Here is a 288,358-nt window from a genome sequence, read left to right on the forward strand (position 1 = left end):
ATTTGCACGGCTAAGAATAAAGTGTTACAAGCAAAGACATTTAATATTAGGGCTAACCGGTGTGCCTGATGACAAGTAATACTATCCCAGCCAATGCCAACCGGTGCTGCTGCAGCAAAAGTCCCACAAAATCCAAAGAGCTGCTTACATTACCCTTTCTTAAAGAGTGCTGGGCAGGCTCCAGCCTCAACTCTAGAGACCGCTTAGTGACCTCCCAGCAACTGCTAGGGAAAAACTAAGTTTCTCCAACTGGTTGTGAGTGGTTGCTGGTAGTTACTGTGAAATTGAATGCTGATGCTCCAGTCACTTTGGAAAAGAGACCAGTCAGTGATCCTGGTTGTAAAGTGGTTGCAACAGTGGTTTTTGCCTGTCGCTAGTGACGTACCGAAAACCTCGAGTTTGCTTTGGTTATCAGCAGACTAGAATGTGGTAGTGGCCTGTAGTTTCCAATAGAGATGGCACGATACCACTTTTTTATGTCCGATACCGATACCGATATCATAAATTTGGATATCTGCCGATACCGATATGAATCCGATATAGTGTTTTTTTTAATCAACAAAACTGTTTTTTTAAATATCTTGCTGCATTTTGTGTAAGTTCATACTCAAGTTTAAAACAACAACTACACTAAAGCTATTCTGTTATACCTGTATGCAAAAAAAAATAATTTCATAGTTCAGCAATACTGATCAATCTAATAAACTTAAACCTACACCATCCTCCCTATTCTGGTATTTTAAAGAGTACTTAGCGTAAATATTAAGCAACCTAACTAATAGGGTTCCAACTCCCAGCAACAACAAAAATAAATAAATAAAAAATAGGGAACCACCCCTCACGCTCCACCTCATGATGCTTAATCGACGTAATCAACCTTAATTTGATGCAGTGTGGAAAAAAAATGCACAGAAATCAATTATTTTTCAAGAAATATTAAATAGATTCAACATCTTTCTTCAACAAAATTGCAGACTGCACAGATGGTACCTTTCCAAAGGAAAAAGTACTATAGCTTACTAGGGTATATATATATTAGACTTAATAGTCACTATATACAGTAATTGACTTCTATTCATTTTACATCAAATTAAAACTTTGGGTGTCAGATAATTATTTATTAAAAGCTAGACATTTTAAATGAGAATAAGAAAGAAAAGTATGTCTTTGTGCCCCCTTTTCCCTGTTAATGCCCTATCAGCCCCCCTGGCTAAACTTTGCTAGATCCGCCCCTGCACAGTTACCAGCCGTCAGCTACGTAGAAAAAGATCCTCGAGTAGAAAGTAATATTAAATAAATTCTAACAACAGCTTATCAAGCTTAAACGTGCTGCTGTTGTTCAGCCGCTGGTTTCCTCTTTCTGGTGCAAAGTGGGCCAAAAGCAAACTAGAGACACGGACTCGCAACAGAAAAGCCGATCAGCTGATCGTTAAGCAGTTTCATGATTGAAGTAGCAGCAAGAAGAGGCAGTCGCTTGTTAAGCTTAACGCAGGAATGCTTTACAAACATTCAGAGATGGACTTACACACTTGCTTTACTTCTCTCGGGGATAACTTTGTCGGAGATGAAATGCCGGGTTGCTAGCGAAGCTCCACATGCTATCCAGACCACCGACAGGTCCCGCATGCCACAGCCGCTCTATCACGTGATGCATACTGCTCCGAGTGCTAACGTTCTGAGGTGAGTTACGGCGTGTTGCAAGTTTTGTGAGGTGCTTTTGTGATATTTAATGGATCGGATTACATTTTTTATTTTTCTCCGATATCCGATCCAGTAATTTATGTCAGTATCGGACCGATACCGATACGTAATATCGGATCGGTCCATCTCTAGTTTCCAACATGCCAACTAGTGTTTGCAGAAAAGTTTGTGCCTTCCATGCAACCTATGTGAGACCTAATACTGTACTAGTGACCAAAACAATAAAAAGCAGATTTTGGTGCAGCACCGTCTTTAAGACTAATTTCCCCCAGTGAGAACTTGCAACCAGCAACAACTCTCCAGCGGGTCACTCTCTAGTCTCTAGGCCTGTGTGACTGTGACCTTGGGTTTTGTCTGTGAAGGTTCTCAGTCATCCAGGTCATCATAGTCTAAGGAGCTTGGAAAGAAAAGCGTCTGGACTTCTTTAAGTTACTTGAAGACGTTTCACCTCTCATCCGAGAAGCTTCTTCAGTTCTAAGGTTAAATGGTGGAAAGTCCCAGATTTAAACCCAGTGGGAGTATCCCCCCAAAAGAGGCACAAAAGGACCCCCTGATGATCCTCTACCTAATCACATGAGCCAAGGTGTGAAAACGGGTGTGGGTCCCAATCAGCCAGGGTTTCGGGTGAGCTCATTGTGAAACCTGGCCCCACCTTATCATGCGAATTCCTGAGGTCAGATGGCCCAGGGTGTGAGTGGGCGTTAAGGCATCTGGGAAGGGATCTCAAAACTGGATTATAGATGGCAGAGAGTTGGTGTCGTAACCCACCGCCTCTGTTCAAAGATGGTCGCTCACAGTGGACATAGATGGCTTCTTTCACTCCTCTTTCGAACCATCTGTCCTCTCTGTCCAAAATGTGAACATTGGCATCCTCGAAAGAGTGTCCTTTATCCTTAAGATGCAGATGGACTGCTGTCTTGTCCTGTGGAGGTGGCTCTTCTGTGTTGTGCCATGCGCTTGTGAAGTGGCTGTTTGTTCTCTCCAATATAGAGGTCTGGGCATTCCTCGCTACACTGTACAGCATACACCACATTGTTAAGTTTGTGTTTTGGAGTTTTGTCTTTTGGGTGAACCAGTTTTTATCTTAGTGTGTTGCTGGGTCTTAAGTACACTGGGATGTCGTGCTTGGAGAAAACTCTCCTGAGTTTCTCTGATACACCGGCTACATAGGGGATGACAATGTTGTCGCGTCTGTCTTTCTTATCTTCCCCAGTTGGTGTCTGATCTTCTTTTCTGTGCATCAAATAAGTCCAGTCGCTTTTCTTTCCAAGCTCCATAGACGTCCTAAGGTCTTCAAAGTTTGGGAACTATTAAGTTCTTAATGTCCTAGTTCAGGCACTTTGTAATGTCAGCTAGTGATACAAAAACAAGCTAATCCTCTCGTAAAATTGGACCACCACCTCTATTTCGTGTTGACATGTTGTACTTAGTCTAATCTGATTATCACCCTTTTTATGTGAGGTCACCATTAGATCAAAATTTGTATCTATTCAAATAATAACATTAAAACCAGCAGCTTAATATACTACCAAAAGCAGCTCTAATCTGCTCCTGTCTTGCTAGAAGTGGATCCTCGGGGTCCTGCGGTTCTCGAGTTGGGGCTTCCATGAATCAGACTTTTTCCTGCCAATGCACAATAGGCTGTGGATCTCTGAGTTTAGAGTCAACACCTTGGGCTCTTTAAAATGTTCCTCGAACCGTTCCCGAGCAGTTTATTTGTGGTGCAGTGGGGTGCATTGTCCTGCTGTGAGGGGCCGCCACACTTCAAAGAAACATCTACCTGAATGCCAGGAACCAAAGCTTCCCTAGAGGATCAGTGTTATTCACTTCACCTGTCAGTAGCTTTGATGTTGTGGTGAATCAGTGGGTTTTAGTGATGAGTTACTCTCTGTAGCACTAGTCCAAATCCTTGCTTAGGGTTACACATCTAATAGTAACGCACCTACACCTGTCAATTAAGGCAATAGAGTTGGATGCCAAGAATGCAGGATGCGGGGATGCAGTTCCATCAGTTTTTATCTATTTTTTAAAACTGTCAATCATAAGTATTGCAGTGTTTTAGTAGAGCAGCACTGTGGATGAGGTTTCTAATTTATTTACTCCTTTTTTTTATTTCTTTCTGGTAGCTGCTGTTGCAATCTTGAGCTTAAACCAGCTTTTCCAGTAAATTAAATTCACAATTTTATTTCTGCCTGATGCTTTCCCATCGTCTGCATTCTGTAAATGGAAGCCTATTTTTTATACTTATATGTGATTGAAATGCACAAGTGTGTTCAGCTAATGTTCTGTGTCCCTAATGTCTTGCCTGCCTTTCTCAGATCGAAACGTTTCTAACAAGAGCAGGCTTCAGGCATTAGCAGGTACAGCCTGCATGCTTTTTTGCATGTGTGTTCACTGCTGAACATGTTTATCAAAAGGTTATGCAAACTTTGCATCACACACTGCCATTTCTTGATGCTTTCTGCGCCGGCTGTATCGCTCCTGAGGGATGAGACAGACCGAGTAAGGCATTATCACCTTTCTGCCAAAGCATAAGAATTCAATGAATTATTTACGGTGCGCCAAGCGGGTCCCTAGACAGCTCTGAATCTGAACAACCCAGGATTCAGTTAGGGAACCTGGAGGCCAGGGGCCAGCTGAGAAACCTGGGGGAGTCAGTGGGGATCCCGAGGTAACGAGCGAAGGGAAATTAAATGACAAAAAACAGAAAGGAGCTGTAGGATCAGGGGAATGGAGTGCACGTTCATACACAGTTTTGATGAATGTGTGCATCTCTTTGCAAGCACATAGACCACATCCTCAGATAAATTCACACAGGAACACACAACAGCGCGACTCTCGTCTCTGATTCTTGCATGTTTCCTGCAAACATATGCATACAATGCACATAAACAGATACAGAATAGAATATATGTAATAAGTTCCTGGAGACCGCACACACACACACACGTACACACACACACACACACGCACACACACAAGCTATCATCAATCTCAGGCTTCAGAACCGTTCCCCCCATGAGTCCTTGGCTCTGTTTTTGGCTCTGTCTCTATGCAGGTAGGAGGTCTCCTGATACTCACCACTGGGTTACCTCACTGCACATTAATGCAACATAGTCCCTCGTTAAGAACCCTATATCAGTTTCTGTTCCTTTCCCTTCAGCTGCTCTTGTAAGTCTTCCTATAAAACTGAATCCAGAGTCGGTGTGTAGGGCTACATTAAAAAGACTGATGGTGAATCACCGTTTGAGGCATTGTTTTTTTTTTTCTTTCTTGCCTTTATTTTTTTAACGAAAACATCATTTGTGACCGCGCTGTGTTGCTGACTTAGAAGCCAGGAGAAACATATTCCATGTTCCAGGACCACACTCGATATCCCTGTGGGATTTTTCAAGGGGTTCCTGTTTCTCTGTGGGCCTTTATGCTTCTGGTTTATCTACAGAGTTCTTACAGCCAAAATACACATCAGGAATTCAAAGTGTTGGGACAGAGGGCTTTGCACCAGTTCCCTTTTTTGCACCTCCCCCGGCCCCGGGCCACCTCTTGAACACCAAGGTGACCTGTGTTGTTTGCTTGCAGTTGTGAATGAAATCACAGCGTGAAAATGCAACAAAATATTTGTACGAGATACACATTGAAGTCAGTGTTGTGCCAAATGAATTCTAAGCAATTAAATGTGATAACCAAAAGAAAAAAGTATTGCAATTTTGACTTAGTGCCAAGTTCATAAAACATTTCACATCCACAGATTCATTACACAAAAATATGCTCACAACATGAGATAACAGAAACCAAGCAACACAGCAAACCTTAATGTTAATGAAACTAACAAATCAATCCCAAAGCACACGGACACTTTCTAAAAGAGTGAAAGCTGTCACTTTATTCAGGTACAGTGTTGGATACAGTTACAGTGAATTTCTCTTTATGGAAGTCCAAAATTCACAGGGAACCATCTTTATCTTTAAATATATAGATGCTTAACAGCTGTGGGAAAGTTTACAGATGCTTGGAATTCACTGTAGACCTACTCTCACCGAATAAAATAAAATCAATTAAAAAATGCAATAACACATCATCTCTGATTCTACAAAAATATTTTACTATCAAAAAGCAGCAAAGATCACTTAACAAAAATTGTCGTTTTAATATGAGTTAAACAGGACAGTTTTGTGAAGGACATGGCTGAAGTTGTTGTTATTAGCGGTGTGCAATACAGCAAATTTTGGTGTGTTATTGCCGATACTGATACCGATACTTTTATCCTATAAAGGAAGGCAACTTATGCAGGGCAGTGTAGAGAAGTTTGTCACGACTTATGAAATGAATCATCATTAATTTGCAAATTCTGGTCACATTTTAATGACCACTAAATCACAGATTTTTACTTTCCACGATAATTATTTGACGTGCTGCCATGACGTACTGGCTAGTCACAGGAGCAGGTTCAGTGAGAGACTGAGATCACCAAAAAGCACCACTGAACAACACAGGAAATCATTCCTGCCATGGCCATGTCCCTGTACAACTCCTCCATCTAAAACGTGTATATAATTTGTATATATTAGTGCTATTTCTTACATTTGTAAACTCTGTAACATATTGTATTATTTAATTAGTTTAGTCTGTTACTGTTACTGTCTTGGAGAAACTGTAACCCACATAATTTCCTTAGGGATTAATTAAGTATTCTGATTCTGATTACCACAACAAAGCACACCTTGTTGTTTAAACTTCTGTTATTGCCTATAAATAAAATAGATGTCAATCTTTTCTATTCTTTTATCATATGCTCTTTTTTGCCATAATTTCTATTAACAAAAAGGATGAGAAGAAACCAAAGTCAGTTTTACGTTCCCACATCAATGAGTAAAAATATGACCAGTGATTTGAATTAATTTTCCTATCTGACTCGTCATATGGGGGAATATCCTTTTAATAGATCTGCTTTTCAGTAATGAGAAATATATCAAAAGAGATCTAAGCTTACTTTTATGTTTTTGGTAGCGCTTAGGAAATGTTTAAATACAACTTAATTAATCCCCACAGTCAAAGTCTCTTTTCATTACTTACCCTTTCAGGAAGGTCACAGAAGAGGTAAGCACTGTAGCAGAGCCAGGTTTGCCAACCTGAACACTCAAACCCTCAAACACTTGATTCAAAGTCTGCTTTTCGCTCTCCACAACTGTGTGTGCGTCTGCTTTTTTCAATCTCTTTCCCGTCACGTTAAGACTAAAAGAAGGTCCAGAGGAAATAAGGACGGTGAGTAGTAAAGGGTGTAGTACAAGCTTAGCACTTTGTTCTCCACAGCTGAGGCTCCGTCCTGCTTTCAGTGGACTATTCCCAGATCAGATTTCTCACCGCACGTTATCGTTCAACTAAGAATAGTGAGAAACTTTTCTTCCATAGTAAGTTTCTTTTCAAGTGAAATGACATAATATTTAAACTAATTCACAACTTGAAAAAAAAATCATAATTAACTTGACCAGTTATTTCAAATACAGCTTTCATGTTCTTGTGTGGACAAATTAATCCAAGACTTCAGTGGAAGAATCATCCAGGAGGGAATTTCTCTTAACTCATATCTCGATCTGATTTTTTTTCTCACATTGATGTCATCAAATTAAAATTTGATCTCGAAGGAAATCAAGATTTATTTAATGTAATTTATTTATTTATTGCTTGGTTGTGATTCCAAATTTTCTTTTTAATCCCAAATTTCATTTATGTCTTAACCCTCTCAAGGCAGCCGTTGCCGATTTGCAACAGTTAAAAACTAACAACCTGATTACCCCACATACACATTTTATGAGTTTTTTTTACTCAGAAGTACCACTGCAGGACTTGGTTGTGCATTAGCAACAAAAAGTTTAATTTGAGCCTGAGAGGGTTAAATGACAATTAAGAATTTGAACGTCAAAGACGTTCTGTGTTGGCCTGGAAGGAATGTCAGCCAAAGACATTTCCAGCAGCAGTTCAGTAAAAGTGGAGACAATGACTGCTGAGCCAATTATGAAAATGATTTGGGCTTAATAAATGAGATTTCAATCTGAGTCATCGTTCAATGTCAGCAGATAAAGTCTGTCTGTATCAAAAAGTGTGATTTGTAAAGATTCAAGTGTTTGTCATTGTAACTCATGCTGCCATTATTCTCATAAGGATTGTTGTACACTGTTTAATATTTGTGATTGCACCTTTGCCACCCAATAGGAACTTAAAGTCCTTTTGAATCATTGTTAATGATCATTTTAAATAATTTTGCATGTAAAGTTGCCAATTACTACACATCAGCCTTTTTGTCTCGGTGTCTGAAATTGAGAATGGCAGCTCCTGCAGGACTGGTACTACTGCTAGAATTTCCAGTTGTAACTGAACGGTGTTAAAATGTTGTTATTTATGTGTATTTTGTTAGGACATAATGTGAACAATGACTTAAAACAGACATTTGGTGTTTTATGCAGATGAATAAGACTTTTGAAGTTTGATTATTTTTTGAACATTATAAGGTAGAACGTCCTGTTTCTTCAAACAAATGTAAGTTATAAGTTAATAAGTTATTTAATCAAAGTAACAAAACAGTTATTCAGCAGTGTTAAGTGTGTTTCACATGAAACTGTAGTATACACAAATCTACGAAGACACACATTAAAATCTAAAATAACACTGGAATAAAAATAACAAAAGGATGTGTATACAATGTCCTTTCTGGCTCACTGGATAAATATCTGGAACACAATTTCATATATAAAAACCAAAAAGGTAAATGCATTTGCAAAGAAACTAATAGTGGTTGTGGTTTAATTGATAGGCTAGGAGGGGGATAGGGGGTATTTATGAGTATTTCTTAGTTATCTATGCAACTTTATAACTTGGCATTGTTATATATTTAGGGGTCATAGTGATTGTTAATAAACTTGTAGGAATATTTTAAATGTACAGCTCTGTATCATTTGATACAATCACAGGCATGTTATACCATTTGTATTAATAATTCTTTAGCTGTTACACAACAGTTATGAATGCCACATAGAAAAGTCTCTCTTTTTTGTATGAAATAGTGATGCATTCTTATTCTCAAGCTGTTTTGTTGGATTAACGGCACTGATCAGAAATGACACTGTTTCCTTTAAATAGTTTAAATTTCTTTCCTGCTATACTTCATATTTTTGTAACCTCACCTTAAAATCCGTTTCTGGCCAGTAAAACTGGGGCTGGTGAGCGGGGAGATAGAGCAAGTAGTACAAGCTAGGCATTTTGTTCACTACACCTGAGTCTCCGTCCTGCTTTCAGGCTATTCCCAGGCCAGGCCTGCCTACTGCGCTGCTCTCCCCTGCCTGCCTATGATTTGTGGAGCCCACTGGGGAAGAAGCTAGCTCTCCCATAGGTTAAAATCTGCAAACAATGAGTCCTGTGTTCGTGACGGATGGCCTACATCCCTCCCCATTTGTCTGCGCTTTATCCCCCATCTCAGAATCAATTGTTGAACTCCAAAGTTTGCTTAACATGCACTCCCTGCTAGGCCAGGGGGGAGAAAAAGGAGTGAGGGAGACAAAGATAGAGGCAATAGTGAGAAAAGGAAAGAGAAAGAGATCAAAGTTGTCCCGAAGTAGAAGAGTGGATGAGAGGGACTTTCAGTATGACTTTCAGGGTCCTAATTAGGGACAGGACAGCGAGCTACCTCTCTCTGTGACATTTAGCTGGACATACTTGATAAATGTCACACTGCTGGATACAGCCACGACAAATGGATGCATCAACAACGGCTTAATAACCTTTACTGATAGTCCTGCCAGGAATTCAAATTCTTTATCTGTTCTCCCTTGCATCCCCAAAACACTGGCCCCTAATAATCAGCATTGTGTACAGAGGATGGGGGTGGATCGTTCGCTGCGCGTGTGTGTGTATTTGCTCGGATACGTTAAGCCAAATCAAGTGTACAAGAAGGCTGTCGGCATGTACTCTCGCATTGCATCAGTGTGCGTGGCCGCGTGTGTTTGGGGCATAGCTGTGTGTCAGTGCCAAATTATCTTGGCCCCATATCTTGGCCAGGATAGCGGCAGCGAGAGGGAGACCTTTGTAACTAATCAGAGAAAATGGAGAGCTGTAGACCTCCCTTGTATCTTTCTAAGCTTGTATCTCTAGACATGGAGAAGCCAACTGATTTAATCAGCTCCCAAGACAGTAACAATCGGAAAAGAAGAAGCAGAAGATTGTGCCATTTCTCAGTAATAAGATCATTCAGGAAATGAATGGCATTCACGGATGCGCGAAGAAATTCATATTAAAATCACTGAAATGTTATTTAAATGGGGCAAACAATGCTATTGGGACTAAAAAGCTAATTCCTCAGAGGTGGTTAAGAACTGATAACAAATGAGCCCGTCAGACTTTGCTTCATTTTTAATGAAACTGGCATGTCGGTTGTTACTGGATCTGTTTCGGTCCCATTTGGAACTTCTAATTGGCCTCTGATTACAAGTGACGTTCTAGAGAGTAGCGGGGCAATTTTCATAAGCTCTGAGTGTTTATGAGATGCCCAGGCCAGTTGTGAGTTGTGACAAATACATGACACATTTAGGGTGAAACACAAGGAGGTGCGTTTCGTCTTTTGGCCCGCTCTCTCTCTCTCGCAGCAGCTCGAAGTTCTTGTAAGAAGCCAGCAACTTTTACAAAAAGAAACACTTTGTTGTGGCTTTGTATCATTTTGCCTTTTGCTTAGGACAATGATTATTTTTAAAAGAAGAACCCCCAAATGGACACACTAAAGCCTCTTGTCTTTTGAAGTCTCTCTTTGATATGGAAAATACGTACAGTACAATCAGTTTATGGTTTGGTCTGCTTATGCAAAAAAAGTATATATCTGATTAAATTATCCATCTAAATATACACTCCATGGTTTGTTTCAGAGATTCTTTTATCTGTGAAAAACACTGTGCTGTCCCTGGACTCGGGCGCTTGAGTGATTACGACTGGTATGTTCGAATGAATTTGCTACCGCTTTGCATTCACATGTGCTGGATTTGTGTGTGTGTATACCTGTATATGTATGCATGTGTGTAGCATGTTTCAGGCGTAGCTGCTGTGTGGTGGCTAATTGTCTCTCCTGAGGAATAATTATGTGACAAAAGCAAAATGTGCCTCGCCGCAAAAAAAAAAAAAAAAAAAAAAGATATATGTAGTGTCTTGTGTGTGGTTCAGTGGAGAGTGCCATTTGTTTGCCAGTGGTACGGACTGGAGCAGAGGACGTAGTGGAGGCCGTACATTTGGAGGCCAAAACCTGGAGATGGTGCAACGATTAATTACGGCTAATTAGATGTATCCGTTATATTTACTGGGGCAACAATAAATCAGATGGTTGTGCTATTTTTGTCCTAACAGACTTGTAACTAACACCCAGCCAACGTGCATGTGTGTGTGAATATTCTTATGAGAGTGTCTTTGTGTTTATGCACTGTTTTTCTGTTGTTGTTTTTGTTACCCTGTGTGTGTCTGTGTGTGTAAACTGCTATTTACTATGTTTTCCAGGTGTTCAGAGCTGGGTCGCCACAGACTCCCTCCTCTTAGATTAATAATCCATTAGTAATCCATTTCACTAATGAGCACTCAGTGGAGAGAGGGGACCAAGGGGGACACAGAGACAGTCAAGGGAAGCCAAGTGCATAATTAATGTCTCAGCCAATCACATGCGCTATTACAGTCGCTCCCTACTGAAGTGAGATGTCACCTGTCCAATAAAATGTGTTTGTCTTTAAACTATATATTTAAAGACACAGGATATTCAAATTGCACAAAATTTTGCACATGATGACCTTTTTTAAAATTGTACTTTTATCAGTAAACATCAGTGATCCCAGTGGTCTAAATATCTTTTATAATAGAAAGAAAATGAAGAGAAGAAAAGAAACGAAAGAGTGACAACGACATGCTAAGAGGTGGGTGGTCTAAATATCGATAGTACTGACACCAATGCTGGTATTAGTGTTGGATCGATAGTAATGCAATAGGGTTGATAGTTTGGGCATGTAGCCCACTGAATTGTGTTGGGGGAAATTTAAAAAATATACCTCAAACACGTGCTATGAAAAATGTCTGAACCGTTTTGTGTTGAATGTCACCTCTATAATATTTAGAGCTTATAGCACATTCAAACAACAGAAGCTGGCTCAAAGTGCAAACAAAATACCCAGTTTCAAAATAGATGAAAAGCTGAACTAAATGTTGTGAAAAGTAAAAATCACAATAAAAAAAGGAAATGTTTGGAGACGTTCTGCTGGTAACTAACTGAGAGTAAAGAGGTGTCGCTAAAAAAAACATACAGCAAGACAGCAAACTGCTGGTGGTGCATGTCTCAATTTTTGCAGCCTTGCACAGATGGAGTTTCCGTCACAGCCAGGTTAAAGACACAAGCGTATGATTATATTGTTTTTTGTTTTTGAAAAAGATGAGACTTTCTGGGGAAAAAACATAGTCTTTGTTTGCATGCAACATAACCAATGCACGTGCCATTACTTGAAGGCTAGTGGCACTACATTTGACAAAACCACACCAAGGTTCCGTTAAAGAAGCAAAATTTGGTTCGTCTAAATAATATAGTTTTTAATTCAACTTTTAGAAAATTAATAAACGGGCCAACTGATACAAGAATGCTTTCATTTTTCTCAGAGAGTAATATTAAGCTGATACTATAGATAGCAAAACAATAATAACTGCAAGCTTGTTCATGCTATTGAAACATACACTGAGCCACTTAAAGCGTTAGCAGGACTGGATAAAGCTACTTTTAAAAGTACCATGCTATTCTACAGGATTACTATTATTAAAAATTAATCCATATAATCTGTTATGTTACTGATTGAGGGGGGTGGGGAGCTTGCTAGGGTGGTTTTGCATTTAAACTACAATAAACACTTCTTTGATTTTAGCCTTTAGATGTCAATGACATTGTCCAGGGAGTGTGTGTGTCATCAAATTAACAACAAATTTAGTTTGTGACAAGTTACATAAAACACTGGCTTTCATCAACCCAGTTAAAAAGCTTAACCTCAGCACCCAATGTGTTACAGAGTGATGGCAATGAATAATAATTTGCAGAATTTATCCTTTAATTATAGCGAAAAATAAAGATGGCTAACTACGTAAAAGGCTGTGATATTATAGTTTGCAACATTATAAAAAACTAGTAATATTTTGAATTACACAAGCCAATCCCATTACAGTACCAAGAATTTATGCTAATTTCTTTGGACGGATTAATGTTGATATCAGCCCTGCCTTAAAAGTCAGCGTGAAAGGAGAGAATTTAGAGGTGACTTTTTAACAATTCTCAGCCTCAGCTCAAGGTATGCAGACTTGATAAGTTTCTGTCTGTCACAGTGTGATGGGCAAAGCGCTGTTGTGTGCTTTTTAATATAGTTCCGGTGGGGTTTGTGGTACCTAAAAGCTGTTACAAGGTCTGGCACATCAGAATGAGCCGGTAAACACAGAAAATTCCTCACAGCCACCACCAATCCAGCACGACTACACCAATCTAGATCCTGTGTTTCAAGCCTAAACAGAAGATTTCCCCAGGCTTCACCTGGCTTCCCTGTGGATCCTCTGTCTCCTGTTTAGCAGTCAGAACATGATGGAGCATGACAAAAGAGGCCGTTAAAAATTGAACGCCGTAAGTGGGAAAATGTGGAAGGCGGGTCTATTGTTACCTCCACCCACATGCCTGGGTGAAATCTGACACCCTCTTTTCCTCTCTACATCGCCTCTCTCCCCAAGGGAAGCCCAGTATCCCATTCATTCGATTGCCCTACATGATGGATGTGCAGTGTGAGGAATGGGCTGTCCCGGGGGCCGTGGCGTCGTTTCTGGGTTAAACAGGATCCTATATCAAACCCATCTATACCTTCACAAGGAGGCAGCCTATTTACTGGGGCGGGAAAGCAGCGTAATCCATTTCTTATGGTTGCAACAAAAACAGTCCCAGCTTAAGACAAACGTGGTGATAAATGCATACTGTGGTTGGGAAAGCATAGGAGCAACACTCAGGTTTTACATCCATGTTAATAGAATTTTAACTGAATCAAATAAAAGCCTGAAACAACAAGGCCTCATAGCATTCAGTGAGTGATCAAGATCACTTGTTGGAATGTTGGTGTACTCAGTATGTTTATATCTATTAAGCACAGTTGGTGCTTGAGACCCTTCACACAGACACTGCTAACAGGAAAGCTCGCCAGCGGCTTTACTTCCTGAGGAGGCTGAGGAAGTTTGGCATGAACGCAAATATCACCTCAAATTTCTACAGGTGTGCGATCGAGAGCTTGCTGACGAGCTGCATTACAGTTTGGTACGGAAGTTGCTCTGCCAGCAGCCGTAAATCACTACAGAGGGTGGTGAAGGCAGCAGAGCACATCACTGGCATGAGGCTTCCTGCCATTCAGGACATTTATCTTCAGCGATGCCTCCGTAAAGCACACAGCATCATCAAGGACCACAGCCACCCCGCACATCAGCTGTTCTCCTTGTTACCATCTGGCAGACGTTACAGGAGTCTGTCTGCTCGGACTACAAAACAGTTTTTAACATCAAGCCATACGACACCTCAACCACAACACTTAAACACACACACACACACACACACACACACACTCCACAGGACGCACTCAGAAGCTACCCTGCAGCTTCACGAGTACTCTGTTTAATCTGCACTGGTCACTGCACTTTACTGATATTTATATTGATATTTATATTTTAAAAAGTGCAATACTGTAATAACTACCACTGAAAAACTTTTGTACTGTTCAGTTTGTACTGCTGCTCAGCTTGGACAAAAGGTTGACATATATTTTATTTACTGGCAGATTTAGGACTGATGAAGCGGCCTGCTTTTTAACAGAAAGAATGTGTTGTGTAATTCTTGTGCGCTCTAATTGATAGGCCATCTGTAATTCCACTAGGTGCCGTGTCGTTGCAAAATGAAACCAATTGTTTAGTGAAATGACTGTTGGTGTTTCTCTCGATTGAAACCCCCCTAATTAAGTGAGAGAAGAATACAGTCCCTGCCTTGATACCCAGCGGCTGTGAACCCCCTCCCCCCTCTGTTATTAACACATTTTTCAATAACTTATGTAAACCAAAATGGAAATTGAGTTATGTTATGCAAGTTATGAGTGTATATATTATCTTTTAAAGATCTTTTCAAATCTTTTTATATCCTGGAGCAGCCAGGGAAATAAACTTAGGAATCACTTCTTTCAAGACCCCCTCAACAATGGTAGCCCAGGGATTCTCTTTATATAATAACGTAGCGTATAATATTATTTGAATACTTGAGATAATTCAGTACACACAGTGAGCGCTGCCTGTATGTATCCGCCTTCCTTTGGATATCTCAGCTGCCGAGGGAGCGAGCTCGCTGTTGTCTGTGTATGTGTGCATCCTGGCGGACGCGCATAAAAAGTACTCGCGCGTGTGCTCATGTGTGAGTCGCTGTGGCATGTTTCCTAGAGATAAGACTGCAATGCTTGGCCCTCTGCAGCCCTCACCCCAGGCAAGCAGTGATTAGAGGAATCTCTCATTCTCTGCGGGGCACCCCTCTGCAGTCACAGCCAGCAGCGTGACTCCCTTAATGTTCACACCGCGGTACAAAGGACCTGTGGTTGGTGATATTATCTCGCTTGAAAATATGATTTGGAAAAACTCCGCTACTGTTAGTAAAGTATTAGAAACATACAATGAGATTGCCTTTAAGACCTGGTGTCTCTGGGAGTATAAGCAATGCACGTTATGTTCAAAATTAGCCTCCATACAAGCTGTCTCGGTGTCTTTTACAACAACTCTTATCTGACTTATACAGGGGATGCACTAAGAAGTTTAGGTGATATTCCTCCAGATTGCATGTTAAATCTAAGCTAATGTGGTGTGGGCTCACCTGCGCACTGTGGGAAGATCAGGAGTCAATTAGTGGGATTGGTGGGCAGTCTCAGCCAAGTGGTCTGAGCCGGTGACAGTTTGTGGTGGACCACCACACCACGGGAGCCAGGTGAGGAGCAAGGGAGCCTAAATGAAATGCTAATACAGGCCACAGAAGTCAGGGCTCTCTAATTGGAACACAGCTGCTGCAGGGACCAAGTATCCCGTGAAGCGCCGCAGAGGCAGAGAAAGCAGCAGGTCACTGTGATCAGGTCAGGTTCCCTCTCTGTGTGTTGCTCAAAATACTTGGCCTAAAATGGCTTGTAGGAACCTCAGAAATGGAAACACTGAACAAAAAACAAAGTCACTTAAACTTTGGATTGTGTATATATATATATATATATATATATGTATATATATATATATATATATATATATATATATATATAGAGAGAGAGAGAGAGAGAGAGAGAGAGAGAGAGAGAGAGAGAGAGAGAGATAGATATGTACTATCAGCCAAAAGAATAAGTGAATTTCCCAAACATTCTAATTATTATCAATGATCTCAGTTGAAGATGTCAAAACAATGTGTGAAGAGCTTCACAGACTTTTGTTACTTGTGCACAACACAAAGCACATTTCTCAATCCTTGTTAGGCTCCAAAATATGTTAGAATCACTTCATTGTGTAAGGCATCGCATGCAGAACACTTCATCTAACTGTCAAAATCAAAAGCATGACATTTTATAGACTTACTGCAAGTGAGAGGAATACAGTGCTGGGCAAAAGTCTCGAGCCACCCCCTCATTTGTTTTAAAAATGCATTTTCAAATTATTCAGTTTGAAAATAATTATCAAATTATTAAAGTATTCCATAACATGCAACTGTTTCAGTAAAATTGTTTGTAATTTTATTTAATTGTTTATATTTTTTTGTTTTTGTGTGTGTGTTGTTGTTGTTGTTGCCTGTGTTTAAATGTGTAATTTTTGTAACTGTGAGATACTTGCTGCTGCCTATCTTAGTCAGGTCTCGCTTAAGCCTTTCACACATAGTGATCCCTGCAGTTACAGCTATTCAAAGGCTGTTTTCTTGTATTTGTGTCAATATTGATGGTATGCTTGCACATAAACCACTACATTGGACATCGATGTGTCACTCCATACCCAGCCACCCACTGGTCGGTTAATGTTACTATAGATGCACGACATGTTTCAGTGTAATTATTGTTATTAAACCCTGTCATGCATGAATTATGACAAACTCAGTCAGGATTTTAAGTATTTTTATTTATCTTTTCATGTCTAAAGATGAATAAAAATAGTTAAGAAAAAAAATCCTGATTGAGATTGTCATAATTTATGCACGACTGGGTTAAAAAAAAGAGGTTTTTAATCTCAATGGGATCTTCCTGGTTAAATAAAAGTTAAATTCTTTTTTTAAATTAAGATTATGTGAAAGGAAGCAAAAAACTATTAAGCTAGTTAAAGGGTACTAGGATACTACTAATAGTTCTAATATTTAGCTCTAAAGCCATGTTGTTAATTTTTTAGACAGATTACATATATTAAGACTGGTTAGCCAAAAGGGTCTCAAAATACTCAATTAATTTTCTTTGAGGGGGGGGATACCTCATCACAGACACAAATTCTGTATTTTATTATTATTATGGATTTCTTTTTAACAGCAAAATGATTTTGATGTTATTTTAAAATCAACAGGGCTGCTTCCATCAAAGATAAGAGCTCAAATGGGATTTCACTCTAAACAGGAGTGAAAGTGCTGTCTTACACCAGTCTACTTAAACACGAGTGAAAGCTATTCAGCATACTTTTACTGAATTTAAAAAATGACCATATTCAGTTACCAATATTTATTATTTTAGGTCCATTTTAACTTAGAACAAGCTGTGAGTGTCTACAGCCATCTTTAAAACAGAATGGAGGCTCTATCATGGTTTGGGATTGCATTTCAGCCGGTGATGTTGGGGAGCTTGCCAAAAATGATGGAATTATGGACACATATAAGTCATCATACAGTAACATCTGGAAAGAGTCTGGCAGCAGCTTAGTTTTCCACTATGACAATGATCTGAAACACTCAGACAATCCAGTAAAACCATACTTGAATGAAAAAAAAGCACTTGAATTAGAAAATGATCAGTCATGGATTGGCCTCCCGAGTGCCCGCACCTCAACATTATTGAAGGAGTGTGGGATCATCTTGGCAGACAACAGAACAAAAGGCAGTCAACATCCAAAGAAGAACTTTTAGCTTTCAAGAAGGCCGAAGAACTATTCCTGAAGAATACTTAAAAAATGACAAGAAAGCTTGACTAAGAAACTTTCAGGCTATGTTGAAGAATAAAGGTGGTCATACCAAATATTGACTTTCAAGCTTACTAGAAAGGCACAAACTCTTTTTTTGCTATGCAGGCATAAGGCAGTACTGTGTGTACTGTTTCACACTTTATACAGTTTTGAAATGGCATTTTGGTTTTTGGTTTACTGTAGTATTATTTTATGTGATCATTGCATGAAAAAAGCTGTTTTGTTCCCCATACTCACCTACAAGGAGCGACCGTGGCTCAGGGGGTTGGGAAGCGTATCTGTAACCGGAAGGTCGCCGGTTCGATCCCCGGGCTCTCTGTCCTGGTCGTTGTGTCCTTGGGCAAGACACTTTACCCTACTGCCTACTGGTGTTGGCCAGAGGGGCCGATGGCGCGATATGGCAGCCTCGCTTCTGTCAGTCTGCCCCAGGGCAGCTGTGGCTACAACCGTAGCTGCCTCCACCAGTGTGTGAATGCGAGAGTGAATGAATAGTGGCATTGTAAAGCGCTTTGGGTGCCTTGAAAAGCGCTATATAAATCCAATCCATTATTATTATTATTACATCTGTGTTATTTTCCTTTAAAAGTAGAACCTTCACTTTGACACATAATATCAGTCAGTTATCCTCAGAATACTGGGCGTCTACTACAGCAGTTCTTCAGTGGCTAAAGGACAAGACTGTGGTTTGTGTCAAAACTTTATTTTTATGTTAACATTTAGGGAGAGCTTTAGCATTTTGCGCGTCACCTATTGTGTGTCTGTATTTGTGACCTTTGCTGGAACCTGTATTTTCAAAAATATTGCGGGACATGTGCTACATCTGTTGAGAATAACTGCTCAACAATGTTCTGATTTATTTACCATTTAATTCAAGATCAATTCTCATGCTTCCTGCATTTTTGTTTTTGTTTGTGTGTTTGTGCGTGTCAGTTAAGCCACAGTTTTGCCTCTTTTAACTTTGATCTTTTAACAGCAAATGGTATCCACCCTACACCCTCTCCATATCCACTCGCACATTTCTTTGTAGGTTCATGTGGAACATATGGAATTAACTGTCATTCTTAAAAAACTAGAAAGGGAATGGGTTATAAGGACCCCAACATCCAATATACATTTATTCAGACTACCACACTTCTTGCATGTGCAGCACATGTTATATACTGAAGGCAGAATCTGTGGATTGTTGTCTGTAACTTCAGAGCTTTTACCAGTGACAGATATTGGAGCCTTTAGGTCTTTTTTGTGTGTCTAGCACAGCAATTGCAGACAGAGAAAAAAGAATTTATGCATAATTATGATCACAAGTTGCAGAACTTTTTATAGAGAGGAAGTAGTTATTTGTTCACTGTACTTTACATGACCCTGTTCTACATTTTTTGTGCATTTTTTTATTGCTTTTGTTATGAATGCCAATAATAAAGATCTGGAAGAAAGAAGCGCATAAAGGCAGTTTGGAGCCTTTGGAAATGCTCTAAATTCCTGAAACACATTAGGTGCATTTTAGAGTGAGAGATGGACATGATCTGAATACATCCATGTAATAGCAGCATGAACTGCCACTGATGCTGATAAATAACAGAATAGTGAGGCTTTCTATAAGGCATGCCAGTGTATTTAATGACAAATAGGACAGCAACCTCCTTGTGACTAGGAAACAGAGTAATGTTGCATGTAGTTGTGGTGACCAGTAATATCCTCAAGCTCTGAGCGATCACTTTTGATCACCAGTGGAAAGGTTGCCTGGTGGGAGGCAACCTGTCTTAAAACAGTCACATTCGGGCTTAGACTGACTGCAATCACTCTCAGACAGATTCGTAGGGTTTGTAAATAATAACTGTCTTATTTATAAATGCTTACAATCTGTCAACATATAACAATCAATCTGAGTTTGTTTGCATTGATGAACTTGTGTTTCTTTGCAATAGGAGGACTCAGCTGCTTCTTTTCTGGTTATATTCCTGTATAAAAGGAAGGCTGCTTGACTGCCTTTGTCATTTTACAGTTAAATTTTTGACCTGCAGGACCCACGTCACCGTTTATGGAGACATTTCTGATATTTTATTTCAGATCTATGAGGTTCTGGCTCTCTCAGTCTAAATATTTAATGAGAAATTCTCTGCATGCAGACAGCAACCAGTTTTCAGCAGATTTCCAATGATTACTCACATCACAACTAGACCCCATTCAATTGCAAACTGATAGCAGACTGACTCTCTGTTATTGCCAGGTTATATCCAGGTTTTGATCCACCAAACTTGCTTTGAAGATGGCAACTGACTGCAAGTGGTTTTAAACCTGGTCTCCATCTTCAAAACAATCATTTTATTTGAAACAAGACTGCAAGTTCATTGCACACGGTCACAACAATTTCAGTCCTGCTACCGCTGCATTTCCTTTCGTGACTGTAACATAAGAGATGATTGAGTGTAATGGAGTTATCCTCAAGTCAATGTAGGGAGCAGATTGGAATTGGACATAATTTTTTTCCTTTTTGTTTTAATCAGAAAGCCATGACAGTGGAAACCATCCTCATAGTAAACTTAGCAAACAAGTGAATATGTACATCGAACCTTTAAGCCAAATATTCTTTTCTGGAGGGGTTTTCAGACTATACTGCTTCAGCTTAGAAGTGACAGGTTGTTAGCAAATATCTATGAGATATTGCAGTGTAACTTTTAAAGTAATCTGTCTCATGGGGGATGAGCCAAAACAGACAGATGTGCTGGGCAAATTTCAAAAGATTTATACCAAAGGGGGGAAAAAAACAACACTGTCCTCCTTTTTAGGTTGTGACTTTGCAGCACACACTCCAATTTGTATTCTCCTCTGCTCTGAAGAGACATTCTTGGAAGAGAGGATGTTACTGAATCACAAGCCCAGCATGAGCATTTTGACAGCTTCTTAAAACTTTTCTTGGATTTTAAGCTTCTTTCTTATTATAAGTACTGATGTCAATGCAGCATAGCATGAGATAAGTTCAGCTGAACACATGATTAACTCAAAATATAGTGCATTGTATTTCAGCTTTTCAACAGGACACTGTAAGTCGGTCGAGATGAAGAAAGAGAAGGAAGAAAAAAATCCTAATAAAAAGAATTTAATCAAAGAGGAAACGTGGAGAGCGAGATGGTCCACGCGCTGTCTTCTCCATGTTCCACGGTTTCCTCTCTTCTCTTAAAAATAGAAAGGGAATTTTTCTCAGAATAATGGATAAGCTCATTGCAAGCTCCTGCCTCAGAAGTCTGCCCGGTTTATAAAGCTGCGAGGCGATTGACATGAACCACCCAAGAATGAACCTCAGGTGGCGAGGTGTTAGGCGAGCCTTTTAAAGCCATCGCCTGTGATAATGAGGCCATCTCCCACTGTCACGTTAGCTTAGCCCCACAGACAGGGAGACACAGAAAATTCATTCTTTAGATTATTTGCTCTGTTTGAAATTAATAAAGCGCTCCCATTTTTTATAACACCTAGCACACGCCCACTTTTATTCAGAGACATCACGTCAGCCATGAAGCCTGGAGTGAGACTAATGTGGAAGCACAAGAACGCCTACAAGACTCACAGTTGTCTCCTGCCTTGAGCTATTCCTTCTGGTTCAAATTCAGGGTCTCTTGTGGGGAAGAATTGAAGCTTTTCACAGGAAATCATGCCTGAAATTTTTAAACAAAAAAGGTTCTTTGATTTTGGTGAAAAAAAAAAAAGAAAAGAAAAGAAAAAAAAGAAGCTAAATCATGATGTCATGCTGTGGGATAAACAGTGTAGAGAACGCATGTCATCCCCGCTCATTTCCACTATCATGAACCATTCTATAGAATCTGTCCCTCGCTGTCCTTTTTCAGTCAACTAAACAATTTCAGTGTCTTCTCTCTTGTCAGCATTTATCAGTGGCTTAACTCTCCTATACCCCTCGTCTGGATCTCTGTATGTGGGGCACTAAAACACGCGTCAGGGGCTGAAAGATATAAAGCCGATTCTTTCCAAGTGATGTCAGAGGACTGTATCCAAACCGTCTGGCAGAGTACACTAATATCCCCATGCTGAGCAGCGTGGAGCTATTGAGCGCGACCATGCACATCGGTTTCACTCCAGTGCACTCAATGAGGCAAACCCACAGAACTGATGGGCAATGGGAGGGAAAGAGGGGAGAGGAAAGGAGTGTGAATGATTTGCTGCTCTTGCTAATGCACATTATTCATCATATAAACATAAAGTTTCTTTGAAAGAAAATCAGGGGGAGATTTGGCTTTGCTCGCCGATTCTCAGTCCTGAATGGGAATTGCGAAACGTGTTGCTGTCGAGGTAGCCAGTTGCAGCTGGATCACCTCTACCTGCAGGAATTTGTTCATTACTGGCCACACAAACCTCCTATCTAACGGTGTTCTCTTCCCCACAAACCCATTCTCTGGCTTTGAAAAACCATAAAAGTGTGTGTGAATCATCAGCCCCCAGTGACATTTGATGGACTGTTGGATTAAAGCCGGTGCAAGTGTCTGGAGGGACAAAGTAGAAATGGCAGGAGTGAGAAGCCAGTGTATCCAGTCATGATGCAATGTTCTCTCTCCTGCCACATTAACATCAGCTTGACTTACATGCAGTAAAAATGCAGCGCTGCAGCTTTCATTAGCACACTGAGGAAAGATTATGGCTCAGTGCAGAGCTATGAATTATGCAAGGGCTATGCACTGTGGTGCAGTTTACTGCGCACCCCCCCCCCCCCCCAATTTTCCCTGTTCATCTTAACATTAGGAACACACCCACTGAGTATTGTTCAAGCACACGCACAATGAATGCACAAGCATGCAAATTAAGCAAAGAGGCTGCCACACAAACGCGAATGGAGTCATAATTTTGTTCTGAAAAGTGCAATAAAAGCAGTCACTGGTTCACACTCGATCCTAAAACAAGAACTGCTCATTCATGCTGTGAACTCTGGACTATAGAATCTGGTTAGGTAGGCAGGAAGACAGATAGTATTTTAGCTACAGCTGAGACCACAAGCATTTGGTCAACTTTAGGTTACTTTGCCTCTGATCGGTCATCTTTTATTCAGCTGGGTTAACAACAGTGTTCAGTTAATATTTAGAAATTCCAACAAATTTTCTACATAGACCCAAATCTTTCGGGATTCAAAATTTTACTGCAAATCTTTTTTTGTGTCAATGTGAGGCCCGTTCCCTGTAGATAAAGCAGAAAAAATGGAGTGGTACTTATATAACACTTTTCTACTCTAACCGAAAACTTTTTTTCTATATAACTCATTCACCCAATCATGAAAACATCCTCTTATTGCTTTTTATTCTGTGCCTAAACACTTTTTGTAACACTGATACAAATACATCAGGGTAACTGGATAGGATACTTTAACACCCAACATGGAGGAGCTGGTGATCAAACCACCCACTTTTCGTCTGATAGAAAACCTGCTCTACGTCCCGAGGTACAAACTCTCCTCCTGAGTTGTTCACTGCAACTCTCAGAATGAGGTCCAAAGAGATGTCGAGTCAAGTGAAGGAGGGCATCATTAGGCTGAAAAACTATAATAAATCTGATTGATCAACAATCTGGACCTGACTGTACAACCATTAGGGACATAACACCTCTGTAACGCACTGAATTCATGCTTGTTTGTAGTTTGCTACAGAATTATTACTTCTTTACTACTGGGAACAACTTGCAGACAAGTTTGCCAATTGCAACCAAAGCAAGAGCTTTGGGTTTTTTGGTGTATTGTGCAAGATTTTTTATAAGTTAAATAAGTTTATATACCTCTTTGCAACCAGTTTCACCTAGCAACTACCAGAAACCTCCAGCAACCACTCTCCAACCAGTTTGGGAATAGGCAGTTTTTCCTTGGTTGCCATGGGCTCACCTTCTGGTCTCTAAAGGTTTTATTTTTAAGTTCCACATACAAAGAATAAAAGAACATCTCTGATAACTAATATACTGATCTCGATATAACCATTTAAGTCGTTTTGTCAACACAACATGTATAAGAGCACATGTTTATTCAGAGTTTATTAGTTTATTGTATCATTATAATACTGTAATACTTGTTCTGAACCGCTTCAATCTGTTCCAGAAACAGTGACCAAATTGTAATATTTAAAAGAAATAAAAATACTACTGAACTAATAAACTTAATGCATGATTACATGATATAAATAATATATATAAGGCTGAAACTCATTGAAAACCAAACAAAAATAATGAGAAATACAAAACTAACTCTCCCAGAACAGAGCCATGCCAACAAATATAAATGACAGAAACAACATTAATCTTTCTTTGTCTTCTGTTTGATAAGTATCTTATAACATCCATTGATTATTCTACATTAGATTTTTATTATTATTATTTTTCATTCACTAAAACTTGGATCATGATCTCAGAGGTTGTCTGACTGCTGCTGCAAACAGCACTGCGAGCAAATGGTTAGAAATCTGACTGCAGCTGGAGGTCTGTCTGTTCATAATATTTAGAGCTACACAGCAGATGGTGGACATGGCAGAACCAGCGATAAATAATATGATTAAAATCCAAAAACACCAACAACAGTGGCCATAACTGTTTAAAGTCATAAATTACAAACAATTAATGGGTGAAGAAATTTGTTTAGAACTTGCTATGTGCTTTATTTTCCAGCAGTGAAAAGAAAAGAATGATTGAATATGTACGTCTTTACCCACATAAGGTCGATCGGATGGATCAGGCAGTGTTTATTTGAATGCGTGGCCTCTGTGATCAAACATGCCATAATCCACCGCTGATGGACTAAACCCAATGAACCATAATCCTAAAAAGATGCACAAATACCTGCACGAACATATGAACCTTTTAGGTTAATGAATGTTGAGGATAATCAGCATGTATGGAAACTGTGGTGACTGAAGTGTCACAGCTGTACCTAAACCCTAACCAGGCCCTGCAATTACTGAATAAAATGGCTTGATTGCTAATGGCAGCTTCTTGTAAAATAATAGGAGAAACTCAGTGATAGTGTGCCACTGCAGGAATTATTTCATGATTTTTTTAAAAAGTCAAGGTATCTGCTCGTTTTTATGTAGAAGATGGTGGTGCTGCAGTGAGACTGGAGGTGGGTGAGCCCGACCTACACAATGTGCTGCTGCTGAAGTCAATGATGATGGAGAGAGGAAGGCCAAGATGCGTTGGGGAAGGTGAGGAGGAGAAGGTCTGAGAATAGCTTGCAGGCAGGAAATATTTTCTTGAGTCACAACTCATTTTTACTATTCTATGCTCTACTGTTTTACTTTATGTGTGTGAAAATGTGAAATAAGTGCAGCGATTTTTTGTAAATGTGCAAACATACATGGAAATACATAATGTAAGGCAGAGTTTGTACCATTCTAAAAAGCCTGAAAGTCAATAGTTGTTATTTTATAGTAACTTTCTGGCAGCCATCTTTCCACTGAGACTACTATGAGGCGTCAGTGAACAGTAGATGGATCAGCTTAACAGCCAGATCCATCTCTGAAAGCCCCGTATCAGATCTTTCTCCTTATTGTTAAAGGACACGACTTTTAGATACGGTTCATCTTTTGTGCGCCACTTGTCCAGTTTCCTCAAAAATGCTATTTAATGGCTGTCAACCTGTATTATCATTGACATCTTTTGTAGATTTACTAAAAGAGATTCTGGGTTTACTCAAAGTCCCTCAAGATAAAATGATACATAGTCCCATAAGAAACAATAATTGCTTCTTTGCTAAGTTGTTAGTAATATGTAGACACAACATCTTTGAATTAAGTGCCCTTGTTATGCTCGAAACTTTGAATTATCTCATGAAAGCATGGCAAGCTACTGCCCAAGACTATAAAAATACAGTGAAGTCTAGCTGCTGGAAAGGCAAATATAAAGGAATGTAGTGTGACTCAAGACTTTTGCACAGTACTGTAGTTACAGGAGAAAATTTGACTACTTGTCCATGCACAGAAAAACAACACAGGAGCCCAAATCCTCCAAAATCACAGGGTTAAAAAGAAGTGTTTTTAAAGAATTGCACCCTCTACTTTCTTGCACTCTGCTTTTCCTGTGCAATCACAGTTTGTGTAAGCGGGCATGGTTTTGAATGATGAGTTCTTCTTTTAATCAGTCCCTCTGTAAACCAGCAGTGAGTTGTTTACCCCTCTTTTAAGCCCTTGATACTAAATTAAAAACTGATTGTATTTTTCTTCTTAACAGCCTGCAAAGCTCTTGCTCTTTGTCCATCAGTCTTGTCGGTGCTTACTAAAAACCCTCAGGATCCTGTGTGAAATGCATGTAAAATCATACTCATACATATAGAACACATGTGACTTGGCCGAGATAACCAGCAGGCTTCAAGCTGCTCATGATGTTGCTGCCACCATCATTTCCCATCACATATCGTCCTGATCTGCAGAAAGCATTGACAGGCTTCCTCAGATTTATCGCTCAGTCTGTTTCCATTGCAATTTTGTCATTTTCAGCAAATTTAACTGTGTTTTATGACTGCAGTTGTGATGGCAATAGAAAATAGAAACATAAAATAACTTGGTACCCCCCCCCCAAACCATCGGTGGTTGCTGGAGTACCTTTCTATGCTGTGGTGTGCTGGGGGAGCAGCACAGCAAAGAAGGACTCATCCAGGCTGGAGAAACTGATCAGGAGGGCTAGCTCTGTGGTCGGCATGAAGCTGGACACTCTGGTGACAGTGGCAGAGAAAAGGACATTAAAGAAACTGATGGACATTATGAACAATGCTGGGCATCCTCTGCACACGGCCATAAACAATCAGAAGAGTCTGTTCAGTGACAGGTTGCTTCTCCCCAAGACAAGAACTAACAGACTTAAAAACTCCTTTGTCCCACACGCCATCAGACTGTTTAACTCCTCTCTGGAGGGGAGAGGGAGGGGAAACAGGAGGACAAAGGAGGGGGGAACAACTAAGCTGTAGTGCCTCTTCACCTCACTGTGCAATACCTTTTGTGCAATACTTTTGTAAATAGTCAACAGTGCAATTGACTCAATACTTGAAATGTGCAATTCACTTGTATTTTTATTTTTTATTCCTATTTATTCTATTTATCCCCTTTGTATATTTTATTTATATTTGTCTCTGTATTTATATATGTGTGTGTGTGTGTGTGTGTGTGTATATATATATATATATATATAACAATTCTGTAACTGTAACTTCGGTCGTTGCTGTGCTTTTTGGAAGTCGAATTTCCCAGAGGAACCCACCCGAGGGATTAATAAAGTTCTATCTTATCTTATCTTATCTTATCTTATCTTATCTTATCTTATCTTATCTTATCTTATTTACTTTGTCATGTCCTGCTGACCCCTCAGCTTCTGGCAGGCTGGCTGGTGTTGATTTTAGCCTGCAATCAATTCATTTTAATCACAATGGGCAGCGCAGGGAGCACGGGGAGCAACGCGCTAATTGATTGGCAGGTATTTGCATATACAGTACGCAACAAAATGTCACGACCGGCCTTGGTGATGACCTGTGTGGGCTGTTGGCAAAACAAACTGATGAAGGTAATTTATCATGCTGCTTGTGCTTTACTGAGCAGGGGCAGCCGCGCCCACTATTGTTAGCGTCGTCAGTCACCTGTCACGCTGTGGTGGCCACGGGGACAGGAAAGACGAGAGGAGTCAACAGAAGGGTGGGGGGTAGAGATGGAGATATAGAAGCTGAGAGGGAAGAGATGATGTGCTGTAAATAATACACACAGCTCCTTTATAGCTAGATGTAGCTTCAGTTTGAAAGCTATAGCCCAAATTAACATCTTCAGGGCCCCAGGTAAAAAAAAACAATCACTAACATAATTTAAGGATGTCCACTGTATTACTACAATATCAAATAAAAGATTGTCAGTCAGCATAGAAAAAAAGTGTTATGTGACAGGGTCTACTTATGGTTTTCATCAGAGAATTTAAATGATGAAACTACATAAACTCAGGGACGCTTCAGTCGACACCCCGTTTTATTCTTATGTTTATATTTTGATAAACATGTCACATACCACAAAGGTGGGTCACTTCTTACTTATCATTGTATTTGCAAACATAACCTGATGCTGACATTTGATCTACCAGATCAGTGTGTGCAGGTAGAAGAGATCACTTCCAGGTTGCTTAATGTAGCTAAAGGTGTGCCCCAGGGTTCAGTTCTAGGACCACTGCTATTTACCATTATATTTAAGCAATCTTGGTGATAATATTACAAGATGAAGCTTTCATTTTTATGCAGATAATATGGTAATGTACTCCTCTATCTTTTATAGCCAGGCTTTCTGTCAGCTGCAACCAGAGTTTAATGCATTTGTTTTAAATGCTGACAAAAATAAACTGGTAGTGTTTTTAAATTTAAAATAAAACCACTGAACCTTTTAATTATCATAGCTTTTAGACTGACCTAGTATCCCCAAATAAGTTAGGAATAAAAATTCCTAATTTACAGTGAAAAAGATTAACTTGAAACTGGGTATTTATTTTAGAATCACATCTATCCTTTGAGGCAAGAAAGATACATTTTGTTTCTACCTTTATGTCAGCCCTGAGAATTATTACAAACCTTCAAACCCTTACCCACAATTGTACTTTCTATGCTTAAGTTGAATGTTACTCGTTTTTATTTACAAAGGATATTCTTGGTCTGTTCCCATTTAAATTGTTGACTTTCATTCATCCAAAAAGTGGAAAGTTATTGTCTTTCCCAAAAATCGCCAATGTTTACGGCAAATCTGGAAAAACAGCACTTAAATTTACAACTCCATTCTTCTGCAATCAACTGCAACTTGTACATTTGTATTCTTATTTCGTATATCATTGCCATTTGTATTCAGACATGTGTTATTAGTCTATTCAAATACCAGTGATGATATTGCTGCCTGTCTTGGCCAAGACACACTGGTAAAAGACATTTTTAATCTTAATAATCATATTATCCTGGCTAAATAAAAGTTAAAAAACAAAAAGAAAATGCAATATGTATTGATTAGTTAGTTCCCTGGACAAATAGTATCCAGTGAACCCCATGACACTAGAACTGTTCCTTGTTTTTAGAGACAGTGTAACACTTCATCTTTTGTTGACAAGCGTCCATGAGAGATGCAGATTTTCAGCAGAAGAAATGTTATTCCCTCCTTCATTTCTTATAGGCTGCAAGAAATTTCAAAGCCATGTCTCTGTTCTATAGGCCTTTAAATAGCAGCACTAACCTAAAAGAAATAGCACAAATGCCTTGTAGGCTACTAGTTGACCTTATTTAACTCTGTGAGAGCTGCAGCTAAAGAATAAAGCTAAAAATGTCAAAAGAATACATGTAAGCAAAATATTATTTTAATGAAATGCATAAAGCTATAAAGATACATAGTTGTAAATACCACCTTCTACCATGCTTTAATTGTGCTTTAATTGTGGGGCAGGGATGTTGTTATGGATATTAAGTCCAAATATACATTTGGACTTAATATTAGTCCAATTAGGATAATTTGTGATTGTTCTAACCTTGGATAGCACTTTGGCTTTCCAAGATGTCTAAAGTACTATGTGAATATGTGTGAAAATGTGTGAAAAGGTGAATGTGGCTTGTAGTGTAAAGGACTATGAGTGGTCAGTAACAAAAGAAAATCTCTACGTGCTTCTGTTCTTTTTTTTGCTACCTTCCTTTGCTTGCTTTCACTGCAGCAACTCTGTAACATTGAGTTTTGTTATTGTGTTATTTCACTCCAAATTTATTTCACTGTTTAAATTAGCGGTGTGACTGAAACTAGTCCATATTTGAAAATATCATCTGGTTCAAACCCCATCCCTTTTTCACTGAACATGCTCTAAACTAGATTTGGTTTAAGCAAGCCTGGATTAAAATTATAATGAAACACTTAGCTTGACTGTTATTGTCAGGTGTAGTGAAGCCAGATAATTAAAAGAATGTGTTGAACCTGCTTTTCCCAGGTGAAATGGCTTATCAGATAAATAGATAGTAATATGTTTTGATACAGGCGTCATGTGCAACTGGAGAAAACCCAAATAACAAAGTAAAATCTTTTGGGTCTCTTGGTGGCCTGGGGTCCAATAATGGTTACCCACTTTTCACCAGTGGTAATCCCGCTTGGACCAAAGACCTGTCCAGTAAAAAACAGGAGGATGTTTTTATGAATATTGTTTTTGATCTTGAAGCTTAAACAGGTAAAATGCTGCTTCTTTGTGGGATCCTCGTGGAGTCAGCTAGTTTTGTAGTTATTATCAGAGTTATATCTTTGTCTGAGGATCGATACCACATTCTTAAAAGTGTTAAATGACTGATTGAGCAACTGGAATTTTCCAGTACAAATTTTCTCATTATGATGGCTTTCAGTGTCTTTTATCAGTTTTTGTGAATTTTTAGTTTTAAAACATAAAAAGTTGCAGTCCACTTGCTTACAAAGTGACATCGGCCTTTATAATTGTGTTTCAGGTTGCTAATTAAGAAACAGCAAAAATGATTATTTCTACCACTTTCTCTACTTTGCAAAGCTCAAAGGTGCCTTGAACATCAAAGCCACATGTAAGCAGCCAGTTGCACCTCTGGCAACTAATCAGAATGTGATCTTAACAAGATTAATTGTGTGGCTCTATTCTGCTCTAAAAAGAAATAACTGCATGCTGTGACTCTGTTTAATGACAGTTAAGCACTAAATGCTACAATTTACTGAACTGGAAACATTTTTTTCTCCATATGTTCAGGTGAATGCGAAATTTTTGGCTGGTCTGCTGTGAGTCCAGCTGAGATTGTGTCCACATCATTATTCTCCATGTTATTACAACTGTACGGCGTCTGCTGAAATGCTCCAGTGTTCACTCTGCTTATAAGGTAAACATTTGGTCATCATCACCATAATTATGCCCAAATACAATTCCCCATGCGCAGCCTGAGCAGAAATATAGTTAGGGGGCTAACGGGAGCCAGTGCAACTCATTAATAGTGTGCCAGACTCACGGTGATAACACTGGACCCAATTCCTGAGAGAGGTTTTATTTTTTGACCAATTAGCTGCCTGAGCAACCTATTGGCCATGAAGTGATCTCTGCAGGGACTTTATCAGACCATGCTCTATTAAATCAGCTCTCTGGCTGAGCAGTTATGTACCATCACAGTGCTTAGAATGGCCGGATCTGATTGATGTCACTGCCAAATGCCAAGTAATAACGGCTGTTATTGTACATCTCCATTCTGCTGTTTCCTTATGGATGCAGCCATTGCTTTGTGCCATCTATGTGTACTTTCAGAAAAAGATACAATGGGTGCTTTTTGTGCATGCCTGTGTGATGGGCATTTTTCATTGATATGGCTAGTTGGAAAGATTATCATAATGCCCAAGGGTGGAAGCTGCTCTGAATTTGAATTACAATGTTAGAGTATTCAGAGTATGTCTTCAGGTGGGTCAAAAGGCCTGGCAATAAGTGCTGTATAATTTAGGCATGTGGGTAAGTAATCATAATGACTTTGCAAACCCGAGATGAACACATCCACTGACACAACTGAGTACCTGGAGGTTTGAGGAATTATTTTCTAAAGCACAATGAATGCTGTGAATACGCTTTGCATACACTCATTTAATCATTGAGTTCATCTTGTTTTAAACACAGGTCAGTTATATCTTTGGAAACAAAAGTGCTTTTGTTTTTGTGTTGTGTAGAAACAGAAAAGTGTTAGAAAGTGTCCTGAAAGGCCTGTTTGACTCAAATGCCTCTGAATTTAAGTATTTTCTTGAAATTACAGTTTACAATATAATAAGAGAAGACTTTAGCAGATATTTTCATTTGAGGAAGTCATTTTGAGTTACAAATTTTGCTGTATTTTTGTAGTTGGTACTGATTGACATTGAGTTTTAATTCAAGGGTGTCCACTTATCATCCCTTTATAAGACGAGACACTGAAGGTGAACTGTAGAGTTTTTGTTTTTTAAAAATATTAATTTAGAGTACAGTCAAGCTTTAACATGTGAATAGCATTTTTCTAAAGTTTTCTGAGTTGTATCTTTTAAATATACAAATACAGAATTATCTAAATAAGTACATTTGTGCAACTTTTCAAACATTTTATGAATAGATATGCAAATCTTGGTGATAATATTGGGTTTTTTCACATGTTAGAGTCAAAGAATTTTAGAGAGGGAAATTTTGAAAATCTCTTTTTTTTATCACTCCAACTCAGACAATACTGTTCGCAGCCAGAAAAAGTTAGAATTCCCTCATGTTTTTAGGAGAAAAATGTTCTACACTTCAGATTCTGAATGAGATCTGAACGGATCCCATTGCAAAAACTAAATCAAAATATAACCAGAAAATAGATTGAAGTGGAGCTGTGTGGCTCAGAGTATGAGGAAAACTCATTTTCAAAGAATGCTCTTCAAATCTTTGTATTGCAAACACTGGGAATAAAAAAAAAAGATCCCTAGTTGATTACTCATATTAAGCCAATTATCTTTTCAAATGTAAACCTTTAAAATTGTATTTTTATACATGCAAATGAGGGATTGAGGGATGAGCAGAATCATCTGCAGCTCAACGTGGCAAAGACCAAGGAACTGATCGTGGACTTCAGGAAGACCAGGAAACACTTGACCCCTGTTTCAATCCAGGGGGTCAGTGTGGACATTGTGGAGGACTATAAATACCTTGGAGTACACATTGACAATAAACTGGACTGGGCTAAAAACACCACAGCACTTTACAGGAAGGGCCAGAGTCGTCTCTATTTTTTGAGGCGACTGAGGTCCTTCAACATCTGCCAGAAAACGCTGAGGATTTTCTATGAGTCTGTTGTGGCCAGTGCGATCCTCTATGCTGTTGCATGCTGGGGGAGCAGGCTGAGGGTCGCAGATGCCAACAGACTTAATAAACTGATCCGTAAGGCCAGCAATGTTGTGGGGATGGAGCTGGACTCCCTCAAGGTGGTGTCGGAGAGGCGGATGCTGTCCAAGATAAAGACAATGTTGGATAACACCTCCCACCCACTCCATGACATGCTGGTCAGTCACAGGAGCACGTTCAGTGAGAGACTGAGATTACCGAAAAGCACCACTGAACGACACAGGAAATCATTCCTGCCTGTGGCCATCTCCCTGTACAACGCATCTACTTAACACACTGTTTGCTGCTACAACTACACGTTTCTTTTCCAGCTATTTATTTATGAGTGACTTATGTATGTATGTATATATATGTATATATTGTACTATTCTTAGTTAGCGTATTGTCTGTCTTGTCTTAATGTTGGTTTATAATGGAGCACTGTAACAAAAAATAATTTCCCCCAGGGATCAATAAAGTATTCTGATTCTGATTCTGATTATGTCATTAAAACTGTACAAATTTGAACAAAATGTCCTGTGGAAGAAGAAAATAAACACATTCTTATCTGTTATGGGGATGTTAAGACAAAATAGCCCAAAATCTCAAACGTGTCCAGTGTATAAAATAGAATGTTTTTTCACTGTTGTGTCTGTACAGGATATTTTTAATCTGCCTATATAAATCCAATGTTTATGTTCATACACTAACAACTTTTTTTTTAAACTTTCTAAGTTGTTGCAGCTACCACTGATGAACTGTCTTCATGCAGCTAGTGCTCATCATTTTTTTTTTTTTATCTAACCTGATCAAGATTTGCTTCAATACATTTTTTTAATTCTTGGAATTTTCTTTATATGCTACATCGCAAAGTCATTTAAGTGAAGCTTAATTTGTAGTATTACATAAAATCTGTATCATAGTTAGGGTGTAGTTACATACTCTGTGCTGTAGCCTAAATGTAAGGTGAAAAGAAAGCCTTCCCAGAAATATAACTACACAGCCCACAACAACAGGGATTGGCCCCATTATTATTATTAGGCCGTGTAAATGTATATCTGTTAACAAAAAGGTAATGACTCTATTATCTATACCTATAACATGTTTTTTACATTTTCATGACTCTGAAAATCCCTGTATATGTTTATTCAAACAATTATGTCGGCAGCTAAAGTGAACGCAGGATTATGAATCAGATTTTAAGTTTTTAAGTATATATTTGAGTATTTAGTAACGCAAATATTTTAATCATACACTCCTTAGACTATGATGACCTGGATGACTGAGAACCTTCACAGACATATTGCGAATGTTTATCCTAAGTGTCAGTTTATGATATTTCAGTCATCTTAGATTGATCTCTAACTCTGATGATCTGTGTACCACACTTACTGGTGTTGCTCCTGCAGGTAACCAGAGCAGGGTACCAGCTGAAATGTAAAGAATTTAAAAAGTAATGTTAAACACAGACATCCAGGTGTTTATTTCTGCAATACAAACTTCACAGAGTTACTAAAAGCCGTGCTCACATTTTATGTTATGCCCATGGAAGTGTAATCAATGAAGAATGCTCGTGTACTTTGCAGCAGAGCTATTCCAAGTCTGGATAAATACCTTAAAGCTGCACTCTTCCCATTTTGTGTACAAGAGGTGATATTTTGGTCATTCGGTTCCTGTGTTGCATTAGTGGTTTTCTCACTCAGTCTGAATCACCTCAGCTCTTTGGTCAGAATCCAAAGCCAACACCAAAGCCAGTTCTTCTGGCTGCACAAACAACAAGCCAGCCTTGATCCTTCCATATGAAATGTTTTGCTGGCCGTACGAGGGCTTGGATGGGGTAAACATGTTAACACTGAGGCACAAATCGCACTGAGGGGAAAAGAGGTGTCTATATAACACATGTCAGATCTCATTTGCATTCGTAACCCACACTTGCTGTGGTTTGTGTCATGTGTAAGGCTGGACTTGGCACTTCTGAGGACAGGCAGTTCTAAACTGCTATCATTGTTGTGTTGGTCGTGTGAAAGCACACTGATCCCTCTGAGCAGGATGATAAAAATCTGTCACAGTTCCCTGCACGGAGGAGCCCATTGTTTTGAGGATTAAGGGGATTAAAGGCGGATGCTGGTGACTGAGGGGCTTGAGCTGTGTGACCCTTTCACTAATCATTACGAGACAGATACAGAGCACTCGAACTTTTAAAGCTCAAGATTGCATTGGATTATTAATTATTTCATTGCTGCAGGAACAGTGTTAGAATTAAATAAATGTGGCAACAATTGGAAAAGTCCCTTAGCAAAGTGCAATGAGTGTCCAGAGTGGCTTTGCATAAAATTTATGAATGACTCATGAATGGGGCTCTTAATTTCCTCATATTAGCACCCAGTTTGTGTCATCAATAGTAGCTTCAGTCTGATCAACATGCTGACTTGTAACATGCCTCCCAAAGGGTCAGTGTGCATTGATGCTCAGCTGTAAGCCTACTTGCAATCTCATAATAAAAGTTTAGCACTGTGCTGTTGTGTTGCAGCCAGAATCACATGATTAGTTCATTACCAGGTCTCTGGAGAACTTCAAGACATGTTGAAGAGGTAATTTCTCCATTTAAATCAGCTGTGATGGATCAAGGACACATCTAAACCCTGCAGGGACACCGGCCCTCGTCGACTGGGATTGGGGACCCCTGGCTTATAGATACATACACTCTGTCATTTAATAAACCATCATCAGAAATACAGTGCTCGATTCAAAAGATAGGGAGATAAGCATATTAATATAACTATAAATAGTATTTCATGTTGGAAATAGATGCGACAATCACTCTATCTGTACTTTTCATTATGCTAATACTGTGCCCTTGACTTGCATCTTGGCTCCTCCCAGCAAGGATATGAGAGAGATACAAAGAATAGAAGCAAAGAAGGAGGAACTGAAATTCAGGAATCGTTGCTAAGTGCTATGTGTGTGTGTATATATATGCCTGTAAAATGCAACAGGTATTTGTTCCTATAGATAAGACTAATTGCTACGTGTGAGACTGGGCCTTTGATATAATTTGACCTTTCCTCTGGAGGAAACGCATTCGTCAGTTCCTTTTGATTTGAGTCTGTCTGAGCCAGTATTTGTGTTTTAATGAAGAACATCAATGTGTTCAGCTTCAGTTATAAATCACTGAAGACCATCATAGACATAAAAATCTCTGGGAACAAAGTGGCTTGGATCACTGCCATAGTTGCCCTCTTGGGCTTCCTGTATCAAGTTAGCAGTTGAATTTTCAGTTCAGTTATTAATTTGTAGTTTTAATATGGTGCTTTAAAACCATGCATACATACATACAGCGCTCTGGATCTTCAGTAAGAGAAATGCTTTAAAATGGAAGTCTATTTAAACCTGGAACACTGAACCAGGCGATAAAACCCACCTACAAACTTGTACTTTGGTTTTCTCTGCAAGGTTTTGGGAACTAAGATGCACGACACGACAGAGCTCACTACTCACTAGCAACTAAACTATAAGCAGGACAGAGATTTCATCTGGTCACTCTTTTTTTTGCACCGCTACCTGATAAAATATCTTCTGGTATGTGTGGCACAGCAGAGAGGGAAACAAAATTACTTTGGCTCGGAAGTTTGGAGCCAGTGAACCATGTACAGGGAAGCAATTACACAGCTGTAGAAAATGGCTAACCTTGGCCAATGAAGCACAGTGATACACAGACACCCCTACTGTAAATGACTGCTTGACAGTTGGGGCTGCTTTTAATTTTTCTAGCCTCTGCCATGTAAATGTTGGTAGTGGAAACCACCAGTTTAAAATTACTTGCTTTTCTCTTCTCAAAGAAACGCACATTTATATTATTGATATTTCTCGCCTCACTTTATGGCTGGTGAGGCAGAATTTTCACTCCTTTTCAGGCCAAACCAAGTTTCCTTTAAGCATTGCATTGTAATATTAGGTATGATCAATCATACCTAATATTATGTAATAAGATCATATTATTGTCTGAAAGAAATTCTACACAGCAGTGTGCTCCCTCATTCTCAGAGGTGGCAATATTAGTGTGTCTGCTATACTTATTAAAGCCTCATGTGATTCAGGAACAATGTGGGACTGACTATCCAAACAGGAGAGATTATTGTGTTTTCTAACAAATCTATCATACCTTCTGTGTGATTTATAAGATTGATAGGAAATGAATCCCATCAGCTGGTTTTTGTGATTATAAGAGCATAGAGAAATCAAACCACACTCCTCTTGTATTTTCTGGCATTCTTCAACTAAAAACCCAGTAATAACCCAATGGTTATTATTAACTGTCTAATAAAAACTGTAAAATATCTGGAGCAGACACCATTTTTATTCTTTATTCATTAAATAAAAACAAATGCACATAATAAAAAATTCTGAATTATAAAAAGGTTGTTAGAATGCCAAAGTAAATTTAACCTTCTTTAGACACATCCAGTTACAGGACACTCTCTCTTTTGAAGAGCTATAGAGTCAGTTTTAGAGCCACTGTGAGAAATCTGGTAAGTTTTTGGCAAATAAAATGATACAATTCAAAGCTATGCAATCAATCAGAATAAAAGAAAGAACAACAGAGTCGCCTCAGATGATTCTACTTTTACTGATATATTCATGAACGTTAACACAGGTAAATTTTAATGACAAATTAACAATATTTAGCATAAACATAATGTAAAAAAGTATTTGTTTCATAAAGAATACAACATTTTAAGAGAAAACATCCTCACTTTGTTAAGCATGTGAAACATTTCCTGAACATGTTGGTCAGGCTATCCTGTCAAGTTAGGAGTCATAGTAAAACCTTCCCCAGCACTTATTAAAAGATTTACATAAATGAATGTTTGTATATATTTGAGTCTGTGTGTACTTTTTGTATTTCTGCCCTGTGCAGATTAGAGAAAATACAAAAACATTTCAAACTTAAACAAATAAACTTCAAAGATTTCATTAAAAGGCCCAAATTACCATGACTTTCATGCTCAAGTGTATGTAAACCTCTGACAACAACAGCATTTACATGCTGAAGTACTGTGAACAGAACTTTATTGACATCTGAATATCTGAACACATGACAAGGATTACCTAGACCATATACTTTCTTCTTAGCATTGGGATGGACCACTGTAGGACTGATTTGACAAATGAATACACTTGACATTATGTTGTACTAAACTGTCTATTAGATTTCACTAACAGAACACCAGACTGCTCCAGCAGGCAAAGTCACTACAGAATCAACTCAGCTTTATGTTCAGGAAGCAGATGCTCTATCTAATCTAGATTATGCTTTCTTTTTTTTTTTAATTGCATTTAAAGGTGCCCTGGGTGATCCTGAATTTTTCTTTAATATTTGCTGGTATAGACACTGAGTACCTCTCTGCTTGGCGTGTCCTACATTCTCCATATATTAATACCACTCCTGCATGCCATGAATCTTGTGTCCTTTGTCCTATAGTTTGATTCCAAAGATGAACATTCCAGGTCTGCTGTTACTAGCCAAGACAGATCACGTGCTGCTTAAAAGAGAATAAAACCTGGCTTTCAGCCAAACACATCAGCTACGCAGCCACTGACGTACATCATTTCCCTCTCTCAGGGCACATTGCTTACATGCATAACCTTCAGATTTACATTTCCTCACCGAAGGATTACTCGAAATAAACATGTCTCATGCAGCAGGGTGGGAAAACTCTATAAGCTACCTCTATTTGGTATCACAATATGTCATAAGTGAGCCAAAATTTCTTTCCATTGTCTGTCAGCAAGGAGGATGACAGTGATTTTAGATGATGATCATGTAACATAATGGACTCATATCAACAGCAGATGTGTTTTTTCAGAGTAATGGCTTTGTTCTTTTTCTGTTTGAAAGATGAAAAACTATCTAAAAGTCACTTTGATCAGTGCATGCTACACTCTCCCACATTGTCAGGATTGGTTATGGTTCCATTGTAGAAGCACTGCTGGGTAAAGATGACATGGGGCATGACTGATGGTTGGCATGACATGCAGACAGCTCGGAAGCTATCTGGAAAGATGTTTCTGAGGTAAGCGGGCTTTGAGCTTTAGTACAGTGATTTACTTTGTTTGGAATCAGCAGGGTGACAAAGGAGAGGGGACACTTGGCTGATCAAAAGTTATGGCAGACTGCATCAGTTGATGCATTTGTTTAAATAACTATCAGACTAGAAGCTACGGTCCACTTCTCAGCACTGATACCACTACGGAAACTCACTCCACATTTATGTGTAGTTTTACATTTTCATTTTTAGATTTTCTTATCCTCTTAAGAAGCTGTGAGGTTTTCATAATATGCTTGCCTGAGTAACAATGTAATACACTTATCTAAGCACTGTGTGTTTCTGTAGGACTATCAGTCTCTTGTTGTGGAGGGATTTTGGACCACTTTTCTTTACAATCTTTACAAGATTGATTTAGTTCATTGAGGCCCTGCCACAGCATTTCAGGCAGGTTGAGGTCTGGACTTTGGACCATTGCAACACTTTGATTCTTTTCTTTTTCAGCCGTTCTGTTGTATATGTATTGGCATGCTTGGGATCATTATTCACTGCTGAGTAATTGTTGGGATAGGACCCTGTTTCAGACAAGCTTTAACACTCAGTCAGATGGTTTCACATGTGACTCTAAAACACTACAGAGGACTTCATGGTTGACTACAAGGTGACTACAAGGTCCCATGGCTGCAAATCATTACCCCTCTACCATTGTGCTTGATAACTGGTATGAGGTGTTTGTGCTAATGTGCTGTCAAAGGCGACTTCCAACAGGGTAATCAGGACCCAGGAAACAGAATGGAGGAGGGGTCCAGTCTTCATCACTGGGCCTCTCCACCTTATTCACTGGGTTTGGTTAAAGTTGGACACAGGACTGCATACACTCATGTAAAAACGTTCTTCTCCACATGAGTGTATAAGTGTTCTCAAAAGAAGATGCTGAAATAGTAATTTGGCCTAAGAGGTAATCAGGAGCAGAGCAGAACACTAGTTAACCTTTGTCAGCCTGCATTTTTTCAGAAACCTTACCAAGTACAATTCTTGGGGCTTTGCATTAATAATATATTTACTATTAGCATTCGTATAAAAATAAATGTAGATAGATGTGGCATTAAAGCAGGCCTTTTTTCAGAGAATCATATTGACTTTGATACAGTAAGAAAAGGACCACATCAAAAAAAACATAGGAAATCGGAAGATCAACTGACTGCTGTGAGAGTGCTGTGACTGTCAGCCCTTTGTCCGACAGACTCCAGCTCCTGCACGTTGGATGGCAGCTGCTGATGATAGTTCTGGTTCTGTTCTGGGGACCCTGTCTGACCTGGTGTGTCACTCTAACAAGAACCTGCAGCAGGTAGAGGACTGGTTCATGTGCTGAGTCTCCAATGTCTACAGAGCAAAACAAGGACTGCCAGCTTCAGCACACAGTGGTGTAGTTTTAGTTTGATGATGGGGATGAGAAACTCCATGGAGAGACAGCTGATTTTTGCTCCATTATTTATTTTCATAAAGTATATATGCTATGATTTATTAATGTATATAAGAACATGTGGGTGTGCCTTCATTTGTGGTCATACCCTCATGCAAATGGATTACTGTGTTTTCTTTTTAAGACATCAGAGGACCTGATTGAGATGGTGGGCGAGGCGGTTCTGGCACATCTACAGCTGCTCGCTAGCTGGAAGAAGTCCTTACCCTTGAGCTACCTGAATAAGAATTAACGTGTAATTTAACAAAAGGATTAAAGAATACTTAGCTGTCATCAAGCTGCAGTTACTCTCTATTTTGAAGATGTCCAATAAGAGCAGCTATTACTGATTAAAGACTGAAAATCATGTAATAGGAACTCTTTGGCAAAAATGTTGTTTTTCACCCATTTGGCAGGAGAGGTATGGCTAATTCAATGCCACATTAATAATAGTTTTTAATAAAATAAATTAAATAGAGAAAAATCTGTGCTTGTAGAAAAAAAGCTTTTTTAGTTTCAAAAAGAATTGACTGAAAAATGATCAAATTATTTAAATTCTGTGACCTGAATTTCTTGATACTTCACATCTGCTTATTTGGCTTTCATTTGCAAAGCCATTGTTGTCACAAGCACATGCCACTGTGGTTGGCATGGCTGTTTAAAAAGATAAAACATGATATATGTGAGTGAATAAACAACATTTTTAAGCATCGTGTGCATGGATGCAATTGAATTTAATGCCTGCTTGGAATCAGGAATTGTTGCAGTAAAATGTAACTGTCTTTAAAGAGTTTTAGATGCACTTTCACCTCTACTTTGAGGGCACGGAGTCCTTCAGGTGGTGTCATTGTGACTAGCACCACCAGCAGCCCTGCTGTGAATTGTGTTGTTGGAGGGTCATGTCCTCCTTTAGGTCTCCCAGCATCCTCCCAGCGCGAATTCCCCTCCTTCTTGTGTGAAGCTGTTAGTGTGCTAATCGCTTCAGCCACACTCTATTATCAAGGTGCAGTGTGCCTCTAGTAAATGCAGTCCCTCACTTATCACCTGGTCTTTTGGGATAGTTTGAATAAGTTGATGACAGCTGCAGAAAAGTATAAAGGAGTTGTGGTCTCCATCATACATAGACGCTACACTGATGAATCAGCAAACAGTGAGCACACATCAAATATTTTTACTCATACCAAACAACATTTTTGTTTTGTCTCAGTAGACAAAAGATGTGACACCAGTTTGCTATTGGTGTCCTTCTAATGTAAAGGATGTACGACTATATCCTCTGTCTTTTAGAAAAACAAAACATGTTCCAAACTTTATCAAAAGCTGAAATGTAACAGTCAAAGACCCATCATTGAATCATATCTGACCTGCTGCTGGGCCCCACCTTTTCCCTTTTTTATGCTGCTGGGATTGTGGTTACAGAGCATATCAATTAGCGCTTCATACTGTATTTGAAGGGCTACTTGGCCATCAAAATGGTTCACCTTACAATACAAACATGCTAAATATACAAGGAAGCACAGAGAATTGGAGAAAACAGAGGGGGAAAGCTTCAATATCTCACCTGAAATAGCAATCTACGCCAAGCCATTGTTTTTGGAAGCTCTAGTCATGTCAGAGTTGTTGTCTGTGGTTGATAAAAATTGTGCAGACTTGTGGGTCTGGGTTCGAGATTCCTTCAAGGTGTACCTAGCTATACCTGCCAGGCTTAGGTCTCTCAGCTTCAAGCTGGATACAGCTATAAGCTAGCCCCATGTCATCCCACTCCAATACCCTAGTTCCTCAACTTTCACAGTTTAAAGAGTGGGCCTACTAAGCCTCCAATGCAAGAGCCATAAGAACTTCCCAGCCTATAACAGCATCTGTGTTGGCTAGCCTCTGGTCTGTGTTAGCCTCTGTCGCTTTCTACTCCTAAGTTATACCTCTTGGCTGACATTCACAAAAATATGTTTTTGTCCCTTTTGGCTAGTCTGTGCCAGACGGGTTCAGAAGTCCCAGCCTCCATCGCCAACTCCTTGCTCCATCCCGAAAGAGCTGTTTGTACCAGCCACCTTCCTTGATCCTGGAGGGTCTTTACCTTCACCACCTCTGGATGAGGTCCATCTGCTCAACTCATCTCTTTTTGGCCAAAGAGGGTTTCTGCTTATACTGGTGCCCCCAGTCCTGCCTCTAGTCTGTCTTACGGAGAGGCAATACTTGCTGTCTACCTGAATTCTTCAACACACCAGCAAAAATCACATAAAAGCCTCTGGGCTTTACACCCAAGATGTAAATTTCTTCTGTACTCCAGCTGGTTGTTCACTACTGAAACACCATCCAAGCAAATCTGTTCCGAAAACACTGATTTGCGACGACAATTTATTTACATCGCATTTCACATACATTTGTATTTTGTTTATATTCACGTGCATGTTTGTTAGGATTATTATGAATACAGTGCTTGGATTCATCGACTTCTAACTGAAGATTAAAAAAAGCCCAGCTAACCTGCCTGCTCTCCCTTCCTTTCACTGCATATATGAAAAACCATAAATGACATTTGAAGAACATGCAGGCCTTGCTCTGCTCTGCCTTATTGCTTTAGCCAAATGGAATTACAGTCATATAATCATAAAAAAAGAAGGCAATCAGAAGTCAAAGTGACTGAAAAGTACACATCTGGGCAGATAAGAAAAACATTTTACATATAGGCCTGAGATTTCCTATATTGCTACCAGACTGCAGCAGAGATATTATGGTGATCGTTGTGATATTGGATCTCTGTGCACTGTTATTTTGTCAAATGAACACTCCAAGCCCTGTGACTTTCTCCTATCGAATTAGACTAAAACACATATATTACACTGAATGAACAGTCAACTATTGTCCAAAATGTCCTTAGGATGGAGAACTTGGGGCTTCACTCAAACAGTCACAAAAAATTTACAGCATTAATGACGAATATGAAATTTCATGCACCAAAAAACAAATGAAGAAACGTATGTGGGATTGCAAAGAGGAATCACAAAGAGGAACACAGACGGCCTGTCATTCTCACAGCAGATACAAAGCAGCCATTAAAGTTTGCCTGATGGGCTGCTCTTTTCCATAAGCTATTTAAAACAAAATGTAGGCAGTCACTTCTGTGCAGTGACATAAGACTTAGCATGGAAATGACGAGATCATGCAAGAATGTTCTTTTGAAGTAATTATGGTGGTGAAATGCTGAAATAGAGTTGTCAAGCTCCTGACCCCATTATGGCTTCAAATTTCTTAACAAAGTTTCAGCCCTTTGAAATGCACTGAATAATAATGACGCTGTGATTTAAAGTGCTTTGCCTTTGCTCTTGGGACTATTGACAGTTGTAGAAGCAGAATTTACAGACTTCTAGTGAAGCAAAGAGCTCACACTGCAGCCCTGGGTCTGTTTTTATTGAGCTATTCCCTCCATTTTTACATTTGTGTTCCTGCCCATGTGTAAAGTAACATGTTTTTAATCATAAAAAATGATTACACACCTGTGCGTGTGCATGTGTGCACAAAAACAGACAATGTATGTGTTTATTGTGTAACTGAAACATTTCTAAATGTCTAGTCTTTCCACCAATGATAATTTTGTGACAGTGCTGCAGATATTAAAGAAATTACAACTTGCACTGTTTATGAATGCTAGCCATCTAATGAGGTTCAATTAGAACAATATTTAATCATGTCACCTTTAAGAACATGTTTTTAGATGACTGTCTGAGTCATACCTCATTTGATTGTCATTCACGCGGTAATTGTGAAATTTAAGTTATGTATTCGTAAATCGTAGTATTTCCATCAATCCATTTTCTTCCACTTACGCAATTCAGGATCGAGATTAGGCATGCTCTGGACCGTTCTCCAGTCTGTTGCAGATCTAACACAAAGAAACAGAAAACCATTCACACTCATATTTTCACCTATGGCCAATCAATAATCACCAGTTAGCCTAACATGTATGCATGTCTCTGGGAGGAAGAAAGAACACATCATCTCAACACAGAAAGGCCTCAACCAGTGCATTTGAACCCAGGAACTTGTGACTGTGAGGCAACAGTGCTGACAAATACACCACTGCACTACCTGGTAGTGGTTATGTTTGTAAAAATATATTACAGTTATTTAATATAAAAACTAATTTCAATACTGAAATCAGCCTTTAGTCAGCCTCCACAGGTCCCATGCCTTGTGCTCCTGCTCAGCACCAACATATGGTGCCAGAAAATGCTGTTTTCCCTTTTTATTTGACCAGGTAATTTAGTCCGGATGGACGAGCAGAAGGTGAGGGCACAGGGAGTCATGGCAATGTGGACAAAGGCTGTTCTGCCACAGGTTGGGAGTATGGAATTCAGATCACTATAGTTAGCCTGATAAATATTCAGTCAGGACTCAGAACCTGAATTAAACTTTAACCTGATCATAATTTATATTCTAAGGACTTGGTGGATATAGGGTTTTAGTATTTATAACTATGAATGAGTTTGCAGAGTTATATAACTGAAGACCATTATTTTTATTTAACAATGTTTAGAACACAGCTTAAAGACTTTTTTCCTCTTAGACAGTGTAGAATATATGAATACAATTAAACTTCAACTGTAACTTTATTAAACCATGTCCACATGAAATGACATTGTGGAAATGTCAATCAATTTGATATTGCTAAATGATATCACCACTTAATATAATTGCATACAGGGACGGTAGAAAAATGTTTACATCCTCTTTAAATTCTAAGGTCATATCAGGCCATCATAAAACTCATCAGGTCCTTAGCAGGTCTTAAAATTAAGTAAATACAACTTCTGAGTCAACTTCAGACTAACAGCAGAACATGACATGCCATATTACAGCATTTCATTATTTATTTAACAAAAATTAAGCCAAAGTGCAGAAACACTGTTTAAAAAACAAATTGCAGCCATACTGCTGGGCACCTTGCAGTCACTGAGTTGATGATGAACACGTCTGTATACCAAAGTATTCTAGACTCAAATGTGAGACCATCTGTCAAACCGCTAAAGCTTGGCTCAAACTGGTTTTTCAGGACAAATACAGGACAATAACCCCAAGTACAGCAGCAATTCCACTACAGAGTGGCTGAAATGGGAAAGAATCAATGTGCTGCAGTGGTCCAGTCAAAAATTCAAAATATGTTCCCTCTCATATCCCAAAAGGTTGATTCTGTTCATCTGGAGACTTCTTCAAGCTGAGATTGATCTCACAGCCCATTTTTCATTCAGTGGGCCAGTTTTAGTCATTGTGCAAATGTACTGTTTATAAGGTTGGGGAAACCTGCAGTCAGCTGAGACTGAAGAAGTCGCTTGGATGACTGATGAAACGTTTCTCCCACTGAAAACACTACGTCCAGATGAACAGAATCAACCTTTTGGGATTTACTTACCTGGATGATTATGCATGCATCAAGACATTTCCTCATACCTTTTGAATTATATTGTGCTCAAAGATAATTTGGAATATTTACAAAAAGTACTCCAAGCATATTTATATTTCTCAGATTTAAGCAATATTGTCATATTTGTTTTCTTTTCTTTCTGTGAGTGGGCAATTACTGTTCATCCTGAAAGATGGCATTTTCAGCAAGCAAAGTGTGCCTCCGGAAACATTATCTACATTAACAGTTTATTTTAGTGGCAGTGCTTCTAGTTAAAATAAGTTTTTTTTTTTTCTCTAGCTTAGTTTTTATCTAACAATCCAGACCATATATAAAATATATTATGAAAAACTAATAAAAAGTCAAGATACCTGAATTATCCTAATATTAGAGAGGGAACTTTCCCGTGTTCCACCAGACTTACATGTTACATGTTAATAAGTAATAACAAAGCTGACAGTTTTAAACCAGGAACCCTCTTGCTCTGATGTGAAACCACTAACCACTTGCCCAGTATGCAACATGTAAATTCCATCAGAACATTAAACTTATAATAAACCTTTTTTCATTTAACCTTTTCATATTCTTGACTTCCTGTGCAACAAATTTGAAGTAGCATGCTTATCTTCCCTCCTCATAATTTACACACTGTGTTGCCATTTTCATACTATTCAGACCTGAGATTAGAGGATTGTGCTGCAAATGTGTGTATATTTTGTCTCTTTAGTTTAATTTTAGTGTAGTTTAAAATGTATGTGTGACAAAATTGCGTGGTTGTTAGCTACCTTAATACTTCAATTTCACATGTTACACTTAGGCTTTTAAATGAAAACAATGTAAGTTTAATACAAACAACAGAATTAGAATGAAAACAACGGAATTAACATGAAAACGATGGAATTAGAATGTACAGAACAGAGTTTGAATCAAAACAATGGAATTTGAATGAAAACAACAGAATTTGAATGAAAACAATGGAAGTTTAAAACAAACAACAGAATTACAATGAAAATGACGGAATTTTAATGAAAAAAACAGAATTTGAATAAAAAGAGTAGAATTAGAATGAAAACAAAAGCATTTGAATGAAAACTACGGAATTTCAATAAAAAGAACGGAATTAGAATGGAATGAATAGAATTTGAATGAAAACAATGGAATTAGAATGAACAGAACAGAATTTGAATGAAAACAATGGAATTTGAATGAAAACAACAGAATTTGAATGAAAACAATGGAATTTAAATAAAAAGAACGGAATTAGAATGAAATGAATAGAATTTGAATGAAAACAACGGAATTAGAATGTACAGAACAGAGTTTGAATGAAAACAATGGAATTTGAATGAAAACAACAGAATTTGAATGAAAACAATGGCATTAACATGAAAACGACGGAATTTTAATGAAAACAACAGAATTTGAATAAAAAGAGTAGAATTAGACTGAAAACAACGGAATTAGAATGTACAGAACAGAGTTTGAATGAAAACAAAAGCATTTGAATGAAAACAACAGAATTTCAATAAAACGAATGGAATTAGAATGAAATGAATAGAATTTGAATGAAAACAACAGAATTAACATGAAAACGATGGAATTTTAATGAAAACAACAGAATTTGAATAAAAAGAATAGAATTAGAATGAAAACAAAAGCATTTGAATGAAAACAACGGAATTAGAATGAACAGAACAGAGTTTGAATGAAAACAATGGAATTTGAATGAAAACAACAGAATTAGAATGTACAGAACAGAGTTTGAATGAAAACAACAGAATTTGAATGTACAGAACAGAGATTGAATGAAAACAACGGAATTAGAATGTACAGAACAGAGTTTGAATGAAAACAATGGAATTTGAATGAAAACAACAGAATTTGAATGTACAGAACAGAGATTGAATGAAAACAACGGAATTAGAATGAAAACAACAGAATTTGAATGAAAACAATGGAATTAACATGAAAACGACGGAATTTTAATGAAAACAACAGGATTTGAATGTACAGAACAGAGATTGAATGAAAACAACGGAATTTGAATGAAAACAACAGAATTTGAATGTACAGAACAGAGACTGAATGAAAACAACGGAATTAGAATGTACAGAACAGAGTTTGAATGAAAACAATGGAATTTGAATGAAAACAACAGAATTTGAATGAAAACTATGGAATTAACATGAAAACGACGGAATTTTAATGAAAACAACAGAATTTGAATAAAAAGAGTAGAATTAGAATGAAAACAACGGAATTAGAATGAAAACAACGGAATTAGAATGTACAGAACAGAGTTTGAATGAAAACAACGGAATTAACATGAAAACAACAGAATTTGAATAAAAAGAGTAGAATTAGAATGAAAACAAAAGCATTTGAATGAAAACAACGGAATTAGAATGAACAGAACAGAATTTGAATCAAAACAATGGAATTTGAATGAAAACAACAGAATTTAAAGTGGGCTGGAACAATCTGGAACATGCCATCACCTTTAGTTAATGAGTAATTACATCTGATAGGCAGGCTAATGCATTTTACTAGCAAATTTGTTATTTTCTGTATCTCGCATTGCTGCCAGAGACGGAATGGCAATACTTGACAGGTAATAAGAAAATAGCAACACCCCACTGCCAGCTTACACCTTGAACACATCTGTTTTCTTTACATTCCTGTGATCTGTTTGTTGTGCAGATGTATATAAAGTTTCAGTGTCAGTACTTCAGCATCTAGCTAGCTACAGAAGCAAATTGAACATAAATAGTAATGTTTATTAAGTGACAGATAAGCCAAATGTAATTACTACATTTACCAAGGAGTAAAAAAAATGTTACTGGACACCCTGATTGACATGAAAATACTAGGCATGCTAGATAAATGCTAGAGCAGGGTTAACCGCTTAGTTTGCTGTATTGTGATAAAGTTTCCGATATCAATCCATTCATGATGCTGAATAGGTTCTCTCAATGAATTTTGCATTTTTAAACCAGCTTTATAGTGTCTAGCAGCTGGAAATCATACATAAAGCATGCAGAACATCTGCTTATATCTTGTTGAATTCAAATCGCTAAATCCACAAAGAGCAGCAGCGCAGATCATCTGTACACAAAGAAGACTCTACTGAAGCTCACTGAACAAATGATTATGTGACACCAGATAAGTCTTTACCTCACACTGCACTGCTACACCTGCTCTTAGGGTTTTCCCACCTACCCCTGGTTACGTTACTGCTTCACACACAAATATAAAGTGAATCCAGAAACAGATTAGTTTTTAAAGCATTACCCGCAGCTCTGTTTGCCTTTATGTTCGTTTTTATTGTTTTGTTTTCCCAGCATCACTTTGCATTATTGACATTTATTCCATGAATGTTAAACTGTAAGGCTGGCAATATGTTTTCTGCTTTTGCCATTAGTAAACCTTGCATTTCTATCTTCTAGTGGTATACATTATAGTGACAACTGATCACAATTGAAAGACCAAATGAAGAGGCTATACTCATCCTGAAATTTAATACAGTATGCATTGAAAAACAGCAGGTGATTTTACTTACATTGAAGTGGTGATAAATCGTCTGCTGCTGCCACCGGCAAATGTTGTCTTGAGCCAATAAAATAATCCAAATTTGATTATTTCTCTGACTTTGAGTAATATAGTTTATATTGGTTGCAGTTTTGCAGTGATCAGTAATACAACCAAGGCAATTTAGAAGAAGAAGTTTCAGGACAAATCTATTGTTCCTAGAAAAAGGAGAGCCGGCGCTGTGACATTATTTACGATGGAGCTGCTCTGCAATGTGACGTGCTAGATGTTTTAAATAACCAGACAACTGAACGACTCTAATAACCAAATAAAAAGCCGACTGTTATCTTGAGTTATGTTGAAGGATGGAGCCTCGTGCTCCTCTACTATTATGTCTGGGCTCCATGTCATCAATCTTGCCCATAGCATTAAATCCTGGCCAGGATCTATGAACCCCTATTGGTATTGGATTTCAGGTCTGCTATGAAACCCTCAGTCAAAGCTTTAAAACATCATCTTTGTCTTAATCCACTGATCGATCGGTCTGACAGGTTGAAATAACACAATAAAGTAGATTTAGTGGTCAAACAATCGGGGGCACGTCATACTTCAGAATAAAGGATGGCGCGTGGTGAATTGGAAAAAGGAGTAAAACTCTATCCCGAACAAAAGGGAATGCCCCAAATTAGTCCACAGCACCACTGAAAACTGCAATGCACAATGTTTACTAGGAAAGCAATTAATAAAAGAAAAAACAAGATCTAATGCAGCAAAAGCAACAAAAGATTGTGAGTCCTAGAGACACAACAAAAATGTGTTTTTACAAAACCCCGATACTGATTTTTTTCTTTCTAATAGTGTATCCTCATTTGTCCTGAGCAGATGACAGTAAATACATCTCCAGAATAGGTGTTCCATCACATCTATAGCCAATTATGTTAAAAATGTGTTGTATTATAGAGGGATTAATAAATAATTCTGTATAAGACTTACTTTACATAATTTGCAGTCGTGTTTTTTAGCTGATTAATGCCAGCACACTTCAATTCAATTTGGAATTTACAGAAATCTACTGTATGTATCATTTTCCTCTAAAGAAGGGGTGTGAATGGGTCGGGGCAATATTGAAGGAGCGGCTCTTTTTTTATTCAGTGGTGGGTAAGAGTATATTTGTGCCCTAAGGTCACACAGAGTGGCACTTGGGCTGATCAAAGAGAAAATTGGACCAACCAATAGGGGCTTTTTGGACCACTCCAGTGCCCATCTGGTGTGACATTCAAAAATGAGGCATGGAAGTGTTCCACTGGGGCACAGACATATCCCCCAAAAAAAGGCAGTTTGGCAGTCATTTTAAAAAGCAGTGGCTGCTGTGATGAGTCCATTATGCTTACTACGTTAAATGAACTTGGGGCCTGGAGTAGTTAATCTCAGACTTCCAGCTTGGTCCAGTGTGTCCAACCAGTGCCAGATAGCCAGAAACAAACATCTTAGAGCACTCTGCAATATGGACCATGTGAGAAATGACAGAAGTAAAAGGCTTTTAAACAGGTCGACAGGCCTTTATTTCTATTTTGCACCTGTATTTCCCACAGCAGAGGAGTAATTGACCATAGTTACATTACAAATTAGTTGGCCAATTTAATGAAAACTCAAGTTGAGCAAAGAATTTAACAAGAGAACAAAATAAGACAAATAACTGATTATCTCCAGCTTAGACATAATGATCCAAAACTAAATACAGTGAGGAAACAGTTATGCATTGAGGCAATATAGCAGAGCCCCTGACAGCATAGTCTCTATAGTCGGCTCATCACCATGGGTGAAAATACACTGCTCATTATCAGGAACAGCAACTCTTGCCTATATATTCAGTAGCTCTTTCCACCCCAATGAAATGACAGATTGAGCGCCGCTATGTTCATTTAATACTGAATTGGTGTTATATAATAGTTTTTTCTATAAAAGTGTGAAAATAAATGTAGATATATTAAGAGAATGCATCTGCCCTCTATTTAAAATCAATATATCCTTCAATGTATCCTTGAAATATCAGGCAAAACTCCCTTTCGTAATACCACACTTGGCACTTTCCCCCAGGATCTTGACCGTAAAAGGAGTTCAAAAGGATTTTTAATGGTTTGGAAGACAGGGGTAAAATGCAGTCTAGGGGGTGAGAAATAAATTAGTAAATCATGGCTTAGCTGAGGTTTAGCAGGTTTATTCTGTAGCATTCTAAAGTAAGTATTCACTATTAATACTGATTTTATTTATATTATTTGTATTTGACAAATATTATTTTCTCATTCTACTGTTATTTGATTGATATCAGAACAAGTTTTCAATAAGTTTATTAGATGTTAAAGAAACTCGTCAGCATCATGGACAATCCATACCACCCCATGTATGCCTCACAGTTTGGTCACCATAGCACACACAGCAAAAGGCTCAGTCCCCCAAGGTGCAGACTTACACACTACAGGGGGTCTTTTCTGCCTGTGGCTATTAGACTGTACATCTCCTCCCTGTTCTGTAAGGGGTTAGAGCGACATTTAAATACAGTTTAAACCTCGACACACGCATAACACCATTTCACAACACTGTACTGTTACCATCTGTTGTTTACCACACAGGAGGATTACATTATCATCAGTAATTTGTTCGTTTTCTTTCACCCACCTCATCGGGTGAAATTAATATCGTTATTAATGTCGTGCAATTTTCTTCGTATTTGCACTATTATTCTCACATGTGAGATACTGTACATACTGGCCTTTATATTTAGATTCTTACTGTTTTCTTTTATAATCTGCATCATGTTATTGAATAGTTTTACTATATTCTGTTGTTTTAAATTTATTTTCTTCTATAAGTCAGAGGTCAAGCTTCTCAGCTTGAGAAGGATGGAGTGCCCACTCCAGGGTATCGCAGTGTCATTTTCATGAACGAGGGAAGGAAGGAGTGCCAGAGTGACAGGCAGATTGGTGCAGCGACTCCAGTGAGCAAATGCTGCACCGGTCTGTTGTGGTGAAGTGAGGTGGGTGTTCAAGCAAAGTTGCTTGCTTACCGGTTGCTCTATGATCGCACCACGAGTTCTGTTTAGTGACCAACAGAATAAGATGGATACAAGAGGCAGAAAAGAGTTTCTGCCGAATGGAGTCTGGGCTTTCTTTAACAGCAAAGGTGAGGAACTTGGTCAATCGGGAGCGACTCAAAGTAAAGCCGCTGCTCATCTTTTTCAAAAGGAGCCAATTGATATAGTTGAGCTCTTTCAGGCATGTCCCACTGGGGGGGGCAGACTCAGGACACACGGGGGAGATTATGCCTCTCAGTTTGCTTAGGAGCACCTCAGTGTCCCTAACAGAAGAGTTGGAGAGAGGGCTGGGGAGACCGCACTGAGGGCATCTCTGCTTAGAATCCTTCCAAACCAACCTGGAACCGCATGAGCGACAAAAGATGGATGGATGGACAGACGGATGGAGCAAGCTCCAGAGGTACAGCGCTACCAATTAGAAGGTTGTTGGTTCAATCGCCAGCTGCTGCAGTCTGGATATCCTTAGGGAAGAAGACACTAACTCCATGTTACTCTCTTATGCATCCATTTGAGAGTGTGAGTATGTGTGAATGTTCCATAAAAAGCACTTAAGCAGTGAATGAAGCTTGTTGTACAAAGCATTTTGAGTGCTCAGGTAGTGTAGAAAGGCAATACATGAGAACCAGTCATTTACCATTTACCTGTCAATGGATGGATAGACATTGTGCCAAAGGCTGCTTTGATTCTAGTTGCTTTTACTGTTGCTCAAAGCCTCCTTGAATTACCAGCAGCAATGCTGTCAGCTTAATTTGAAATAATCCCACAAACAGTATTGTTAAACATTTCACACTCGACAAAGCGTTTTACCTGTGAAAGAACACAAACAAGATTATCTGAGGAGTAAGTCTACTGTTAACAGTAAAAAGCTATCGCTCTTCTGTGCCGACTCGATGGCTTCCAGGTAAAATTACCTTGACACGTAAGCTAGCATAGATGTACTGCCCAGGGAGACATATTGAAACTGTAACCCAAATGTTTCTTTGTATAAATTACACTTCATGACAAACTGCCACTGCTGATAAAGACCCATTTAAATGTATAGAGGGACATCATGGGGGGAAAAAATGCCACTGGGAGGTTAGAAAACTTGTGCTATCAGGATGGTTCCCCTGAGGCCAGTAAGAAGCTGAACCACGGTGTTCTCTCCATGAAGCCTATTGTTAGTCTAATGAACAGACAGAACTTGATTAAAACATTTCAAACATCATTTGGCCCACAATGCAGTGTCGAGAGGCTCCCCCGCAGAGCACACTTAACACCCCGATGATCTGAGGCAGGAGGCCTCTTACCCTCACTCAAAGGTGAGCCCACAAATCACTGTAATGCATTCAGCAGGGGTCTCTCTCGTCTTCTCTGGTTCCCCTTCTCCTTCTCTTTGCCGCTCGCAACGCTTGTCGTTAAAAATTCATTAGACACTGTTTGTATCGCCTCCTCAAGGATGTCACCCTTGATGGCCAACTGTGTAGGAAAAGGTAGTTTCCGCAGGCCGGAGGGGATTGATGGAGCTCCCAGTGTGCGCCGAGGTACACTCCGTGGCTTTGATGTATGCGTCAGATCACCGTGTTAGAGACATGCTCAGCGTTTGAATGAGACACACAAGAGGTTTAGAGCATGACCACAGACTGTGACCTCTGCGAGTTTAACTGCTGTTAGAGCTCTTATACCCAAAGTGCACTTGTGGAATGTTTGAATAGCTGTCATTTTTGAATTACTTACTTGCAGTTGTTGTGGCGTGCAGTGTCGTATGTATTGTGAACTTCCAGGTAAGTAACTGACAGTTCTAAAAATGATAATAATAAAAATAACGGCAAATATGAAATGTTTGCGAATTAATGCAGAGGCAGGGAAAGTAAGTCGAGGAGTTGTGGGGATGAGAGCAGCGTGAAGTAGAACAGATGGGTAGCAGAGTGAATGACGGGGAGATTGACAAACTATTTTAAAAATAACCCGAAAGCATCCTTTTCTTAAACTCAAAAACAAATCTCATCTGCTTCTCCACAGCCTCACACTTTGTATAAATGACCTTTTAGTTAATTGATGAGAATTGCAATGAGCTTTCATGCACAACCATGCACTATATTAAGATATTTATTAACTTTCCTATAATGGGGTTATAGCTTATAATCTATTGGCCATTTGTGATTTGACACAAATAATTTGATCAGAATAGATGCTAATAAGTGCATTGGTGCAAACAATGAATGTGGCACCACTAGAGATGTTTGAAATGATCATCAGCACAACTTTCCTTCAGCAACAACTTTATTAATATTTATTAAATAATAATAATAATAGCAATAATGGCATACACATATTTTCCTAGAATGGTCAGCCCTTTTGTGTTATTGAGATTGTCCTTTCAGTTTCAGAGTTAATGATGACACTTTTAGTCCCCCACACTTACTTTGATAGCATCTAAATTTTCCACATAATTTTCTTACATGGGTATAATGTAAAATGTTAAATTCAATGGAATCTAATTAAAGGACATTTACTTGATTGGTACAGCTTTAGTTTATACTAAGCATATTTTCCAAAATGATTAATTATCTGAAAAATAGTTGCATTTTATTTAAGATTATTGCTTCATCTTAATGAGGGGCAAAGAGTCTATGTTTTAGTGTGGCATTGCTCTTGTTTAAAGCCATTGAATTTACAATATAACTAAACACTTATCATGCTTTTAAACTAGGGGTGTCAAACTCATTTTAGATCGTGGGCCATATGCAGCTCATTTTGACTTTCAGTGGGACCAGTAAAATCACACCACAAATGTGTAAAGAAAAAAAAGTTCTGGTACTTCAAAATATAAAGTTTTTGTTAATTTACAGAAAATATCAGTGGGTCAGATTGAAGTCTTTACGAGGTTGATTCTGATCCCTTGTGTTTGACACCCCTGTTCAAAACGTTAATGCTAGTATAAACCTGTGGGCCAGTTTGGAATGCATTTTCTATTCTCAAAACTTTTTTTTTCTATTTCAACTTTTCTTCCAACTGGCAAGTTGTCATTTGACAGATGTCAAAAATTGTCAGCCCTGAAATAAAAGTTCTGTAGTATGTATTTTATTTTGAGAAGCTGAATTTACCTGCTTTACAGTTCCCTTCCCTCCTGTTCCCGCTTTCATTTATTGCCACCCCTTAGCATATAATTTATTCAAGGCTCAGCATTTAGCAAACGTAATCCTCTCTGCTGATGCTTTTAGGACTGCATACTGTACAGTAATTGTATAAAAGAGCAAAAGCGGGGTTTCAGGCACTCTGATAATCACCTGCTCTTTGCCAAGAGCACACCCAAAGGTAGTGTGGAAAATGGACGGGGAGAAAAAAGAAGTAAAGAAGCCAAAAAACCTTGACACAGGAGAATCAGCTGTCTATTGGACCGGTGAGCCGGGTCAGGCCGATAGGAGCTTGGCCAGCACGGTCGGTGCACTCAGACTCAGTCCTGTCCTGCAGCTCTGTTGCAGGTCCCCAGCCATAATGGAATCTGACAGGATGTAAATGAGTTTTTAAAAGAGCTGGTGAAAGCTGGTCATTTTTCTCATTTAGTGGTCCAGTGTGTTGGCTAGGTCCCCAGCTGTCACCCTGCATCCCTGCCTTTCCATGGATACGGAGAAGCACTCAGCGTACAGTAGCAAACCTGGATCACTCAAACCAAAGAGAGCGTTAGGAGGATGCATTTCACACTTTTCAGGTCTTTTTTTCTTTCTTTCTTTTTGCTCCTGAATAGAAAGTTGCACAGCATGATGGTTTACAACTTTTTTTTTTTTTTGTGGCTTAACTCCAGCTTTTATCCAAAGAAATGTTCCTTTAAACCACTGATTGCGAGCAAGAGATTTAAAAATTCACTTTTGTAAAATAGCATTAGCTTGAAAAAAGCTAACACTTACTAAAGTAAAAATACTAATAAACACTAATAATAATACTCTAGGGGAAAAAAATGTCAATAAATTTTTTATTCATTAGTTTATTTTAAGCTGTTAGTTTTTGCTCATTTTAGTATTTGTCTTTAGCTATTTACAATTCTTGATCACTTTAAGCTAACTAAACTATCAGTTTTGGTTTTTTGACCTAATATTTGATTTCAATAACTTAATTACTTTGTAATTCATTAATGTAATATAAATTTTGTTTTGATATAAATCCCTATAGATCATGTCAAAGCATCATAATCAGATTTGAATCTGGACTTTGATTAGTGTGGTCTACTTGCAGGTGTGTTTTTGGTTTCATTGTACCGCTGCAGCTGAAGTGTGCTTGAGCTTTGCAGCAAAAACTGATGACTGGACATTTTCCTTCTCCCAGAATTTTCTTTTAGAGAGCAGAATTCATGTTTCCATCAGTTGCAAGTCAGGCATATCCTGAAGCAGCAGACCAGCTCCATACCATCTCCATGTTTGACTGTTGGTATGATTTTTTTTAATGCTGTTTTAGTTTTAGATTAATTGGACATTTTAGCTGTTTTTATGTAGCTATTTCAAGGAAATTACACCATTACGCTAAATTACTTTAACATTAATAACGTATTTCAACCATTATTTAGATCTTCCACCCCTATTAAATACAGAAGAATCCCCTTAGGACCAAGTACTTGGGAGACACTGGCATAGCGGACTTTGTTAGAGACTTCAAAGATTTCCTCACATCCTATGAAGTCAGATGTAAACATTGCTTCTAAGATGATTACAGGTGTCTGCATTTTAATGAGGAATTATATTACCAAACATGTTTATGCAATTAACTGTGCCACAACAAAATGATCAAAAAACAACTTCTGTAAGGTCTTCACATTAATACATAGTGCAGCCACTTTACGCAGATGCTCTCAGGGCTGCTCAGCAACACCACTGCAGCATTAATGAACAGTGATAAGGACTACAGGCAGTTAGTTAGAGTTAAATGGAGCTTGAACACCCAGCTGACAATGAACCATCTACCACAGAGAGGTTGATCGGGGGGCGTAACAGCAGAGCTCGGGCCCGAAGCACCGGAGCTTAACCTCAGACTATACATGTCAAACTCCACACAGGGGCAAGGCGGTCAATGCGGCAAAAGGTGAGAGGAGCACTACTGCTGGATAGATACACTAATTAAGGTTCTGACGTGAAATGTGTCAGGCTTGGTTCTTCTTCTGGTAAGTGAGCTGATTTTAGAAGCAGTTTCGTGTTTCATACAAGGCTTTTTGAATGAAGGGCCTCAATTATTAGTTGCATTGATTCCACAGGAAATGATTGATGTGATTGCACAAGCTTAACATTAATGCTGTGCATCTTCTTTTCACCTACACTTCTACAAGCTGGGCACTAGCTTTGCCTTCCTGCTGTTTGGTGCAAAGCAGATGGTGGACAGTGTGTTTATCTGAGCTTCTTCAGTGACAACAGCTGCTTGCTGTGGCAGGAAATGGAGGTGCTGTAGTTTAAAGAATAAAAGACACAATCTTTGTATTTTTCTTCTGTACAGGGAAGTTTATATTTTTTTTACAGGTCCTTCATTTTCAGAGACTCACATGTGGGTGGACAAAATAGAATAATCTTTTAAGTTATTTTTAATGCTTCAATGAGAATAATTTGAAATTAATGACTGCCTAAAGTCGAGAACACACATTCTAGACTTCCTTCCTTCCTTGTGTCTTTCCTTGAGGTGCTCTCCCAGGTCTTTACTGAAGCCAGCTTCATTTGATGCTTGTTTGTAGGTTTTTGTGCATTCAGTTTTGTCTTTAGTAACTAAAAAAATCATGCTCTACTGATCTGAGATCGGACGATGGACTTGGCCATTGAATAATATCCAATGTCTTGAGAAACACTTGGGTTTCTTTTGAAGGGTGGTTTAGGTGATTGTCCATTTGCACTATGAACCGTCATGCAATAAGTTTTGCAACATTTGGCTAAATCTTTACCTGTACACTTCAGAATTCATCCTGGTACTCTTATCAGCTTCACATCATCAATAAACATTGCCAGCCATATATGCCCATGCAGTATGGGCATGTATGGCTGTTTCAAATCATGAGCTGTTACTTTCCTTTTTCAGTAATCTGCTATTACTGTCATTCTGGTACAAGTTAATCTTAGTTTCATCTGTCCAAGAATTTTTTTCTTCCAGAACTGTGCAGTCTCTTTTAGCTGTTTTCTACCAAAGTCTGATCTGGCCTTTCTGTTCTGAGTGTAAGCAGTATTGTTGTAAATCCTATGTATTTCTATTAATGGCTGTGTCTCTTGATTGCAAACTTTGACAAAGATGCACCTACCTCGAGTTTTCTTAGCTTAGTTAAATGTACAGAGGTCATTTTTTCCACTTTAGTTGTCTTCAATAGTCCTCCAGGTGTACAGGGAGTGCAGAATTATTAGGCAAATGAGTATTTTTTCCAGATCATCCTCTTCATGCATGTTGTCTTACTCCAAGCTGTATAGGCTCGAAAGCCTACTACCAATTAAGCATATTAGGTGATGTGCAGCTCTGTAATGAGAAGGGGTGTGGTCTAATGACATCAACACCCTATATCAGGTGTGCATAATTATTAGGCAACGTCCTTTCCTTTGGCAAAATGGGTCAAAAGAAGGACTTGACAGGCTCAGAAAAGTCAAAAATAGTGAGATATCTTGCAGAGGGATGCAGCAGTCTCAAAATTGCAAAGCTTCTGAAGCGTGATCATCGAACAATCAAGCGTTTCATTCAAAATAGTCAACAGGGTCGCAAGAAGCGTGTGGAAAAACCAAGGCGCAAAATAACTGCCCATGAACTGAGAAAAGTCAAGCGTGCAGCTGCCAAGATGCCACTTGCCACCAGTTTGGCCATATTTCAGAGCTGCAACATCACTGGAGTGCCCAAAAACACAAGGTGTGCAATACTCAGAGACATGGCCAAGGTAAGAAAGGCTGAAAGACAACCACCACTGAACAAGACACACAAGCTGAAACGTCAAGACTGGGCCAAGAAATATCTCAAGACTGGTTTTTCTAAGGTTTTATGGACTGATGAAATGAGAGTGAGTCTTGATGGGCCAGATGGATGGGCCCGTGGCTGGATTGGTAAAGGGCAGAGAGCTCCAGTCCGACTCAGACGCCAGCAAGGTGGAGGTGGAGTACTGGTTTGGGCTGGTATCATCAAAGATGAGCTTGTGGGGCCTTTTCGGGTTGAGGATGGAGTCAAGCTCAACTCCCAGTCCTACTGCCAGTTTCTGGAAGACACCTTCTTCAAGCAGTGGTACAGGAAGAAGTCTGCATCCTTCAAGAAAAACATGATTTCCATGCAGGACAATGCTCCATCACACGTGTCCAAGTACTCCACAGCGTGGCTGGCAAGAAAGGGTATAAAAGAAGAAAAACTAATGACATGGCCTCCTTGTTCACCTGATCTGAACCCCATTGAGAACCTGTGGTCCATCATCAAATGTGAGATTTACAAGGAGGGAAAACAGTACAACTCTCTGAACAGTGTCTGGGAGGCTGTGGTTGCTGCTGCACGCAATGTTGATGGTGAACAGATCAAAACACTGACAGAATCCATGGATGGCAGGCTTTTGAGTGTCCTTGCAAAGAAAGGTGGCTATATTGGTCGCTGATTTGTTTTTGTTTTGTTTTTGAATGTCAGAAATGTATATTTGTGAATGTGGAGATGTTATATTGGTTTCACTGGTAAAAATAAATAATTGAAATGGGTATATATTTGTTTTTTGTTAAGTTGCCTAATAATTATGCACAGTAATAGTCACCTGCACACACAGATATCCCCCTAAAATAGCTAAAACTAAAAACAAACTAAAAACTACTTCCAAGAACATTCAGCTTTGATATTAATGAGTTTTCTGGGTTCATTGAGAACATGGTTGTTGTTCAATAATAAAATTATTCCTCAAAAATACAACTTGCCTAATAATTCTGCACTCCCTGTATTTGTATTGCTGATCTGGACAGTGTCTTTGTTCTTTTTAAAAATGAACTAGATTTTTGGTTTGGTTTGGTTTCCATAATTTGGTTGTACTTGTACATTGATGGCTTCCCTGACTTGCATCAACATCGTTTTGGACCTCATATCCAGTGAACAGTTATTAAATGTTCAATACTTAGAATCAACTTTAGATCTTGTATCAGCTTCTCTGAAATAACAAGGGAACAGGACTCACCTGACTATGGAACTGTTTGCCAGTGCATTGTTGAATTGCTCTAAAAAATGGAGTTAAAGATGAATTCAATTCCTAAACTGTTAAGTAATTTTACCTTGAATAAAGCTGAAAGTCTTCAATCAAATCTTGATTGTTGGATTTTAAATGCATTAATTAATTACCTAAAAGAGGTTAAAAGACTAGAGACATACAGAAAACTGACTTTGAACTAACACTATGACTTAGATCACATTTCTTTAAAAAAAACCAGCAGCTTTACAGTATTAACGCTAAATATGTTGTGCTTCCAATTAACAACATTTTTCTCAATTACCGAGGCAATAAAAAAGGAAAAACCTCCATAAACTGGCTATTAAATAAAAGGAAATTACAGATTAATTATCTTATACCCACATGGCTCTCGTTTAATCGTTTTCTTTATGTAGCAAATATGTCACCTACGGAGGTAATGTTATGTCTCTTGTTGCTCTAACCTTGACAGATTATTGGCCAAGCTGAGAAAACGCAAACTGTTTTATGGGTTGAAAATATTGGCAGGGGAAAGCATCCTTGTGAGGTAAGCAGCTGTGTTGGCCATATTGTGTATTGATCTGCCCTGTGCTGTGAGAGCTGCACTTAATTAGATTTATATTGTAAACAAAGACTCACAGTATGAAATTTGAATTAGCAGGTAAATGTTATCCATCAAAGCAAATAATAATATTTTGTGCTGTGCGATGCAGTATTGGTATTTAGAAGATTTATCTGTGCTGTAAAAGGAGGGAGAATCTTTTACCCTGAGGGTTTACTGCAGGCTGTGGAGCGGCATGTAGCCCACATACTCTTTCCCTCTTCTCTGCAGGCGTTGCTCTCCGAAGAAACTACTGCTTGACATCAACTGACAAACAGTAGCGTGCAGGAATTCAAACAAAGTGGCACGTGTTCTCATATTCAACGAGAAAAAAAGCACATGCACATATTTGAAGCTAAAAAAGTGGGCCGACTTACCTAAGGCATGGATACACTCACTCTATAATATTTGCCCCAATTTGACTCACTAATTGTGTTTTTATACTCCGACGAGCTCTTTTGTGACAGTACCTGCTTATAGTTGTTGCTCCAGGAAACCCCACATTGTCCTGTCTTAATCAAATTAAACCATGTAAAGGCATGACTCCAAATGGTGTCAAAAAAAAGAAGAAACAACAACAACAACAAAAACCCCTCAAGGATATGGAGCAGATTATTGGAATTCAATCTTGTGTAATTGTACACATCTCCCCCACCAGTTGAGAATTTTTTTTAAATAGTCCCTTTGAGGTCTTGATTCCTGCTCCTGGTATTCCTCTTTGCAATGAGTCACACAGTGTGGTGCACAGGATGATCCAGCCAGATCACTGCCTTAACTCTCAGAGTAAAAGTCAAGTATGGGGGTGACGAATGGTTCAAAGTCGGATTTAACGAGTAAAGACCTTCCCTTCTCCCTGTTTATCTTGGAATCAAAAGACTTTGTTTCCTGCATGAAGTCTGAAAGGATTCTGATGGATTTACGCTTCTTGTTTGAGGAGATTCCCGCACATTCCCAGAGGCGCACTGTAGGATGCAACAGATACTTGAACCAAATACCTTCATATACCTAAAGTTTCTTATAGTCCCTCTATTTATATTTACATCTGAAGAGCCGTTGATGTATATCTGCTTCTAACATCACTGCAGAAGCGACATGTTGTGCACAGTATAGCTTAGCTTGCAGTGTTTTCAATCTTTGCCAGGTTGCAGAGAGGTAATGAGCAACTTCCAAGTAGCTTGACAATAGTGTGGCAAATGGTGGGCCTGTTGAACCCTTTTCACTACTAGAAGATCTTTTATAATTAACCTCATCTTCATTGATTTTGTTTAGTAAAATCACATTGTTTAAGATTTAGATTTCACCTTTTGCAATAAAACATTATTTCCATGTATTGAACTATTAACTATTAAATTAAACTTAATAGTTTAGATTAAGATATTTTCAGAATCAAATGCATTATTATTTTGTTATGCTTTTAAGGAAAAATTATGTTATCTCTGCAGTTTGTGTTTTTCATATATGCAAAAGAAACATTTTAACTTTAAGCACATAAACATTAGAAAGCATTAGAGGTACAACACATTGTTTTCAGAGGACAGAGAGATCTTATTTGGACCTTTAAATGTGCTATAGTTTTACCACAGGGAACCATAAATTGTACAAAAACCCATATTGAACATGCATCATGTTGCTGTGCAAATTGCTATTTCCAATCGAAACCTAACAAAGCCACAACCTTAGATCATAATAATGCTGTCAATATTACTGTGTCAACAGCCCCTTGAGCCCTAATCATCATTGTACAAAGCAATTTTCTGGAATTGCGTTAATTGCTCGCTCAAATATTGCCTCAAAGTCACATTTTCTGTCTTTCTTAAAACCTATTGCATCAATCATGTTAAAAGGTCTTTAAAGCTGAATAAATGATATAACTGTTAACTGATTGTATTTGTATATTAACATTATTAGAAAAATTCTCAACTTTTTCTTGAGGTTCCTCAAACAGTTTTAAAGGGGACAGTGGAGATCTTACTTACCTCCAACATGATAAATGTAAAGTGACTGTTCAAAATGTTTTTTTTTTCAAACATGTGTTTCACTTTCATTTTCAACAGCAAATACTGTATGTGTATAGATGTACATATATTGTATATATAAGTGGTCAAAGCCTTTAATGGTCCACATTACATTTTGTGTTGGTGATGGCTTGTTGAAAACATGGTTGTAATTAACCGTCAGTAACTAAGAGGATGTTTGTGATGCACTTTAAAGGGTAGTGTAGTGTGGTTTCAAGGGGATCCTGATAGATATTTCATTGATATAAACAAGTTCTACCAGTTGATTGAGATGCTAATTAATTTTTATCTGCTGGCTTGAGAGATGTGGATACCCAAGTTTGTGAACGTGATAACTCGAGAAAGAAAGGACGTAGGAGTTTCAAATTGATACCAAAGGTGTACCTACTGAAACTCTCAGACGGGTTTGAATATCAATAACCACGACCTCCAGGTCAAGCTCAGAGGTCAAGCTTTCTGAAAATCTTCTGAATGCATAACTCATGAAGGAAGTCACCTAGGATTTTGAAATTGATACCAAAGGTGTATCTATTAGGAGGCTAAGGGTACCAATATTTGAAAAAATGTTTCTTTAAACAATTATTTTTACAGGTTCTTGAACTGTGCACTGTTTTTTATAGAGCTAAATATTTTTTAAAAAGAACTATCAACCCGCAGCTTGATAGTTACACAGTAAGCATCTGATCAGCTGAAACTCCTGTTAGTTGAAACTATTTTTTATGCTTTATTTAGGCTACACAATATCAGTGATACTGTGGCCTATGAAGTGTAAATTTAAATATAGACACCACAGTGCATGGGGCATAGGCTAATGTGCATCACAGTCCATTGTTATATCTCAAAATGAACGAAAGCCAGTGCTGAATTAGGGATGTCTCACAACATCCTTACAGAAAGACTGCCATACCAGAATTTGGGGGGGATTTACCAGTATGAGCACAGAACATACCACCATTCTGTCAGAGTTTTTTCTACCTCCGAGCTGTGTACAACTGTAGACATGGCAAGCCGAAGAAGAAACGATATTGCCAGCGCAGCTAGATGGAAGTGTGAATTGGAGTAAAACAAGACAGTTTGTGCCTCCTTCCTGATGACATCCCACATGTCTTATAATATGGCAGGCATGATTAATCTGAGAACAATATGTGGTGTGTTATGTCTCACAGTCGGCGAAAAGGCAACATTGCATGACTCTATAATCACCTGGTTTTGACACAGTGTCCATGGTAGCACACAAAAATATTCTGTAGTCTAAAGCTATCATTAGAAGCACCGGTGACTTAACTCTAACCTAGGTTAGAGTTAATATATGACATTATAATATACAACATTAATATATATCTCACAAGCAGAAGGTACCCAAGAGGTACTGAGCTTCAGCGGCTCAGACTGCATTCATGGATCAGGTCAACCTCAACCCCAAACCATGCTCACTTAGTGCCTGTTTACCCGGGCCAATCATCACCCCATATGTGGCATACAGAAAAGGTGTTCAGTATCATAGTCTTCAACCTCTGCAGTATCCATCCCCAGTCTCTGCTCAATCTTTTTTTAATGAAATGAAATGAAAGTGGCTCTGGGCAAATGCTAGTCTTGTTGGTTCTGAAATAAGGCCTTCATTTTAAATTACTTTTTTTCACTTCTCAAACGCTGAACTTCTTATTTTTAGTAGAATTTCGTCTGCGATGTGATGATTTGAGTTTATTCTCAGATCTATGCTTCACACACAGTACTTTTTTTTTTTTTTTTAACCACAGGCTACCGGAAGTAGGATTTAAATGGTCATCCATCTCTACGAAAAAACTATATTTGAATCACTTATTCTTAACATTGAACCTTTTTCATTTTCAGATCTTTTATCCTCCTATACTTTATGACTGCATTTGATTTTGGACTTTATATCCATGTATGCTGTCCTAACAAGGCTATGGTAGCTTGTACACTCTCATCCTGTGGTCTCCAGAACTGCTGAATGTTTGTGCAGAAAACACGGCCCTACCACAGCTTCCTCGCTTTGCATTTGCCTGCTCTAACTCTGTGTCTTCTGCTGCTTCCAAGCTTGGGGTTGAAGAGCTCACCGCTTCCTTCAGCACATCCTTTTCATATATATCGGACTTGGCTTCACGGCTTAAAATTAGATGCCCTACTGTAGGTTTAAAGTCAGGCCTTGTAGAGTGATTCTGTTAGGAGCGTCAGGAAATCTGAGTCAGATGGAGGAAGGATAAGCTCCAAGTATAATGGAGATTTTAAAACCTTGCTTTCTTAGATTTCTAGATGGATCTGCAAAGCTGGGATTTTTTTTTACAGGTTCGGTTTAAAAAAGTTAACATAAACCAAAGTTTTTGTTTCATACGACAAATTCTATCCTAAGTCATAATCCTAAAAAAAATCCTGAAATATACATATTAAAAAAAGAATTTGGGGATTTCTTTCTTAATAAGGTTTAAAGTATTAAAGCAACTGCTTTAACCTATTGAGTTAATCCCTTTGTTTATCAGCTGGGTACTGAGGATTTTGAAGCTGTTTCCTTTTCCCATTTCTTAGACTTGGTTTCTCACATGACATTTTCCACTTTGGTAAAAGATTCTCTTCCATTTTGGTCTGTTAAAGAAACTTTTGACATGAAAGGCTGTGATGTTCTCACAAATGCAAGCTTAGCTCCTATGTGTGTTAAGCATGCAGTAGTCCAGCCAAGCCTAATTTGGAAGTGAATGTTCTGAGCAGTTATCGCCCTCTATCAAAACTTTTGGCTGAAGTTCTAGAAAAAGTCATTTTTAATCAACCATCCTTTCTAGACAAGTACAATATCTGTGAGTCCTTTCAATTAGGTTTCAGGGCCTTTCACAGTTCTGAGTCTGTTCTTTTCAAAGCAACAAAGGCTATTCTGCTTGATGATGATTCTAGTGGTTGTTACATCTTAGTTCTGATTTGACACTGCTGATCACGATTTACTCATTAAGCGCCTGGAACACTATGTAGGAGTCAAGAGTTTGGCGCTTAACTGGTTTTAATCTTATATGGAACTCACGACTTTTGCAGTTAACTTTGGAAAGTCACTGCTTCAGAATCTGGGTCTATCTGTGGGCCTGTTCTTTATTTCCTTGTACATGCTCCTGCATCAAGATAACATATTTTTTCATTGCCATGCAGATGATTTGCAACTGGATTTACCTTTGAATCTTATAAATCACGGTTGCATGTGAAGGCTCAATGCATCTTGGATATAAAAAGTCCAAAACAGACGTCATATTGTTTGGCCCTCTATTATTAACCGAGAGGTTGAAAGATAACTGGGTATCTTTAGTTTTATTAAAATGCAGGTTAACAACCCTGGGATTATCATTGACACCAATTTGAAATTGAACAACCAAGTCAATGCTGTGGTCAAGAGCAGACTATAATCTTCTTTAGATCTGGAAAGGCTCATGCATGCACTTTTTTTTTCATTTAGTCTGTGTTACGGCAGACTAGCAGCCTAGCAGGGTCTCCTCCTGAAATTGCCCATGTGGGTGTGTCCTACTATCTCCCGCTGCCTTAAATGCCATCTTCTTTTTGCACATCTGACTCCCATCAGCAATTAAAAGCACTTAAGGCCAGAGAAAGGTGAGCTCTAGTGCCAGAGAGCAATGTTAGTGGTTGCAGAATGGTTGGGAATATAACAGTCTGGACCATTGTAATACACTTTATACTCTTGTTAGTCAATTATCTCTAGCTTCTTAACAGAAGGAAACTTCAACTGATTGTTGAACTGTTGCTGAACGATAGTTTGTTGTGTTGTGAAATTTTCAGAAACACTTGTTTTTTAAAATTATAAAGCACTTTGGTTTTAAATGTGCTATAAAAAAATATTTACTTACTTTCTTACAATAACATGATGTGTGTAAAATCTGCAGTTTAATATTAGGAAAAGATATAAATCTCTGGTAGGATTATGCTAGGAAGAGGATGTGAGTGTAAAAAAAAAATATTGCAAGTCTAAATAAAGATGTATCTGCTGTGGTGACCTGTTGTGAATCAGTGTGGGTCTTAAAAAACTAGCTAACAATGGAAATACATAAATAGTCACTTGTAGCACCTCAGTGAGTGACTGAACTTCTGATTAAAAACTTAACAATGTTTACAAGAAACTATGAGTTATTTACAATGCACACTGTATTATCAGCTCAGACTAAATTCTACTGTTGGATTGGCCAGGTCACTGGGCTATATGGGAGCTTTCCCTCATGACTGACAAGTTTGGTGGACAAAGCAGCGTGCTTTTTATTTGCAGTCTAAGCATCTGAAACTGTTTCATAAACTGCATTTTTCAGACATGCTGTAGTTCTTTAGAGAGATATTTGGAGACTTGCAAAGTTAAGATAACAAACACTGGAAAAACTGGAAAGTTTGGCTGATTGCTTTGGGGTTTTTTGTGGCTTTGCAAACAAAAATGATGAGCATGCGTTACACTGGAGAGCAGGAAAATTAGATCCAAGCACAAGAGCTCACTTGAGCATTTGGAAAAACATTGAGGTGTGAACAGAAGACGTGATTACTTGTCCACTTTTGGCTGGCTCATCTGAAACCCATGTTAACGCCAGGCGAGAGCTGGCTTTGACTCCCTTTGTTGTTTATACTGAATTTCTTAGGACTTTACCCTGGAAACAATCTAACTATAAATCCTCTGAATCACCTGGGAAGGAAAAGGAAACTTTAATTTTTTTCATACCTTCTCTGGTGCCAGAAACAAATACATTCATTAGAAAAGACCAGAATAAGATCAATTAAAGTTCTTGTTGATGACCTTGAACATCAAGAGCATCTAAGTTTGCAGGGGACATTTCTTGTCATATATTTATTCTTAAAATATTTCATGATATAAAATGTATGTAAATGACCGATACTCCTGCAGTGCTTCCTCTTTCCTTCTCTCCTCACCGTATTCATCGCCATCGGAGAGAAGCTGGATTTGTGCAAAAAAAGAAAAAGAAAGAAAAAATAAAAACAAAAAGAAACACAGGCACAAAATAAATTAAGAGATCAGAACCCATAGAGAGGAAATGAGTCAGTATTCCACACCGTGTACAATACAATATCATAGCAAATTAGCAGATTTCAATGGCTTCCACTGACTACCATAGATTTACAATGTTCAGTTGGCTGCACATCAGTCCTTAATAAATTGTGTCACTTTCCTTTTTTTTCATTAATGGTTCGGATAGACAGTGACTTGTAGATGACCATGAAAAGAAAGCGGCTACTGAGGTATGAACAGAAAACCTGGGACTACGAGCCAGCAGTAATGAGAACAACAGCATTTGTTCACATCCTACTAAACTGCCATTGTGATCACATTTTAAGTCCAATAAGCTTCTCTACAAAGGTACAACATATAAAACTGTTAAATATATAACTTTTTAGGGCCTTTCAAAATACATTTAATGACTTTTCTTTACGCCTTCTTTTCAGACTTAACAGCATTTAATACTCTCTGTAGATAATTATCATTTCTCTGGTAATGATTTGCACTCCGTATCCATGATCAACACGACAATTCTTCCTGTAAGCTGTCCCAACTGTAGCTACTGAAAAATGCAAATCAGATTTTTTTTTTCTGTTTTTTTTGTTGTTGTTTTTTTTTTTTTGATACACAGTTATACGTATGTAGTACCTATATCTCCAGTTCCAAAATACAGTGGTGAGCTTAGTCTGCGAAAAAATGTCCGTAAAGTTTGAAAAGTACTCCTTTGATTGTGTTCGGCACATACGCCGCCAGCTGCAAAGGTTCGTTTGTGCACCGAGTCTCTGTGGGGGCAGCCGTTGGTCGGTGGCGACACTCAAAGCATGTTAACAACGTTTCCGTGTGTCTTTGCCAGATGGTCCTCTCTGTCATAATGATCATATTTGTTGTTTTGCTCTTTGGTCTATAAAAATATGGGAGGTTTACTCCAGCAGAAGGCCTATTCACAGCAGAGTGCGCTCGGTTCGGTTTTTACGGCCTCGCGAGCTGGTCTGAGAAGCGTCACATTGTGTTCTGTAATGACCCCGTCTTCACCCTGGAACTCCTGCACTAGAGTCTAGGAGAGAGATGTGGGAAATCCCGTATTAAAAGCAGTTAGCAGCTCCAAACAGTGGACTTCCAGTGAGGCAAAAAAAAAAAAACATTCATGGGATTTTAAGGTGTCCGAACCTCCGTGGCATGAGCATGTGCTGCTAAATTCACAGAGCAGGCAGATAACAGTGGAGAGGAGGTGGATACAACGTGTTGACCCAACGACAGATAGCAGGAGGGAGCAGTCAGAAACCCGCGGTGGCCAGTCACAGGAAAAAGGAAGTGTTTTATAGTAAGTTTGCCCAGTGTCATAGGGAGAGATGACTCCCTCAAACAATCACTCCCTGGTTTTCCCGTCTCTGGCTGTGTTACGAGACCTGTGAATCAACAAGAACAAAGCAAACATGAGAGAACTGTTTTAGCACTCAGTCACAGTCATGCTCAGCTCCACAGAGAAATGTCTGAGGATGTGTTGTATCAAAAACATTTTGGCTCAAATATTTTCACTTCTAAAGCCAGCAGAAAGAAAATGACAGAAAATATATTGTCTTTTTAAATACAATTCACATATGTGACGTTGGCTTTTTATTTGCAACAGGAATGTTCTTTTTCATTCAAATAAGCACTGTCATCTCATTTTAAAGTTTGCAATCTGCTTATTCACTTGTTTGCCAAGAGTTGCATGACAAGACTGATAATACTTGTGTATATAGAGTACTGTGCACAAGTCTTAAGTCAGATCTTAATTCTATATATTTTGCCAGGAAAACATGTGCAGACAAACATGGAAATACTGTATTCAAAGCCAAAACTCTGCAATCTTAAAAGTCAATATTTGGTATCACCCTCTTTATTCTTCAACCTGAGTGCTCTTATGCAAGCTTCCTTGTCAATTCTTTAAATAGTTTTCAGGAATAGTTCTCCAGGATTCTTGAAGGACATTCAAAGGTTTTCTCTGGATGTTGGCTGCCTTTTGTTCCTATGAAAATGATCCCAAACTACTTCAGTAATTTTGAGGTCTGGGCTCTAGGGAGGCCAATTCATGACTGATGCCGTTCTATTGCATGTTGTTCTATCCAGGTATGGCTTCTTGCATGGTCTGTGTCTTTGTGATCGTATTCATGCTGAAAAGAGTCTGGTTCTTGTGTAATTTTCTCAAGTTGGAAAAACAAAAAACATTCCTTTGAAAATGGTCAGGTCCAAGGGCTGGGCTGAAAATGTCTTAAAAAGCAGCCAATATCCAAAGAAAATCCTTCAGAAATGCTGGAGAACTATTGCTCGAGACCACTTTCAAAAATCACAAGAAAGTTGGTTTCTTTGGGAGCAAAATATGGAGAAATAAGGGCTCTAGCTTGGTTTACGATTAATTCAGCTTATCAAAAAGACTACGCAGAATTAAATGATTAGCCTTGCAGTTTCCAAATATTAACGGTCACATACAAACATCTCAAAAGCTCATTAATTAATAAATATATAAAAATGACATTCTACCATTTGGAGCTATTTCATTATTATAGTGATCTTTAGGGACATTTGACATAATTGTTTTCTTTCTAAGATAAGCTAGCAAGGCTTACATTTGGTCCATTCGAAAAACAGAGCAGAGCAAACTGTTCCTTTCCTTCTCCGCCATAATGTTAAAAATAAAACAACGCTAAGTGGCTACTCTTGAAGCACCCTTTAACAAAACCATACGAGAGAGGCATCTCACTGAAATTTCAGCAGCAAAGCTGATAGGGATCATTCTCAGTATGCCAGTCTATTCTCCTAAAGAAAAAAAATATTTTTTTGCAGCCATTGTGTTGACATAAGCATCACACATGACTATTGCTCCATGCCAGACTTAGATGTTAATTACAGGATTGTATGAGAGCTTTACGAGTCAAATATTTAGAACTCTTCAGGGGATATAACCCAGTAACAAAACAAGTCTCACAGTGCAGACACTGAAAAACAATTAATCTAGCAGCAGAAAGACAAATCTCGGAGCCTCCTCACCATCTGGCCCCCGCCAGTCACACAGCCAACTTGATAGAGGTGCTGATGCCTTTCAAGACATTGCCACTGAAGCTTAATTCATAATAATGAACTCTTGATGATTTCACAGGGTGCAAATTACCATGAAAGGGGCAGGTGTTGAACGGGGTTCTAGCATGTATCACAGATGACAATGTCTTATGCTCTGGGAATAATAAACATCTCAGTGAGCTCGGGCTTTAATGGAGATAATGTCGTGGTTTTGTTGGAGCTGGGCATGGAATGACCCAAAGGTTTACTTGGTTAAAGCAGGGCCATGACTTTGCTAACTGCTTGACTGTGATGCCTGGCCAAAACAGGTGTTTAATCCTAGCATAATAAGCACAGTTTCTCTCTGTGCCTCCTAGAGGGCACACAGAGACTACAGCTCAGTAGTAAAAAGCCACAGGTAAAATGGAAGGAGGATAAATTAGTCGCACAAAGATGTGGAAGAAAAGAAATACAATGCAAGCGATTTCAAGCAGACACAGCATATAGACACGGTCTTGTTTTATTCAAGCCACATAGTGTGTGTCTACCATGGTGGATTTTTGTTTTTTAATATCGTCTTTATGTTTTGTTTTGTTTTTTGCTCCCTCTTTTTCTTTCACAGCCACACTGTTGCGAACAGCTTCTCATAAATCTCCCGCGCAAATCTCGTCTCAGGGAAACGCAAGCCTTCCCATTTAAAAACAGCAGCGAATGTCAGACGAATATGAGATGAATCTGCCCCGTGAATAACATTCACAGGCCTTGGGTGATTATTACTTAGAGTTTATCAGGAAGCAGCTACGCAGACAGCGAGCAAATACTTTACACTCTGGTGCAGAGTAGAGGGAAACATTATGCAGCGGTTCTCTGGCTATTGAACATGCCGGGCAAACGTTTAGGACGGTGGCCTTGCTCTTCGAGTAAGAACGAGAATTGGACTTTCGATTGAGACTGATAACTGCTGGGGGTGTCATAGTAACAGAAGGGAGCATCGTGCACTGAATCCATCTGTGTTAATGTGTAATTTGTGCAGCATTTCTCTTCTTATGGAGCAAGCGGACAAACCACTCGATACTTATCGATACGCGCCCGGCAGCTTTTGATCGAGGATGCGGAAAACATTTGATTTCAGGGACGGTACAGACTGCTTCCTGTCTCGAGGCCACAGCTGAAGCACTTTAATGCAACAAAAATGAGAATGTGCATACATGTGGCAGTGGCTTTCGTTTGCGTCGCACTGCTCTAAATAAAAGCATTTTCGCGAGTTGGAAGTATTGAAAGCGAATGCACCTGGACATACGGCCCTGGCTTGACATTTCTTCTCTGTCTGAACTCTTGCAGACTTTCCTCGAAATGTCACGGCCATGTGACCCACGAGGGAACAAGTCGGTGGGTGCACATGAAAGAAAATTGATCCACTTTGCCTATCCGCACTCTTCATCGAGGCGCTGTTTGCTGGGAATAATGCAAAATCTCAAGAGGACCCAGCGGATTAATTGATGTGTTTTTGTACATTCGCCGGAAGCTTTGCTGAAGCCCTCCCGTTCAGCTCGTTCCACAGTGCATCTGCTTTTGGATCTCCTGCTCGTTTCTAACGCTCGTCTCTGCGCTCACCCTTTAACGTTAAGTCTTGTGCAGCTGAGCCCGCGCTCTCTCTTCAGATTTTAGCAGGCGAGCGGCACAACATGATTCCAGATGAATATTCATAAGTGAACTTGTTGGCTAGGAATGATCCACAGGTTAATAAGGGATGGGAAATCGCTCATTACATGCTGTGAAGTTGGATAATGCCTGAAGCAGATGCTGAGATCAAAATACATGAACATGTATGCATGCGCCTCCAGACACTAGGCCCCATTCCACATTAGGAAAGAGTTCAAAGCTATGTGTTATGTCATTATCAGCCCTTTCATACAGCATTTCTTCAGAACATCAAAGCAAACACAGTTCACTATCTGCATTCTACAATATGATCAGAACTTAATGCTCAAGAGTGGAGTATTAGAACAGATTTAACCACGGTGGCATCAGGCTGGTGACAATGTTGCCAACGTGTTCTTCAATACTTTTATGCATCGACTACAGCTGCTCGTAAAGCTACTGCGTTGCGTGGCTCTGTGTGAGATCAGCTGCTTGCAGGCAATGCAGAATCGCCTTCCTTCAGAATATATATTAAAGGATCAAATGTTTAAATCCAATCTCAGATGGCCTCTTCTGTGAGTAAATAGACAATAATCTCTTTGATGCACTGTGCAGAGACCCAAGTTCACCACACACATTCCACCCCTTTTCTATTTATAGCTCCAAATCTACTGAAGACTTGCTGTCTGGAGTGAAAAGCAGCAGGATCACATTTTCCCTCAAAAGCAAATTATAGCATGGGCCATAAACACTGACAGTATTGACCAAAAGAAGAGCCTGTTTCTCAAAGACTCCACAAAAGTGGCCGTTTTTATGACTTTGGCCTTATCCCTTTTTTATATTGCTGTACCTTAAATTTATTACATGGCCACTCTCTATTTCCAGATCACTATTTATTAATATCAGAGTCTGTCTGGCGCCTTGTTTTATTTAAGTGCACAGCCACCATCTGACACAAGACTTTAAAACAATATACAAGGCATGCCAATAAAGCAGGCTGAGAATACACTGAGGGGGGTTTGCTGCACACATGGATTTTCTCTGGTTAAACACACACCAGGGAAATTGTCAGCTTATGGTAAAATACATAAGCCAAACAAGGATATCAAACAAGCAGACGCTCGCTTAAATTGTATCAGGATTTATGAGAGTCTATGCTTCCTGCTGTTTGTGTGTTCTGCTAAAGCTGAAAGATGCGGTCTTAGTGTTGTAATGAGTTCATAATGTTGGTTGTAATGACTTTCATACACTTTTAAGACATTTGACCGTGAGCAACAGGCAAGATCAGTCTCCTCTGTAAGGTCATGTGGAAAGTTACCTTCATTACAAGATGTTATAAAACAGAGCCCGACAGATATATCAGCAGGACTGACACATCGGCCGATATTTTTATTTGCCGATACGTTGGTATCGGCATTTGTAGCTGTTGATTGGGCAGTTATAATGTACAAATGATATATATTTAAGCTTGTACACATTAGATCCTCACTTTGACTCTGGGATGAGACACATTCAGTATGGGGTTGGATTAAGAAGGCCATCTGATTTAAGAAATCTCCTCAATCGAATATGCACAGCTAATAATAGTTTTTATTTTTATTAAGGACTCATAAATAACTGTACCAAATATATGACAAATGTGTGTATATATGTGTGTCTGTTTATATTTAATGATGTGAATGTGGAAAAAAAGATGAAAATATAAACGAGTATATCAGATCTTTATCTTTTTTCTAATCACCAAGTCTCAGTATCGGTCTCAAAAATCCTATATCAGTCAGGCTCTAGTCATACATTTAAGGATTTCTTGATTCTAATTCAAGGGATTTGTCTTGTACCTTACTGCCTTCACAAGGCTCTTGGTGCTCTGTAGCTGCTTGTGTTGCTTCCTGCCTTTGAGGCCAAGGTAAGGGCGGAGCTGTTGTAATGGTGGTGGTGGTGGTAGCTGGAAATTGGCTGTCTGTCAAGGGGTCATCAATGCTTTCCATAGTGCAAGAGTGTCGAGGGGGACTCTTGTCACGTCATAGAGCCTGAGGGGAGAAAGGGACAGGGGAAGGCGGTATGGTTATAAAGCTCAGTTTCATTTCTATTTCTGTTTTTTTCTAGATTTAGACACAGTCACAGCACCGCCACCACCACTACCACCATTACCAAATTTATCTTTTTAAGGTGTCGCGGAAATGTGCCCGTTTGGATTTGTCTAAACATGGAGAGCTATTCTGTGAATATGCTGGGCACTGATGCTGTGTTACTTGTGTTCCAGTTAAATATAGGAGTGTGGGAGTTGAATAGGGTCTGATTCTGCGTAACAGTAGCCCACATGGAAGGAAAATAGAAAACAGCCCTGTGTTTCTCCAGTGACTTCTTAAATATGCTATAAATGTAAAGCACTGATTCATTCATGATTCATTTTTCTGAAATAATTTGTAAATTGTTGTCCTTTACTTAAAATAATAAGCTGGATAGGAATTTATAAGTATCAGGCCTGCTGCAGCGTTTCCACCACTTTAGTCCAGATTAAAGTATCTCAGAAACTATTGCATACATTATTGTTTATTCTGGTGTAAATTCTTACAGTCCCAGAGTTAGGAGACTGGTGATTATGGTAAACAACTGTTTTATTCCTGCAATGCAAGTTCGTTCCTTTTCCAAGGGCATCAAATATCTTTTTTAAAAATAAGCCTGTGGTATCTAATAGTTAGAAATTGCTTGCATGGTTACAAAACGACCCCTGGGATCACATTTAAATGCAACATAACCAAGTAGATTTTGGAGTTTTAGTGTGTAAACCTTACACTGAGTAAAACTGAGTAAAACAGCAGTGTTGGGTAAGTTACTTTAAATTAGTAACTTAGTTACATTACTAGTTACTTCTATCAAAAGTAACTCAGTTACTTCAAGTTACTCGTTACTTTCAGAGTAACTAGTTACTAGGAAAAGTAACTTTGGTTTTACTCAGAATTCTCTTGTTAATGTGTTGCTTCCATAACTTTGCCAGTCTTCTAGCTTGCTTACTTGCCACAAGTGCACTGTGCCACCTACCAATAGAAAGGAAAAAATAATGTGCACATTTCCATGAGAGAAATCCCACACCTGATTCTATCCTAGCCTGCTTTTTACATCCAACACAAAAACTGCAGTCATGGTGCTTTCGATTGTACTCAGAACTCGAAGGAAATTCTGCCTTCTGAATAGGAAGATGTAGGTAACACCAGACTGCAGATGAGCTGCATACAGAGCTGGACTGGGACAAAAAAATCGCCCCGGCATTTTGACTAGAGACCGGCCGCCATTATAGGAAAAATCATAAAGCCTTTGAATGAAAATAAACACTGTTGTGACAGTGATGTACACTGTTCTGATGGTATATATGTATCAATTTATCAATTGTTTGTTGCAAGACTCAGATAATTATTTTTTTAAAAGCGAGACATTTTAAATGAGAATAAGAAAGTATTTCCTTGTGCCCCCCTTTCCCTTTTAATGCCCTACATGGACCCCTGGCAACACTTTGCTAGATCCGCCCCTGCACAGTTACCAGCTGTCAGCTACCTAAAAAAGGATCCTGGTGTTATTTGTCTCTCAGAAACAGTTCATAACTTCCCTTCAACTCATCCATGTCACCTAAAAGGTAAACCTGTTTCTCCATCACAGCTCTGATGATTCAGTAAGGACATCTCCTGGTTTCATCTTCATGTTTCCCTCTCATCACATAACCAAACCGATATCATGACATGCAGCTTTACAGCTGTGGCTCCAGCAAACATCAGCTGATAGTAGAAAGTAATATTAAATAAATTCTAACAACAGCTGATCAAGCTTAAAAGTGCTGCTGTTGTTTCGCGCGACATCTGCTGGTTTCCTCTTTCTGGCGCAAAGTGGGCGATAAATAAACAAGAGAGAAAAGCCGATCAGCTGATCATTGATCAGTTTCATGATTGAAGTAGAATCAGGAGAGAGAGAGGGTGAGAGGATGAGAGAAGAAGAGGCAGCTGTGCAGCGTAAACACAGAATAACTCCAGCTTTGTGTCTTTTTCATTGTAGCTGAAATCCAGGACAAACTGTTCCTTTTCACCTCAATACGAAACGCATGATATTTTCTCTGAATACAAGACGATTCTGTTTTTTATGGGACGGTTGGCAACTCTAATAATTAACCTTATGAACAAAATAAAGTTCAACATCAGTAACATAGCACCCACCCAGCTTTATAGAAACTCCGTCATGCTAGCTACCACGCAGTACGAAAAAGTCAGCACAACGAAAATAAACTCCAACTAAACTTGGTTTATATCTGACCCAGATGGACTGCAGGTTATAACTTCTTACCTGAAGTTCAGTTCACCTGACTCTCTCGGACCAGCGGCTGCTTCGGGTCTCTGCTCCTGCCTCCCTTTTCCTTCATCCACCTGCTGGCCTCCACCACTTGCTAATGTTACTGAATCTGTGGAAGCTCCGCAATGCCGCCACACAAAGTAACGAATAACGAGCCTATTTAAATCCCAGTAACGAGTAACGCGTTCCCGGTTTTGGCATAATAACTAGTTACCGTGCTCATTACCACAATAATAACGTAGTTACTGTAACGCATTACTTAATAACGCGTTAGTCCCAACACTGTAAAACAGTGAGTGGAGACTGTGACACAGCCAAAATTACTGCAACTTGGTGCCTTTGAAATTATTGCTTTGAAAATGGGGACCAGGTCTGTGACCGTCCAATGCCAGCTTTAAAGAAACAGTGCTATCAGTCAGGGAATGAATGAGGTCAAGTTGGTAGTTACATGCAATCTGTTTGTGATTAACTGTGACAAATTGGCAAAATTTTCAAATATATTGTTGTCTACATAAACAGAAATTTATAAAAACTACATTACATTCAGAGTCCAGAATACAACTGAGTGAGATGATTTTTCTTTTGTAAAGAGACGTGTTCAATTCCATTCAATACCATTGGGGCGATCGTGGCTCAAGAGTTGGGAGTTCGCCTTGTAATCGGAAGGTTGCCGGTTCGAGCCCCGGCTCAGACAGTCTCGGTCGTTGTGTCCTTGGGCAAGACACTTCACCCGTTGCCTACTGGTGGTGGTCAGAGGGCCCGGTGGCGCCAGTGTCCGGCAGCCTCGCCTCTGTCAGTGCGCCCCAGGGTGGCTGTGGCTACAATGTAGCTTGCCATCACCAGTGTGTGAATGGGTGGATGACTGGATATGTAAAGCGCTTTGGGGTCCTTAGGGACTAGTAAAAGCGCTATATAAATACAGGCCATTTACCATTTTATTTATATAACAGATACCTCAATATGTTTTTTATTGTAAGGTGAAGACCCTACAATAATACAGAAAAAATCCCAACAATCAAACGACACTGATCCTCTCTGAGCAAACACTTGGCGAGAGTGGAAAGGAAAAACTCCCTTTTACCACAAAGAAACGTCCAACAGAACCAGGCTCAGGGAGGGGCAGCCATCTATCAGGGGTGTGGGGAGGAAGACATGATAAAACACTAATTGCAAGATTGTGCATTTCTTTGAGTTGCCAGGGACTCTGACATGACATACGTTAACAATGGATGTACTGCTTGGCCCTGATAACCTAAATCTGCATCATTTCTAATGGGCAGCAGGGGGCCACGTTTTAATTTTTCTTGTACTGTTGGCAAAAAGACTACCGGCTTACTGGATCTGCAACCTCATTAAACATTTCTCTGATAAATTCATGGAATTAGTTGCAAATTTTTTTGAAAATAACACCATTTCAGCTTGTCATGTCCAGTTTCAAGATACCGAGATTGTGACAGCTCACCTTGAAGATTCCACAATTAACAGAATTTAATTAACCAGCAGGTATATTATAGCACCCTTAGTTAAGAAGATATTGGCAGTTCAAGCAGGTTAAAGCTTTCACAGGTAATATCTCACTGAGAGGACTGATGAAGCTTACACTGCTTTCAGTAATCTCCAGTAACAACTGCTTATCTTGACAGTTTAAAAAAGAACAAAATTCTCCCATAGCCATGAATGAATGAAACATGAATAAGTTTCTCTTTCACTGTTTGAAAAGGAGAAACATGCTTTTCTGAGATCAGAGGTAATACACTATACTTGACTTGGGTGTGAGTGTGCCCATGTTTTGTCCTTGCATGAGTGCGTTTGTTGTTTCCTTCATTTCGGAATACACCTGCACCTCTTGGGACTTGAAACTGTTTGGAGTGCAAACATAAGCCAGCTATCACGCTGCGCTTCATGGAATCAGTTTCCACTTTTGGCCACATGGAAATGTTGGAAACTATAGAAAAAGGAGCAGGGTTGAAATTCAGAATGAAATAAAACAGGTAATCTTTCACTGGGCAGCAGAGGCTTTGGGTTTAGGCAACAGTGGGTCAGATCAATCCCACAAGCTCACAGGGAGTTGATAAGAACAGAGAAAGAGAGACTTTCTTGTTCTTTAAGTCAGTTCCTCTTGCCTCTCACTGTTTATAGTCCCAACATTATTCCCAGCTTCCCAAAATGGAGGATTTAGTATTCTCCAAGCCAATGCAATGTGCTGACTTGGCTCCCTCCAGAAGGAAGTTGGCAGACAGAGCTAATGGTTAGCAGCAACAGAGTTTCTTTCTCTTTCTCTCTTTCTTTTGGCCTGTCTGTGGTGGCCAAGCAGCTGTCTTCTTAGTGGTGATTCTGTTCAACTCACTGTTGGATGTGGCTGGAGGGCCCAGAGGGATCAATTACCACGGTCGATACCAACCCAGAACCACAGGGGGGTGGGGTGAGGGGGGACATGGTGATGGTGGAGGCGTTGGGGGATACCTTTCTGCATCCACAGAAAGATTGAGAAGAAGGAGATGGAAAAGAAGTGATGGCGGGGGCAAAGCACCAGTCGAAAAAGCTTTTTCATACTCAACTGAACACACTTGCCATCACTGGCAGGAATACAAATGTGTAAATACAGAGGACGCTTACAGGCGTCCTGTGTAAGCATCCTTACTGGGAGATCAACTAGTGCAAACCCACCCATTTGTAGCCGGAGATATTTATGGCAGGATGTCCTAAACCACGTATGCATTTGAATTTCCCACGCAGAACCCTGACGAAGTTCAAAAAATATGCACACGCAAGAGCTCATATTATCAAATATTGTGATATTCTCTCTTTCCTTGAAGAGGCTGAAGTAACTGCTCTTCCCAACTGTGTTTTGTCTCCTCTCCTCTCCCCAGTGAAAAAGTCTTGATTACAGTAATCACAGTCTTTCTCTCAGTAGGTGCCACTTGTGCTCATAGCTCTCTGCTCAACGCCTAAATACCCCAATCAGGATCGTCCTAATGAAACATATGATTAAGACTTAGTTAGACAACTGAGGATTTTTAGCCATTCCAGTTTTTTTTTTTTCACTGCTTCCTGCAATGTCTGAAATTGTGGCGCTCTTTAGTCCTTTTTCACGATAACAAGAGCTCTTTTTGTGACTTGCTGTGTAATATTCACTTGAAAATACCGGCTAAGCGGCCTGGCTGTTGGATTTTGTGCAATTATAACCTTCCAAAGCTACTTTGGAAGCGACTGTCCCTGTGTGTGAACTTAACGGGTACTCGAGGGTTTAACAAGAGCATCCGCTTGACTCAAACCAACTTAAAATGACTTAATGTTCTACAATTCTTTACGTCTGACTGGCTCAAATCTCTCTCTCTCTCTCTTTCACTCATGCTGCTCTTTTCTTCTCCTGCGCTGCTTTTCTGCCTCTGTTTTGAATTGTTCCTCTTATCAGGCTGTCACAAAAGCTGGCAGATAACCTGAGGTGAGTTTGCTTTTCTCCTCTAACAGCGTACTCTCTCTGCCTCGTTCTCGCCGAGCTCCCCGCGTCGGCACACGCAGAGAGAGATAGCTCCTTGCGCTGATTCATCTGCCAGTCTAAAATGGTGGAGGGCATGATGCAGAGCATCCTCCTCTCTGGAGAGAGACAGCAGTAGGCCTTTCAGCGAGAGAAGAAGGTATGGAAGATGACTGCTGAGACTACATATCGTTCTGCTAAAAGAGAGGCCCTTTGCAAAGACAGCATTTCACTGTGGTAACTGTGATAAAATGTATGTTCAAACCTTTTAGCATCATGCAGTGTGGAAAGTATTCCGGTACAGTCAAATTAACCCCTCACTGCTGCTAAAGCGTTTCTTTATCTAGCCATTTTTCCCCAGCCCTTTCTTGATACCACGGAAAGCTATGACCAGGATACTGCACACAGAATGAGATCTTTGCAGTACACTAAAGCTAAAATTGAATTTATTGGTTAATATCTTACATGTGCCAGATCTTTTTACACATCTGGCTAAATTGAGAATAAAATAAAAGACAATTAATGTTAATAGGATGGTTTCATACATGACTGACAGAAGCAATATGCCTCATTAAAAAGTCAGCAGCTGGTGATTGATGTATAAACCATTAAAAACCATGAAAAAAGCATGGTTTATAATTTGAATTAGAGTTGTATGCAGTGTCATGTACAACCTCCGTTCCAAAAAAGCATAGGCGGAGCCATATTTACCACTGCGGACAAAAGTCTGTAAATGTCTGCGAACTGAAGAGACCAATTGCTGAACCTCTGGTACACGAACGTTGTCATATTATTGTCTGATACAGGATTCTAACAGCTCAACAGTCCTTTCATTTTCAATTAGTGAAAGGTTTGGACTGCAGGCACCCGAGTTCAGCACCCAGATTCTTGCCATGCTGTTGTAATAGATGTGGTTTAACATTGTCTTCTGGATGGAAGTAATATGTTGCCTAAAACCCATATATACTTTTCAGGATATTCTTGGAACTGTAGCTGTAATTCAAATTGTGATTGGAATAGTACTCTTTCTAACATAACTAACTTAAATGTTTAGTAATGAAAAACATATTATTTGAACAAGTAGCAGAATGGGTAGATTTACACTGGATTTGTATTTTCTGTATTATCAATTGTTACAAAACCATTTTCACCCAGGAGCTCTGCACCGTATCAGGAGAATGAAGTCAGCACATTGTCCGAATGTTTACTTTCTCGGCACATAACATGAGCAATGCTCTGTTCAGGTAAGGCTAGAGTGCTGCGTGGATAGAGCATGCAGGAGGGAGCACGTGAGCACACAGTAGCTTGTTGTAATTCTCTGCACGGTTACTCACTGTAACCTTACCTGGACACAAATGTACATCACACGGAAAAGGGAGACTGCAGATTTAACAGTATGACAATACGGTTATTAGATAAGAAAACTGAATTAAATGCCCTGTGCTGCTATTTATATTCTAAACTTTGTTGGCAAGTGTGTGAGGCCAATCAGCAGGGAGATGTGTATAAACTCAGCCATATTAAAAAGCCAGTGCACAGAATGAATGAGCTAGTCATTTGCCAGCACAGTAAAACATTTTGTCACATCAGTTATGTTTTGGCAGATCATTCTCAACTAAAGCTGATGTAAGTGCATATTTATCGCCTTACATTCGTGTGGATATGCTACATATATTGGCAGATGCAATAATATCCTGAGGTAACAGGAAAAAAAAACAAGGTGATGACGAACATGCGGCTCATCAGTGCAGTCGAGTAAATCTCCGGGGAGCTTGTTTACAGTCTTAGAGCTTATTTTTGTAGAATTTCATATTCTGTTAGGTCACTCCTTCAGAGGAGAAACTTGTCATTGTTATCAATGAGAAACCTGATTCTGAAATAAATGATATGCTGGAGCTTCACAGCTCTACCTCTGCTTGATATGCGTCCTATTCAGCTGTGGTTAGAGTGCAACGCTGCTAAAAGTAACCTCCCTCAAAAAACGTCACTGTCAACACCGAGCTACGCACATATCAATCTTCATACGTTTCATCTGGAGCCGGCCTCTGAGAAATCCATACTGTAGTTTTATTGACAGGAACAACTGTGTACTCTCCAAAGCAGGGTCAGAGTAAGATAAATGCCTGGAGAGAGAGGGGATGAGGGGGAGGATGAGAGGAAAAACCGAAAAGAGAAAACGCCTGAATGCCTGGGAACGAGACAGGCGGCAGGCGAGGAAGTTATTTTTACTCCGAAGCACATCAAACGGTGACCGCTGAGATGAGTGACGTTGTGTAGGTCGAGAGAGGACGCGCGGCATTACGTCTAATCTTCCTTGCAACTCACGCTGCTGTGTTGCCGAGTAAAGTTAGAGAGGAGGTCAGCGGCGTCACCCTGAACAACAAGCCCCTCCCTCCCCCAAACCCTCTGGTTGACAGAGAAAACACAAACTCCCAAACATTTGACCAATACACGCAAACTGCCTTTTGACATTTGTTCAAAATAACTCTTTATGGGGTTACGGGGGCTGAGTCAGATTGACTTGGCTTAGTCAAATACCCATGAGGGATATGTCTGTTTGTCTGCATTGATGTTTTGGGGTTTTTTCGCACAAACACCTGATGGACAGGTCAGACATGCTCACTGGACCGTGCACAGCTAACAGTCAACCTTGGGCAACAGTGGGGCGGCTGCAGTTTGGGTTTAACCTTGAAAAGCCTCAGGGAAGGCGCTATTTGTTCAAAGTTAAACATGGAAGGGAGTAAATGGTTTTTATTTTTGTGAGTGATTCCCCTTTGGGTGAGCAGATAACAAGAGGTTATTGTCATTTTTGGGCTTGCTAGAATTGCCCTTAAACTTAAGCCTGAGAAGTAAAGGTAATTTTAGAGATTTCTCCATGTGACTGAGTTTGAAGGTGTTGAAAAAATTCATACATTTTAAGAAGAGTTTTAAACAATGACCCGAGTCTGCTTGTTGCCAGTTATTATACTCCCTGACAGTGAAAGCTGGTAGAACCCACGTAAACACACACACACACACGCGGACTAGCACAGATGAGTGCGCATAGCTGTCCAGCCATTTGACTGGCTGTCACCAAGTTTAAAGTAGCCAATGAAGCACGCACGAAATACCTGTCACATCCTGCGGATGAGAACTACACTGAGTGACATCCTGAGCAGGATAAGAAAAGTACATGTAGGCCAGAGCATGCAGGGCTACCCTGTGCAACAAAGTAGGGGTACATGGTCACGGATACCAGTATGGAAAACCCACAATAGCAGTCATCAGTTAGAGCCCGTTAGCATGCAAGCCTGAATGCACATGCCATTAGCCTTTTGGTCACACTGTGAGCACCAAGATTTGCAACACCTCATACAATATTTTATCTGACACGTATAATAAATGTTACAGCTAGAGTGTGTGCATGCAGCATGTGTGTGGGATAACCTGCCCAGATAACAAGCTGCACTGTAGCTGGAACTTGTAACGGCTGTCACCGCAGTCTCCGCAACTGGGTTAACGTTCGGGTTTGTGTCTGGGCACGGGGAGACGCACATGACTCACAACACAGGAAGGAAACCTGATAGCAAACCATTCAGCATTTTTATATTTTATGCATTCTGTATTTACATGTTTGTTTTCTCGACAGGAAGGAATAAACAAGTTAGTCAGCTGATGACTAAATCATGACAGATGCATTAATGATACACCACTGGTCCTCAGTGTTCACGCATTGACATTCACAGATAGGGCAGTTATGTGTGTGTGTACGAGTGTGTGTGTGTTGCGTAACATGTTTCTCAAGCGAGACCTCTTTAATTGCCACAGTATAGACTCCGTGCATACAGGCGGGAGAGCAACAGTGTTTATGCTTCTTGTAAAGCAGATGTGGGGGTTGAAATCAATGGGAGGATGGTGTTTGTTGGGTAAGGAGGAGAAAGGAGGGGTGGAATAGAGGGTGAAGTGGAGAGGAGGAGACTTGGAGAGCTGGATGCAGTGGTGTAGAGGACAGGCGGGTGAATGAATTGGTGTCATCTTAGCTAGTAGAAGCCGTGGCTTCCCATCTGCTGCCATCATTAACAGTAAGAGCGTCCCTAATTTAAGCTAATTGCTGACATCGAGGAAGTAAACAAAGCGCGTTCAGTTTGGAGATGAGCTGAAGACAAGGAGGGTGAAAAGAAACATTTGGAATAGAGGGTGAAGTGGAGAGGAGGAGACTTGGAGAGCTGGATGCAGTGGTGTAGAGGACAGGCGGGTGAATGAATTGGTGTCATCTTAGCTAGTAGAAGCCGTGGCTTCCCATCTGCTGCCATCATTAACAGTAAGAGCGTCCCTAATTTAAGCTAATTGCTGACATCGAGGAAGTAAACAAAGCGCGTTCAGTTTGGAGATGAGCTGAAGACAAGGAGGGTGAAAAGAAACCTGCATTTAATGCAACCTGCATTCTGTCAAAATGCTTCAGCTTTATTTATAGAAATATGGTAGAGTAAAACATCTGGGTATCTCACTTCCGACAAATGCTTGCACCACAGTAACTACTGCTATCACTTTACCGGTGTCCATACATGTGTCCATAGGTCAGTTTTCTATTCAGCAGCTTATGTAAACTCAGTTCTAAGCTGTACAGGTAGCATCTTTGAATGCTTTTTCTTTTCTTCATTTTTTTGTTTGTTTTCTTGCACAAACAACTGACACAGTGCACAGTCAATAGAGAAACTTAAAATGTGTCTGTAACTGTAAAATCCAAAGGAATACTCTTATTGGCCACTTTATTAGCTATCCCTGTTATATTGCTCGCTAATGCAAATATCTAATCTACTAATCATATATTAGCAATTCAATGCATTTAGGTAGGTAGGTGGACACTGTATAGACCACCTGTTGGAGCATCAGATTGTGGAAGAAAGGTGATTTAAGAGGCTTTGAACTTGTTTGTTTGCTGTTTTGTTGGTGCTGGCACTTTCTAATGCAACCATCTCTAGGATTTACAGAAAATCCCAAAATGATGAGACAAAAAAATCTAGTGAGCAGCAGTTCTCTGGGTTAAGCTTTTCTGGGTTAAGGCAGCAGTTACTCAAAAAACCAGTTGTTACAACCGAGGTATGTACATCACACAACATGTTGAACCCTGAACCAGATGGGCTGCAAGCAGCAGAGGACTACACCAGTTTTTGTGTTAAGTAGATTGACTGACAGAATGTATAACATTATATAACATTTTTTTATATTCTTTAAATCCATGAAAAAGCGTTGTAAAATTGAAACTTCAAGTGTTTCACATTGAAAATCCAGATTCTTAAAGGGTTCTGAAGTAGCCCAATCACTGTCTAATGTCAATAACAGTAAAAATGTTTCAAGCCAAATAACTGAGGCTGAAAACAGTGATTTGAAATGGCTTTGCTATGCTTGCAGATCAGAGCTTTTATTGAGAACAAAGCTGTACTGTACAGGGTGGGCCATTTATATGGATACACCGTAATAAAATGGGAATGATTGGTGATGTTAAAGTCCTGTTTGTGGCACATTAGTATATGTGAGGGGCAAACTCCTCAAGATGGGTGGTGACCATGGTGGCCATTTAGAAATCGGCCATCTTGGATACAACTTTTGTTTTTTCAATAGGAAGAAGGCCATGTGACACATCAAACTTATTGGTAATGTCACAAGAAAAACAATGGTGTGCTTGGTTTCAATGTAACTTTATTCTTTCATGAGTTATTTACAAGTTTCTCTTTGTTCACAGCCATTGACATGTCGAAGAGGTTAACACGTGAGGACGTCAGGTGCGGATCGAAATTGTGTTGATATCTGGTGAACGCAGTAACCGGGTTATTGCAGCAGATTTCCATGCAAGACACCCTACGAGACCACCGATCTCCCATGCTACAGTTAGCAAACTGCTTGCTAAGTTTCGTGAAACTGGCTCAGTGTTGGATTTGTCAAAATGTGGACGCAAGAAAACTGTCACTAATGAAGAAACATCAGTGGCTGTCCTAGCTTCATTCAGCAAGAGCCCACAGCGTAGCACTTGCCGCATGTCACTGGAGAGTGGCATTAGTCGAACATCCCTTCGGCGGGTATTAGCTATTCACAAATGGCACCCTTACAAACTCCAGCTACTGCAGCATCTCAACGAGGATGACCCAGATCGGCGCACAGCATTTGCAGAATGGGCAAAACAAAAATTGGAACAGGACCCTCAGTTCACGCAGAAGATTTTGTTCAGTGATGAGGCAAACTTTTATGTGAATGGTGAAGTTAACAAACAAAACCACCGCTATTGGTCTGACACTAATCCACATTGGATGGATCCCTCCAAGACTGTTGGAACAACAAAAGTGATGGTTTGGTGTGGTATATGGGGTACAAAGATAGTGGGTCCATTCTTCATCAATGGAAACCTCAAGGCTGCTGGATATTTGAAATTGCTACATGATTATGTGTTTCCCTCTTTATGCACTGAAGCTGGCACGTTCCCTGAGTTTTTCCAGCAAGACGGTGCACCACCACATTGTGGGTGCCAGGTCCGAGCATTCCTAGATGAACAGTTTCCTGGAAAGTGGATTGGTCGTCGTGGGCCAGTTGAATGGCCCCCAAGGTCTCCCGATCTGACCCCCTTAGACTTTTATCTTTGGGGTCATCTGAAGACAATTGTCTATGGTGTGAAGATACGAGATGTGCGGCTCCTGAAACTACAGATAATTGATGCCTGTGCTGGCATTTCTCCAACGGTGTTGCGATTAGTGTGTCAAGAGAGGGAGAAGAGGGTTGCATTGACAATCCAACACAATGGGCAGCACATTGAACACATTTTATAAGTGGTCAGAAACTTGTAAATAACTCATGAAAGAATAAAGTTACGTTGAAACCAAGCACACCATTGCTTTTCTTGTGACATTACCAATACGTTTGATGTGTCACATGGCCCTCTTCCTATTGAAAAAACAAAAGTTGTATCCAAGATGGCCGACTTCTAAATGGCCACCATGGTCACCACCCATCATGAGGAGTTTGTCCCCTCACATATACTAATGTGCCACAAACAGGACTTTAATACCACCAACCATTCCCAAGTTATTACGGTGTTATTACGGTAAATGGCCCACCCTGTACAATGAGTCAGCTTGTCAAAAAGCTCTCTTAACCTTTACTTTTTAATTACTGTTATTTTGTTTTAAAAAAGCGTCCTTGGTTTGGTTGTACACTTCAGTTGGTTTTCTAAGCACATCGACCAGCTTGTGAGTGGTTTTGTGTAACCTGAGGCACTAAAAGAGAGCCTGAACTCACCGTAGTGGTTTTAACTCGGCCTCCGGGCTGCGTACAAGTCCAGCCAGATCTATTGACTAACAGGTCGCAACCCTCGTCCTCCAAACATGGCACCATCTCACACCATTGCTTTTTCCGAACAATACCAGCTGCGGAGGAGACACAGAGAGAAAAAGAGTGATTAGGAGAGTGACCTGGGGGGGTTGGGGGGTGAAATAAACAGATGAAGAGAAATGATAGGGAGAAGTCAATGCAAAGATGTAACGATTAAGACAGAAGAAGAGCGGGTTGGGGAATGACAGATGGAGGAAGACAGATACGGGCAAAGTTATAACAGGATTGAAAAATGATGGAAAAGCAGAGATGTGAAAAAAATGTAGAAATATAAATGGAAAAAAGAAGGAGCAATGTGGTGGTGGTGGGGTGAGAGATGAGATGTGGAGGTAGATGAAGAGCAATGAAGTAAAGGGACAATTGAGAGGTATGAACGCAGACGATGACAGTGAGAGATGAGGGAAAGATGGGGAGAATCAGACAGATGGAGTGAAATGGAGAGAGCTGTGATCAGTCAGGTAAATAAAATCAAACATCTCAAATGATATTTAGGAGGCTTTACAGCCATCTTGCCTTCAGCAACATTTCAACCAGGATGATATATTTTGTTAGCACGCCACCTAAATTTTTACCACAAGGGATTTAAAAAACAAAATAAAAACAATTCATATGTTAAATACAGTTGGAACAATCTGGGACATTCAGTGCACATTTTGTCATAGCTGTATGACAAATGTTTTTCCAGCACTGCTCTGCTTTATTGAAGTTTCAGACTCCAGTTAGTTAGTTTCTACTCGTCTCTCAAAAGCAATAGGATTCAGCCCATTACATAGAGGCTGAACACGTACTAGGCTTCACTGACAGACTGAGACACAGTGACAAGACTGATAAATGTATTGACAACTGAAGCAGGCTTCTGTCAATTCAAAGAGAGTGTTGTTGGAGGTGCAATGTATTCTTTCACTTGCACTTACGCTGGCATAGGTTCCCAGTCATCCCTGTCTTTAGTGCTTGAGTTGAAGGCAAATAGCATCTTATTTTAATTCTACTTTTTCTAGTGAATATTGGAGATTTTTTGTTTGTTTTGGACATTCTTAATATATTTTGTGTCCCAAAAAGGGGCAGTACTGCTGCTCACTGCTTTGAGCAGGTCCTTGTTGCATTGCAGGCATTGTGTGTTACACTGTCACACTATTTGGCTATCTATCCACAGTAATGTGAAAAGAAATGTTGTGTTTTTTTGCTTGGAAAATACAAGACAAACACAGAGTTTGTTCAATTCTAATAGTCAACACTCAGTGTGACCACCTGTTTTTCAGTTTTATTGTCTTTTCCTTTAAATAGTCTTCAGAATATTTCTCCAGGCTTCTTAAAAGACATTCAAAGCTCTTCTTTGGATGTTGGCTACCTTTTGTTCTGTTCTCTGTCAAGATGATTCCACAATGCTTCAACAATGTTGAAATCCCGGCTCTAGGAAGACCAATCAATGATTGACTATTTAAATTTGTGTTTTATTATCCAGGCTGAAATGCAGCCCCAAACATGACGGCACCTCCACCGTGTTTTGCAGATGATTGTAGACACTCACTGGTGTTACTCTCTTGAGCTCCTCCGTACATACTGATGAAGGTATGTGGATTTATCACTCTATAAGACCTGTTTCCAACAATTTTCAGATCAGTCCTTGTATAATTTTGCATATTTTAGATTTTTCATGAATGGCTGCTTGGCAGCCACTTTACACTGAGGTCATTTCTTATGAGGCTGACAAGCTGAAGGGCCAGATGTGTCTCTCAGATCCTGTGTCAGGTCTTTGCTGGATATTTTTTCCCTTTTCTTAAGGACATGGCTTTCAGGTCCAGTTCATCTGCTGTAGATAGTACTATATCACTTTTGTCCTCCACTTGTTCAGTTTCCTCAGATTTCTTTTATTAAGGGCACATTGCACACCATACTGAGTTATGCCAAGTTTTGGAATCACCTTGTTGGAGCTAAAATATTATTATTATGCCTGTCAAACTGTGTTATCATCGGTATCATTTTCTGTAGATTTAAATAAAGAAATCAGAAACAAATTATGTGATTTTGCCACAGACTGGTTGTAACAAAGTATCTAAAGATACAATTTGGAATTGGTTCTTTGCTCAGTTTTTCTGTTATGTATGGATGCGTCTCTTTTTTGTGCTTGAATAGGTCAGTTTTATGTAGCTTAAAGATTAAAAATACATTCCTCTGAAAATGTTCAAAAAAGCAGATAATGTCCAAAGAAAAAGTTTAGAAAGCTGGAGAAGTGTTGCTCAAAACCACTTTAAGATATTGCACGACAGTCTGACTCACTGGAAGGAAAACATAATGAAATGGGTGGCTAGAGATATTTGCGCAGTACTTTTAAAATTCGGATTAAATGGTTTTTCATCACAAAAGAACCCTGTAATTGTATTTATCCTGACGTACAAACACGGCCATCCAATAGGTAATTTTAATATCTGCAGTTTTCAATTGTAAATAAGCTTCCGTTCAGGGGTTCAGCCTATTTCTTACTGAGTTTTCGACTGTAAGTCATCCATCATATAGCCCCACTAAGTTATCAGGAGTCTTTATTGTCTTCAGCTGCAGCAGAAGTTTGTGAGTTATAGAAAATCAGACAAGATATATGCAGCTAGCTGCTTTCTGTGACAGGCCATGCTGCAGAATGAATCATCAATAAGCATCATCAAAGGATCACAAATTTACATTAAACTCGTGGCTTTGGAAAAGAGCCTCTATGATAACATATTAGCACCAGATTGCATAATAGCAGCCCGGATGAATTTACTGAATATTAAATGAGTAAATGAATGAATATTTCATTTTCATGTCTGGCATTTACATGTCCCATCCCTTACTAATGTGTTATTCAGACACGTTACCTAACAACAAACCAAACACAAGGGGCAGTACCCTCCATGGAGAAGGAGGCTAGAGGGCAAGATCAAAGTAGCACGGAGAGAGGTTAGCCAACTAACGGAGTTGCAGAAAGGTGCGACGAATAAGGTGCCTAAGAAATACAGCAAGCTGTCCATACCTGAGGCCTTGGAAACTGCCAAGCAAAGACTCACAGCCTTGGCCAGCCGCTTGAGGAGGTACACCAGAGAGATAGAAGGCAGGAGAATAAACCAGCTGTTCTCCACAGAACCAGCAAAGGTGTACTCTCAGTGGCAAGGGAACAATAAGAGAACAGCACCACCAAGGCTGGAGACGGAGCAATACTGGAAGAGCATATGGGAGAAGGATGCAACCCATAACGGCAATGCTCAGTGGCTAGAGGATCTGAGGGCAGACCACAGCGACCTCCCTGAACAGGGTCCAGTAACCATCACAGTGGCAGATATCCAAGAAAGGGTCTCCAGTATGAAGAGTTGGACAGCACCAGGGCCCGACATGGTTCACGCCTACTGGCTGAAGAAGCTAACTGCACTCCACGAGCGTCTGGCAGCACAAATGAACCAGCTGCTAGTTAACGAGAGACACCCGGAATGGCTAACTGAAGGCCGGACGGTCCTGATCCCCAAGGACCCCAAGAAGGGACCGGTCCCCTCCAACTACCGACCAATAACCTGCCTCAGTACTACATGGAAGCTCCTGTCAGGCATCATATCGGCTAAGATGAACAGGCACATGGGTCAATACATGAGCGGGACACAGAAAGGAATTGGCAAGAATACCAGAGGCGCAAAACACCAGCTACTGGTAGACAGAACAATCAGCCGAGACTGCAAGACCAGACTGACCAACCTGTGCACTGCCTGGATTGATTACAAGAAGGCCTATGACTCAATGCCCCACAGCTGGATACTGGAATGCCTAGAATTGTACAAGATCAATGGGACCCTAAGAGCCTTCATCAGGAACTCAATGGGGATGTGGCGTACAACACTAGAGGCCAACTCCAAGCCCATAGCACAAGTCACCATCAAGTGCGGGATCTACCAAGGAGATGCTCTGTCCCCACTGCTGTTCTGCATAGGCCTGAACCCCCTCAGTGAGATCATTAACAAGACTGGCTACGGATACCGACTACGGAACGGAGCAGTTGTCAGCCACCTCCTGTACATGGATGACATCAAGCTGTATGCCAAGAGTGAACGAGACATCGATTCACTGATCCACACTACCAGGCTATACAGCAATGACATTGGAATGTCGTTCGGACTGGAGAAGTGTAGTCGGATGGTAACAAAGAGAGGGAAGGTAGTCAGAACTGAGGGGATTGAACTACCAGAAGGCAACATTGCAGACATAGAGGACAGTTACAAGTACTTGGGGATCCCGCAGGCGAATGGGAACCATGAAGAGGCCGCTAGAAAAGCTGCAACCACCAAGTACCTGCAGAGGGTCAGGCAAGTCCTGAGGAGTCAGCTGAATGGTAAGAACAAGATCCGGGCCATCAACACGTACGCCCTGCCCGTGATCAGGTACCCTGCTGGGGTAATAGGCTGGCCAAAGGAGGAGATAGAAGCCACTGACATAAAGACAAGAAAGCTCCTTACCATGCATGGAGGGTTTCACCCCAAGTCCAGCACCCTGAGGCTGTACGCTAAGCGGAAGGAAGGGGGCCGGGGACTGGTGAGTGTCAGCACCACAGTCCAGGATGAGACAACGAACATCCAAGAATACATTGGGAAGATGGCCCCAACTGACCGAGTGCTCAGTGAATACCTCAGGCAGCAGAAACCCAAGAAAGAGGAGGGAGACGAGGAACTATCATGGAAGGACAGGGCCCTGCACGGTATGTACCACCGGCAGATAGAGGAGGTGGCTGATATCCAGAAATCCTACCAGTGGCTGGACAAAGCTGGACTGAAAGACAGCACAGAGGCACTAATCATGGCAGCACAAGAACAAGCTCTGAGCACAAGATCCATAGAGGCTGGGGTCTATCACACCAGGCAAGACCCCAGGTGCAGGCTGTGTAAAGATGCCCCAGAGACAATCCAGCACATAACAGCAGGGTGCAAGATGCTAGCAGGCAAGGCATACATGGAACGCCATAACCAAGTGGCCGGCATAGTGTACAGGAACATCTGTGCCGAGTATAACCTGGAAGTCCCGAGGTCAAAATGGGAGATGCCCCCAAGGGTGGTGGAGAATGACCGAGCTAAGATCCTGTGGGACTTCCAGATACAGACGGACAAAATGGTGGTGGCTAACCAACCGGACATAGTGGTGGTAGACAAACAGAAGAAGACGGCCGTAGTGATCGATGTAGCGGTTCCGAATGACAGCAATATCAGGAAGAAGGAACACGAGAAGCTGGAGAAATACCAAGGGCTCAGAGAAGAGCTCGAGAGGATGTGGAGGGTGAAGGTAACGGTGGTCCCCGTGGTAATCGGAGCACTAGGTGTGGTGACTCCCAAGCTAGGCGAGTCGCTCCAGCAGATCCCGGGAACAACATCGGAGATCTCTGTCCAGAAGAGCGCAGTCCTGGGAACAGCTAAGATACTGCGCAGGACCCTCAAGCTCCCAGGCCTCTGGTAGAGGACCCGAGCTTGACGGATAAACCGCCCGCAGGGGCGTGCTGGGTGTTAAATATTATATATATATATATATATATATATATATATATATATATATATATATATATATATATATATGATATTCTGTAACTCTGTAACTTCTGTCGGTGCTGTGCTTTTGGAAACCGAATTTCCCAGAGGAACCCACCCGAGGGATTACCGTAATAAAGTCTTATCTTATCTTATCTTATCTTCAAATTTCATCCATCTACGCAACATCGTCGGAAGCATGTTTCCTTTCCTGTGTTTTAGAAATATATTAAGAAAGTGGAAAAACGCAGTCAAAATGACATCAAATTGAAGCTGCATTCCCAATCGCAACTCCAATCAGGAACATGAACTTTTTAAACAACATTTGTCATAAACTGTGATGTAAAGGACAATTTGAAATCTGTTTAACTCAAAACGTGAAAATATCCGGTGACATTAAACGTGCCCCGTGCGGATTTCCTTATAAACAAACATTATTATTGTAAACAAAAGCTTGACAAGATTTCTCAAAAATAATGGCTGCTGGAGGAAAAATAGATAATAAAAGAAAAAAACAAACAAACTAAGGGTCATTATGTATGTGGTGCAATAGGTTGCTTTTACAAACCCCTTTAAAGATAAGGTGTTTAATCAAGGCCTCGTGGTTTGGCTTGGCTCTCAATCTTTACAACTGAAAAACTGTGTTTGAGAAAAAATATTAAAGGATGAAAACCATGCAACACACATCCACATGAACATGTAAATCAGAGCCACAAAAATGAAAAGGAGATGAACTGAGACAGATAGATGAGAATGGATGAAGACAAAGTAGAGGAAGAGCGTATCTAGATAACATTCTTGACCATTACAGGATATGGGCGAGATAAAGTAAGAAGGATACATTCATACTCATATCAGTATGCATTTATGGATTGAAAATTGTATTCTTTAATGGGTAACAGTGAAACCTAGAATGAATTGTAGTGCAAACATACATCATATTTTTTTCACGGCGTATTCACTGTCTTATAAAACGGGTGGGAATTGTGCTCGCTTCCGTATCTATAAATTTTCCCGAAGGGCACCTTCAGTAGCTGTAATAACCTCGCATGCAAATCATCGGCAAGCATGCTTCTCGATGTTAATACCTTATCGCCATAAACAATATTTATATAGCAATCAATCTATAGAATATGCATACCTTATCGAGCACTACATTGCCAAATAACGCAAGTACCGTGAACAAGGTGTCAGCTCAGTAAAACGGGAGCTTCAAATTGACATCCGTGTGAAGCATTGTTATTATTGAGTGCGTTTTGCTGACATGCTGCTTCAGGTTGAATTACTTGGCGCTACTGCATTTCGCCTCAAGGCTAGCTGCACCCAAGGAATATAATCTATGTTTAACTTCACTATTTTTACTTCAGGGACAAAGTTTCACAAGGCAAAAGAAAGCAATTTCAAACAGTTCAAAATCTGAAACCTATTAAAAACTGTCAGCATATGTGCATAAGCGCATTGCCCTGTCATTCTGCGGAAGATGCATTTCAAAAGTTATTGTTGCAGTTTGCCTGTTAAACAGTTCACTGGCTATCAATCTCTAGACATCTAGAAGTGCTAAGTATCTGTAAGATCAGTATTGTTGATCCTCCTTAAAGCCTCCCTGCATCCCTGCCCAGTTCAGTAGGCTTTGAAATGAAGTGCTTGTCATATGGTGTCTGAAACCACACTATCCTGATTATTTCTCATGTCACAAGTGGACAGTGGTGACTGACAATGTTGGTCATTTTTGGTTGGTCATAATCTCTGCATCAGGCATAAGCTGAACTTTTCTGTTTTTTCAAACACCATTTCTTAGTTCTTAATTCCATCACTGTTCACATGTACAAATGAGCGAAGAACCCGGAGTCCCTTTATGTAAAGCTTTTCCAAAGGTTTGTGTTGTTATTCCCACTGGAACAATTACTGAATCTCAGCTTGTCACAAAATAAGCTATAAAAACGGATGTGATTAGAGGAACACTTCTTACAAACTAGTAACTTTGAAGAATTCCCTGGCCTTCACATCTTCTCTAACAAGCTTTTCCTTACAGGTGTTCCTAAGAGATGTAATTTATATCCTTTATGTTTTACATGCACATAGTTCACATGAACTGCAACAGGTGTCGTCTCTCCATTTTGCACATTGATATTATACTATTACTCATATTTTGGGGGCAGCGGTGGCTCAGGTGATAGAGCTGGTCATCAACCAATCGGAAGGTCAGTGGCTTGAATTTTGGCTTTGCCTGCCCGTTTGCCACAGCATCCTTGCGCACAATACTGTACCCTAAGTTGTGTCTGATGCTTTCAGAGTGTCAGTTTATGTGTAAATGTTAGATAAAAGTGTTTAGGTATAGATACAAGATATGAATGTGTGTATAATATTGGTTACCTGAGACTTCCAGTAGAAAGAGCTTTGAGTGCTACTATTGCTGGATATTTCAAAATCTTTTCTTTTAGATCTATTTTGACATGTTTTAAATTTGGTTTTGGCTGTCCGATTCCAAAAGTTTCTTCTTTTTTTCAGCTATTCCTCGATGGACATGCGAAAGTTGGGTTCAAGTTCATATAATATTAAAATGTCCACTCCAGCTTCAGCTTGCTGGCAGATGGGCTCATATAATCTTTCATTTAATGAAAGATTCATTGTTGACTCCGACCTCCCTAGTCCCCGAGGCAGCAAAGCAACCCCAAACCATAGCATTTTTAACTACCATCCTTCACAGTCTCCACAGGCATCCTCAGCTTCTTTCTTCTGTTTTTCTGAAGGCCTGAGAGAGCTCTTTAGATCATGGTAGAGCACAAACTTCAATAGGAAAAAGGGTACAAAATCCTGGATTGTAATAAATCAGACAGGTTCCACCTGTTACTCTGTAAAAGAGCTCAAATATTATGGATGTAATAAATAGATGGGTGTGCTAACTCTGTCCATGTGTTTATTTGGTTTTGTGTAATTATACTGAAGACGCCATCTTTATATGTTGACAGCGTTCCAAAGATAAATGGCGACAAGCTTTTGCCTCAGCTACCTGTTGCCGTGACCCTACAATAGTCTGAATTAGCATCCCAGCCGCTCCTTTTAACAGCTGCATTCTTCAAGTTCAAAGTTCAAGGAAATTCTTGAGTCTAACAAGTATTTTCAACATTTTTCTCAAGAAAACCTCCAAAACAAACATTCTAAATTGCATTGTACTTCCATGCGTGGGCAATAAAAAGTTTTCTATTTCTACCCTAACATGCTCTGTCCGAAATACAAAACATTTGTTTTCCTTTTAATACTACTAACCTAATCTGTTTAAGATATTTAAATATAGTCTTTTGTGGAATAATGTCCTTGTGTGATGTTTTTGTACTCACAGTTTATGTGTGAGTACAAAAACTTCTGAACTATAAACAGAACTACTCGGCAGCAGTAAGTGTAATGTAGCAGAAATGATGTAAAGCAAGCCTTTGAAGATGCAAAGGGGAAAATTAAAGGACATATTGTAAACAAACTATTCACTTGGGTGAAGCGAAAATCATGTCAGATGTAATAGCTCGAGGCCTGGCAGTGCTCTCAAGAGTTTCTTTTTTCTTCTTCCTTTTGTTATTTAATCCATTACTGTGAATCTGTCTAATGAATGTTGTCATCAAGGTCACTAAACAATTCACAAACAGGTTTTGTTTAACTTCTGAATTACCATCCAGTAGGGTGACCCTCAGCTGATGAAGATGTATCATGATGTCTGGTAAATATCAGTAATGAGGGAATGAGTGCTGTTATATATGCGCGTGTACAAGTGGTATATTACAATTGTCAATTTTGACAGCAAGAACTATAAAACAGCTCCATCAGTGATGACAGTCGACAGATAAGTTATCACACTTGTGTCAGATGAATGATGTTAAGATTTAATAATGAAGCCACAGAGACATTTCAGGTTGACATAACAGATTTCCAGCTGGTTTTGAAGTGTGATTAATGGAGATTTGTCCTATTGACTTTTTAAGTGAAAATAATCACCATTTAACATCCTTTTTGCATTTTTTAAAAATATTACCAGTAGGTCAAAAAGCCAAAAAACTCCACCAAATATCACCGGTTTTCATTAATTACAGTCACTAACGTTTAGCATTATAACTTGCAGGTTCCTGTGATTCGGAATTAAAAATTGTAAAAGCCCTTTTGTATGACTTTGAGCAGCTGGACTTGAACAGTTACGCATAAATGTTTGTAACCCGAACCTCTCTAGATGCTGTGAGATGTATTTGACCTAAACTTCTTCAGCTACATCCTTATTCTTAAGATAAGACAACCTTTGTTAGTATCAGTATCTATCTACACAAAAAATATCAATAATGCTATCAGTTAACTTTGTCTATAAGTAAATTTATCTCTATTTATGTATTTTGTGTATAAGCGCCATCAAATGGCAAGAAAGTTTTTAACGGTAACTGATACAAAATAATACAAAAAGAAAAAGCAGCTGAACAATTGTTTGCAATGTTATCAGAAGTGCCTCAATGATACATGATCACTATTTTATTTTTAAATGCCAAAGGTATCATTAGTACAGTTACCATGACACCCTAAAATTTGAGATGCACCAGTTCAGTTCCACTGCGATAATGATACCACAGCTTTAGGTATATGTGGACACTGAACACCAGCTTTAATAAGATGCATTCCTCACTGTGAGGAAGACACTGAGAATATTTTTTATGTGCAAAGCAAAATTAGGATTGGCCTAAATCACTGCTTTCCTGACAATCAATGACAACGGGTCTAAAAAAACCATTACCTGTGAAAACCCTGTGTATTCCACCCAGGGTTTTGAGTTTTCTCGTGTTTTTGTCATTTTGTATTATTAATTATGTTTAAGACTTTGTTAGTCTTAAGTTTATTCTATAGTACCTAGGTTGTTCTGTTTAGCTTTTGTTTATTAGATTCCCCTTGTGCCCTCTGCGTGCCTGTGTTTATGTGCTTGTACTGTATGAGTTCTTGTGCCTTGTTTCCCCTCCTTGTGTTTTATTCCGTCATGTTTATCCATGTTTCCCCCACCCGTCATGTCTGCTCTCTCTCCCTCGTGTTCCCGCTCCCTCTCATCTGCCTCTCCTCCACTCCTCCATCATGATCCTCCATGTCCTGTCTTATTGTGAAGGTCTCGTTTTTTCATGTTCATTCTGTTCAGTTTTGCTTCCCCTCTCTTGTTATGGTTATTCGTGTAAGATGTGCTATCCTTCTGTGTATTTATGTCAGCGTCTTCCTCTGTCCTGTGTCGCAATCTCCCTCATACCCATCTGTGTGTTCTGGTCCTAGTTTAGTCTCTAGTGTTCCCAGTTTAGTTTTCTGATTTTCCTTCTGTCCAGCCATAAAACTGATTTAGAGTTTACTTTTTGCCTGCCTGTCGAGTCTGCATTTGTGTCCAATCCTGCCGGATCCACACACAGATCAGTTATTTAAATTGTTTCACTTCAGCTCATTGTGAAAGTCATTGCTGCATATCGTTGTAATTTATGTTTGTGTTGCTTTCTGTTATCCTTGTCAGTGCACCTCGCCATACTTGCGCCAACATGGAGTGGAGCATATCAAGAGGAACAGTTGGTGTAGCAAGCATGAAAAACCTCCAAACTGATGACTCACTGCTGCTTCCATTGCTGATGTATTGTATAGAGAAGACAGAACATCATAGTCTATATTGACAAAAGAACTGTGCCACCTGCGCATTACACCTACGTGGAAACCTGTGCCATAAAGCTCCAGGCTCTCGGTGTTAGTGCTGATGTTAATGCCAGAGATTTGTTACTCTGTAGTTATTATAATTATTGAGAAGAGTGCTGCCATTCTGTTACTTTGCACAGTCTGCTACTTCATGGCTGAGTTGCTAAACCACAGGAAACAGATTTGTTGCAATTGTGCCATCCTATTAGAGTACCACACTCAGGTTCACAAAACTCTTTAAAATGAACCATTCTTTGACAAATGTATATAAAGGCAGACTGCATGGCTAGGTGTTTGATGGCAAGGAGACAGAAAATACCTGAAATCAAAATTAAGAGGAGTCGCTCAACAATTTTGTTCGTAAATGGCCTGTGGCGCTTTAAAAAGTGTAGAACAGAATTGAATAAATCAGCTCCAGCTGTCACTGATACCTGTCAGCTTTTTGAATTTCAAAGGCAGAGTTAGTGCAAGATGCATCAGCATTTATTTTCAATTTTGAGTTTTAAAGAAAAACTATAAAGAAAAACATCCAGCAACCATTTATAATGAGAAATCATAAACCATAAAGTTGGGTGAAAAAACGTTCTTCACATTTGGTCTTGCATGACTAACTAAACTGATCTCCCTTGCATAGTGACCCTGTTACCATTCAACCATATTACTGCTCTGATATGGCGCTGGTGTGAGGGCAGTGGCTTATGTTGAAACTTATTAGATTCAGGGGTGATAAAAACATCCCACACATGAAAAGCGGGCAGGCATGGACAGAAATAAATACACGGACACACATAAAGGTTTCAAGCTATGCACATGTCAGGGAACATATCAGCCTCGGTTTCATCAGCGGAAGATAAGACATAGAGAGGGGAGAACATTATTAAACCCTCCATAGGACACTTATCTTCCCACCAAATGGTAGATCACACTCATGTCAACAGCCAGCATCTTGCCCTAATAAATTCTGTCTAACGCCAAGCCTGAGATGACAGGAGAAAGATGGGCTTGTGTCTGTGTATGTCAGAGAGAGAGAGAGAGAGAGAGAGAGAGAGAGAGAGAGAGAGTGGGAGAGAGGGGAAAGAAATACAGCAAGAAAAATGACAAAAAAGAAAGAAGACCTAAAGACACATCCAGTCGGATATAATAAATGTAGTTCAGCATGCTATGGTACTAAGATAAGAAGATGGACTAAGATAATTGCAAGATGTACAGATCAGATATGGTCTGAGGGGGTAGCAGAATCAGCAGAGTGTCAAAGGCTGCTGATGCTGGACACCAGATATGGCTGGGCTGCACTTTACTATTATTTTTTTTTATAAAAGTGGAATTTCCAAAACATTTAAACACATGTATGTGGAAAAAATAAACATAACATAGTTACTGTGGCTGGTAGCAGAGGACACAAACCTCTACCCTCCTTCCCTTTTTTAAGCGCATCCATATTTTTTTCTCCAAAAAGAAATGAATCAAGTAAACCCTGTGGTTATGAAGATAATCATTCAGAGTTGAGCTGTTTGCCACATAACTGTAGTTCTTCTTATTCTTATGAGTTGATTTGGTGTGAGTTGCCCAGTTTTTGAGCTGTTGGCCATAGAGATGTCTGACCTCTGTTGAATATAAAGGAAGTAATTGGCACTTGCCTTTGTGGTGTTCAAAGTACCAAAAAACCCTACATATGAAAAATTCTGTAGTAATATCTCGCAAGACCCAGTTACTCCAAAAACATAAAATCCACAAAGCACTTGTGGAAACACCATCAAAGATGAGATCTTGTTACAATGTCAGGACTACAGGAAACATTACCTTCTACATGGAGATATGGCTGCTGTGGCTAATTTGGTGGAAACAAGATTTTAACATGAAACTGCTCACTAGAGTCCCAGTTTTTTTAAATTTGGAAATTGGAATTATATTGTTGATATTTTGAGCACCACATTTACTTCCATTATATTCAAGAGAAGGCAGACAGACAGTTCTAGAGCTATCACCAACTTTCTGACAAGGCAATTGAATGTTATCGAGACCTGCCACAACACCAACCTGAAACCTGTGCGAGTGCATTTTTTTAAACTTGTTAGCATCAACTGACATATCAAAATAAGAGCAAGATCTTTTGCCACCTAGTAAAGGAACTGCAGGTTGTGATGTGAAACCCTCATTGTAAGCATTTCGACCATCATCTTATGCGCTCATTGGTGCTTATCTTATTATCAAAGTGGGTTGCTTACTTTTGTTCAGGTTATATGAATATGTAAAAGCAAGGTTGCTAAGCACTTGTCTGGATTCTGAGTGTAAGCACTAAAAATGAACTTCTGTGTATATAGATAACAACAGATTTGTGATTTTCACTGTTTTAATCGCTGTATTATCACAAACAGATTGCACGCAATTACCAAATTTACCCCATTAAATTGCAGACTAACTCTTACTGATCTTGTTTTAACACTGTTTTGATGTCAATTGGCTGCAAATGGTTGCAGTCCTGCTCCCTCTCTTCGAAGAGGAAACGAGATTTCAAGTTCATTGCAAGAATGTAGTATCTTATTATGGTTTTGTATTTCTCTATAATGTAAAACAGTCTACCTCTAACATTATTTCTCAGCTCTGTACTCAAAGCCTTTTTAATGCCTCCTTCCACTGCAAAAATGCATATACAGAGTGTATCAAAAAGAATTACTCGATTTCAAAGTGCTTTCATTCCACAGCTGTTCCCTAGTAACAATCAAAAAATGTACTGTTAGAAAGACCGGATTTGTGAGTTTCATGTGGTTGCTGGTAGGTAGTGTAACAGTGTCCAGAGGGCGACACATGAGTGCTTGATAACATTCAAAGTTTTGTATGTAAAACTTTATATTCAGTCATGTATCTTAATCTTTATCTTATTACTGCAAGCTTCTATGCCCATTACTTAAAAAAAAAAAAAAAAAAAAATATATATATATATATATATATATATATATATATATATATATATATATATATATATATATATATATATATATATAAATATACATATACACACATACAGTGGGGCAAAAAAGTATTTAGTCAGCCACCGATTGTGCAAGTTCCCCCACTTAAAATGATGACAGAGGTCAGTAATTTGCACCAGAGGTACACTTCAACTGTGAGAGACAGAATGTGAAAGAAAAATCCATGAATTCACATGGTAGGATTTGTAAAGAATTTATTCGTAAATCAGGGTGGAAAATAAGTATTTGGTCACCTCAAACAAGGAAAATCTCTGGCTCTCACAGACCTGTAACGTCTTCTGTAAGAAGCTTTTCTGTCCCCCACTCGTTACCTGTATGAATGGCACCTGTTTGAACTCATCATCTGTATAAAAGACACCTGTCCACAGCCTCAAACAGTCAGACTCCAAACTCCGCCATGGCCAAGACCAAAGAGCTTTCGAAGGACACCAGGAAAAGTATTGTAGACCTGCACCAGACTGGGAAGAGTGAATCTACAATAGGCAAGCAGCTTGGTGTGAAAAAATCAACTGTGGGAGCAATCATCAGAAAATGGAAGACATACAAGACCACTGATAATCTCCCTCGATCTGGGGCTCCACGCAAGATCTCATCCCGTGGGGTCAAAATGATCATGAGAACGGTGAGCAAAGATCCCAGAACCACACGGGGGCACCTGGTGAATGACCTGCAGAGAGCTGGGACCAAAGTAACAAAGGTCACCATCAGTAACACACTACAACGGCAGGGAATCAAATCCCGCAGTGCCAGACGTGTTCCGCTGCTGAAGCCAGTGCATGTCCAGGCCCGTCTGAAGTTTGCCAGAGAGCACATGGATGATACAGCAGAGGATTGGGAGAATGTCATGTGGTCAGATGAAACCAAAGTAGAACTTTTTGATATAAACTCAACTCGTCGTGTTTGGAGGAAGAAGAATACTGAGTTGCATCCCAAGAACACCATACCTACTGTGAAGCATGGGGGTGGAAACATCATGCTATGGGGCTGTTTTTCTGCCAAGGGGACAGGACGACTGATCCGTGTTAAGGACAGAATGAATGGGGCCATGTATCGTGAGATTTTGAGCCAAAACCTCCTTCCATCAGTGAGAACTTTGAAGATGAAACGAGGCTGGGTCTTCCAACATGACAATGATCCGAAACACACTGCCCGGGCAACAAAGGAGTGGCTCCGTAAGAAGCATTTGAAAGTCCTGGAGTGGCCTAGCCAGTCTCCAGACCTCAACCCCATAGAAAATCTGTGGCGGGAGTTGAAAGTCCGTGTTGCTTGGCGACAGCCCCAAAACATCACTGCTCTCGAGAAGATCTGCATGGAGGAATGGGCCAAAATACCAGCTACTGTGTGTGCAAACCTGGTAAAGACCTATAGTAAACGTTTGACCTCTGTTATTGCCAACAAAGGTTATGTTACAAAGTATTGAGTTGTATTTTTGTTATTGACCAAATACTTATTTTCCACCCTGATTTACGAATAAATTCTTTACAAATCCTACCATGTGGATTCATGGATTTTTTTTTCACATTCTGTCTCTCACAGTTGAAGTGCACCTCTGGTGCAAATTACTGACCTCTGTCATCATTTTAGGTGGGGGAACTTGCACAATCGGTGGCTGACTAAATACTTTTTTGCCCCACTGTATATGTATATATATATGTATAGCCCTTTAAAATCGGATTATTCTTTTTGATACACCTTGCATATTGAAATAATTGCCACACACTTGCCATGACTATTGCCTTCTAACTGCTTGAACTAACAACCACTACTCAGGTAGTTAAATCTCCTGCTTGCTCTTAGACAGAAACAAATCAACATCAGCACTACAATGAGGTGTTTGCAAAATAGAGCTCTGACACTTTCTCTGTCAACTGGCTGCCATTTCTGCTCACCTTTGCCACTCTAATGCATCAGCACACAGCCCAGGCCTCCCTATACTCTGTAATGGTAAGTCAAGTAGCCCTTTAAGCAAATTCACTGTGTCTTCATTTCACAGAGGAGTGCTGGGAATCTGTCAAGGGTTTCTCCTTGTGTACCTTTTCTCACGGCAAGTGTGTGAATTTCTCTATGGCACATGAAAGCACCCGAGCACGTGGGCACACATAAAAGCAAGGCTGATCCAGGTATCTTAAAACCAACAATTTAAGATAACTCTGCGTTGCGCTTCATTTGAATTTCCACCGTGTACGTATGCAAGCTCGCCCACAGAGACACACAACCCCACACAGTAATCTCTTTGCTGACATGTCAGGCAACAAAGTCAAACAAAAGATGGCTGGAAGAAGCCCAACTGAGCGCCATTAAAACTCTGAGATTTGCTTTCATCATGGAAATCCCCTCCTGTGTCTCCTTTTACAGTGGATCATCTATCTGGATAATTAACTGTACTATCTGACCTGCCGTGGTAGGCAGACGTTCCTTAAAACTGAATCGAGCCTAGCTGGAATTAGGAGGTGGCCCAGCAGCATGTGAGAGAAAAACCCAATGCAAAGAAAATAAATCCCTGCGCTTTGTAATTAGCCACCATCTCTTTATCTGCCTTTTCTTCTGCTCACAGCTGTTCTCCTCTCGGCTAATTTTCCCTCGTCTTGTCTTTTTCCCTTCCGCCCTCCTTCACCCTCATCTGTACCTTCCTCACAACCTTTGTTTTCTCTTTTTTGCACTTTATAGCTGCCCTCTTTTTATGCTTTTTTTATACCCCCCATCTCATCTCTTCCTCCTCTCTTTTTTTCTCCCTTCACCTCCTTTCCTTCCTTAGCTTGTTCTTTTCCAGTCTATTGCCTTGCCTGATTTTCATAAGATTATTCCACCCGTTTGGCTGCCTTGATGAGTATCTGCGCACTAAAAGCTGTCAAGCCCTTTTTAAAAAGCCAGAGTTTTTTTTTCTCCCCCCTCTTTTTTCAATGAAGTGAATTTGTGTCCCAAATAGCTCCTCTGCACTCATGAAACTTCAAGAGGCAGAAATAATGAGATAGCATGCTGACTGACATTTCCAGACCTTGGCCCTGTGTCTGTGTGCACGCATGTATGTCTGTGTGGGTGTCTTGAATTTTTTTTCCCCATGTATTTGTGTGCGTAACAGAAATTCACCTAATAATCGCCGACCACCACAAATACAGCCTACAGTCGTCTGATGTGCTTCTTTTTTGTGCACTTGAGACAAACGTATGAAACAGACCTTTTAATTTTTTTGAGCGGGGCAGGGTAAAAAAGACAAAGAAAAATGAAACTGAAGTTTAAATGACATATTCACTGCTCAAATTTCAAAAACTGAGATAGCTGCTTCCTCTGTCGTTTAATGTGCTAAATGAACATCTTTAATGCGAAAAGATATTACCCTGTTACAACTGGATTCTCTTTAATAGACTGGGATGCTCTGAAATTAATGTTAGATTCTCAGTTTTAAAATGAAAGTCATTTTTTTTCTGTGTTTTACCACCCTCACCAAAAAGCTGCCTTTGGGTAACTAAAAACACAAAAGTTTGGCTTAGAAGTCTGCTTCAATTAAGTGAGATAAATTCAGCAAAGGAATTTTTCGCCTTTGTGGGGAAAATACTTGTAGCTAATTGCCAAGACTTGGATGAAAAGAGAGAAACTGTTCTCATGTCTAACCTTTACGTAGAGAGATTGGATTCTCATAACTGAGCTTAGCAAAAAGACTTCAAAAGGAAGGAAACTGCTAGCCCAACTGTTTAAAGGTAATAAAACCCAGAATTGAATGAAAGCGTCGCCAACATTTTAATATAACATGTTTGCTCCGCTCTATTAAGGAAGTCATATCACCTGGTCAAGAAGTAACTCTTCTTATAACCTTTGGTAAGGCCACAAAGGTTTGGATGTATTGACACTGTACTGTGTTTAGATTATGCTAATTTCCAAGGTTCATGCTAACATAATACATCTGGAATCTGGTGGAGTTTTTCTGCTATATCTATCTATCTCAATAAATAGAGATATGATATAATATCGCATGACGCCAATGCCAAATAATAATAATAATGGATACTTTATTGATCCCCATGGGGAAATTACTTGTTTTTCTCTGCATTTGACCCATTCACTCAGTGAAGCAGTGGGCAGCCCACTAAGCAGGCGCCCGGGGAGCAGTGTGTAGGGACGGTACCTTGCTCAGGGGTACCTCAGGGTAGCCGTTAAGTGGATTCGAACCGCCGACCTTCCGATCATGGGGCGACCACTTTACCTACTGAGCTATCCCTGCGCTATCCCCGCCCCCATCCCCCCAAATATGGTCACTAGTAGAATGTCCCGGTCTCCTGTAGTTTGCTTGCAAAACACTCACTGTTCATTCACTGTTTCCATACCACTATCAACAAGCAGCTGGCAAGTGTTTGCATACATGTCAAACTTTTCTAGCAAACTTTGGGCAACTGCATTAATCTGCTAGTGGCCAAAACAATTGCAAGGTTTTTGATGCAGAACCATATACCTCCTTGTTACCAATTTCCCTTAGCAACAACTTGGAGAACATGTACTTTTGCCTAATGACCTGTGACTGCCGGGGGTCACTGACCCATTTCTAGCTCTGTGTGAATGGGCCTTTAGTAGACAAGTCCCATGCATACAGCTGAGGAGCACACATTTCATTAATGAAAATACTGTACAGTATTTCTCTAAATTCTGCTAGAATGTAAAACAAAAATGTGGATATAAATATGTGTTTTTTTGTAACTATGAAATTCATACATCTTGAAGTATATTTTATATCTGTCAGTTTATTTATTGGGCTATATGATATTACATTTCATTTTGTGGAGCAGGGAAATTATTTTACTGCTATTGTTAAATAATAAATATAATCTGCAGCATGGATATTGCATTCAGGGGTTGAACAGTGTGTGTCTTTCAGAAAGGCTAAAAGTAACAGGACAGGAAACAGGCTTGGAGAGTTTGCAGAAGCAGGAAGTTATTTTGAGCAGCAGGCTAAGACGAGGCTTTAACAATGTAACAGATAGCTTTAAGAAGGCCTTAAGATGTTATGCATACAGTTATTATGTTGACCTTGTATTTCAGGTGCAGTTATGACTATTTTATACACAATGCATATCTGTGCTTATTAAAGAGTTGGAGCTCGGTCAATTAATTGGGGGTTGGAAGCTTTGTTCGGCACGATGTCCGGATAATCTATTGTGCAAGTGACTTGGAGCCATAGAAGGAATTGCAATACATGCTTACAAAACACTTATATATCAGGTCATTTTATATTAAGGTTTTAGTAGAGGTTCTTGGTTAAAACATTTATTTAGTAGAAGACATACACATAGTCTCAGTGAGCCTCTGTCCTGGTGAAAGGTCAGAAGTGCAACAGGTGAATTGAGAAAGAGCATGTGGGGTCAACACACACACACACATGAGTTAGATTTATTTAGAGGAGAGATTAGTCGTGTCTCGGCAAGAAAGAGGAACAATTCACTTTAAGACAAGAACGGAAAGTACCAGCCATGAAAATAGAAGATGATCTTCTGGGTTAAAAGTCATTGTGGTGTTGATCTGATCTATGTATAAAATGTATCTGTGACGCATGAAGGGGCGTCAGTAAATCAAACCCTGATGCTATAAAATATCTGTTTATGCTTTGATTAAGTCGGAGATCACTTGCTGTCGGCGTACAGAGTGTTCTTCCCACACGTGTGTAGTCATTAAAATCATTGTTTGACCAAGAGCTTCTGGACCATGGGTGGTTTGTACTCTCCCTCCTCAATTGTGAACCTTAACAATTTATATACCACAGAAACAACAAGCAGATTTTTATACTAAATGTGCTTCACAAACACAGATAAACAGTACACACAGAGGTATATTTGTATAACAGACTCTGAAGACAAAATTTAAAAATGGAAACAAGTTCAAACACAGTTTAAAACCTGAGAATCATGACACTGAGAAACTTTCTTTGTTTCCCTCATGTCCAAATGTCTCAACTGTCTGGTTGCCACATTGTTGCTTCCAGCTTCATTCTGCTTTCCATGCATACTATTTATGCTAGGTACCATTGTTGTGCATAACTGGCAGGTTGTGCGGCGTACCATTGCTCGGGGCTTTTTTTCTCCTGTGCATGTGTGTGTGTGTGTGTGTGTGTGTGTGTGTGTGTGTGTGTGTGTGTGTGTGTGTGTGTGTGTGTGTGTACTGGCCACCAGGTACTGCCGATATCGTTCTTTCACAGATGTACTCTGACATTTCCTCATAGCTGAACGCCAACGGCAACCCAAGATTTGTGGACACACACACACAAAGAAGGAGAGCCCAAAGGCACTGCGAGCCAGAGGAGAAAATGTCAATGTGAACAGGATCTGTGTGAAAGAGATCATTTAACACCACTGTCTACAGAGACACCGGTACATCAGCTGTGAACTGTAAACGCCTGACACGCACACACCTGGAAGCAGCTTATGATCACAAACTACTTATTCAATATAGCCAGTAATTCCATTGCATTTCATATTTAGGCCAAAAGTGACCAAAAATAATCAGACAGACAAGCAAAAACACAGAAAGCTGTGTATTTGATTCACACGGTTTAGTTATCATTTCAAGTTCCATTATTAGAAAGAAAAAACTGTGGTTACAAGAAGGAAGAATGGAAGAGAAGACACATTTAGTCTACGTGGGGCCTCCTGTAAGAGAAGTGAAATTTGGGTTTTGTCTTATGCCTTCAGATTTAGAAAGCTTCAAAGCAGGGATGTCAAACTCTTTTCATATTGTGGGACACATACATTTTGATCTCGTGTGTGCCAGACCAGTGAAACTCTTCTTTCTGTCAGCATGAAGAAGTTTAACTACATATTTAATACCTGAGATATTTTAATATCAGAAAAATAAGTGCTATTTCAAAAATACATCTAAGTTTTTCTACATGATTATGAAAATCTGCTTTGGGCTTAAATTATAGGAAATAAAAGTGTAAAATTACAGAAAAAGTTCTGTTAGCTCCTGTAATTATAAAAAGAAATTTTTGTCCTTTGGCAGAATATGGGTTTAAAATTTTTTTTTTCTTTTACTGTTAATGTTCTGTAAAAATTTTACATTTCTTCAATAGAAACTTCAAACTTTCTGTTTTTTAATTGCTCATCTATTAGTTTTTTACTTTGATTCATTATGAATGACCATGGTTTTGCCATGTTATGGTCTAACATTTATGTCCTCCAAAACCATCAAGTGAGCCAGACTGTAATCTTCGGCGGGCCATTTCTGGCCACTGGGCTTTATGTTTGACACCCCTGCTTCAAAGAGTTGCTAAACCCACTTTTATGAGGTGTCAGTTCAAGTGTGTCAAGGAGTGCTTGAATATACCACAGAGGTGAGGATGATGGCAGTAATGTAGCCAGTACCGTAGCCGAGTGGCTTCTGTGACTAAACTTTAAAGCATTTTTATGAATATGTAAACAAAGCAAGATTTGTTCAAGTTAAAATGGAGTGTTAAATTACTCTTTGTGTTACAAGAAACCAATATGTTTTGCTCTTCACACAATGCAAAATAAACCCTTCATTATTCTCATTCTTTTTTATTATCTCAGCTGCCTGCTGTTTGTTTTTTGGATGCTCGCTTCCTTGCATGATGTACCAACACTGAACTGCTGTCTGACAGAAGCAACTTAAAGCAAAGTGGAGGGAAAAGAAAAGAAAAAAACACTGTTTGCTTATACTGCCATTATCAGCAGCTGAGTGAACAGGTCGTAAACAATGCAAAGAGCACGGAGATTGTGACAAACACACAAGCACGTCAGCACCGTGGCACAGCGCTGTAATGACGGGTTATGATGACAGTCGTGATGGTGATGTGGCCGACGGTAATGAAGGTGACTACGTTGAAGCTGATGATGAATGACATCGTGGCATACTTAGTCTAAAGTAGAACAATGGCTCGGGGCTGCAAGCAGAAATAAACATACTGACATAATTAGTTTGCACACGTATAGTATGCCTGCTGTTAACCGCTCATGTGTGTGCTGATGTATGAGAAAGGTGCATGTATGAGTATGTTAATGGGAGCTAATGCATGCTCCAGGATTCATATGAGGAGGCCTTAAAGTCTTGTAACACAGAGTTTGTTCAGCTGGTGGAGGCCCCGGACCCTCATGACGCCTCTTCTCCTTCCTGGATGTTGATGATTCTTGTCTATTTAGCCTTATTGACCTCTACATCCAAACTAATCCGCCTGAAATTATGCATAACCTTTTACTTGGCAGAGCTCCCCATAAATCTGTTTATTCCCTGTTTGCTCCCTTACAAAAGCCCACTAAACAAATTCCAATTAAGCAAAACAGCAATACAGCATGAATGATAATTCAACTCAGTGCAGTCCCCAAAGCAGATAAAAGCATAATAATTGCTGTTATGTGTAAGTCAGCTTACAAAGACTGTCGAATTTCCCTTGAATGTGGTTAGTCTAATTATTTTAGGTCATTTGCTTTTTCTTTTTTTTTTTGCCTTTTTCGTGACTAGTGATATCACACTAATGTGTGGCCCTTTTGTGCATCCTTGTGCATGTATGAATAATACTTGTGCCGCATGGTCGTATTGCAAGCTCACGCACACACGGTTCTTTCTCTTTCATGCCTTCTTACAAATGTACTCCACTTACATATGAAAATAATGTGTTTCTATAGTAATATATTGTAGTCGGGTTTGCTGTCATGCCGCTGAATGAATCCGAGCCCCCAGCGGACACCTAAGGTGATGAATGAGAAGCAAAACAAATGCGAGCAGTAGCTTATGATGTACGAAAAAAAATGTAATTTAACAAAGTATGAGAATAAAAGCCACCTTTGTTTCTAGTTGGATGTTTTTATTGTTGAGCATCAGGAGGAAGTGCTTGCATTGGTATTAAGTTTCCAAAGATGATGCGGCATAAGGAGAAGAGAGAGTCAACGTAAAGCTGGTATCACTTACACACAGCTACAGCGTGGGGCTGAATCAAACGAGCATCCTGCCAATCCCGTGTGCGTAGGAAGTTAAATCTGAATTCAGCATGTGAAGTGCAGCAGCGCAGGAAAATTACTGCTGAGCAAAAATAATTAGAACATGCGCACTGACTGCATTTTTACTACTTTAGAGCACTTTATGTATCTGGTTGTATACATCACGTTTTACAGGGAAAGAAAATTCATGCTGATGATGTAGAGCTCTCAAAAACTCATTTATCAAATGTGATATAAATGGCATTACAGGGTTAAGTCATTACCTGCAACTCTTTTATCCTTTTTTTTAAAAGTAAAGTTTAAAAACTTTAAGAATCAAGATACTTCCATTACTTTTTTTTGCCACCAGCTAAGATCTCATTGCTTATTCAGCTTCTACATTGTATGATAATTTAGTAATTAGAGCAAGGAAACAAAATAAAATAATAATGGATTATGCAATGTGTTGAGCCAGAAATACTTCCCCCTTCTTAAGATAAGGGAAACTGGAAATGTGTCAGGCATTAATCTTAAAGCTTTGATTTTGGAAGGTAAAATAAAAAGACAAACTGGAGGAGGAACGACTTTAAATGTTATCAGCAAAATGTAAAAACAGGTAACACAGGTCGTTTGAGTCAATTTGACACCACTAGCCATTGTTTGGGTTTCCTTCTTCCATTTCTATTGCTGAACTATTCCTTTTTTCATGTCAAAAGGACTGAAAATTACCTTCATTTTCCCAAACTCTGTGTAAGAGAAGCACTTTTTCGATGTATTTCCCAGCACTTGTTGTTGTTATTGTTATTTAATTTATTTAATGCTGCCTCTGAGTGTACTCTTGCTCGTTGTTCTGATGATTAATTTCATTTTTTTTAAAGGCACTTTTCTTTCTGCAGTAACAAAGATTAATCAGGCTTCATTATCCTACCTACTTTCAAAGCTGTATTTTTCCCCCCACCTCACTCTCTTTCATAAGAGGGTTTCACTCAATAAGGCAGTCTGTGTTATTAATTTCTTTTGACAAACGGGAAGAAAAAAAGGAGTTCTTTTACTCACAGAGCACGTAAAATGAGGGGAAAAAAATGTAAGAAACAGGAGCATTTTTTTATATTTTGTTTCCATACAATTAAAATGTGTTGGCTTAAATCTATGAGATTTTTCTCTATGTTAAATATTAAAACACACATTCGTTTTTTTAAACTTCGCATTATACAACAAAGTAACGTAGACATCGGCTGGTTACTCCAGTTGATCCAGTGTGCACCAGGTGTCCTTCACTTGGTCGCACATGTGCATTTCAAAGGATAAACGCTCCAAATATATCTGTCCTGGTGCTCTGAATTTCTAAGACCTTCTCCATTAAGTGTGAGCGATAACAGGGCCCCAGCTGTGCATTCTGCCACCACCACCACCACCGCTCCAAAGACACAGGGAGAAAGTGAGGAGGAGGGGGTTGAACTGATTGTTCCCCCCTTCTCCATCCCCACCCCAGCGGTCTTGACCCAGTTAAGATGGTTCTGTGACTGATAACCGATGTAGAGGCCGTCAGACAAGCTTTATTGAGACAATAAATGAGCCGGGACTCTAGTTGCACCGCAAGGAACATTAGTTATGTATTTAGAGTACTGCTTGGCTGAGCCCTGTATCCATCCTCCTCTCTGTTCCATCCTCCCTCTCTCTCTCCTTCCCGCTCCCTATTCTCCACTCCTCTTCTGTCCTCTGATGTCTGATGTCATTTCCTCCCAACCTGGCATGGCAGCTTCATCAGGAAGCAATCTAGTTCTCACTCCTACACAATTCCTCCACCCCCGCACCCTCGCCCTCACTCCTTGCCAGAAAAGTGCTGAGTTACAGATCAAAATCTGGCCAATCTGCCTCTCCTCTTGATTCTATCTTTCTTTTTCTTCTTTTTTTCCCCGTTTTTTTGTATCAAACTGCCAAGTTTAGATTAACACCAGAACTTTCCAACTTCAATTTTTGATGCATTTCTACCTCACATTCCCTCCGTCATTGTCTCTCTACAGCAGGTCGGTGAAAGTGATAACTGGTATGGTGCAGTTTTGGGCTAAAAGGAAGAGGTTATGCCTGCAGTGGCGGAAACTCTGTGGCTAGAGAAAAGTCTGATATCCACGCACCCATGTCTGAAGCTGTATCCACAGAGGAAGCGAGTCCCTCGTTGTGCATTGCTTTGAAGCTGACAGTTGGTCACTAGTGGACATTCCAGCCGCCTTGCCTATAATGTATTTAATACTCTGCCATATGTCAGTCATCTGCATCCTGTGCTCCCAGTGGTAGTCTCTACAATTGCCCGCTTTGAAGTTGAGAAAAGTTAGGATCTGTAGTCACTTGAAGTTGGAGAATTAGCCTTCTGGTGGTCATCATGTTGCTGCGAATCACTTCCTGTGCGAATCCAGGTTTACTCTAGGCTTTTTGTACTAAGTTACTTCAAAAATGTGTACCAATGAGGTACATTTAAGATATTTTTATATAACTTTACTGAATTATCATCAATGATTTGAGAAAAATCCCAATCTTTCCAGTTTACACTGTTGAATTGTTAACCAAGTATTATTTACCTATATGCAACTGAACAAAAAATAATAATAAATAACCCAAAAAGCATCTCCTCATAAAACTCTTGTTTCTTGAAAAAAATGTTTTTGCAAGTCTGCAAAACTGCTCAGGCAAAGCATATTTCATGTGTTTCATGTGCTCCTCGAATAGCCAGCTGTTCTTTCAATAGTATAGGTTTCTATAGAGCAACCTACTAATAGGACCCTAAAAAATCCTCTAAAACACATCTTTCTATCTTAGCTTTTAATTAGTGTAACAATACTGTGATTTCCTTTGTTTTTTTATTCATTCAGATTTTTGTTGCTGTTCTTTTTCTTTGTTTAAAATTAGTGTTAGTATTCAAAAATACACTTTTGTTCCTCATTTTTTCCTCACTCCTGTGAGTGCTTTAATCAGTCCTATTAACCAGCTTGAATTACTCCCACTTCATAACTTGTGCTCTATTGATACATTTTGATTAACTGATTTTGGTCATATTTCCTCTGACAGATGGAAACATCAAATCTTTAAGCACCAGTATGAACACTGTTCCATTTCCCCGTTTCTACTTGCTCCTCTGATTAACACATTAAAACAAAAAGGCAATCCAACCTATCTCCTACTAATAATGCATAATGGTGAAGAACACCACACAGTGCAATTCCCTATTTAGATACCCATACACATACGAGGGGATGTTTTGTGTGTGCAGGAATGCATACAGTACATAAACACAACAACCCTATTTTAACCGTCTTGTGTGTGAAACGGCCAATAAAGTAATCTCCTTTACAAAAGCTCATTGATGTTAATGAGCAGTGTTATAAAGACATGAAAGAATACAGTGGTGATTGCGGGGCTTGTGCATTTTGTCATTTCTCTGGACATACAATCCACCAGTAACTATCACAATTAAACGCACTTGTTAGACAATGTTGTCTTATAATTGCATTTCACAATGAAATTAGGTTATAGAATCACCCTCTTGTTCCGGCCGCACAAAGTAGGTTCTTGTAATGTTTGTGTGCGGGCAACTGCATTTAGTAAGCGTGGCTAAGGGTTGTGGAGTTTCTAACTTGACATTTCCAAAGGATCAGCGAGGATCAATCGCAAAGGTCAGTGAAACAATAACCTCCGGCTTGTTGTGACGACTGGTAGAGGAATTGTGCCCGTGTCTGCACTGCTGAGCTCCTGATGCTGTAACAGTATATTTTCCATCTGCATCGATCAAGAACTGAGCTGTAAGCTGTGGCCATTATATTATGAAACAAATGCACCTCGAACTTAAATAATCCCACTTTGTTCAAGCGCAACCAACGGATACACATCCAGGATTAAGAATTAGAACTGTATCCTACAGTAGATTCGACCTATCGCTGTATTTTGTCTTGTCTTCCTCCTCTCAGCCCCTCCCTCCTTCTGCTGGACATTTCTTCCTGTTAAAAGGGAGTTATTCCTTCCCACTGTCCCCAAATTGCATGCTCGTAGGGGGGTCATCTGATTGTTGGAGTCTCTTTATTACTGGAAGGTCTTTACCTTACAATAATAAGCACCGTGAGGTACTGTTGTTGTGATTTGGCGCTATATAAATAAAATTGAATTGAACTGAATTGAATCTTTCTTCATTCAAGTTCAGTTCCTCCCAGACTCACCGTTTTTTGTAGCATTACGTGGAACCAAGCAGAGCATCAAAGCACTCAACCTAAAAACAGGGTTGCACTTGGAGTACTGTAGTGGGCGTTGAGCAGCCAGGAGAGCTGCCAGTTAGCGGCAAGCGGCAACAGTAAACCTTGGAGACCCCAGCCATTATGAAGTCCATCATGCACGCTGAGGGGGCATTGTGCACCTCAGATTGTAAACAACAAATCGATAGCTCATTTGTCATTTTGTTTGGAAGGAAACATGTTTCTTTCTTCTTCTTTTTTTTTCTTTTTTTTTGCAGGGAGATATCCACTTTTCCAATCCAAATGAACCAATCAATCTCAGCTCTCCCCTGAGGCCTCCCTGCCACTGAGCAGGGTGAGGATGGAGCAAGAAAACCACTCCGTCTCCCTTTCCTCACTCACTTCTTTCCCCGTGTCTTATCTCCTCCCTCTGTTCATTTCCTTCCCTCTCTTGCTAATACTTGCTCGGGCTCAAACGCATCTTTCTGTCTGTTTTTGCTCTCTGAGTGTGTTTCTTCGGTCTTTCTACACCACCACCCACGTTGTGTTCTCGTGCTGCATTTGTAATGCAGAGAGAAGAGGAGGAGGAGAAAGATTGGAGAGGAGAATGGGTTCTACTGTTCCGCACTGATGGTATTTTGTGTTTAAGTGGGGGGGCAGAATGTTCCTGCCAGAGTGCTGCTGATGCTGAACGGGACTGGCAGGTGGATTATACCTTGTGCTGCTTTGTCCCTGGACAAATTTAAAGGCAGCCCAACAACTAGGCACCATGGGAGAATGTAGGTACAAGGGAGGTTTAGACTCTCTTTCTCCCCCTCTGCTTTTTTTCCTTTCTTTTTTCCCCTATGACCATTCCCCTTTTATTACAAGCTCTCTGGCAGCTTTATTTTATTTCACACAATTTTTCACACATATATAATAACACCCATTTTGGCCCTTTAGCTTCACTTCTTCCAATGCTAAATGACATTCCACTTACAGTCCTGAGCATCTGCTTGGCTATCTACAAAAGAGTGTGCGGGGGCTGAGATCAAGTGGCAGTATATGAACTGATAGTGATGAGCAGCAATGAGCAAGCTGAAACACTCACTCCAAAGCGAGCGCAATGCATCAAGTGTTAAACATTTCATAAATCCATACTCACAAAATGCCTGCCAACATGGTTTACATAAATCTATTTGTGTTATGAAACTACATGAAATTACCCAATAAAAAGTAGCAAAATACCACAAATTAACTGTAAATAAACCATTCAATAGTTCACTAACGCACTGATGTCCCTTACTTATATTAGGACTTAATCTCACATGCCTAAAGACTCGTCTGTGGCCCTCTGGCAGCCATAGTTCTCTCGGGAAAAATGTGTTCCAGATGGTTTGCTAGGAGTTGTGCGACAGTGTTCGGTGTTGTTACGTAATTCAAATTAGTCGCAAGGAGGGTGCTGCCCCAAAATCTCTTTGCGGTCATGGTCACCGACTTAACTGCAGACACATGCCAACTACTTGGCAGAGAGTAGGGAAACTAAAAAGCGTGACAGAAACCTGGGTCGGAGAACACTAGCTTTCAAAGTAAAGTTTGAAATGTGTTTGTTTAGAAGTAAATGCATAACTTTTACTTTGACGGCATCACACATTTTACAGTTTAAACTACCTTTTGGTGATTAGCAGATTTGCAGATAAATTTCACCAAGTGACTCCCAGCAACTTTCAGCAAACACTCACCAACTGGTTGGGGAACATTTGGGAACAAGTTGGTTTCTAGGTCTATGTGACTGAGGCCTTTTACTGGGCAGGCTCTTGGCATATCTACTGCTCTGTTCTCTTTATGGCCACAATCCCATTAAGCCAACTTTCCCCTGACTGACTGCCCCTCATAAACAGAGGGTTGCCATTTATAGACTGCCATGTTCACTACACGACTGCAGTATGATTTTTGCAGTATGATGTTTCTCCAAATAAAATCTTATTAAAAAATAATTGAGAAGAGAAGGGTATGTAGATGAAGTGAATTCCTGGCAGTCTCCTAAATCTCGTAAATAAGTAGCAAGAAGTTTGAATAAAAGAATACAGTTGAACAAAGGAACACAACTGTAAAAACCACTAACACAAACATTTTACCAAGACAAGGAGTGATACTTAAGGTCAGCGGTTTGCTGAGCATGAAAATTGTTAACTAAATTATGACTTTTGGAATTTTCACTGAATTTGGGAAGGATTCAGCTGCTTATCTACAAGAACGGATGACATCATGAGAACGGTTGTCTGAACTAATAATTTCCCCAGAGCTTGAATCTGAAAGCTCTGGGGAATCAGTCTGAATCATTGTGTTCCAAATGACAAGTACATTACCCATAGTCTGCCACATCACACCAAAGTAAGGTGCTTCTGTCAGTAACGGCTGTTTTGTTTCTTTCTAATGACAGCAGACTCAATATGGAAAAACTGAGTCTAATTGTTAAAATTGCACATATTTCTGAATACCTCCCAGCTTTTCATCTGTTTTGAAAATGTCTGGTTCCCCTAAATGTGAATGCTGTCAGCATGTGCTTCTTTGCACAAAAGAAAGGATGGAAAATGGGATGTTTTTAAAAAAAATTAAATAAAAGTATATATATATATATATATATATATATACATATATATATATATATATATACATATATATATATATATATATATATATATGTATATATATATATATATATATATATATATATATATATATATATATATATATACATATATATATACATATATACATATATATATATATATATATATATATAATGGATTTGTTTTTACTGGTCAAACTGGGCAATCATCAATTATTAGAATCCATAATTTGATAGACATCTATGAAAATAAATCAGCAACATAAAAATAGATTTCCAGTCATTAACGAACTATTTTTTCTAACTTTAATATCTTAGGTTAACTTCAGCAAAAGTTATTTTCTTATCTTATTTATCATTATTTTTATTTGTCTTATTCTTACCAGTATTAAAGTGACATGCTAATGGGTTAGGTAATTATTTTTCTTCTTCTCCTTAACAAGCTGCAAAGAGATTGCTTTAAGTGCATCTAAATCATGAGATAAATAAAAAGCCCGCTACGTTTTAATAATGCTTTTACTTTAAAAGCCAAACTTTTAATTTAATTAATGAGAAAGTGCTAATGTATCTTTCAAATTTCTATTTATGAATCTACAGATCTGCTTTGATAAATTAAAAGGAAAACCTAATGGCAATGAGTGACGCATAGCTGGCAGCTTCTGTCGTGAGTATTCTGGAAAAGGTAAGCGCTTTCAGAAAACCTGAACTCAAAAGTGTACTGAAACTTTATTTTTTTAATGACACCTATACTTTTCTTGCTGTTAGTCCTTTCTATCACTGCTCATGTCCTGTACATATGCAGCAACACACACACACACACACACACACACACACACACACACACACACACACACACACACACACACACACACACACACACACACCAGCTGTAATGAAATCTTTCCAAAAAGTCAGTTCCCAGTAGGTAACAGAGGTTATGGAAAAAGGACAGCTTCAAATGTGTGATTAAATACATGACGACCAAACACCAAAGGACGATTTATCACTTCATACCTGAGTCTGTGCTGGCTTTAATGTGAGCCAACAGCTGTGTTCACCAGATTTATTGTAAACAAAATAATTTCTACCCTGCTCTCCTTTACTTTGATTTGCTCTCTTGCCCTTGATTTCTCTCTTTCAAACAAACACACAGACACACACACACTGCAAAATTTTCCCTCTCCATCTTTATCAGTCAGTGTAAGTCCAGCCTCTGGTGACTTGCTCCCTCTGGGCTTTGTGTAACTCTCCATATTGACTTTGTCCTGTCTCAGGAGATGATCTTGTCTCCCATAGGAATCCCACTTCTCATGCACATGCAACCTTGCGCATATCGCAGACACATACACATATAAACACACTAAGTGTACGTCTGTGTAAATTCACCATATCAATGATCAAAATAGCCTTTTAACTGTGTGAGGCTATAGTTATAGTAATAACCTGCATCATAGCATCAGCACTTAACGGTAAATTTAAATGCAAAAATAAATAGCCATACTATATTGGTCATCTGAGCACAGTTTACATCAGTGGCACAATTTTCTAACATGATCCTGTAAGTACTATATATATATGTATATACTGTATATCAACCAACAAAGTAAAGCAATAAAAAAATAACTAAAAATTACATTTGAAATGATCTGCATTTACAATCGTCCTTTGTGCATTTGAGAAAATTACTCAGAATAATTTTCACTAACATATAGAAACGAGTATTTTGTTCAGGTGCAAGTGGCTATCATCTCTAAATCTCCTTTATATATTTTTTATATTTAATAAAAATAAGTAACTGAAAAAAGATTTCAAAACTCCAAAAGCAAACAAGGAAGCTCATTAGCATTGCTGAGTCATTAGCAGGCTGAGAAGTTTTCCCTTCACTGTGCCTATTTCCACCTGACATTTAAGTCTCTGTGCACACCATCATGTCCAATAAATAACACTACTAAGAGCAAAAACTAAAGAATAAAGCTCTGTTAGTAAATTATCTAGCTAGCAGTCACTTAGTAATCTCATTAGTGTACCTCTGTCACTAATGGGACAATAGGTTCAATCGTTTCATTCTAAACGTGTCCATTTCTGGCTTAGAACTCTCTGGAAAATGAAAAAGGTTAAACAAAAATTAAAAGCTGCAACACAGTTAATAAGCTAAGGCCAGATACTGCGGCAAGGTCAGCTCGTCAACGCTTCGTCAACAAGCTATTTATTCGAACAGAGCACAGCTGTGGTCAGAACTGTATTTTATAACCCCAAATAAAGAAGGAATGGATATAAGAGGCCACTGTGTCCCAATGTGTGCAATTTATTTATTTATTTTTCATTTCACTGACATTGCTGCTATCGCCTCCACCACCTCCAGCGTGGACACAAAGCTCATCATCAGCATATATCCCATCGCTATGCAAATGAGTTTATTAATATAAATGAGTGTAATTAGTGCCAGTGATGAGGAGGTGGAGCTTTTGTTACACTCATTAACTCCATCCTACACAGCTGGACTCCATATGATAATATAAGACCTGCTTAACCATACCCCTTTTTGTGACTTTATTCCTGTGCTCTTGCACTATTGAATGAATAATTCCTGTCCTTAAATAAAACACTATAATTATTTTAATGTGTTAGGCTACTTTCAAAGGAGCCCATCTCAAATTAAATCACAATTAACAGTATTTGTCGGCTAGTTTTTTATTCAGTGCATGAAAAGAGGGTAATTAATGAGCTACAAAGTTTCAAACAAGGTATTTCTTTTCATTCAGGGTATATTGTTAGCTATTCTAACATTTAAAAGTCTTGCAAATCGTATGTTGGACAGAGCAAAGAAAAGCATAGTGAAGGTCACTCTCTCAAAAAGTGAAAGGGCAAGGAGATTTAAAAGATAGAAGTACGAGAAGACTGTACATGTTTTAGTATTCCCCGTGTGCGATGTAGGGTGTAGGTGTTGGATGTGAAGCCATTTTGGATAGATAAGAAAAGATGCAAGCGATATTGATCAATTCTCCAACAGTGCTCAGTGAATAGTCTGAGCTGTCCTGGTGCTGTTGAAGCTGAAAACAGTTACATAGTTTAATTCCCTTCCCTGTATCCCGAAACCTGTTAATATGTGACTGCTTTTAAGGCGCTTGGTTTGAATAGCAATGCTGATATTCCCTTGTGTGAAAGAAAAGAAAATACAAAATGCACATTGAAATTTCAGCTAGCCAAGTTAATTACATCAAAATACTTGTTCAACCTATTAACTGAAATGCTTTTGGTCTCATTCAAAAATCTCTGTGGGTATTTTAGTTTCTCCAAACATTTGTTTGCTAATGTTCATTTTGAGTAGCTAGCATAAATAAATGTCTCATAACTTTTTATAAATTGGTGTGATTACCAAAACCTTGTAATATGATACTAGCTACTGATCACAGCTAGAATTTTAAGAAGGCTCTGTCAACTTCATAGGAATTATGGCTTTTATTTCTTCCCTTCACAACTAAGAGTAGTGAGGATTTTCTATGATACAGTAATTCAGGTGTAGTCTGCAGGTGTAAACAGTCACTGAAGGATGTCTGGAATTAAAAACCGGCAGGACTCTGTTTCCTGAGGCCTGCAATTTTATATTACAGCTCTTCTCCAATCAACAAAAACTTTGGTTTAGGCAGAACAAAAGCAAAGCCTGTGAGAACGTTCAGACAAAATGCAATGAAAGTAATAGGCAATTTTGAAGTAGTATCAAGGAATGGCCAGACTGGGGACAGAAAACTTCATAACTTCATACAGAAGGGCACTTTGATAAGTTCATAACTTATCATCACTTTCACAACTGTAGCCTGTTGATCACCAGAGTACATAAAACCAACTTTTGGCAAAAACCCATCTTGGTACACAACACTTCTCAGCAGCCCTGGCCTTTAAAGTGCTATAGCCACGCTAAAGTGCTCATACAAAGTGTTGTTCCCCTTGGGACCAAACCTCTGGCCTCAGTCTAGACTCAGAAAGATTTGCAGGGAGCAAGGTTTGCTTGCCTGCGGGCGTGCTTGCAACACACAATAACCTGATGTGAGCCTTTACCTCTTCCTCTTCCATCTATCAATCGGGACGTGCCCTCTGCTCCCTCAAATCAGTCTAGCCTGGTCCCATTACGCCAGAGTTTATCCATTTTTCAAGGAAAAAGTAGCAGTTGCTGTTTTTGTTTGTTTAGAGAGGAAACTTTGGTTTGCAACCTGTAACCTTGAGAGTGAAAAATATTTTCAAGTAATTACAGTTTCAATCTTCATTTAAACTATTTCTCATGCTTACTTCTTTTTAGTAAGGGTTACGAAAATGCACTTCTCCAAAGCGAGAGGTGTGAACATCAAGTCAACAAAGTGACAACAAATTAGCTGATGTACTATGAAATGTGCAACTTGTCCAGGTCTACATGACACCAATTAACTATTTTAACTTTTTATAATGATAATACTATGTTTACTGTACATTGCCACGTGCAACACACACACACACACACACACACACACACACCTGTTGTCTTCTTCCATTCTCATTCTATCTCTCTGTCTCTGTTTTCCTGGCGATCACCTCCTCCTTTTCCTCCTTTCAGTGCCTATTAGCAGTACACAGCAGCACAGTTTTGCTCCCAGATGAGTGCTGAAGCACTAATGAAGTAGAGCTCAGAGAGCTTTTCTCAGAAAAAAGCACTTGTGGGATGTGTCCACTTAGAAAAGGAATACATATTTTTCTATCTCAAAAAAAAAAAAAAAAAATGAAAGTAAGAAATTCCCTGAATACTCGCTTCGTCAGTTGTGAAGGGTAGTGGGCCCTCCACTGGTGGGGACAGCCTGGCTTCTTTTAGCTCCAACCAAAGTTTAGCTCATAAATTCGCTGTGACTGTGTGCGGCTGCTACAGGTAACCTTCAGACTACCTTAAGACGATCTGTAATTTTTTAATGTTCAATCTGCTTAATAAACAATGGCCATGGTCATCCCATCTTTTTCATTTTCCTCCATCATGCCTGTCATTCATTTTTGAAGTACCCCATCCACCAGCTAGCTTACTTTGGGAGAGACTATTAGCCCCAGCAACAAGGGGAGAAAGGGTGAGATGGAATACTGACTACTATATTCTACCAATTATATTATTTTCTTATGATAAATCAAAATGGGCTTCTGTACACATTTTCTAATGGAAATGGTAGAACAGACACATATGTCTGTTCTACCTTATGAATCCTCTTTTCTATACTAGCTTGTTTGTCAGTTGGCAAAGTGGCTATTTTGTCCTTGGAAATCATCACAGCTGTTTACTCACCAGTTTGAATTTGTTGGCTTAGCTCCACATCCACATGTTAAAAGTGATGTCAGGAGATTTTTAATCCACACTAACATCAAGACGGACAACTGAATAAAAATAACAGAATTAGTCAAAGTAATGCATATGGATACGGGGAATCATGTGGATTACTGGATGGAATAGAGTGCCAAGATGGGAACATCAAAGCAGTTCGCGTATGCCAAAATACATAATGGCAAATAAAGTTGGCTTGTATAAATTATTCTAATAGAAGAAAGATTAGGAGCTACAGACGTTAACAAAAAGAAATAAGAATATATAAGATGAGAATATAGTCTGAGTTTGGCGTATGCTCTGAGCTCATCATTCATTTAAAACAGCATCCAAACATTTTTTTCTTTGTTTCCTAAATTTTCAAATGTTCTAGAGTAATATGCATTTACTGGTCTTTCATTAGTTTTTTATTAATTTTGAGCTCAAAGGTGTCAAACTGTTGTTTAGCAACAATGCAAGTAGATTCAGACTTTCGTCACATTCGTAAATAATCAAACTTCTGATAAAAATTCCAGTAAGGTTATAAGAAACCACCCATCGATCACAATCCACACAGCATTACTGCTACACAGCATTAGGCCAAAGATAAACAATTACTAAAGGCGCAATGGCTCACTGGCCAGGTCGCAGCCCCAGGAGAGAGGTCTGCTGAATGAGCGAGTGTGTTATTCACTGGCAGAAATTTTAGTGTCATCTGAAAGTCAGACATAGATTTGAGAGACATTTGCAGACAGTAAAGTTAAGACAACAAACACTGGAAATATTGGAAAGCCTGATTTTTCTTGATTGCATCGCTGCTTGGCCATTTTTAAGCACAGCTGGGATTCTCGGCCTGCATCTTTGGCCGGCTTTTCCCCTGCTGCATCACACATGTTGGGAAGTGATGAGTACATATTCCCTGGAGCCTCCAGGTGGATGCTGGGGTGCTGGAGATAGTTTTAGATCACAAAAGGAAGGTGTGTTTGGTATATTACATGAGGAGGATTTGTGTATGTGTGTTGGCGAGATGCAGTGCAGCTTGGGTTGCGTGAGTGACCTAGCTCACACCATTCATTAGTTTTACTCCTGATGTGCCCTCCAGATATACTCTATGAGAGTCAAAACAAAGTGTACGCTAGATGTCAGGTTAGAAAAGCAGCTCTGTTGTTAAAAGAGAGACTGCTGCTTCAATTAGTCTAAAAAGCACAATTACACCAGCGCAAATGTACTGCTACAGAGGAGAAGAGCACTTCAAAAGACACTAGTGATTTGAGCTTATTCTTTAGTCACGAATGGAGTGTATAAGTAAACAGAAAATGTAAAGTACATTTCACATCACACACAAGCGTCCCCCTCAATGAGATGGCGAAGTCTGCTGTATTTCTGCACAATGACATTCTGACACCTACATACGGTAAATACCTCAGCTCTTGCCCTTACCTCTCTGAGCGGATTATTAATACAGAAGGACACTTTGTAGCTAACTTAATCAGATGAAGTGAGGCAGGGAATGAAAGGCAACGAAAAAGAGGTGGAGAGAGCGAGAACGCTTGTGAGATGGCGAAAAAGTGTCAGAGAGGGAGAGAGCGCACAACACATTAGTCCACATATGATTTATTCCCCCCTCTAGGTGAAGGAGACACCATTTGTTTTCATTTGCCTTTATTTTTATCCCAGATTCATCTTGCCTTCACATGCCTGTCACCGCTGCACTAATATTATTTTGACCATGTGATGTCCCATAACTGGCTCTTATAAAAATTGCCCCCACGCGACAGCAGAGGATGACGCATGGAGAGAGAAAGGGGGGAGGGGTTTCCGTTTTAATTTGTTGATCTGATTTCATTCTTTGTGGTTTTTTGCACAGAGATTAAAAGGTTCGCTGGACAGGAATGTGTGAAGGGTGGGGATAATAATATCTGTCCCCCAGAACATCCGCACAAATGCACACAGACACACATTTGAAATGTGTTTGCATTTAACAGAAGCCCTGGCTTTTTCTTTTTTTTATTATTATTACTGGCAAGGTGAGCCAGTTGTGCTCCAACCCAAGGACAAAGACAACTGTGACCACAGTCCCCTCCTCGCGGGGCTTTGCAGAACAATTAGAAGAGCGTGGAGGGTGACTGCAGCTGTATTTCAGGACAGCATACACACACACAAGAACACACACACACACACAAGAACACAGTGCATGTATAAGCGCAGGTACAACGTTGATGCAAGTTAAAAGGTGTGATAAGTAAAATTCCTAATACGTATGAATTAAAATTAATCTCTATTAATCAATATGGGGGCAGGTAACATTTTAACAGGAATGTTTATTTTAATAATAACAAACCTTTTTTTTAAAAGAACAACACACCATGGATGTATTCAAAGAGCCGTAGTGAAAAAAACTTCCACGGGTCATCACAATGCTAAACTAAAATAGTACTCCTCTGTCACACAGATAACCAAGTCTGTCATATTTCTGTAATGTGTCAAAAAGTGGTGAGGCTATAAAGATAAGGGGATACAGCAAGGAACGTGGAATGTCCTAACCTGAAGCAATTTAGGGAAAGGAAGGTTCATGTAGCTCCAGTACTTGTACGAGAGCAGCCTAGTTGTAGGGATCCAATGGTAACAATGACTCTTTTTCACTGGAGGGTCTCTAGCGAGGTGTTCGTACCGCTGCCAACGAGTGGAAAAGGGAGAAATCTACAATTTAAGAATTAATAAGCAAGACTGAGTGATGCAACAGCAAGACATTCTACATACAAATAATATATTATTTTCAGCAACGATAAATCATTCCTATCCATACATGATGTGCTATAGTTAGATTCTCTTAATAAACAGTGCGTTGTTCTCAAATGTCAGATTGTTACAGGACACTTTGGTGTCCAGTTTGCTGTTCCAACTGAAATCATCAGAGACAAATTTGGCTTCAGTTTGTACATTAACTTTATAAATACAAAGATATTACTGTGGGTGTATTTTCTGTGTATACATTTATGCGCAATATACTATTATTGAATTCATTTTGTGTTTGATCTTTGAAATGTTAATTACATTTGTAGATGATAAGTCTGTTCTTTTTTTTGGGGGGGGGGGGAACATTTTTCATGCTGGCTGGGTAACTTTGAGAATTTCAAGTTTCAATATTGAATATCCAGCAGTCAGAACAGGCAACGCTGAATCCAACTAAAACTGGTGGCAAAAGACAAAAGTAGATGTAGTGACACTGTGATTAATGATGGCAGTAATAACACCAGCTTGCATCAATTAGTAAATCCTGTTGTTGCTCTAACGGTAGAGCCCAGCTGTTTTATCAGCGGGCTGATATTAGCTATTTTCCAATATCGATATCACTGAAATGAATGAGAATATCTGAGGTGTAAATCAGCAATTATCTCTACCCATGGGGTGGCTGTAGCTCAGGCAGTAGGGCAGGTCATCTACTGATTGGAAGGTTGGTGGTTTGATTCCTGGCTTCCCCTAGTCTGCATGCCAAATATCCTTGGGCAAGATATTAACCCCAAATTGCTCTCCGATGCATCCATCGGAGTATGAATGTGTGTGAATGTTACTTAGAAAGCACTTAGAACAATGTGCTTGTGCGAATGGGTGAATGCACAAGTTGTGTAAAGCGCTTTGAGTGCTCAGAAGAGTAGAAAAGCGCTGTATAAGAACCAGTCCATTTACCATGTTGTAAAAATCCTAATATCATCCTATCATCTAATATTTAACGCTGAAAGGGGGAATACATTTTCTAAAACAATACTGTACTAGTTTTTTTCTGGTCCCCTCCCAACATGACATATATGTCCATTAAATAGCAACTCACTAGGTGATGTCCAGAAGACAATGTATGTGGTTTAAAAAAATTCTGCCATGTTTCTGGAAAATTAACCAATGTGACTGCCTAGAGCTGAGACCATGAAGCAGACTTCCTGTAGATTTGCTTCTACTGCCATCGCCCCCAAAAACCTTTTTCCTAGACCAGGGGTGGGGAGCTCCAGGCCTCAAGGGCCAGTGTCCTACAGGCTTTAGATATCACCCTGGGTCAACACACCTGAATCAAATGATTAGAGAACTTCAACACATGTTTAGGAGGTAATTTAGCCATTTAAATCAGCTGTGTTGGATCAAGGACACATCTAAAACCTGCAGGACACCGGCCTGTGAGGCCTGGAGATGGACACCCCTGATCTAATTTAAACAAACCAAAAAATAAGAATCAAATAGTGCTGTTGTCTAACAATTTGGGGTCTTTTAACTTGTATTGAACTTTAATTGGATACATGGAATATAGACAAATGATTACAAATGTTGTGAAAATATTATCATAGATAATTAAGATGATTTGGGTGTGACTTAAACTGTTTTTATACAAACAATGCTACCCCAAAGGGCCTAACTCCCATTGTAACAAAAACAAGCAATGTTCTTAATATGCTAATATTTCTGTTTTGGCCAGCCAAGTATCCAGCAGGGACTCCAACAAGTTAATGGTCCCCACCAAAAAGTATTCGGGGCACAAAACCCCAATGCAAAACAGAGTGTTAAGATTAAACAAACACCATATGTTAATTAGTGAGCTTAAGAAGTGCTGATGGGCAGATTTTGTTCGCTTTACACAGATCTAGACTAGCTGTGTCGCTTTTATCCCCTTTGTCTTAAGCTAAGCTAACCGGCTGCTGAGACCATATTAACCTTGCCGGCATAAGATGGTCTTCTTATCCGACTCTTGGTAAAGAAGTAGATTAAATGCTCAGAAATTTCAAACATGGTTTAAAAGGGAAGAAAACTATGCATGTGGAAACTGTTTGCTTTTCTAGTAACAGTAAGTCATTGTCTTCATGCCTTCCATACCGAGTCCTTGCATTCAGATTGTGCGCCCATCCAGCAGAGTGCACCCAGCTGCACAGCAATTACAGGTGGGTTTGAAACAGTACACAACGAGACGCATACATTATTAAATGAACCCGTGTTCAGATGAAATTGCTAAGCCAGCCAATAAAGGTAAATTACCAAAGACAAAACGCGGCGGCGAGGAAGAGCGAGGGCCCTCCCTGAAATTGCATTGCATTAATGAACAACATCATTTCTGAAAATGGAGAGGAAACACACAGTTTCACCTATCAGCATGAGACAGAGCAAGGGAAAGAGGGGGAAGAGAGAGTGAGATGGAACACAACATTGACTACCTAATTATGCATTTTATCATTTCAGTCACAATAGAGTGCCTCCTTTCTTTAGTTGCCCAGTGTACTCGTGCAGCTGTTCCTTCACTGCTTTAATGAGGAAGATAAAGAACAATCACAACCGTGTTATATTAACATCCACTGACCACCAAATTGCTTCCTGCTGCAGCATCTCATACACACAAACACATCACTTCCCAATCATGTACAGGCCGCATAGTCACAGTCCCCTCATTTGAGCATAAACCGAATTTGGTTCATGTTGTTTTTGTCCATCAGTAAAGCCTGTGAGAGACAAAAATTACCCACACGAGTTTAATAATATTATATAAGGCAGAGGGTATTTGCTTTCCCTCTGTGGTTGTTTGTGTTTTGACACTGTAGGAATACAGGCTGTTACACATGACCTCCTGTTTTTCTTCTTCCATTGGCTTTCCCTTCACGTCCCTGACAGTCAAAGCTAGCACAGATCCTTGACTCTCTGGTGGAGCTGTAATATCATGTTGCCGGTCTATCAGATTGTGTCCATCCATCCGCTCATCCATCTGCCCAACCATCCATTCATCCAGGAAGACAATCACCCTTTTCCTTTTGGCTCTTAAAAAGAAAAGAATAAAAAAATAATAACTGTAATCACAAGGTAGAGCTGAAAGGAAGATAAGTGGCTGCAGGAGGGAGGAGGAGATGTACACTGCAGGGCTCTGACACCCGTCATATGGAATCAGCACCTCATGAGTAATGGGGGTTAAAAAGGGAAAAGCGCTTTCTCTCTCAGTGCCAGATGGGCTCGTGTGTGCTGAGTGAGAGCTGTGAGTGACTGAGGGAGTGAATGAGTGAGTGAACAGTTGCATCCCTTCTTAGCAGTCCTTCTCCGTCAACAGCAGAAATCAAATAGCACGGGGGACGCGAAGGCTGACCGGCCCTACCTCGTCTGAGCTTCCGTCGAGAACTGGCAGGAAAAGACGCTTTACAATCCAGCAAGAGAATTACTGAAGAACAAGCTGTCTTTTTACATAGTGTATCTTAATGTTTGCCAAAAAGCGGGGGGGAAATTAACATCTGCTTATGAGAGATTGTGGCATTTGCTGGAGTTCTTGATGATGTCTAAAATGCTCGTAGATGACAAAGTGGTTTGTTTTTCTCCCTGAGACGGTTTCAGGTAAATAACTAAACACCTTTTTAACCCATGTAGATTTAGGAAAATTAAGTACACTGAATTTATTACATTTTTCTCTTGAGGCAACTTCTAAAGAATTCCAGTTCCTATCTTGTTAGTTTATAGGAGTGTTTCCCAACCGCTGTGCCGCAGCACGTAGGTGTGCCGTGAGAAATGATCAGGTGTGGAAGATTATCTGGTTCCACCTGATTAGTACTCTAGCGACCTACGTGAGTAACGGGCAGACCAATTACATTCTCTTCCACTAGAGGGCAGTACAACTATCTGCTCTAATTAAATGGGTTGCCAATTGCCAGTAAAACAGAAGACTAAGAAGAAATTAAATAATAGTCATGCTGTGAGTGAGACAAGGAAAATTAGTCAATCTGACCTGAGTCCTGGAGAAAATTCCGACCCAGATGAAGAAAGCAAAAAAGGTATACCGTGGACAAACTGAGCTAATTCCGCTCTGCCTGATGCGCGGGGAAAAGTTATCAATATGCTTTTTGTGACATTTTTGTTTGGTGCTGTGCCATGTGATTTTTCTAATGTGAAATATGTGCTGTGGCTCCAAAAGATTGGGAAACACTGGTTTATAATACATTATCAAGAGCTCATCCCCCATGACCCTGAATTGGCTAAATAAAAGAGAATGGATAGATCAAAATTTCATATTTACAAAATCCATATCCATACAAAATATCTCATGAAAACATGTTATGTATGCATATAGCAAGAAAAATCTTATCACTTAAAGACATGCTATACTTGTTTATTCTATCCAGAAGCCAAAGATCTTTGGTTACTGAGACTCAGACCTTGTGCAGGAATACAGCAGAATATAAGAACCAAGTATAATGTAAAAAAAAGTTAGAGTTGTTAACTCTGAGTTTTTTTCAATTTGTCTCATGGCCTAAACTTTTTTTTTTTAAATTGCAGTAAAATATATGTATATGTTTTGACAGTTTGATGTTGCTAATAAAGATCTATAGTCATATAAACGTCAAAGCATTTTCAAATTTGTGATGCATTTTTGCATCATATTTATATATTTTTGACACTTTTTACAGCTAATACATTATTATATCTCATATTTCATACTTTGTTCAAGGTTGCATTATAAAAAATATCAAACAAATGATGACCGTCTCATGCTCTGTTTTTTAACAGTGTTCCTGAGAGGCCCATCACATGCAAAATCATGGGAAAACCCCCCAAACATAGGTCCTTAACCATTATTCACAGTGTTTCAGCAGTAGTTAAGTCTACAGACTCGTTTTAACACCCTCACCATCCTGTAAATGTGGCATGTGCCCCAAGAGGGTCTGTAGAAGCAGTAATTATTTATTAATTGTTCATAGCCTGAGCAGGCATAGCCCCTTGGACATGCGTTCACAGCGGGGGGAACTTTTCTCTTCCAATTAGCCCAGTGAGGTGGAGATGGTGAGAGCACGGGCCATCAACCACGATGGTGCCCGTGCACAGACTTGTGGGAGATGTGAAGGAGAGGCGGCGAGCGTTTAGGAAGGCACACCATGTTGTGTGCAGCCAAAAGAATACATCAGTGTCCTCGCCATCCTTTGGTGTTATGACTAGCGTCAGGGCTCAAGGTGTAAAGAAAAAATAGACTGAAAATGGCGGCAAAAGAGCAGAAGCAGACTGTATTAATCCATGCATCTGTGTGCTTTTATACATATAAGTGAAGTTACTGTATGTGAGGTCTGTGTTAGTCTGTGTTCCATGTGTGTGTTCTCAGAGGATGTAAAAGACAAGGTGGGAGTGAGTTACAGCGGAGGCTGAGATATATTAGCTCTTGAGGATTTATGAGGCTGAGATGTTAGGATGACTCTGATGGGCTCACCAAGTGATTGGTGTGCTGGCCTTGCTAAGAATTCGCTTTATGAAGAGCTCTGTAATACTTCAACACAAGAGCCTGATGGCTCATTTGAAAGCCAGACAGAGCACATGAAGGCAATCCACCAAGCCAACATCCCTCTTCATGAACACTTAGCGCAGAGTTGATCTTCAGCTGAATGATTTGGCATCAAATCAGCATAGACCTTAACAAGAGTTATTTTTTTCTCCCCTCATCCTGAACCAAAATTAATGGTGACTCACTGTTGCTTGGGTAACATAAGATTTCTGCGTCAAAAATGCCACGAGACGAGGAAAAAAAAAGAGTTAAAATTATGGATGGTTTTAGGTGATTGCGAGTTACATTTTTAATGTGGCTACCTTTCATTTCACACGTACATGCTTATCAAGCATTTTAAACCAATCTTCACTGTCTTCTTTCTTTTGACCTGGATTAATTATAATAAAACACAGAGACTGCAGCCCATGGTGTCCAACAATAGGGCTTCAATAATGCCTGACGTTATCAACATCTCAGAACCTTGGAACACCTGGGTCCACTTGATCACACTGAAGGCGTAGATTTATGAACGCAGAGTGCAATGGGTTCTGGGCAGAAGGGATACATGGATAATGCAGCTTCATCAGGAGAGACCATAATGGCTTGCAAGAATGCATTATGGCATCAGCATAAGCTATATCATCTGGGATATTGAAGATATGCAATCGATGTAATTATACATGCCCACGCACACACATCTAGTGCACTACTTTTTTATGTTTGGCTGCATTAATATCCATCATCTGCAATAACAAAAACAAACTACACATCTGTTTATGCAAAAGTTTAAAGGCTTTGCTGTAAATGTGGCAAGAATTTTGAAATGACATTACACGAATTTTACCTGCTTATGTTGATTCATGTAAAAATGACTTTTATAATAACATGTGACCCTTTTATGATTCCATAAAAAGCTAACAAAGACATTCTGTCTGCTTAAAAGGTTTTTATTTTAAAAATACTGCTAATGTACACGATCATATCACACATTCATAATATGTGAGTGTGTCATCATTTATTAAGAAATACAAAACCAGGACATTTTTTAAATAACTGTGAAAAATGAATGCGCCTTATTGGGCAATTCAACAGGGAAGAGGCTACAAAGCGACATAATGCAAGGTTAATAGATGGGAAACTTACTGTAACTATGCCACAGAATGAAAGCCAGAGCTCAACACTTTGCATTATTTTTATGCTAATGTTCGCCACTCGTCAGCTTTTTCACCCCACGGGGGAAAACACAAGCTTTCTTTGTATTATATTTCTGCTTGTCATACTGCAAAACACAAACCAGTTCATGATGTGTGTGTGTGTGTGCGCGTGCATAAACTCACAAAGAAGCTGTTTTGATAGCAGTCGCTCTTGGGGGAAGAGAGCTCCGCAGTAATATTTTCCAAAAATTCAGAGTGCCCAAGAAACGGGAAAAACAGGAGGAAAGTATTAAACAAAACAAAAAAAAAGGACAGTGCTCATTTGGGAATTTTTTTGTTCTCGTTCTCTTTTATAGCCTGCAAAACCGATGGCTTGACAGTTGGAGCAACTTGCTTGGATAATGTTTGAAGAGTGTTGGGGAAGAAAGATGCTGCTATTTTTAGCTCTCACTCAATACTTTTCATTCTGAGTTTCTTAGAGTTCCTGTCCCATGAACAAAAAAAGCAGTGAGAATATAGAATTCACAACAATGGTCAGTGTCAAAGTGCCTCATTATTGCAGAAAAGAAAACTGTAGCAGCTGATGTAAGTAACACTTGCAGTTTTACCTTCAGTATAAAACTCAGAAATCAGTCAGATGTGGCCATTTGTGTTTCTTTGCCATTTTTCTCACGTTCCCTTTTATTTTCTCCGTTTTTCATTATTCAGTTGTATCTTTTTCAGTAGTTGTTTGGTGAATGCATTTTCCAGTATTACAGGCCACGAGATGCTAATGGGTCCTTCACAATGGACAGTGTTGGGAAGGTTACTTTTAAAATGTATTCCATTACAGAATACAGAATACATGCCCCAAAATGTATTCTGTAACGTATTCCGTTACGTTACTCAATGACAGTAACGTATTCTGAATACTTTGGATTACTTAATATATTATCATGCTGTTTACAACAACGTGAATGTACTATTGCTGTGTGATTTATTACTATTACTGAAGGTCCGCGACTCCGAACTGTAGTAAAGGGACCTCTGACTAATACGGCGGGGTCCCTGTCGGCTCGTAGCCGAAAAATAGCTTTACTTTGTTGTGTGGGTCAACTTTTCTTGCGAGAGACAGAGAGAGGCGTTGAAAGGCTGCTCCAACGGAACTTATTGTTTTCGGAGGAAAACACGAACACGGTGTACAGTCGAGTCTTAATAGCTTGGCTGAAGTGGTTATTATTATATTTACATGCTTCCAGCTCCCGTTTTTCCTCGATGACAACTCCTACCTTTTCACTCCCCTTTTTCTCTCTCCCTCCTCGCGCTCACAGACCCATAACGTGCAACACGGACTACACTGCCCATGATGCTACATTCTTTAGAGCTATGCTTGTAGCATTCTGCCTGTTAGCTTAGCACAACAACAACAACAACAACAACAACGAAAAGGCGCTCTCTCACCCAGGAAACACACAGTCGCAGAGAGAGAGAGAGAGAGAGCGTCGCCCTGTAACCATGGCAACCGTAACGCTGCCGCCTGGAACAACAGAACGTAGCTGTCAAACAAAACCCAAACAGTCCTGACAAAATGAAACAGGAAAGTACCGCAGTGTAATCCATTTATTTCAACAAAGTAACTGTATTCTGAATACCACCTTTTTAAACGGTAACTGTAACGGAATACAGTTACTCATATTTTGTATTTTAAATACGTAACGGCGGTACATGTATTCCGTTACTCCCCAACACTGACAATGGATTCACACCACATATGATACATGATACAGAGTGGCTCAGTATACAAAAGACTGATGTCAAAATGAAAATATACAATGTGGATGTACTGTTTTTCTCCTTTCTTTTTTAATAAAAAATGAAAGTGTCAGCAAGGAAAACTGTGGATTCTGTATATCCATTACTATAGTATTGTTATTTGAAGTTAATATTTTAGTGCATATTGGATGATGAATGGGAGATTTCTGCAAAAGAAAAATACATTTTGTTAATAGCACCAATACTGTCAATAAGAAAATCCAGGAAGCAAACGGGAAGCAGACTGGAGGGTTTGCATGTACTGGGTATTATTGGTACATAAAAAGAATCATGCAGTTCGTGTCCCACTGCAGTTAGTAGGCTACAGCCTCTAAGCCAGCACACCCAAGGAGAAGCATCCCACCCCAGGCTGCAGTCCCCATCTGCCTGCCCTTTTTCACTCCTCTCCCTTTGACAAGACTGCAGCCCATGGTGTTCAGTCGTTGCTATACTTGTGCACATCAGAAACAGAAAATTTAAAAAAAGGGAAAAATAGAAAGAGTGATATTACAATTGCACTGCTGGGCCATTCCAGTCTCTGTGCCCCTAGACAGTACTGTGGTAGTGGCTAGCTTGCTAACTGGCTACAGGAGATGACATGACATGTTTTCCCAACAGACTGTGATTCCCTCCTTTCCTCTCTGGATCAAATCAAACCAGTGTGCTGATGCAGTATGATTGGAGCTGTGGTACTATTTAATAGCCCAGAGACTGAGTCTGACGCATACTGTTGTCTCTATCACTGACTGATTCACTGGAACAATTCCTCATATGCAAGCTACCCGGGGAAGTGAGTCTAGTGGGAAGAGTCATTTTTGAAGCTTGCAATGCAGCTTAGTGAAATGACAATGCAACCTGTATTTTAGAAGTGGTGGAAAAAGTATTTATTTAGATTAAAAACAGTAGTACAAAAAAATAGGAACAGTATTTTTAAAAAATGATTGTAGTTTAATCGGTCTTAACACATTTACATTTCTTAATATAACATATATATAAAGTTAATTAGAACATTCAATAATGTTTTTTAAAAAAATGTGTCTTTAATCAATCTGGAAAAAAAACGGACTCTATCCTAACACTACCATTAACACTATCCAGAATTCGAAGCCAGCCAGAAGCCAGCAGCCTCGGTATTAGCAAAAGCTCAGATGAGTTAAAATTCAGTGACTGGAATTAATAAACAGACTGGGAAAAATGTGAGTAAATGACATTTATTTTGTCATATAAATCTTTTCCACCTGCTTTTGATTTTTGAGGTAAAATATGTTAGGTAACAGTGAAGCACATAGCATCTTTTTATTATCCGTACCTCTTTCAATCGGCAGAGTGCTTTATTTTCAGTTGACAGAAAATCCTGCAGTCTTTGCAGAGTTTCATAATTTCTTTTATTAAGAAAATAAAATTTTTCATGAAAGAAAAGGTTATTTTTACTTGTAAATGCTGCCAGTTACAGTTCTTGGAATCTGCAAAAACCAGTATTTCCAAGGCAATACTGAAAAAACTGGAAATCGGAATGAGTCAAGAAAATTAGTGCATCTCTATAAAACAGTGGAGACATCTGACCAGTGTGCAAAGTAATGTTGCTCTTTAACTATATATAGCAAGGTAATGTGTCCACAGTCGAGTCACAGTTTACATTAAATCCATTATGTGAATTTAACAATTACAGTAAGTAAGTAGACATAAAAAAACGTGAATGTTACAGGTAATTTTAAAAAATCTTCTGGGATTAATAAAATATTCTGAAATACAAAACCACCAAAAAAAAAATTTATTATTCCAGGTCATTCATCAAAAGTGCACTTTTTATGAAATATTTTAGCTGTGCGCTGTGTTGTTGAACAACCCTGTCGCCAATACACTGGAACCTGAAAAAGTAGATTTTAAAAAGTGTTTCTTGTTGTGTTCTAATACATTTTTGACCATTAAATTGAAACTACTCACTCCTAAGAGACATAAGACTTCACTCACACTAATGTCAAGCAACTTTTAAAATCAGGGTGGAATGTAAAATGGCTTGTGAAACTCAACGATGATGTAGTTATATAGAAATAAGGACAGAAATTTTGAAGTTTTTCTTGTACTGGTTAGTGGGACACGCTCATTCTAGTCTGAAAAGATTGGAAAAAATGTCAGCTTATATCAAAGAGGACTGACGTTTGGTCTAGCCATGATGTTAGCACACGGCTCGATCATGTCACTCACTGTTTCTGCAATTCCAGGCTAAATAGGTTTCCGAAAGAGGTTTGCACATTTATTGTTGGACATAACAGTATATGCTTGAATTGAATCAATGTCATCATTTCAGCCAAACAAAATCAAACACAAGCACATTCACCTGAGGCAGGGGCTCCCTGCTGAGCTACCACTGTTACCACCACCACACTCCACCTGTAACAAGCTCCTCCAAGTCTCTGGCTCACTCTGTAGCCCCCTCACGCCTGCAGCAAGTCTGGGTAGGTAACATTGTTTCTCTCTAATAGTATCTCTTGGTCTCTCAGCCTCATAAAAAGAATTATTATCAGCTCTCTTAAAAATCATCAAGCACAGATGTAAAAAGGCTCAAGAGCATGAAATTGTAGCTACTAAAGGGTGTACTTATGCAACACTAGGGTGTGATTCAGGCCTCAAATAGCCAGAGCCATTGAAGAAAGACACTATTGCAGCGCGTGACAGAGACAATTGAAAAAAAAAAGCAAAGAGGAGAAGAAGAGGGAAAGAACAAAATGTGAAATGGAAAGGGTCAGAGAAAGACAGCATTTTATGCCACATATGTAATTCTGCAGGGTTTTGTTTTATTTTCTCAAAGCACGTTCCCTTACTGACTCGTGCATCAAACAGCGCGACAACAGAAAGCTTATCATGTTGACGGCTTATCTCCTACTTTCACCTCCTCAAAGCAATAAACACACACAGAGCAAGTGGAAGATGGGAAATGCACAACAACAGAGGATGGCTCTTCAGGATCAATGCCACTACAGCTTTCCCTGTCTTTTTTTTTTCATCTTCCAGGTCCTGTCCGAGAAACAGAAACAGTCTAAGGCTGTTGACGGAGCTATGGATTATCCTGTATGCATGGAATGACCGATGTGAACAGAGTCTGAAGCATGAAGGACACCGATCGTGTCAGCCAAGGCAAAGGCATATTACAACAGAGCGCAGACCTCAAGGACTCAAGTAGATTAAAACTGATTGAAATCCCATTTGTGGCATTTGTGGTCTGTTCTGTCAGCATCCCTCCCCGCCCGTCACCCTCCACCCGCTCTCTTTTTCAATGTTCCCAAAGTGAGCCGAGTGTGAGTCTGAATATAAAACAAATAAGATTGCATTTGTGGAGACAAGCGCCTCAAATTTGCATGGCAATAATATCAAGCTGTGAGATTTTGTAATATGAACAGCAATAAAGAAGTGTGTGTTTGTGTGTGCTTGAGCGCTTGTGTGTCTGTGTATGGGTGTCAGTTTTTTGACAGGAAACAACGTGACATTATGGAAGGAAACTGATAAATCACTATCTGACAGAAAAATATGTACACAGATGTGCATCTGCGTACGGGCATGCTCGAAACCAAACATTCAATTCAGTCACACGTGCATGTACACACACCTTTAACCAAATACAAAAACGCACCATCATGCGTTTAAAATGCTTGATGCTTTTATTTTAGTTAGCAGAAGATTTCAAATCTCAGGTTATTTAGGGGATTTAGGGATTATTATGTAGGTTGTTTTATTATGTTGTATAAAGCTTTATAATGGCTGGCAGGAGGCACTGCCTGCAAAGTCCCCTGTGTGCAGCAATTGCCACATATTGCATGCAAAATCATCAGCTGTGTGTTAATTTTAATTATTTTAAGATCATAGTAAAATCCTCCTGCACAGATGCGGGTATATGCTGTTTACCTGCAAAATGAACCACTAAACCTACATGCAGTGCATACAGATACATACCTTGCTTTTGTGGATTTACTATAAGTTGTTACATTTACTGCAGGCCTATCCTCTCTAATTTGGGGAGGAGGATAGATCTGAGTCTACAGTACGTAACACTGATTGCAGAATTTTTACATCTATAGCTATAGTATGAAGAAGAAACAGGAAGACTGAGGGGAAAATCATCACACTTTACATAGGTAGGAATTCTAGTTTATTTTAGTTGCAAAAGCAAAAATGCAGTAAAGCCTAGAGCTTTCAACAGAGTACTTAATTGCTTAATGGTTAAATAAATTATGCATATAGGATAAGTAATTACACACCTAAATACAATGGTCAAAACAGCTTCTTCATGCTTTGTGTTGAGCACTTCGAATTGAAATGTGCTTTGAAAAGGAAAAAAGTTCCATGACACAGTGTTCCCCTGTTAATGTATGTAGCGCATATGCACACTATCGGTCTTCTTTTTTTTTTTTTCAGTAGTTGGTTATACCTGGCATCCACCTCCACGGGTCTCTTGAGGCAAGCTGATAAGCTTAAGCTCTCTTGAATAAGAGTCATATCTAGCCTACACAAAATGCCACCATGCGCCATGGAGTCCACGTTGTGACAAATACTTCCTGATGTTATCAAGATACTGAGGATTTATGAAACATGCATACCGCTTATTTAATGGCAAAAGTGAAGTGCCTCCACAGCGCGAGCGGTTATGTCAATAAGATCGGAACTTCCTTGAAACGAAACACGCGCAGCTCAGTGTGAAGCAGTTTAGCCACAGGAAGAAAATGATTTTGGAGAAAGACCAGATTTCGAATGTCATGTTGACTCCTGTCTGCTGAACAAATTGGTATTAACGTTCAGTCCATTTAAAGACGGTTCAAAGCCGTCTCTTCATGAGATCAGCAGGTAAAAAACAGTCAAACAGAGCACTGAGGATATGTAGCTCCTCTAACCAGGCATACAACTGTGAAGGCACAGTTGAAAAACAGGCAAAACAAGACATCCACAGTTACAGTTCACTGCAGGTCTTTCTTGATAATAGAGCCATTTGTTCTGCCTTCACCTGAGCACACAACCTCCCCTCCCTCAATGTGTAGAGGCCACATCATGAGAGAGAGTAAAAGGCCATGGGGCTGCAGTGAAGATACCTCATTTCTTAAAATTCTTTGAGATGTAATGGAGCCAGAATGGTGATAACGAGAAAAAGCTTCGAGATGACCAAGCTCAAGCTTCCCCTCGTTAAATAAATGTATGCGAAGATGTCTGGGCAACAACTAATGAGCCCTTTTCTACTGTAAACAACCATTAAGTTTCTTTTCTTTGTAATGATCATTTCTCTCCCTTTTGGCTGTCCATTGAAAACTATGCATTTACCATCTGAAAACACATTGTGAGCACTTAGCATTTAGGGGATGTTTTAGTTTAGTTATGCTGATATTTTGGAGAGCTTTTTGCAAGGTGAGGATTCTTAATCTTTTATTCAGGAAATGCAGAGATTATGTGTTGTATCTCAGTAATAAAAAGTTCAGTTATGTCAAGATTTGTAATAACAACGCTTACAGTGATGACTTCCCACTTGAAATATGAATGTTAGCATTTTTCTTCGTGTAATTGCTGCAGCTGACTTTGCTATTTCTATGCTACTGAGCTCAGTGAAACACAGTTGGCTTTTTACTCAACTGGATAAGGAAACTACTGCCCGACTATATAGGATTGTAAGGACCAATATCTGGTGATGTAAAAATCTGATGTATCAGCCAAACTTCTTTTCTTCAGAAACACAAAATATTAAAACATTTCTCCAACATTTGTATGCATAGTTATTTATGGGTCCTTACTAAGATGATTTAACAATGCAGTTCATATTTGATGTCAACATGAAAGTTGCAGACGATCTTCTGGCAGACAAAATATGCAAAATCAACACTTGTAACATTGTTAACCAATGTTTCTAACATCTTTTTATATTTTTATTAATCAGCTATTGCAAATTGCTTGTCAAATAGCTAATATCGGTTCTGCTTATATCATGTAGCTACTTGTATTTGTTTAGAATAACTGTCTCTAAGTCTCTGACAGTCAACATTAAGAATTCCTTCATCTGCAAGATGTCTGCACGTATTACACTCTCCCAGAACATTTCAGTGTATTTAGATTTTTGCATCACCGTAGAGTGACAGAAATTTACATGACCACTAAATAGCCTCCACTCGGGGCATTTTCCAGAGTTTGGCTTTATCTTGTGCAACTGTATAAAATGTTCTCTTTTTTTGAAATTGCAGCTCATATAAGCAGATAACCACAGATGTCGACTTCAAATTGCTTGATCTAAAGATGACAGTCTTATTATTTTGGATCTTATTATTAGGATAAAGCAGCCTGAGAAATTAAGCAAGCACTCACATTTAGAGAGCTTAAAGCAGCTTTCATTTTTGCTTCCACATGACAAATGTTGCTTTTCTTCTCTATTAATAATATCAATAACAATAAGAACTCTGGTTGGACTAAAACTGACATTATTACACAGGAAGTGCCACTCTTCCTTGAAAAATAAGTCCATCTGTTGGTGAGGGATTTAGAAACACCCCTGGAGCTTCTTCTTCTTCTTTTTTTTTTTTTAAAGATGAAACAGAAAAAAAGATTTAGTGCAGGTTTTACTAACATAAAGAAAGCCCTGTGATCCACTTTGCTCCACACTGTAGGTTTATCCACCTTAAGCCCTAACTAAAAAACAGCGAAAATCTAGCTGCCCCGAGACTGTTGATGCAGTTTTCTACGCTTGGATATGGCTTAATTTTACATTCAATTTTCTTTACATGCTTCAAGGAAAACACAATTCAATGTAAAAGCCAAACAACCCGGAGGAAAATCGTGTTCATGTCTGAGTAGTTTTCACTCTTAATGACAGCAAAGCTAAGTCAGAATCTACCCCTGCCCCTGCCCCTCTCTCTTACCGTCCACACAGGCGGGTCTAGCTCTTGTAGTTCCAGCGATCTGGCCCTTCTTACAGGCACAGCGGGCCGTCTGCCTGGCGATGGTCCGCCGTGGTTGGCTGCTGTCCCTGTCCAGCGTCACAATCTCACATGTCCCCGCTGCCAGCTGGCCTGGAAATGACATTGCACCACAGGACACGAGGTCAGAAAGATGAAATCATAAACAGGGCAAAATAAATGACTCTGTCTCTTCTGTTAAATTTGTGTTATGTTGTATGTTCAGCAGTGTAGAACTTTTTTTTAAATCCTTGGTAGCTCAGCTGACAGGGCAGCAGGTTAACAATAGCTAATTTGTAGTGTCAGGTCTTATGAGAACAACTAGTGCATGTGTGCATTCTGAAATGTCCTTATCTTTAGCAAAGACTCTAGACATATTAATATGCATGCTAAGATCATTTAACCTCAGAAAGGTAAGACTCATTGTGCTGTACCGGTTGTATCCTGGAAAGTAGATGCTTTATTCCCCTGCTGAAGTACAGGCAGGTGTGATTTTAGTGCTGGGTTTAATAAAAGCTAGAGAGGAGTAAGAGCAAGGTTCAATGATGGAGCACATCCAGGTTCTTCTATTTACATTTACAAGACAGAGCACCGGCCTTGGTGAAAGTGTGCACCTCTTGATGTCCTTTTAATTGCTCACGAATTCAACTTTCTTTTTCTAAGAGACGTTGCGGTGTCTAACTTGAATAAACAGATTGGAGATGTGAAAGGGCTAGATGAAAAATCTACTTTCCTTTAACTGATTTTAACCACATCAGCAGGAATACCATTTTTGCCTCTTTCACCGTGAAAGCGATTTGCGTTCATTAAGGTTTGACAGGCCTGAGATCCTTAGCCCTCGACATCTCCACTGGAACCGCTCACAAGCCAGCAGAGGGACACTGTAATGGGGCTGACTTTAAAAGACAATGGTGGAGAAATTACTTTTAAATTTCAGCCACCTAAAGACTACCCATGAGCTATTTCCCATTAAGGGCCACATCCAATCAGTGCACCTCTTTGAAGGTAATGTTCCCATTACCCATGAATAAAACGCATGAATACTGATGAACTTTGTAATTGCTGCCAAGCCCCACTGTCTTACACACAGACATATCCTTCCATGTATTCAATCAGGCGACCTTTGGCCTTGTAGCTGGGCCCTTGCTGCTCGCAAATTAACCTTTATCTGTGTGTGGAGGCCCTCGGATGCCATCTTGGAGAGGCTTATCGGGATCTAATTGTGATTGGCAAGAGGATGGAAGTTGTGATTAAATCTGGACTTGAGTCGCGAACACTTGGGTGGCTAGCTTAATGAACTGAGCGGCGAGGGGTCACACCCAGGGTAATGGGGATCTATCAGGATTCATCCACATGCAGGTACCTGCGGTGGCCATGGTCACACACACTGAGAACACGGCTGTGTGCATATAATATTTAGCTTGCTATACTCTTACATGTGCTATTTGAATAATATGTCTATGGATATAGGTTTGCATGTGTTCAGTACCTTCAAACGTTGATTAAGTAGCATTATGCTGCACTTTAATTAATATATTTATATAAGAAGACAGATATTCAAAAATTAATTGATGTAACAAAACGTTGTCTCTGAGAATTAGACAGAGCTGTAGTGTTTTAGCAATGGGTAAGGGTTCAGACACATGGATCCGTTACTCAAACAAATTCCTGGAATTAATCTTCTCACTGGTGATACCTGAAACAACACACCCCTACCAGTCACGGACATTCTTCAGTTTAATAGTTTAACCTTTTAATAATTTAATTATTCTTCTTTTGTTTCACATTTTTGTGTGTTTTGCTGACACCAAAAAATTATATCCCAAACGAGTGAAAACAAGCTTAAAACATCTCCTGACATATTTTCTGCTGAAACAAGCCAAATTATTTTGGCAGAAGTGCTACTTCTGTCCAAAATGTCAGAAACACAGTGTGAAAAATGCTTTGCAAAACTACTGCGACTGCTTCCAAGGAGCTGGCAGGTCACTGATAAACGAATGCAGAATTAGCTAACCCACTTGGAAAAGTAACACAAATTTGGTATTTGCCCAGGCAGATGCATTTGATGGTTCACTTGTCAAATATAGGGTCAAAGTAAAAGTACTGTACTCCAATAAATGTCAAATTAAGTACCAGATCAAAGTGGCCAATTATTTCAACTACTTTATCGATGTAATTAAGAACAGCACCCATCATTACCCATGTCCACCTATATTGTCTGTGTGTCTGTTTGTGTGTGCATGCAGCCAGTTACCAGGCGTTATTGGTATACAATTTATTATATCTATAAATACAACTCTACAAAGAAGACAGGAGACGTGATTAGAGATGTGCAGAAAGATAAATTAACACAAGATGCCTTTGCTCAGAAAGGCATGCCAACAAAATTCACTGTCTGAAATGTTTTGCAGTGAGATGAAGCGCCCCTTCCCCATCGAAACACACACACACACACACACACACACACACACACACACTTGCTCTTCTTCTCTTTCATGCCTTCTTACTTAACATACCTCTTGCATCTATTCTATCTTTAATGCCTGATGTCGGATAATGATGTCTGAACTGCTGTATGTGTATTTACATCTATGCGCATCTTAATGCTACTCACTGCCTTCTTCCTGCTTCCTCTTTTGGAACTCTTCCATCGCAAGACGCTGGACAGACTGTTTAGATCTGTCTTATGCAATCTTGTGAATCACTGTGCCACCGAGTTACCATGTGCGAAGTCAACAAGTTCAGAGACTGTGGCTGATTTGACGCTGCGATCCTCTGTTGTTGGTCTATTTTGAGTCGATGGAGCTCATTAATTGACTATGTTTCATCAAACAGGGGTCTTGCTCTTGCCACCACAGCTGTAGCTGTCAGGAAACTGAATTAATATCTGTTTTATGTTGTTGTCTTGCCGTGTAAAGTATACTACTTCTTGGTATGACGATGAATCTTCACATTTTAAACTGAGGTTAAAACGAAACAGTTCCTTACTCACATTATGAAGCTAAATAGGACAGAGAAAAATATTTCATGTTTTATTTAAATGTATATTTTTGAGCTGCTGACACTGATCTTAACTGTTGGATTATATACCTTTAAAACTTTGAAACAGACCTTTAAACTGGTCAGGAATTGCTTGGCAACAACTGGTCGCTAGGATAAAATGAGTAGTCCTTGAGCAGCTTCAAGGACTTCAAGTGTTTGCTGGAGGTTGCTAAAACTGATGACTAAAGCTTGATTTAGACTTCCCACTTAGACTGTGGCAAACCAACTTACATACTAACTGCAAGCTCTTTTTATTCCTACAGTGCAACTTTCCACACCATTTAATTTGTTGTGGTATGCGTCGACGAGACGTGTAGTTACATTTCTCAGGAGGTGCATTTCAGGTTGCATAGAAGCTTGCAGCATAAATTTAAAGGGGTTAAAGCGTAAGTTACAACTTAGATCTGACACATTCATATGTAAGCCCCAATCACACATGGAGTAAAGACCGGTCAGTAACTCCACGGTAACCACTGGTTGCCAAGAAAAAAATGTGTATCCCCCAAATCTAAAATTCTTTGCTGTTGCTAGGTGACATTGGCCAAAACGAGCTAGTTGAAGTTGCTAGTTGTACTGAAAACCTTGCAATTGTTTTGGTTGCTAGCAGTTTGTCATGGTCAGCCTTAGTTTATATGGAAGACGCAGGCTTGTCTCCAAACTCTTGCCAACTACGAACCGCTAACAGTCCAGCACAAATCAGAAACACACACTGCTCACTTTCTAAAACATTTTGGTTTCAACGTAAGGCACAACCTTTACTTTGAAGATTAATGGTTTCCATTATCAAATTGTGTTGCAGTTTGTTCAAGTTTCATTACAGCTCACTGGTTAGTTAGCAAATCTATGTAGACAAGTTGCCATTTTCAATCCAACAATAGGCACCCCAGCAATCTGCTTGCGACCAAAGCAATCACAAGGATGTTTTTGTGCGCAGTACCTTTTATGTGACAAGCAAACATTCACCAACTGACCGGGAAATACACATTTTTCCAGGGGGTAGTTGATGAGTATCTAGGCTTGTGTGACTGAGGCCTTGAATTGAAATTGTCAAATTATTCAACGGGTTGAATTTCTGTGCACGTTTGAACACATTTTATGGCTGTAAAACTCAAAAACAATTTCACTTTTAAATTGAAGTGTAACAAATGTGTTTCATGGAGTTTGGTCAATGTTAAGATAATTCATCCATGCCAGCTGACGCAAGACTTTAATGAGAAGAGTTAAAAGCCATTATACACACGCTAACATGCTTAGAAAGCAGTTTGATGTTGGCCAGGTATTATATTCACCTTCTTCATTCATCATATTAGATGTTAACCAGTTAGCACTAACACCAGAAACACAGCTCCACAGGTATGTCCACAGTAAGTAATTAATCCTTAATAATAACAAATATCTTCCTCAGATTTCACAGTAGTCCATAACTAAACCAGTAATAAAATGTAAAAATATGGTCCAACTTTCGAATTCTTGCAATAAATTCTAAATCAAATTTCCGCAAGCATCCTTAATATGCTACTAAAAATGATAATAAAAAGTTAATACTAAAAATGTATCTGGGTTGCCATCCTGAGGAATTTGTTTCTGCAGACAGTTTTACAGACAGAAAGATATTTGTTTGATAGTTGGGGGGAATCTCACAGAAGTCTTTAGGGAAATGCCAAAACAAGTTCTAAATGCAAGTGTTCTAGGTGTTTCAGTTTTTCCAGATAATATGTAAGAGAACTTGAAGACAAGCTGGTCTCTATCTCCCAATAACGTGGGAGTTGACTTCATTGCTTCTTTTCTAAAACAAATTGCTCCAAGCATCCCTGTGGCTCTGCCTCCAGAATACAGTGCCAAGGATAGGACAGACTCTGCCACTGTGAAACACAGCAAAGCTAAACAAACAAAGAATAAAAAAAATGAACCGAACCAAATCTCCCCAACACAACAAAGTATCCCTCCTCCCACTGGTCCTGGGGGATCTGCAGAAAAAGTTGAAATGTTAGAGGATACACAGCTCCGATAAGGCTCTCTCACCACAGCATAACTGCACATTTGGTCCACAACACAAACTCTGTATTTCTCAGAATTAATATGAAATATCATTGTTCATTTACAATTTATTACATGCACTGATGCAGTCTTTTCACAATCATCCCATGAAGAAAATGGACCGTGACGAGAGGAAGCTGTAATCCCCTTTTTGGGGATAGCCACATAAACAGTGGAGAAAAAAAATCAGAAACTGGAAGGAATCCTTAGAAAGAAGCCCAAAGCTTGTACTAGTAGTGCTATGATTCATCATCAACCTTATCGGCTCCTGTTGTTGAGCAGTTGTCAACTTGGCCAGCCAAATGCCTGATTAAAATGTATGTGTGGCCACCCTAGAGTGAAATGAAGGCTCTGACTGTGGCAGAAGATGAATGTGACACAGTGTATGACTTAATGCAATGTAATGTTATTGACATGCTCCTGTGTCTTATTATTCCTTTTCCCGCTATTCAGCACATTAAAATTGCACAGCCATACAGGGCTATTTGACAAATGTCCAGCATGGCATTGCAGGAAGACTTGACTCGACCCCTGCTGCTTGCATCTTTTGCTTTGCGTCTTTTTCAGAAGGTGCTTTTTCATTCATTTTTTAAAAATATATTATTTTTTGTCTTGTTTTCCTGCTCAAGAGACCCAAACGCAAGAAAAAGCTACTTCTAAGAATCTGCTGATCTGAATGTCTAAGATATTTATAAATGTGTGGTTAAGGCTTGCTATGAACGGTTGGTATAGTTTGGTTGCTGTTTTTTTTCTCTTCTTCTTATTCTTTCTTGGTCCTTTGAAAATCTAAAGTGTGTTAGACTCATGCTGAGATTGCATACTGTGCTAAACAAGAAGCTGCTATTACTGAACCATTTTTGAGTGTCCTCGTAAATGCAGCACAAAAACACATTCTGACATGACATTTACTGAGATACTGAAGTGCGGTCTAACCGAATGAGTTTTTAATTAGCCCTCATTTTCCAGTAATACTCATGGCAGCGTACATAAGAAAGATGAGTCCTCCCATGCAAAAAATAGTTGCAAAATGTCTCTGGATGGTAAATGAACACCACGGCACACATTTGAAGTAGTAAATGAAATTCAGCCATTTAACAATGGCGGTGCAACAAACAAATTATAAATGGGATGTACATGGGGATAAAACCTTAACTGCTCACAGTGGCATATGAGAAAAGATGGTCCCATCAATTACTAATGCAAACACAATTAGCATTTTTTTAAATCATTATTATTACTATTATTATTATTATTGGGATTTTTTTTAAAGCAAACTAATACATGCTGCCTCAAATAACATGCTGCATCATGTTTCAGGTATTATAAACTGATTGTAAATTATATATAGCACCTTTCAAGATAAATATCATAAAGTGCCTTACAGCACAAAAATATTAGTCTACAGAGTTTGCATATTTATATCCAAATATCTGTTTATAAAGAAGGTATAATTAGCTTAGGAACCAGAATAATTTGATCTCATTTTAAGCGCTGATTGACTGGAAGGTAGGCTTGTGATTGTACTATAATAACAGGATACAGGAACAGATAGATATAATTGGAAGCCCACTTTTTAATGCACAAAATATGTAAAGCTTATCCTTAAAAATATTTAGTCACATTTAAATTTCAAAGACAATCATTGGGACGATGTTATTGGACACATTTAGCGGCAAAGCAATAGTCTTGAAAACTGTATTAGGAGGAGATAACAGGAGCATTGTAGTTCTTTAGAGTCGCCACACATTTGCTGTCATTTGAACCAACCAAGTGACTACCATCAGCATCTGTGGAGCCCTGTGATCTCACTAGCATGGCTAAAATTATGCTGTGTAAGGGGAAGAACCTTAAATGCTGAAATGTATACATGCAGTATTGATTTGTGTATTAAGCAAACATTGTTGTAATTGTGTCTCCAAGGAGCCAAGTCACTTGTGTATATTGTGCAGCTGTGAAGCAATTACAACAGTGCTAACACGCAGATATGCAATACATGTAATGTTTAAACAAAAAATTATTTTTCACATACTCATCATTTAAGCTAGTTGGAGACTGCCATTTCTGTTCGGAGAAGTCACAGTGTGAGTGTGAAACATTGCCAGGCTTAAATACTATATCACTACAGCTGTTTGGATCGAGACAAAAGAGTCCAGCGCCAACATTGCAAGTCTATACGCTGTTTTAGCCAAATGTAGCATTAGTAGAACCTTGGTGTCATCATCCTACCCTAAAGCCTGATGGGCTAGCTTTTAAACAAATCCTTTTAACAAGCCTAATCAAGGCTGGAAGAGCAAGTTGAACAGCATGTGGTGTGACGGGAAGGAGAGCAGAGCAGACGATATTACAGCTTCAGGTAAAAAGCAGAAAGCTGATGGAGTGTCAGAATGAAAGACATATTTAAAAAAATAAAAATAAAAAAACAACAATCATTTTATGTTTTAAGTGAAAGGGTTTTAGCTTAGCAAGCATAACATAACGCATCTGCTCAGCTAACATGTTTAGCTAAGCTAGTTAGCTTGGCTCAACAAACATACAAGATCAAGGCATACAGCCTGATCCTCTCCAAAATCGTCCAGCAACTTCCACCTTACTAACCAGCATGACACATGCTGTATTTCCTCTAAAACAATCCACTGTCTTTAGAATCTAAATAATCTATTCTAAATTATTACCTATTATCAATTCTAAAAACAATACTGTAAACCATAGTTTCTGATTGGCGTGGAGCATATTAGCATAGTAGTCAATTAACTTTAATAAAAACAGAGATACACTTACTATTATTTTATTTGATTAATAGAATATAATTGTTGGAAGGTAGATTTCATTATCTTTTATAAAAACAAATCTTGTTAGGTTGCTCCATCTCCGGTTAAACTAATCTAAACCAATCTCCTAGTTTCTTTTTACTTTTTCCTAAGGGCAGCTGATATCTTGAACTACTTTTTGACTTGCTCTGGATACTTAATTAAAATAAACTCAGAAAAATCTAACTGATTGACACACACACACACACACACACACACACACACTAGACTAGAGTGACCAAAAACTCATAAAAAGTTAGCCTTGGAATTATTAATACCTCATCTATGCTGCCATGAGTCAGAGAAAGTTCTGGGGACAATTCTCATCGGAGCGCTTCTTCATCATGCAGAGAGAGAGTGAGGGAGAAAAAGAACTGTAGCTTGGCCGATCTATTTTGGGTGAAGCAAGCTTGTATGAGTGCTTCACTTGCTTTGAGGAAGTGGAAGTGATTTGATTTTTCTTTGCTGCGTTTTCCCCTAAAATGTTCAAGCAAAGAAGCAGTCGCACTGAGGCACAAACACACACACTAAAACATACAATTATGCATGAAAGAATATAAGCAGACAATGCAGCACACAAACTATTGCCAAGGATATAACCATGAGACAGACTTCTATCGTCCTCTCTGTCTTTCTTACATACAGTATGTGCACTCAGACATACTTAACTGAATATTGCCATGCAACCATAACGAAAATTTAAGTAAGTCGAGCCTCTGCTCTGCACAAATCTCATGAAGATAAATTTTCTGCTCCTAGTTCTCAATGTCTAAAATTTCCAGCACAAGATAATAAGCATAAAAAGAGCTGCTTTTAATTCCAGTCAGTCTCTCAGTGATGACCCATGTGCTAATCAGTACAAGTTAGTATATTAATTTACAAAAGTGAAATGGCAAACATGGTCCACATTATACTAGGTAAATATTAACAGTTAACATTTACACTGGGAATGTGTCACACAGATGTCACATCAGAGCTGCCTCTCTCCTGCATAGGGTGGCTGATTAGAAGTTGTGACCCATTTCTCTTAAAAAAGAAAAAAGCCATACATTTGTCATGCTTTTCGATATTCACATATAAGAAATATTAAAAATAAGCAACACAAAAAATGTTTCTCTCTGACAAAAAAAGCTATAACATCTGCCGCATATATTAAAACAACCCAGTACAAGAAGGTTTATAAGATTTGCAAACCACTGCATTCTTTTCATTTAAGTTTTACACAATGTTTCCACACAAAGGGTGTGGGCTCAAATCCACAATCTGGCTGTGTTGTGTTTACATGTTCTGCCTGTGTCTATGTGGGTTCTCTCTGAGGAACTCTCACTTGTTTTTCTCACAGTTCAAAGACATGCAGATACAGGAGTTAGGTTAATTTGTGACTTTGAATTGCCCACGAGTCTGAATAGTTTTCTGTGAGAGCCTGGAAACGGTTTCTCATAGGGTGATCCTGAATTGGATAAGCAGAAGAAAAGTGGTGGATGGACAAAGTTCCAACTGCTTTGGAATTGGGTCTGTATAATTTAAATAAAAAATTTAAAAAAAGTAAAAAAAAAAAAAAAGCAACTGTGGCTTGTGGGGACATGAGTTTTAGACCCGCACAATGGAGAACGTTTGGCTGAAATGGTTTCTCACTTTGTTCAAGAAAACTAACAGTAGCACCAGCTACCCTGAGCAACCGGAAGACATTGGAAGCTAATGATATCCCTTGAATTAGCTCACCTAAGTAAACCTTACAAAGGCTCTCTTTCTCTCATCTTGTCTCTAGCTTCACCAAACAGTGAATGACTTTGAGCTTTTAGGAAGAGGCGAATGTGTACTGAAAAGGAAAAGAAAAAAAAGGAAGATTTGTAATGAAAATGAATACAAAAAATACAACTAGTTTAATTCTGACTATATTTTATGGACTAAAGTACTGTAAATAGGCAGGGCCACAACTCTTAATCTTTCAGTTCAGGTGTTTTCAGTCCCACCGTGTCACTGGTGTATTAAACTCAAGGTTCTAGCCATGAAGTTTGCCTTTACAGTAGGGCTGGGCTATATGATCTAAAATCAAAATCACATTCACATGGACATTTTCCCTTGATTTCAGTGCATGTGTATTATTATCACACATACACACATATATTTTTCTTACACTCAGGGTTCACTAGGTACAGTATGCTAAAATACTAAAGCTGGAATTTTTATTATTTATTTATTAGTAATATGATTGGGCTCAAAGCTTTTTAACAGCTTCGTAGTATTGATTTCAGTTACTGAAACTATTAATCACACAGTTGTTTGTTGTCCGTTTTTGTCTTTCTGTTTGATGTTGTCTTTACTAAAACCAAAAACAGTGTCCAAATAATGGACACAGGATTTGTATTTGCTCCAGTTGCTACCTAGACCATGTATGTAACATCATATACAGTAATACATTTAAAGGGAACAGTGCATAATGGTAAGTACATAACGTTTGTCTATATACTGTAATTTAATGCTGTTTAAAATTTGATTACTCATTATGGCAAATGAGGCTTGCCTCCATCATATTTGGGTTCAAATACACCCTTTCATAACATTACAAATTATTAAAAGTCAGACATTTGAGTAGAATTTAGTAGAAAAACTGCTTAAATCTACCACTATTTCCACTCTCGCTCCATGACCTTCTTCCACGCAGTAATCACAGCTTTTCCAAAATGGCTTCCAGAGTGTGTCAATGTAAAAATGCTACCTTGGTTTTATGGTTTATGTGGAGATAGAAGTACACTATGATAATAAAGTAGAAGTCTTGATGACAGTTTTGTTTATTTTGTTTGTTTGTTTTTACCCCTTTTAACATTTTTTTCTAAATTCAGCAAAAAGTGGTAATTTATTTTTACAAAACAAAGATGTGATAAATCAGTTTATTGCTAGAAAAAAATCAGACATTTCACAATCTTACTGAGGTCCCATTCCAAGTACAGTAAGATACAAATGAAATGCTTTTCTTCTATTAACTACATAATGAAGCAGGGACCCCCTTTTCCTACTGTGACCTTGTGTAAAGCCCATAAAGAATGGTGTTTCCCTAGAGGCACCCTCTTTTCCCCAGTGTTAGTGTTTAAGAATAATGAACTCTGCTTAATAACAGGTTGTTGGTGCGAAACAATGAATGACCATCAATTAAAATGGAGGGGGGGAAAAAGTAAAACAAATAAGACACTGTAAGCCTCGATATCACCGGAAAGTTCATGTGCTTACACACATGCTGCTACTTCACTAAAGCAGTAAAGCACATTTTTTCTCGCCCTGAGGATACGTCACAACAGGGCAATGATGTTCAGGTGAAATCCCTTAAATCTTGCTATGGTTTAGCAGACTATAGACCCAGAACATGTCAAAGTCCAATCATTTCTGTCGTTCTGTTCCCCTCGGGGAAGCATCTAATGTCAGACAGCGTTAGTCTCCTGATTAGATCTGGAATGTATGCTTTAATATAGTATCTATAACTAAGTTTGTTTGGTAAGAGCTTATATACATTTTGCACATGCATGTATTCCATGGACTACAGTTGTCATATTACTGGGTCGTCTTTGTTACTGCACTTCATTTTCCTATATAAAAATGTTCTCTAGCCCCCTTATTTATATTCTCTCACTGACATGGACAGAGGCCCTCGCTAGGGCGCTAGGGATATTCACGATTTATAACCTGTCTTCCCCAACAAAATATCAGTTGAACAAAAGCCCTTTTTTGAAAAACTCTTTATCCAAACTTCAAAAAGGTGCACTCGTGCAGATGTTTTGCATTCCGTACAAAGCACCGACACATTTTTGAACGTGACGTGAAGAAGAATGTGGACCTACAGTGAAAGGAGAAAACAAAAACTAACCTTCTGAGTCACAGTCACAACATACGAAAAAGTAATGGATTCATGTTTCTGCATCAGGGTGCCACAAAGTCTTTGTAGTGCTGCTGGAAGTGCTTCCAGTGCTGTGATGCAACTCAAAAATGTAACTGCAGAACAGAAAGTATGATTAGTCAACTGGAGGTGTTTGTATTTGCCCCTTTATGTCTCTAATTCAGACAAAAACTCTATTTGTTGTGGATTAAAACGCAACACAAAGTGAGCTAATGTCTGCTGCTCTTGATAATCTTAGACAATGTTATATTTTGTGATCTCGCAAAGCCATTTCGAGGGCTTCTCAGAGATTGTCACAACCATTAAGTGGCTACAAAACTGGAAGCACAATTATTTCAAGTAGGCTTTATAATTAATGTGAAGGACTTCTTGGCATAATCTGTTAATGTCTGCGAAGGAAAGAAAATGTGTGAAGTCAGGAATTTTTGGCATTTATGTGCTTGCATTTCTGTCTTGGGCTATATATATGGAATACACTTAAACAAACGTGCCATAACTAAATAATGCTTGAACTTAGCTTTAATTGTCATAATATAACTATAAACACTTTTACTATTGGTGTATTACACACATGCTAAAAAGACAGTTGAGAGTTAGCTAGAAATTAGCTGTAAGTATGTGCAGCACTACATGCTGATATTATGGATGTCACTAGAACCAATGCTTATGGCAGCTTTTGATACTAAAATTCTGTGAATGCAGTGATACTTGTCTTATGCTCCCTACTTGGAACATAGGCAAAATAACTAGGTCTCAGAAATATTCGTAACATCCATCTTTCCTTAATCAGGGCCGGATATCCAGTCTCAGCAGAGAAGCCCAGACCTCCCTCACTCCAGCCACCTCCTCCAGCTTGCCTGGCGTTCTCAGGCCAGCCTAGAGGTATAATCTCTCCAGCATGTCCTGGTCTGCCCCGGGGCCTTCTGCCAGTGGGACATGCCTGCAACACCTCAACTGGCTCCTTTCGATGTTGAGGAGCAGCGGCTCTACTCTGGCTGAACTTCTCCCCCTATCTCTAAGGGAGAGGCCAGCCACCCTTCGGAGGAAGCTAATTTTTGCCGCTTGTATCCGCGCTCTCGTTCTTTCAGTCACTACCCACAGCTTGTGACCAAAGGTGAGGGCAGGGATGTAGATCGACCGTTTTCCCCTCAGCGAATCGCTACCTTATCGTGGTGGTAGGGGTTTGTGTGTCCCAGGGATCACAGGGGCTATATTGTCAGGGGTCTTCTGCCCCCTGGTAGGGTCTCCCATGGCAAATTGGTCCTGGGTGAGGGACCAGACAAAGAGTGATTCAGAAGACCCCTATGAGTAGAACATCAAGGGAACAGTTCACCCTGCCCTGGATAGGGTTACCAGTGCCTCGCCCTGGACCCAGGCCCAGCCCGACACAGCCCGGAAAAGGGACATAGGCCCATTCTCCTGCAAATATTGGTACTTGGATACTAATTAATATTAAAAATTAATATTGGATTAGCTACTCATTTGAAGGGCAGGCACACAGGCCCTCCACTCACTAGTAGCTGAATACACATTAGTAGCACAGTGAACTTGGTAAAATGACTTAAAAACGGAGACCCTTGTCCTCATGAAGAATTTCATACGGTCAGCAAATCTCCAATTTCAGCAAAACTAAACTTTTAAACAATTATTTAAACATGTATTAACCTGGCCGATGCACATGGCAACGTTGGTTAATGTTGAAGCTAGCCAGCAAGTTTTACCAATTCTGCAAATCCATAAGATAGCTAATGTTAATTTAACAGGATAACATGATTACTTATGTCTCAGACTGAAGCAGCCTACCATACAACTCTTATTTGATCAGCACTGAACACAAAGTACCAAGTCACCAGAAATACAGGAAATAAACACTGACATAGCTCAATACGCTTGTACCAACTACCTACTTTTTTTTTACAGCACATCTTTATTTTGCATTTTTCTTCACTCTGTGGTTTTGAAAATGATATTGAGTATCATATATGTCCTGTGTATAGGTATCAAGTTTAAAATTCTAGTGTTGTAATAACTCTACTGGATATTGCAGTTTAATCTTCAATTACACATACCACCACATCTAAAGCTTTAAAAGTGGAATCACCATTTTACCAACAAATAATATAACATAATCTAATAATTATGTTATATCAAGTGAAAAGAATGTAATTTTATATATTATCAGCCCAAGGTCACCTCCTTGTTGTTACATTATGTCAAAACTCAAAGCTAAACTTCATTGTTTGAAAAAAAAAATCAAAAATTCAAAGTGACTTATGTTTCCAGGGAAGTAGAAGTTTCAGAACAAAAATGTTTAATCTCACATGAATCATCCATCTACTGCACACTGCGGTGGCGATCAACAGGTGACACTCAGCTATAAATAACTCCCTTCCTACAGGGGAATCTAAAGCAGAAGCAACCTCGACAAAGACACATAAATATAAATGAACTTGGAGTTTGTTAAGTGAAAAGTGAAACAGGCTGGTCACACATCCACATTCGCTCCTATGGATCCCATCCATTCCTAATCCCCCACCTGAACTACAGTATTCAGCTCAGTTATCTCAATTCTCTGAGGCTTTATAGGCTGCTTAAGTATTAACGAGAAAGCACGGTTCTTTCCACAACGTTTTATCTTCTTTCAGTTACATTGAAGATGTAAAGATGATCAATCATGTAATATCTTTCACAGCACACTGAGACAACCTAAAAATGATATAATGGTAATATAATAATAAAATCTGTTTTATATAGTGTGATGGTATTGATGTTAATTGAAAAGTTAAAGTCGCATTTCATGACGGCAGGAGTGTGCAGTCTGGGCACTGGTGTATGGGAGTGGCAGGGTGCATGGCTCCTTTCACTTCGGCTTGATCAGCATGCAGGCTGGGATGTTGGGGAGAGCGGTGATTGAATACAGAGGCTGCAGGCCTCAGCACTGCCTTTAATCTCTACTCCCCATTTAAGTTGGCCTCTGTGTTGCCGCTCTGCTGAGGCTCAGCTGGAGCATAAAGACACCAACGCGCACAAACAAACACATACACACTGCCACATCTGCCAGCCCTCTCTCAGTCCCATCTGTCTTCTGGTATGTCCATCTTTGTGTTTTCGCGTGTCCCTATCTCTGATCAACTGTTTCTCTTTTTTCATCCACCTTTTGGTACTCTGACTGTGTTTGCCCTCCATTTTCAGTTTGTAAGTTAATCAGAATATATATATAGATACCAAACTGTTGCGGAGTCCCTAGTGTAATAATTTACCTTCCAGGTCTTATGTGTTAGTCCATGTGAACTAACACATAATACCTGGAGCACCATGCATTTTATTTTATTGCCCAATAGGGAACACAACAGACTGTATTTAATAAGTGGTGTAACCATACTGAATGAGTTTAGTTACAGTTATCTGTAACAGTAAACCAGTACTCCCGTGTCCTCATCATTTTTACTGTGTGTGTTGGGGGATGGGGGGGGTGTTATGAGCAAGGTAGGCATGTGTTGCGATTGCAGTCGGCATTATACTGAACAAGGAAGTAAAAGCTGCAGAAAACAGGACTTGTTAAAAAAAATGGCTTGTTTGTGAGTTCTTATTAATTCTGTTCCTGTATTTCAGGGTGAGCAGAGAAAACAGAAAAGTCAGGTCGGTAGATCCGCAAAAACCCTATTTATCATGACTAGTTATCAGTGAAAAAACAGCCAGAGCGCTCTTTTGTTTGTTTCTACCTCCTTTTTTTTTTGGCATACCAAATCTCCGACATTGGAACAACTGGCATTTTTTTCAGGTTTCATGAAAAGGCTATTTTACCATGTGATGAACACATTTATCCATATTTGCAAGTATTGTTGAAGGCACTGACAATTTGGAGAAAAAAATTATTTAACAGGCCTTGGAAAATATTGTTCACAAACCCTTAAAAGCAAAAAAATCAAATCAAATAAATCCATATTTTGTATTAGCTAGTGTAGTGCCAGAGCCTGTTTGAGGTGCATGTGAAAATCCAGTTTGCTGAAGATGGTGACCGAAGCAAGCATTGGGAGAGGATAACTGTTCTTGAGCATTTTTAATTATTTAGCAGAGAGTCAATATATGAAGAGGCAACGCTGTACTTCTTTCACAAAAGGAAGGAAACGACCCCAGGGAGTACAACACTACAGTATAGTGCAACACGGGGAATGGAACAGTGTCCTCATGTTTAGACAGACAAAAAATAAAATAACAAGCCTGCAAAACCAGTAAAGTGAAGACCTGGCAATATATTGCTTCTTGCTGAGGAATCTCCACAAAATAATATCAACAAAACAAATAAGAAAAAACAGATGGAGAAAATGCAAAGTTTGGGCTCGGAGAACTCAGAAGATACTCATCCAAAGTAGCCCCTGTGATGGACAGGATATGCCGTTAGCTGCAGGAAGTTGGCAGCCGCACCAGGCTGAAAGTTAATATTTTTGTCTCCCTGAGGGAAAAAAAACGAGACTGTAAGCACAACTTGGGATAAAGGAGACGAAAACAGAGGGGCGCAACCCATCAGAGCCTCCACTCTCACTGATGGGTCCCAGCTTTTGGCTGCTTTTCAGGTGAACTGCTCCAGCATCAATAAGCAATGAAAGTGAGGCTGAAGGTGATTGCCGCATGAAAATTTCAGAACGGGCCCGCTTTTTTGACATGGTTTGAATGAAACTGTGTGGAGAATCAAAATGAAAATCAGTGAGAAATCTACTTCAAAGTATTTGCAGAGTGGTGCGTCTTCTGCATTTACGTGCTTAAATATAGCCTCAGGTGTAAATGTTGGAATGTCTGCCGACCAGCCGGAGTATTACCTAGAGTGAAACAAACAAACAAACAAACAACGGCTCTACAACTCCGTTTATGACTAACACAAGCATTTCCAGGTAATATTTTTTGTGCAAGTCGTTTTTGCTGTTGGTATTTAGGGAAACCGTATTATGGAGATACAAGCACAAATATTCATTGTACTCAGAGCCAATAAACACAATACTTTTTTAAATGCAAGTGTGAAAGTAGTAGACTTTCTATTGTCTGTGTTAATCTTGAATAGGAGGGAGTAGAGTTTTATTGGAGCAGTTGTGTTAATGTTAACAACATCCACCAAGATCTTCAAGGTCAACTTAATGATTTATTGGTTGAAAATTGACAGAAATCCTTATAATGTGGACACTATGATTCTTGCAAGTAGGGTGTGTATTGTCAACGTATAGAGGGTAATGTATGAAGATTTAAAATATTATCTCACATTTGACCTCTGACATGTCCTTCAAGGTCAGAAGTCTGGTCTAAAGGACAAAGTGATAATAATTCCACATGAAGTTATTTAAGACTATGTTTCTTACTGCCATTGTTTGTATTGTCAACATTTAAGCATATAGGGAGTGGTATATGGGGATTCTAAATATCATGTGATTTTGGATCCCTAGGTCGAACTTTCATAAATTGTTTTTAATTTTTAAAATCAAAATGTGTTATATCTACAAACAGTCAAGAGAGGAATGCTGCCTAGTTACTTAGAAACATACTGTAACATAATAAACTCACCATATTCATGTCTATTTACATATCAATACTTGTTATTCATCACCTACTCCTACATAATGTCTGTGTCATCAAAGTTAACAACTGTCATACAATCCCTTATCTGATTTTTACTGCACTACAAACTTTTTAAAATAGGCTTAAACAGAACAGAGAATACAACATGAATATATACAAAATACAGAACTATTGCTTTTTTATTGCAAGTTGGGGTTTTTTGAACAAAGAAAAACTCTTTTAGGTCTAGGGAATGATCATTTTCCAAACTGCATACTGCAAATTACACTTGCCCCTAAAATTTATTTTGATGCTAGGGGGTCTTTTACAATCAAACATTGTTTTATGAGTTTGGAGAGCCTATCCTGGCTACCATGGGGCGACAGGCGGGGTACACCCTGGACAGGTTGCCAGTCTGACAGTCTGCAGGGATAACACAAAGAGATAGACATGGCCCCAGCCATACCACCATGGTGCCCTGTGTCAGGTACAGATGCTGGAAAACATGTATCTAAAAGGTGTTGTGGCAGATCAGCAGTATTTGACCCATGGGGGGGAAAAAGACAATTCAACAAATGTTGCGATTGTATGTAAAAGCCAATTTTAAAGGTTTTCCTGCTGAAACGCTGGAAGATTATAGCATTTTCAACCAGCACATGAAACTAGTGTTAGCTCAATAAATAATTAACTACAGCACTGCAGCTGGCAGAGTCTGATGCTGCTGATTTGAAAATGGACTGTTTTGGCTACATCTGTCTGAAATCAATGGACCGTAGTTTCAGAGTGTGAAGATTTTCAAGTAATAAAAGCCATTCTACAATGCACAGGCATAGAAAGAGACCTGGGAACGGGGGGAGTGGGGAAGTTGGGAAAATGTCAGTTGCCAGATGTATCCAACTGTTTCATCATGTACCAAGAAACCCCCTATATGTTGTGCCTGATTAGCAGCTCACCCAATTATCACTGTGCAACATTAGGGTGCCAATAAGTGCCAGGAAGCCGTTAAATAAGCCTACAGCTTTCACTTTATTCAGCCCTCAAAGTTTGCAATTTGCATTTTTCGGTGCATGTCACCATGTCTGGGTGTAAGAGCAGGAGGGAAACGAGAGAAAGTTGATGAACAGAGAGGGAAGGCAAGTGAGAGATGCTGAGAAGAAAAAAGCAGCAGATGAAAATGAGAGTACAATCAAGTAAAAATCACAAAAGAGAGACTGAAAATAGGTAAAAGAAAATAACTGAGTGATTTGTGCCATGACCTAAGTTATTTAGTGAGATTTATCTCTCCTCTCCACTCCACCGTACCTCCCTACCAGATGAGCCGAATAAAGACAATTCCCTCAGCTGAACAAAAGGTCTTTTCTTAATCATCCCAATAATGCTGCTGACAGCTGACTGACTGACAATGAGACAAATACACAGAACATGAAGCTCGTCTCATGTCGGACCATTGTAAAGAGGGGCTTTCATTCATGTACACACATGCTACATTTCCCCAGAGCTGCTCGTGAGTGACTGCAACAGTTTTTGGCGTGTTGGAAAGTGGAAAACCCGGTGTCAGAAATGTCATCTGAATGAAAGACAAAGAAAAAAAGAAGAAGAAAGTAATTTGTCCCTCCAACTTTTCTCTTCATTTCAAATGTTTTTCAGATGAATAATTTGGTGTCCTTGTGATGATTGCTGAGAAGAGTTTTGTGTGATTGATGCTTTCAGATGCAGGGACAAGCTGTCATTTTGTCATAGTCTCACAACACGTCCGTATCATGCTGGTACAATAGAAAATCAGGCCATGAGGACTAGCTCTTTGAGTGACTGTTAAGTGATTTTCTTTTACACAGAAAAACCTGCACATTGATGAAAAGAGCAAGAGATAACATTTTAAAAATAAAAAGGAATTTAAATGCACTGACTAAAAGAGTGAAAAAGTGTCATTTCACATCACTAGATGCTGCATGATTTTTATTTGAAAGGCTGATAATAATAATAGGTTTTGAGAAAGAAGAAATTCCTTTATCGTAGCTCAGTAAAGTAATGCCACTAGTATATGCTGAAACACACAATTTAACTGGGCATCTGAGTAGGCATTATTTAATTTTGTGTTACAGCAGGTCTGTAAATCGTCACAGAGTCCCTGGGTAATTAGCACATACAATGATAACTAACAATAATCATGTGATCAGTTCACCAGAACTCATACTTATGATACCTTTCATATCGAAATTCTGAAAAAAACAATGGCATTTGTTTTGTTTCAGTAACATTGGTAACATAGACGTCATGTGTACCAAGGTTGCAGTTCTGACGGGCACAGCATACACATACTCGGGATGGGCAGATTGATTCAAATATCAATAGTATTGATGCCAACACTGGTACAGGTGTTAAACCGATACTAGAATGATAGAACTGATATTTTAGTTTTTATTTTATTGATTGTAGTTTTCGATTTTCAAATTTGCCTCATATATGAACTATAAAGAATACATTTTAAAAATGTCTTAACGAAATGTTTATAGCATATTTAAAAAGCAGAAGTTGAACCAAACTCTTTGACACATTTAAAAAACCTAGTTTCAAAATAAATAAAAAGCTGAAAGTTCCTTTTTTTTGTGTGTTAATTGTGTGAAAAGTAAAAACCACAGTGATTTAGTTAGGTATTGAATTGTTCAAATTTGGCTAATTGAATATGCTTCTCATACATCATGACACTGCTCTCCTGTATCGGGATCAGCAATACTGGCCCTACATTTACTGGGTGTAAAATTGATGCTAAAATTTGCAGTACTGCACATTTAGCATACTGAAAAAGGACTTAGGATGGCCACAAATACAGGAGTTATTGATAAGAAAGGCAATATAAGGTGAGTATGGAAGCTCTTTGCATTTCAGTCAGATGACCAAGGGGTGATAATCGATTCACAAAAGGAAATATCCAAACACTGCTATCATACTTTTCAGACCAAGGGAGAAAATACAAATACATAAAAGCGCTATACAAATGCAGGCCATTTACCATTTACCATTACTGTGTGACGTATCATTACTTTCAAAGAACTCAAGTTAAGTAAGTTTCACGATGCAGCAGCAACATTCAAATTCTTATTCTTATCATGTTATCCTGAAAAGCAACTGATAAGTTTTTTTTAAGACAACTTCGATTCGATTCGATTCGATTAACTACTTAAGCTAACATCATGTAACTCCTGTAAACCATGTAGAATGATGTCCGTAAGCTACTTGGCAACCATCCTAATAATTCAGTCTGTGTTCTGTTAACAAAACATAATATGAATATTTTCTGTTTGTTATTTAGAGAAATCCCATTTTTGTAATGTTACTTTTTTCTTTTTTAAATAAAGGAATTCTTTGCCCTGTGATCTTTTACCTTTGCTTTCTTTTGGTATTTGTAACTGCTGAATTTATGGTATCGTGACATCCCAAGCTACAGCTACATTGTCATTGGCTGCCCTTATTCAAGTCTGAGCACGGGTTAAAACACAAGGTCCCAAAACTACATCTCTATGAGACTGGTAGAAGCTCCAGGGCCATCAGCCAGTGACAGAGCCAAGATACAAATATTGTAATATGTCCTAGTATATGCACCGATAGAGATCAAATGAAGGAATGATTTGGCCTCTGTCTATAATCAAAGAAAGTGATGGGCTCAAGTTGACCTAATGGCTCTACAGATAAATAAGCCCTTAAGCCTCCAAAATTATCTGTAACACTGCTGCTTATGCAGATCAAGCATATCACCCCCATTAAAACCCTGCAGCACTTCCAGAGCAGCAGTACTTGTGCTAACGATTTCCACTAATGTTTGCACTTATCATATATTGTATGTATCACAACCTTTCATTTTCACTGTATGTGCACATTCTTCTAAATTGCAAGTCACATCTTAACTGTTACATAGTACAAGTAACATGCAATGAGAAGGACGCTGCTATCTTCGGTGCATTTGTGTATTTAAGGTCTCTGGTGTAAAAGATTCATTTGTAACATATAAAAGCTAAAATGTTTCTATTAAAATGTGTTATGGACATGTAATTATACTTTATGGCTCATAAACATGGCAAATGACTGCGTAGTACATAATACTTTCTATGTTAGAGACTGGGGTAACATAGAAGTGCAAGAATGAAATCTAACAGCATATTAACCATCACGAGGGAAAAAGACCATTAATAGAGGAATTCTCCCAAGGCCATTTTTTGCACAGCATATATAATTGGGTTACTTAGCAGTTACCGCAACCTCATAAGCCCAGCCATTTTGTTCAGCTAAGCTTGAGTCATCAGGTTTTCTAAAAGGGGCTCATTTGTCTGGGATATAACTGTCCCCACATGTTGTGAGAGTTTAAATAAAAAGTTTGATGCCAAAAGAATGATAGGGTGTTGTAATATCCAAGTGGTGCTTAGCACATGGGTATAAATGCCCTGAGTCATAAGGTCCAGATTTTCAAAACCCTTAAAACATGGGATTCCTCTACTCTCTTTAAGAGTGTTTTCTCTCACTCTTTGTGTAAAAAAAAAGAAAAAAGAAAAGTGGACCAGTGGCTTATAGTTGTAGTTTTCTATCTCTACAGGACTATCTGAAGTGCTGCGAGTTGGCTTCTTGATAACACGCTTTACACCATGTAAAAGACAAAGACTCTAAAAGACAAAGACATGAAGATAAAGGTTAAAAGTGGAGCATTGCTTAATATAAGGTTTTAAATGTCACTTTGGGTGTCATATTTAAATGCCATGTGAATGTCTGTGCAGTAAGGCGGAATTCACTGTATACTTTTGAAAATATAGCAAACACTTGTAAGTAATGAAAAAATGACAAGATCCTGACAACCTCTTCTTGTGTCTGACAACCTAACATTCCTCTAATGCTGCTTTCTGCATCTGCCATCAATCTGCCATCAAATTATTCATCTAGAGAATAACTGAAGTGAATAAAAGAAAGGAACAAAAGGAAAAACAACCCTCACCTTTTGTTTTTTAATCTCATGATGCATCCAAACATACTTTTCCCCCCTTCTGTCTAATTTCCATAAGAATCAGAGGAGAAGGTGTCAGACAGGCCAATGTGAATGCTACGTTTTCACTGCACCACATTTGACTGCGCAAAAATAAATCTGATAGAGGTTTATAGTCGAATGCACACGCGACTGGTAACAAAAAACTAAATTTGACATACGTAATGCTGATCAACAAAAGCTGTTAAAAGTTATTACAGAGCTCGTGACTTCACCCCATGAAATACAATAAGTTTTGTTTTGGTTGTAAAAAATAAAAAATAAAGCAAAGGTGATGTATATCTTATTTGCATGGTAATATGTCATTTATTGCTCTGTAATCATGATGTATGTGTGCCATCTCTGGAAAATAAACCTATCAAAAGTTCTTACTCTGCTCATTTTTCATTTTCAACTACACGCCTCTGGACAATTTTTGAACGAAAGAAAGAAAAAAATCTCGACTGGGAACTACCTCAGTGAAGGCCGCCGCATTGTCGGAGGGAAACTTCTGTTCCCATAATTCTCCTTCAAGACATGCAAATACATCATCTTTTCCAAAACTCCCCACCCATTGCCACAAACTGCAGCAAAAAACAAGCACATAAAAAGGCAAACTGTGTCTTATATTTCACTATTCTGGCAGGGGAAGCTGTTTGGCCAGACATTTGCTCATGAATATTTAGGTGGTGGTGTTATGAATATGCATTAGAATGCCGGAGGAGCACTATCAGCACACAGATTTATGAGCTAGTGTAAGAGATAATGATAAAGGAGGAGCTAACCTGGCTACTGGTATGACAAACAGAATGCACATGGAGAAACACAGGGAACCGTATCCGTGTTTAAGGACAGAAACAGATCTGCCTCACAGTGATTAGGGAAAAAAAGAAAATAACAATAATAGTAATTTAATAAGACATATTACTGCAAAACGTCTGAAGCTAATGGCCTAAATATGTATTACAGGTATATTACAGGTTTTAAAGGTCTGTGTAAATACACGAGTAAGGCAATTTTTTATCATTTGCTAATGTGTATACTTTTTTTTGGAAAGTATACACATTAAAGTGAGGTTCAAATATTTTTCTTCTTTTTTGATTAAAGAATTTTTACAGCCTCAATCAATCAGTAAATTCATCAACAAAAAGTCAAGATTGCACATGATTTTAGAAATATAAATGGAAAGTTTTGTTTGTGTAAGTGCTACTGAAGTTGATAATCTCATTTTGAGAAAATTGCATTTGCATATTACATAAATATATATAATTTTATGGGGGGAGGGTTATTATAACATCTAAGAAAATGATTATTTTCATAATTACATTACATTTTGTGTGTGTATTTAAATGTTAAGGTTTCATATATTCAAATTAATTTGTATAAATGTTTAATAGAAAAAGAGGAAAATAAACAATTGAAGCTGTATTTTCCTGTTAGCATTACAGAATTTATACACTTTTACTGTAAAATGTATAAATCCAGTTAACTGAGCTAAACTGTCACTAGGATAAAAATGTAAAATGGCATTTCTGTTATTTCAGGTTATAACTGAGAAGTTTGTTTCTTCTCTGCCCCTGGGGTATATACTTAGAAGCATAGCATTGCAATCTTTTTTTTTAATCTGTGCAATGCTGTACCTGCATGTGGTGCTTCTTAGAAAGCATCGCCTGATAACACCCCATACTGGCCACCCAGTGGTTGCAGAGATACCGCAATATTTTGCCTCGGGTGCAGAAAGGCCAGGAAAAAAGAGAAAGGATGCATACAGAAGAATTCAGAAACAGCTAGAAATGTTCCCTGCAGAACTGAGGTGAAGATTGGCATGGACGCCATACTGGAACCTGCAAGATACTATTTCAGAGTAGAAAGAAGGCCTTCTTGCGTGCAGTTATAATCTTATTTGGGCAGTGAAAGCACAGCAGTTAATTGCAAATATATTCCTTGCACTATTACTGAGCACGCTGGGTCATTGTAAAATAAACAAAATGCAAATTTTATAACCATTTTTATGACAATTCTTTGGTAACATTACAAGCAATCCTGACTTAATATTAACTTTGAATATTGAGGTTATGCGTTTCAATAAACTCCATAGGGACACAATAAAAATCATCAGAAAATGTGTGACATAGCTAATTAAAATATTGCTCTGAAGGGGAAAAGAACTTAATTTCTCATGCATGTGAGTCACTGTGAAATTATTTTACTGAACTTATGTAACCTTGTCAGAGGCAGCTCATTTAAACCCACCACCTCCACGACCGTTACACTGTCAGAGGAATTAAGATTTGCTTTGCACAGAAAAAACCCAATCTTTTTAAAGAATGCTGACTAATCATGAGAGCAATATAAAATAAAATAGTACTATAGCACTCAAGTCCAGTCTGAGTTCTCTAACATTTTTGTCTATCATCACAGACTTTGATTCCTCTTTAGTGTTTTTGGCCTTGGATTTCATCGGTTTAAATGAAAAACATGTAACAGTATCCTAAAATATTACAAATGCATCACATAATGGGTTAATTGATGACCCTACCCTGAAAACATCAGTGATAAACAAATAAATAAACAGGACGTCACATGCATTTATTGAACATCCCGCCAGGCAAGGGCTAAAGGTTAGCCACAGCCCAGCCTGTGTTATGATTCAGACTTGACCTTATTGGGAACTGGTTATGATTTGACCTCATAGCTGTTTGTATTTGGAAAGTTCCTCCAGCCATATCAGAAATTTACCCTTACATTTATTGTTTGCTAATAGGTACACTTAAAAAATGAGCAGCTTTGTGGTTTAAAAGCTAACACATTTGCCCTACATGAGTCAAAGCTTGGGTTTAAGTGGGGGAGCAGACACAATCCCATTGTGCAAAATCAAACATGACAATTTACCTGCTGTGGCCACTCACTGGAAAATAAGAGGCCAGCTTAAAGTACTTTGATACTATTTTAAATTCAGAATTAAGATTATCCACAAATTCCTCTAAGTACCAATTTCTACAACACAGTGTGAAGACCGTGAAAGCTCCATAAAGCTCCACCAATTGTTCCACTCTTACTACAGAAATCAAAGAAATAAAATCTTGTTTTTAGACATGTTTAGGGTGTGTGGAAAGCAAATTTTTAATATTTCATATTTCTTGAAGTTTAAAAGTCAAACATGAGGTGAGCCACATATTTGTGTGGGGACCAATTTACTAGTTACTCAAAATATTTTGTGTTACGCTAACTTATGATACATTTAAATTTGATGCATAATACTACTGTATATGCTACATAATTTTCTTTTTATCAATGTATTTGTTTTTATTGGTATACTTTATTTCTATGGGAGATCACCTCCAAAATATGAAATTACCTCAGCATAAAGAGATAATTCTGATTTTAAATGACAGCGCTTGGAAACGAGTTTGATCACTTCAGTTCCCTTCCCCACAGAAAGACAAAGATCGCCAGTGAAGCGGTACAATCTGATTATAGTATCATCATGATACTGCTGCATTATGACAAAAAAAATTAGTTTGCCTTGAATTTAGTGATGGATTGGAGAGATTTAAGTGTAGCAATCAGGTGTTTTTAGTAGCTCTTTATAGAAATCAGACACTTATATATGCAGCTTTCTCTACCGTACATATTTTACACTTTTAAATGGCCCATTATTTATAGTGGGGGGGGGGGGGAACCCCTCTGATAACCACTGGCAGACTCACAGTGTTATCATATAGGTGATTGGCTAACTCCCATGTGTAGACACAAAGTTACTGTGTAAACCTGCATACTGCAGAAAAATACATAATTTTCTTCAACAAAACCCAGAGTGCTAAATGCACATACAAATAAGATACGAGGAGGACAATAACTTCCATTGCAGCATGGAGCTGTGTTCCCTGCAGACGCGCAGCCTTCCACAATAAGTGGATGAGGAAGAGCTGATAGTTTGGCACAGTTGCTGCTTTTCAAAGCTAACAAAGTCTTTGTGGCAGTCACAAAGGTAGTGCCTGGCAATTGACTCCTGCAACAAAAAAAAAAAGTATTAAAAAAAAACTGCCTTTGAGAGTAGAAAGTAGGAGAGATACAGGAAGGGAAAGAAAAAATGCATTGTATATCACAGCAAGTGGTGACACATTGTTGGGGCTTTGGGAGTTTAAGAGTGCACTGCCTCCTTTGTTGTAGCTCTTCTCGGAGGACTTGAACATATCGACGTCCGGGGTTTTTTTCCCCTCGTTGCAACCTGAATTCTCATCCTGCACTCTGCTCCTGCAGAAGAAACTGAACTGCTTCCTGTACAATGACAGCTCTTTGCATGACAAAGGAGAAGCAAATGGGGGAACCTGGAAAAAGGAGGGAAAAAAGATGGAAGCGTGTCAAGTACGTAGAGGAAGTTTTTGCCTTTGTGAAAATGTGCGAGCGTTCGTGCATCTGCATGTCCACACGTGTGCGCGTCGGTACAAAAGCCAGCGAGCCAGAGCTGAAGCACAGACAGTCAATGTGCTTTAATGGAGACTATGTGCTCACTGCGGCACGGCGTATGTGATAAATTATTCATTGGCTACAACACCAGAGCTATCATCGGCTCTGTTATTATCACAAACCGATGGTCAGCTGTTGCTTTAAAAGGCAATGGAGAGGGGGGGAAAGTTTAACTTTGTAGAAAATGCTCCACGACAGTACAGGACAGGGGGGTTACACCTTGTTAGGCTGTGTTGATCAGCTTACAGGGTATGAAAAGTTGTGAACAGAGGGAGTGATGATAGGGTTACAGCTCCCCTGATCTCTCACAGATGTCTTGTTTCCCTCCTTTTATCCCTCTCTTCTTAATCATTCCCAGACACATGCAAGGCTCGCCCTGCAGTTTTCTCTCTGTCCATTTCATTTTATATGGCGTCCCTCTGTCCTTGCATTCATCTCACCCTACATCCCTTCTCTGGATGTCCCTTTCTGTCACCACAGCCACCCCACCCCCTGCCAATGCTCCTTCTTGCTCCCACAACCCCTATTTCTGTCTCTATCTCCACGGAGGAGGTGCCAGAGCAGCGTAATTGGTATTCAGGCTCTGTCAGAGTCAATGCAGAGCCCTGTTAGCAGAATAAGAGAGGAAACATCCTTATCTGGATTTCCACAGTAACCAGAGGGTGGGTGGATGGGTGGGTGGGGGGGGGGGGGGGGGTTCAGCTTCACTCGCTGCTCTTATTATATTTTATTTCTATATTCCTTTTTTTTTGTTGTTGTTGTTTTCCATCTTGTTTTCTCTCATCGTCCTCCCCCTGCTGTCTGTGCTAATTATTGACTGGCTGTGTTGCATGCTCCTAAGCGCACACGCACGCACGTACACCCTTAATAGGAATTCACACATTGACTGGAGTTTGTAATCGCACACAACTGCACAGAGGAAGCACAGAAGAACTACAACCTGTGTGTGCAGACACACTTGCACAGACATTACACAACCCTGATACAGCCCGCTGGCACAACCACATGTGCATCTACTACACTTATTACACACACAGACTCTCCCTCTCTCTCTACTCTCACTGTGTCCTCTCTGTCTCCTCTCAATTCCAGAGGGCTACACTACAAGACATATGTACTTGCACAGCACCATTATGGGGCTATTTTGAGGATGCTGAGTGAGTGCACCGAGCTCTTGAACTACACAAACGACTGCATCTCTCTGCACACTGTAAAATGTAACTGTAGCTTAAATGAGTAAGGAAATAATATTTATAATGTGTTTATAATGATTATGAAAACAAAATCATGAAATCAAATCAGCTCAGGGTGTGAAAGCCAGTTTTGGCGACTGAAATTTGAGTTTTACTGAAGACTCAAAATAAATAATTGAATAAAAGAAAATAAATACATGCCCAAGCTTCTTTTTACAGACAGTGTTGTTAGTTTGTATGTCACTTAGAGTGTCTGATCAGGTTTTGAGACTGATGAAAATGCAGACAGACACCGGGATCGATGCAGTGTTAACGTGTTTCACCTTTGACCTTAGTGGAAAGATGACGTCACACAGGCTGGTTAGCGGTACATTCATTCTCTTTTGAGTGCTTTCTTAAAATTTAGTCCTATCATTGAATCATGGACTTAACGACAAAGAAATCAACTGCCACCTCGCAAACACATTTTCATAGAAAGAATTCAAATCTTAATTCTGACCAAATTTCACACAAATGTCTGACAGGATATAAACTGATGTGGTACTTTTAGCTGCTCCCTTAATTCCCAAGATTTAACCCTAACCCTCTGAGGACAGATCCACATGTTTGATTTGGCATAGACTTCATGCCAGATGCCCTTCCTGATAAAATAGCTAGACTTGGGACCAGCGTTAGTACACTAGCTACCTCCCCCGGGTATCTTTCACATGCAAATGTGTTAACCACTACACCGCGAAGCCACCATTTTTTGCAAAAAGCACTTATTTGACCTTTATTCAACCCCAAAACTCAGGAAAAGAAGAGGAAATTCAGAATATATTTCTTATTTGGTCTAACATGACACTAAGTTTGGGTGCCATCTAAGACTTTGGACAAACATGGTTGGAAACTGCACCTTGACTAGTTTGACAGAGGCAGTAATTCTAGCTTTTCCCATGGTGATCACTAAGGATTATTTAAAAGTGTAGCTCACATTGAGTTCAAGAAAAGAGCTGTTCGACTTGAATGTACTACTCACAAAGAATCAATACAAAATACTATTAATCAGATTGTTTTCTTTGATCTACCTTTTAACAGCTGATTTCTAAACAATGGCATTGCCAACAGTGTCCAGTGCCTCAATCGCGACCTCAAATTTGATAGTAGTCTTACTATTGCTTTATTTTACTGAAACTTACTGACTACTGTTGTCCTGCTCAACCATGTGTACCAGCAGAATGCAGGTTTTTCAAGTTGTTTGTAAAGTAAAGCTGTTTATTTGGCCTTGCACCATATATCTCCTTTCTCTACCTGTAGCAAAATGTTTAGTTTGTCTTTCTGAAGCAAGAACTGTTTCTCTCTCTGCTACTTCGCTTCCCCCTTACACACAAACCCAACAGAGTTTCTTTGTTTTGCTTTGCCAAGAAATAAGTGGGCACAATATAGAAAAGATGGGAAAAAAAGGAGGAGAAAGGATTAAAAGACTGGATTCAGCCTCAGTGGGAGACTATTCAAAGCCAGTGTGCAGATTCTCTAAGTGTGAAAGAGTGGACACCATGCAGACTATGTTCAACATGCAGTGATAAAAAAAGAAACAAAAAAGAGACAAGTGAGCGAAATACAACAACCTGCAGAGCCCGTCTCACATCCAATAGTTGTTGTGAGCATCTCAACAAATTAATTGGATCTACTTGTGATAAAAAAAAAATCAGAGGGCAACAGAACATATGTTTTGTTCCTTATAATCAAAAGCTGCGTATTGCTATAAGAGAAGACCAACTAGCCTAAATGAAGAATAAACAATTCCCGAACAAATGTATATATAGATACATTAAAACTGGTATGAAATCTATGTACAACATTAGTGACTTACATACCAAATAAGAAAACTAAAGTACATCAGTATTCAGTTTATTAACTTTATATTTATTTTGTATATTATTACAGCATAAAAGAACTGCAGTTCAATCATTGTTTTCGGTTTTCCTACCGTCTCTTTTCAGTGGCCTAATCCGACCTCTAGAAGCTCCACTGTTTCTTTGATGTAGTGATTTGAGTTGCTTTCCAGTTACTCAAAAAAACAATAAGGAAAGTAGAAGATCTGCACTGCGTTGTTCTCATTTTTCACGGAAGCAGCCAAATGCAATAAGACTACATTGATGGAAGAATCATTTTAAGAATACTAAAATGTTATCGATTACACACATAGTAACTGTGAAAGATGACACACTAACCGATATTAAGACATATAAGGAATGTTGTTACACCCTAAGTATCATTTAGCAAATAATCCACATACATAAATTCATTATATAATGCAAAATGCTACAACACATGCGAATATGTCGGGACTTCCAGTGCTGAATACCAAAATGTACCGATGACAAATCTTAATTTTACCAATTTATTTTTACATGACGGTTGACATACCTTGTTTTTAGCCCATCTGCAGTGACTCCCTGGGGCATTGACAGAAAACAAATAATCTATTTAAAAAGCCTACACATTGAATTTAAAAAAAATTTAAGTTTAGTCTACCCCTCTTCACTTTACAATTATAATTTTGACTTCATAATTGTTCTGTTTTTTTAGATATGTAAGTATGAGTAAATAACGCAAAATGTCCTTCCTTTTTTTGTTCTATAATGTCATAAATGTAATAAAAACACGACATCGCTGTCATAAAAATGCAAAGTTAAGGTAAAAAATTATCCCAAATGTATTTTATATGTTTTATACTCAAAAGGCTGTGCAAGCTTCAGTAGATTTAAGATTCAACTCTCTTTACCGTCATTATGCAAGCTCGATGAAATTATGGCAATATTTCCTCACATAATAAATAATATAATCAAACCAACATAACTATGAATACAAAATGCAATATACTAATATGTGTATATATCAAAAGTATAACGTTTTTACCCATTATGCCCAGCAATACTGAACCTAAGAATATTGGAGGGTAATGGATACTTTATGGTTCTATATGGATGTTTTTGGTCCAAACTTGGCCTTTCAATACGGAAGGTTCCTGATCCCTGGGTTATGATTTACTTTTTCCAGTATCTTTGGAGATTAATTGATTGTACTTTTACTAATGTGCTATTTTAATTGCAATACTTTTGTATTTTTAATATTACTTGAAAGATCTGAACACTTCCACTTTGTTTAATAACAAGATACAAACTTTTTAAAAACATTTTTTATTATTATTATTCCAATGTTCCAGTTTGTCTTTTCAAAATGTTCCAGGGTACAGCTTTTGACTCTTTCTGTTGTCAGAAAGTTTAAATTGTGCACATCAAACTTCAACGTACGGTAAGGTGTGACATGTTTTCTCCTAAAGTTAGGACAGGGACAAATCTCTTAAATGACAAACCTCGGTGCTCTCTGTTGACAGAAAACAGAACTCTCAGACATCATTGAGAAAATTAATTAATCCTCAGCTGTGTTGAGGCAAACGTTGGGAGAGAAACTACATATAATTTGGATGATATCCTCTCTCTCTCTTAGCATTGGTGCAGGTTACTAGCACAACCAATCCCTGTCTGCCATTACCTGAGTTGCCATGGTAACCCTCCCCCAAAAAGAATTTATTTCAGGAAGCAACCCATCGGCAACAACCTGTGACTCTCTCTCTGTCGCTCTCATTCTTTCTCTCCTCCTTCTCCATCTCGTCATCGCGCTACCCTTTTTACTCCTTTCACACACTTCCTGCTCCTCTCCTCTCAAGCTGTCTGTCTACATATGGTGTCCTATACTTTCTTCCTCCGCCTCGCTCCCTTTCTGCATTTTATCTGACTGTCCCCTTCCTCCTCATTTGCTGTCATAGTCTGTCCATATTCAGCCACTGGGTTAGTTCATTTGTAGCTACCACCAGAGGAAATGGTGCATCAGGCTCCTTCACTAGGTTGTTATCTGTACTCATGGCTGGAGCTCCGTGTGTTTGAGGGAAAAGTACAGCGTCTGTACACGCGTGTGTTTTGCATGCATTCAGAAGTGCAACTGTGTGTGTGTGTGTGTGTGTGTGTGTGTGTGTGTGTGTGTGTGTGTGTGTGTGTGCGTGCGTGCGTGCGTGCGTGCGTGCATGGGTGCTCGCGTGTGTAACCGTTTGTGCCAATTATTTCATTACCGGCTGACAGATTTCTCTTTCCACTATTACCGCTCCCCTAGCCACAGGCACCAGCACAAACCCCAGCAGTCACAGACACACAAACACACACACACACACACACACAAGCTAGCACACAGCAACCAGTTAAAGTCCATCAATTAAGAAGGCAATTTGCTCAAGTGGTTCCACCTGGGCTAAAAGGCAGGTGGGTGGCTATGCTCTGTTTACCTATCAGACACTATTAGGGCCGGGATGTTGCTGGTTTTACTTCTGTCCTGCTTCCATGATGTCAGCTCTGCCTTTTTTTTTTTTGGTCTGCCTTTATGTCTTATAGGCTGTGTATGTTTGTGTGTGTGTGTGTATGACTGAACGGGAGATTATGTCAAGTGTTCGTGATAACTGGAATGCACTGTATCTGTCAATGAGTGGCAACCAAATGACAGATGATGCTAACATTTTGTGGATGCGGTGCGCGTGTGTGTATGCATGTTATGTGTCAGGTTATGAAGCCGCTGACATCTAGAAGTGGTAGCTGACGCCGCTCTGTCCACACACATCCCCCGTCTTTGACAAGATTTCATCAGCAATACCTCGAAGTGTGTGTGTGTGTGTGTGTGCTGTTATTTTTGTGAGTGCTTCATTGTGGACTGTGTGCGTGCGTGTGTGTGGCCTCTGCAGCAATATTTCATCCTTTCTGGAGTCCCCTAAGAACCTGCGGCACTCTGTGTGAGTGTGTGTGTTTGTGGCGGTGTATGCATATGTATTCATGGCTACCTCTGTGTCTTTGTGGGTGTGTGGGTGTGCATGTGTGTGCGTGCGCACATCTACACTCGCTCCAAGCATTTATTCACTATCATGGAGAACAGCACGTGTGTGTGTGTTCTGAATGTATGATGAAACTTCACACGCACAGAGGCACACACGCACCATGCCACACACTCACACAGTCTGTTTGATAAATTAGACTTGGAGCTACAGGAATTTGCTTTGCAATGAACTAAGGCAGCCACGAGATAGTCCATACAGTCTGTCAAGCTCCGGTGTATACTTGCAGCCCCTGCGTATGCATATGCTTGCGTTTGTATTTGTCACCCTACCTCTGCATGTTAACTTAACATGTGCCGATGCCTGTGGCCTCGACGTTTATCTGCAAGAAACGGAGAGACCGCGTGTTTACATACCGACCTCGCCATACAAAGCGCTCAGAGGCACAACAGAAAGCACGCTCAGGAGGTAAACCGCACCGACAGGACCTACATGTCAATGCTTCCTCTCTCCGTTCATTTGATTTCAGGCAAGGGCGTTCTGTTTCCTGCATCCCACAAGCCCCATTTCCTTTCTCATTGGATGTGGTATTATCCTTGGGCTTATGTGGCAGAGTACAAGATATAATTTATTGTCTGTTCAGCAAGGCAAATGTGCAAACCTGGCATATTTCATTTGCTGAACATATCATTATTAAAATATGATTCCCCCCCACCTCCTTTTTTTTGTTTCGCACTGTGTGGAGAAATGATATCTGGGGGAGATCTGATTCTTGGCCTCACTGTGAATTTCTTGCCACTAATATATATAAAACATCGGAGGATGGGCAACCTCTGTGTGAGGAGGGGAGACTGGCGAAGTCAGTGTTACGAAAGGGGAAAGCACAGTGGTAAAAGAGTCAGACACATCGATGGATATCAATGCATACCAAGTAGAAAAATGTGCATTACTTCTCAGATGATGAAACACCAGGTTTGGGAAAGCAGTGAACCTCCTTGCCCTGCTTAATACATACATACAATCTGAGTTCAGACAGCTACGAAGTCCAGGCTGCTTTAGCACCCATAGCAGCAAATACCCAGCATGCCTTGTAAATGACTGTGTACACAGCGTGTATACTATATATGCATTATTTTTACGTGAAGAATGTGCCTTTAAACATTCCCCAGCAGCAGCACTGTAAAGCAACAACACGCCATGGAAGAAAGCTTTCTGTATTCATGAGTTTGGTTTTAACAGTCCCTGCAGGTACAATAATGAAGTTCCTTTCTCCCATGTGGAATGGACCGTAATGATTGTGATGAAGCAGAATTGCTGGCTGGTTTCCTTTTTTTTTTCTTTCTCCCCCCCTCGCTGCTGTTGTATTGACAGAGCTGTAAACATAAGCATAAAACTATATGTCGCAACGATGTAACTGTAAAAAAGAACTATTAACAGATGCAAAGAGCGAGGCCAAGCCTGGAAAAAGATGCAAAAACAAGCTTCAGTGGTTGTTTGAGTGCCCTATTTGAAGTCTATTCTCTGATATACAACACCTTTGCAAAAAGGTTCAAACATAAAAACGGAAAATGTGAATAAAAACAGAAACATTTTGTGAACTGTTATTAGATTTAGGTATTTATGTAGAAGGAACACATAAAAAGTTGAAATTGAGACATTTTACTGTGTTTTTTTAATAGAAGGGCAAAAGGCTGAAAAAGTTATGTAACGTTTAAAAATACCTGGTGCAACATGTCACAACAAGTTAGCTTAATTAGTAATACAATTAGGCAAATAAACAGCTTCCCAGAGGCTGAATCTTTCAGAGGATAGGGTTTTACAATGCTGTGAAAGACTGTGTGGGTCAGTTCCACAAACACTTCCTTTCTGGACCTTGCCTCTTTTCGGATGGCCTGAAATGAAGTAGAAATCTGTCCTGTGGTCGGAATAATCAAAATGTGAAATTCTGTTTGAAAATCATGCATGCTACATCCTCCAGCACAGAATCTGCCTATTTACTGTATGATACATACAGGTTTTGGAGTGCCACATGCTGCCATCCAGACGTCGTTTTGAGTGTTGGGCATGGTTTACTAAGCTCAGTGGGACAACTTTGAAATACATTCTGCTTCACTAGTGTGGTAGATGTATTTTATATGCTAAAAATGGGTCAATTTTGCCTGTTACTAGGTGGTTGCTAGGCATGTATAATTCAGATTTTGTGAATATGAGATGTTGTTGTCATGAAATAAAATGACACAATGCTATTAGAAGGTTTTAAAGGTGCATAAGTGCTAAAAACAGGCTAAGTCTCTTGATAGGTGGCTGATTGCTCAACTCCTGATAGCGTAGGCGGAGCTTGTAGACAAAGTAACAAACACACAGGCAGAGAGAGATTTATTGTGTAATAGTAAGATATCCTAAATGAAACAGCGGAGGCTATGAACAACTAAACAAGAGTGGGGACATTGAAGTTTCTCAACTACAGAAATTGTTCTGATTTTCCAAATAAGAAAACCCAGAGAAGGTTGTTTTAAAAAGACATGTTGAGAAACTATGGTAAATGTGCACCCAAATGAAAAACAGATCTATTTGTTCAAAAACCAGCAACTTCCTGATTACATTATTTGATACAGTTTCTGTTTACTATTATCTAAATATGGTTTTAAGTATTATATATTATATTTTAATTATATTTTTGTTTTATTGTATTATTATTATTGACATTTTACTACTTAAAAAATCAGGATTACAATTGAAAAAGCCCAAATTGTTTAATTTTTATCAGCTGAAGATAATTCTCTTTATAAGTTATAAGTTAGCTACACTGTGTAATGGAGTGGCAACAGGTTCCTTCTGCATTTAAAATGCTTCACAACTGGAACAACAAAGACAGTTCCAATGAGTAAACAAGCTAAAGCATGCAATGATTTGAATAATGTTATTCAAGCAACCTGCTGGATTACAGTTTGACACCGCAATGCTTGCCCGCTACATCAATTATGTCAATGATGATCACCGTACGAACAGAAAACCTGATGACTTATCTTGCTTCGTTGCATGACTAACATCCATGTCAGCACCTTTTTCGCCGCATGCTTTAATGCCATTAGAAGATAAATGAGTGGCGCTGCTTGTTATGACCCGTAATGATATGGTTTGTCCTTTACAGTGAGCTAAACCCATTTTCTTCTACTGCGTAAGAATGGGAATAGGAATTGGAACCCCACAAGCAATCTATTCAAGGGTGCAACAAGCTAAGGGGATGTGACGTGCCAATGTTTCTTAGTGATTTTCATTATGTGTCATTCTATTCTAATTCATTTTCAATTGGACCATAAGAGCTGCTGCCGTAAGCAGTATAAAAAGCAAGAATGAACGAGGGAGGATCTTGTTTAGCTGCAAGACATCCTGAGAAAGAAAATAATGATCTTTATGAAATTGCTTTAGACACAATCTGACAGCCGAGACAAAGCAAGTGGCTGGCCCTGTTCGAATCGATAAAGCCTCCATTAGTTTTCTAAAGAGTAACATGCAATTTGTTTCGGTGGAGCAGCATAGCATCAGTAATATTCTGCCCCTTTGACACAAAAAGCTAATGCACTATAGCCCGCCTAATGTCAGATTAAACCTACATTTCTGTCAGATGGAAATGGAAAAACGGTTAGAACGCAGCGGATCCATAAAGCATGACCAAGTCTGTTATCGCAGACACCAAATTTGTGTCACAATGGCCTTGGGGGCCAAGCTTTCGTGAAGACAGAAAAAAACCCTAGTTTCACAATCCATTGACTGAATGACTGTGATCTCACGCACACAGAAGATCAAACTTCTTAAGCAGCTATCGATCGACTAGATGAACAGAGGCACGGTGATTGATCCAACCTCGGGATGACCTCATCGCTACCTTTGACACAGCAGGAAGGCACAAATAGAAAAGGCAGAAGGGTAAGCACACTTCTCACCCATCATTTCCTAAAGAATGTGTGGATGTATCACTCTCAAGCACCCTGGTGGTCAGGGAATCAATAGTCTGGAGAGTTGGCCTATGAATAAAATGGACAGGCTCAGTTCCCCTAAATCAGCACTCTTTCAGCTCGCACAGTATATCCTGATGAATCCACTGACTCGGGTTAGATCATCCAAGGGGCGGGACCAGCTTCTCTTTGAGAGATGATCATGATGGACATGTTGCCAGTGTTGCAAGAACAGACCCACAGGAATCCGCCCTCCTCTAAGGAAAATGCTGATCTGAGAGGATCTCTCTCCCACCAGCTGACAAGTCGATAGACAAATGGCTCTGCTTGCCTCTAACCTCTCAAACTACTGGCCCTCCTTCTTCTTGTCCTACTCCTCAGTTTGGGTGTCTACTGCCAAACACTCCACCATTTACTTTCATTTTATGCGCGTGCAAATGCACCCATGATTAATTTATACAGCCGAGCTCTATCAGATCGAAGTGACCAGGAGACATTCTGGACGAGGTTTTAATCAAAGATGCAGCCACAGTTATTTAAACTGCTCAGCTCCTTTATGCTGTTTGCCACTTTTTACAGCCAAGAGGAGCACAACCTAACAATCTGTGCTCTGTGGCTTCCTGATCTGTGCCACAATTTAATATGTGTGACACACTTTTTTTTAAATCACCATCATCTTTATTACACTAATGTGCTTGGAAGATGTCGCATTGCATGTCCTTGCTGATCCAAGGTTTTACAGAATAGCTCAAATCTATGTCTTCAAGCTTGGTTTGGTAGGGCCTTGGGGAGTTTTACACGGCACTTCATGGGTGGAAGGGCACGAATGAAGTGTGTAAGGGTGATGACTTTCTGACATCGCTATTTCCAAAGGCCGCTGAGTGTTTCCAGTAAAAAATAACGGAACCCTAGGAGGATCCCCACAGCCAGCTTTTTATTAGAAAAGCCAACGCCAATCGTCCCACAGCTCTGCCAAAAGGCAATCAATAGGACTTTTGGAAAACTGGGTGCAATAGTGCACACTTTTTACTGTCCCACAATCAATAGGAACTGTGAAGAACAGTGCCATGAGCAAACACACAAACAGATGAAAAGTGGCCCTGGACACAAGGCACAAGGGGCTTGTTTGGGACCAGGCTTAGATTACCTTGAAAAAACCACCACAGGCTTCTGCTGCAACTGTGATTGACTCACAGAAGTGATTTAATTAACAAACCCCTTAACTAATGAATCAATTAAGCAATTGATTAATGCGTGCCACCCCTATGGATTACAGCTGATACTGACCATTAAAGATAAATTGTGTTCAATTTAGAGCAGTTTACAGCAGATTACATTCAGACAGACTTTTACCTACGTACCCCTTGGCTGTGAGGGATTTGAAATCACCGAGGATTTGCCAAGTAAAACACGGTGATTGTGACATTGCTTCTGTATGCTGAAGGAGTATTACTGCAGCATTAAATACATGCATATTATCTTTATCTCAGTTGAGTCCTAAAGCTGTACTGCAGGGCTAAGTTCCCTAAAATCCTTCCTTTCTGCAGATTAATAATAGATGCTTAAAAAAAGGAAGAAATACTTAATGACTGCACCTCTGCTGCTGGATCTCAAAATCACATTCGAGTGGGAGCTCGTGCAGCAGTTCGCCCTGGCCTCCACTCTAATTAGACCATCGGCAGGTTTTAGATGCAGGTGATAGCTGGAAAAGCGGCTACGCCTCTTAAAGGCCGTGCCTAGCACGCATTGTGCATTCTGCTACAGTGGCACAAACAGAATTAATATTCAGATGGAGAAATGAGACACGACATCCGCAGATGGCACGACGAAATTGAATACTTGTACTGAAATCTCTGCAGTGATAGGAGGAAACTGGAGGACAAAATAGTACGAAAAGTGGAGGGAAAAATAATAACTGCCGATATAAACAGCAGTTGTGGAGCAGATCTTTAGTATGTTACATAACCATCTACTGTTTGACAACTCTGGCACATAAAACCGATCACGCTAGGATTTCTTTTAGTCATGCAATCAGTTTAATTTGAGCAAAAGAGCTCGACGTAAGAGACAGCGATGTCCTGTGTTTCAGGCAGTGACGTGAGTTTTGAGCACATAACCCCCGACTGCAGACTCCCGGTTTGTTCATATGTTTATTATTACACTATTACACCCTCTCTTTTTCATCTGGTGTCCTAAGTGACAGGGCTCCCCTTCCTTCATGGGCCACGTGCGTGCATGACACTGCGAGTTTGCCACCACTTGACCCGAATCTGCCTGAGGCTGCTCCGAGCTGAGCCTCCACAGCACAGGATGTCATTCTAATCCACATCTTTTTGTTTGGAAAAAAAAGAGGATACCCTGCACTGTGCTTTTTAGAGCACCTGCTGTAAATGATTTTGGTTGTCTGACATTGAGTGCAGTGCATTCACACAGACACACACACACTGTATATCTGTCACTTTGGTCCATTATGGCTCACTCTGTGGTTTTACCTGAAGATCAATAACTGCAGTTGTTAGGCAGCCTGGTGGTCTGTCTGAGGGAGGTGGAGGACGGAGAGAGGCCACTGGGCTGTGCAGACATGAGGTTTTTGGGAGCGCTTCACCTACTCAGCTCCTCAGTGTCACAGAGACGTTTAATATTTCATCTTTTCAAGACGTATTAATTAAAAAAAAAAAAATTAAATAAAAATAAATGGTTCATGTGGGTATGCTTGCAAACGAATGCGCATCTAAGATCATTCCAATCAGAGGTCTCAAACATAAGGTCCGGGGACCAGAATTGGCCAACCTGACGCACATCTTTGGAAAATGCGACATCAATTTCTGAATTTCATAGCTTTCATAGTTTTTCCCTCCTGGTGAAGATCCACTGCCATTCATACTACACCAAGGCACTTAAGTGATAGATAAGCAATAACAGTTAAAATGCAGAAAAGTTCCTGTTTTTTTTCACTGTGTGCTGCAGATTTTTTGTTTTTACAATGAAGCCACAGAAAAAGCAAAAGGATAGGACATTTTTTGCCAATTAATGTGAAGTACTCTCTTATACCTGTAATAACCATACATTTTTCTGCAATTTTATAAATTCATGCTGACAAACTTCTTTCATTTAGCACTGCAGCATTTCTTTATCATGTAGAAAACCACACAATGAAAGCTACTGTTAAAACTGCACTTCTTCATATGTTTTTAATTAAATGGAATTAAATGATGTGTAATCAAACATCTTTCTCCTGACAGACGCTGGTTTGGCCAACTTGAAATCAGAGTGGGATGCATGTGTCCCACGATGCTTATAAGTTTTGGGAAAACAACCTTCTATATGGCGCCATCCATGACATAGTTACAACGATGAGAAAATGCAAACTAATCATTCAAGATTATTCAAATTTGTCTTTAAGGTTTTATTGACTCTTAAAGCATCCTCATGAACACTTGAGAGAATTTTCAATAAAGCCACTAAGCTGCGTTCTGGTACACCTTCACAATGTTACTCCAATATTGAGAGCGAACAGGCCACTGGTGTTTTAAAGATGCTGCTCTTTTTAGCTTTAAAAGCACACCAAAGATATAACCGTAGCATATTATGCAGGCCATTTTATTACAGTGACTAACGCGTTATTTCCAGAACAAAACCTTTCACGTGCCTCGATGGTCCCAGACTCGCCGGGGGATTTCTGCACCAGGAGCTGTTCTGCGAACCTGTCGGACCCTCTATTGCCATGTGACAAATATCTCAGCCAATAAAGAGCGAAACGGGATTCGCTTCATTGTGTGAATTATTGAAGTGGACAGTGTGAGAAATTTATGGCCCAAAATTCATCCACATTCCGAGCGCATAATACGTTTCCAATCCCAAACCCAAGCCTCTCTGCGAGCCGAGATCCTGTGCCACATTATGCAAGAGGGCTGACGCAACGGGGTGTACAACCCCCCAACCTCAAATGCATATTTCTGCTCATAGTGTGTTCAGCTTCCTAACAAGCTGACACAGAGCTGACGTATTCTTTCTCCATGAGCCCAAATCACCATCTTCAATCTGTAGTTTGCAAGCTCACAATCACTGATATGAAAATAACTCTCTTGTTGACAGGCTACCTTAAATAATATACCACCTGCATGCACATCTGTACCGCCAGCTTCAGCGTCCTCACGCACTGAAGCACAGAGGAGGCGATCAATCCGGCACATGATAGAGAGGAGACTAAAAATACTTCTCCACCCCCCCACCCCCCTGCTTTCTTTTGTTCTAATTCACACTAAAAGATGGTAGTGTTGGACAACCCCAATGTTCTTAATGAAAGAATATGCAGGCTGAGACTAAACGGCCTCTGTTCTTTTTTAGGTCCCTTGTGCATGCCTTTCATTATCCTCATTCCCAAAAGACTGTCGCTAATGCACTCCTTTGAATTCATTTTATCAGTTCGTATTATTAGGCCTCAGAGCAGGGTTTGACCTTGGCCATTCTTGTAGCCTAAAGTGAGCATATTCTCACCACTTCTCTCCCTCCGTCTCTCTGTGCCACATTTCAATAAAGCCCAAACCGAAATTAAATGTGGCCTCTTGCCAGAGAGTGACCAGCAGACTTCTCCCCCCCGAAAACTTACGTAAAAGCTATTCTGTGTCAAGTTAGAAAGCACAGAAAAACACGGGCTTAAGGGAACAACACCTCAGCGTAAAAAGCACAACATGATACCGGCAAACAACTCGGCAGTGAAGGTCAAAAATATTGTCTTGCCAGTCAACAAGCTCAACAATGCTGATGGCCCGAATCTAATAAGATCCCATCGCATCAACACGGCCGCAAGCAGCACTTTTTTGTACTGTTAGGTGGCCACACAATCCTCTTTTTGACCTCTCTGTAAGGCCAGTGTGCCACAGTAAATTAAAACTACAAAGGGTGGCTTTGGGACATGTGCCAGTACAGAATCCTCAACTCCCCTTGCTTCAAATTTTTTGGCTGACAGACCTATTTCTCACCCCTCGCTCCCTTTACTTCACTATGGCTGGACATACTCCTACCCAGAAGCAGTCATGGACTCACCACGGTGAGGGAAGTGCTTGCTACTGCTTGACCCGAATATCTGCCCAGGGCTGGAGGCAGCGAGGGCATGGCGAGCCATTCCAAGCCTTCGCTTTTCAACAATCACCACAAAGGAAAACTCGTGACTATTCCTAAGTGCCAAACAGACCCTGCTCGCCCCGGGGTATACATGTGTAAGGGTAGTATTAAGAGCTGTTTTACGTGCCAGCTTTATGCAGTGCAGTAATTCCCCCAGCTTACACCATTTGACTTTCATAAGGAGTTTGAGCAGTAAGTGTGCTCAACCTCTGCATGAAAGTCTCCCCGCAGACAGATGTGATTTGTGTATATCGCGGTGTACTGTAGGTGGAATTAATGACCGGTTACACGGAACAATCTCCCACGCTGAGACATCGGCTAAGTTGTGATTCATTAAAGCATTAACAGCTGAATGTCAGCAAATGGAACTCAATTAATTAGCACCCCCCCCCCTCCCAAAAAAAACCCCAGCTGCACCAACTTCCCACAATGCAGCCATATCTGCAGGCTGTGCATCCAGACAGCATGTCAGCAATGACAGACACACAGCAGCCAGAGCAACAGAGAAGCTGAGAGTTGTGTGACCGAGGGTCTGCATTGGAATTGTACCCGACTTTCGACTCCAAGAAAGGAGGTCTGAAAACACAATATAAAGGCGAATGGAACGACATTAGAACCGCTTGACCTCAATGTTACCCTAAAGCTAGACTCTAGTGCCATCTATTGAAAACGCTTACAACAAATCAGTATCTCCATTCAGTCAACTGCTTTTGGTGGTACTTTTTTTCACCCCCTCTTCCTTGAGCACAATTCTTCCTTCTCCTCTGGCATTCAATACTGGTTAATCGAACATATTCGGGTTGATTACTTGTTGATGAGCAGAGATGCAGAAATGCAGGTGGGATAGGAATCACAGCAGCGCTTGTGCGCCTCATGAATTTGCTTTTGTGCAAACTGGATTGGATTCTTCTTTCTTTTTTTCTGTATCGGAGCCACTTAAGAAAATTGGATATTTGATTATGTTTGAATATGTATATATACATATTTGTATTATTATTATTTTATTTTTATTATTTTTTTATTTTTTTGCGGAAAACTTCACATAAACTACACGGCAGAGGATAGCTCGGTAACAGATCAGATTGAGGGGGTAAATCGGTGGAGTTCGGTGTGATTACCTTCTTTGAGCAGGCGGGAGTGGATAAGGAGAATGAGAAAGCAGCAGATCGCCGCTCCGGTCAGTGCCCACGCAACTCTGAGCAGCTGCATCCTGGCGTGGGAAGGTTTTGTGGCGGACCGAGACAGCCGTGCAAGCGGGAGAGAGAGATAGACGCACACTCCACCTCAGCTCACAGACACGCACTGACTCATATTCTGTTGGCCATGGAATGCAGCTTTCGTGCAAATAAAAAAAATAAAAAAAAATAAATAATGAAAAAAAATCCCCACTTGATAGTCCGCTTTAGATGTGACACAGAAGGAAGGAGGATGGGATTCCGCAAAAATAAGCGCGCTCGCTTCGTCGCCGGTGCGTCAGAGTGATTTCCAAACAGAGGGGTGATTAACCCCAAATCACAGCCTGAGCGGCTGGCATCTTTCCTCACACCACTTCTTCTGCTTCTTTTGCTCCTTCAGGGGTCTCTCGCCGGCTTCACGGGAGTGTCGGTCACGACGGGTACGGGAGAGCGGGCTGCACCCCTCGGTGTGTCTCCGTCTATGAGTGCGCACGGCGGTCCACGGCGATGCGGCGCGCAGATGATGATCACCGCTCTCCGCTGCATGTTACGCACATCTCTCCCACTGCCTGAGAGACAGAGGCGAACACTGCCAACCAAGTCGCTTCACAGCCTCTCTCTCTGTCTCTCTCTCGTTTTCCCTCTCTCTCTCTCTCTCCCTCTCTCTCTCTCTCTCTCTCTGTCGCACTGTCTCTTTCTCCCACTTTTTCGCCATATCGCTCGGCCGATCCGTCACTTTCTCTCTACCCCCCGCCCCCACTCTACCTCTCAATCCCCGACCCCCTATTCCTCCAGTCCAGTGCAACTCTTGGCATTTTACGCACGAGAACGATACAGTTTCATAAACTATGCATCTCCAGGATATTCCCCGTTCTGAAAACACCCCCATTCAAAATCTAAGATTAAGAGGCGCTGTGGTCAGCAATTCCCCCCCTGCCTTCTCTGCTCAGGTTCTTCCCATCAACCTTCCCATGCATCCTCCCATCAATCATGTAGCAGATTAATAAGAAACAGTTGCGGCCAGGCATGTAGGAACATCTTACTTTCTGTCCCTCATACGTGATTCACTGTCCCCCCCCCCCCCCCTGCTTAGCTCCAGGTTACGTCACAACTCTCCAAATAATCTCCTCGGGGTACAAAGCAGGAGACATGGTAGTGCTCTAAGAAAAAAAAGACGCTAGCCTCCACGAATAAATAAATAAATAAATAATAGTGACCCGAGGATATTTTCTGGCTAATGAAGAAATTTAAAAGTGCTGATTTTAGTTTTGGAGCCTGTACAAATCTTTTTCTTCTTCTTCTTCTTCTTTTTTTAAATGCACAGGAAATTAGTCGAACCATATTAGTCGAACCTTTTAGATATTGGAACAGGCAACAGGTTTGGCTAGTTGGCTCAGCCTCGTGTTTTTTTTTTATTAATCATTCACCGCCCCCCACATACCCAACAGCAAACCTATGACAGGTGCAGCCTAAATTTCCTCTGATTAAAACAATCTAAACAGCTGATACTGTTGCAATTTCTTAACAAAAAATACATTTAGTGCTCTTTTCATCATTCGAGCTTTGAATGGGTATCATGATCACGGGAATGAAAGCAATCCAGCTGGAGGAGGACCAAGGCTGAATGGCCACACAATGGCACGTGTAATCCTTTACCCTAACCCCCTCTGCACGGCACAAAAAGCACTGCCATTGTTTCAGTTCGTGTGTTGTCGCATTCTGCTTTTCGAGGCTCGACCGATGTGGGACTTGCCGAGTGATGTGAAATGTGAAATAAATATTCATTCATTTATTTATCCACTGAAGTTTAGTCTGCCATTTGGGAGAGAGCGTGGCCAGTCTGCACACAATAACCCATATGGCCGCTCAAGTGATCACAGCATCTGAAAGCAGCGTCTCCTCCTTGGGGTGATTGTACGTTCCGTTCCCTGCATCTGTGTATTTATAATTGAATCACAATGATACGGCGGGAGAAGTGACAGTGCCACTCAAACCAGAAAACCGTTATTCCAGTGTCAATAAGGTTGGCCCCTGCAGTTACTGCTACTAATTAGCTGATAACAGTCTCCGTTGGCTGAAATGTGTGCCAGACTCTCTGTGTGTGTCTTACCACACGCGTGTTTTCTTTCCCTACACCTCCCAGCCTCGTCAACTGAAGCCGTGATCCATCCATCTACTCCATGGAAAGCAATTAACAGAGACTTGACCTCGACATGGATTTGGGCTGAGGAGGCCGAATGTGTGCCCATGACTGTGTGGGTGTACAAAGCCGCCATTGTCATCGGCGGACTCTACAAGTCTATACTTCCTGGAAAGAGCAAAAGTGGCTAAATCTAACTGTGTGTCAAGTTTGACAGCTGGATGTTCCGAGACAGAGTGATGGTTTGATCTGTCAGAGGAAACCAATTACAGCTGTTCACGAGGTTGCCATCTTTATGCAACCCTGAGATCTCGCCTCACACGTTTGAACCACACGCACCAACATCCACCATATGTACAGCGCTAAGAACAGCTTCTTTTTTCTTTTCTTTTTTTTCACTACCAGTTTAAGGTGGCACCAGCAATTTGCGTAACTGTGAGTAAATATTTAGAACATGAAAAGAATTCAGCTGCGCAGCTTTCACGTCAACCAACAATTAGGCTTTTGTGTTATTTATAAAGTAGAAATGTGCTTCTCCACAAACTCTGGAGCGAGCAGCCGAGGCTTGAGCTCACTCACTCATCACGGAACAGCATCTGCAGGCAGTGCATCCATTTGTACAGTGCGTACAGTAACTCAAATAAAACAGCGACAATGTTGATGGAGTTCTGCTTCCTTCACATGTCTATCCCTTTTTTCAATTTTTTCTGTCGAGTTTTCTAAAACCCCAAGAGTTACAGGAGTTTATGAATATATAAAGCAGTTCAAGTAAGTTTTCACATGTACAATTATATTTAGGCTACTCATGGTTAATGTTGTATTATGTGAGATATCTTCGTCTAGTCAGAGATGCTGTTTTCATTAGCGCGCAGAAGCTGTGCTGGATCCTAGGTAAAGCTCTACTTTCCACGTTTTAAAAATCCTATGGCACATGGACATCGATGCCAGCAGTGATTGTGTTCATTTTCCAAACATCGCTGCAGCATATCTGCCAGAAAACAACCTGGATTAAGATCTGCTAAAACACCTGACGCCCGTGGTGAGGGAGGGCATATTTTAAACATTGTGCAAGGATATGACAAGATTTTTTTAGGCTTAAAAAAAAAGAAAAGAAATATGCATATGATCTCTTACACAGATGTCATTGTCATTCAAACTGCACCTTTTATCTCCAGGACTTATTGTAAACAATAGTGTTAGCGGAGGAGAGAGATATTTAAGTCAAAGGCTAATGTTTTGTTGACCCGTCCATCTACCCCAGAGGAAACAGCTACTGCAAAACTGATATTTTATTCTGTATTGTTTTTCCTTTTTCTTCTGGCCTAGAAAACGTTGCACATTTAAAAAAGCAAAATTACCATAAAGCTTTGTAATAAAACACACTAAACCAATATGAGCAAATATAGTATATTATCTTTGTCTCCAACAGAAAAGCATTCAAAGGCACAAGCTAATTTATAGTATACATGATTATTACTTACTAATGAGCTTACTGCCAGGGGTTTCACACTATGCTTAGCAGTTCTCCTATAATTAAAAAAATATACTTAATACACTCACATATAGACATTTATACACAGACAGAGTATAAACTGTAAGGATCACTATCTTGTGTAACAGTTTCATCTCTGAACTTTAACTTTGTCACCCAGCACACAGGGTCTCATTTTTTTTTTTGCGCTACTTCCTTAGGGATCAACTGTTCTGTCTAGACACTATTATAAATCCCTGTTAGGCAGTTTCTTGCATTATATGCAACTTCTTTTCTATATTACAAAGAGATAGCAAAAATATTTTGAGATAAGTTTTGGAATACTGAAATCTCCTTTTTTTTGTAAATTATTAAACAATTTCCTTCCTCTCTATCCTCACATCACCCACCTACACTGCTGCCACGTCTCCTCTCTCATTTTCTCCTTCTCTATATTGCCACCTCCTCACTGCTATGCTTTTCCTTGCCAAGAGCCAGGAGAGGCGTTACTTGCTTTGTCCTCTGTACAGGTCAATGGCTGTATGCCAAACAGAGCCCATGCCAATAAAAGCCATGAGTAATGGGCTAAAACTTCTACATTCGCTGTGTTTCCCATTATTTCCCATGGCCAATAAATCTGAAGAAGGGCTTAATCAGAGGGAAAAGCTGGAACATACGGCCCATGCCCAGTAGGGTGTTCAACACAAGGATTCTTACAGTTTAATCAGAGATAAAAGTTGAGGTGGCAGCCACCAATAAGGCTATGCTTGTGACCCACTTTGTCTTCTGACAGGTGGAGCCATTATTGTTTCGGGAGATGAACACACTGCTGCTGTCATGCAACAAAGCTGCCTCTGGGCCTCTGAGATCAGGTCGAGTCTTAATAGAGTCCCCGAAGAACCTAATAGACAGGTAATTGAATAAATGTTGCAAAATTCATGAATTGCTCAGTGAAAAACCAAAGTTTCAAGGCAGAATAGGGCAGTCTAATATGTCTGTCAGCATTTTAAACAGCATGCCAACCAAAAGTGACAGAGCCAAAAAAGATTCTTGCTGAAAAGAGGATATCTTTCTACACAGTCACTAGGATGGTTATCATTATTATTCACAATTACATAGCTATGCTGTAACACCTTATTCATAGCATGGCACATCAATCCCACTTGCACACTTACACTACAAAGGAACATAATTTGTTAGCTGTGGTTAACAGGGTAACACTGTAGATATACAGTATGAAAAGCCTTCATTTTAAAAAGCTGGCACAAACCATTCCTCCAACTCTGGAGAGACCTGAACAAAAGCTTTCTAGCTTGGATACAGGAAGGGAAAATACACTATCGGCAAACAAAATGCTAGCTTTTCAGACTAGCTTCTTAGGTGTTTTGCTTTAACTGTTGGGTTTGCTTGTATTCTGCAAAACCTATCCATCTATCTATCGATGAAAATTCTGCTCTTGGCCAACATATTAAACCATAAAAACTGCACTTCATGGATCACTCAGTGTGTGACAATGTGCGATTGATTGATTGATTGATTGATTGATTGATTGATTGATTGATTGATTGATTGATTGATTGATTGGAACACATTTCTCCATGGACATGAGTGTGAATGGATGAACAAGGCTTGAAGTGTAAAAAAGTTGGAGTGGTCATCAAGACTAGAAAAGCACCATATAAATTCCTGCTCGAGATGGACTGGAGGGCTCCTCACATGTTTTGGAATCAGACACAGCTTTTCCAAAGAAACAAAAATCACCCTATAATGAAAAAGCACTTTTAAGATTTTGTTCAAATAAAAACAGAAAAGCCGCTACGTGTTTCACATTGCTTACTGTCAGTCACACTGACACTTGGGGAAAGAATCCAACCATCTATCAAGAAGTTACCTGTGAAAAGACCCCACCTTAGATATCTGTCCTGTTTTTGTCTTAATATTTGTGAAGCATTCGTTAGGGAGATGTCAATTAATTTTCCACACCATGAAGTTTGTGTGTTTTTAGTAAATATGTCTAATTTCACTCATTATGCAACTCATGAGGATATCCAAACATCTGAGGTATAAAAAAAATACTTTAATTACTTTTCCTTTTCTAATTCACTTCTGTACTTGGAGAACATGATATCCTTGCTGAGCCTAATAAAAAAAAAACTCTTTTAGTGGTTTACAGAGCATGCACATTTTTTTTGAGCGTTCTGTCAAGGTTTTCTGCCTACTTTCCATTGCAGTCAATAATTGAGTAACCTGACAGGAGTATTTTATTCAGCTGCACATTTTTTAGTCATTGCATGTATTGCTTCTCTTAGAATTTCATCTCTTTAGGAGCTTTTATGAAGACAGTATGCAAAGAAAATGAGCCACGTTCGACCCACATAGAAATCATTATATGTTGTAATGTGATACAGGAAATGGCATATTGATGGTTTAATCTAAACATCTTAAACGTTTAACATGATTTTAATTAGAAACGATGTCACCCACACAACTAAGTTTTAACAGTATTCATGATTAAAACTCACGCACAACATATTTAATTAAGTTGTGTTACCGGAAGCCTGACATAGTGATGGACTCATTCTCTTGAGGCCTCTACTAAGCTTCTTACATTTCCTGTAATGAGATGAGAAAAACAGGCAACGAAAAGGTATCTCTATTGTCACCTCCTCCCAGTTGTTCCCGGTCAGATCCAGGTGTAATTCTGGTTCATCCAGCTGTGTGTGTCAGACACTAAAACACATGAAAGCCTGTTTTTCCAATAATAAAATTTTCATAGTTATTACCACAGTAAGGGTGTTAAATAGATACATGAGTTGATTCAATTCAATGTTTTTTATAGCCCCAAATCACAACAACAGTCGCCTCACAGCGCTTTATGTTATAAGGTAAAGACCCTACAATAATACAGAGAAAACCACAAAAATCAAACAAATGAGTGTGAGCAAGCACTTGGTGACAGTGGGAAGGAAAAACTCCTTTTAACAAGAAGAGACCTACAGCAGAAGCAGGCACACGGAGGGGCAGCCATAAATTAAAACTGAAGTTGATTCAGTCCAGTAAACCGAACTCCAGTTATAAAATGGCACTTTCTTGAACACTCTAAAAGAAAAGGTAAATCATGCTTAATATTTGGGGTAATATAGTAATATTTATGTTGTGTATAAACTCCTGCAAGTGCTAATGGTGCTTTCTTTTAGCTTACAATGTTTCCTTAACGCAATTATGTAACATTGTGTTCAATAAACTGAATGACAGCGCAGACTGAAGCGCTCTAACAACAGCAACAACAAAACCATCTTTGGTTTACAGTTTAGTTACTGCCCAGTTATCTTGAAATTAAATGGCAAATGAAAGCAACAGCTTTGATAATTAAATATTTAACACAAAAGTATCAACAGCACCAAACACAAGTGTATCTAGCAAGTGTTTTAATTGTCCACAGGGAGAGTTGTTGGTAATGATACCCAGGAGACAGATTAAAAACCAAATGTGCCTGTGTCACCATTAACGGTTATTAGGATCTGGTATTCCACCTGTTTTGTTTTGGATCTATTTTAGAAGGGTTTCCATTGTGCACATACAATGTAGGTAACCTGGTCTTACACAAATAACAGACACATAAAAAAGACAAATAAAATCAGGATGAACATGAGTGACAACTCCGTGACTTCTGTTTCTACTACAGTACTTGCTTTTTTTTAATGGATGTGTAAAGATCATTGGGATTGCCTTTAAAAATTGAAATCTTCATAAAACTAAGCTCTATTTCCACTGAATAATTATTAGTTAGGAAACTGTAGGAAGTCTTAGTGAAGTGTCAAATTTAAAAGTAGTCCCATGCAAAGCAGCACGTCTGCAGTTTGAGGTTGTTGGCAAGGTTTTTTTTTTGGTTTTGTTCTGGTTGTCTTCCAAATTATGGAGCTTATAAGTGATTAAAACTGAAATTCTAAGTGAAAGTTTGGAAAGCATTGGGTAATCTAATGTCAACATACACAACACGGAGACCCACTGCATGACGAGCAAGTTCAGCTCCACCAGAAAGCCCACATGATAAAGAACATTTTGTTTTCTTTCTGCAGACTTAACAGATATTTCAAAGCAATCTATTTTTCATTATTAGTGACCAGTAAGTTTCTAAAACACATCTGTCATCATATCAGTAATTAAAAAAAACAGTTTAAGCTGCATAGTCTCGTTTCTTTTAATCAAATTCACACATGAAAGCTTGAACATGTTTGGAAATCAGACTCTTAAACAGCACAGCACAAGTGGCACTACACAATATACAGCAGTTTCCAATATATAAATTAAATTGACAGCATTATTAACTGTCTTAATCTGTTTCAGTTTTTAGCCAAAAAAGTGCCATCACTGCTAAACTGTTGTAATTACCGAGTCCAGGAACGGCAGCTCACATCAGTGTCAACACAAAGATCTCTCTGGGGCGGACTTCAGTTCACTTTCAACATGAGCACTTTCGGAGGATAGCTGACTTCATCATTTAAATATTGATCAACTTTTGTAATGAGGATGTCATATTCAATCTGTTACCGTGTAATTAAAAATCAATATTCTATCAACTTTAAATGAACCGCTCTTTCTGTGTTATTCTCGATTGACTGAAAGAAAGTTAATTGACTTGAGTCTCAATTTTCACATCAATCTTCCACGTGGCGAACATCGTCGCTGGTTTTAAATGTGGTCAAAATATCCTGTTGGTGCATTTCGGAACACATCACTGAGTCTCTGGCGGGGAGGCAGAGAATAATGGATGAGCTCTCAGCATACAACAGCCCATTCACCTTATCCATAGGCAAAATTAAAATCCTCCTGCAATATGTGTCTTATTCTGTATACATATCAGTCCAGTAAATTTGTAGTAACTACACTGATTTTGCATTGTAAAATTACGTCAAATCTGTTTTTTATGTGTTTTGGATCATTACTGGATTCTTATATAGTATTTCAATGCGTCTAAAGTACATTGTGAATAAATGATGCACAGCTGGCTGCTACAGGATGAAAAGCAATACAACGGAAATTGAAAAGCAGCAATAGCATTAAAGCAGGGGAGGCTGTGGCCTCTCTGGGCAGGACAAAATTCAATTGTGAAAATAGAGTAGATAATGATAATATTTGGTAGCAGCATTGTCTGGCACGAGTGAAAAAAAAGAAAGAAAAAAAAACAAAGAGCTCCGCTCACTAGATTGCTGTAACCTTGAATATCACCCTGGGAGGCCTGAATTCATCTGTGAGTTAAAAAAAAAGAAAGGCATTTGAAAAGAAATGTGATTATTAGATGACGGCACACAGAGAGAAAGAAACTGAAAAGAGAGGGAGCCAGAATGGAGCAAGATGTCCACAAAAAAAAGGGGAAAAAAGGGTCAGACATTTAAAAAAAAAAAAAAAAAGTCTACCAGGGCACGAGGAGGAGAGCGAGTAAAGCATATGGAGTGACATGAAGGGTGAGATGATTCACAGTTTTGCAGCGACACTTCAGTAGAAAGCCAGACACTAACACAGTCTGCCTGTCACCACAGGCTGCTGATGGACACACAATATTGGATTCATACACCGGCTCTTCACTCAGATGCAGTTCCTCACTGTAGACACCTAGCCTTCAATTAAACAGTCAAGAGACCTGTTCAGAGGTCTTGTCACAGAAACTAATATGCTTGTCTGTGGTTTCAGAATAGCAAAGGGTACATAAAAAGATTTAGCATCTGAAATACTAAACTTAATCTCCACAAAATGAATAGCTAATGCATTCTTGCTCGAGTAGAGCCCGACCAATACCTCGACAGGGCAATATATGAGCCGATAATGGCTGTTTGTTGATATATCTGTATTTACATTTATAAAGGCTGATAACTCGAAATGTAAAAAATAAAGAACGCATGGGAGAAACACCCTTCAGCCAAGTTACGAGTATTGATGTTGCATATTTGAGTCCACCAGAGAGCACTGTGCAACTGCCCTGTTGGCAAAATATGTGCTTGGAGCACCACAAGCACAACAGGCAGCTGATCTTGTTGTAACAGTAAAACAAGAACATTTTTGAAATGCATTGTCATACTGTACTGTCTTGGTAAGGCTTCAATATATGAAAAAAAAAAAAAAAGAAATCAGGAAAGGAAATTTGTTACTTATACTTAAAAAAAACATATCAGTTGGGATCTATACTCAATTGTAACTAAAAAGACTATGAAAATACCCCCAGAGGTTTTGTGACGATCCCCAAACTCCCCCCACTTACTTATAAAAGACTCACTCTCTTTCTTAACCCAATCACATTATCAGTGACATGTTACCAACAACATCCTTGACCTGTTTCCAATTGAGTTGTAAGATGTGAGCCTGTATTTTTCAATTCTAAAAATCTTGGTTGAATTACAGTATTTTTGTGAAGCATGCATTAGAAATGATCAGAATAACCAAGCCTATACAGAAGTTGTTCTAGGCAACGCAAGACGTTGAAAGAAGCTGGTATGGTCCTTCAAAAAGAGGCCTTAGACTGGCAGACAAATATTTTGAATACTTCATTGACAGGATAGTTTAGAAGACTGTAACAGAAAGGAAAAAAGACTGACAGCATATAGTGAGAAAAAAGGGAAATACAAAGGCAACAAGACAGAAAGCTATGAGAGAAAGGAGGCAGAAACATGTTGACAGACACAAAGAAACAAAAGCAGATAAAGTAAGCGAAAATGAGGAAGATGACAAACACTGTAAAGACAGAGCCCGTCCTCTGGCCTCTTCAGGGCTCAAACTCCCTCTGACAGCTTTAAAAAGACAGGGGATCAACACTGATTCCAACCGGGCTTTGTCTCTTTACCCCATGAAAATATGGCCTGGAATCCCATTATCCCCGGCTATAGAGACGTAAGAGCTCCATCTTCATCTCTTATTCCACAGCGCAGAGGGTATGGCACCACCTGCATTGTATATTGAAGCTGTAGCCTTAAAAAATGCTCTCACCCATTCTCGTAGACTCAAGAGGCTTTTTAGTTGAAGGGCAAATAGAAGCAGAGCAGAGGATGGATGACACACATTTTGAGCCACAGCCATATTCACAGTGTTCCATAACTTTGGCATACCAGTGAACACCGTAAACTCAATTTTCACGGGAGTAACGTACAAGAGTTGAGCGCTCACACACACGCGCATATTTAGTCCCACGTGTTTTATGTCGCTTTTACACACAAACACAGAGATCACTTTGAGAATTGAGCCGGTGACAGGAGCTAGATTTGATTTTATCCCCTCTCTGCCTTCTCGGCTCTCCTTAGGGTTGTCGCACAAACAATCTCCCAGCAGCAGAAGTAGATATGAGATTAGTTTTGTGGGGTGTTGGCAAGTGCCACATGTTGGCTCTGCAACCTGTGTCTCTCTCTCTCTCTCATACTTGTGTGTGTGTTTGTTGTGTGCGTATGTGTGTGAGGGAAAGTGTGAAGGGAAGAAAGGAGTGAGTGATCACACATACACACACATGAATTTATAGATCAGTGATCCCGCCCAGATGTACAGCATCGCACAAGGTTGCATCCAGTCGTGAGTCAAAGGCAGCTTCTAACATATTCATCAGCACATCTCTCCTACACAGACCCACATATACATACAGCATTTATGGACGCGCACACACATACACACACGCTCACTGATAATCATCTTCCTGTGTCGCTGCCAAGGGCACGGATGTCTGTTCTTGCTTTCATTGCAGGGACTGATCCATGAAGGAGTCAAGGTGGAGTCAAATGTTTCCTTTGATATGGCACACACACACAAACACACACACACCTATCGGTGCATGAAGGTGCTAGTTTTACATGAACAACGGGGAGTGGTGAGAGCGTCATACTGTTGGCGTGGCTAAGATCTGCTGGGTGATTAAAAAAAGAAGAGGGTTGTTAATTGAACATGTACAAGTGGTGAACAGAGAGAGAGAAAGAGACTGATTAACCAAAAAAGAGAGGACGGCAGACTGCTTAGGAAGAGAAGGAGAGGAAAGGCAGCGTATGTCATGGAAGCTTACTCAAGAAGAGCGCTATCAAGCAAAGCCTCGACTCTGATCACTCATGTGTTTGCATCTAAAGTAGGCCCAAAATGCTTAGAGGCAAATGGCAATGTTTCACAGCAGCACTGGGCATTTACATATTTATCCACCAACAATATTCTGCCCACAAATGCACTTTTTTTTTCTTTTCTTTCTTTCTTTCTTTCTTTTTATTTATTTATTTATTTTACCCACGTTTGCTTTATTTATTGATTGATTTAAGCTTGGTAAGCATTTAAAAAATGTATAAAATGAGCTGAGACCTGAATTTCTCTCCATCTGGAGGGAATTTACATTCCAACCACCTCACACCCTACACATAACTCCTTCCTGTATCTCAGCAAATCCTGCACACTCACAGAAACACTATGGGATGCTCCAAACTAAAATAAATAAATTTAAAAAAAAATCAGTCCACATGCACACAAATAAGCCTGCACACCTTAAAATCCCCAACACATCGATCTTACACACACACACATTCAGTCAGTGGACTGCTTGGCTGGTGCTGGGCAGTGTTGGGAAAAGGAGGTGGAAAAGGAGGAGGAGGCTCCATCTGTGCAAGAAAGTTGGGTGCCTGGCAGCCTCCTCTGGCCGCTCAGCCATCCATCCGTCCCATCCATCCCTCCTTCCCTCAACCCGACCGCTAACCCCCCTACCCCCACCCCCCACATTTGCTCCTACTCTCCTCCCCCCCTCTATCTTCTCCCCTGAACCACAAACATTTCCATCCTGCTTCCTTTCATGTGAAGAGCGGAAGTGTGGCTGGCATCCACTGCTGTTGTTTGATACAGTGGCCGCATGATGTCTGACTGCCTGCTTGGCTGCCACACACACACACACACACACACACACACACACACACACACACGGGCAGCTTGCACTGGCTTCATGTGCTACCGTGGAACAAGCAGAAAGCTTCTTTTGTGGACAGGAAGACACTGACTGGTCTAATGTCAAACACTAAAAATCAGTGTTTGTCAAAAAGGGTTTGGCAAGTATGTAACCCAGCCATTCAAAGTTACAGAAAACAACCACACAGTCCATACTGTACATGAATACACAGCAACTGACATCTAGAAACCAGTTTATTTTCCAAAACATGAATCATAATGAATCCTGATTGATGCAGGGATCTACTGACTTTTGGTCTGGCATGAAATATTCACATATCACATAAAATAATAACAAATGTAGAGCTGCAAGACAGTTTCAGAAGGGCTTCAAGCCCTACTTTGTTAGGCTAATAAGAAAAATGTAGCATGTTAACAGTGTCTGTGTTGCACTGTGTATTGCTTACAAAATATGCACACAAACTGTGATATTTGCCATATGTTAATTACCACATGTAAAACATTTTTAACATCTTGTCTTGAATGTTAAAAAAGTATCAGCCTTTATTAAGTGTTTAAGTGGCAAGTTTCTATGAAAAAAGGCAATCTACGTTTCCAATTAATGGACTATAGAAATAGTATCATGACATAAATAAGAAAAAAACAAACGTATTCTGAGACTGACAGATCGCAGCATCGGGTATCTGTGACAACAGTAAGAGCTATGAGGTCTGATCTGTTCGGTTCTCAGCTGTGAATATCTAACGGTGGTCAGTTCAGTCGACAGTGATATAAAAGTGCCATCAACGGAGCCTCCCCTGTCAGCTTGTCAGGCTCTCTTTCTTTGTTAGATCTAACGTTTGTTGCAAAATTTTCATCGCTCTTATAGTGATGTAAGGAGCTGTTGATTTACCTGACCCTTGTCTGCTCTGGCCTGTGTGCGAGTGAGTAGATGCTGACCTTGTGAAACAGCGAGCAGAGGAGGAGAGGACAGACAGTAGTGTGACTGTAAGTGACTTGTAGTATTGTCGAGACTCGATGATGTGAAAGGGAATAGATGCGTGCACATAAATAAATAAATACGATTTTTTTAATGGTAAATGTTTGCCTTGTTCCTGGTGTTGATGTCTTCTTAAGTAACAAATATCTCTTAATTTAACTAATGTGTAAAGGCTGATGCCGCCTCACACATGATTGGCTGATTCTTAGTGACAGTGAAAAACAGCCTATTAATTGAAGATGGATGGCAAATTCCTTCTTGAGACAACAAAAAGCAGGATCAGCATATCACTAGTTATTTCATGCCTCTATTGACAATAATATAATTTCAAATATATTTTTTCCATGCTTTCAAACTGTATATTTTCTACAGTCGCTTTGTAATGCTTTTTTCGAATCATCAACTGCATTTACTTTTTTAGAAGCAGCCTATATTGAATCGCACGACCTGCTCTACCCTAACTGTCTAAGTACTAAGTGGTGAGAATGGATTTATTCACAGTTAATATTCAATATTTAATTATATGAAAATGTATTGCACAATATCTAATGTACTCATCTACTAAGCATGCTGGGGTCACCAGTCTATGAGTACTGCAGTGGAGGAGCTTTACAGGACTGGACTAATCTCCACAACACTGGAGAATAATAGACATGAAATATATTATGTTGGAGAGTTTTAATACTCCTATTTGATGTATACTATATTGTGTATATTAGTCTGAGTATCGCTGCTGGAAAATTACAGTCCTACCTTAAATGTCAGTGCAACGGCTTCTTGAAGCAAAGGCCTTAAAAGTTTCCTTGGTGCATCGAAAATCAGTAACTGACTGTGTTATTTACAATTCATGCCACAAGCTTGCCTTAATGCCTATCAAGTTCTTCCCCTGGGGAACTGACGAAGGTCCATAATGAAAGTGACTAACCTGTGATTTACCAAGCCCCGGGGTAAACATCTGCTGCCTGTCATCTGGACTGCTTACAAGACGCAACTATTTACATGGGCCTTACTGGTGGAGCGGCATTAAAAAAGGGGGGGGAAAGTGCAAGAATTTGTGATTCCTCAGCAAGTTCTTGCTGCTACCCTGCCAACCTCATCACCACACCCTTATGTGCCTTGGTGGGATGTAAGGAAAGTCAGCAAGGGGGTGGAGGGGTGGGGTTTATTACCCACCGCCCTTCCTCTTTCTGTTCCCTCCATCACATCATGCCTCTCAATCACTTGGCAGGCAGGAGGAGATGGAGGATAAAGACAGGTTGATGAGTTGTACAAGAGGAGAGACAAATACAAATTAAAGCAAATTAAAGAGGGGAACAAACAGGAAATAGTCATGGATAGAAGAGAATGAAATGTGAGGTTGAGCATACAAGGAGATAAAGAAAACATAAGTGGTTCCAGTATACACTTTCTGAAGGAAATGGTACTATTGTAACATGGCCACGGTTAAGAGTGCATTTTTAGAGAGATGAGGAAAAAAGGGAAGATGTTGTTGGGTTTTTGGGGGGAGGGCAGGGGATTTGTGCTGGGTACCAGACCGTGAAAAACAAGGTTCAGCCTACCATCTCCAAACCAGTAATTTCTGCACAAAAGAATGACAGCACCTACAAACCAGATGGCACTTAAACATTTGTTTCTTTCACATTCTCCTTGCATATTTGTGACCGTTGTTTCTCACTGTTCTCTGCAAACTCCAAATAAACACATCTACCATGTGAGCCCAGCCTTGCCTTTATACCCCTTGTCACACTCCCTCTTGTCCCTTCACAGCTAATAGTGGAAGATAGAATGAAGGAGGGCTGCCATGAACATATCGATAATAGGCAACTCCTGCAGTATTACCATTGCCTCTGCCAAGCCGCTGGCTAATGGAGCACACAGTCAACAGTAGGAGTAGTGGTGGCTGGGAGGAAGGGAGAGTCGAAGAGACCAATTTTGATGAAGTCCCTTTCAAAGCTCAGCACTGAGTTGAAAGCATCTCTCTCTTCATTGATTCTCTTTTGATTTCTGCCCTCCCCTACCCCTTTTTCTTTCCGTTTAACTCTCTTGCACTCTTGAATTGTCATTCCCACTAAGTTCTGTCTTTATTTATGTGTCTGTCTTCCCCTCTCTCTTAATCTTTTCAGCCGTCCACAGCGCAATCAATCTCCGTGTCCATTGACATGTATAACAAACACCTGTCAGCTTGCGGCCACATAAGCAAAGCAAGACATTACGAGGAAGTGAGCTAATAGCTGAACCCGAGCCACAGGCGTCAGGACATAATCCGCATTGCCATGAGCAAAGTGACATCCACATTTAGTTAGATTAAAGCTAATCAATTAGTACATGCAATCTTCAAAAACATAAATTAAATTAATCCCAATAAATTGAGCTCAAATCCTTAGCTTTCTCCCCTCTAGGCAAAATCCAATAATTATAATTGTCAATTTGCAAATGGAGAGGCCGAGAAGTATTTAAATCATGTAGGAAAAACACTTGACAGAGGGCTAATTAATTAAACTATTTCAACAACTTGTTTGCAACTGTTTAGTTGAAAAGACGGTCTGTGTGTGGCGCCTAAAATATGAGACAAGCATGTGAAGAAAAAGCCAGTCCATTAGTTATCGGACAATGGCACTTTTTTGTCATTTTGTCTCTGTGGATTTTGAATTAGGAATTTAAATATTTGATGAACATTTTTTGCAGTAAATGACTCCCTAAAATCTAGAACTCGTGGGCATCCCCAAATCCTGCGATTCCTCCTGCTCGGTTAGACTTTCACTGCCACAGCTTTGAGCTGCCTGTGTGTTTGTAGGTCGCTGCTTTCAGTTTTGTCCTCAGTAACTGAAAAGCTGCTCTACTGGGGTGAGATCAGGTGACTGACTTATCCCATTTCTTTGCCTTCAGAAACTCTTGGGTTGCTTTTGCAGTATGCTTTGGGTCACTATTCATTTGCACTGTGAAGTGCGTCTGATCAGTTTTAAAGCATTTGGCTGAATCTGAGCAGAGAGTACAGCCATGTACTCTTCAGAACCCGGTTCCACTCAATGCCTTACATGTCCATGCCATAATATTGCATCCACCAAGTCTGACAGACAGTGTGCTTCAGCTCATGAGCCGTTTCCCTCGTTCTCCATACTATTCTATTCCTTCATTCAGGGACAAGTTAATTTTGTCCACAAAGTTTTTTTCCCCAGAACTGTACAGGTTGTTGTAATCTGGCTTTCCACTTCTTGATTGTACACTCTGACAATGATATGCCTACCTCCTCAAGGCTGGTCTTCACTTGTGAAGAAAATGTAAAGGCAGTTTTGATAACTAAGGAAAGTATTCTGTGATCATCCACTTTAGCTGTCTTTCACAGTCTTCCTGGCCTTATGCATTCACTAAGCTGGTCAGCTCATTCCGTCTTTTAAAGAATGGAGCGGATTGTAGATTCAGCCTCTCGGATAGGTTTATATTGATTTTTCAGCTTAACGATATCATCCTTAACTTGCATCGACATCTCTTTGGGTTTCATATTGAGACTTCCACTGAACCAAATGCGAGTTCAGCACTTGGAATAAACTCCAGATCTTTTGTTTGCTTAATTTGTCTTGAAATAATGAGGGAACAGGCTGCACTTGGCCAAGAAGCTGCCTGTCATCCAATTACTTTTGAGACATTTGAACTGAAGATGTTAAGGTCTATGAGTTTGACTCTGAGTCCTTCTGTTTGTCATGTTGAGGTTTTCTGTATTTTTTATAATCGTAGCTAATAGTTACTATCTAACTAATTTTTATTTATGTGTTCCTTTGTTACCTTAGCAAGTATTAATACTATGAAGAGTTCTAGTCATTGATGTTCTGGATATATAGACTCTGCTTGTGTTACAGTTATGTTGACTTCTTGTGTTTCAGATTATGCTACGTCCCTTGTGCTTCCTTGTCAAGTCTACCTCCCTATGTTAGGTATGTCCTTCTTATTTTACCTTTCTTTTAATTTGCTACTCCTTTGTCGCTTGTACTTTGTCTTGCTGTCATTGATTAGTTTCACCCATAGCCCCGACTCACCTCTATTTACCTGCCTCCTGTGCTCATATTTCTTTGTGTCGTGGCCTTAGTGGGTTTTGCTTCATTTTTTGAGATACCAACAACAAAAAGTAATTTTTTTGTTTCATTTTTAAGCCTCTCTGTAAGTCCTGCAGGTATTTCCTACATCTTGAAAATACTGTGACAGAAAATGAAGGTTGGACAATCCTAAACAGTTATGGCGAGACGGAAAGTCTGCATTTCAATCTCACCTCTGATGTAGAAACCTGAACCTCACTGTGTTCGTTAAACCTCCACACCAAATCAAATCTCTAAAAAATATATATTCTTGCATTACCTGTGTGTGTGTGTGTGTGTGTGTGTGTGTGTGTGTGTGTGTGTGTGTGTGTGTGTGTGTGTGTGTGTGTGTGTAGAAAGTAATGACCTTAACACTAGAGTCCTTGGATCATGTCTTGGAACAGGAAGGGACCACCCCCAAGTTATGCATAAACTCGCTGGTTTAAAATTGTTTTTTTTTAATCGACACTATCAGTATTCCTTTTAAAAACAATGGTTATTGGTCACCCCGGCCCAGCAGATGCAAGGTATGATGACAAGAAGAAAATAAGTCAACAATACAATCCACTTTCATTTTTTTGATCACTAACAGCTGCCTAATTACATAACTAGTACAACAGAGTTTACTCAATAATTTATTTACTGTTGCTCCTTCCAGATATGTTTTGGTGCAAACCAGTTGCAAAGAAAAGCCATCTGGCTCTTTAGTTGCAGAAATCCAACTTTGTTTACCAGCTGTTTGGTGTCAGGTAGGTACCATACTCTTGGTTTTTAGAGTTTTTTTCACTTAAAGCAGGTTGGATATGTGCAAAGCTGCGAGAGAGAATAGAAACAACTAAAAATTCTACAGCACTCTTAAACTGAGGTGCTAATTATCTGTGTTACTTATATGTATATATATATATATATATATATATATACATACATATATATATATCTATATATAGATCTAGATATATATAGATATAGATATACATACATAGCTGTTGTAATAGTGTCTGTTTGACACTATGACATCCCATTCTAAATCCATTGGGTTTAATAAGATGTCAGCCCACATTTTGCAGCTATAACAGCTTCAAGTCTTCTAGGAAGGCTTTCTTTAAGGTTAGGAGTGTGTTTGTGGGACGTTTTGACCGTTCTTCCAGAAGCACATTTGTGAGGTCAGATACCCATATCGAATGAGAAGGCCTGGTTCACAGTCTCTGCTCTAATTCATTCCAAAGATGTTTTATCAGGTTAAGATCAAGACTCTGTGCAGGCCAGTGAAGTTCTGCCACACCAAACTCGCTTATCCATCTCTTTATGGACTGCTTTGTGCACTGGTCTGTAGTTATGTTGGAACTGGAAGGCACCATCCCCAAACTGTTCCCACAAAGTTGGGTACACAAAAATGTCCAACAGGTCTTGGTATGCTGAAGCATTAAGAATTCCTTTCACAGGAACTAAAGAGTTGAACTGAATTCTGAAAAACAACCAGACAGCATAATCTCCTCAGCACCAAAATTTACATTTTGCAAAGTCAAACAATGCACTCAGATAAGTACTGTTCTCCTGGCAATCACCAAACCCAGACTCATCTATTGGATTTCCAGATGGAGAAATGTGATTTATCACTCAAGAGAAGGATGATCTGATATCCTCGTGTTGGTGTTGTTCCCAGACCATCATGAAAATGTTGTTCCAGGTTCAACATTGCAAGTGACCAATCACATTGTTGTGACGTTATTCCTTTGCGCGCCAAGCCATTCGTGCATTTATGAAATTCCAATGTTGCAAGGACAATATCAATTCTGCTTACTGTTTATTAAAGGGTTACGGTTAGGGTTAGGGTTAGGGTCAGGGTCTGTTGATCGGCAGACAGAGGCGGTTTCACGCAGCTTAAGTACAGTTTTTTGTTTTACGCCAGTTTTTCCCGAAGTCGCAAAAGTATGACGTCACAACATTCTGATTGGTCACTTGCAATGTTGATCCTGGAACAACATTTAGTATGATGATCTGGGAACAACACCAACACGAGGATATCAGATCAACCCTCAAGAGAACACGTCTTCACTGCGTCCTGTGGCGGTGTGCTTTAACACTACTACATCCAACTCTTTGCATTGCGCTTGGTGATTTAAATCCTGGATGCAGCTGCTCAGCCATGGAAAGCCACTGCATGAAGCTCTATGTGCACTGTTCTTGAGCTAGTTTGGAGGTTTCTCCTGAAAGGTGGTGCTCCTTATGTGGCCTACCACTTCACGGCTGAGTTGCTATAATTTACTATTGCTTCCACTTTGTCATAATACCACTAACAGTTGACTATAGAATATTTAGTAGCAAATAAATTTCACAACTGGACTTGTTACACAGGTGGCATCCCTTTCTTTCACAAATGCTTGTAGAAGCAGTCTCTATATGTGTTTTATTTTATACACCTGTGGCCATGAAAGTGACTGGAACACCTGAATTCAACGATTTGGATGGGTGAGTTTGAGAACTGTATGATGTTATAGATTTATCCACTAAAATCTGCAAAAATTGCATGCACGCTTTACAACATGTATTACAGAATGCATTTGCACTTATTTATCATAGCAAGCCATCTCTGTTATCCCTCTGTCAGTTACATTAACAGGATTAATTGTAGAAAAAAAATTGGATTCTTTTGGTTTATTATTTAATCAGATCAGGTTGATTTATAAAACAGAGGGGATTTGACTGTAAAAGAAGGTTGTTCTTTTAAAGTAGAAAAAGCAAAAGCAAAATCTCTCTTTCCCCATTACCTTGATTATGAAACAGCTAAAAAGAGTTGATTTGAACATCTAAGACCCACAGACTGAACTGATTAAGAGAAGTTGAATGAACTGTGGGTGCCTTAAAGGAGAAATTAAAGACCCCTAAAATCAATTGTAATTCTCTGGTGAACCTTAAGGCATACTGCTATCTATAATTGCTAGAATATGCAATACTTTTATATTGGGATTTGATCATGGACATGAAATAGAGAAGAATAGCAATATATAATAAGCATTTATTTTCTTGCTTTACACTTTTATCCCCCTCTTTTTCTGTCGGTCAGCCTCATCCCTCTTTTCTTGGCCCATCCCTGGATGCATGCTGGGAGCCGCGACCTGCTCCTTTATCAACACAGAGCCAGGTGCACTCTGGGAGCTTCCTGCTTGCCCTTTATCAGCACAGGCTACACAGATGTAGGTGTAGGTTTGTGTGCTTCTTGGTGGATATGCGCGCGTGTTTGTGTGTGTGCATGTCTGCCAGACACGGAGGCAGATCGTATTTTTTTTGGGTGCTCGATTGAGCGAGAGCAGATTGCGTGTCGGTGCCTGCATCAATGTGGATATGCGAATATGTGTGTATTTGTGTCCTGGCAAAGTGTGGATGTGTGTGAGAGAGAGAGCAGAGGGATCATATCCCAAGCCTCTCCCAGGGGACTCAGGGGGCCTATAACTTCAAAGAGCCATGAGGGCCAGCAACGCCAGCCTGTCCGCCAAGGGGGAAATCCTGTTGATGTGGCGGGGCCTGCCTTGGCAAGACTAGTAGCTAACACCGGAACCTGGCGTTCGCACAGACTGCCACCACCCATGCCGGTTTAAATCCCGAACCACACTGCGATCCTACAATCCCGTCGTGCCCCCCTTCCCTCTTCTCAGGCAAAAATATCCAAATTAGAGGGGAATGATATTTCAGGAAAAAAAATCACAGCTTTGATTTAAGACCTGAAAAGGGTAAAAAAAAAAGGGCAGATTTAGTTTCTGATTCGACAATACATTCACTGTTAGTTATGATATTCTGCATGGTGGCTTCTTTCTGTCTTCGAGCTGCGCTCACAAAATGCGAAGCCCACTTTAACACCCCTAGTGTAGTCAACAAAAGAGAAGAAAGAAGGGGAAAAGCCTTAAGCCTTCAAAGTGGCTGACTGGGGAGACAGAGAGGGAAACAGCTTTGCCTTTAAAACGTTTTGAAACACTTTTATCTCATCAAGCTCGACTGATCACAAAGAAAATTGATCTGTACCAGGCAAAAGGTTCTTCAGTGCACTTTGTACTCCTCCGTGATTTGCTTGACAGGTTCCTGCTGAGGGACTTAGTTTTCAAAAGGGATTTTGATGAGGCTGAGGAATGATGTGGATGTGACGTTAATGTGTCGACTATTTTGAAATTGTTTTGATTTCGTAAAGACTGACTAGCTTTTAGGGTTTTTTTGGTCCGAAAATTATCTCCATTATCCTCTTTTGTTAAATACAACAATACACAGAAAGCATTGTTATATCTTCAGCCACTTTTATCGGACAGAGAAGAAAAGCATTTATGTCAAATGAACAGTCAAATATTGGCTTATTCCACTAGGCAGTAGAGTGCAATTTAAAGCAACTATATTTTGACAAACGCAGCTTGTGGCTTTACAACTAAGAAGGAAGGCATTCTTGGAAATACTGTAATATTTAAAGAGGTGAATGCAATGAGGCAATGAACCCTCCCCACACCCAAAGTGTTGTGTATATAATAGTATGACCCAGTAATGTCACGTAAGGGTTTGGATTTGGAGGGTCGGTGGACAGATCTGCATTATGTTTTGGGGAAAGAAAACCCATCTGTAAGCCTGAAATAAAAATGGCAAATAAAGCAGTTATGCTCCAGCACAGTCAAATGTGGTCAGTCATTGAGTCACATAGTCAAGGAGAAGGGAGACAGTGAACCCACTAAGTTAATATACCTTTGAATATCAGATGGCTTCTGGATTATTACAATTTTACTGCCAGGGGGGTCAATTGGGATTTACTCTAAATCTTGTCTCCGATTTTCTACCTCACTGTCATAAATATGCAAAGCACACAAGCACACTCTCAAGGCAAAAACCATGAAATGAAGTCTTTTCTATTTCCTTGCCTTCACCAGCCCCATCCTCTTCTGTCCTGCCCCATCTTCCCTCACTCTGCCCTGTAACCTCAGTCAGTGCATTATCTCAGGGACGCTGACATCAGCCATGTGGAGAGAAAGTGGCAGCTCTTGAAAGCAGAATGATATTATTAAGTGGAAACGCCTCAATTCTCGAATTAGCGTGTTTTTTCCTGTTCTCAATGGCTGAGGCAACTCAAAATATGCCGGTACCTCAAACACACCGTTGTAATTAACTGAATTTGGTTTATAAAGTTGTGGCAGGATCTCTCAGCCTTACAATGGACTCCATGTAATATCACCACATCTTAATTTTTTTGCTTTCGCAATCAGAGCAGGTGACTTGTAATGATAACGCTATCTAATAACGCAGGTGTTAAAAGTTCCATATCCAAGGCTTCAGCATAGCTGATGATTAATAACGCTTCATGGGCTTTTTAGGAGATTTATTCAGGAGGAAACTTGACAAATGTCTAAAGGCGCCTTCATCCTGCAATTTCTGTAATCTTATAAATTTATTCCAAGCCACACTGTGTGACATGGATCAAACAAACGTGGGTAAATAGTACCAACTGTATGATGCACTGCATCTACACTAGTGTGGTCATGATAACAGCTGGAGGATGCATCATACAAAAAAGATTCTGCTGCTGAAATTCAACTACATTTCCTTCTTTGTTGGAGTCCCAAACATGTTTTTTTCTTTCTTTTTTGCATTTATTACCACCATCATTTCTGTTTAGACTTGTTTTTGTTTTTCTGCTTTTCCTTGACAAATGCCAATGTGTGGCTGAGCAGCAATTACACTGTAAAAATTGTAATTTTATTCATGATGGCCATCTTTTGTTTGTGATCAGACAAAATCAAGAGTGAATGCCCATTTTAACGCCTTTTAAAGCTTTAGTCCAAATAAAATCAATTATTTTCCACCAAATCAGTCTGTTTGTGGTATTTTGGTGTCTTTACCATACAATTTCCCTGCTTTTCACTCATTCACACACTGACAGCAGTAGAGCTACCGTGTAAGGTTTTGGCTTATCATCAGAAGGAACTTTGGATCGAGTGTTTTGTCCAAAACAGACTTTCAGAGCATGATTAGTGGACAACAGGATCCACAAAGCAGACTACAGCCACGCTTCTCAAATAACCACCAGTGACGATGGTTTGTAGGAGGCATGGATGCAATTTCTCTCCCTCTCTATTCCTTTCTTCTTGCCTCCTCTGATTTGGATAAAGGAATAAATAAAAGAGAACTAGGGGAGTAGACACAGCTGTAATTGGAATTTTTACACATTTTGTCTCCATTTAAATCACATCAAAATTGCTTCCTGTGGCAGAGACTGATGTTTTGGACAGCAATTGTGTGATTTTAACAGCATGGCAAAGCAAAATTGTCTTCTTTTTTTTTTTTTGCTTTACCATAAAATAAAACGTTTTATTGCTCTGCTGCTGATGAAGACCTTTAACAGCAGCGAAACAACAGACAAAAAGGAAAAGGTAGTGGCAAGAATCAAGGAACTTGTGTGTTAAGCACTATCAAAAAAAGAAGCTTGCCTGAAAGTGGACTGCAAAATGACAGATATGAGGGCTGGGACAGGAAAGCGAAGGAAACAGAAGAAAGGAAAATGAAGGATAAAAGCATTCAAGCAAGGTATAATTTCCTATCCATAACCAAAAGTTCTCTACTTACCAAAAAGACTTATTCATTTTCATATGTACCAAACCTTGGGGCAGTACCTGTAAAACTAAAGCTTTTATAAGTATGGATGACTATAAACATGCCTCCAAGCAATCTTCAGAGGTGTAGGATCATTTGTATTTCATTGTCACCCTTTTTTCCACGGCTAACTCCCACTGAGTTGAGGAAAAGCCTATTAAGAGCAGTTTGTCTAAGAGTGCAGAGACTTAATATGCTTCAGTATTTCAAAATGCCCCTATACATGCCACCTACGCTCTCTCAAGGAAACCACTTATGGTTTCCTTGTATTTTAATGCAATGCAGTGTGCGTGTGTTTTTATGTGAATGCATGTTTATGCATGCATTTCTTGAAAGAAGCTAAGAATGTATGCATACTGTAGTTGGAGCTGTAGCTTATGCTGTTGTTGCTCATGTTATAATAAGGTATGTGTGCTGTGGGAGTTATGTCATGTCTCTACATTTCTTTTTGCAAGAGTCTCCATTTGCTCTGCAGTGAAATGCAGGTGTATGTGAATTTTTTGTATTTGCCTTACTGTATTGCCAGCCGCTGTCACTCAGCCTATTAAAGCATTCACACACCGGATATTTTGTGCGTTAAAATACTTCTCTGACTCATCTATTCTTAATGCAGCCATTCACACCTACCGGGTAATTGAGCTGGACAAATGTTCAGCAGTTATCGCTGTGAGCCAAGCTCAATTTTTTTGGTGGGAAAAAACAGATCTGACCAGTCAGACCCCTGAATTTGGCAAAAAGTGTGCTCGTAGCTTAACTTGTGCACTGGTGCTTAATAAATAGTAATGTTAGTTTACCTCAGACACAGAGCTAGATGCTCTCTAGGTCAATCGGCTCTCTGAATTGATTTTTCTGCCTCCCCAGACATGGCCCAAACTGTGCCAACAAGACCTCAAATTGCCCCACTAACATCCTGAAATATGTAGAAAAGCGGTTGTGACACAGCTTCAACTCCTGGATCAAACCATGAAATTCTCCCTGCTGCTTACTTCTCATGAGAACTGGATGAACCTAGAATCTCAGTTTCTTCCTTTAATTGTTTAGAAACATCAGGACCAGCTCATCATCACTTCCTGTCGACCTTTTTTTTTTTCACAGTTTGTCATTTGAGGATGAATTACACGACAAGTTTGAATCTAACTCACTTTTTTCACAGCTTTTTCAGTAAGTAATGGCCTTTACCCCACAGACCTCAGTGAGTGAGTATTGAAAGACCAGGTAGGTTTAGTTTGTTCAAACAATGAGGGTTAGTTTCTGGCAACAAATTTGCTAATTGTTTAATTTAAAACAAAACGTTTAAAACACGGAAAACATTTAAAGCTAAGTAATAATTTAAATGCACGAGTCAGACACACACAATATCAGTTTGCAAAGTTTGGCTAATCTTAGCAACACTAGTAGCAGTAGCCCTGGCTTCTTCTTGGTTACATCCACAACTTGCTGTGCATTATATGATTATAATCCACAGCAATCCATATAATCAATTTCATCTGGCTTCTGCTGTTTGGTTCCGGTTTAGTTTGACACAGAGGTATAAACTTTGGCCATATGTCTTTTCTTCAGTGGCCACAAAAAGGAGGGACTGTCAACCAATTTCCTGTTGGTAGGAGGATTGCAATGCTAACTAGCTAACGGTGGCAAACCGCACATTATATATGCTACGGTGTTGTTTAGTGTCTGTGTGTAAAAAACATTTTCAGAGTACAAGAATGTGTTGTCAGTTGCACAACAAGTATCAAATGTTCACAAACTGTTGTAGCTGCCGCGATATCTGTCATCATATGCAAATATTACACTACTTTGTCAAGGGTAATGTACTACACAAGCATGATGTAGCATACACAGTGTACGCCATGAATGTATACTACCTAAAGTATTCAAAATGAGATGCACAAATTCTCCCCTACTAGCTTGAAGGGCTTTTCAGAGGTGATGTGTCAACTTTATACCCGCCTCCCTTTTTTTGCCATTATTTTTTATGATGCAACCATTAAAAGGTTTTGGCACACACAGACACACACACCATTAATAGCACCATTAATATAGCAGCATTTAATGATCTTTGGGCTATGTTTTCTTTAAGCTAGCAAATAGCTAAGCTTTAATGCTTTGTCTTTCTTTTATATTGTGAAGCGCTCTGATCTTAACTTCACTCACATGAAATATAAAGCGTGTGCATATAATATATACACTCATCTTGCAGTATGCAAACCCATCACACACTAATGCCTTGACTGCTTCACCCTGGAGCCATCATTGCATTTCTGGCAGCACTGGTGGTCCCTTTCCACTTTCCTTTTACAACATCTAGGGCTATTCAATAAAGAAGCTTCGGGGAGCTCTGAGGAGCAGGACGGAAAAAATAGAGTGAGCATTCAATTCTGCCTGAATTATCCCAGGGTTTGTGTGCTCACCCTGATAAAAAAAAAACAGAGAAGAAATCTATGGCTTATTTAAAGGCCACTGCGTTGTGCTCAAATCCGTCTCTCTCAAACAGGACCTAAATTTTGCATGCCCGTAAGGAAACAGCTTCTGCACTTTACAAGTAACATGGCACATTGTTAAGCGTGACACTACATGCTGGGATTTCTTGTTGAATTCGGAGGCCTATATGCTTGTACTACATCGGGAATGGGTGGCAGCCTGAATGTGACCATTGACGGAGTGCGTGTCCTCACACAAAGGTCGCGGCTTTCCGCTGAGAGCCCTCATTACTCCCAGTTTGTCAATAATGTGTCAGTTTAAACCCTTCTGAGTGCAAACTCTTAGCGTCAAGCAGACGATTTTTGGAGTATTAATGGACTTCAAGCGTGATATTCTGTTGTGGCGAGAAGGAGATTACAACTGCTGTGGGAGAAAGCCATTTGGCTCGTATTTTGCGAAAATCCTGTAAGCAGGGGGAAATTTGAGACAAAATTAAGGCACAATGGCTTCTAGAGATGACACAGCAGAGAAGGAGAGTAAGAAGGGAGGAAGGAGGGGGAGCGGGAGGAGACGGGATGAAACATTAAAATCAGATCTTTACAAGTAAAAGGGGAGCAAAAGGGAAAAAGAGCTTCCATCCTCACAGTTTACATTAAGTGGGGGAAAAACTGATGTATACCAGCAAACCTTGCATTTAATTAAGCAGGTCCCCTCAGCCTCTTTTTTTCTATTGGCGAGCCAGCATAATCATTTCATATATGCTGCGATATCATCTGCTTAATGTGCTATTTTACCATAAAGTTAAACCTGGGCAATAAATCTCGCTGTGCTCTCCATTAATAGATGCAGAGCCTCGCTGAATAATGTGTGCATTAGATTAGATGCACTACAGAAGTGAACCACCATGCAGTGAGAAATACTTCAAGTTAATCTCCCTTGGTGGTTCCCGAAGGATGAGAACTTAGTGCCCCTTCCCTTGGCTATAGGTGTAGTGTGGAGGAGGTGTGTGTGTGTATGTGTGTCTGCAAATGGGGAAAGGAGAAAGATTGAAAGATGGGCCGGAAGCCTGCATGTATATTCAAAGGCGTGTTTCCCTCGTAAGCTTCTGATAATTCATTTCAGTCGCACAATACATTCACACGCTCCGAGTTCACACCAGAAAACCTCAACAAAACCGCATTCACGCACACACACTCCAGCCGGACATTCAGAATCGCATCACAATTCGTATTCATTCCGAGCACGGCGCAGGTTGAAATGCGGCTTTTCAAAGACATCAACACATTTTCTACTATATCTGCACAGTTAAGATTGGCCCCAGAGAACCCTTTGAATTTCTGACATTACATTCAGACCTCATTCTCTCCCCTTTCCTCCCTTAACATACTCCTGTTCCCTGATTTCCAGCATGCGTGAGGAGTGATTTGAGGTGACCTCGTTACAGAGGAGGACAATACAACAAAAGAACGGGGTTATGAAATCGAGGAATTCTATTTCCACCCTCCTGGCCATTCATCCCCCTGTAATAGTAGGAAGAGGATTCATTATTTGGTACCCTCTCTCCGCAATCTTGTGAATTTGCATACTCTATGTAGATGGTTGAACGTAGTGTATGTCGGGCTATGTGTGTGCGTCATTCTCCTTAACTGTACTTGTGGGCATGAAGATAAAAGGTAGGTGGGGTTAAATTTGGTGGGAGGTAAAGGTAAACCTGCAGGATATTAGTGTAATAACAAACAGTGTAAGCTAGTGTGCTTGTTTGTGTGAAAATGACAAAAATGAAGACAGACTAGAAAAGTGACAGTGAGTCTGATGGTGTGTATAATTAGGTCTAAGTATATAAATGTATCCATCTGTGCCCCAAGTTTCCCCTTGAGCCCTAAACACCTACTTAATAACCGAATCATTGACGCTCTGCATTCCTGTGAGCTGTCGCCATCACAAGGGCGGGTGAAGTTCCTCGTGAGGGTCAGCGGACGTTCAGCCCTCTGGTCAAACGCTTAAAGCTGAATCAACTAAAGTGCAGACGTAAAAGCAAATGTCAACCCAGAGGCCCACAGGCCAGCGTGAGTCGAGTCAACAGCACAAAAATGGGCAGAGAGAGAGAAAAAAGAGAGAAAAAGGAAGAAAACTGAGAGAGAAAGTGAGTTTTGAGACAAATTACCTGCAGGTTTATAATTAAAGCTACCGTGACGCACATTGTTTAGTTCTGACTCCAATGCATAAGATAACACAAAGCAACAAACATGTATCAGATCCATTAATTATCTCTTTCATTATCCATTAGGAATCTTTTGGACAATTAGTCAAATTTCATGTACTTTTTTTGACCCTGTGACAGACTGGTGACTTTTCTTTGGTGTACCCGTGCCTCTAGTACTATGACAGCTGGGATAGGCTCCATCCCATCTGTGATCATTAACTGGATAAGTGTAAGAATGGATGGATCTAGTTCTTGAAGCTTTGAAGACAAAGGACAAAAACTATGGAAAAAGTATTAAAGATAAATAGCAATGAGAGAAAAGAGCACTTTAAGCAATTAAGGTTCTTACAAAAACTGCAATAAAAACAATTCAGAAGACACTTGCTGATTTTTGGATTTTGAGTATGGGTAATAAAATAAAATAACCATCATACATTTCTCATAATTGAAGCCAGATGCTCGCTTAATACAAATCTTTAAAGCTGCTTTAATTTAACTATTTAAGTAAAAAACAACAACATTGTAATATAAAAGTAGCCACATTTTTGTAATGAAGTTGAAGAGAATTGTCATTAATCTTTCTCTTGGCTCAGATCATCAGTTGGCCAGCAGCTTTAGTTTTTGTCTTCAGTCTATCTCATTGCTTATATATGGTAAATGGCCTGTATTTGTATAGCGCTTTACTAGTCCCTAAGGACCCCACAACCAGTCATCCACCCATTCAGACACTGGTGATGGCAAGCTACATTGGCAAGCTACATTGTAGCCACAGCCACCCTGGGGCGCACTGGCAGAGGCGAGGCTGCCGGACACTGGCCCTCTGACCACCACCAGTAGGCAACGGTGGTGGTCAGAGGGCCAGTGTCTTGCCCAAGGACACAATGACTGAGACTGTCCAAGCCGGGGCTCGAACCGGCAACCTTCCGATTACAAGGCGAACTCCCAACTCTTGAGCCACGATCACCCACTATATACAAGGGTCGCTGTGATAAGGCTGACTTCTTCTTTTTTTAAATTTGATTTCTAACACAGGTTAATGGGGCAGCTGAAGAGACCGATATATCACTAAGGATGCGATGGAGACCAAGTGCATAAAAGGGAGTGAATGATAATAGCAACGTAATTCTAAATTAATGCTGTTTGTTTTCATTTTCCCCAACTGGCCTAAAATGGTTTTTGTGTTGTACTATATTAAATATTGGCAGTGTTTCCCTTCAAAGAAAGATTAAAGTGTACATAGGGTCAAAACTGTCTAGATGGAGCCGAGGGGTGGAAGGGTTCGGGCTACTGTTAGCTGCTTTGACCAATAATTTTCTCTCTTTTTTTTCCCGGTTCAGTGGTCTCAGTATCTCGTCTCTGCTTTCCACAGATGATGTGGTTCTGTTGGTGTCATCGAGCCATGACCTCCAATTCACACTGGTGTGGTTTGCAGCCAAGTGTGAAGCACTTGAGATGAGAATTAGCACCTCCAAATCTGGGGCCATAATTCTCAATTGGCAAAAGGTGCCCACTTTGGGTCAGGAACAAATTGCTCCCCAAAGTGGAGAAGTTTAAGTGTCTTTGGGGGTCTCATTCATAAGTGAGGAAAGAGTGGAGTGGGAGATTTACAGATGTCGGTTTATCAGTTTATCTCTGTCTCTATTCCTACCCTCACCTATAGTCCCGAGATGTGAGTAATGACCAAAAGAATGAGATTGTGGATACAAGTGGGAGAACTGACGTTTCCCCAACAGGTATCTGGGCTCCACATCAAAAGGAGTCAGGTGAGGTGGTTTGGGCATTTAACTACCATATTTCCTGAATTCCTCTTAAGTTGCATTTTTCAGGCATGTCCTAAAGTAGGGGTCTCCAACTCCAGGCCTCGAGGGCCGGTGTCCCCCAGGTTTTAGATCTCACCCTGGGTCAATACACCTGAATCAAATGATTCGTTCATTACCAGGCCTCTGGAGAACTGCAAGACATGTTGAGGAGGTAATTTAGCCATTTGAATCAGCTGTGTTGGATCAAGGACACATCTAAAAACTGCAGGACACCGGCCCTTGAGGCCTGGAGTTGGGGACCCCTGTCCTAAAGGGAGAAAGACTGGAATCAAATCCAGGATGGGCTGGCTTAGGAAGGACTGGATATTCAACTTGTAAAAGGGGGAAACATGCATCAGTGCACTTGACAGAGATGTTTAATATGCACTTATGTCCCAATTAAAATCTATTAAAACAACTGCTGTGAAAATGAATTCCAAGTTATTACATACCCCTCTGATGCAAAAGTGTTGAAATATTCTGTTTACTTTTTATCAGATTCATCAAAGCAATAATATGATGCCTCCGTCTCACTGCACATAAAACAGCAACAGCTGATGGCTGGTGATGACATGCCGTGTCAACAGGAAATGGAAAGAGAGCCACCCCACCTCTTCTGTGCCTTGTGTCTCTCACTTTGGTTTCCCTTGCTCTCAGACTCACGTGTCACTCCAGAAGCTGGGGAATTAGTTGGCGGTGGCGGAGGGGAGAGAGTGAATGCTACTACCGGCACCCATAAACTAGTTACATGTGCATGTTTGCGTATTGATATGCTGACAGTCTATGATCCAACAAAACATCTCCCTTCCCTCCCGCAGCCTCTGAACGCGAAGACGTACTTCAACATCGCCCAAGGATTTGTTAATTAGCTTGCCAACATCTGTCCTCTCTATGCAAGATGGGATTAGAATACAAAAAAAACCCAGAACACCCGTCGTATGATCACCACCTTTCCGCAACAGCACCCATAACAACAGATGTCAACCACCCTCCACCCCCACCGCAATAGCTGAGAGGTAAGGAGAATTAAAAAAAGAAATGACTCATTTTTTTTATGTGATCCCTCTTTAATTGACGTTAGCATGTTGTTGAATAATACATGCCCTTCTTTGGTAGAGTGCTGCAAAGTGATAAATTGTGTATGTGTGTTTGGGTGTAGGTGGGTATGAATGGGGGTACAAGCTACTTTGATGTGAAACTCATATCCTGCTTGTAATGTCGTCCAGGGGCCAAACGGAATTGATAAAGGCATAACTTTTGCTCTTACGGAATGATTATACTTATAATTAAGTTGTACGGGACAGATCCTACAGGAGATGAAGAGGAGGGTGAAATGGTGAGGAGTTCTCTCCATTCATTTTTTCTGTTGAAGCTTTGGGTACACAGAGCTCAATGTGGTCTCCCCAGACATTGACCAATGAAGTAATTACATTTATGTGAGTGTGTAGGATTGATTCATCAAACAACGCTTGCTACAGAAAGCTTCTGATTTAATTGGGGAGCGGATGACACATGCATCTTCCTGTGATAACAGATCATTTTTCATCAAAATGAAATCACCCCCCAGTATTATATATGGAATTCAGTACTGCCCTGAGTCAATGATATACAATTTGGTCTATAGCAATTACACAATTGCTATAGAGTTGCAATTATTCATGATTTGAGAGGTGCAGGAGGTACAGTGCCATTTGTTACTTGGTGGACACGACACCAAGTAACAAATCTGTAGAAATATCTCATTATTGATTTTTCAGCTGTTAATACAAAATGTACATATGCTCGTAATGTATGTGCAAAACGGTTACTGAAAATTTTCCCCTGCAATATGTACACCATAACATGTGACTGACAGCTACATGATTGGAGGGGGAAGACTCAAAATCCCAAGCCAATGGCAGTGGTTGAGAATGCTTACTAGATCCTAAATAAATAATATCACAGTGCAAAAACACTATTTTAACTCATTCACTGCCATTGACGTCTATAGCCGTCAATGGCAGTGAATGAGTCAATGGGTTTAACTCATTCACTGCCAATGGCTGGCAGTGAATGAGTTAATTTATAGGTTAACATGCTGCTTAAATAATCATAGGAATATTCAGAGTCAAGTCAAGTCAGGAAGTGTACTTCAAAAGTTAAACTGCTCAGTGCAGCATTTTGCAGCTGTAGCTGGTTATTTTATGCACACCAGCAGTTGAAGATTCATTTTCTTCTTCTTACATGCTGGCACTCTACATGGGGTAACTGTTCAGTACAAAAGGTATTAATTCAATAATTACCCAATTAAAAAAAAAAACAACTAATTGATTCTAATTGATTGGTATCAGTATAGACCAAAATTGATGTAACACAGTAATAAGGAGGAAAAAATAAAGGAAAACTGATTTAAAGGTTGAAATTAATAAAAGTAGTTTGGTAACTTAATGCAAACTACCAACATTGTTATTACCAAACATAATAATTGATAATTACATGGTAATATAATTACATAAGATCATCACAATATTTTTTTTAGCTTTTTTATTTCGAAACCTTTACCCCAACATTAACAAGTTATAGTGCTATCTAACCCAAATACAATAAAGCAATGACAAATAATAATTCTGAACTTTGTAAAGGTCAAATCCTTAAAATCTAATGTAATTTCATGTTTTTAAATCACTTAATCCATTTTTGAAGTTGTTCAGTCAATAAATTGACAAATATTTTGAGTTTTAAGCTGATCGATATTGTTTTTTTATTATCTATAACAACGCTTTTCACAATCTCTTCATAGTTGTTGTGAGCAAATTTGAGATAAGTAAAAAGGTGAGATTAGTTTGGATAAGGAAAGGAGTACTTTGGGGGTCTTTACTGAGATATAACAGTGGAAACAAGACAGGAAAGCTGGGAGAGAGAGCAGAGGGTAGACATGCTGTAAATGGCTTTAGAGCAGATTTGAACTCGGGCCTCTGCCATAGCCTTGGGTCACTACACCGACATCAAGGCAAGGATTTCTGTCACTAAAACAATCTGTTAACTTTAACCGGTTTAAACAAAGTTACATATTTTACCTGCCCTTTAATATTCCCTGAACCTAACAACACAAAGCACATGAAGAATGGAGAGCTCAGCAATTACACCTTTTTACATTTATGTAGCAAAACTTTTCAAACAGTGAACAGTAAAATAGGAACTGAATTTTGCGGACGATTCAATGCAGACTGATAGTTTAGAAAGTAATTCATTCAGATTGTAAGATTTCAAATTTCTGCACCCATTTCAGCAGAATAAATGTAGATGATTTAAAGAACTTGGCTCCCGTTAAAGACACAGCTATGAATGGTTGAGCAAAAATCACATTCACACAGGGGCCATCTGGTCAGCAATGGCCCTGAAATTATGCAGATTGTATCTTTTTCATGACTGACAATGTTCTGTTTTTTGCCTAAGATTACATTAGATGTTTTCTTCAGCGTTAGTCCAATATCGTATTAAATTATCAGAGTCAAAACGTGTCATTTGTGCATTTGTACCATCTGAATGCGTTCCCAGATGATATCTTACACGAATAGAACCCAGGGAAGAGTTAACAGCGTGAAATAAAAAGAAACCATGACTTTTAACTGAATGCAGTAAGCTGGCTGCCTACAGTACACTGGTCATGTCACATACAGTGAAATGTTGCCCATAGGATCTCTGCACAGATGTTGTAATGAGCTCTTCAAACCTAAAGAGGCAGACATAACTTGCATGTTATGCTGTCGCTACGACAATGGAAGGGTTTATCACTGACAGTGGCTTGTGGGGAGAGTGTGTGCACTGAGGAGTGGGGTGGGTGGGTGGGGGTAACTGAGATAGCAAAAGTGCATGAGAGAAATAAAAAAAAAATCTCCTCCAGCATCCCATGCATGCATAAAGAGGCATGCTTCAGCATGTCTAGGGGTAACAGCAGGAGTTAGACTGCCGCAGCTCAGTGAACACTTTCAGGCAACATTTTCTACTGTATCCCTTGCAGCAGTACTAACCTTCTGTCCCACCCCTCTGCCTCTCACACTCTTTTCTGAGTTTCCTCGCTTGCATCTCTGGCTCTCTAGCTCTGTCTTGCCCATCTCTCCCTCAGACTGTGTCACGAGGGTAAAGAGAAAAAAAAAGAAGACGGGGATCTCCTTTTACACGACAGGGCCCCAGAGGTGATGGCTGACAAAATAATCTAACTTGCACAAACCACAGCAGTGTATTTATTCATATTTCTAAAAAATAAAAAGACATCTCTGCAAGCAGCTAGTGCTGCATGAGTGTACTTCTAGACCAGATCATCAAAGTAGTATGGCTTTTGGAGTGTCTAGAGCACAATTTGGGGTCACAGAAGTGCAAGGCTCGCTAAAACGATCTGATATTAAGAGAAAATATATGAGGAAATTTATGCTTTAGCAATTTTTAGGAGACACCTGACACTTCCTTAGGTGGTTTAGTCTGAGTGAAACTGGCCAAACACAATATGCAAAGCAGTTGATACAAAAATGGCAGCCGTCAGCTTAGCATGCTCGTCATTGGGCACAAGACCTGGACAGCATAAGCAAACATGTATATGACAAGGTTTTTAGATTAGCAACTGGCTTAATTCAATGTAAATTTCGCCATGAAGTACTTGAGTAGTGGTGTAAAACTGTTTAGGCTTCTATTGCTTCCATCTTGATTGGTAATACTTACTTTGGTAATAATCAGAGCAAAAGAGAGAGATTCTGCCCATTTTTGAGCTCAGTGTTCAGGCAATGGCAATGTTCTGGAAGAAGTATATTGCAGAGGGACACACCTGTACAAGAGACAATTCTAGCTGGTGATGACTGGGGCCTAGGCTGTAAAGTGAGTACTCTAACTATACCATAAAATACCCATCAGTAGAGATGCCCCATCATTCTTCTGCTGTTCACACAACTGTTAAAAGGTAGAAAAATACATCTATCAAATTAACATCTTGCATTGAAATTTTGTTAAAGGTTCCAGGAAGCTTTAAGAGACTCACAAGAAGCTAAAACTGCAACAGCTACTTATTTCATCTGACTGCCTCGTCTCTTTCTAGGCAGAAACATCCTCTTGTGTTTTCTGTTTTACCTGCTGCTGTAATGTGGGGTCAGGATTATACACTGGTTTTTAAATCCTAACTAATGTAGACTCCATCATTCGCATTGCAAAAAGAAACTCCAGTGGGCAACTTTACTGAGTTTCCAAGCTCCAATGAAACTTGCTGCCTTCAGAATTTTATGTCACATCTCGAACATCTGTTGGATTAGAGAGTGGCGTTCTGACTGTAAATGAGTAACATCAAGCAAACAAGCACATTTATCACAGGAGAAATTTTTTTATATGTTACAGTTTAAAATAATAGCTGTACAGAGGATACAGCTATTTGGATGTTACCTTCTAATAACATCCTAACTAGAGAGACTTGTATCCCAGAGGACATGTGAAGCCATTTAGGAGCTGCCAAAAATCCAGTTCCACTAATGGCCGCTTCAGGCTGGCTCCAAAAGTGACTCAAAAACTCCAATGTCACAATGCCCAACTTCATGACAGAAATAAACATATTTACAGCCAACAAACAGGCCTTTATAGCTGATGTCTTACATCATGACAACTGTCGGGGGATTCATTTTTCACAACTTACCAGTTCAAATTACATTAAGATTGAAAGTTGGCCATTAGTAGGCTGGTAGCCCACCAGCGGGTGCCGTTATATTTTCCATTTAATGTAAAAAGAACGACAAGAAGAATGTGCTGCAGTTTTGTAAAGTGAAGAACTAGCGTTTTATTTACAACTTATGTCACACTAATTATCAGTTATCTTAGTTATCTGTGCAACGTACCCAAACAGTAGCAGTAATTTCTAACCAGGTTTGATAGCATTAGCTGACTGGTGTTAATTCTAGACTGCCATCTAAATGACAAAAGAATGGGAAACCAGTGGCTGATTGCACAGTGGCTATATTGAATAAATGGAAGAAAATGAATGGCTGAATGGCTGGATGTATGTATGGATGGATGTATGTATGGACAAACGGACTGATGGGAATAACTTGGGTAGCTGAGTAACTTTGTTGTAATAGAGGTGTCATGAATGCATAAATTAAATGAATAAACACCTGAAATCAGAACTTCTACTGGCTCAGTAAGTAGTGTAGCGCCATAGTGTACTGGGTTACATATTAGCTTGGCAAATAAAAGGTCACTGGTTCACTCTTTGCCAAATAAACCACTCCTCTTTGGGGCTGTGTCTGGAAAGGCATCTGGTGTAAAACTTTTCCAAATCAAATATATGGAGCTATGGAGTGTGTTTATACACCACTCTACATTTAATCACTAGTTATTATTCATCTCTGGCTCTCTTAAACAGCAACCAACCAACTGGTTGCAGCAGATGGCTGTCCCTACATGAGCCTGGTTCTGCTGGAAGTTTCTTCCTGTTAAAAGGGAGTTTTTCTGTCCCACTGTCACCAAATCGCTTGCTCATAGGAGGTCATATGATTGTTGGGGTTTTCATCTTTTTTCTCTGCGTTATTGTAAAGTCTTCACCTTAGAATATATAATGCGCCTTGAGACAATTGTTATTGGGATTTAGTGCTATTTAAATAAAATTGGAATTGAACCTGCTGTGGTGACTCCCTTGCAATACGGGAGCGGTTAAAAGTGGCTCCATTGGATCAGTTGTTAATGAGCTAAAATGATAACAGACATTCAGAATGTGGCAGTTCATATTGTTATTTGTGCTGAGGAGCATCCAGTTTAATATTCCTTCAGTAGACAAAGAGGGGTAATCTGGCAGCTTTTTGGTGGCATTTAATCAACTGCATAAAAGAAGAAAATGGAAATTGTTTTGACTGCAAAATAATTAGAGTAAATGTGTGCTATGACCCCCAAAAAGGACATGGAATGTAGAAATTCATTTTCATGGGTGACTTGGAGGTAAAAAACAAAACAAGAAAAACCAAAAAGGTTTTAGATCCATAAGTACATTTAGCTTTTTAACTGCATTGTTTTATTTATGTATTTGTCTATTCCATGATATGTTTGACTTATCTGGTTAGTAATACTTGCTGCTTCCGAGACTTCATATGTGCCTCAGGAAAGATTAAGGTTACCGCCTCGTAGGCACAGTGGTAGTTTTTCCATTAAAACAGGAAACCTTCCTCATCCACTGGGCTACACACGGTCTCAAATCAAATCTTTACTATATATTTCTTTTTCTCTCTGCAACAGCAGCTGCAGATCAGTTTGTTTCTGCATCCCAAAATGGTTGTTGGAGCAGCAACAAGCAACGCTGCAAGATAAATGAGGGCAAGCACAATGTAATTTCCATATCAATCATAGTGTCAGCAGCTTAGGTTGAGGAGAAGGAGAAAGGGAAAGAGGGAGGAATGGAACGATACAAGGAGAGGGAGAAAGGTAAAGGCTGAAAGTAAGAAAACAGATGCTTTTGTTGTTACATACATACTCCAGCTATTATTGAAATAAGCCATTTCAAACCAAGGGCCAAGTAATGCACCGTGGGGCACAGAGCGAAAACTCAGACCGACCGACTGACCGAGCCACCAGGTGTCTGACTGACAGACAATCCTTGAAACCATTTCAGAATCTCAACTGCCTCTCGCATGTGGGTGCCGACTGAGTGCAGCTGTCATTTAGATCATAAACGCCCCAAAGATTTATCTTCTAAAAACATTAACACTGAACTGTAGCCTTGATGTGGAGATGGTGTGGCTGACAAGCTGTGGGCATGAATGGAAGGAAAAGGAGGAAGAAAAGGACTAAGGGGAGGCCCTCAAGGCCCCATAACAAGTTCTCAAGAGTTGGGCTGGCGAAACTTTGCGCCGGTGTTATCTTGTTAAGCACAAGAGTCACTGAAGGACACCAGACAATTGATTGAACGGAGTTGACTTCAGCACAATTTCCTCTTCGTGGCGACATGCATCAACCAGGCCACGGGTCCCTATATTCTGCAGCTTAACTACCTCTCAGGCCTCCCACTGTGACAAATGGCTTCTGTCTCTTCTAATGTAATATTTGTTTCTACTTCTGAGAGCCTCTCGGCTACTCTGCGGCAAGTCTGTCTGCCGACTGCTTCATTGTGTTAGCTGACTTTATTCCCCAACCGGCTGTCAATTGGTGGACCGTCTGAGTGTTCTCGTCTGTCTGTCTTTTGTCTCATTGCTTGCGCGTCCTTCCCCCTCCCCCCCCCCCTCCCAAGCTCTTTCTACTGCTCCCCCGTCAACCCCTTGCTCTCTCTGTCTCATGCTCACCATTTCTCTGTCTCCCATGTGCGCTATGTCTATCTCGCTTCCTTCCCCTACTCTCTCATTCTCATTGCCTCCCTGCCATCCTGCTCCCTCTTTCCCTCTCTCTCTGAAATCTCCCTCCTCCCCCTATTCCTTTCTCCACTTTACCGCCATGTCTTTGCTCCAGATGCTAGCTGTCTCAGCTCCGTGGGCTGAGTCTCAGTGATGGGCCCCTGCAGGAATTCAAAGCACCATTCTGGCATTTTCTTCCAAGCAATTGCTTCTTGCAGTAATAAAGGGGAGTAGCTTTAGCATCTCTGTCTGAATGGGCTCACTAGCCCTAGGCAAAACAAGCACAAGTGCACATCCGCCAATCCTCTCGGGGCAGGAGCACATCGTGAGTCTCTGTCCGGATTTCGACCCAATTAAGCCATCTCACGCAATTTACAGAATTGGTTACAAAAAAACGTACCATTAATCACATTTTCTCTGTCAAAAGCTCAGAATGAGGCTCCGGAATAAGAAAATCCGCATTTTTATTGTCACTGGAGAGCTGGACGAGAAGTTCACATTTGCATACCATGTACAATTATTATACACAAACAACCCTTTTCTTTGAGCTGTGACCTGTTGAGCCCTGCAGTCATACACCACTCATAACATGATATGTAAATATTGCACATGTGGTTTTAATGGTAATTAAAGTCACATCGACAGCAAATTAATTCACGATGGGACACGGAGCATTTAAGGTGCAATTAGCCATGGAGGCGGCTACGGTGATACTTTGCCTAACTGCAAACAGCAAACACTTTGCAATTTGTTTTCACATTAAGTAAATGTCACAGCATATTAGCATGCCATTATGACATCTATGTTTTCTTTTTTTTCCCCCTTTACACAGCAGAGTCTGGTTACAAAGGTGCAGGTGATGGAACAGAGAAAAAAGGAGAGTCTGTTGAAGATGAAGCAAGGAGACAAGGAAGAAGCTTTGATGAAACTTTTACTGCATCTCTGTGTAAACAACTTCACAAACTGTTGTAGCTGCTAACTGTTCTGGGGCCATGAAAGCAGCTTTGGAGGAACAGGTTGTTCTTACAAGTCAGCATCATCTTTGTATTTTGCTTGGATATTCAGTCACTACATGTTTGCAGCACACAGTGTATGTGCATATTTTTTGTATTTTGTATACCTAAAATCAATATTATTAACCAGAAGCCCAGAAATACACATCAATAATACCGGAAATAGAAGTACTGGGAATGTAACTGAGTGTTTACCTTCATTTGTGAGTTTTATGTCTAAAAGGCTTAAATAGAGTATTTACCTAAAAGGCCAGCATTCATTAATTCAGTGACGGTGTGGAAGAGCAATGCATCTGTTACTTCTAAGCAGTTCTGTTTGTTATGTGTGTTTTGATGTAAATCAACTGATTTTTTTTTCAAGTTTTTAAGAAAACGTTGGTTTGATGTTTTCCTTTAACAGAACTGAGCCTCTTCATGCAAGTAAATCTATGAAGTTCTACTAACGCACAGTACTAGCTTGAGTTAAATGCTAACAGTGGTTTGGTAATAGTAACAATATCCATTTTCACACATGCACCAGAGTTCTAAACATTTCTATACAAGTATTTTAGTATAGCCAGGTGTGAGTTGCAGCCCTTCTCTTTACCTGGGTGTTACTTATCCCGAATTATCAGGTATTACCTCTTGTGTGTAGCACCCATCCAGTTTATGGCTACAGCTTGCTAACCAAGCTTTTTACTGTTTAATGATAGCCTACTAATTCATTTAAAGAACAACTTCCGACAATGCCCTAGCCTTATTCTCCCTACATTCTCTGAAATTCAAATGTGATGTTAAGTACAGCATCTTAATTTAGTATGTTAACATGCTAATATTTGCTCATTAGCATACAGCTGAAGCTAATGAAAACACTATGTACTTTGGTACTCTAAATACCTGCAAAGTTAGCAGGTATTTAGAGTACAAAGTTTGTCTTTCCAAAATTGTAATAAGAGCCCACCCTTAGCTGCTAAAATATTTTGTTGTAGACCAAAGGGGTCACCTAAAGTGGATGCAACCAACTGCTTGAGTATTAGACTCCTATTGCTCCCCATAAAGTCACAGTTGAACCTAAGTAATACGTATATAAAATGAGCTTTACAAACTAGCAAATAAGCTATTAAATTCTGATTTATTAACAAGAGTATTTATGAAGTGGTATCACAGTCCCAAATGTGCAAACCTTTTTAAAACTTACAGGATGATAGATTGCCTTAGAGAGAGCCAAAAGTACTTACAGCACACCAAACAAAAACGTACTGATCATTTCCACACAGCAGATACCATCAATGAATTGACACAAGTGCTACACGTAAAACAGAACAAGGAAAAACAGAAAATACTGCCTGTGGCCATGCTGCCATATCCTTCCACACACTAAAAAAGTTTCCATATCCACTTAAAATTTTATACTCTAAGTTGCCAAAGCCTCAATATTAGTTCTTCGCCTTACTAAGCTCGACACTGCCGATAAGTAGTATGGTCATTACGTGATAACAGCAAACGCTCCTCCTCCCCTTCAAATGACACTCATCATGGTCTTTAAATTTTGCAAAGCTACCTTTTAAAAAGTTGCTCAAATATGCATGCGATCCCTGGCCCCATTTCCGGCGGTCCGTAATGTGGCTCTTTGCTTTCTCTGTGGAAAAACTCAACAAGTTGACTCTTTATGAATTTGCGTCCCCAGGCCATCTGCAAGCCTTTCTGCCGTTCCCTGACAGTGGCTGCTCTCTCTGCCTCCCTCCCTGCAGAGGAAGAAGCTCCAGGCTATGCTGAAAATAGGATAAGATATTAAAATAAGTGCGCGCGTTCACCTACAAGTTCTTGCGTCTTTTCTTTTTTTTCAGGTCAGTCAAGTCCTGTCTTCTCCGCTGGCAAACCAGCCTCGCAACAGCAACAGATTATGCGTGCGTGTGTGTGTGTGTGTGTGTGTGTGTGTGTGTGTGTGTGTGTGTGTGTGTGCACTTGAGCACATGTAAGCCTTGGCAAATCACCACAGATGCATGACCAGGAAACACAGGATACCACGCTGAGCGACAGAGTGATGTGATGAGAATGGCTTTAAGCTTTCGAGCCTGACAGCAGGGGAATGCATGCACGTGTGTGTGTGTTTGTTTGTTTTTGTTTCTTTGTGTGTGTGTCTGACCTTTCAGCATTTTCTAAAGTCTGTATCTTTACAGGGTGGTCATGTATGTGCAAATAGGTGATTGATGTTCCTGAACGACCTTGATGATGTTTCGCTCGTTTGTGTGCCCCGGTGTAACCTGCGTGCCTGCTTTGATGTTACGTTCATTACTGTCTCTGCTTTTCAGGGCTCAGATCTGAGTGTGCATGTGCCTGTGCCAGAGGTGTATGTACCTGCACGCAACATTGTATCCAAGGGTGGAATGAATCAGCAGTTGCTACATGCCTAAAAATGAAGGCTGCTATAAGAAAAGAGTTGTGCGTGACCTCTCTTCCTTTCTTCGTCTCTATCACTTCCTCCTCCTCGTTCTCTTGCTTCCAGTTTCTCTACTTGTTACTCTGTCTTACCTCGCTCTCTGCTGTCTCTGCCTCTCTCAGTGTGTTTGCAGTTCAGACCCAGACCACAGCCGTGTTACATTCCTTAGCCATCCCAAGCTAAGATTAGCATACTGATTAGCTACCCTTGTGGGCTCTCTCATCCGCCTTCCCCCGAGCTCACATGCAGGGCTACAGTCTCATGAATACATAATTGCGCCGTTGGCAAACAAATGCACGGCTGAGAGCTTCCAGATGAGGGAGCTAGTGCACAGAATACAATATTGTTTGTTGCTGTTGTCGTTGTTGTTGGCTTCTTTGTAATGTAATCAAAAGGTACTGGAGCATTCTGGTGTGATTAATGTTTCCAGTACCGACACGTACATTCCAAATACTTCAGTTGTTGACTTGTTTTTATTTATCTCTCCCTCTTTTACTTTTTTCTCCTCTCCTCATGTTTGTCTTCTCCTTTCAGTTTTGTTTTTTTTGCCACTTTCACCCTCTTGACCGTGGCTTCTATTTCACCCTCAGCAGGGTTTGTCTTTCCTTTACTGCTTTATATCTTTTGCCTTCATCCTTCCCCTTATACTCCCTTTTTTCCATCTCTTTCTTCTTGCCTCACTTGCTTTCCTTATCAAGGTATTAGAGGGGATATCAAGTCACCTGCTGCTCTCACCTTATTCGGTGCCTCTGCTTCTCTCTCTCTCTCTCTCTCTCTCTCTCTCTCTCTCTCTCTCTCCCTTTCTTCCCTCCACCCCGTGCCTCTCTCTGTTCTCTCTTCAATCTCTTCCTCTCACGAGGGCCTGGGAGAGGACAGCGTATCGTGTGAAGTTGGATGTTGATTCTAGGTGACAGGCACCATATGAGTCATAGCCATAATCACAGAGCTCCACCACCACCACCCTTTTGGCTGTAAAACACAGCAACAATGCAAAGCAAAAGTGCCCTTGGCACAGATATTAGCCATACATTACCAACCATCACACAAATGCATTTTCTAAGATGTAACACATTTTGTAAACACTTGAGAATTTTCTTTCTTATTTTGGTATCTATCTCAATAGATAGATAGATAGATAGATAGATAGATAGATAGATAGATAGATAGATAGATAGATAGATAGATAGATAGATAGATAGATAGATAGATAGATAGATAGATAGATAGATAGATAGATAGATAGATAGATAGATAGATAGATAGATAGATATGAAACCAGTGCTGAACTTTAGCAAAAACACTTCCAGTTCTATACAGGTCCATGGAAAACATCCTTTAAACTTGATCTCTGTAAACACTTTCCTGATGAGTTTTTGGTTCAGTCACTCATTTTGGATCATACTGAATGAAAAGTTAGATCTGTTCTGTAAATCTTGGTCATGCTATGTTTCAAACTGAAGTATTATCTGCAGTATGAAACTGCACACTCTTTGGTCGATAGCCAGTGAGCGGTTTCACAGTCAGACCTGCCCTTACTCGTCACATCTGAAAGATGAGAGTTGGTTGATTTTTCTGCAACAAAGATGGTGAGGGTGGAAACGCTCCTCTCAAGGCATTAAATAATCAGACTTTGGAAATTGGTAGGTCCACCTACCAATTTATGGGCTCAGATTATGAACTGATCCCATAATCTCATCTGGAAAGGATTCACTGAGGTCATAAATGAAGAAAGCCAAAGTGACATTTTCTGATAAACTTCTATACAACTTGGCATCTTTTGCAACCAGAGGAGATGCCCCCTGCAGGCCATTAGAAAAACTGCAGACTCTAGAAACTTCAGCATTGGCTTCATTTTTCAGTTATGCTGATTCTGTATGCATGTGAGTAACATGGACATCAATTTCTAGTAAAACTTGAAACCCTTTACAAACTGTGGACAATTTTTGTAAGAATATATATGAATAACTACCATGTGTGTATGTGATTATTACCATTTATATACACAAACCAATGGTTAATCATGTTTTATTGGTTTCTTTCTTAATTTTGAGTAGAAGGCTGTAGTAAAGCTGCCATTCAAAAAAAAAATTAGACAATCAATCAATAGTAGAATATTAATCAGTAAATTGCTTGAAAACTGTCATTTTTCACACAAAATTGTCAAAGGTTTACGAGCTCCAGCTTCTAAAAACATGTCACCTGTCTTACATTAATGTATATTGATCTTGTAGTGAGAATGAATTGATCACTCTCACAAATATCATTATTGTCTTGAGATGCAGTCAATATGATAATGAATGCTTGGGTTGTAAAATAAACAACAATCAGAAGAGAAGAGAAGAGAAGAGAAGAGAAGAGAAGAGAAGAGAAGAGAAGAGAAGAGAAGAGTCTGCTGAGAAAGCAGAGACTTCAGACAGAATAGCATAGAGGACATGCATTGGTCAGCTCAGCCCAGAGATCCACTGGTTTGAAACATCTGGTTAAAAAGAGGAAATGAATAAAAGAACAAGTGCTACAAAGAGTGGGGGGAAAACAACATAAAAATTTCAAGCAGAAGAAAGTTAAGCACAAAACAGCGACAAAGATAGACAAAAATGTAAAAAAGAAAAAGAAAAAAAAACCTCAAACAAACCCAGTGTGACCGGGACATCGGAGGACACATGAACAAAGTAGAGGGTAAGAAAAAATACAAAAAGTATAAAACAGAAATACTGCACTGTCGAGGAAGGTCAGAGTAAAAGGAAACCCACAAGAAGAAAGGCAAAGCTAACAGTGAAAGGGAGTTGTGCGATCTACAGAGCTGCAAGTTCAAATGTTTGGAAATTAACAACGAAAAAAAATGAAACGAGGAGCGAGAAGGGAGGAAATTACACAAAGTCGGCCCCGGCACTAGAGTTTAATAGACCAATAATGGTGGTAACAAAAATGAAATATACCCATAAGGCGGACTGTTGGACAAAAGGTACCAAATAACACAGTTTGAGCAGCATGGAGTAAAGAGGTCATAAAAGAGGAAATCCAGGAATGATTATCACTCAGATTATTAAGTCTCTGAAGGCTCGCTGTGTTACTGGGTAAAAAGGTCGAGGTCCTTGCAAAAGGAAAAAGCAAGACTGCTGACTGAAACAAACATCCAAGTGTCGTGATTGGACACAAATGGAAGATCAATGGCACATGGCCGAAGGCACCATAAAAGAATAAAAAGCCCCCCTCCAGAAGCTTTGGCTCTTATAAACTAAGCCTGTCATTGATTAACCTGAGGTCTGTGTGATTACAAAGCAAACTCAATCTTGTGTCCTTTGTAGAGAAGGAAAAAAAGGTAAAAAGGAAATGAACGAGCTGAGGTCGGTTCACATCGCTGTAAGGAAAACTCAGTACGATCACAGTACGAATCTGTTACAGCACCAGCATAGCTAATGCACTGGAGGACAGGGTGATTACATTAACCATTAGCTCAGCTGCTAATGAAATAACTTTTCCCTTTCCTCTTTTTTTCCATGAGCTTATCATGGCTATTGCACATAGCCTCCTTTTTTTTGTTCACACATAGCAGACTGAAGCTCTGTGTGCCAGCTGGATTTCTCCTCATAAGTGAGTCAGAGGCGGTTTGAGCGAGAGAAGGAAAGCAAGACGGAGAGAAGGTGTGAGGGTGCCAGGGAACAAGAAATGAAAAGACACCCATGGCCAGAGAAGTAGCCCAAAAGAGAGAGAGAGAGAGGAGCAAATTGCGTGTGTGTGTGTGTGTGTGTGTGCTTGTACTTGCATACATTTGCCTAATAAGGTTATCCTCAGGCACTCTTGAATTACTGCCTGGAGTACTATTTGTCCAACTAAAAAGGGTTTATTCATAAATTTAAAATAATAATAATAAGATTTGTACCTTTTAACATTATGTGAATTTGTTATGTATATCTTCTGGATTCTGTGTTTCAGAGATGACAGATGCATGACAGCCTGACCTCACTCAGTCAGTCTGAGAAGCTTTAAGAGATAGATGGGTGCGTGTGTGTGTGTTGAAGAGACAGATAGAATAAGAATTAACGGGAGTCACATGAGACTTAATTAGGCCTGTGGCGCACTCCTATTCCAAGCCAAAGAAAGTAGTTTCACAAGACAATGAGACACATTCCCCTGTTTTTTTATGAGAGAGGATTTGTGTGTGTGGTGGTGAGGGGCTTCTCTTGATTCTGCCTGTCTGCATACACAGGAGCAGGAAGGGGCTTTAAAGTGAGTATGTGCACGCGCAGCTGTGATCCCCGTGCGTGTTTTTCAATAGGGGGAAAAAAGAAGAATATGACACGTCGACAACTACTGAGATCAATACGCTAAGAGCGATTGCCAATACCACTCACATAATTTTGTTGTCAAAGCCTTCCCACATGGCACGGTCACCCACTGTGGGTGTGTGTGTGGTCAAAATAGAGAGCGTGTGACAGACAGAGAGAGGAGAGGAAAGCGGCAGGACTTACCGCAATAGAGAAGCAGCAGCGCTGTCAGGAGCAGCACAGCCCAGAAACTTGACGACATTCTCGGCCAGCGACTGGCATCTTTGCGTCTTCCCAACCTTGACACTGAAGCCATTGAAGAAAACAGCTAGAGCACTTCCTTCGTTATGGAGACAAGTTTTAAAAAAGGAAGAAGAAATAAAGAAAAAATAAAGAAGAAAAAAAGCGCTGACAGTAAATTCACAATCCAACTCGGTCTCTCACAGTGATCATATCTCCGCGTGTAATCCCACAAAAAGACATGTCAAGCTCGAGTAACTGATTAGGGGGTGGAAAAAACAAAAGAAAAAAAAAGAAAAAAAAAGAACTAATAACAAAAGGAAAAAAAAGCAGTGATTTGCTCCACGGGGCGCAACAGAAAAGGTCACATCTTCCACAGAAAGCCCAGTTGGGGAAACAACGCAGCAGGTTTTCGATTCGCTCGGAAACAGAACTTGGTCCCTTTTTAGTTGTTCCAAGGTGTTTTAGCCTCAATTTCCGCCCCGTTTCAGTCAGGGTAAGCGGGGAGATTGCGCTGAGTTACTGCTAAAGTGTTCAATCATCTGTACCGCAGCGTCGTAAAAGCTCCTTTCACCTGTGGTAGGTTTCCCCGATTCTCTTCAGTCTCAGCAGCCCCGACACTGTAGCTCATAGACTGTGTTTAAAATATATATATGTAATTAAACAGGCTCTTATAAAATCCAGCGAACAAACGCCTGCCTGGATGAAAGAGGGTTGGTCATAAAAGAGAAAGAGAGATTGAGGGGGGGGGGGGGTCCTTCAAGCTCTCGGTTTGGGCACAGAGTGGATGAAGATCACAGCATGCTTACAGAAGGAACCGAAGGATGGAGAGTGGAGGGGGTAGAGGCAGACGGAGAGGGAAAAAGTGCGCACTGTGCGACTCCAAGTGTTTTTGCCTAAAGTGAAACATCCACATAATCGATATTACGTCAGGCAATAAGCCACTTGAGGTCGCGTCTTTTGCTGTTACGCCAAAGCAATCGCTTTGCGTCGTTAAATCGGCGTGAATTACAGCTTACAGTGTATCGATTTCACATACCCCGCTTTGATTTTTACCAATCAATCACGTCTGAAAACGTGAGATCGTCCCGCGAACGGTCGATATTTGTTCTGGAGCAAATGTGGGATTTGAACTATTTTGCAGTGACATCAAGATGAGTTTGTCCCATTTCAGCAATATATCGACACACAGGGGCGATACTAACAAAGTGATGATGTGGGGGTGTGAGGAGGAGGTGGGGGGGTCCGATATTTTTCTGCTTGTGCTGCTGTTTATGTGCTTCTCTGTGGTGGGGATTTTCCATACACATCATACAGTCATTATTAGTTAGAGGTCTCAGTGCATGCACAGCCTTTTTTTTAATCTTCTCAAAACGTCACTGAGCGTCTCTGGAAGAGCACAAGCTTCAGTTTGAAATAAATGGGTTTTATTGCCAGCATTGAGCATGGTGACGTTATCAGCTCATCGAACCATCTTAACCACAGTAACAGCGCCTCCTTTTTTTTCCTTGCCACACTGGTGTACTCCCATTAATACAATTATTTTTAAAAGTGGGGCGATGTTGTGTAATACTGGATATAAATGAACCCAGTGTCATTACATTGACCGAGAGACAGCCTATAAAGCACACTACGACCTGCAGCTTTTTAGTGTTGCATGCTATAATACAACACTGGTTTTCTACATAAAGATAGCTTTTAACCATCATTCAGCACATTAATCGGGACATGTTTAACTTAAACTTAGGTGTCATTGTTTAGTCATTACATGGCTAAATATTCTTGCAATCTCTCTGGAAGGACCTTTCAGTTTTCAGCACCACGGACAGCTCCACCATGTTTGGAACAGCTCCTTGGACAGCGAGGCAATGGAGCCTCAGCACCACAAATACCACCAGCCTGCCGGACACCACAGTGGCGCGTTGGTACCATGGACAGCGCCAAATGCTAAGCCCACAGAGCCACGCTGGTACCACGGACAGCGCCAGAGCCTGAAACTGTTCTGGCTGCTGGCAACGAGCTTCCTTTAGAGATTAGACAGGCCACTTCTTTATCTGTTTTTAAGTCACTCTTGAAAACCCACCTCTTTACCTTGGCCTTTGACACCACGTGAGATGTTGGTTTTTTATTTTTATTTTAGTTGTTTTTAGGTGATTCGATGCTGTTTTATCTTGTTTTTGCTTTAACATAGGGCTGTTTTAATTTTATGTCTTATGTGTTTTATTTATTTAATTTGCTGTTTTTTGTTATTCTATTGTTTTAACTTATTTTCTGTACAGCACTTTGTTCCTGTGCTGGGTATTTTAAAGTGCTTTATAAATAAAATTGGATTGGATTGGATTGGAAGTAATTCAATTTAATTTAATTCAATTTTCAGTACAATTAAATTAAATGTTATTTATATAGCCCCAGTTGCCTCAAGATGTTTTATATTGTAAGGTAAAGACCCTACATTGTTCAAATAAACCCCCCAAACTCACAGTTTTTAACAGAAAGAAACCTTCAGCAGAACCAGAGTCAGGCAGTGAGAGAGAGGCAGGATGGAAGGCAAACTATTGATAGAGAGGCAGAATTTAATATGGCTAATGATTAAATACAGTAGTGGTGTATAAACACAGAGGAAGTGAAAATATTTGAGTGAAGAAGTGCTTAGTGCATCATAGGAAGCCTCCATCAGCCAAACCCTACTGCAGCGTGACTCCCAGCCCGAACTACATGCTTTATCAAAAAGCAAAGTTTTACATCTAGTGTTGCATCTGCTGAATCCAGGAACCACAGGTGAGCCCGGAGTCTGAGTGTGCTAAGTGCTAATAAGGTTCTATGAGGTCTTTAAGCTATAGTAATAAAGAGGCTTTATTTCAGGGGGCTGGTTGCATTAAAAATGCATCAACACATGTGGGTTTGCACCTTCTTCAGGCTGTAGGGAAAGTTTATGCTTCATTTTTGGTGACTGAAATCGTATTTTATATCTGTTACTGACCGGCAGATAGCACATCTGTGTGTACAGTTGCAGTTAGAATTTACTTCCATTTAGCAATCTCCATTCTAATCCAACATTAACAACTTTTGTCTTAAAAACACCCTGATGGTAGTTTCACAATGTAGAGTTAACCATTTTACCATAATGTCACAGTGACTACCCCCTTTTACATACAGTCTATGGCTTTCCTTAGCTGTGCTACTGTTGAACGCAAGAGCACACAAGAACAGGAACGTTACCTCCTACACAAATGCCAAAGCCTGCTTTGCACACACACACACGCATTAACTCAAACTCACACGTTTCTTGCAGCAAATCATGGAAGTAAGCATATATACATAATTCTCTGCTGCTCTCTCACACATTCTCACAGCCATTTGCTTCAGCTTGAATATAATGCATAAGCTGTGGCCTACATATGTTATCCTCTCCTTCACTTTTACGTAACATTTCTGCAACTCCAAACAGAAGGAAGTGCACGAGGCATAAAAAACACTGAGTGAGTTCTTGCTATTTCTTGTTACCCCTTCACTCCCCACAAAGGCTTCAAAGTTGTACACAAAGGCTTACAGGCTCCTTTTTTTTACTTTTTGGCTGTGAACCATAATAAAACATTATCTTATTCGCTCTTGACATGAGTCAGCATTGTGACACTGGTTCTGTTGCGTGCTAAGCGCTGGGATCTGGCCTATGTTGGAGTTCAAATGGATTCCAGAAATATGTGTAGAGTTTGAATGGTGCTTCAAAATGCAGATGGGGATTCTAAGAGAAACATCCGCACTTGGCAGTGAGCTCGCTGCCAAGTGCAGCAGCTTTGAAAAAAATCAGATAAACACACTCCTTTGGTAAAAGGATGATTCCCATCTTAACAGAAAGCTAAGGACTTCCGCAGCTGAGATGAGAGAAAGGATGAACCACAGAGGGGGTAATAAATGATACCTGTAGCCAAAGCACTACAGGCATATAACCAGTCTAAAAAGAGCTCTTTTCTATGCTTACATAATGCTTAATGATGCTTTTAAAGAGATATGGTATCCAAAGGCAATATCCAGTCGTGAATTAAGTATCACCTCCAGTTTTTTAAAATGAGCAATCACACCACATAAAATTAAAAAAAAAAAGACAGCATTGCATAAAGCAGGGTCGGAGAATAAACTGAAGCAGCTTGGATATTTCAGAAACATCAAATGATTACAGACAGATAATGAATGGTCCTTAACTCACTCATGGGTACTGGAAAATGCAGTGCAGCGTTAATGAATTGTATTTGATGGCAGCTACACCTCTCATCAGAGTTTGCTTTTCAGGCATTTGGCAGCGGCACTGATAATAGAGGCTCTTCTGTCATTTATGGATCACCACAGCCTTGAGAGCTCATTGATGACCTGTGCTGTGGTAAAAGCGAATGCACAGGTAAAATCTTACCAGGGATGCCTGCACCCGTGACACCACAGACGACCAGGCTGAAAGAGCACTACAAGCCACTCTGTATATACTCAGGAAAGATTATTTAGAGAAAAGCGGCCAGATGTGGCACCGTGATTCTGCATGACACGCTCGCCTTTCACACTACGCTGAGTTCTGACAAAGGGCTTTCTTGGCTCAAGGAACCAGATGTCCGTAGGATGCACTAGCTTCCACACAACACTGGATCGATGGTAAGGTGCTCCAAGGATATGGTACAGTGTGGTGTCAAGGGGCCAGATGTGGTACAGCAAAAGCACAGAAAGAGAAAATACATTTTCTTCAAAATAAAAGTCCTACAGTTAAATTAGACAAAAATGTATATATATTAATCAATAAATTATGAGAATGTTTCTGAATGTTTCAAACCATTTACTCACATAATAATTCATGAATGGCTTTTTCATTTCTTCAGCTCAGAACACTTTGAGTCTCTGTTTCTTAATGCACTACTTTAGCCTTTGAATCTCAGTTTCCATGCCTCTTCTATTGATAAGTCTCCTGCTGCTGTTATGTAAATGATTTTTGGCAGTTGTCAACACCATGTTTTATTGATTTTGCAAGGATTGTACCACCCAGTGAAACCTTAATAAGACAAGGAGGAGGAAGAGGAGGAACTATACACAGTAGTTTAGTGATATTTTCAAGTATTAAAGCAGCAAAGTCACCAAATGACTGATTTTCAGGCTTTACAGGTGGCAAACTTCAGCTGGACAATGCAAGACGAATTTCTTAAAAGTACTTCTAGAATCAAGCAGAGGCGAGACACAGCGTTCTCCTTATAAATGATGTGATTTTGTGATGTGCCACAGCGGGGAGTCTAATTAAAGGTGCACGGCATGTGTGGTGGTCAGTGAGTTTACTGCAAGCATAACAAGCTGTGTCCCAGGAACTGAACCTTTAGTTGCATACACTTTAAACCCTGCCAAAACAAGATTTATTAGATCTTACTTCAGAAAGCATTCACTCGTATTCTGTACCTCAGAATTACAAAAGGGAAATGGCTGTTTAGGAGCAGGTTGGTTTAGGAATCAGGGAGTGGGAGATTGAACCAGTGAGGGCTTAATTAGATTTTAGGCTGTAAGGAGGTGTATGATTATAACCAAAATTTTGAAAGTAATGGCATTTCCTAATCAAAAGACTGTTGATGAATACGGGATTTTCTTTCATTAGGCTTGGCTTGTCACATAGCGCTATAGCGCGAACGGCGCAGCAGCCGTTATGTCAGTAATAGAAAACCTGCTGGTGAGCTTCTTCCTTTTTTCAGTGTTGTGCTGAGCTTCTCGCTGTGGGAGCGTCTGAGACCTGACCTTTCTCTATGCTTCTCACTTTGATCCGTCCAGACACAAGCTACTTCCTCCTTATTGGGCCACCGAGGAGGGCTTTGAACTTAGCTTGCCACTCAGTGATTTAAGCGAACATAGTCTTCTTATTGGTAGCGCAGCAGGCTCTCTCTGACTGTCATGGATTAGAAGAAATAGAGGGAACCAAGAAGACTTTTCAGCTTCCCGAATGTGTGCAAGACAGCGGTTCACCACAGAGAGCAGGGAAGAAAGAGATCTCAGATTTAATACTGGAGTTGAATGGCTTAATAGAGCCAGCTTGTTAATTGTTCAGTTGGCATAAATGTAACATTTCTTGTTTTTAGCTTTCAGCAACAGCAGCATCCTCTCACTTTTGCTTTCAGTGAATACATCAGTGAGTGACATAAATGCTTTGGAATATTGATATGAAGAACATATGGCTGGCTTTTTGTTTCATATGTACGCTTTAATAAAAAGCTGGAGTTACAAATAAAAAAGGCATGGTGATATCATGTAGTGCTTCCATTTAAGATTAGAGGATTAGATCTGTGATAGTCTACAGCATGGATGCCAGACTCATTTTACATTGTGGGCTGCATACCACCCGCTTTTAAACTTAAATGGTGTCGGCCAATGAAAATCGCCTTTTTGGCAATGTAAAGAGGTTTAATACATATTTAACCCCTGAGATATCTTAATATGAGAAAAAGAAGTGCAATTTCAACCTTACATCTCTCTCTTTTTTTTACATGATAAAGAGATGCTGCTGTGTTAAATCAAATACATCTGTCAGCACGACTCTTTGGGCATGAATTGTAAGAAATTAATGTTTAAAACTACTGTTCTATAATTATAAAAAAAATAAAGTTTTTGTCACTTAACAGAAAACATCCTTTCATTTACTTGTCTATTATTTAATTACTTTGATGTATCACAAATGGCCATGGGGGAGGTTTTTATGAGCAGGAAATCACGTAAAACTGATGATAATACAGTTAAAAGTCCAAAATTCAGCCCCACCTTTATATTTTCCAAAGTTGTCCAGTCGGCCATTTTGGAGTCTGTGCTTGGCCATTTCTGGCACACAGAACTTATGTTTGACACCTTTTGTATGCAGCAGTTCTAAGAGCTCTGTAATGGTTTAAACATTGCTACTTGAGATAGGTGCTAACAGCATCATATTAAGAGCAGTGCTCAAAGCGACGATGCTAATATGCTGCATTTATGTAGTGCTGGCAGAGTGTGAAGACTGGGATAATCTCACATTTTTCCAGCTTTAAAGTGCTTATGAATTATTACAAGATGGTTAGCCTTGTTGCTACCCCTATGGGATATCACTGAATTGTTTATCTATAGCACATTGCTTCAGGCACATTTTGCTTGTCATGCATATTTGTAAGTATTTTTAGAGTGAAAAGCATATTGTTTGGGTTACAATCAAGTTTTTCATAGTCAGTGCTGGTATCTTAATGCATAACATAAGCTTAATTGGCATGTTATTCATATAGCCTTTCAAGGGCTGGGCTTAACAATATTTTTAAGCTAACATTTTAAGAGGTCATATTTTCATATCAGCATTTTAAGCACTCTCAGTGATGAAAGGTTTAAGAATAATAACAACGAGCAGTTAGCTCAAACCACTGAATAACATCAAGGCTTATCAGCAAGATACTAGGCTATCTGAGTAGCGCAGATTAAATTAGCACTTTTGTTATTTTATAAGCCAACAATGTAATGTAATGGTAAAAATTGGGTTGCTGGACCACTGGTTGGTTTTGACATCCTGCTGTTAGCATCTACCTGCTGGATAAACATGAACATATTTTCCACAGGTTGGTTTTACAGTGTTTACTACCAGAGCTACTACTAAGCTAATAGGCTTTGATACTGTAATTAGCTAGAAACACAAACTTAACATAAATACACATACACAAACCTTTCAAACTATAAGCTGAGGATCGTATTTTCAGTAAAAAAAAAAAAAATAAAATAAAATAAAATTGACGGCAGAAAGAGAAAAAACAGAGAGCAAAGGGTGCACAATTGCTGACAGCAAGAAGACTTAACTAAACGCAGTGCAAAATCAATATGATTCACTAAAAACATTTCAGTAACAATACATTCAATATTAAAATGAATTATTTTTGGTCAAATGATGCTTTAAGCGCCTTGTGCTATGACCTAAATATAAGTATTTAATTCTGCAGAGTCAAGTTAAGTTTCAAAACCTCACAGCCCATGTGTTTTTGCCCTCCGAGGCAGAGATTTGCAGAGCTGGAGCTTCCGCCGACTCCATCTCCGTTCGCTCTGGGCTGTTTGTCTGTCCCCTGCTTCTGACCCCTATCATGCTGGATCACAGATAATCACAACAGCGATAGACTGGATGCCCTATATTTAAAAAAAAATATATGCCTTCTTCAATTTCCTCTTGGTTCCCCCTTGAGATACGACATTGCTAGTTATTTTTTTACCAAACTGCAGACAAAACTAACAGCATCTCTTTAATAGCCTTCCTCCTGCACTTGCATACATCTCTTTATGACTCCCCTTCCCCACAATCCTTGCTAAGTAGGATTTCACACGGCATCCGTCGCAGCTGGGCGCTGCAGGTAGCCGATTTGCATAGATTGTTCAAGAATTGTAATTGAATGGTGTGCTCTCAGAAATCTTGTCGGAAATCATTTTTTGTGTTGCTTTGTTGTGAGTATCGCTCTATTCACGGCAGATGAAAGAGGTTTTATTATCCCATTAAGGGGCCGATGTCGTGGTGACGCAATGGCCACCGCTTCCACTCAATGCCATGTTTAACTGGGGTGGGGAGGGAAAAAACTTTTTAATAGGATCCCCACAATGACAATTATCTTCAGGCAGTTCTCTTTCTTGTGAACGAGGTCCCATTAATTGCATTTACAGACTCTGAAATGAAGTATGGCGAATGCTTTAAGTCAACGACTCCCAACTAATTTGCATGGTAATGAATACATTTCACTGGGAATCTGAAATGATCCCACATGAGTTTTTCTGGAAGCAGTGCTATGAGATACTTGGAAGCAGAAGTCTGGGAATAAGAGGTGAGCGTGAAGCAAGGCTCTAATCAAAGCTATTGTGCGCATATTTCCCGTTGGTTTAAATCTGCCAGGCTCAGTATGAAGCCTGTAAAAGAGCCATTTATAGAAAGGGGAGCTGTGTCTCTTTACAGAAGAGCTAAATGATGGGCATTGTTCCGCCATAATAAGGCTGTGTCTCACTGCAAACAAATCCCTTTTTGTCGAGAACGTGATTGATTTCTAAATGGGTTGAGAACTTTCCGAATTAGATCACAAACGAGGCTGAAGATTAACGCGTGGAGTGGCGGAAGTGCTTTTCCATGTTCCATTCTCCTGTCATGCTTTGGGCTGTTTTGGGCAGTCTGTGAGCTCATCATCCATATTCGATCAGGAAACGGCCACCTTGTTGTGTATTAGATCAGCACCCCAGACAGGCAGGCAGCAGCCTAATCTTTCTCCAATCCTTTCCTCCAGTCACCATTTGGCTTTAGCCAGCTCCTTCCCTCTCCTTCGCCCCTGCTTTCATCTCCAATCTGAGTTAACTTTTTAACCTGCTCTAGCACTGCGCTCAGGGCACCCTTTGCTCCCTCTCCATACTGTTTTTGCAACCCTTGTGCCCTCCTTCTTCCCCCAACTCTTCCCTCAGCACCAAACGCTCCCTTCAGACTGCCTCCATTTGTTGCCCTCCAGCACTGTTATGTCTTCGTGTCTCACGTCGGTTCTCTCCCCACAGCCTCATAGTGTCCACTACACTCCATTACATATTTTCTGTCAAATCCTACTCTGATGTCTGACATTCCAAAACTACGGACCTCTTTACAGCTGCAGTCTTTTTTGGCTTGGCCTGTGCTTTCTGCACATTCTTCTGCTTTCTTTGAATCTTTTTTTCCCCTCCTTCAACCTTGTGACTGAGAGGAGAGAAGCATGAAGGGCAGGAATCAGTATACTCAGGGAAAAAAAAAAGAAAACACAAATTGACAGGCCAGAATCCTCAGGGCGGCTTTATGGATTCTCGGCACAGCATTGAGCAAGAGGCTCATGCAGCCATGCGAGACAAGCCACTAGAAGGCTAAATATAAAATTACCCCGAAAGAGATCCGAGGATATGGAATATGTGTCTGTGATATCTAACAATCTCTGGTGGCTAGAATAGCAAATATACAGTAAACTCAGGGGACAAAAGCATGCAGGAGGAATTGGTATTTTGGTGGGGATTTCTTGTTTGTGTGGGTACATGCTGCAATGATTGGAAAGGGAAAGGAAAAGCTTGCAGGTGTGAGGATTTTACTTATTTTTCCAACTGGAATACAATAAAATCTAACCTTGCCAAGCTCTAACCTCTTCTTATATCATGCCAAAATTGTTTGACAGCCAAACAAATGTTAAAAAAAAAGAATAAAGCGTGGCAAAACAAGCAGCCATACTATTGAGGGTAGCGCAAATTGGCCGGCTCCCAGCTGACTGAATAAAAATCTGGTTTGATCCAAGGGACAAGCAATGCCACAGAGCCCGTGTGTGTGTGTATGTGTGTGTGTATTAGCTGTGTAATGTGAAGAGGCGGAGGAGAGCACAGGGGAATCACTCCATAATCTACTCCACCATTCACAGTACCTTTCCCGCTCAGTCTATAATACCCTCAGATGGGTAGCAGTGCCCAGGCTCGTAGCTAGCCAGTGAGCTCTGGAGACAAAGTCCCATTCCGATGAAAAATGCCCGACTGCAAACAGTGCAGCAAAGATGCACTCAAAAACACACACACACACGCACAAGCACACACACACCCACGTAAGTAAACACGAAGTGTCTCTGTTTGGCTGTGAAGTAATTAGAGAAGGTTGAGTTGGTAAGTAGCGCTGTTGGCATATCAGTCTATAGAACAGATTCACATTTTTCTCTTGAATTACCTGCCAGTGGCTTCGTTTTTGCTTTCAACCACAGACACAATGCACTGGCAAGGCAGAGGGAATACATGACTGATGAGTGAGAGAGCAACAGATGATGGTTAAAGCAAAAAAAAGAAGGAAAAAAAGGACGCACAAAGTCAAAACTTTGCGCTTCATATTCAGAGGAATGACAAGAGATTAAGTGAGCAGAAAGAACATTAAAAAAGAGCAAAGGAGCCACACAGTGTTTATTATCTGTCTTCTAATTATTAGAATGATTGATGACTGCTATCAAGCGTTTTTGTAGCATGAGAGATTATCCTAAAGAGTCTGGCTGTGAAGTTTGCCGAAGCTGCTGTTAAGGTTTGTTATGCGTGGATGATGACATTCAAACAGTGTCAGTCCAGATTTTTACAGTCGTGTCGTAACTGTAAGGACTACATGAGTCTACAGGAGACTGTAATGTGCAGAGAACAGTTTCATGTATCTGCATAGAAAATTACGGTCCTAAATGGCCTACTCTTAATGTGGGAACACACTGGTGTTCACTGTCTCTTCTTTGCCAGTACAGTTTGTTTGCTTCCTGCTAAACTGGTTAAATGGGATTGAGTCACTGAGCTAAAATTTTACTATGTAGTCCTGGCAAAAAAAATAAATGAATCCTATAATAGTGCAATGGCGTTTGGAATCATCAATAATAAATTCAAAATTTATCAAAGACAGTTTTTAAAATATTTATATTTTTTTTCAGACCTTGTTGCTGACACTAAGTGCTATTTTCGATAATTATTTTTACTGCAGTGCCCAAAAACATTCTTATGTCAAAGTTTTTCAGGTCTGTAATGCTTTTTTCTTTTCACTTAGAAAGATGTACAGTTACTTATGCTAATAGTGCACAATGTAGCTAATTTTCATTGGGCCTTTTGCCCATTTAAGTTATAGAAAGATTGTTAGTAAACATAATCTAGGGTGTGGTCAGGTTGAGGAAGAATACATTGCGTTTTAGGCATGCTATTCACTAGTCAATAATATCACCATAATAAGCGAGCTGCCAGTTCCCCAGCTTTACCCTCCAGGCTAAATCTGTTTTAAACTTAAGAATTTAAAACAGTAGTCCACAATTACTGGCATGAGCTGCTTTTTAGGCCATGAGTTTTTCTGATTGTTGTGCACCACTTGATTTTTGTCATTTGGGCATGGCCGAGTTGACGCAAGTACCGCCATTTCAGTGATATATCTTGACAGATTATACAAACGGAGATGCTTACATCTTTGATTTCCTCTACTGCTATATTGGCACTGCTACAGAGGCTTTGTCTGAGTGGTGACAACTATCAGTTATATACCACAACTAATGCGGCTATAGGACAAACAAGGCATTACACTTGAGATTTTCTAATGATGAAACAAATACAAGGTTAAGCTAGTAGGTTTAGCTAGCTTGCTGCCAGAGCCACCAAACAAACAACAGAATTCCTTAGTTACCTCAATTTATGAAGAAACAAAGCATACATTACCACCCTGTCTGTAACATCTCTAATGCTAGCAGCAAACGTGTTAGCTAACACCCAGTTAACAGCATGCTAATCTGACAAGTCTGCTAAAAGGTAGTTAGGCCCCAGTGATTGAGTAGCCTACATTTTAGGATTAGATATTGTTCATGGTTAAAAATGCAGGCTTACAAAGGTTACTTTGAACATGCTTCAGAATTTGCATCTGCAAAACTGTTTCATATTTTTGTAATTCATCAATAAGACTTTAACTGAACAAACACACACATCCACACATGTGCAATAACACTAAGTGCAATAATCCTTTCTGGCATCGTTGTATTTTTACTCAGTTGTATATAGCATTCGTATTCTATTTTTATCTTATTGTATATTTTTATTCTATTTTATTCTACTGTATATAGTATATTATTTTATTCTATTCTGTACAGCTGTGTACTGTATTTATTCTTATTGTATTCTAATTTTTGCGTCATAACTTTTGCACTGTCCACTTCCTGCTGTGACAAAACAAATTTCCCACGTGTGGGACTAATAAAGGTTATCTTATCTTATCTTATATTCTGATTTGAAATTCAGTCAGTGTTGGGCACACAAATGTATCACTTGTGCAGCAGACGAGATATTTGCATTAATTACAGGGTCTGTGTCATAATCTCACCGAAGCGTGTAACATATTATCGACTCGACACGTCATTATTTTCAGATGCAAAATCCACCGGAGTGCTCTTAATCAAATGAACTCGTTAGAAAAGAGTTGCTTCCCGCTTATTGTTTTCCTTCGGTGACACCTGAAAAGGCACACGACGCCAGAGATATGATGTCAGATTCATTAGAGACATGTCATTTGTTTAGAGACAGTTGATTCAACAGTTCATTTGCTTGTATCTGGGTTTTTGTTTCACTTGAGTTGAGAATTTTCTTTCCTATTTTTCAGTAGAATAAGAGATGTTTCTGTCAGGCAGTGCCAACTTTCAGTCAAAAAAAAAATCACAGTAAATGTCTGATTTGTTCTGATTCCGCTGGTTCATTTAATGAACCAACTATTTCAACTGCAGCACAGGTACCCTAAATTGCCCCTGGCTGTACAACATTTTTACAAAGATCAATTGATTCACCCCTTTTAGACAATTAGTTAAAAAAGAGACGAAGAAAAATTGCTCCTATTTCCTTTTTTTTCTTGAGGGGTAGTTGATGCAATGCAGCACAGACTCCCAAAGGCAGGATAACTGCAATGCAACCCTGTCACTTACTTCTTCCTCACTTGTTTGTTTATACACTGATGAAGAGGACTTGGGATGAAGACTGTCATCCACGTTTCATTTCACCATCAGATGCAAGCTTCAGCAGGTTAGCACAGTTAAACTGACAGGACTGCAATCGTGTGTGTGTGTGTCCCTGAGCAAGGCTTTTCTCAATCTGTAGGTGGACAGCTGATAGGATTCTTCTTACACCTCACTTGGCCTTCTGAGTGAGCTCGCGTGGGTTTTATGTGTGTGCACCCAACAGTGCAGGTATGCTGATGGGTGCACAGTGTGCATACCTGACAGCCTACTTGTGTAGTAGTGTTTTTTTGTTGTTTTCTTGGCGAGGGGGGTGGGTATATGTCTGTGTGTGAGTTTGACTTTGTGTATACCTGTCAGACTGCGGATAGTTTCTGGGTGTGAAAAGGGACAGTCTACAGGCTGACAGCACACAGAGAGGAGCTGTTTGGGGGGCAAATATTGCCGATGTGTAAGGCTTCATGCTGGCAAAGTGGAGTGAAGGGCTGGAGCTGTCAGGTGTTTCTCTTTTTGCCTATCTGTCTTTTTCTGCCCTTCACAGCTCTTTCTCTAATTTTGTGTCAACATCGTCTTTTTTTTTCCCCCATCTCTCGCCACATGTCACCTTGCTTGTCTTGAATCAGCAGTGAGCTCTACCACTCCAGCTTTCTCTTCTACCTGAGCTACCTGAGGTAATTGCACATGAAGGATTTCTGACAAGTAAAAAAGAGGGGGGGGGGGGGGATGGAGGCCTAATAAATTGTTACAATCTTAATCTGATATTTAAGGCAGTGTAATAAGGGGTGACTTTAAAATAAGGACTCCAGCCTGGCTTTTCAACCAGTATGTTTGAAAAATATCCTAAAATTAAAGCTGGCAGTCAGCAGTAGTGCTGTCATTTCACATCCAAAATAATAAGAAAGTGTGTCACTGTCCAAATACTTGAAGAGCTTACTTTGTAAAGCCTTTTTCTGAGCCAGGAACTCACAGTGGGAAGGAAGGGAAAGTGCTCCATTTTAATGCCATAACTCTCCTGGGCTCATGGATAGAAAAAGCACCCTAATCATTGCTCCACAGTTCTTACGCTCCTCACCGATCCCAAGCTTGAACACTTTAAATAAGTCAACCACACGTTTCCTTTAAACCCCTGCCTCAGTAATGAACTTTCATCTGTTTTCGTACAAGCCACCAAGAACAACACAAAAGGAATAACTACTCTCTTTGTTATTGTTTACTTTATTTTGCTAGTTTTTTGTCTTTTGTGTTTTCTAATTTTACAATCATCTCAACAATTGAGCTGGAAAATACACTTTGCGATACTATTGCATTTTCAAATTTTTTCAAATTTTCAAAAGATCTTTTTGTCACTAAGGGAATGTTTTCCTAGGGGGAATAAATGTATTATTTGAGTCTATTTTTGCGCGATCCATTTAATGCTTTGCAGCTTTTCTTTTCAATCTGAAATTTTAAAATGAATCTAAAGAAAAAAAAAAGATTTGAGACTTGTATTGTTATGTTTTCCCACCATCACTACACACACTGGCAATTCACCTTTTTTTTTTTTTTTTTTTACATTTGGGTTGTTTAAAATATAAAAAAAATTAAAGCATGTACAAATGCATGTCAAACTGGAATATTTGGCATATACTTATCGATTCAACTAAAGATATGGGAGAAGCTGTGTGTTTTTGTGACAGGCTGCTAGGAACACATTTTATGAAGATAAGATTTATTAGAAAAATTAATTAATTCTTAGTTAAATTGTCTCATATGTGTAGACACAAGACAGGTACAGATGGTTTAACAAACACAAAAATAAAAAAATTACAAAAATAATTAAAAAGGTGAAAAAGCAGCCAATGTCCAGTCGAGGACACTTTACAAAATTACAAGAAAGCCTGGATCCATGGAAACAAAATATAAAGATATGAGAGGTGACATTTCCACAGTACTGTGGTTTCTGTTATAATGTCCTTTTAAAGGCTTTTTAAAATTTCCCATATCCTTTTGTTTTATCAAAGAAATAAATGAGTCAACAAACATTTTTCTAATTTTTTTATCAATCACTGACAGAATTATTAATCGCCACTGTGCCAAGCCATGTTTACTAAAAGTCTGCAACAACTAATTTTCAACTTTCCACGTAACTTTACATAAACTGTTGTTTTTTTTTAAAGTTAAAAAACATAAAAAGAGACTTTTCGGCACGATCACATTTATTTTCAATTTTAATGACTACATTTGTAACTGATATCAGCATTTTGTGTGCAATAGTTTTCTGTTTGACAGTGAATCATAGAATTGCCTTTTAATCCAGAATGTAAAGATTAAATATGTAGGAAATGTCTCCATAAGTGCTTCATGTACTCAGTTTTCTTCCTTAGGATGTATTACTTAGTTTAGAATCCGTTCTTTATTCATAAAATGGTTACAAATATGAGAAAAATGCACAGACTTTGCTTTAACCAATTACATGGCTTAGAAGCACAGTCACCTCCCAAAAGGCCCCGTTCAAAGCAAGAAAAAAATGTTCTTTATTTTTGGATTAGTGTTTGTAGGGGGTATGAAGCTCACTATCATATTAGCTATTCAGCTGATGAATCATCATAAGGTTATTTAAAAGGTGAATAATATTAGTTGCGATTCATTTACAAACTCAGTCACTCTACCTCTGATGTCTCTCATTAAACTTTCATTTGTTGATTGTAGGCATATAAGTGTAAAGCGATGCACCTCCCAGATTCTAATAACTTCCTTCCTAATAACTCCCAGATCTGTCGTTGTTCCCACAGGCAAGATCAGCAGTTGGTTATCACTAACAAAGCTTGTCCAGGTAACTGCATGTGGGTTGTTGAAACAGACATAAATAAAGTACTTTTCAACCTCCTTAAAGCTTTAAGCTTCAATTTTGCCGTTTTGCTAGTTTTAATTTTTACCAAGTGAGCACACCTCACTAAGTCAATCAAACTCTAATGCTACTTATTTTGTGGCATGAGCGATTTTTAATTTCAATTGGGCTTTAAAAGAACATTTGGCCAGTTTGTAATCTTATTTCCATGTATTCATTGCCACAGTGGTTGGCTGTTTATAAATCCACTAAACATCAGCGTGGCAGCTTCGCTTTCTTTTGCCGACCACTGTTTTTTTTTTCCATTTCTTTTTTCTCTTTTTTAATTGCCTTTTATTTGCTTGTTTTTTAACTCCCTCCCCATACCAGGGCAGCACATAAACACACAGCCGAAAAACAGCAACAGCAACCCAGAAACACAGTGCAGCCGCTGCCTTTCCAGCAGCAGCAGCAGCATAGTGGGCAGTTAATTTACTTAACAAGGCTTTTTGAAACAGAATTTAAAAAAACAAAACAAATGTTGCTGAATTAGAAAACAACAGCAGATTTACATCAACTTGATGTCCCTGGAGATTCACTAACTGGCTTCTATGGTAAGAAGATGACAGAGAATAGCAAACAGCACTTAACAGCAATGTGCCACAGGTTGGAATAAAGACAGCGGTATGAATACCAACACAGCTGGATATTTACATCAGCATCAGGAGCTGGAAGCTATGTTGTACAGGTGCAGCTAATTGGACTGATAAAGAGGAGCGTGATAACTGATCAGTTCCTGTGTAGGTAAGTGAGAGGAGTGGTAGCTCTGGGCTCATTTGATTAGATTAAATGAATAAAGAAGGTGTTTCCTTTTAGATTTAAGCTGATAGGACAATAAAAGGGAGCAGGAGTATATTTTAATTGAGGCTGGATTAGCCTACATTTGCTTTGTACTACCAAAAGTATTCACTCACCCATCCAAATCATTGAATTCAGGTGTTCCAATACCTCCATGGCAACAGGTGTAAAAGATCAAACACATATTCATGCAGACTGCTTGTATAAACATTTGTGAAAGAATGGGTCGCTCTCAGGAGCTCAGTGATTGGATGCCACTTTTCAACAAATCCAGTCATGAAATTTCTTTGCTTGTAAAAATGCCACAGTCAGCTGTCAGTGGTATTATTTTAAAAAAGTGGACGTGATCGGGAATGACAGCAACAGCCATGAAGTGGTAGACCATGTAAAATCACTCAGTGTGTTCTCTGGAGTGACGCATCATGCTTCTCTATCTGGTATCCTATGGATGAGTCTGAGTTTGGCAGGTAACAGTACTTATCTGACTGCATCGTGCCAAATGTAAAATTTGGTCGAGAGGGGTTATGTTGTGGAGTTGTTTTTCAGGAGTTGGGCTTGACCCCTTAGTTCCAGTGAATGGAACTCTAAATGCTTCAGCATACCAAGACATCTTGAACAATTTCATCCATCCAACTTTGTGGGAACAGTTTGAGGATGGCCACTTCCTGTTCCAAAATGACTGTGCACCAGTGCACAAAGCAAGTCCATAAAGACATGGATGAGCAAGTGTTTTATGGAAGAACTTGACTGGCCTGCACAGAGTCCTTCCCATAAACTTTGAAATTGTTTAGCTTTAAAGGGTGGGCTGACATCCTTTTGAACCCCACTGAATATGAATGGGATATCAGTTCATATACTTGTGATGGCAGACGGGTGAATACTCATCAGTATAGGGTGTACCATGTTCACATAATAAAGATGTGAAACAAAAACAGTACATTGTCAGTGGTCCAATTTCAGAGGTCACCACCCACTAAGCTGCTGGAAGCTCACTGTGGATTATTGGGTTTTGTCACTTGTGTGTATACTGTAATATTATGTTTCTTGAAATAGTGGGAAAAAGTCTGCAAACTTTCACAAAGAACAACTATAAATGTCTGTGGCAAAATAACCCAATTTATTTATGGAGACTGAGATGTGTCTTCATTTGCTTTACAGTGATGTCCAAACTTTCATGTGAAATTTCTTCATTGTTAAAAAAAAGATTCCAGCGCAGGAGAAATCAGTCACATTTAAATATGTTGTGTTTTATGTATTTATTTATTTTCAGAGTCATAAAAGTTTTCAATCACTTGAGAGTTATGCAGTTTAAAAAAAATCTGCATAACTTAACAGACAAAAATTGCAACAGGAAAACAGTGGAGCACGAGATCAATCTATTTGTAAATGCACAACACTTAAATAATACATTTATTATTTATTATGTAGTTGATTGCTTCTTTGAGCTACCGCAGTCACAATGTTCTGGTACCACACATCCAGGCGTGTTCAAACAGAAATGTAATTTCACTGTCAGTGTGAGTTCTTTCAAAGTGTTTATGACTTTAATAGACCACGAGCACAATCTCAGTGGACACCGTTTTCATTTAACCTTAAAAAAAATTCTGTTATCTCATAGTTATGCAGCTATAACAAAAAAAAAAAAATCCATAAATCTATACACTGATTATCAAGTATTTGTGTGTAATGACAGACCGTATGTGGGGACACACTGACAGTGTGCATTCATTTTTACTTAACACTAGCATCCCCCAGGCTTCTACCTTTCTACCTATAAAACCCGAGAGCAGCCAAATGGCTGGTAGGCTTTTAGCTAGGCTTTAGCTTCAGCCAAGTGGAAGCTAAATTGGCTAGTCATTCATATGTAAATTGGGTCGTTATCTGGGAATTCTGGAGGGAGGGGAGTGGGGGTGTGTGATTGAGGGCGTGGGGGAGCTGCTAAAAGCTGTGCACTTCCTTTTGTGTTTCATCTTGATGCATTCTCAATCATCCAGGGAAATAAATCTCCAAAAGTCACCAACTTGGAGTGTTTCAGTTTGCCATCTTAGGGAGAAATCAACACACATGGGTGTATGTCCTTTGTTGCTGAGATTTATTGATAAAAACAGTACAAAAAACCAACTATTTGTACACATATTTACAAATAATAATAAAAAGTGAGTGAGTACAATTCAACATTTTCAGCAATCACTCACAATCCTGGCACTGCCATGGTATCTGTAGTCTGCATTTACCACATGTGTATCTTTTGCAGTGAACACATCGCACAGTGGCATGATTGTTCTTGCAGTTGTGTTTGACCTGACACGTGGCTCTTTTTCCAGGGCTAGGTGTGGAGGGTTGTGTCCGAAGCAACTGTTCTTTTCTTGCCTTCTTCCCAGCTACATGAGAGCGAGCCAACTCTGTTGCAAGCGCCACCAGGAAGTCCACCCGTCTTTCCTTCGTCCCGGTGCATGCTTGATACAGCACATGTGCATTCAGTGCTGCCATGTCAATCATGTTATAAAACACGGCGACTGACCAGCGCCGTGTTCCTTTGCGGACAGTGTACTCCCGAACCATCTGGTCCATCACATCCACGCCACACTTTGTTTTGTTGTAAAGGGAGACAGTGTTTGGCTTCCTTTTGGTGGTGTTATCAGTCTGAACCACGCTGTGCATGCTGCTAAGAATATAGACTGTCTTCTTCCGTTTGGCCGCACACGCCGTCAGCGTGGCAGCAGAGGCTGAAAACACCTAAGAAATAAGATAAATTGTTATTTCCATAGCCCTTTTACACACAATGAAACACATAAACATAGAACCACAAAAGACCTGTAACATACCTGAGTGGTGAATTCATTGCGATCTGTCTGTCTAGTGGATTGAGGAATTTCCCTGCGAATCCTGTTGACTGTGCCGAGGATGGTGGTTTTCCGTCTAAGAAGTTTTTGTGCAAGTGAAAGCGATGTGAAAAAATTGTCCGTGGTAACATTTCTGCCCTTGTCTAGGAATGGTTCCATCAGCCTCATTACTACATTTTCAGAAAGTCTCTCCCCAGTGGGACGATTGGGGTCCTTGCCAAGATATGGGAAGACATTGCAAATGTACTTGGATTTTAGGTCGCAAGCCACCCAAAACTTGATCCCAAACTTGTCAGGTTTACTTGCAATATACTGCAGGAAACAGCACCGAGTCTTTGATGGGAAAAGCTGTTCATCAACGGTGTTATGTAGACCAGGGTGATGCAGTTGGTGACAAATGATCCCCACACACTGGAAATTGCAGCGAACTTATCAGTCTTTGCTCGATCACTGCGGGTGGACTTGTCATCAAAGCGTAGGTGTTGCATGATGTCTTGGAAGCGGTTTCGTGCCATAGTTCCAATTATCTGTGGGTTTCCCAGGTTTGCCCACCAGCAGTCATTTAGAGATGGAACCCTGTTAATCCCCCGCAAGATGACAATTGCAATAAATGCCATTAGTTCAGGGAGGTCCATGAACCAATGAACATGCTCCATGCACCACTCAGCAGGCCATTTGTAAATATGTGTACAAATGGTTGGTTTTTTGTACTGTTTTTATCAATAAATCTCAGCAACAAAGGACATACACCCATGTGTGTTGATTTCTCCCTAAGATGGCAAACTGAAACACTCCAAGTTGGTGACTTTTGGAGATTTATTTCCCTGGATGATTGAGAATGCATCAAGATGAAACACAAAAGGAAGTGCACAGCTTTTAGCAGCTCCCCCACGCCCTCAATCACACACTCCCCTCCCTCCAGAATTCCCAGATAACGACCCAATTTCCATATGAATGACTAGCCAATTTAGCTTCCACTTGGCTGAAGCTAAAGCCTAGCTAAAAGCCATTTGGCTGCTCTCCGGGTTTTAAAGGTAGAAAAAGCCAAATGGCGATCCGTGGGGGTTTAAGTGATTTGCTCAAATCACTTAAACCCCCCCTTAAGTGATAAGATCAAATGCATATTAATACTTTCTACATCCGCCCAGGCTTCATCCCAGTTCAAATTTAAATCCGTATTAACAAAAATGACTTCAAAGCTGGACACATATGAACATTTTGAATAAAACAACTAAGGTGAAATTTGTTTCTGCTGTGTTCAGACCAAGTGAAGCTTAGCACCTAGCTTTAAGCATCTTTGCATAAGCTGGACTTTCTGAATCATATCATTTCTGACATGTGAAAATACAACTCTATATATAACCCCAATTTTCCACAATGTAGAATGTATACAAAGAGGAGTAACATTTCATAATTGGGTTTATTTCGCAACAGATCAGGAACATGACTGTGTATAAAAAAGAGCATCTTAGAGAGGCAGAGCTTCTCAAATGTAAAGATGGGCAGATGATCACCAATCTGAAAAAAAACTGAGTCTACAAGTTGTATAACAATTCCAGAATAATGCTCCTCAATGTGAAGAATAAATATCTCATCATCTACGGTGCATAAAATCATCAAAAGCTTCTGAAAATCTGGAGAAATCTCTGTGCGTGACAGATGATGCTGAAATATTGCTTCAATATTGGATGCCTGTGATCTTCAGGCCCCGAGGTACCACTGCAGTAAACACAGGTATGGTTTTCTCATGGAAATCACTGCATGGGCTCAGGAGCACTTCCAGAAATCCCTGTCTGTGAAAACGCTTAAGCCGTAGCACCCACCAACGCAGGTTGAATGCTGCTGTCACCTTGGGGCCAAAAACTGTTCTGAGGCCAGACAGATAAAAATGTGAAATTCTTTTTTGGAAAACATGTAAATTGTCGCAGTCCGCTGGCCCTACTGGTTTGACTCGCCTTTTCTGTTGCCACCCGTTTGCTCTCTCTATCCTCTGCCGGTGTGAGTGTGTTCCAGAGTCGGAGTGTTTTTCCTGGGTCTCCCACACCTGAAACTCGTGGCTGATTGTGCACTTGTGCGCGGTTGAGCTAATTACGGCCTGGCTACGTAAGGCTGCAGTTGTCCCACAGTCTCTCCAGATCATTGCACCGCATGTGGTATCAAAACTTGGCTTCCTGGTCTGTTTGTGATTTGCTCTTGATAATTATTTAATCTTGAACTCACTTTGTCTCCTTTTGCTCAGATGCAGGTGCCATGAGAAATGCTTTGGAGAAACAAGTTGCGACGATGAACTTGCCGGCCCTCCTTCTTTGCCCACACATGGACCGCTCCTGTCAACACCTTGGAAACGTCTGTTTTCAATTCAGTGTACAAATACTTACTTTAAATTTGACCTCTGTGGTCCGTGCTTGAGCCCAGGGTTCATAAAATGTCCCAAATATAATTGTAATTAGAGTTATGAATTCTCATGTAACACCATCATGTAAATAAACTGTTTATTGTCGTCAAGATCATTAATAAAAATTTACAAAAACTGCTGTTTCTATGTTATTATGACTTTTTTAAAATTTAAACCCCAAATACTAGTTATAATCCCACATTCACCACTTAAATTAAGATCTTAGTAAAGACGCCTTTGCTTAGATTTACTTAGTTGTGTGTATTCTTATTGCTTTTGGACCTTAAAGCAATACAAGCGCTCTGTACACATACACACACAAACACTCTACCATCCACTCTAACACAATGTGGTCGACCACAGGCAAACAGCAGGGAAGTTGCAGAGTAATGGGACAATCCATCACCAGCTGCTGCATGCTGCTGCGTGGTCTTAGTCAAAGAGACCCACCCATGGAGACACCGAGGCAGCAGGCTGGAAGGAAGCAACTAGAAGGTAGTGATTTAGAGACCAGAGGTGATAACTGGTAAGTAGGAGGATGGGCAGGATGGCTAGAAATGATCATGAAAATGGTCAAGTGTGATGACTGCAAGAATATGAATGTGAATGCATGTTATACTAAGAAACGATGGCTGAATTCTGGTCCTTACTTTTAATAACATTTTGTCATGAAAGGACAAACTGAGCATTTTACAGAAGGCTCAGACTCTGTTCTGGGTTTCTTCTCTTTTGCCCCAACAAGAAACAACAAAACAAAAAGATGTTATTTTAAATATAAATGTTATCACTGACTGTGACTCATCCTCCCCCACAAAACCCGAAATCTACTTTAACCTTTAAATATCAAATAGATATTCGAATAGTGTTGTGGGAGCTGATTAACTGGATGTTTGTAGCTGTAACACTGTAGTTTAGACCAGACTGCATAATCAGCTGCAGATCATCTTGGAGTACAACCATCCATAGTTCCCATGATAGACTTCCTATGACTTTATCATGTTGACACAGAACTCTTCACTACACCAGCAAGGTATGCGGTGAATCCAGGCTAACAGATATCAAGTTCAAGACTTCATGCTCCATGTGTCAGCCATTATTTAATGATGAGCGTGGATTGGCCATACGTAGTCCTTGTTTTGCTATCCTTACACATCCATACAGCAACTGTTTTGCTGCATCCAACCAAAGTGTGCTCCAAGCTTACAGAGCAGAAAGATATAGGTTACTCCAAAGCTGCTGTAGCTTCTATAACATTACAATACAAAGCCATCCATGTAATGGTAGTTTTCTGTTTGTGTAAGGCCAGAAGAAATTTAGTGGGGTAAATATGAAAACATAAAAAAGTCAACTTTTATATTTTTATATCCTCGTAAGTCTGACAGGCATTCTTTGGTGAGTGTAGTGTAGTGTCAGTAAGCCCAAATACTAAACATAGCAGTTGCTTTCTATCCTGTTCAATGTAATCCATAATTCAGTAGTAGAGAATGAAAATAAAATTCTGAAATGTAATTTTAAAACACACAACTAGTATTGTATTTTGGTATTCTGTTTGCTGGTAAGAGTAAGCGTTCTCTGTTAAGTATCATTATGTGCATCTAGGGCATAAATAGATTAGCACATAAACATACAAAAGCCCTATTTCTACAGTCAGATCAAACATGTGCCCCATGCCACGAAACTAAAGGTAAGTCTAATCTACTCAGAAGCTGATATGCCTTGATCAAATTCAATCTAGAGCTCATTGAGACCTATGGGCTGGAGACATGTGGCCAAATCACCAAGGAAAATGAAATTAGACTAGATTTAATAGAGCTGTATCAGGCAATGAAGAGACTCATCATGAAATCAGTGCTCCATCCATCGTCCAAATGGAGACAGGTGATCAGCAAAGACGTGACCTACAGATGCAATTAACAAGAATTAAATGATCAGACGAGGAGAAAAATTCAAGGCATATTTGAACTTGTTGCATTTAAAAAGAAATGAAGAGAACAGTGCATCGAAATCAATGATCTGTTCGCCCATCAAAACAGGGTAAATGGGCACAGTGTAAAGGTCGCACATGCACAATTTGCTGGAACGCACAGAATATGCATACTCTTGACGATCTAAAGATAGCTGCACAAGCACACACACAAAAACAGCTCTCACACAGTGATTTAACTCTCCTTACGCATTCATGCCACGAATGGCCAGATCGATTCCTAACCCGGGGATTCAATAGTAACCACATTAATCCACCACTGGGCACAGTCGGCGTGTCTACCAGACAGGCACTCAGTCAGCCACTCTGCTGCTTGGGATCAGTATTGGCTTAGAGAGGGACTCTGAGGGAGAGCAGGGGAGAGATGGGGATGAATGAATGACTGCAAGCCTCTCGAAAATGTCACTATGCTCACTCTGCCTGCCCTTTGCAAAGATGTCTGGTTGTGTGCACCATATCAAACAACTGTGGAAAGCAAAGTTCGCGCAATTAGTACACTGTTCGTGTTTTCTGCATTAGCCTGAAGGAGACAAGGAAGAACAGCAGTGTGACAACAAGCATTGTATGAGAACTGGCCAAACTTTAACTACTGCAGTATCAAAAGAGAGATTAGACGGAGTTATATTTTTATGTTCATGATCAAGAAAATAACTACACCAAAGAATTCTATTAGTTAACGTTCACTTTTAATTAGAGCCCAATTAATATATGAAAACAATATGTGAGAAACACCCTTCAACAGTGTAATGAGTGTTGAAGTTGCATTGTTTCTTCAGCAGAGGGCACTCTAAAACTTTACTGTCACCAACATGTGTTTGCAGAGCCACAAATACAACAACCTGCTGATCTCAGCAGAGTTGGACTATCTTAATAAGGGCTCATAAATAACTACACATAACAAATGTCAAAGGAACCAGTTTGTTTCCTTTACCCGAGAGAAAGAAAATATCAGTCAATATATCAACTTGTTAGATCACCAACTACTGGTATTGGTGTTGATCTTTCTATATTTAATGGTCAGCCATATTAATACCTCCATATCTTAGTCAGTGCCTGGTGAGTCGAGTGCACTGCATGCTGCTGTATTTATATAGTGCCATGTAAAAGTAATTGCCCCATTCCTGATTTCTTTTTTTTGTATATATGTTACACTTGGTCATGATGCAGGTCATTAAACGTATTTTACTATTAGACAAATATAATCAGAGTAGATACTAAATACAGTTTTTAAGTCATTTCATTTAAGGGGAAAAAAGCTATTCAAACCTACCGGTGCTGCGCTGATGCATTTATAATGACTGGAAATAAATATAAGCATGCTCCAATGGTCCTGACCTTAAGTCAGACAAACAATCTCAATTTGATTTGATTCAAAACTTTCACTAGGCAATTACAGTAAGTCAAGTCAAGTCAAGTCTTTGGTCAGCAGTGGTTTTTACCTCGGAACTCTTCCATGAATGTCATGGTCTCTTATTTTTGAATTATGAACTTTGACCCTAACTGAGGCAAGTGAAGCTCTCAGTTCTTTATATGTTATTCTGAGTTCTTTTGTGACCTCCTGGATGAGTTGTCAGTGCGCTCTTGAAGTGATTTTGATAGACCAGCCAGTCCTGGGAAGCTTTACCACCATTCAGAGTTTTCCTCATTTGTGGACAACATCTCTCTCTGCGGGTTGCTGGGTTGCTAAAACCTTAGAAATGGCTTTGTAACAATTTCCAGATTGATAGATGTTGATGACTTTGTCTCTCATCTGTTCTTTGGTTTCTTTAGATCGTGGCATGATGTGTTACTTGATATTTTACCTTAGTCCACATTCTCCGATGGGTTATATGATTTCTTGATTCAATAAGTCTGGCAGTAATCAGGTGTGTGTGCGACTAAGGAAATGTAACTCAGCTTTCCAAAAAATAAAACGTGGTCAATCAAGGTTAATTCGTGATTTAACAATTTCTTTTTCACACAGGGCCAGGTAGGCTTGGGTATCTTATTTCCCTTAATAAAGGAAATCATTATTTAAAAGCTGCGTTTTTATTTTTTGTTTCTGTAACGCATTTTTTTCTTTAACACAGTAGACTATGGGGATTAGCTAGCTTTCAGTGTCAGCCTAAAGTGGCCATTCAAGGATGACCATTTTTGGCACTTCTGTGTTGGCATCGTTTTTCACCAAAGGTTGCTTCAGCTCAGTGCCAAAAACCCAGTTAGGGAATATTTGTGATATATTACTTCAGCAGACTTCTAAAGACTTACAGAATCTATACTGAGGGGGATCAAAGCGATTTTTTTTTTTTTTACCTCTCTGGAGCCTAACTGTCTCAGGCATTTTCTTTGTGTATCTACTGTTCTCCTTTGATTAAATCATGCAGCTAATTCTTTGCATGTTGTGTATCTGTTTGTGTCTCCGCTTCCACAAACCTGTTCAGGCCACCTGGTCGTGTTCTCAGGCAGACTGAATCTCCTCACTTCTGCTTCCAATAAAAGAAACTCCTTGGAATTCACAGACAATTTGAACAGTCATGCCAGCATGCAGGCTGTTGGCAAACTCCTTATTGGACCTATTACAGCCAACACTCATTTCCCTGACTAAATTCAAAGAAAACCCACTTTCCTGGAGAGTCCAATCCTCCTTCTCTATCAGCCCTCATTTAGATCAAATATATTTTCTCTCTTTGGCCTAGTGGTAGTTCAATCAAGAAAGTGTGACACTGATGCTCAAACCTGACATGAATTGATAAAGCTTTCCTTTATGCTGCTGTCTACAACTTTTGTAGTTTTTACAACAATTACCATAAACTATTTTTATATTTTTTTGCCTCAGCAAACCATCACAATGGATTTTAAATCAAATGATCAACATATAATTTAAATGTGTCTTTAGTGATTAACAGGGTTGCTGTTATTAATCTTTAAAACATTGCAGTATTTACTGTTACATTGTTTTATATTTCCATTTCTTGTGTTGTAAAGCACTTTGTGATTTTTATCTGTGAAAAGCGCTAAATAAATAAATTGTACTTACTTACTTTTAATAGTGTTTATAAGAATTTGGGGGGAAATGTTTATAAGAGTGTGGGGAGGATTTTTATGGCTTAAAATACATAAAAATAATAAAATAAACATGTGGTTTCTACATATGGATTTTTTTCACCTATCACAGGGGTCCCAGAATATAACCCCGGAGATAATGGAGGGAATACTGTACAGCTAATTTTATACACAATCTCCCCTTTACAAAGACTCAAAACTATCTGCACAAACCCACATCATTTTAAACATAAGACTGTATCTAATTCTTGGCTTAAATTCATTTGCCTGAAATGACTGTCTGAAGTCTAGTAACCATGGAAATGACCAAATAATATGTTTCCTTCCTTGAGATCCTCCTCTAAGTCTTTACTGCAGCCACCTTCAGCTGCTGCTTATTTAAGGATGTGTCTTCAGTTGATGAAAAGTGTGCTCTGCTAGGTTGAGATCAGGTGACTGACTTTATCCCTTTCATTTGCCTTGAGAAACTCTTTGATTGCTTTTGCAGTTTGCTTTGGGTCATTATCCGTTTGCAGTGCAAAGCCCAATCAGTGTTGCACCATTTGTCTGAATCTGAGCAGAGTTTATAGTCCTGTACACTTTAAAAGTCCACCTTCTGCTTCTATCAGGAGTCACATCATCACCGAACACTAGTGACCTTGGCAGTCTGCATACATGCGCATGCTATAACTTTTTCTCCACCATGTTTGGCAGATAACGTGGTACGATTCAGATCCCAAGCTGTCTCTCTCCTTCCCCATGTTTTTCTCTTCCCATCATTCTGCTACAGTTTAATCTTGGCTTGATCTGTTCAAGAAGTTTTGTTTTTTATTTTGTGCTGGCTCTTTTTGATTTCTTCTGGCAAAATCTAATCTGTTCTTCCTGTTCTTGAGTGTAACCAGTAGTTTGCACCTGGTGGTGAACCCCCTGTATTTCCATTCATGGCGGCATCTCTTGATTGTAAACTTTGACAATGATACGCCCTCCTCCTCTAGGCAGTTCTTGACTTGATTATGTTGTGAAGGGGTTTTTCTTAACCAAGCACAGATTTCTTTCAGTGTTGCTGAGCTGCCCAGTACATTCCTTTAAAAAAAAAACAAAAAAAACAGATTGTTGATTTGGTTCCTAAAGTGTTTTTTCCTGTTTTCTCTTTTGCTATTCAAGTTTTTCAACCTAATGATTAATTACATCTCTTTGAAGCTCAGAATGAGAACTCCATTGGAAAGTTAGAAAATGCAAGTTCAGAATTTTAAATCGATCCATTTTGTTGTTTATCTGCTCCATGTATCATGAAATAATGAGCCAACAGGCCTCACCAGACCATGAAAGTGGTCGTCTGTTAACTGTCCAATTACTTTAGAGTCTCTGAAAGAGGGGGTCTGTGCATAAAATGTCTGTGATTCCTCAAAGGTTTTAAAGCTGAAAGTCTGAACTTCAATCACATCATTGTTTGATTTGAAATTCATTGTGGTTGTACAGCAGCAAAATCACAAAATCTATATCTTATAGACCTGACAGAATGCCTTCAGATATCAATTTAAGAAAACCATTAGTACCACTATAATCATTTTTTTTTGTTTCCCTTTTTGAGACTCATAAAACAAAATAAAAACTATTCCCCTTCCAAACACAAAGTACTGAATAGTTAAGAGGTTTTTTTTACCACTTGTGTTCATCTAAGAAATCTCCTGTATTTGTTGATGGTTTCTTTGATAGTGTGTCAGAGGATCATTCTGTGAATGACGTTACATCTTTTTTTCATTTTTGCTCTCCTCTACCTCTATCTCTTTGTCTCTCCTGCTTGTAGCCTTAGGATAGGAGCTTTTGAAAGGTTTTTTGTTACTGATTTGAATAAAGAGGCTTCAAAACACTGTTAAATGAATTTTGATCCCAGCACAAATTCAAGACAAACAAATGCTTTGAAATGGTTTTAAAGACACAAGCAAAGCTGCTGTACAGCATGGATTACACTCTCAGATCATCAGCTTTACCGATATGCATGAGTGGACTAAGTGTGCAAGCATGTGCGCGTGACTTAGTTTGTGTGTAAGAAAGGATTTGTTTGTGTCTCTGGAGTCCTTTTACAACATGGAGGCTGCAGCTGTGCCCTATAGCTTTCTAAGAAAACAACCTCCATGCATAAGACTTATATACACCTGTCTCAGTGATCGGCCTTAGTATCGAATGGCTTTTCCCTCCCACTTCCAGCTCACTTCTTTTGTCTTTCCTCGGGGACTCTCACATTCTTAATTCACTATGTATGAAAAATTTAATAGTGCAACTGCTTGGTGCATTCCACATCCCTAATCGATGCAGAGATGTAACGCAAACGGAAGACATTTCATGAATCACTTCCTTGATTCAATCTTATCATATCTAGAGACAAAGCCATGGTCACGACAGCACTGCTAATATGGAATAATGTTGTACTCCCTTGAAGCTAAGTAGCAGCTTTGCAGGTGTTTATTGAGATTAGAAATCAGCCTTCATTCTTCTAATGGCTTCAAACCACTTTGAAATTGGACTGAGTAATAAGCCTGGAGAATTTCATATTCAAACTCTAGTTTTAATTATAAATATTATATAATAAACAAAGGCTGTGGATTATGATAGAGATAATTTGTTGTCTTTAGGCTTATTAGTATGATCACAGCCCATTAGTGTGATCCAGAAACAACTGAACTTGAAACCACCATTGGGTGAGTAGATGTGGTGCACATGTTCCAAAAATTCCCCCAGCCTGGAAGACATATCAGCTTTGGTTAGATTTAGGTAATGATCAGGCTTTGGGTTGGAGTAAAATAAAACTTACTGTCATTGGTTAATATGTGTAATGTGCAATAATCTTTGTTATTGCAATAACAAACTATGCATGTGTCTCTTCTCCATTAAAATTAAAAACAAAAGAGAAGCGACTTGCAGTCATTTATCATGATTTTTCACTCATTTTCAGTCCAGACCTCATACCTAATCATTTTAGACAATTTTTTTTGGCCTATGACTCAGTCTAATATAAAAAAAAGACGATCCATTGTGTCTATGCATAACAGACAACTTAGCAAGAACCAAATTTATATTCCATCTTTAGCAATTTTGTTACCAGCAGCCTGTTGCTCATACACATAATTTCTTTCTATTTAGTTGAGTATATGGAAAATATAATACTTTGACAGCAGGTATAAAATCATATTTTTACACCAACAAGGTGTAAAGACCCCAAAGACCTGTTAAAGCTCTAAACTTGGCATATGTCAGTGTAGTGCAGTGTGTAGAGGACAAAAGAAGATTAAAAAGTAGGACAAAATCCAGCAAAGACCTGACACAGGACCGTAATCCTTTGGTTGATTCATCGTTGTCGACTAAAAGAAATTGTCTTGATGGAGTGGTGGTTGTCCAGAAGCAATTCTTAAAGAAGGGAAACAGGCAAAGGCTGAGGCAGTGGCGTTCTGTCAGGACAAGCAAGGTAAGTAGTGCTTGCCTTGCCAGATCTAAAAGTAGACATAAACTAAAACATACCAAAGTAAAGCAGTCGTTTTTTCACAGACAGCGCTGTCATAAAGCTTCAAGTCTGTTATTTAATATGTGCTTTCAGCTTTTACATTACTGTCATCTCGTGGCTGTGGTCTCTCTGCAGAAAAACACTATATAAGCTGAAAGCTGCGCTAATTTTATCTCATGGCAAAGTCTCTGTCTCTGAGAGCGTTTCCGCCTCCCATTAACAGTGACTGGAGCTGGGCAAGCTGAGAGGACAGCAGCTAGTTTCTGGTCACATTGTGGATAAACCGTTGGCCTGTGACTGTAAACACGAGGCAAGCTGCTGCTGGTCTGCTTCAATCAGACCGGTTTCTGGTCACAACTCATATGTTGACACAGATAGCATTAACACATAAACAATAATAATAATGGATTGGATTTATATAGCTATATGCAAGGCACCCAAAGCGCTTTACAATACCACTATTCATTCACTCTCACATTCATACACTGGTGGAGGCAGCTACAGTTGCAGCCACAGCTGCCCTGGGGCAGACTGACAGAAGCGAGGCTGCCATATCACGCCATCGGCCCCTCTGGCCAACACCAGTAGGCAAATAGGGTAAAGTGTCTTGCCCAAGGACACAACGACCAGGACAGAGAGCCCAGGGATCAAACCGGCGACCTTCCGGTTACAGATGCGATTCCCAACCCCCTGAGCCACGGTTGCACAATCTTCTCTTAATTAGCATCATAACAGAGTTTCATCTTGGCCAACATGTGTGGTGTCTGAAAAAGATTTTAATAACTCCTTTAAATTTCCAGTTATTGATTTACGTGTCATTTTTGTAATATACATTGTGAATTTCCTCAAATGATGTTGCTTGAGTCAGCATAATTTGGGCGATGAAGACCACAAGTATAATAACAAATTTTTGTCAGACTTTGTTGTGTATGGCTGTGGAGTTAAAAGCAATAAGCGTACCAGATTTCTGTGATGTGCTGCTCGTCTTTGCTGGAGGTTAATGGCTTGAGGCTACATTAAACTGTTTGACTGTTTCAGGCAGGCTTACAGGTTTGCAATGCTAAACAGATGGAGTGCTATCAATTTTTTTTTTTTTTTTAGGTTGAAATTTCTACTTGCCTATATTTAATTTTGCACTAGATAAGTACAGAGCTGGTTGGAAATGTTCTCCGCTGCACATCTGAGTTCAGAGTAATTAATACAGTTAAACACGATAACATATTAAACTAACCTTGTTATCATGGCGCACCTTCTTAGAATCAAAATGTTAATACTGTCAGTGAGAACATGTCAAGGTCCTCACATTCAGCTTAAAGCACTCTTGCAGTTTAGTGCAGGCTCACAGAGCCAATAACACGGCTGTGAACTCTTGCTGATTATTTCAGCCTGTAATATAAGTAACAATAAGATGGCAGTACCATGTGAACAAATCGTAATGTTTGAGTGAGCACATTACTGCACAGTAACTGCATGATAAAACTTTGAGTGAGGGAAAAAAAACATATATACTTTTTTTTTCAAAGACATAAAAGAACTTGATTTGTTCTGGGGTATTATTGTGTGGATGCTTTAAGCATCCACACTATTGAGTTCCTTCTTGGTGTTTCCGTACACTTTTCGCCGTGGATCTACTTCCACAATTTTCAGCCGATTTTCACCGTTCAAATTTTAAACTATTCTGCTATTTCTGCTAATAACGGCTATGTCTTTTGGTATTTTTCACTATTATACTTTTTAAAATATTAAGCTTTTTTCCTTTAATTTGAAATGAATGGGAAACTTTGCAATTCTGCTAAAATTAGCTTGTTTTTGAAACTTAACTACTTCCTCATATTTTCACGTAGAACAACCATTCAAACTTTAAAATGTTCTCAAATTATTGGGCTATTCAGGTATAAATCAGCTTTTTCAAATCTTTTACCGTTTTACTTTTATGCTTCTTAAAGTTTTGAGTTGCAAAATTGTGATTTCTCACAAAATACATGCGTTGTTATTGTTGCCACTGAAGGTTTCGCAGTCTTCTCTTCATGTCCGAACAACTTCTTGCTACTTGCTCAAATTTCACTCAACTTCCACAAATTATACATCAAAACGTAGGTATTTTTGCTGGCTTTCTGAAAATGTCACTATCATTGTTGTGGAATTTATAGAATTTTGGCAAATCTCCTCAGACCAACAGAAAGTCGGAAAACTCTCCATAGAAAGTCAATGGAGAGTTTGTTCAAAATCACCGCTTGATTTCTGTAATGAGAGGCATTTTCGAATTGTCATATCTCCTTAATCTCCTTTGTGCTAAACCAGAGTATTTGTGCTGAAACACAGTATTTCTGCCAAATGATAGTATTTGTGCTAAACCATAGTATTAATTTAAAATGACAATATTCATAGTTCATCACAGTGTCTCTGGTAAATCACAGTATTTCTGCTCTGTTGTACTATTTTTCTAAATCATAGTGTTTCTGTAATGTTTAAGTATTTTTGGCTAAATATATTCTTTCTGTTATCTTATACTATTTTTCCTAAATTCTTGTATTTTTGAGAAGTTATCATGTTTCTGGTAAGTTACAATATTTCTGCTAAGTTCTGCTATGCTATTGTATTTCTGCCAAGTATTATGTTTCCTCTAAGATGTTGCAGTTCTGCTAAGTTATTCCATTTTAGCAAAGTTCCTTTGCTTCTGCAAAGTTTTTACAATTTCTGCAACTTTTCAGCTAGTTTTTGCATACAGCTTCAGCTTTAAAGCATCCACACTGCATTTTCGCAGGAAATGCAAATTTTTCTAGTTATGATTTGTGTCTACTACTGACCACAGTTACAATGCAGGAAATAGTGCTTTGTTATCAATTTAGAAAATATATTACAATAAAAACATACAGGCATTGGTTGTGTGGGTGCAGATGCATGTGGTGTTCTTCTGTTTGACAATTTGATGACCGCTGTTATCTTAAATTGTCATATTTAGCTGATTCATGTGCATATAAAGTAAAGGATAACCACATTTGAGATGGAAAAGTGAAGGAATTTAGTTGATGCTTTCCCCTAGGATTCCTATCATAGTTGCTTGGTGTGATTGGTTCTAGCCCAGCGCTGCCTGGGCCCATTTAGATAATAAAATGGCCTGCAGTCTCGGGACTCATACATACAGATGCAAATGCAGCACATGCACACACAAATAGATGCAGATAGGAAGAAGGACAATATTTTCAGAGCCTTGTGTGCACAGGCACTGAAACACAGTCCAACAGATACAAGCCTGCCTCATCCTAATTTGTGGATGTGTATGAACTGCACTGGAGGAAGGAAGGCAGCAGTAGAGTCATGGTGAACAATCTCTGATATGAGATTCTTCTCGAGATCAACTTACCAGGCAAGCAGACCACTGCTTCACCTTTGTAATAGTCTGGTGTTTAAAAAGTTGCAGAATATATACAGGCCTCCCCACTGGGAATGCAAGGCAGTCTTCTCTGTAAGAAGGTGAAAAGCATCACAGAGGTCTCATGAATCATTTTCAATCTTGTTAGGAGCTATATGCAATGACCTTTCTTGGTGTGTCTGTGTTTACCTGCCAGTTGCTGAGCCCATTGTGCAGTTTATAGGCCATGTAGCCCCTACACACTGTCAGCTGAGACTAAGGTCAGACTGAGTCATTTTCTAAACCACTGGGTGTGTGACTGGTCTCATGTGCTTACATACAGTACTGTACAGCAGCACGAATCATGCTCACATAAACCTTGCTGGTAAAGATGCAGGCTCAGGCTGCTGCACGAGCCTGCCGGCAGATCTGCGCCAACCTCTTGTTTGGAAACTTGCAGACCCTGCACTGATCAAAACAGCAGCAATGCACAACCATACGGTTTTTATAATATATTTTAGATTTGTACTTTCAAAACCGAACCCTGCCGAACAGAGAAGAACTTTTGATTTTACCATCTTACCTTTACCTTTAGTGTTGTTTGTGGTAGTGTGTAAATCAGTCATTCCAGGAAGTATGTTGCACATACAATAATTTCCATACCCACATGATTTTCTTTTCCAAAAATTGTGCGAATTTCTACTTATGTCACCATGTCTCCACAAGTACGGGATGCATTATACTTTATCAAAAATGCAACAATGTGGTAACTATTTTAATTGCTAAAACAGCATGCTAGGAAGTCATCGTTAGCATGTTAGCATCGCCTTTAGCTAAAGGCTGCTCAAGCGATTTTATGGCACAAATCGAGGGAAAAGTTATCACAGATTCACTCTGGGTGGTGTGAATGTCCTATCCTCACTCCCAACCGGTCATAGCAGATTAGGGCCCTTCCTGATCCTGTTCTCTCCTGTTAAAAAAAAGAGTTTTTCTTTCCCACGGTCGTCAAGTTCTTGTTCATAGGGTGGTCTGATTGTTGTATTATTGTAAAGTCTTTTACTCACAGTATAAAGCACCTTAAGATACTTATTATATTATTATATTATATTATATTGTAAAAAGAAAAGAAAAAAAGACTGCCGATATAGATGTTGTACTAATACTGAAGGAGCTGATTTACTGGCAGCTTAAAGCAAGTGCATAAATGGACCAGCCTTCAAATATGCACAAAGAATGAAATACAAAAAACAGCTTTACTGTCACTTAACACTTGTGGTTTTATATTTTCATACACAGGAGTAAGAACACTTGACCACTCTACTAGAATCCCTTGTTATTTTCCAGCATGGTTGAGCAGTTTCCCATGAGGCAAATGAACTGGCCTCGGTTGGAACACAAAGCAGCCTTAGATTTGGTACCGGCTGACATCCGTTGGCAAAGAGGCTCAAAGGTTTTGCAGGCAAATGCTTACAAACAGCATTGGTGCAGACAAACACATATGTTCAGCCGCCTTTTCAAAAAGGATGCTGTTTTTGAATTGCATAAACAGAGATCATACATTTTAGTGATGAATACATTTGTCTGACATTTTCCTAAAAGCTTCGGATTGTGCCCAAAGGAACTCGTCGTAATGTTGTAATCAAAGCACTTGAAGAAGGCTTCTGCTCTGAAAATGTGAGTAATCACAAGAACAAGGCATTCTTCAAAGATGTAAGAATAGGCAATCGTCGTACGATATGAAAATGGCTCTGAAGTGTGATTCTATGATTTTTAGTGGACAATTTTTGTTAAATTGCTGCATGTTTATCTTTAGTTTGGGTACCTGGAGTTACAATCAAACCACTCAACCTGGAATTTTCAGCACTATGTTCCATCCACTTAGCACCAAAGATACCTTGTTACTGTCTTGAGTGACAGCTTGAAGCATCTGTGACCTCAGTGAATATGCATAACGCACACGCGTTATGCAACTTGTTTACAGCACCTGTCTTTATGATACCTTTGTATGTCTTTTTTAAAATTAACACACTGAACTTAATCCTCCTAAAACACTTGCAGAATATACCTAATTTACTTTAGAGAAGGAAACAGAAATGATGATAAATGTTCCTATGGCTGCCTTGCATTTACACAAACTGAAATGTATTGTGGTTAGACTCATGTCTCTGCAACTGCTGATTGCCTCTGAACCATGCAAAGGTCAATATCTCACCCCCATACTCAGGGTACGCTGGATGCACAATAACACAAGTCTTGGTTCAAACCAAGGCATGACCCAGTTCAGCTGAGTCATTTTGTTCAATACTATTAAACCTCCTGTTTACAAGATTAACATTGACCTGCTGTAAAAATGCTTTGACTTCTACTTGGAAGGCTTGACCTTAAGTTTCATTGAGATTTAGAAGCAATGGCAGTTCACGTTCACAGAATGGCCAACAGGAGAATAAGTGGTGCTTTAGCAAGAAGCCATATTGTTAGCTACAACTTGGCTACAGCGGACTACTGCCTCTGCAAAACTGAAATTTTCATTGTCAAAGAATTTTACATTGCTTCAATGCTGTAAATTACAAAAAAGATTCAAGTTTTAGTTAAAGATTTTTGAGGTCTCCAACATCTGCATTTCTCTGCTGGAATCATAGCTTCTTTTCTTACTTTTCCTCAGTTTTGTGGCCTTTGCCAGCGCCATCTTACCCTTCCAACCATACATACATTACAACATCACACGGGGAAGACAGGTCAGAGAGGTATAACAATGGAAAGATAAGGGAGAGGGAGAAAGTGCGACAGCCTCCGTCAAAAGTCAGGAAAAGAAATAAATTATGAATTACCAGTGATTTACTACAATTATTGGAAAGCTAAGTTCAGTTTCACTAGCTGTCCAGGGCTGATTACTGATAACTTAAATAGAACCTGTCTGATATAAACCATACAAATATGTATATCTAATTCCTTTTCATGTACCTCCAAACATTGGCAGTTAAATTTAAACTGTCAAAGAAATTTACTGTCTCTACAAAATCTTTTAAAAATGAGCGTAAAACTTTTAAATGCATGCTTGAAAGAAACACAGCAGAGCAATAAGTGCAGAAATGGCACCATAAGCAGATTAGGAAAATATTTTATATGATGAAAACAAGCAATGGCGGAATCTGCAATTAGGAAAACTAAATTATTTTTTTGTATTAGCACAGCAGTATTTTGGCTGCACTGTATCATATAGAATACATTTGGGGATTGTTGTATGAATACAAAAAGAAATATACAGATTTCTAAGATGCGGCACAGTGGTTATGCAAAGAAAAATCTTATTTATTATTATTTTTAGTGTATTTGTGTACAGTGACTCAGTGTACACAAATACGCGTATACAGACACATACGCCTCTCACAAGCAGTTATTGTCATTATAAAATGGCCATTTTCATAATGGTCGAGGCGCTTAGGTCATCAGGGTTAGAGATAGTTTTTCATGATCAATTAGAAAGACTTGCAGACTTCCATTTAAAGCAGATGCTCTCTCTCCCTCTATTTCAGCCTGCTTTTCTTTTACTTTGAAGGCTTAGCAAGCTCCGTTTCAGTGTTGATGACTGAGGCAGCAAAGGGAGCCTGATGACCATACTAATATAGCCAAGGCACTTATTAGCTTGTGCCTCTTTCGCTTTGTCTGCTCTGCAAACATACCGAGCCTGCTGAATCAGTTTGGATGAATGTGATGTGACTTCAAACTATAGTGTGTGTGTGTGTGTGTGTGTGTGTGTGTGTGTGTGTGTGTGTGTGTGTGTGTGAGTGTGTGTGTGAGAGAGAGAGAGCTTATTTCCTGTTGCACTGTCTGCTTTTATCTAACTTTTCTTGATGACAAATTGCAAATGATTGCAGCACACTCTTATCAGATAGAAAAACTGAACTTAAGGTTAGTGGCCAAGTTAACAATAACTTCTTCCAATTCCCTAAAAACTCTGAATTGCACAATAAACAGGGCTGACAAACCCAAATCATCACACTTCCAACACCGTGCTTGATACCTGATGAGGTCTTTGAGTTGATTTTCTGTGTTTGATCATCAACACACATGCTTCAGATCTGCAAACTGACAAAACATCTGCTCCTTTAGAGGTGGACGCACTTGATTAGCGGCATTTTAGTGCACCTGGATGGTACTTACTGTCTTAATTCCTATGGAAGCAGTAAGGGTGTAGGCTACTTGATATTTCATGGGAAAGCATTATGAAATCTTTCTTTTTTCACATGACTGTACATAAAATTAAGCACAGCATTGGACCATGAGCCAGGCCATGAAGTCTAGCAAAGGCTGTAACCCCAATACATCAGCTGATATATCCTTCTATGCATCCAACTGGCAAACCTCATATAGGACATGCTATTAATATTGCTTAGCCTGTCTACCATGCTCCCACTGCACACCACTTTGCAATCATTCTGCAAAGTGGTGTGCAGAGGTAGTTGTCTGTTGTTACTGTCCTGCACTTCCTTCTTTAATCTTTGGATAAATACACATGGAAGGCTGAGAAGAGCGCCCTCTGTGCCTCAAGCTTTCAAGGTATGTATGTGGAAGAGGTGGGAGGTTTAAGAAGCATCAATTCTTTAACTTAGATGTCTGAACCTGCTTTAAGAGTGGTCCCTTAATCACTTACCCTTTAGTAACCTTTGGTTTGTAAGTGAGACTTAGGTATCATTTAGTGTACTTATTTATATTTTTTAATTTTTAAGCGACACGCAGATTTGTGACAATTTCAAAACTCAAGTCTTTCCAATAGCAAAATAAACCTCAAATTCACAGACATGAAAAGGGGGAAATACATTACTTACTACCTGCAGGGCCACAGTCTGCGATATCAGGAGGAAGCTCATTTCCGCCGCTTGTATCCGCGATCTCGTTCTTTCGGTCACTACCCACAGCTCGTGGCCATAGGTGAGGGTAGGGACGTAGATCGACCGGTAAATTGAGAGCTTCGCTCTTACACTCAGCTCCCTCTTCACTACGACGGACCGGTGCAGCGTCCGCATTACTGCAGCCGCAGCCCCAATCCGTCTGTTGATCTCCAGCTCCCTTCTCCCATCACTCGCGAACAAGACCCCGAGATACTTGAATTCCTCCACTTGGGCAGGAACTCATCCCCGACCCGGAGTGGGCACTCCACCCTTTTCCGGCTGAGAACCATGGCCTCAGATTTGGAGGTGCTGATCCTCATTCCCGCAGCTTCACACTCGGCTGCGAACCGTTCCAGTGCGAGCTGGAGGCCATCACCCGATGAAGCCAACAGATCCACATCATCCACAAAAAGCAGAGATGAGATTCTGAGGCCACCAAAGTGAAAGCCCTCCGCCACTTGGCTGCGCCTAGAAATCCTGTCCATAAAAATTATTTATGTTAGTTATTTTTCAACTTGTAGTTCTAAGTTGGAAGATTATTGTGATATTGAAATATAAAAATAAAATCATATTTTATTATATTTTTCATCGCTCAAAATAAGCTTCATACTCGCGGAAGCCGGTGTACCCGCCGAAACGCCGTGTATTTATCGAGACTTTCAACCCCAGGTAGGCCAAGTATGGATCTTCTGATCCACATTATGTCGGCAGCTGTTCTCCACCGTGAACTATGTTGAAAACAAACACCGCTCGCGCCTCACAGACGACAGCTTACAGTCCTGCGTAAAGATGAGTATGTAGGTTCAGGAGCAGAAGTCCCATTGTAAACATATCACGGCAGACCTGACGATGTTTGCATGAACATGCAGCATCTCTTTATTGAACACTTTTCACACACGGTTGCTATACGCACACAGCCGGCTGTATCTTTTCAGCTCACAGCCCGACACACACCAACACAACAGCATAGATGGCACAGACATTAAGGCGGCGAGGCGTGATTGCGGGTGCCGCTCAGGTGCGTCCGCCTCCCCTGCAGCGGCGCTGCAGACCCCGCCCCACCACACACATTAACCAGGTAAAATACATATTTAGGCAGAGTTTTGCAAATATCTATTTTTTTCATTTTTTAGCAGCATAGTGCTTTTTTTTCCCAATTATTTTTTAAAAGTCAGGTCAAGGCTCCAAAAGCCCAAAGACGATATAAGGATGGCGGCTCACAACAGTTTTTGTTTGCTACATGGATCATTTTAGTTCAGCTGGGTGTCTTTCCTTTTGTTATATTTCTTTAAGAGTTCAAAATGTGTTAATTACATAAATAAAATGTAATTTTCTCTGTAGCACTTCATGGATTTCATAAGAAACACACCTTAGTTGTTCACACATAGCATAAAGGTAAAAAACAATATATGCAGTGTTATCTTCATTTTAGATGTCAAAGAGTATTTGTGGCTCCCAGTGTTTTCTTTTGTGTGGAAACCGGGTCCAAATGGCTCTTTGGATCTTAAAGGTTGCTGACCCCTGGTTTAATAGAATGATACTCGAAACATGTACCTGAAAATGACTAAATGAAGCTACTAGCTTGTTGGTCTCATACATTGTTGACTTAATGCACTGCTTTTTTTGTACATTTTAAACTACGCTGAAAGTTAAGCTCAAGTACAGAGCCATCGCTTGCTATAGCGTACTTTAAATCAACATATAGAGGAGAGTCAACAGTCAACGGTGGAGTTTTTAGTCTTCCTGACTTCTCGAACTTTGCATTATGTACAGTTAAGATGAGCGAACGCACCTGAATGCCACTAAATGGGTTAGAACTGATGCACAAAACAACCTAAACAAATTGTCCATGAATGTCACCTTTTTGCCACCAATGTCTGACCGTCCACTTCTTGTTGTGCCAAACAGCGATAGGTTTAAAAATGCCTTAAGGTGATGGCACCCAGTGTTTATTAAGTCTTACAGCAGAATTCATTATCATTAGCCATGTATGCGCTGACACTGGATGTTTAATTAGCTGATCAAGATAATATTGTACTCTAAATGTGTGGCGCATCAAGTTATTGTCTCTAAGTGTGTGAGTGTGAGTGCGTGCTATATGTATGGCACTGAATTTTACATGTCCCATTAGCCTAATGAAGAAGACTAGAAATGGAAATGAGCAAGGAGAGATACAGGCACATCATTAGGAGACACATTTATGGTTTACAGTGGTATTAAACACTGACTTCCTTTTTAGCTCAGATTCATCAGCTTTGCCTTTCAGTTTGTAATACTTTAAGAAGAAACAGTTCATTTACAGCGTTATGCTTTTGGTAAATCATCACTGACTTTGTTAAATGCATTTGCTGTTGTGTTGGAAAATAATATTCAATTAATGTTTTCACTTTTATGCATAATTCAGGCAAAAGGCTTAGCCACATCAATTCCCTGCCATCATAAACTGGAGTCTGTCGTGGTTTCTCCTGGCCTGCAGGTGTGGCACCTGGCTTTCTCTCTTTCTCCCCCCTCTGGCTGTTCCCTGTTTCTCTCTCCACACGGTCTCTGTGAGTATGGGTGGAGTCAGGGAACTCTCAGTGGCAGGCGTGCTTTTAGGAAACCCTGGGCAGGCGCATCTGTTTCTCATCCACAATACACCACTTGTTGTCAGGCTTTAACCCACTCATGTGATGGTGTAGTACAGACCTGTTGTATTTGCCTTTATGTCTCCTCCCTGATCCACTCTTACCTTTTTAACCGATCCAAAGACATAAGAAGTGGAAGCCCAAATCCTGAAGAACTGAATCGAATTCACTTTTCACAACATCAGTTGCCTTAATGTGCTTTATATTGTAAGATAAAAACACTTGGTGACAGTGGTAAGGAAAAAATCCATTTTAACAGAAATCTCCTGCAGAATCAGCCTCAGGGAGAGTTGACAGTGCGCTCCAACCAGACATTTAAGGGAGGCCGGTACAATTAAGGGAGGATCTAGCCCTAACGATATGCTTTATCAAAAAGGAAGGTTTTCAGCCTAATTTTAAAGCTAGAGAGGGAGAGGGTGTCTGTCTCCTGATTCCAAACTGGGAGCTTGTTCCACAGAAGACAGGCCTGAAAACTGAAGGCTCTGCCTCCCATCCTACCTTTCAATAGCCTAGAGAGACAAACTGCTTCAACAATTACCTGAAGACCTGTGTACCCCAGAAAACTGCCCTCAAGCCCTACAACCTTTGAACCAGAGACTGGTCAAAAGAAGGCTTACCTGATCCAAATCCTTGCTGTAGTACCTGCAAATCTTCATCCAAGCATTATTCATGAAAAAGACTCAATTGTTTTACTTTGTCCTGTGTTTAAGTTTTGAATTTTCATATTTTTGTAATAAGTGTTATAATGATTCATATTATAAAAATTGAAACTCTGGCTAAACAAGAGAGCAGACTATTGATTTTGCTGAAAAACAACTACAACTCGGGGTTAAATAAGGCCTAGTAGGAGTTCAAATCTGTGATTTTTGTTTACGGCACAGTTTAAATAATGTAAAAGGCGCTCGTTCTTAGGAAAGAGTTTGTGCACTTTGGGTATCTGAAGACTAAAAACTGAATTAATCTTTGAGGATGTACCTGTAATAATGATTATTGAGCAAATCTCCTACATCTATGATCAATAACAATATTATTTGGGCTTGAACTTTCAGTTGTTCATGTGTGCACCTGAAAAATCCCACAACTGCTTTTACCTTTGAAGCTGCACCTCAGTCTCCTGCCTGCTAACTGTTATGTAAGGGGAACATTTTCATCTCCATATTTTGTTTCTTGAACTCTGAAAGAGTTGCTTTGCATGATTGTAGGTCACAAGAATAATTAATCATCTTATACTTCTACTGTAAAATACATACTATCCTCACTCCAACTGCACTTCAAATCGTTTTTTTCACTGTATACAGTAACCATCGCTGTATATTTTTTTGTTTCCTACTTTTGTTTTTCTAATATATCTCTCATTCATGTTTTCCTTTTCTTCCTGTATGTTCTGTAGCAAGTGAATTTTGCCAGTGTGGGATTAAATAAAGTTTATGGCTATGTCTCAGTTCATCAACTGTCTAAAGTTCTTTCAAACGATTATTCTTCTGATTGGCTCTTTGCAAACACAGATTGAAGAGTAGAAAAGTGTCTAAACCAAGTATTTAGAGCAGTCTTCTGATTGTTCAGAAGAAGTTATAGAAGAAAACTGCAGAGACAAAGCATCGCTGGTCAAAACTTTTTTTTCTTTAAGTACATATTCTTTTTAAATCCATTGCAGGACACCCGTTATTTTCTCAGTTGTCAATTGCCTTGCTGAGTGCTGTCATGCAGTGTAAAATTCATGGTCTAGTATGTCTATATGGCCAACCATAGAAGAATTCAGCAGCAATGTGTCGTGGTCCAAGTGTTGGCTCCCAAAAGCTCTTTCTCCAGTCCAGCTAACTATTTTGCCGCTGTCACCTGGCAATTATCCAGGTGGCAGCACCATGAGCACCAACCAAAGTTTTTAACATTTGAAGTTATTTATAAGTTGCCGCTGGGAAGTTCTTTAAAAACAGACTGAGCTGTAGCCACAGTACCAGACATGCAGAGAAAAGAAAGAGAAAACTGTCACCAGAATCAAACATTGGTGTCAGTAGACAGCAGAGCCTCCCACAGCTGGAAAAATATAGAGTATAATATCAGAAAATTACAGATTCAGATGTATTAGAGGTTTTTTTTAAATGGCAATATGTTTATTCAGTCACATAGAATCATATCGTTTTTCAGTCTGTGGACGGTGATGAGCACAGCTATATCTTGCCTTATCAATTTTTCACTTAAACTTGTAAGAACACAGCACTAGAAGCAGTCATAATATCTTCATGATTCCTCAACTGCCTGAGTTATACTTTCCTAGTAGGACTAAAATATTTAAAGGAAAAAGTGTCTACCATCAAAGCCATTTTTCATGTCTTATTTAGAAAGAAAGAAGTGATGGCCCCTCTCTTTTCACACCACAGTAATATCCTCCATCTTTTCTTGCAAAACTGTCACTGTGTCCACATGCATAATGATTAGTTCCAACCATGCATGAAACTACATTGAAGGGGATTGGGACAGCGGCCATGCTTGTCAGGGATAGACAAAGAATGGGTCCCATTAAAGAGATGAGCTTTGGCTTACACACACACACACACACACACACACACACACACACACACACACACACACACACACACACACACACACACACACACACACACTGCAACCCTTGTCTTCTAAAAATTAAGTTTACATACTGCATGACTGCCCAGTCTTTATTCTCATCCTTTCAACAGCCAAAGTCAACATCCACTTTTTTCTTTTACTATTTTCAAACCAGCGAATGGTGAAAATTTCCAAAATTACAGGTAAAATGACCTGTAATTTTCTATTTCTCAATACAGACAAATCTCAGAAACACATAATCTTACCAGATAATTTGTTTGGATGACATTACCTTGGCCTCTAGCACTACTGTGCAGTCATTTTGACAAGGATTTGTTATTTAAATCTCAGATAAAACAGGTTCGTGGTACTTAGATCTTTCGTATGCAATCTTTTTTAATATGAGGAAAATCCTGTCTTAGCATGATCTTGATGAACTAATCCATGCACTTCCAAGCTGATCCAGTTATCCTCAAAGCTCTTTCAAAAGCCTTCTGGAACTAGAAACAGTGGTCATAGGGTATCTTCTGATTGCTTAGGTTCTCTGTCATGTTGTTGAGGCTTGACCTGACAATATGAATCAGCTTGAGACACCTAAAGTTATAAATGTTCCATCTAAATAAAATTGCATATCCCATTCACTTTCTTTCTTTCAGAGCCAGCTGCCAAAGGGCAATCAGGCGATCACAGAGCTTTCTATCTACAGATCTATCCATCTATTTACCTACCTACCCGCCTACCTACCTACCTATTCACCCATCCATCCATCCATAATATATTGGCTGTAGGTGTGAATGGTCGTCTGTCTCTAAAATTCTATTTTCTTACAGGACTAAAGAAATGTGCCTTAGTAAGCTGCTAGAAAAGATTTGCTATAGGCGCTGGACATCATTCTTTCAAGGATGTTCCCTCATTTAGTCTTTTGACAGTGGTGATGGAAAGTGCTAGCATGTCAGTCCAAACGTCTTCAAATGCGCTGAGATCTTATTAATCAAACCATTCAGTGACACACACACACACACACACACACACACACACACACACACACACACACACACACACACACACACACACACACACCCCGTGCCTTGTGGAAGGGAGCATTGTCATCCTGGAAGCAACCGCTCCCATCAGGATGGAAATGTTTCATCATAGGCTAAGGCTGATCCCTCTGAACTGCTCTGTATTGATCTGCAGTAACCCTTCCTTCTATAACTATACCAGTAGACCCAAACAGTGCCAGGAAAAATGCCCCCCACAGCATAAAACAGTCATCTGATCTGCTCAGTGTAGGGACCGGTGGTTCAGATTTTCCCTTTAATTAGCTGCCCCTCTGTAAGTATTAATAGCCATTTTTCACCAGTGCCTGAGGATATTGGTGGGATTTTTCTGCCAATTTTCAATCTTCAACTATTTCACCGGCACAGCGGTTGTTGGAAAAAATGACTAAGCCCTTTGAAAGAAGGGACTGGATAACCTTGGACAAAATCCTTTAAAGGGACTCTTTATGTGGAGATGTGCTTTGAGGGGCAGGAACAGAGGCAAAGCTGCGGCCTATCGCCATCTGTTGATTTTAATGGAGCTCTCAGAGACCATATGTCAGCAGCAAGGCCTTGTGCTAAACATATTGCTGGAAGGGAGGTGAAAATGCTTGCTTTTTTTTTTTTATTTGTCTGAAAAGGTGGCTCAAGTTCAAACAGAGAAAACAATATTGCAGCTTTTCAACATATGCATAGAATTTGGATTAGGATGTCATTACACCTTTTGAATAAAAGAGGCAACTATTCTTTGAACAGAATTGAATGCTTGAAAGCACAATAGTCCCCTTTTAATAGAATATTTCAACAGGTCTGCAATGTGATCCAGTGTAATGTCTGTCGCTCCACCTGCTCATTATGACCGGGTGGTGGTTGCTGTATACTTTTCCTCCAGGTTTATGATATTTACCTGCTACTCCAAAGCAAACTCACACTCTTAAGGAGTCTTAAGGACACACCTGTTCTTTCAATTTGATTTCAAAGAAGTTAAAGGAAATCATAAGACAACAATGTGCACATGGAGTCTCCACTTCATGGGATGTCAATAAATAAAGCTACTGTGCTACAGTGTTATCAGCTTGTTCCTTGCTGTTCTGTACATGCACATGCTTTGACCTCACAATATCTATTTTACACTTTACCTGTCACTGTGTTACTGACTGCTAATTACCAATGTAGCTACACTTTATGTAGCTACACAAAAAAACGACAGTGTTTTGTGTGTGTTTGTGCTGTGGTACTGTGTACTGTGATTAAAGTAAGGTCTTGGTTATTTGGATTATTTTACATTTTCAGATATTGCAAATATTTCACATGTCAGAGTGCAGTCACAGACGGTGTGTCTCCTGCCACCCTCAGACACTGTGCAAACGAGCTGGCCCCAGTGTTTTCTGGCATCTTCAACTCCTCACTGCAGGCATGTCATGTGCCTGCCTGCTTCAAGTCCTCTACCATAATCCCTGTCCCCAAGAAACCTAGGATCACTGGACTAAATGACTACAGACCCGTGGCTCTGACATCTGTGGTCATGAAGTCATTTGAGCGCCTAGTTCTCTCCCATCTCAAGACCCTCACGGCCCCCCTCCTGGACCCCCTGCAGTTTGCATATAGAGCCAACAGGTCTGTAGACGACGCCATCAACATAGCCCTACACTTCATCCTGCAGCATCTGGACTCCCCAGGAACCTACGCCAGGATCCTGTTTGTGGACTTCAGCTCTGCCTTCAACACCATCCTTCCAGACCATCTCCGAGGAAAGCTTTCCCAGATGAATGTGCCTGATCCCATCTGCCGGTGGATCACTGACTTCCTGACGGACAGGAAGCAGCACGTGAGGCTGGGAAAGAATGTCTCGGACTCCCGGACCATCAGCACCGGCTCCCCTCAGGGCTGTGTTCTTTCTCCTCTGCTCTTCTCCCTGTACACCAACTGCTGCACCTCCACCCACCAGTCTGTCAAGCTAATCACGTTCGCAGATGACACCACCGTCATTGGGCTCATCTCTGACGGGGACGAGTCTGCCTACAGGAGGGAGGTTGAACGTCTGGTGTCCTGGTGCAGCCACAACAACCTGGTGCTGAATGCCCAGAAGACAGTGGAGATTATTGTGGACTTCAGGAAGCACACAGCCCCACTCCCCCCCATCATCCTGACTGACACCCCCATCACCTCTGTGGACTCATTCCGCTTCCTGGGTACCACCATCACCCAGGACCTGAAGTGGGAGCCCACCATCACCTCCGTCATTAAGAAAGCCCAGCAGAGGATGTACTTCCTGAGGCAGCTGAAGAAATTCAACCTGCCAACACGGACGATGATGCAGTTCTACACTGCAATCATCGAGTCCATCCTCACCTCCTCCATCACCGTGTGGTACGCTGGAGCCACTATCAGGGACAAACAGAGACTGCAGCGTGTTGTGCGCTCTGCTGAGAAGGTGATTGGCTGCAGACTCCCATCTCTGCAGGACCTGTACACCTCCAGGACACTGCGGCGTGCAGCCCGGATCTCAGCTGACCCTTCTCACCCTGGACACAGTCTGTTTGACCTGCTCCCCTCAGGCAGGAGGCTCCGGTCCATTCGCACCAGAACCTCTCGCCACAAGAACAGTTTCTTCCCCTCTGCTGTTGGACACATGAACAATAACCACATGACTGTCCCCGCCACTAACACATGACCCTACGCTGTGTCACTGCATCATTTCATGTCTGGCACTGATCACCACCTGCACTCATGTATATATCTTTCTACGTAGCACTCATAATTCTTATTCTCATGTATATATCTCATGTATATCTCATGCACATATCTTTCTTTCTACATAGCACTTTAATTCTTATTGTTTGCACTGAAGCACCGCAGCAATTTCCTAATGTTGTAAACCTCAACATCTGGCAATAAACCCATTCTGATTCTGATTCTGATTCTGACAAAAGAAGATGTGTAATAGCAATGTTGGTCACTGTGCAAATCATAGTATTTAAACAATAATAGCTGCAATTGTAACACGTCCATGTTATGGAGGCATATTGGTGGTGTATACACCAATAATTACCCCATATTTTTTCTCTACACTTATCCGACTACTTTTGTTGGCTAAATATGACCCAGAGGTTCCCAAAGTATGTGGTGTGGGGGGGCGTGGTATGAATTTTTTTTTTTAAAAAGAACGCTTGGACACTGCTAGCATACAGGACAGGTATTTTGACGGGACTCCCACACAAAGCAGAAGATGAAGCATCACCAAATATGTTTCCAAACCAACTTCCTTCCAAGCCAAAGATTAGAAAATATGATGAAGCATATGTTGCCTTTGACTTCACCTGCACAAGTGCCGAGGTAGGTCTACCCGGCAGAATTTGTTTTCGCTGCGCCGGGAGCGCGCGCTGGGCTGTCCAAATCACGGACAAACAGTATCCCAGATTTGTTGATGTTTTTGAACCCATTTTGCACAGAGAGGCATTTTTTTGAAAAATGTATTGATAGCAATGTTGAATATTATTACACAGGAAAAAACAACTAAACGTAAAATAATTACACTCTGACACCTCTGCCTTTCTAAATGAGGGACAGTAACTGTGTGTGTGTGTGTGTGTGTGTGTGTGTGTGTGTGTGTGTGTGTGTGTGTGTGTGTGTGTGTAAGCCTGTAAGAACTGCAGATAGTAAGATTAACAATAGCAGTATTTTGTCTCTATCCGCCATTGTAGAAATTCATCTTATCTAAACAATAATTTGGCGCACAGCGTGAAAAAAGGCGAACACCTTTGACGTTGCGTGACGAACTCTGTATTCCTCGTCCACACGTACACGCAAAAACTGAGTTTTCGAAATTCTCCAACCTGGCAGGAGTTTTTAAAAATCTCTGTTTTCGGTGATTCACGGTGTTTTGCCACATAAACCAATATCCTAAGATGATGACAGATGAAAAGTCAGAAATATCATATCATGCCATTTTTACTGGGCAAGCAGAGTAAGGAAGTATCAGACTGTTCCATGCTTGATGCCATATATAAAAGAAGAAGACAGCCCAAGAGGATTGAAAATACCACAAAGCAACAGAGAGGCTGGAGTGCTTCTTTTTGTGTCAATATCAAACAAAGAGGACACTGTGAGCGCGAAGAGGTAGATAACAAAGGTAAGTTTTTCAAAATTTTGGAAATGATTGAAAAGCATGATCCACTGGTACAGGAGGTATTAACGTATTACTTCTTCTCTCCAACAAAGACAATAAGAACTTCAAAGTGTGTACTTCATGCACGAGTTCTAATGTTTTTCAGTATAGAGTGGCCTCTCGGTGCTTTGGCAGTTAGTTTTATGTACCCACACTCGCTTTCACAAATGACAATCCACGAGATGACAGCAGGCGCACTAAGTGATTGTAGGCAGGATGAAAAGAAATGTACCCATTCATTTGCGTTTTGTGGTTAATGTGAATAATGGTTCAGTCTGAGTGAACACCACAACAAGCATGTGAGAAGTTTAGCGATAGAAAAGAGAAGACTTTTAGGAGTTGAGTAACAGAAAGAATAAACTACAAAAGCACAGGTGCCAGATAACTCCCACAGCAAGTGGGATTTAAGTTTTCTGATCCAATAAACAACCTATCATATTATTCCCCAGGGGTGTGTTTTGTTCCCAAGTCCCCCTCCTCCTTCAGGTCCAATATTTACATTACATTAGAAAGCATGTCTTGTAAATTAACGAGCAGAAGGTTGCAATTAAAGACGCTATGCAGCATCTGTCTTTTCAGCTCCTAAAGAAGAAACAGTTGGAGCTGGGGCCGATATGCCAAGTGTGCTCTTCCAGGCTGTCTCCCTTTTTAAGTTGTGGGTCTATAAACGGTGGCAGGTGTTATGGTCATACTCTTTTCATACAGTGCTGGAACTTGTCTTAAATGGCAGCTGCTGACTTGTGGTGTAAATGTAGTTTTTTGTTTGTTTCTTTATTGACAGAAAGCAACTGATTTATTTTTAGAGAAAGGTTTGGTAATGTTCAAAGGGTAATACAATCCTGTGTGGATTTGTCTCTGTGGGAGAGAGCGAGCAACCAAACACGAGATCAGCTGAGTGGGAGTGAGACTGAAGAAGTGGAGATTGAAGTGTGCTGGAATTAAAAAAACAGACTTATTTTAAGAGTCCATCTGCATACAGTTTACCGGTGCAAGTAACGATAAAAAGTCACTATCATAAAAACACCAAATCACATACTTATTACTTTTCATATTTGATCATCATTTTATATTAAACTTGGACAGATGATGTAATTTGCTGTCCACTATCCTCCTACTCAGACAGGGATTTTTTCCTCTAATTGCACAGTCAGTATATTCCACTGTGATGATCCTCTCCATTTTTGACACTTCAGTTGCACACTCTGTACTAACCATAATGGATGGTATTGAAACTAGAAACAGATTTAAAAGCACATTCATGTGGTGATTGAAAAAGAAGTGCATTGTTAGCTGTTATACAAGAGTTTATGTAGGTTAAGAATTTGATGCATTGTGAGGAAAAAGATTGCATCACTACCTGTTTCTGTGATTGAAAAAATGCTTTTTTGCAGATTGTGCCCTGAAATGATCAGACACACAACATTTAAACTGCAGATGAAGTGATTAGCATTGATTATTTTTGCTGTGAATTACTGTTCCAAAGGGAATCTTTGAGTCCTGGCGTTCATGTGGCATAAACCACTCACCAACAATACTGCAGACCAAAAACGACCATTGTGGTAAAAGCACCCCCCAACGGCAGCAGCCTTCCCCAGCATGACAGTTCACCCTGCCAAACTGCAAAAACTCTTCCAAAATGGAACAATGAAGATAGTAAAGGTCTACCCTGGCTTTCAGTCTCCCCAGATCCTGGTCAAATCAAGCATCAGCATATTTAAAATGTAGCCAATCTGCTTTTAGACTAGCTTTAGCCTTTAAATTTAGGGTGGTTCGGGAGGTACAGTGGGTTGTGTACCAACTGGAAGATTAGTGATTCAGTCCCAGGCACCTCCAGTGTGCATGATAAACAGTTGTCCCAATGCATCCATTTGAGTGTGAGTGTGGAGGAAAAAGCCTGTTGATTCAATTCAGTTCAGCTTCATTTATATAGTGCCAAATCACAACAAACATGTGATTTATATTATGAGGTAAAGACTCTACAATAAAGGAGAGAAAACCCCAACATACAAGACAATTAGTGCTCAGAGTAGCAACTGTAGTGTGGTCTCCATGACTCACTATGAAGTTGTAGAACCAACCATTTCTCACAACCCATCAACAAAAATCAGCTCATGTGCCAGACAGTAGCATTATTGCATCTGACCAATCACCAGAGGCCTGTAACATTTCAAACATCATACAAAAGTTCTTCCCAAAAAACTTTTTTTCAACCCTACTTAGTCCCATAATTACGTTCATAACATTGAAATGGATTATGACTCATACGTACACACATATAAACAATAAAGTTTTACGGTAGTTATTCTAAATATTGAGATAGGTGCTTAAAACTCAGAAGAAAAGTATAAACGCTTTATCCTATTAGCTTTTTTTCTCTACATTGCATGAAGCTTTCAAATTAGCACACTTGGCAGAGAACTCTTTTAATAGTGGAAAACTAACATTAGTGTTATCAGACTCAGCCAATTTATTCAAGTAATACACATGACATGAAACTCATTCATACATACATCTGGCATAAACTGACAACGACAGATAACCACTGAGTTATTTATCATCTTTCCCACTCCCTAAGAGTGCAACTCGGTGGCAGGACACAGCAGATTTGACTCTTGTCTATATATTTTTATATTTGTCTTGTGCAGACCATCCTGAGTTTTGCATGTGTGCCTGACAGCCAGAATACTTAAATCTCTTTCACAGAGCAAACCTGATTCAGATGTGACTATTCCCTCAATTTCCTCCTAAAAATGTGACAGTCCCAACCTGTCACGAAATGCAATTTCTGCCGCTTCAGAATCTGGGTATTTTACAGCAAAAGTGTCGTTTAAAACTGATTTTATGGCCCCTTTCACATTTGACAGCCCAGCTAGTTTAATGCAGATACCCAGAGCTGTCAATCCAAGCATGTTGTATGATACAGTGTGTCATTGCCCTGAGTGGAGGAAAAAACTGTTCACTATTCTTTTATCCTTTACAGATTTATTTCTATTCCAGATCATAGTGGGAATTCAGCAAGCAGAAGATAGAAGGCGAGGAAACAGCCTGGACAGCAGTGCTTGAATTAAGCCAAGTTTCACTAATTATACCTGCCAACCTGTGTGCTTTCTTATTTCCCTGCAAACCAGTAGCTGCTCATGAAACACCATTCATAACAGAACACCATCAAAATACACCAGGAATGAGTCCAATCTTTTCTCTGATCAAATTGACAATAATGAAAATACTGTATGCTCTTCAGTATCTCCCTGAATACTTATTATGTAAGGCAAAAGCTGCTGTGAGTAGTTGCTCTGCAGACATCAAAATTGCTATAGTATACAATAAAAAAAAAATCAAGAAATGGAGAATATTCATATTCATATTCATTCAGAATATGCTGGCTATTAGTCGGTGAAATCAGTGTTACAGAAGGTGCTGCACCAAAAACCTTCTAATGATTGCTTTGCTTGTTAGCAGATTGCTGCAGGTCACCCATAGTTTGCATGAAAGAAACCAACTTGTCTGCAACTGTCACTAACCAAACACAGAGAGGTAGTAAAGCTTGAGTGCAATGCATACTGGAAAAAGAGATCATTGACCTTCAGAATAAAAGTTGGGCACAACAGTTAAAGTTGATGGCTTAAGTGAGATTCCACATGTCTTTATTTAGACAGTGTATTTCCTTTTAACTGGCTACCTGTAGCCTTCATTAAATGAGAGCTGCAGGTACAAAGCTAAACTACATCTAATACACAGCCTAGGTGGCACATTGTTCAAATAGGATACATAAATATTTTTTCAAAGAACTATGAGGTAGAGTTAGAGCATATTTTTTTCTGTTAATGCTGCTCGAAACCTAAGTATGATTAATTTCTTGTAACTACTATTAGTAATTTACAAAATCATGTCAGAAGGGAAATCAAGCTCATTGTTTAACATCAGTCAAATAGCTTGACGTGTGTATTGAACAAAGTCCATTTGCAGGAGACATAACATCAGAGTGCTCTTAGACCTTATTTCAAAAAAATCAATTCAAATCAGCTCTGCTCTGTTTATTTACTATTATTATTCTGCATGAACGAGAAAGCTGTTGAAGGGTTGCCACATATAAAGCTGAAAACCAGTGCTTAAACCTCTCTACATGTCAACATTTAAAATGTACTGTCGCCATTTTATTCATTAACCTGAATTAATAATACATTGTAAAAAATAAATTATGTATTGCTACTCACTTCTATAGCACAAATTGGACTTTAATTTGGATTTTTTTATGCTGTATCATTTATTAATCGTCAAAGGACTCATTTAAGTTCCATCAACTCACTGGTTGGTATCTCATAACGTGCATTCCTGTCTCTGATACAGCAGGTATTGATTGCTGTAATAAAGGACTTTCAGACTACGAGTAGGCTACATGTATAACTGCCTGTGAGCACAATGACATTCTTTCTGCCCTCTTCCATGACCCATTCTCATGCTCTTGCTCTTAGATTGAGGTTATCTGTGAACAAATCGGCCGGTTCACATAGAAAATGAGATGGAAAATGTCGAGATGCACTCCGCCGTATGTGAAGGTTTTTGATTACAGAGGAATTTGTTCTGCAGGTTTAGATGAGACACAGCTCTAAAACACTGTGCACTGTGTCTTCAGAATCTTTCTGCCAGAGCTCAAGACAGCACACCTTCACTTTTCTTGCTTTACCTAACAATGAAAGACATTAAATTTGAAAATTTATAAAGTGAAAAAAGCTGAAAATACCAGCGATGGTCCAACATGCAGCACATTATGCCGAAAAGACACGAGTACTGCTACAAACAAGTAATTCTTTCAGCTTCACAAAGAAATGACCTCCATCTTTTTTAAGTTCAACCACAGTTCTGTCAGCTATGACACTGCGTGTCACTACAGAATAATCATGACTATTTTTCAATATGAAGTCATCTTGAAACAGTACTCACATAGCCGCAGCAGAGTGTTCCATGGCTCACAGTAGACCTTTGGGTGGGTGACTACACATGTAAACATGACTGTAAACCATGCATGTTCTGGTTGTTCCTGTTACTAAAATTCACTGGGGCCAGGTTTTTCTAAAGTAAGTAATTATCAAAACATATTTATTCTTTATTGTGAGGTATAAGACAAAATTAAAATGCTACTTCATGATGCAGACATAAAACACCAGACACTGAGACAGTAGAATAAATAAACATAGAATTAAAGCTGAATAAATAAAAATGTGAAAATTGGTACTGCTGTGTAGCACTGTTCCTAACTATTGCATAATGTTCATATTTCATGCCAGCACAATATGGTGTGGGTCAGTTTTCAGGGATAAAAAGTATATCGATACCAAATTTCAAACTACAGATCTATTTAGAATCTATAAATCCGATATTAATATATTGGTGATTAACTCTTAGTAATGTTTCAGATGGCTGCAAAAACGTATTTACTTCTACTATCTCACAAAATCATATTCTGTTTGCTTACATCTTATATTTTGATGAACAGTGATTTGTAAATTATAAAAATAGTAGGCTAAGCATGTGAACTCTGTGGTTTATAGCTATTCGTGGCAATTCAGTGTTTTGTTTTTTCCTTACAATGTTCACAGAAAAAAATCAAAGCATATTTTTACATTTATATTTACATTCGAAATAAAACAGCTAATTAATCAGTCACCCAGAGACATGAAAACATAACATCCATAATAATTTAATCTATATTAAAGAAAGTAAAAATAGCAAGAACATCTGGCACTGGCACACTAACTGATTGTCTATAGAGTGCATTCATACTGTTTTATTCTATACTGTACTATTTATCTTTTTCAAGACTCCCCTATGAACCTCCAAAGACCAGACCATGTCTGCAGGAAATGTGTTGGGAACAGGGACAGTTTTCGTAACAGTCTCAAAGAGACCCTTGGCCCCATTTTAAAACACACACACACACAGAGACATGGGATATGCAGACCCACCGTCCCATGCAGGTGGGTCTAAAATTCAGCATCCATCCAAATACATACACGTCAGACACAGAACAGACTCAATGTTTAAAAAAAATTGTTGTATCTGTACAAAAGTATAAAAACTATCCATTTGTACCACTGCCAAAAGTCCAGATAAGTCCTTGACTTGAACAGCTTGTAAGTGCTGATAATATTTATGTAGACTCAAATACCTTTCCTCTCCTAAAAAAAAACAAATAAACTAACTAAATCACCTTCCACTCCGGGCACCAGGCAGGTGAGCGGTCTCTGAGGTCTCTGTAGAAGCAAAAATACCAAAGACATCAAAAAGACGACCCCCATGCCACCCAGCATGACCTTTTCAGGTATCCACAATGCAGTGTGACCTCTGTAAGGAGAAGGTCAAAGATAAATAAAGATAACTCTGCTAATTTGACAAAACCAATTATTGTTGAAAAAATGAAACCCCAATTAAAATATTTCGTTTAAAAAATGTATTACAGTGCTGATAGTTTTCCTTTAGTTCAGACTAAAAGCTCTTTGAGAGGACGCTAAAAAATGTCCGTATGCAAGAGAAACCCTACATGAGTTCTCAGTTATTTTGTAGTGATTGGTCCCATTCTTCACACTTGCCACTTGGACTGTCAGAGCCTGATGTTAACTAACAGAACTTTCTAAGAATCCTTTTTACATGGAATTACAATATGAAGAGACCTCTGAGCAGTTAGCACAGACAGCTGGAATGACATGAACAAGGGTACTGTTCTAGGACGGGCTTGAAAAAAGTTTCTGACATTGTTTCCAAGGGAACCTGGAAAAAATGAATTTTGTTCTAATCGATCTCAAGTGTTTTCAAATTAGTCATGCTTGGTACAGCTGTTCTGAGTAATTTGTGCTGTTTTTTTAAACGAACGTGTAGAGTGGCTGATGTTGGTCCAACTGATGGTCTTAAAAAAAGAAAAGTTAACCACTAAAATATTCAGCAACTGTCAGCCCACATACACAGTACTTACTGTATTATCCTGTATATATTGTTAATGGTATATATATGCGAGAACACACTGTATGCTTCCAGAGAAGCACTGGGTTTCATCAATCTCGTCACATTATTGTCACATGTGTGCACAGCACAGACACACACACTGTCCTCTGTGCTCACTTCCCTACTCTTGACTGAATGCTCAGTCTAGCTGTCTCCATGGGGACTGTCTCCTAGCTACACACTCACACACACTCAGTCATGCACATACTTGTCTCATCCCATCTCTCTCCCGGCTGATCAAAAGCAAAGACCTGTCAATCATATGCCCGCCCCTCCAATCTGGACTTTGTCCTTGGTTACAGAAGACAGTCATCCTCTTTCTTCCTGCCTCTCTATTGCTTTTCGGTTCATTCCCCCTTTCTCTCTCGCGTCTTTCTCAGCCACTCCAGCAGCCCTCTTTTATCAAAGCCAGTGAGGCCAGCTGTCGGGCTGTGGATCTAAACAGCGGGCAGCCGTCATAGTAGGAGGTGAATTAATCTGCCCTGGCATTTTAAACCTTCGGGCCCTTCCCAAACATTATATGTTTGTGGCCCCCTGTATCTTCACTGGTTAATACACACACAACACCGATGTGGACAACGGCGGCATTAAAATAACCTGTCATTAACTTGCGAACTGACAGGGCCATTTGCTCA

At 39.7% G+C, this 288,358-nt stretch overlaps 1 protein-coding gene across 5 annotated transcripts; it reads right to left on the reverse strand.

Annotated features, from left to right (window-relative positions):
• Positions 1-68,055: 68,055 nt before the first annotated feature.
• On the reverse strand, positions 68,056-231,915 carry LOC309692387 (chemokine-like protein TAFA-5). Of its 5 annotated transcripts, XM_082510808.1 has the most exons (6): positions 231,176-231,915; positions 141,210-141,359; positions 87,783-87,910; positions 74,542-74,733; positions 69,194-69,432; positions 68,056-69,080 (listed from the first exon to the last, which is right to left on the reverse strand). In XM_082510808.1, the coding sequence occupies exons 1-4, from the start codon at positions 231,285-231,287 to the stop codon at positions 74,725-74,727; spliced, it is 399 nt and encodes a 132-aa protein (XP_082366934.1). In that variant the 5' UTR covers positions 231,288-231,915; the 3' UTR covers positions 68,056-69,080; positions 69,194-69,432; positions 74,542-74,724. The 5 variants fall into 5 exon arrangements, 4 of the variants coding, with proteins under 4 accessions (XP_082366934.1, XP_082366932.1, XP_082366935.1 ...); XM_082510806.1 differs by having other exon boundaries at positions 68,056-69,432; XM_082510809.1 differs by lacking the exon at positions 231,176-231,915 and adding an exon at positions 184,289-185,389 and having other exon boundaries at positions 68,056-69,432.
• Positions 231,916-288,358: the final 56,443 nt, after the last annotated feature.

This window comes from Aulonocara stuartgranti (genome assembly GCF_965226115.1).
Source record: "Aulonocara stuartgranti genome assembly, chromosome: 17".
NCBI classification, from domain to species: Eukaryota; Metazoa; Chordata; class Actinopteri; order Cichliformes; family Cichlidae; genus Aulonocara; species Aulonocara stuartgranti.

Bases quoted from the DNA above. Each gene is read 5' to 3' on its own strand.
- LOC309692387 (XM_082510807.1), bottom strand. From the start codon at position 231,287: ATGGCTTCAGTGTCAAGGTTGGGAAGACGCAAAGATGCCAGTCGCTGG. The intron at 141,360-231,175 runs GTAAGTCCTGCC...TGTCATTTCCAG, and splicing joins GCTGCTGCTTCTCTATTGCG to GCCAGCTGGCAGCGGGGACA. The intron at 87,911-141,209 runs GTAAGAGAGAGG...TCTCCTCCGCAG, and splicing joins TAGACCCGCCTGTGTGGACG to CTGGTATTGTTCGGAAAAAG.